Raw genomic sequence first — 288358 nt, forward strand, 5'->3', positions numbered from 1 at the left:
AATATGATACATATGCAAATACTAAAGGCTGTTTCTTATATTTAAATATTGGCAGCTCAGAACAAAGTTGCACAAAAGGGCTAACATCTATTGAATGTTTATGAAGTCACAGCAGTCAATGTTTTGATTCATTAGTTTGACTGTGGGTGAAAACAAACAATAGTGGGTTTGAAAATCATAAATACTGCCAGTTTTTAATGAATGATGCATCTTATTTTTCAAATATGCCACATACAATGTGATCTTCATATATAAAAAGCATTACTGAAGGTGAAATTTTGTGAACTAACAGAATCCTACAAGAGTTTTCTTTGCTCCACACATGGTAACATGCATGGGATAGACCAAACAAAGTATTGTGCATGAAGAAATGGCTATCTGTAACAACTGACATTTATTACAGAAATACTCTTACACCTTTGCAGGTATTGAAAATGAAAATCAATGACTGAGAAGAATGTATCATGTGTTGATGCAATAATACGCTACTGCAAACTGCTAACACATGGACAAGGGGGAAAAAAAAATCCCGGACTTTTCCAGATTTCCCAGTTAAAAATACACTTTCTCCCTGGTGAAAACACACATGTTAAGTGACAATATACTTTTCCTCATAACTGTAAAACTTATCAGTCGTTTGAATGGTTATGGTTTTATACACTGGCGTAGAATTTCCTGGCACTTTAGAAAACAAAATTCAGGGAAAAATACACATTTTGGAAAGATGTCTGATGTGCAGCAACATGTATACTGCATATTTTTGTATTACGAAAGTATAAATTCGAATTCCACCAAACACCTCATGTTACTTTCCAAAGCATTGAAATCGAGATTGCGATGCACTTTTATAAGCCAGTCATAGCCCATGTCATGTGATCTTGCCAGCTGACGACAGCAGATACTCAAAGCAAAATCACAGTTAGGTAGCGTGGTTTAAATTAATATACATGATGTTGGCACAAGAAAAGAATAGCTTTCACATATAATATTGGTCTCAAAGATTAATAAACAGCAAGAGAAGCTAAGCTTTCACATATAATGTTGATCTTTTTTGTGTGTGTTACACTTTAAGTTACATCACACAAATGTAACAGTAAAATTTTTAACAATGACATAATGGTCTTCTGGGCTCAAAATTCTTCAAAATGGTCCTCCTCAAAGAGTTGATTTTTAAATGAGAGTCAAACGCTCTGTGATTTAAGAAATTTATTGTACATTCTCGCACATAGTCCATCCTGCGTAAAAGGAAATTTACTTTGAAAGTAACGCTTTTCAAACAACCATTCATATTATTTTCCAGCAACCTGTTGGAAATGGGTTCGTTTCAGCAGTTGCCAGAGAGCGCCAGAAAACAGATGTCACCACGCTTGCGCACTACGACGACACAGGAAGCCCATATGTTCGTACTTGTAAAACATTAAAAGCTCTTACATTATGTCATAAAAGAAACAAGACATAAGAGGATACCCAAGAGAATTGGAATTTTGTGAACCATACTAAAATGCATAATTTGGTGTAAACTGCACATTCGTATGTCCAAATTTGGATGTAAATTTTCTTGGGATTACTAGTACTGTATTACTTCATGTTTGGTTCTTTATTATGGCATAACACCATATGTGCTAGAAGATGAAAACTTGGACTTGAAATGCAGCGAACAGTTGAAACTAGCCAATAGTGTGGAATTAAACACTTCGTTTCAAATAAATTGACTGCCTCAGCAGAAACGATTAATAAAAGCCAAATTTATTTAGCAAACCAACAAAAATAACTTCATTGTTCTGCAGGGCGATTATTGCTAGACTGTCAGAAAGGTGGAAATAAAATCAAAACTGAGACTGATAACATATTTTAGCCTTATGTAATTATGTGAATGTGTTTTTTCACTGATAGCTCCTAGACACAGAAATCCGTTTTGTTTTCATTTGACATGAGAGCAATAAATGAAGAGGAAACAGCAAAATCTGGAGACTGCCCACCTCCCCACTACAACTCTGACTGCTCTGTGCATCAGCTCCGGACGATATTTCTCCAGTCAGGCATTATTACGTGTTTGTACAAGGCATTTTCTGCGATACTCCCAGAACAACTTTAGCGGCTGCTAGCTGGGGACTGTACAATTGGCCCTGGCCAAAAATTTTCTGTCAAAATTTCATTTACTTGGATACACCGAGAAGATAATACGTAATATTTCTTACCTGTTATTCCTGTAAGTCATTTGTTTCCACTCTGGTAGTCTGAATCTATTGATTTTGCTAGTAATTATAACAAAAAATGATCATTCGCAAACCCAGTAAACCACATAAACAACAACTGGCATTCACCCATTCGGCTTAACTCCACTCAGCTCGTATAGCCCCGCCCTTTTTTGTCTGCAGAGAAGCTTATTTCCAGATGCGACAGGGATTCCTCCGGCAGAGACATCAAGTACACTATGCACACACTCAAAAATCAAATTAAGGTTCATTCAGAAATCAACTTAGAATTTGTTCAAAAACCAACAGCAATGCATTTCAAAATCATATGAATAGTCGATAGACCAACTTGCACTGGATGCAAGGCGCTTAGTGAAACAAGGTTTTTTTCCTCAAGAATTTGAATTTGGCACCCCCTTCCACTCCTGAAATTGCCGCCTGGGGCAGATTACTCAGTTTGCAGCCTGCCCCCTTGATCCAGGCCTGTTGTGCATGCATGAATCTGGCAGCCAGTAAAATGTTTCTGGGTAGCATCTGACTACTTGCTGCTATTGCTTATACAGCTAACTGCCACACTTCTGTCACCAGAAGCAGGAGAAGGTATTATTCATACGTGACTCAACTGCGCATGCGCATTAGCTTGCTCGCAACTGCTCAAATGAATCTAATCAGACAGCTGTGACATCATGCTCATTGGAAGCAATCTGTTGTTATGAAGCTTTGCACAGTCTTCATAACGCCTTAGACATATTTTGCTGTTGGCAGACAATTGTATGAGCACTGTGTTTTGTTGTTTTGGCACATTTCCTTTGGAACTTAAGTTTTATTTTCGTTTTTTTCCTCTCATTCATGTTTTACTGCTGCAGCATTATTCTGCAGTTGAGACATATAGTAATATCCTTTGTTAGAGTATTGGTTCTTACCAGCCAAAGTTACAAAAATTTAACGGAAAACTAAAAAAATGAAAAATTCCTAGAATTCTAAAAAAGTCCCCTGTTTTTCCCGGTTTTCTCCCTGATGAAAAAATCCCGGGTCATATACACCTTGTAACATGACAGAAGTAACACTACACAGAAGCCTTATTGTGAGGTGATTTCATATCACCCAGGCTTGTCCAATCTTGCACAATTTTCCCAATCTTGCACATTCAGGCATCGAACCTTTTCCTTTTTTCTATACAGCAACTTTTGAATGAACACCTACAATAATAAGTCCACTTTTCAAATTTTACTTGATAAGTCTAACTTCAAACCAGAAATTTATCAAACTTGGAATCTGGAAACCACCTCACTTTTCAGAGATATTAATGGACAATGAAGAAAAATGTATTACTTATTGATTTTTTCATGCTACTAGTTACAAACAAGAACCTTTAAAACGACTGAAAAAGCTGATAATTAATCGCATGGTAACTGCAAGAAAATATTATTTCTCTATACCATGGTTGCTGTGGCGCCCTAGCCATCAGGCACCAACAGCATCTGGCACAACTCCCAAGTTGTTTGCATTGCCTCAAGCTCTGGCCATATGGAACAGACACAATGGGAACTCTGAACTCAGACGGTGACAACAGCGTTCTGGCCAGGTCACCATGTGGCCTGCACGAGGACGGTAGAAGTTGTTGATGTGCCACACATTTCCCTGCATCCAAAAGATCATGTGCTGAAAATAGGCCCACATCGATCCTTCTGGCACCATCTTCCATGATAGCATACTGTCTCCTATGTCCCAACATAATGACTGGCAAGATGCTAGCTGGGACAGGGCATAATTTCTACTAGTTGTTTCTACACTCACAACATAATGCCAAGACTTACCTTTGCATGTCTATCCTTGCCATACTCAGAAATATTTCTAGACTGCCCGACTATCAATGCTCCTTCTGTGAAGTACTACAGTAAGCTATTGTGAAACTGTTTTTCATTAGTTACAAACAGTCTTCAGATTATCTAATAAGAATGTATTACATGACTGTAGCGGTTATCTCAGGAGTGGTGCTTTCAGTGTGCCAATGACCTGTGCAAGCAGTCTTATGCATCCTTCCACATCAGTGAAATGGTGTTGGTCCACTCCTTGGATGAGGTTTCACACCACAATTTACTTAAGCTCAAAGAGTCATCCTTTGAGGCATGTCTCCCCATTATCTGTGCATTTGAACAATCTTTACCTTCTCTGGCAACACTGCAAGATCCAGCATTTGTCTTTGTATCCTGCGCATTCTGTGGTGGCCTTTCCCCATTAAAGCAAGCCTGAAAGCTGGGCTAAGCTCAGCAGGATCCCTGCCATTTTCACTAACTTCCATCATCTAGCCAGAGTTTTATTAGTCACCAATGACAACAAAATCAGCATCACCGAGGGAAATGCACAGCATGGAGTAAATCTGGCCACAAATTTGAGGTTTGTCATCCCTCTCTGATCATGGCCACTGACTGGATTATACAGACTCTCAAGAGCTGTACGTTGTAGTCGAGGAATCACCCAATGTGTCATTTGTCCAATCAGTGCTCCCACATAACCAGAAATTGGTGTCAGTCATGGTGACAAACTATTATTGACTGGCCCAAATATCAAAAGATGGGAGTGCCTCCACTCCGTTTGACACGTCCCTTGTAGCTTCACCAATGATCTCATAGCAGTCATGGACACCTTCTCAACTTGGATCCAATACAGGTCAACATTCCTCACTGACAGTATCCTTGTGGTAGCTGCCCCCAGAGTTTCAAAGTTGCTTGGCCTCTACCTCTTCAGTGCCTTGGACATTGAAAATTCATGATGGGGCCACGACTGTCAACACCTTGGCTCATATATTTCTTTTTCTAAGTTCACATCAGTATTTTCTTAGCCTTCCAACATGGTCATAATCTTTGACACACTTGATGCCCTGTTGCCCACAGCTGTCCCTGCATTTTGTAAAGCACAGAGAGTGCCATTTGCTCTTCAAGATGGGGATCTTGATGCCTGTCTCCAACACACATTGTCATGGTTGAAAATCCCAATAGCACACTCATATTTGTGGCACCTTAGACATCTGGCACCTACAGCACCCCCCACAACTTCTAAGCCATTTGGGTTGCCGTGAGTTCTGCCTTTATGGAGCAAATGCTATGGGAACTCTTGAACTCTGTGGCCAGACCAGCAGATGATGACAAAAGTTTTCTAGCTATACCTCACTCTGGACTTCGCCATTATCGCCCAGGACAGTACATTGCCTCCTCCATCTCAACTTCATGAGTGGCAACGTGCTACCTGGGACTTGGTATAACTTTTACTGTTTGTTTTCTTATCTGACAGGATAATGCCAAGACTTTACTTTGCCAATCTATCCTTGGGTGGACTCAAAAATTTTTCGAAACTGTGTGACCGTCGATGCTGCTACTGTGACGTACTACAGTAAGATACTTTGAAAGTGTTTGTTTCCATGGCTTAAGCTAGGCTGTGGACTTTGTTTACAAAACCCAAGAAATGAGGAACTTGCTTCATGCAGAACTTAAATTTGTTCAGAATTCAAGATACTAAATTCCATGTGTTGAGAAACTTAATTTTTTGTTTTTGGGAATCAGTCACTTAAAGTCTGTTTGTCACAGAAGAACTATTACTCCTTTGTTCCCTTTTGGAATAATTTTGTTTGATTTCAGAGTTAAAGAATTTTACGTCCATAATACATTGAGGATTTATCGACGTAGTGGATCTCTTTAGTGGATGTCTCCGTGGAACTGGATACATTAATATTGCTTGTCACAGTGTGGTTTTTCCAGAGCTGAAGCTTTTGCACCATTTCAATTGGAGCCCTAGAGTAGCTCTGGCTGAACAGGGAGTGAGGTAATTTCAAAGTCCCTGCCTCTGTAGCCCCAAAATAGCATCACTTCCTCAAATCCCACCATGTAGGGTGTGGGATCTGTTTCACGTAAAATACTTTTTGATATGTTAAGATACTGGTATCTATTTTCATTTTGATGAATAGTCAATATTGCCTTGTAAAATACTGTATTACTGTAACCTTACAAACCACAAAAATGCAAGTATCAAATTCAGTTTTTCAAATGACAATATACTTTCATTGGTACCAGAATGGTAATTGTAGATGAGTTCTGCTGCTCTTCACGCATTCTCCATTAAGTTAGTACACTGCCAGCTAATTAGTCATTAATAAAAATCATTTACACGTCAATAACATTATGATACTTAAATACCTTATGAGTAACATAAATGAACCATTATGCCTCAATATGACTGATATATGCAGACTTTGGTTCCATTCTACTTCAGTTATATCTTCAGAAGGACAATACACAATTAACTGAGTATTTTCTATCTTCACAAAACATTTTAGTGTTGGGAGAAACATTAAATTTGTGGTGGATTTCAAGCCACCACAAGATAACTCCCCCCCCCCCCCCCCCCTATTCCTCACTCCACATTTCTTATGTTCATGCTATCCTTTTTGTACTTCAAGACTATCTTATCATTTGGCTCCTTATCGTTATAATAATCTTTGTGGATTGTTTTAAATTATTGTGAAGATTAAAGGAGCATCTGCTTGTACCACAGGACTGTCCAATCTAGATAAATGTACATTGTTTTTGGTCTCCTGTTGTTATAAAAAAACTGCCAAACACCCTGTTTACATTTTGAAACATCTATAAAAATATTTATTTCCTTATTTATAATATTCTCAGATAAAGCACTTATGGAAGAAGAAGATGAAGCTGTGAATCTATAAAAGCTTCAACATGCCTGCTTCTCTGCATGACACTGAAAGTATATTAAAACACATTGAGTCAGTGACTGCCTGCTGTCTTTGGTTACATTATCACTTCATTCATATCCTCCTCACTTCCTATGACAACACACTATGTCACTGCAGGGAACACACTATCCAGAAGCTGAGATTTACTCGACTGCTAAAGAGATTCAGTAACTAGCTACACTTTGGGCTAATGGCGGCCCCCTTAATTTGCTCTTCAGTTCCTATGGCACTACTGGAGACAGACTGAAGAAGCTCATTACACAGAACTTTGACTTAGTTATCTTTTAACTGACCTCCTCACCAGCTCTACTATACCACACATAACAAAAACAATACCGTGATATGGGAGCTAAGAGATGATCCAGACATAGTAATATTACCTGCAGACAAGGGCAACGCAACAGTGATCCTATCCTGACAGGATTATGCTGAGAAGATGCGGGGACTACTTGGTGACAGCGCATACCGCAAGATTGACACCGATCCTACCAAGAGGGCCGAGAGGAAGACTCTGGCGCTTCTCAAGGATTCCGGCTTCTCTGATGAGATTACCAAGAAGCTACGCCTGAGGGCTGCTGTTCCTCCTAGACTTTACAGACTGCCGAAGGTGCACAAGGAATTGATTCCGTTAAGTCCCATCGTCAGCAATATTGGTGCCCCAATGTACCTTCTCACCAAGCACCTCAAAAAACTGCTTAGCCCTTACGTTGGGAGATGTACACACCATATCCGTAACTCCGTGGATTTCCTGGGACGCATCAACAACCCTGTGCTTAAGGAATCTGACATACTGGTGAGCTTCAATGTGGTATCTCTATTCACTAAAGTTCCGTTACAAGAATCCTTGGAACTCATCAGCCAGAAATTTGATGAAGAGACCACCAACCTTTTCAGACATGTTATTTGACGGTGAATACTACGAGCAGACAGAAGGAGTAGCCATGGGGAGTCCACTCTCACCCGTTGTTGCAAATATCTACATGAAACTTTTCGAGGAGGAAGCTCTTGAATCAGCACATCTAAAACCCATCTGTTTCTTTAGATATGTGGATGATACCTTCATTATCTGGCCACATGGAAGAGATAAACTGGCAGACTTCCTCACACATCTCAACTCCAGACACGAGAATATTAAGTTCACCATGGAGATTGAAACGGATGGGATGCTCCCTTTCGTAGATGTTTTGATTAGAAGACGAGCTGATGGCACTTTGGGCCACAGCATTTATAGGAAGAAGACGCGCACCGATTTGTACCTACATGCGGATAGCTGCCACCACCCGGCACAAAAGAATGGCATGCTCAAAACTCTTGTACACAGAGCTCACACCATCTGCAACAGGGACAGTCTCCAAAAAGAATTGGACCATCTGAAGACCATGTTTCGGAGAAACAGTTACAAGGAAGGGAAAATTCGGAAGGCTCTACATCCTACATCTGCAGCACCGGCGAAAACTGAGGATGAACCTCAGGAGGAGGCGGCCTTGGCTATTATTCCATTTTGTGGGGCCTTATCCGGAAAAATTGGACGTATTTTACGTAAATACCAAGTGAAAACCAACTTCCGTCCTCCAAGCAAAACCAAGAACCTTCTTGGTAGTGTCAAGGACAACCTTGGTCTATGTAAATCAGGGGTTTATCAGATACCTTGCCAATGCTGTTGTGTATACATAGGTCAAACCATTCGTACCACTGAGGACCAATGCCGAGAACATCAACAGCACACTAGACCGCAACAGCCCAGTAAGTCAGATTGCTGAGCATTGCCTGTTGGAACTCCACAGCATGGATTATGATCAAACCAAAGTCTTGACACAGACTTCCAAATACTGGGACTGTATCATCAAAGAAGTCATAGAGATCAGAGTAAGGGAGCCACAATTAAATCGTGACAGCGGTTACATTCTTAGCAAGGCGTGGGAACCCACGATCATCCGGATTAAGAAGAAAAAGGGTATTTCCCAGAGTGTACCAACTTTGGGGGAGGAGGGAAGAATAACAAAAGTAGTGCCGGGAGACCCTCCTGAACGAGAAGACCTAGGACACAGCGCCCGGACGGTGGGAGAACGGACGCTGTACCTGGACCGAGCGCGGGGCGTGGACCACACCGACTCATAGGAAGTGCCTGATGGAGGAGCAGGAGGGGGATTGTCCTATATATACCTGGTGCCAGCCCACCGCCGGTCAGTACCTCAGTGCACCTGATGATGGCAACGTGGTCGATTGCCGAAGTATTGTGTCCTATGCACACTCATACCAGGCTGTTCACCCGAGATTTATTTCGTCAAAATAAAAAAGAATATTCCACGGCAAAGTGCTGCAATGAAGAAGTTTAATCCATTGGTATATCTTGCGAAAGGAAAAGGGAAATATATGTGACAAAGTAGAAGTAGAGATCCTGCAGTAGCTACACACTACAAAAACTACTCAAAATCACTAAGAAAATTTATTAAAAATCAAGTAACATGTGCATTATGTCAGAAATCAGTAATTCTGACAATAGACTTAAGACTATATGGAATGTAGTGTAAGAAGAGACAGGACAACACGCCAGAAAGCAGGATAATATCACCGTTTGATTAAATTAAAGAGGCTATAAATTACAAGTCACAGGTAGCAAATATGTTTAATGAAAGTTATTTATTCTCTCAAAAATAAAAGTTTATTTGGATCTGATTATGTTTCTGACATTGTACCGAAGATTTGTTCCCTTATAATAAGCCCTGTCTTATCTGAAATATGCAATGCAACACTAACAGAAGGCATTTTTTCAGTGTCTATATGTGGCCAATTGCCATGCCTTGTTGGCTTGAGACCAGCTAACTGCATCTATCCACTCCCATGAGTCAGGGGAGTGTGTCGACACCAACTGCAAGTGGAGCGAGAAGAGTTCTCTTGATGTCTCATTGAGTTACTAAGCCATATAGGAGACAAGTTTGGGCCAGCACTAATGAAACTGTTTGAATTTGTGCTTACGATCACCAGTAATGGTCAATATCTTTATGGAGGCACTTGAGGAAGAGACCCTGGAGTCAGCAGTCCACAAGCCCTTGTGCGTTTTTAGACACGTGGATGATGTGTTTGTACTCTGGCACAGTGGGACACAGTGTTTACTGTAAACTGACACATACAAATTTGTACTTGCACACCTCCAACTGTCATGCTCTTGCACAATGGGAAAGTGTCATAAGCACATTAGTGTACAGAGCATGTGAGATATCGGACTACAGTCTAGGAGATGAATTGCAGCACTTACAGGCTGTGAAACCTATGAATGGTTACAACAACCATCAGATACAACATGTCTCAAGACCAAAGAATCGAAGACCACAGCCTGCTGAAGACTAAGATAAAGTGGTTGCAATGGTGATTATTCTACATGTTATATCAGCAAAAATCAGAGGAATACTCTAGAAATGCAATGTTTAGTGTGTGTTCCGCCCACTAGCCAAGATATAAACCATACCACTAGCTAAGACGAAAACCATATTGGGATCATGCAAGGATGATCTAGGGTTCTGGAAACTGAAGTCTACCACATCTGCTGTTAGTGTGGAAAAGTGTACATAGGCCAGACGACCTGGACAGTAAAGAAGAGATACACTGACAATGTACAGCCAACAAAGTTCACTGTGGCAGAGCACTGCATCTCCTGTGGACATACCATGATTTACTTATGCCTGATGTCTTCCCCAACAGCAAGGGCACTTCCAGCAGGATAACCTCTGTGTCACAAGGCCAGACTCATGCTACAGTAGTTTGAGGAGCATGATACTTAACTCATGTCGGTGTCTTGGCTACCAAATTCACCTGACCTGAAACCTATGGAAGATATCTTGGATACTACACTCCTGGAAATTGAAATAAGAACACCGTGAATTCATTGTCCCAGGAAGGGGAAACTTTATTGACACATTCCTGGGGTCAGATACATCACATGATCACACTGACAGAACCACAGGCACATAGACACAGGCAACAGAGCATGCACAATGTCGGCACTAGTACAGTGTATATCCACCTTTCGCAGCAATGCAAGCTGCTATTCTCCCATGGAGACGATCGTAGAGATGCTGGATGTAGTCCTGTGGAACGGCTTGCCATGCCATTTCCACCTGGCGCCTCAGTTGGACCAGCGTTCGTGCTGGACGTGCAGACCGCGTGAGACGACGCTTCATCCAGTCACAAACATGCTCAATGGGGGACAGATCCGGAGATCTTGCTGGCCAGGGTAGTTGACTTACACCTTCTAGAGCACGTTGGGTGGCACGGGATACATGCGGACGTGCATTGTCCTGTTGGAACAGCAAGTTCCCTTGCCGGTCTAGGAATGGTAGAACGATGGGTTCGATGACGGTTTGGATGTACCGTGCACTATTCAGTGTCCCCTCGATGATCACCAGTGGTGTACGGACAGTGTAGGAGATCGCTCCCCACACCATGATGCCGGGTGTTGGCCCTGTGTGCCTCGGTCGTATGCAGTCCTGATTGTGGCGCTCACCTACACGGTGCCAAACACGCATACGACCATCATTGGCACCAAGGCAGAAGCGACTCTCATCGCTGAAGACGACATGTCTCCATTCGTCCCTCCATTCATGCCTGTCGCGACACCACTGGAGGCGGGCTGCACGATGTTGGGGCGTGAGCGGAAGACGGCCTAACGGTGTGCGGGATCGTAGCCCAGCTTCATGGAGACGGTTGCGAATGGTCCTCGCGGATACCCCAGGAGCAACAGTGTCCCTAATTTGCTGGGAAGTGGCGGTGCGGTCCCCTACGGCACTGCGTAGGATCCTACGGTCTTGGCGTGCATCCGTGCGTCGCTGCGGTCCGGTCCCAGGTCGACGGGCACGTGCACCTTCCGCCGACCACTGGCGACAACATCGATGTACTGTGGAGACCTCACGCCCCACGTGTTGAGCAATTCGGCGGTACGTCCACCCGGCCTCCCGCATGCCCACTATACGCCCTCGCTCAAAGTCCGTCAACTGCACATACGGTTCACGTCCACGCTGTCGCGGCATGCTACCAGTGTTAAAGACTGCGATGGAGCTCTGTATGCCACGGCAAACTGGCTGACACTGACGGCGGCGGTGCACAAATGCTGCGCAGCTAGCGCCATTCGACGGCCAACACCGCGGTTCCTGGTGTGTCCGCTGTGCCGTGCGTGTGATCATTGCTTGTACAGCCCTCTCGCAGTGTCCGGAGCAAGTATGGTTGGTCTGACACACCGGTGTCAATGTGTTCTTTTTTCCATTTCCAGGAGTGTATTTGGCATCAGTTCCACACCCACTAACCACTGACCTGTAATTCACAGAAATTGTGTGGCCTGTGCACATGCATTTTGGTGCCACATCCCTTCAGCAATCTGTCAACCTCATCAAATACATGCCATACAGAACCATTGTCGTATTACTTTCCAAAGGTGGACCCATGCACTTTTCAGCATGTGGTCATAGTGTTTGGCTCATGTATTTCATTCAGACTTTTTTGGTATAAATTGTTTCTTCTGTTTAATCTGTTACAAAAGCTATAACTAAACATAAAGACACCAGTTTCATATAACAAGTAAAAATATGAAATGGTAAATACCAGTATAAAACTTCTGAAGGAGTTAGATATGTGTAATTTCCAAATTCACCTTCTTCAACTACACTGAAGATCTTGAGATTTAAAGCAATATTTTTAAAAAAAGTAAGTTTCCCACCTAAGTCAATCGTTTGGTACAACATGTTAATAAGGGCATTGGAAAATGAACTTCTCGTACTTACTGAATTTTGTTGAAATTTGTTGAATTATAACAAGAAAAGTTGTACTGATAAACGCATTATTTGGCATACCTGAACATAATTTTGTGAGGCAAAGTAGTCCTGAAACCTCTGTTGCACCACACTTCACAATTATTCCTCATCAACACTACTAACTGTCCCCTGTCATGAATTCTGACCTGCTCAAACCAGAATTCAACTACAAAGGTGACAAAAACAAGCCACAAAATCAATAGCAGTGTATCTTCGGACTTGCAACAGTGTAACTGTCACTGGCAGCCAATGACAACACATTACTTATGACATTAAAAGGAAAAAAAACTGTATTTTATTTTCAATAACCTAGATGACCTTAAGGATATATGTGTTCTGTTTGAACAGCTGGGCACTCTTCTCTCACTACCCAAAAGTAAAATGAACAACGATCATCCTTTTATATTAAATATGTTGTTATGGGAAAATATGTATTAATAACAAATGCAATATTGTAAATGTTGACAATGGTTAAAGCAAACTTTCAAAGCATTCATTTTAATGCAGAATGAGATTTTCACTCTGCAGCAGGGTGTGCGCTGATACGAAACTTCCTGGCAGATTAAAACTGTGTGCCGGACCGAGACTCGAACATGTGACCTTTGGTAGAGCACTTGCCTGCGAAAGACAAAGGTCCCGAGTTCGAATCTCGGTCCGGAACACAGTTTTAATCTGCCAGGAAGTTTCATTCATTTTAATGTTCATGAAAAACACCATCTTATCCTATATATCGTATGTTAACACAATCAGACAACAGACCAAGCTATGGTAAGCAAAATTCATTTTGCTCAACCATGATTATATTGTAGAATGAAATAGCACCCAATCACCCAAAATGTACATTAAAATCTGGGATGTTCTGCAACTTGTAATGTACAGTAAAGGAATGTTCTGAGGTACAAAAAAGTATGATTAAAGGTAATACTCTCTCAATTAAATTTCTTGAACTTTCATCATTTAAAATTCTACTAAAACACTTCTTTTGAATTAACTTCACACATAATGTAATACAAATTGTTCGTACAAAACTTCTTTCTCCATTTCGAATTATTGTTACATCTGATACGAAGCACGTTTCTTGGTGTCTTATGACAGCTATGATTTATAATGGCACACAATTTCACACTTAAAGACGATAAAACATATTGTACACAAGAAAGAACAGAAACATTTATTTACAACCTATTTTGAGAGAACAGTTAGCAAATTAGTCTATTAAAAATAGGAACTTTCTTTCTATTAAAACATTCAAAACTAATAATAATAATACAGAACCGAAGTTTAATTCTAGTGTGTCTCAAACAGTTCAAGTGAAATATGATGAGCTTTCTGCCTAAAATTATATTCCTTAAAAAAAAAAATTCCACCAGCAAAGCATTAACACCAATGGACATGTTCATGTTCATACCAGCAAAGGCTAATATTTCTCTCTCACAAGTTTCAGCAGACTTCAGGAAAGATTACTATCAATAGTTACCATTACACAAAACACAGTAAAACTGTTTTGCACCAAGTAAGGAATAAAACACAGACACAATACTATAAGGAACTCATCAATCATAAAATGAAATCAGTTTCACATCAATGCGTGATTGTTACAGTCGAGCAGTAATATAACAATATAAATTCTTGATGTCGATTGATTTACGAAGGAGAGTCGGTGTACGATTTAGACAATAGTCAGCACTGGGACTCCAAACTAACTACATTAATGAACAAAACGTTTTAGTTTTTCCAGTGTATTTCCATTTATTTTGTATTACAATATTTGTGTAGTTTATGTTATTTGGAAAGATCACCTTTGTCTGTTATTTTTCCCTTCACAGTGCCATTTCAGCAATATTATTAAAACTGATTCTAAAAGCTTCATTGTGACATAGCAAACAAAGTTTTGTAACCAATTTTAGTTAATTTCCATCCATTTCATGTTGCATTTGTCCAGACACAGGAGACGATTTATTTATTTATTTATTTTTCATCATTCGGTTTGAACACTGTTACTCTCACATTCCAGTATAAGTATTCTGCCAACTTAACTTTCATTTACTGCAATAATAAAAGAAACATGAGATCAGTTTTACTGAACACATTCAATAGGGGGGGAAAAAAAAGAAAAAAAAAAGTATGTAGGATATACATTTGGAGTTCACATGTACGCATTTCGCTAACAAAAAAAGGAAGAGTTTTGGGAAAATGTTATGAAGTCTAGATATCATTATGCTAATATAATAACCTACACAGGCAAGTAATACTGAGAAGAGACCTACCAAATAACTAACAAAAATCCTGCCTGTTAAATATACATTAAAAACTTCCTCCACGTGACAAATTAAAAAATATATATATATGTATGTACAAAAGAATACTTTTAAGTCATAAAAATACTACAGTTTGGAAGACTAACTGCTTGCCTACACATATCATACAGCTGGCACACGGTTCACACTCAAGGCTGTTGCAAATTTTCTAAGACGTAGAGGACGTTTCCTTCTAGATCTTGTGCGCTGACGGTAAAATCGGAATGCTAGGAACACTACTGTACAAGACATGAACATCAGTGCTAGAGGTGGCAGTAATGACAGGCCATCTTCCTCGTAGTTGCCAAGGCCTGAAAGGTCGTTTCGCCACCCCCCTTGTTCTTCAGAAAGGATGTCTGACAGAACACCTGGACCACCTCTTGGAGGTAACCCAAAGTTCCACAACTGTTGCTGGTCCTCATGGGCCAAAGAGAGGAGCTTCTGTGACTTATACAGATTGCTATGAGGAGGAGAATAATAAAACATCCAATAATCCATTGATTCAAACTCATAATTTATTGCTATATATTTTTTGTTATAAACTTGGGCACCGACATTCAAACTATATCTGAACTTACGTACGTTGGAGCAGATTGATTCAGTGGAACTGGCTGTGCCCAAACAAGAGTTGGGCAAGGTGGCAGGTCTCTTGTTTGTAGACTTCCCATACGATTTTCCAAAACTTTGGAATACCTGTACAAAATTTTGCTATCAATAACTAAATATCACAGCAACACAGAACATTATAATAAATCAAATTATTACCTGTGGAGATGGTTTCCCTCCATTCTCTGTGGAAGGTCTGTTGCCTTATTTCTGAATTCTGTTTGGCGTTCTTTGAAAACTGTGGGAAGGTGCCCAGTTGATGTAAATTCCAGAAGGGCACTTAACATCCAAAAACAATCTGTATGGAAGTACAAATATTTATTTCAAATGTAATTCTAACAATTTTCTTTAAAAAAATGAACTTAGTACTCATAAGTTTTAACATTTTGAGGAGTTAGCTGTGTCTGCTAAAGACTCATTTTTCATTATTTAGCACTTGCTTTCCAACTAAAACAACTGTCTCTTACTGCAAATGTCAAGCATTACTAGGCAGTTATGATGAAATGTTTTTTTCAAATGCAACATTGGAATGTATGTCAAAGCCAGAAATTTATATTTATCTGGGCCATTTACAAATATAAAAGCCACCTCTTCTGTTACAGCATCTACAAAGCTGAGTATAATCATTATTAAAGGAAGTTCAACAAAAACATCAAACCACAACAGAAATGTACCAACAGAATGATGGCTAAGCAGTGCAATTTAATGTAAAAAAAAAAAGCATACCTTTCTCCAAGTGACTGTTATCTAAACAGTTTGAATCTCCGTAGATCACAATGCGGCCACTTTTTTCTGAAGCCTTTGTTTGAAGCAATCCCAGAATAGGCACATTCTCTGACACACTGGAATCTTCTACAAGTACTTCATGCCCTATGATATAATGTAATAATAAGTTAACAATAAAATATTTTTATAGTAGCTCAAACATTCATGCTTAATTAAAACAACAAACCTTGGTCTTTCAGCTTTTGAAATATAACAGTTCCATTTTCTGGAAACCTAATAATGGATGTACCAGAAGCATAGTACATGTCATGGTCACCAATGGTGTACTGGCCTTCAAAGACTCTGTCTCCAAGGGCAATTCCCCACGAAGACAGCAGGTCATTAATTGCAGGTATATTTGCTCCACCCGTGTCTGGCATCCACCACTGTCTGAGAAAAATGAGAAAAGTAGACTGTAACAGAACAATCAGTATCCTACTAACATATTCCGAAAACGATTAGAATCCCCGTGTACTTTAATAGTACAGTAACTACATCTCACTGTAAATTAAACTTGTGAGGCACACAACCTGAAGCAAAATCTTACCTTGTATTTTCATCATAGAACTTTACTTTCTTCATTACTGTAACATTGTACCAATCTGCAAATACAATGAGAGAAAGTCCATTATCCACGTCTCTTTTTAGTTTAGCAAATTCTTCAGGGAAATATTCTTCTTCTGCATCAACTAGTAAGACTGTACCATACTGAGATGCATCAAAACATGTAAAAGGAGACCCTAATACTTCCACATAGTATCCATTGTTGCGTAAATGTTGATACATATCCTAAAAACAATAATAATTCACATTTAGCCAGACAAAGCTGAATTATATTATATTTTGTACCACAGCTGGTGCTCATCCAGTGCAAATGGAACTTTAATAAAAATTTTGTCTTGTTTTTATTTTTAATTAAGAAGTTGAGAAATATCATAGCTCTCATGAAGTATAGAAATCTATAAACACAGGAAGCCCATTAATATGTAAATGGAAGGAATGTTTATGTGAGTTACCTTGAAATTTGTGTGAATATGATCACCATTCCAATCTAATGGATCATTCTTCATGCGTAGATTATCACGAGGAAAATATCCTGAGGGATACCGTAAATTATGATACTGATCCCACAATATACGTTTGCTGGAAAGAAAACAATGACTTGCTAAATTTTACCAGATCAGATATAGATCAAAATTTGAAAAGAGCAAATACAGTTTTTCAGTCATTTCTATTTCTTTCACAGATTTGGTGTGGTCTTACACCATTTAAAGCTTTTGCTAATTACTTCATCATCAAATAGTTTACAAATAAAATTTCAATATTGTATTTTGTATATATTGGTCTTCATGTCCTTTAAATTATTTGACCTTTATTATTTCTGTTATTAAATTCTGGATGTTTTCTGACAAGTTCCATCAACTAATCTCCTCCACTGGTAAGATTTTACCAATGGCGTATTTGTATGTCTATTTGATCTAGCACTTTCACATCTAGTATTACTCAAACAGTTGCTGTAGCCAGCTGCTTGAGCTAATAACATTTGTTGCAAGAGGACTCAAACACTGAGACTTTGTCAGTTTTCTACAACCTTAATGGTGCTAATGATACAGTCTGAAGAGGAGAGAAAGGTTCATTTAAAAATTTGTCGAGATGGGACTTGTAGAAGTCATACAGTACATGAACAAGGTTGTTCCCTCCCACTTTCATAAGAAAGACAACTAATAATTGATTTCTACAATGATTTGCACCGACACCCCTTCCTTTAAACCTATACATATCTGCCTTGCCATCTATAAAGTTCTGTAATAATCATGAAACCTACATTTGCAATAACACCTATAAGCCTTCAACAAATTGAGACTATACTAACTGAACATTATACTCTTTTAAATAATTATTTTTGGAAATGAAGACAACAACCAAGTAACAGAAACACTGATTTGACCAGGAACGCACTTGAAGATAGACGCAAACTATCCTGAGGAAGCCTAATTATAAAGTTTCAGCAACTGGCTTTAAATAATGATTCTATTAATGTACTACAATCTCCTATGTATCATTTCTCTAGGCTTTGAGAGAACAAGAGTAGATTAATAAAACCACACACAAGGCATTTAAACAGTCATCTTTCCCATGATCCATACGTGAGTGGAGTGGAAAGAAACCCTAATAACTGGTACAATGGGAAGTACACTTTGCCGCACACTTCACAGTAGTTTGCAGAGTATGGATGTAGATGCTTTCATATAAACAACAAGATGGACAACACTGTCTTCCAGATGCATTTTAATGTCAATGGTCCAAGGCACAACACAGCACCACAGTATTTAAGAATAATAATTAGCTCATACTCTGTCTTTCAAGAAAATCTTAAAAATAAAAGCAGCTAGGGTACAAATTTACAACAATAAAATTCAAAAGTTTTATTTAAGATGCTTTTGCACAGAGACTCAGCTGCTCTGCTTTGGGCTTGGAGTGTACTTAAAAAAATCCAAAAGATGAATACTGAGCTTCACTATGGATCATCAATGGCTGCCACCCAACATGGCATTGGCTTGGCCTCGCCATGATCACCATATGTTGCTGGGCTTCCGTCTGCTGCTTCCGAGGGCATCACTTGCAGAAGCTGCATGTATACTGCCCACGAGCTCATTGCCTCATGGGACCGTGTTTTTATGGCATCTTGCTCTCATCAGTTGACTACCTACAAGCTCCCACCTTCATAGGACCATGTCAGTGTCTATACTCCATGCTCCTCGCCATTATGTGCATGGACTTCATCTAGTGAGGACCTATTAGGCATCATCAAGGATTGACATTTCAGTTATTATCTAGTAGTGTGGACATTGGCTCTTGGAAGTTATACTTAGTTGGTTCATGTTAATAAATAAACAATTGTTATTGTAAGGTGTGTATTTAAATACTACCATCTAGACCTTTGGCAAAGGACACTTTGATAATGGCGACGAGAATAATGGTTTCATGTGGTTATCAGTGCTCTTCTCTCATCTGCCATTATCAGTAATGGCGATGAAGCTGTTTCTCATGTGCATTTTCATGTTTCTCAAAGTGTATTTGTTAGTTATGCTGGAGTGCAGTTTCGTTTTCAAGACTGTTTGAGGGGTTTTCCAGTCACTGGTAATTTGTGTGTGTACTAGTTCATTTTGATGGGGTGGCATATTTGTGCTTATTGTGTCATTGTCAATTTTACTGATGCGATTTTGGTTGGTGTTCATTTTACAAATGGTGTTATAGTTTCTCAATTGTTGGAAGTTTGTGAAAGTCGATTTTAGTAGTTGTTCTACTTTTTACATAGTTTAGCCAGTCCATTCATGTGTTGTACAAGTTTGATTCCCCTTACTAATGCTGTTAGTCTGGGTTGTCTTCAGTACTTAAAAGTTTGGGTTTGCTGGTGGTGTACATTCGCATCAGGTTTAAATGTCACTTAGTATTATTGTGTCTGTCCAATCATCAGAGCTGTCTCTGACTCACATTATTCAGTTACAGGAGTGGCAAATTCAGAAACTGTTGCAGAGTGTAACTCAGCTTACTCGGTTTTTGAATACAAAGGCTTCAGCTCAGCCTGCTGCTCCAGCATTCCTGCTGAATTTTTTAGATATCTGACAGCCAGACAGAGAACTGGGCCACACGCTGTCAACAACTGGAGATGCACTTAGAGTATACGACATCCAAGGTCTGCAGCACAGTACTCACTTTATCGGAAATATGAGCACAGAAATCTTTCGTTTGTGTTGTCAATTTTTTCCAGACTCTTGTCAGCAGACTTTGATTTATTAGTGGAACAGTTAGATGAGCATTTTTGTAGTAACAGTCCCCTCTGTCAGAGCCATTTGCACACCACATTCTTGGTTCCTGGCAAACAGTCTTCCCCTTAGTTTTCAAGTGAGCTTGATCACAGACAGTGTCCAGACTGGGTGTCGACATGTTTTGTGTGGGGCCTGATGGGCCACTTTCAACAAAGTTGTTTACAATGTTGCAGTGTTGTGCAGCACTCGGTTTCATATTCACAGAGTTTTACGGCAGAAGTTCCTATGCCAAAAGCACTGTCCTTCCATGTGATGCTATCGGACACTGACTCTCTTGGCATCACTCTTGTCAGTCCTATTGTCACCAGTCTTGTTATGGCTGGCCTTCCTGTCATCAGCAGCCTTGTTGACACAGCTCTCTCATCTATGTAGTCGTCGTTGGTCCCGTGACAGCCGGCCTCTCGACAATGAAACCAACGCCTCCAGAGGCGGTACTCTCGATGCCAATGCCGCCACCTCCTCAGCTGGTCTAGGCAGCCCCACCGGCACCATACCAGCAACCACTTTCCCTGTTGCTGCTGGTCTCATCATCTGCACTGGTGTCACTGATCCCCTGCTCTTCTGGGTCTTGGGTTGTGCCTTTGTGGAAATTTCACCACAAACACTGCCTGCACCCAGCCTTCTCTGTCACCTGTGACGGCCAGCTGCTGTTCCACTACGAGGGCATGATGTGTTTCTTTCGCTGGGATTGTTTTCTTGTGTTGTTTAGTAGTTTAGCTCAGTATATTCATCTGCCTTATGCTGGGCTATGGAAGTTCTTGTGAAATGTTTATGTGCTTTTTCTATTCTTGTCTCAGATGTCAATCCTCCAGCACGCCATGCTTGGCAGTCTTGTTTGCTGTACCTTACATTCTTATTCAGATGTTCATGTCAATTCTGGGGTTTCTTTTTCTGGATACTGTTTTGGTCTTATTCAATGATTGTGGGATGCAAGGTGGTTGTTGTTGTTGTTGTCTTCAGTTCTGAGACTGGTTTGATGCAGCTCTCCATGCTACTCTATCCTGTGCAAGCTTCTTCATCTCCCAGTACCTACTGCAACCTACATCCTTCTGAATCTGCTTAGTGTATTCATCTCTTGGTCTCCCCCTACGATTTTTACCCTCCACGCTGCCTTCCAATACTAAATTGGTGATCCTTTGATGCCTCAGAACATGTCCTACCAACCGATCCCTTCTTCTGGTCAAGTTGTGCCACAAACTTCTCTTCTCCCCAATCCTGTTCAATACTTCCTCATTAGTTATGTGATCTACCCATCTAATCTTCAGCATTCTTCTGTAGCACCACATTTCAAAAGCTTCTATTCTCTTCTTGTCCAAACTATTTATCGTCCATGTTTCACTTCCATACATGGCTACACTCCATACAAATACTTTCAGAAATGACTTCCTGACACTTAAATCTATACTCGATGTTAACAAATTTCTCTTCTTCAGAAACGCTTTCCTTGCCATTGCCAGTCTACATTTTATATCCTCTCTACTTCGACCATCATCAGTTATTTTGCTCCCCAAATAGCAAAACTCCTTTACTACTTTAAGTGTCTCATTTCCTAATCTAATTCCCTCAGCATCACCCGACTTAATTCGACTACATTCCATTATCCTCGTTTTGCTTTTGTTGATGTTCATCTTATATCCTCCCTTCAAGACACCATCCATTCCGTTCAACTGCTCTTCCAAGTCCTTTGCTGTCTCTGACAGAATTACAATGTCATCGGCGAACCTCAAAGTTTTTATTTCTTCTCCATGGATTTTAATACCTACTCCAAATTTTTCTTTTGTTTCCTTTACTGCTTGCTCAATATACAGATTGAATAACATTGGGGAGAGGCTACAACCTTGTCTCACTCCCTTCCCAACCGCTGCTTCCCTCTCATGCCCCTCGACTCTTATAACTGCCATCTGGTTTCTGTACAAATTGTAAATAGCCTTTTGCTCCCTGTATTTTACCCCTGCCACCTTTAGAATTTGAAAGAGAGTATTCCAGTCAACATTGTCAAAAGCTTTCTCTAAGTCTACAAATGCTAGAAACGTAGGTTTGCCTTTCCTTAATCTTTCTTCTAAGATAAGTCGTAAGGTCAGTATCGCCTCACGTGTTCCAGTATTTCTACGGAATCCAAACTGATCTTCCCCGAGGTCAGCTTCTACTAGTTTTTCCATTCGTCTGTAAAGAATTCGTGTTAGTATTTTGCAGCTGTGGCTTATTAAACTGATTGTTTGGTAATTCTCACATCTGTCAACACCTGCTTTCTTTGGGATTGGAATGATTATATTCTTCTTGAAGTCTGATGGTATTTCGCCTGTTTAATACATCTTGCTCACCAGATGGTAGAGTTTTGTCAGGACTGGCTCTCCCAAGGCCGTCAGTAATTCTACTGGAATGTTGTCTACTCCGGGGGCCTTGTTTCGACTCAGGTCTTTCAGTGCTCTGTCAAACTCTTCACGCAGTATCGTACCTCCCATTTCATCTTCATCTACATCCTCTTCCTCTCTATCTTAGCCCTAGTGAGATAAGCCTCTACATCCTTACATTTGTCCTCTAGCCATCCCTGCTTAGCCATTCTGCACTTCCTGTCGATCTCATTTTTGAGACGTTTGTATTCCTTTTTGTCTGCTTCATTTACTGCATTTTTATATTTTCTCCTTTCATCAATTAAATTCAATATTTATTCTGTTACCCAAGGATTTCTAATAGCCCTCGTCTTTTTACCTACTTGATCCTCTGCTGCCTTCACTACTTCATCCCTCAAAGCTACCCATTCTTCTTCTACTGTATTTCTTTCCCCCATTCCTGTCAATTGTTCCCTTATGCTCTCCCTGAAACTCTCTACAACCTCTGGTTCTTTCAGTTTATCCAGGTCCCATCTCCTTAAATTCCCACCTTTTTGCAGTTTCTTCAGTTTTAATCTACAGGTCATAACCAATAGATTGTGGTCAGAGTCCACATCTGCCCCTGGAAATGTCTTACAATTCAAAACCTGGTTCCTAAATCTCTGTCTTACCATTATATAATCTACCTGATACCTTTTAGTATCTCCAGGGTTCTTCCATGTATACAACCTTCTATCATGATTCTTAAACCAAGTGTTAGCTATGATTAAGTTGTGCTCTGTGCAAAATTCTACCAGGTGGCTTCCTCTTTCATTTCTTAGCCCCAATCCATATTCACCTACTACGTTTCCTTCTCTCCCTTTTCCTACACTCGAATTCCAGTCACCCATGACTATTAAATTTTCGTCTCCCTTCACTATCTGAATAATTTCTTTTATATCATCATACATTTCTTCAATTTCTTCATCATCTGCAGAGCTAGTTGGCATATAAACTTGTACTACTGTAGTAGGTCTGGGCTTCGTATCTATCTTGGCCACAATAATGCGTTCACTATGCTGTTTGTAGTAGCTTCCCCGCATTCCTATTTTCCTATTCATTATTGCAAGGTATGTTACAGTATATGGCATCTTGGTAACTTTTAAGGCAAGTTTCCACAATGGCTGTACTGTCATTTCATTTCAGTTTTTGCAACAGTCTGCACTGGTAGCTGTGTTTTGTCTCCTGACTTGGATGCTGCGCTTCTCCGAGATGGTTGCACCATCTCATTTTAAGGGGGGAGGAGAGTGGTATATTCGTGGTTGCATCCCCACATATTTGGCCACCATACTTATGTATGTGTTTTGTGGACCAGATATGTCTCCTGTCTCACCCTGGAGAAGAACGACTGAGCTTTTTACCACCAAAGGTCCTGCAGCTGCCAAAGTGTTGCAGTCACAAGCACATATTCGTGTTGGCACTGTCACTTGTCCATGTGACACTGAGCATGTAGTCTTCCATCAGACAGGTACTGAGACTTGACTTCCACCCACCACTCCTAAGAGCACCGCTTCAGAGAAGCTGAGCCGACAAGCTCACTGTCTCCTGAAACCGTGTTGTTATGGCACCTTGCTGCTCATCTGTTGACTGCCTACAAGCTCCAAGCTTTGTAGGACCATGTTGTCATTTATCCTCCCTGTTCCTCACCATACGTGCATGGACTTTGTCCTAGCGAGCAATGGTTAGGCACCATCAAGGATCAATGTTTCAGTTGCTATGTAATTGTTTGTACATTCATTCTCAAAAATTGTACTTAAGTTAGTTCATGTTAATAAATGAATAGTTGTTTCTGCAATGTGTATCTTTTAATACTGCCAGGTACACCACCACTCAGCAAAGGACATTTCAGGCATCATGTACTAAAATGACATATACCACAACATCCTCCAACTGTGAATTGTCAGAAGACAGCTGGTCTTAATTTCAGTCATCTTATCTGGCAGGGAACTGATTGTACAACTAAAACAATTCACAGCATTGATGTTTGGTGAACACAGTACTATACACAGAGGTGACAAAAGTTATGGGATACCTTCTAATATCGTGTCGGACTTCCTTTTGCCTGGTTTAGTACAGAAACTCAATATGAAATGGACACAACAAGTTGTTGGAAGCCCCTGCAGAAATATTGCTGCCTCCTTACCCATTCAGAATTTCGAATCTGTTGCCAGTGCAGGATTTTATGTCCCATAAATATTCGATGGGATTCATGTCATGTGATCTGGGTGGCCAAATTATTTGCCTGAACTTTCCAGAATGTTCTTAAAACCAATCACGAACAACTGTGACCCAGTTACATGGTGCACTGTCATCCATTCAAATTCCATTGTCTGCTGGGAACATGTAGTCCATGAATGGCTGCAAATGGTCTTCCAAGGAACTGAACATTACCATTTCCATCAACAATCGGTCAGATTAGAACAGAGGACCCAGTACACTCCATGTACACACAGCCCACACCCTTATGGAGCCACCATTAGCTTACAGTGTCTTGTTGACAACTTGGGTCTATGGCTTCATGGGGTGTACGCCACACTCGAACCCTACCATCAACTCTTGCCAACTGAAATTGGGATTCATCTGACCAGGCCACCATTTTTCATTTATCTAGGGTCCAACCAATATTGTCACAAGCCCAGAAGAGGTGCTGCAGCGATGTTGTGTCGGTCTGTTGCCATTGCCCACTAACGCCAAATTTCGCTGCACTGTCCAAACAGGTACATTTGTTGTACATCCCACACCGATTTTCTCAGTTATTTCATGTGGTGTTGCTTGTCTCTTAGCACTGAGAACTCTATGCAAACAATGCTGCTCTCAGTCGTTAAGTGGAGGTTGTTGGCCACTGTGTTGTTTGTGGTGGGAAGTAATGCCTGAAATTTGGCATTCTCAGCACTCTCTTAACATCTTGGAATATTGAATTCCCTAATGATTTTCAAAATGGAATGTCCCATGCATCTATATCCGACTACCATTCCATGTTCAAAGTCTGTTGATTTGCATCGTGCAGCCATAATCACTTTGGACACATTTTCATGTGTATCACCTGAGTACAAATGACAGCTCCGCCAATGCACTGCTCTTTTATACCTTGTGTATGCGACCCTATAACCACTTGTATATGTATATATTGCTATCCCATGACGTCTGTCACCTCAGTGTATAGTAATGGAATATGTGGTAGTTCTTTGTTCACGTGCATCATAACAATCTCCACAATGTAACAGTGCAGCTTCCAGTTTAATACAGTAGCACATATAATATCAGAACAAATTCATCTTGAGTCGGAAAAAGCTTTTAGGCTGTTTGAATCTTTTAGTTTTAATCACAGGACAGCAAGTTTTCCGTTTATCTTGTAGCTGCATTTAACTTTCATTCATTATAGGTGGGTGACAGTATTCTACAAAACTGTCCCAGGAATGTCGGCCACAAAATGTTTACATTAGACGTGAAGTACTAGTACTGCAAACAACATATAGCAATTTTCATCACTATGAAGATATAGAAAGAAAGGTCATATTCTTTTAATTTAGAGTTGATTACAATATCCATTAACACAGCAACATTTAACTGAAAAGTTAGAAAGTCACTGGCTTCAATCCACAGCTTGGAATGTTGCGGTATTTCTGGTGCGATATGGTGGCCTCGAGTATAATCCACAGTGCACAGAATCAGTTATATTCTGTAAGAAATTGTTCAAACATTGCTAATAAATAAACATTTGCTTTGGGCCAGTATGGAACACCAACTTTACATCTACATCTACATGACTACTCTGAAATTCACATTTAAGTGCTTGGCAAAGGGTTCATCGAACCACAATCATACTATCTCTCTACCATTCCACTCCCGAACAGCGCGTGGGAAAAACGAACACCTAAACCTTTCTGTTCAAGCTCCGATTTCTCTTATTTTATTTTGATGATCATTCCTACCTATGTAGGTTGGGTTCAACAAAATATTTTCGCATTCAGAAGAGAAAGTTGGTGACTGAAATTTCGTAAATAGATCTCGCCGCGAGGAAAAACGTCTTTGCTTTAATGACTTCCATCCCAACTCGCGTATCATATCTGCCATACTCTCTCCCCTATTACGTGATGATACAAAACGAGCTGCTCTTTTTTGCACCCTTTCGATGTCCTCCGTCAATCCCACCTGGTAAGGATCCCACACCGCGCAGCAATATTATAACAGAGGACGAACGAGTCTAGTGTAAGCTATCTTTTTAGTGGACTTGTTGCATCTTCTAAGTGTCCTGCCAATGAAATGCAACCTTTGGCTCGCCTTCCCCACAATATTATCTATGTGGTCTTTCTAACTGAAGTTGTTCGTGATTTTAACACCCAGGTACTTAGTTGAATTAACAGAGCCTTGAGAATTGTACTATTTATTGAGTAATTGAATTCCAACGGATTTCTTTTGGAACTCATGTGGATCACCTCACATTTTTCGTTATTTAGCGTCAACTGCCACCTGCCACACCATACAGCAATCTTTTCTAAATCACTTTGCAACTGATATTGATCTTTGGATGACCTTACTAGACGGTAAATTACAGCATCATCTGTGAACAACCTAAGATAACTGCTCAGATTGTCACCCAGGTCATTTATGTAGATCAGGAACAGCAGAGGTCCCAGGACGCTTCCCTGGGGAACACCTGATATCACTTCAGTTTCACTCGATGATTTGCCGTCTATTACTACGAACTGCAACCTTCCTGACAGGAAATCACGAATCCAGTCGCACAACTGAGACAATACCCCATAGGCCCGCAGCTTGATTAGAAGTCGCTTGTGAGGAACGGTGTCAAAAGCTTTCTGGAAATCCAGAAATACGGAATCAACCCGAGATCCCCTGTCGATAGCAGCCATTACTTCGTGCGAATAAAGAGCTAGCTGAGTTGTACAAGAACGATGTTTTCTAAAACCATGCTGATTACGTATCAATAGATTATTCCCTTCGAGGTGATTCATAATGTTTGAATACAGTATATGCTCCAAAACCCTACTGCAAACCGATGTCAATGATATAGGCCTGTAGTTCGATGGATTACTCCTACTACCCTTCTTAAACACTGGTGTGACCTGCGTAATTTTCCAATCTGTAGGTACAGATCTATCGATGAGTGAGCGGTTGTATATGATTGCTAAGTAGGGAGCTACTGTATCAGCGTAATCTGAAAGGAACCTAATCAGTATACAATCTGGACCTGAAGATTTGCCCGTATCAAGCGATTTGAGTTGCTTCGCAACCCCTAAGGTATCTACTTCTAAGAAACTCATGCTAGCAGCTGTTCGTGTTTCAAATTCTGAAATATTCCATTCGTCTTCCCTGGTGAAGGAATTTCGGAAAACTGCGTTCAATAACTCCGCTTTAGCGGCGCAGTCATCAGTAACAGTACCATCGGCACTGCGCAGCGAAGGTATTGACTGTGTCTTGCCGCTTGTGTACTTTACATACGACCAGAATTTCTTCAGATTTTCTACCAAATTTCAAGACAATGTTTCGTTGTGGAACCTATTACAGGCATCTCGCATTGAAATCCGTGCCAAATTTCGCGCGTCTGTAAATTTTAACCAATCTTCGGGATTTCGCGTTTTTATGAACTTCGCATGCTTTTTCCGTTGCCTCTGCAACAGTGTTTGGACCTGTTTTGTGTACCATGGGGGGATCAGTTCCATCTCTTATCAATTTATGAGGTATGAAGCTTTCTCATGTAAAATGTGTCATAGTCTCAGGATCAGTTTGGGAACATTCTCGCACACACATGAAATATCATTTGCCCCTCCCCCTTGATTTTTCCACGCAAGCGGCATATCATCCCCCCCCCCCCCCCCCCCACCTCCTCCCAATTCTTCCCTCAAACTGCAGTCACTGTTCCTTGGGTTCTTGGTATGACCTTTAAGAACAAATCGAAATGTAGTGAGTGTGGCAACAGACTGTTTTCGCTAATAATTATGATACACCCTACGTACAAATTTTTCACTAGTTTTGCCTTTGGCGCCCCTCTCAGCTTGGCACTCCAAGCAGCTGATTCTGTCACTTGGGCCCTTCTACCAGCTCTGTACAGTTTTTCCTCTTATATGCCTGCTGTGTAAGCTTATTTTCTCCAATTTTCTATTAAATCAAAGTTAGACTTCGCTATATGATGGACTCATTGTACTGGATCACATGGTGCGACCCACAGACAGACCTCCAGCCAAGAAGCTAATGTGTAAGTGAAGACAATCTTTTCAGTATGTACACTATTTGTTCTATCCCACTCTGTGTAGGTAGAACACAGTCTACGATCACTCACACTGGTTGTAACAAATGGTGGAACAATCAGGCAGTTCCCGAGGCCAACACAAAGTTCAGAACATTTCAAGTCATTGTAAGCATTCACAAAAAGTCCAGGGACCAATCTGAATTGAAAATGTAATACAGGCAAGATCAAACACTCTACTAAAAAATGGCAAATATCTAAGGCTTCAAGGAACTAATGAAACTAACTGATGTGAGAGTGGGGCTGCATTATTTACAGGCTCTTTCATGTCAGTGGCTTGCTTGTGGCTGCTGCGGCACGGCTCATGCAGGTTGGAACATGTAGTCCTAGCCTGAATGCCTGACCTGTCCTTCATGCCACTACTTAGCCTATCCCAGGAATCGGAATCACTATTGAATATTAAACCCCTTCCCCCTTTAACTGGAATGTAGGGTCGAAAATTGCCCAGCTTATGCCAGCTTCAGCAAGGAAGTGGAGAGAGAATTGCCAGAATCCTGGCCAAAAGCTCCCATGGTTGTTCCATGATGTGATTGGCTAGGTCAGATACAGGCACAGTCAGTGGGACTTCTGACCAATTGACAGATTCTGGTCTTGCCTGCAGGGGAGTGGATGCCACACGTGTGGAGATGGGAAGAATGGTTCGGCCTCCCTGGTCAACTTAATCTGAAAAATCTCCACCTTCGTCGACTATGTGGTAATAGGTTCGCTGGTGTTGGTGGGAGCCTAAAGTGGCTCAGGAGTGGAAGTGGTTCCAGCTCCTTTGGCTCTCACTGCCGGTCAATGTCGATCTCTTTTTGACATGTATCATGAGGGCGGAGTTTGTAGTGGTAGCAGGCAGGCTGCTCAGCAGGCTTGTCCTGAGCACTGTTGTGTAGATCTTGCCCAGTTGACAGCTGAAGGGAAGAAGGGGGTGGTATGTCGTCTTGTGGTTTGAGCTGATTTTGATGCCTGATCAGATGCTCCTGGTTGCCCGCAAACTCAAACATTTGTCCCTCCATTTTGCTGATGGTGGCATCTTGGGTCCACCCAGGGCCCCAGTTGAAAGTGGCAGCCAAGAAATGGAAGTTCATGCAGTAATTATGATGGGGTCACGAGTGGTGGACCTACTGAATCAGATGCAACAGGTAGAAGATAGTGCGGGGTCTGTGCTGGTGTAAATTTTGACTGGGCTATGTCCACTTACGAGGTGAAACGGTACATGGTGAAGAAGCTGGTGAATGCTTCCCCAGAGTCGGCTGAAGTCTTTATCTTGTGCACCTGTGTTTCGAATGTCGCGGGATAGCAATGGGTGGTGGTTGGGTGCTCGCTGCCACTGCAGTGACAAAAATCCTGAAAAGCAAATGCCTCAGGGTGGAAGGTGCCCCTCTATTGGAAATATGGTGGAAGAGGGCAAGAATGTCAGCTGCTGTGGTGGAGGTAGCCACCTGTGGCACAATTGGAAGGTCACAGAGGATGTCGACAATTAGCAACCAAAGCAATCACATTGCTCCATGAATGCACTCTTTGATAGTGGTTGGTCAAGGTGTGGCCACGAGTTCGAAATGTTGTGCTGGGGTGGACTAAATGGGGGGGCGCATGCCTAGCAGTGGTTAAACATCAGGACAGTACGCACGATGCCATGCTATGGCCTCCGTTCTGCATGTTCCTGAATGTGCTATGTGGAGGAACTCCAGTATGTGGGGACAGAGCACAGAAGGAACTACCATCCGGCATTCAGAATCATCCATAGCTAACAATATGACACCATCAGCAATGTTAAGCCTGTGCTGAAACGAAAATAACAGTGGTTTTATCACACCTCTATTGAGCACTCCCGTCAGTATCATCGTCTCTGATGAACACTTGGCGTAGAATACAACATACTGGGTTCTGTTACTTAAGGAGCCTTTGAGCCACTCTCATAACTGGCAACCTATTCTGTATGCTCGTACCTCTGTTAATCTTGCAGTGTACATGTGTGGTTCGAAGAGCACCAGGATGAGTTTACTGTACTTCCATGGCCACCAAATGCCCTGGGTTTAAACCCAATCAAGAATCTGAGCGACCACCTCGATTGGACTGCTTGTGCCATGGTGCCATGGATTCTCAGCCAAGAAATCTAGTGCAGCTGGCCATGACACTGGAGTCACTATGGCTCCATATCCAAGGTGGTACCTTCCAGAACCTTACTGACACTCTTCCTGCAAGTCTCGCAGGAGTCTGCACTGGTTATTCAGGCCTTCAACAGGTGGTCACATAAATGTGACAATACAGTTTACCACCACCAGAAACACCACCACAACACAATGCTCCTAGTTAGATCAGCTGACTATAAAGCCTTCACACTAACTGCTCTATTAGGAGTGAGACACAACATATGAGATTTTTAAAATCAAATTTATGAACTACATAATATACACATAATAATTAATATACAGAATGCCATAATTATTTATTTAACCCTTTTCTGGCTATGGGCATATGTATAAGCAAAGCAGGTAGAGTGCACAGACGGCTACAGGCATACACGGACACCCTGCAGGTAGAACAGCCAGATGGCTAGGGGCATTCATATACATCCGGCAGGCAGGAAGCCCTGACAACTGGGCGCAGGAAGAGGTAAACGTGCACAAAGGAATGGCGACATTCCAACATTCCTGCCAATGCCATTATTAACTACTCCTCTTGGTGATGTCGGGAAGTGCTACAACTTTTACCTGCTCCTGGTTCCTGTTTGCTTACAAGTTGATCGAATACATACAATTTGATTTGGCTCGTATTACACTATCATATTTATCAGTCCAACCTGATATGTCAAATATTTATGTCACACAAATTCGATAGTGTAAAAGGGAACTTTGTCAAATTTCACCTTTCTTCAAAGAAATACGATCAAATCTAGGGGGGGTTACTGTAGATTTGATCATAAGCCTCATTCGTCTCCTGTTCACTGCAATGCGGAATGTAACCACTTGGAGTGCTGACATTGTTACAGCTATTTGATATCTGTAGTGTGTTTGTAAACATGGCTCAAAAGTTTAGTTGGTGTGTTCCTTTGTCTCTTCTGAGTAACTTTGCTGTGACTGATATGTGTGTGTGTGTGTGTGTGTGTGTGTGTGTGTGTGTGTGGAAGGGGGGGGGGGGGGAGGTGAGAAAGGGTCACAGTGCATGCTATTAATCATGTGCTGATAGGCAGGTGGGATATGCTACAGGTGACTTCAGCTATAGCCATCCACCTCTGCATCTAGAAACATCTGGGAGTTTTCCATTCTACTTTGCCTAATTTTGATTTATAGATGCACAAGTAAAAAAGTGTCTCATCTGTTTCATACTTTTAATTAATATTCCAGTTGTTGGAACACTATTTTTATTAATTAATTTATTCAAAAATAAAAATAGTACTTAATGCCCATACAGTGTACTAAGCATTTATTTACCTTCAGATATTTCACTTTCAATGCTTTATACATCGCTTCAGACATTTATGGAATTATTTTGGTTGATGTGCACTGTATTGTTAGCTTTAGTAGCACTCGCCTTTAGTAAGAAATCGGAGTGTTTATGGGGACAATGTTTTCTGCTTATGTAGCTTTCCTCAAGTGAGTACTCGGGTTTTTAATACAAGGAGAAACTTTACTGAGCAAACACTAAAACACACTCTCATCCATTCGTAAGTAATTTAGATAAGACCTGACATCCTCCACTTGCAGTTCTTGTAACAAATAATCACAACATAAATCACACGGCTTCACGCAAATATGTTCCCCTTTCTTTTGCCACTTCTCTTTCACAGGCACACACTAAGCAATTGCTGTACAAGCAACTGCAGCACATAATAAGTTGTTATTGACCGCCACCTTGAACTTTGATGAAAACTACACTATGTGATCAAAAGTACCTGGACACCCCCGAAAGCATACATTTTTCATATTGGGTGCTTTGTGCTGCCATCTACTCTATATCAGTGGCCTCAGTAGTCATTAGACATTGTGAGAGAGAAGAATAGAGCGCTCCGTGGAACTCACAGACTTCAAATGTGGTCAGGTGATTCGGTGTCACTTTTGTCATACATCTGTATGCGAGGTTTCCACACTCCTAAACATCCCTAGGTCCACTGTTTCCAATGTGATAGTGGAGTGAAAACGTGAAGGGACATGTACAGCACAAAGGCGTACAGGCCGACCTTGTCTGTTTACTGACAGAGACAACCGACAGTTGAAGATGGTCGTAATGTGGAATAGGCAGACTTCTATCCAGGCCATCACACATGAATTCCAAATTGCAACAGACTCCACCGCAAGTACTATGACAGTTAGGTGGGAGGTGAGAAAACTAGGATTTCATGGTTGAGCGGCTACTCATAAGCCACACATCACGCTGGTAAATGCCACATGACGTCTCGCCTGGTGTAAGGAGTGTAAACATTGGACGATTGAACAATGGAAAAACGTTGTGTGAAGTGACAAATTATGGTACACAATGTGGGGATCCGATGACAGGGTGTGGGTATGGCGAATGCCTGGTGAACGTCATCTGCCAGTGTGTGTAGTGCCAACAGTAAAATTCGGAGGCGGTGGTGTTATGGCGTGGCTGTGTTTTTCATGGAGGGGGCTTGCACCCCTTACTGTTTTGCGTGGCACTATCACAGCACAGGCCTACACTGACGTTTTAAGCACTTTCTTGCTTCCCACTATTGAAGAGCAATTTGGGGATGGTGACTGCATATTTCAACCCGATCGAGCACCTGTTCATAATGCACTGCCTGTGGCAGAGTGGTTAAATGACAATAACATCCCTGTTATGGACTGGCCTGCACAGAGTCCTGACCTGAATCCTAAAGAACACCTTTGGCATGTTTTGGAACACCGACTTTGTAACATGCCTCACCAACCAATGTCGATACCATGAAGAATGGGCTGCCATTCCTCAAGAAACCTTCCAGCACCTGACTGAATGTATACCTGCGAGAGTGGAAGCTGTCATCAAGGCTAAGGGTGGGCCAACACCACATTGAATTCCAGCATTACCAATGGAGGGTGTCACAAACTTTTTAGTCATTTTCAGCCAGGTGTCTGGATACTTTTGATCGCATTGTGTATGTTGACAGTGTAATACCCCTTTTTAGTACCACATCAAAGATCTTTGTGAAAGAAATCTGACGAATATTTGATCATACAGGATGTACATAAAGTCCGGGAACACTTTCCATTATTTATTGCACAAGAACCAAACATTGTACACATATCATACATATGTCATTTTCAAGAGAAACCATGAAAGTTTTTTTTTTTTTTCTCTACAGCATAGTTTGGTAATTGCTGATAGTCAGCGCTAGTCGCAAACATTTGTGAGTTCAGGTGTGGAGCGAGCTGTTTCATGAAATGCCTCCCCAATCACCAGACCTCACACTCACACCGTGTGCCTTATTTCTTTGGGGACACATTAAAGATCTGGTGTATGTACCGCCTCTACCATGTGATGTAGAAGAGCTTCGGGAGAGAATACGGGAAGTGACTGCCTCAGCTGACAATGCCATGCTGGGACGGGTATGGCAAGAATCTGATTACCCTACTGACATCTGCTGGGTAACTCATGGTTCGCATATCGAATGTTTGAAAAAAACATTCAGAGTTTCTCTTCAAAATCCAATATGTATGATGTCTGTACAATGTTTAACTCTTGTGCAATAAGTAATTGAAAATGTTCTGGACTTTATGTACACCCTGTATTTCTTTGTCAAAGAAATATGACAGTGTAATACCAGCCTTTCCTAATGTACAGACAGCAAATGACACAAACATACATAATCTGAAGGGCATGAATTATCCTAATGAAATGATATACCAGATGTTACACAACGAGAGCAGTACAGCATATACTTGCAGATTCTCAGCAACACACAATCATGTGGAACAGAAAACAGCATGCAAGGCAAAGTAACTGTAATCTGATTTCCTAATCTATAAAGTACACGATGCATACATATATTATAAGCTAAAAGACCTTGAATTATCCTCAGAACTGGCATATCAGATGTTGCAAAAGACAAACAGAGTAGCAAAATACTTGCAGTTTCTCAACAGCTCTCGCAGCTGTGTGGTACAGAAAATGGCACACATGGCCAAGTAAATGTAATCTGTAATTTATTTAGTAAACAAAGTTGTGCTCGCATATAAGTTGTTACTTTTTATCTATAGATGACCGATTTTGATCTACTACAGAGATCATCATCAGATCTACATTCCTTGGCGACAATAGGAATTGCTGGCATGCAGCAGGTCCATCTGTGCTGGCAGTGAGAACATAGCATGGATAGGCTGGCTCCATGCCAGCAATTCCGGCTACAACCAAGGAATGTAGATAGGATGATGGTCATCTGCAAATAAAAAGTAACAACTTATACAAATAAAAGTAAGAACTTACCAAGACTGTGTTTACTAAATAAATTGTAATATTATTAGAGAGCTGTTTCCTGGAACAATGTTCCACAAAATTTTAACTGTAATTTTGTTTCATATAAAGTGAAAGGGGATGAAATACCCCCCAGAAATGCATATCAGTTGTGTTAAAAGGCAAACACTGTAGTTAAATACTTGCAGTTTCTCAGCAAGTCTCACGGTCACACAGAACAGGCAACGGCATGTATGGCCAAGTAGCTGTAATTTGATTTCCTAATCTGTAAAGTACACTTGACGGCAAAAAAAAGTGGGTCGCTGCCGAATACAACCAACATAACATAGCTGTGTTGCAGGTCCTCTAAACACCAAAACCCCGTGGGTTACAGTCGTTTGACTACACACAATGGGTACCACAAGAGACTACTAGAGACCAAAGGTCTTTATGGCAGTCAGTCTAAGTGTCAACTAATATCATCAAACAAAGCATATTAAAAAAACACGTTCTTAGCGATGAGACACCCCACAACACAACATAAACTAACTTTAACTACAACAAGTGACATTCCAAAAGTTCTGAGAAAGCAGATTATTTTACATACATCGTACAGTAATCCTTAGTCAAAATTAAATACTTGAGACAATATATGGAGTTACAAAGGTGTATGACAATTGGAAAAAAAGTTCTTCGCTCTCGGAAAGGTTTTCCATCCACATGCTGAACGTCATTCAACAAGAGCGGCTCTAGAAACTGGATATTGGATGAACCAGTGAAAAAAACGCGATTAACGGCAACAAGCACTCTACGGAAATCTCAACATTAACAGCGAATCACCAGTAATATCATTGTTCTCGTAACACATCAACAGCTACGTGTACACAAATTTAAATTTCAAATAACATGACCAACATCGTCGTTCTGGACCTGGATTCAAACCCAGCACCTATAGCCATTGCTAATTAAGCTAAGCTTTGTTTGTGCCTTATTGAGACCCGATCACTAGTCATAAAGAGACATGAAGTATAGACGTTTGCACCAATATCAGTTATCAATTCAGATCCTGAAAATAAATGACAAAAATGTTTGTTTGGAACTGGGAATCCTGTCATAACAGTTACCTTCCTGGGAACTACCCTCCAACGACGTTTAATATGGTGTCAGTCACAAGGAACAAGGTATGCTCATGTTTAAAACAGAAATGCCATCATGTAAAGCTTGTGACAAGGATGCGAACCCAGCACCTAATCGGTCTGTTAACGAAGTATGTAAAATCACAAGTTAAATATCGAATGTTTTCACCAATAGCGAGATATTGGAACCTTAAATGACAATAGAATTGTTTTTGCCTGACTGGGATTCGAACCCAGCATCTAACGCTGTTGTTTTCTAGCCAGGAACAGACGATAAATAGCTATTGTTGGTTCACCAGTAGCGAGATGTGTGCATGTTTAGCTAGACATCAGGCGACGGAAAGTTCTGTGCTGAATGGAATTCAAACTCTGCACACGTGGTCATGAAGACATTTTAACTATCAAATTCTTTTCCAATAATAGCTAGGAGTGGCATGTTTGTACTTACAATGATGTGATGGAAAATACTCTGCTGGCTAGAAGTTGAATCCACAACATATTGTCGTTGGTGATCACAATGAACACAACATCAACCCCAAATCTGTTTTCGCCAATAGGATGGAGAGGAATGTTTGAACTTGAAAAGAAGTAAGATAACGTTTGATCTTGTAATGTTGTGATACAAAGCTCATCATGTGGCTGTGAGTTGAAATGAACACGTTACAGCTGACAACGCATGAAGAGACATTGAAAATGCAACTATTTTTCACCAGTAGTTTGGACTGCACATGCTAGGGCTTGAAATGAAATAATGAATATTTTGTGCTGATTAGGATTCGAAACCATGTAGGTGCCTTTCGAGGAGGCCTAGAAGAGTTTGCAATCTTGGGGAACACAGTGAAATCGAATTCGAATCCCAGTCCAGCACCACAATTTTCAAAGTCTCAGTTTCAAATAAAGTAAAAGCCTTGTGAACTTACATGTCCATTGGTTCATTAAATGAAATACGTTTTCTAGTTTACAGCGGTTTGCTGGTGACAGAGCCTCTGCCTTCCGGGGTTTCTCTCTGTCACAGCTCAAACGAATGCCACTCTGCCCCAGTCGGCAGCGAAGGGATGTTGTCTTTACTGCGGATATTGAGCTACGGAGGTTACTGGCGTTCTGCACTTGGCGTTACTAGGGGTGAAGGAGAGTTACTTGTGTGTGTTAAAAATCTACACCTGACGTGAGATGTGAATCCACACATTTTACACATAAATACAAGATTAATCCACCAGACCACAGAACCCCTTGCCAAGCACATAATTATGAATTGCAGAGTATTCATTTAGATGTAGATGCTGATGTCAAGGGACGGGTAACAGGAAGGAGGGTGGGACCTAGGAATGGATAGAAGTGCAGAAGTGCAAAATATAAGTGTGAAATGCTTGCAAAGTATTGCTTACTTAGATGTGTGCCACAGTTCGTTTTATCTTAGGACCGAGAGATAAGGAAGGACTGTTTTCAAAACAAAGAATGGATTATAGGGAAGGGGAGATCAAAGAATACAGTTTCATAGGTGTTGAGACGAATGATAGAGAGTAAAGACAGCAGCAATTAAAAGAGAAAATATAGCGTCAATGGAAACCGCTAGATTTGTTTATAAAATTTTGGGAGAATGGAATAGAAGGGCACTTGTGGCGATAGTGTCAGAGAGAGAGAGAGTGTGTGAGAGAGAATAAAGGAGATATTAACAATGAGTAAACATAATATGAAATCATTTGCGTATTGTGTGGAGGACGGAGGGTGTATTCATGGATGGAGGGGAAGAGAGAGATGCATTTGAAATAACGAAAACTACTGTGACAGAGTCCATCTACGCCGATTAGTTTTGAAGTATCTAGACAGGGTATAAATGAAATCAAAATAGAATATTTAACAAACTGTATGTTCAAGAGAAACCCACTTGAATTAAAAAGGCAACTCAAAGGAAAACTAACCCATATTGTATCTTTTCTGTTGCCACGTGATCTTCCAATAGCTCCCAATGAGGAAAAATGATAAGGACTCTAGTATTTTATTCAGAATCCTTCATTATTTTGTACTTCTATAATGCGTCTTGGCATAGAATGTATAAGCTGTCGCACGTAACAGCCTGAAGAAGCAACTTCCTCCCAGGCTTCCAGGACGCAGTCCCAAAGAACGTCCGCAGTAGTTGGTTGGTTTCATGACCAGTTCTCTGTTAATGTTCTGGTGACCTCAGCCCACATGTTTTCCATGGGGTTCATATGAGCCGCCCGTGGTGGCCAGTCCATGACATTGACGCCACTCGTGGAGAGCCACTGCTGAACAAATGCGGACTTGTGAATGGGAGAATGGTCCTCTTGCAATGTGACGACCTCTTCTGCGTAGAGCATTCGCACTGACGGAAGCATCACATTTTCTAATATGTGGACATACTGCAGGCTGTCCAGAGTTGCTTCTGTCCTGTGAAGAATTCCCGCCCCTCTTACAGAAATCCAATCCCAGCAGGTAACAGATAGCCGACCACTTCTTCTCGTCGTGGTTACATATTTGCGTCGATGGCAAGTCCCTTGCGGCCTGTAAACGATTCGTGGACCATCGTTATTGGTGGAAAACACCTTCTCATCAATGAAAATGACACTGTCCCAAAACGCCCTCAGATGGAGCTCCGCAAATGCTAGCTGGTATAAAACGTTGTCTTCGCTGAGCTCTTGTTTCACGGCGGATCGTCGTGCATGCAGTCCAGCATCCCTCAGCCTTCGGCGAATAATGTCACTGGAGCTGGGGAAGTTGGTCTCCCGCCACAACTTCTTCGAGTTCAGAAAGGGATTTTCTCTGCTCCTAGACACTAGGTCCCTGTCTTCCTGCTGTGAGCTCACACTCTTCCTGCCTGAGCCAGGAGCTCTGTTGGTGGTGCCTCTTTCAAGGCAAATCCTCCACCACCTCGTTGCAGTGGTATGTGGTACGCCATACCGTCTGCCAGTTTCTCTGATGGAACATCCTCCTCCTTCAATGAGAGCAATGACTCTGTCTCGAATAGACCTCTCCCAGTGCGCCATTACAGCAGAAAACCATGATGTGTATTTCTAGTTGCTGCTCTTATACTGATGGCAGGAGAAGAGGTAAACATATTTACGTCAAACGGAGCGGCACAGACAGAGGCATGCGGCACAGCTGTGCTGGCTTGTCCTGGGCTGTTGGCCCACCAACGCCACAGCCAGCTCGCTCACTTCTGTCTCGCCTCTGCCAGCCTGGCTGGCGCATAGCTCGCGAGCCGCGGCTAGTAAAGACCCGGGCCCCAAGGCCACGATCACCCCTTGAAGGATCAAAAGTTACACCTAACCTACCCAAGTCTGTAGTATAAACTAACACAGCTACAGCTATTATGCTATAACATGTGCAGGCACACTTACAGTTGACGATTCATTAAAATATTTGACGAACAATATGTTCGCAAATACATTCATTTTAAACATAGCTACCACAAAATATTTCACCTAGCTAGCAATAGCATGATGCAGCAAACTATTCTTTCTTATAAACGCTCTACATTAGATGTAGCCTTAAGAAAACGTGTATTCATCCACGACAACTAAGCTGAATGTAAAAATAAATAGGTTTGGCGGCAGCTTCTCCAAATAATAGTATATACATAGTATATAATACACGTTTTGTGCACATAGAACATGTACTCAGTGTCTATGAAACAATACATGCTGCACGACAGAAATTACTTTCTGCTGAGGCACTTCATTTACATCTCAATGATACACGACTACTAGAGAACATTGCTCTTTACGGCAGTCAATCCACTTGTAAACACCATGATATCGCAGATATTAGGCAACACGTTACTAGGGATGAGAAAGGCCTTGAGGTTTGCAACTAAACATGCTACTCCTAGCTACTACTGAATAAGAATTTGATTATTAACGTGTCATCATAACCACGTGTGACGTTCGACTCTCAGTCAGCATTGACGTTTTCGTCACCTTATTTCTAGTTAAACGTGCGCACATCTCGCTAATGGTGGACCAACATTGGACATTTCTCGTCTGTTCCTGGTTAGACAACGACGGCGGTAGGTGCCGGGTTCGAATCCCGGTCAGTCAATACAACTTTAGTCGTCATTTAAGGTTCCAACCTCACTACTGGTGACAAACTGTGATATCTACATTCTCATTTTATGTACTTATTCAACAATCCAATTAGGTGCTGGGTTCACATTCTTGTCACCAGCATTACATGATGGCATTTCAATTTTAAACATGTGCATCCTTTGTTCCTTGACAATGCAACAATATACAACGTCTTTCGAGGTTAATTACCAAGAAGGTAATTGTCATGTTAGGGTTCCTGGTTTCGTACAAACATCATGATCATTTACGTTCAAGTTGAGAATTGATAACTGATACTGGTGCAAACGTCAATATTTGAGGTCTCTTTCTGCCTAGTGATCGAGTCTCAATAAGGCACAAAGCTTTGCTTGGTAAACAATGGCTTTACGTTCTGGATTTGCATCCGGATCCAGAATGAAGATGTTGGACATGTCATTTAAAGTACAACTTTCTGTACAAGTAACTGTTGATGAGTAATGTGAACAATGATATTACTTGTGATTCACTGTTAATGTTGAGATTTCCGTAGAGTGCTTGCCGCCGTTAATCACGTTTTCTTTTAACTCTTAGTATTACATAAAGTTGATGCAAAACCACTCCCCGTTGAATGTTGAACGACATTCAGCATATGTTGGGTAAACCTTTTAGACAGCAAAGAACTTGTTTCCAATTGCCATACAACTTTATAAATCCATATACTGTCTCAAATATTTAATTGTGCCTAAGGATTACTGAATGATTTGTGACAAAATTAGTTGTCCCATAACGTTTGAAACATCACTTACTGTAATTAAGTTTAGTTTACAAATGTTAAGGACTGTCTGATCTCTTCTGTACTATCGTGGTGTTACTTTACATTTGGATGGACTGTCATAAAGACTGGTGTTCTCTAGTAGTCTCTAGCGGTGCCAATTTTGTATCTTACAATGACTGTACTGTGGAGGGTTGCGACGATGTGCAACACAGATATGCTATGTTGGTTGCGTACATTCAGGTGCAGCCTACACGTTGGAATTCAGGCTTGACCCACTTTTTTTCTGTCGAGTGTACATGTGATACAAACATAGATAACGGAAAAGGGCATGCGCTATCCTACACATCTCATGCATCAGATGTTGCAAAAGCCTAGCAGTGCAGCAAAATATGTGCAGTTTCTCTGCAACACTCACAGCTGAACAGAACAGAAGACAGTTTGAGTTTTTGGCGACTTCTCTAGGAACTGCTCACTTTAGAACTTAATATCTTGAAAAGTATTGGTCCAATATTAATGAGCTTTTTATGGGTTGTAGGCATGTACATTTCTAGTGTAAACCCTAAGTTACATAATTTTCCTACCACAAGTAAAAACGTTCTTACCATTTTCTAAACAAACTTTTTCCTAGCCTAGAAAAAACTTATAATAGAAACCCTGAATTAGTTTTGAAGCTCTCTTTTGTGGTTATAAAAAACAGCAACCACTGTGACTGTACAGTGTGACACCGATTTAAAGAATATTATTGAAGAGTGGTTCTATGTGCACTGGAACATGCGATTAGCTGACAGTAGCCGAAGCCTGCAGCGGTAGTAGGGCTGAGTCAGCCATCTGCCAGTGAGGTGCACAATACCTTCACCTCTTTAGCTGGTCAGAAAGACTGAGCCGGTCGGGCAGACTAGAAATTTGGACATAGCAGCCGCAATGGGTTAAGTGTAAAAATTTACTGCAGACAATGTAAACAGAAACATTATAAATTCAAAACTTACACTGTTTGCAAGGAACTATGATAAATGCAAGGAACTATGATAAATGTACCTTCTTGAAGTGAGTGGTCAGGAAGGCATTATTTACTGTAGCCAGAAAACAATGTTACTGAACCGATACCACTGACTGCTAATCTGCAGACTGTCCTACCCCAAACTACAAACTGTATAGCAAGTGTATAGCTAGCAGGATAAGAATCTGAGGTTAACCTAAAATCTAAATTCACTGGCCTTCAACCATGTCCACAGAGATGTAAACGTGCCTATTGACCTATATAGCACAGGCTTGATTAATCATGTAAGGAAGGAAGATGATGACCACAAAATCTGCATTATATGCATTTTGGTAACATGTCTATATTGTTACTGCTGCTATGAGGGCAATCACAAACTGTGCAAGCCCAAACCTTGTCTGTATATTTAAAGTTAAAGTAACGAAGATAGTGAAATTGTGTGTTAAGTATGTGTACATGGTTTTTCATTTGACCTGAGCCACAAATACATCTTTCTGTGCTGTGCTGTCAAAAAACAAATGTGGTCACAACTAAATTAATATAAAAATCATTAATAAAGCTGAACGTTTCACCACATCATTTAAATGTTTTGTATTGCTGCATTACATGAGAGTAGCTTTGCATTATTTAACTTAAAAGCCACTTTGTGCTGTAGAGACTGAATCGTACGTATTGTATTAGTAATGAGTAGCTTAACTCACATGATTCCATTTGCGTGCATGTGAATATGGTATGCAAGTACTGAAACATGATTCTTCCAATTGCAGCTACTTGGTGATGAAGTTCAGCTGCATTGTGAATACAGTTTTATAATTATTCCCGGTGTGATTCATAATTATTCCCGGTGTGATTCATTCAAGGTTTTTTTCCTCTTCACCTAGTTTATGCCAATTTTAACTTTTTCTAAATTCTTTGTGTTGAAATACTTATTACTTTTATGACTTTCAGTAAATTAACCTCAGCCCAGCCTCGTCCAATTGCCAATATTTAGTGGTGAGGTTCAAGTGGTGGGTCTCTGCTCAATGACACAGATACAACAGCAACAATGGCATTAATAATAGCAGTCAAAATCTGATGCAAGTGTGTGTACAAAAAGTAAACTAAGCATACATAGCATGTACAAAAGAGAAAGGAGACTGTCACATTACAAGCTCAATTAATTCAGTTGTAGAGATACCACAATATTTTCCGTTGTTTACTAAATAAATTTTTCTAATTTAAAAAAAAAATTAATGCCTAGACTGCAATGTTTTCCCTTAATATTGTTAAAGCACAATAACTAGTTTCAGTTGCTTTCTGCAGAACCACCTTCAGATCTTAAACAAATAGAGGAAAATCAACCACACATGTAACAAATCCATTTAACAGTATTGTATAAGTCATATGTTACTTAGCTGTAAAAGCAATAACTTATTACTTACACAATATTATTAAGTGGATTTGTTACAAGTTCACTTTTGCTATTGGCATTGGCTCTCCTTATGAATTTCGTTCAGCTGTTATACATTGTTTTATATCCTACTTTATTGTACAAAATTTTCTTGCGCTAATTTTCCTCTGCTTTTTACAAACTGAGGATGGTTTCAGAAAGCAACTGAAACTAGTTATTATGCTTTAATTGCATAAGGGGGGAAAATTGTGGTCTAGGCACTAATTTTTTTTAAATTAAAAAGAAAATTAATAAATTATATTAAGACTACTGTCTACTCTCTGACAGTCAGCCTTCATTAATTTTCCATTATGGTTAAATTTCTGGGACGTCCTTCACATGGGTGTACTCCAAGAGAAAGTTTAACACATCTAAATTTAGCTGCCTGTTTCTTAACTGTTCAAAATGATGGAGTTCATTCTTTGTAAGCCTTCAAGAACTTTGGATGTACTGCCATTGGTGATTATGAATCCAAAACAAACAATTTTATCATAGCACTGTATACAAGTTCATCTATTGGAACTATTTTAACTAGCTGTATAAACAAATATTCTGGGTATCAAACTGTGGACTTGACTTACACTGTTATGCAACATGTGTGAACATGTTTCTACAACCAAACTGGGTTGATATCAATGGCACCTCTTCCCGTATAGTAAAGGATTTGGTGTGTCTTAAGCATCAGGAAGAACAATGAAATGTATTTTCAGACATGCAGTGGACTTTAGTATGTCATAGTTAATCTATGTAATTTCTTTACTGAATTTTAGTACTTACTGACGTGGTGGTGTTGGCACAATTTTAGCCTTGATGGACAGATTAACAGAAGAATGTCGAGAATCTGTCTCTCCATCTTCAGGTGGTGACTCTACTGAGACTGTTATATGTCCCTGTGCAATTCCTTCCCAACCTGCAGCTGCTCTTGCAACAGAAATACTGATTGCCAGCCAGCCGGACCATGGCCACAGAAGTTCAGAGTGTGTTAATGACACATCAAGGTGGTGTCCAAACTGTGGAGTATACGGATGCCACCGTACCTCTGTCACCCGACCTGAGACACCCAGACCATTAAGAATGGTCACATTTACAATGGTTGGCATGGCCCCGTAGTAGAGCGGTTGTGTGCAGTATGGCCACATGTACTGGCACTCACTGAGATCTATGTAGCTGCAAAGAAGGTACAAAATATATGGAAACTTTTGTTTGTGACAATATTAGGGATGTGAAAGACATTCTTCAGATAGCAAATTATGTACCAAAAACAGAGGAAGAAAGACTAAAACCATAAAACATTCAGATGGTTTATACACTAATCAGCCAGAACATTATGACCACCTACTTAATAGCTGGTACGTCCACCTTTGGTACAAATAACAGCAGTGATGAGTCATGGCATGCAAGCAGTGAGGCCTCGGTAGGAGGGAGCTGGCACCACATCTGCACACACAAATCACCTAATTCCCGTAAATTCCGGGTAGGGGGGGGGCGGCAATGAGCTCTGACACCACATTCAATCACATCCCAGATGTGTTCAACTGTGTTCAGATATGGTGAGTTGGAGACTCAGAACATCAATTGGAACTCGCCACTGTTTTCCTCAAACCACTCCAGAACACTCCTTGCCTTGTGACATGGTGCATTATCTTGTTGAAAAATGCCACTGCTGTCAGGAAAAATGGTTGTCAGGAAGGGGTCTACACGGTGTCTGCAACCAGTGTACGATACTCCTTGGCCGTCATGTTGCCTTGCATGAGATCCACTGGACCTGTGGATGTCCGTGTGAATGTTCCCCAGAGTATACTGGAGCCACTGCCAACTTGTCTCTTTACTGCACACAGGTGTCAAGGAGCTGTTTCCCTGGAAAATGACATATTTGCACCCTCGCGTCAGCATTATGAAGAAGGTAAGCATGATGATGAAGGTGTCAGGACTCACCAGACGACACAATGCTCTGTCACTACACCAAAGTCCATATGCCCATTCAGTCATAATTGCCAATGTTGTTGTGTTAACATTGGCACAGGCATGAGTCGTCAGTTACAGAAGCCCATTGTTAAGAGTGTTCGGTTCCCTTGGTGTTCAGCCACACTTGTACTCTGCCCAGCACTAAAGTCTGATGTTAGTTCTGCCACAGTTCACTGTCTGTCCTATTTTACCAGTCTGCCCAGCCTACGACGTCCAACTTTTGTAATGAGGGCTGGCCACCCAACCCCATGATATCGGGGTATGGTTTCACCATGGTTTTGCCATGTGTTGAAGGCATTCACCACAGCACTCCTTGAACACCCAACAAGTCGTGCAGTTTCCAAAATACTCATGATGAGCCTCTGGGCCATCACAATCTGCCTTCAGTCAAAAGCAGATCGATTGTGTGCCCTCTGCCTTCTACATACAGTATGAACACTCATTGATACTACATGTACTGTGCTTGTGTCTGACTAGCAGTCATTCCTCACCAGGTGATGCTGTTATCGCATGGATGGGTTAATATAAAAGTTGGTTGGTGGTCATAATGTTCTGGATGATCAGTGTATACACACAATGGGTGAAAAATTTTATTTCTACACTGAAGCACCAAAGAAACTGGTATAGGCATGCGTATTCAAATACAGATGAATGTAAATGGGCAGAATACGGCACTGCAGTCAGCAATGCCTTTATAAGACAACATGTGTCTGGTGCAGTTGTTAGGTCAGTTACGGCTGCTACAATGGCAGTTTATCAAGATTTAAGTGAACCTGAACGTGATGTTATAGTCGGCACACGGGCGATGGGATACAGAATATCTGAAGTAGTGATGAAGTGGGGATTTTCCTGTATGATCATTTCACAAGTGTTCTATGAATATCAGGAATCCAGTAAAACATCAAAACTCTGACATCACTGAATCTGGAAAAAGATCCTCCAAGACCGAGACCAAAAACGACTGAAGAAAATCATTCAGTGTGACAGAATGCAACCCTTCCGCAAACTGCTGCAGGTTTCAATGCTGGGCCATCAACAAGTGTCAGCGTACGAACTATGAGCTTTTGGAGCCGAAGGCTCACTTGTGTTCCCTTGATTATTGCACGACACAAAGCTTAACGCCTTGCCTGGGCCCATCAACACCGACATTGGACTGTTCATCAACTGGAAACCTGTTGCCTGGTTGGACGAGTCTCGTTTCAAATTTTATCGAGCAGATGGATGTGTATGGGTATGGAGACTACCTCATGAATGCGTGGACCTTGCATGTCAACAGAGGACTGTTCAAGCTGGTGGAGGCTCTGAAATGGTGTGGGGCTTGTGCAGCTGGAGTGATATGGGACCTCTGATTTGTCTAGGTACGACTCTGACCGATGACACGTACATAAGCATCCTGTCTGAACACCTGCATCCATTCATGTCCATTGTGCATTCCAGCTGATTTGGGCAATTCCAGCAGGGCAATGCAACACCTCACACATCCAGAACTGCTACTAAGTGGCTCCAGGAACACTTCTGAATTTAAACACCTCTGCTGGTCACCAAACACCCCAGACAGGAACATTGTTGAGCATGTCTGGGATGCCTTGCCACATGCTGTTCATACGAGATCTACACCCCCTCACACTCTTATGGATTTATGGACAGCGCTGCAGGATTTATAGTGCAATTCCCTACAACACTAGTTCAGACATTAGGCGAGACCTTGCCATATTATGTTGCGGCACTTCTGCATGCTTGGGGGAACCCTACACGATATTAGGCAGGTGTACCAGTTTCTTTGGCTCTTCAGCATATAAACAAATGCACAACTACTTTTGTTTGGTAGCAGTGCAAAACACTTAAGTGACTGACACACACACACACACACACACACACACACACACACACACACAATGTGTGTGTGTGTGTGTGAGAGAGAGAGAGAGAGAGAGAGAGAGAGAGAACACATCTGAACATAAATTTAATCAATATAAGCACTCACTGTTAATAAATGTAAATAATACAGTTAAGATCATTTGGTCTCATGCTGCATATTATCGATCTGTACCTGTAGTGAATCTCTTTATTTGACTTCGAATTGACTGGTCCATCAGTTTTATGTTATCAACAACAACAACAACAACAACAACAACAACCGACACTCAATAATCATTCAAGTTGTCATAAAAATTATAACAATTAAAAAGTGAAGAATAATGAGTTGTTTCGAAAATCCGCACAGCTGTACGAAGGTGCTTTATTTGCAGTTACTGATTTCATGACAATACAGATGTGTCCTAAGGTTTATAACAGTTGTACTTCAATAATGTAGATGGAAAATTACGGACTCCCAGCTTTTGGGACTTTTTATTATGACAACCCACCACTGTGGTTTGACTCTTAATGTGGGTAACTGCCACACTTTAGAGAGGAGGATACAGAGGAATAAGTTGTTAACAATGTCAAATTGAACAACAGCATGGCATCGTTTAGCACACTTTATACTATCTCCAATGACATACTCACTCAAGTAGCATGTGGTTTCATACCTCTGCCAGTATTTCTTTACTTTCTGAAACAATACAGACGGAAATTATCAATCATCAGCTGTGTGCTTTCAGTGATGCTGACTCACATCACACTGAAACTAATCTGAACCGAGACAGGCACTCAGATTTCACCTTTGGCAAACAACAATTCATCCATTTGTGCCATCTGAATATGATTTACAGCACAACATAAAGAGATGGGAACAATAAAGGAAAGTATTACAAAACTTATTTACATTCCTCAGCTATATTTATCATATTCCTATCATACTTTTTCCAATCTGATCTGTGTATCTTCCTTTAGGTTCTGTCACTGTCTTTTCTTTTCACCATCAATTCGGCTTGACAGAAGGCTCACCCACATCCATATAGTTTTGGCTGCAATCATAATTATGTCTTCCACATCCATGTGTTCTCTAGTCCATCTGGTCATTTTACTCTTTCTCCATTTCCCATCATATATCTAAACTTCTTTCTGAGCAACTCTCAAGTTTCGAATGGTTTTCTGACAAAGTCCATGATTCACTGACATATCAGAAATAGTAATGCACACCAACTTTTCAGTTCAGAACAAGTTAAACTTACATTTTTAAAACCCTATTTGGCTTACAAAACACAGTCTAGGTCACTTTTTCTCTGCTTTCTTCTTTTCAACATAATAATCTAATTTTGTTATACTTGTTTTCCAGGTCTACTTTCATATTTGGTCTATGAAGTCCAACCACTCATCATTGAAGTTCATCTGTATTCAGACAAACAGTACACTAGCATAAGCAAAATGAAGGCGATTTGTATATGTCCTGTGTTCTCCCAATGTAATAATCTGAAAGATTTTTTTTACTACTGCTGAGAATTGTTTTGGTGATATAGAAACTACCCACCTAATTGCTATTTCAATTTTGAATTTCTTACAATCTCGATGATGTCTAACCAAAGCTGTAGTACTCACATATATATTCCACAGTTTACTAACATAGGTTGAATCGTGCATTGTTTTACAAGGTTTGTGTGTACAGATTTGGTCAAAAAATGAGTCAAAAAGCTTCCTCTAGACGGCAGGAAAAGCAGTAATTCATAGCCACTGCTCAATTTCTATGATTTCATTCACAACTTACAGATTGTCAACCTCTAAAGTGAGCTTGTCCCTACACCTGATTAAAATGCATTTTTCTTTCTATTAGCTTGGTGATAATTTTAGAGAATATCTTATACATCACGGACAGGAAACTGACAGAGTTGAAGTTTTTTTTTGTGTCTTGTTAGTCTCTTCCCTTCTGAAGAATAATTACAAGTATTCTTCCAGGTTTTTTATAACTATCTTTAGAGAAAGACATCCTATAAACAATTCTGGCAATTCCATTTGAATTACTTTGCCTCTAAAGTCAGCCATTTATACTTAAACACTAACATCTATGACACCTTTCTTACCTCATAGCTCAAATTTCTTTTAACAGCATCCATAATGTCAACAATCCAGGAAAAGATAGACTGTTATTTACTGTAAAGAAGACACATTAAGTTGCAAACAGGCACAGTCAAAAGACACTTACGCATAGATTTTGGTGACAGCCCTCATTAGCAGAAGAGAAACACACACCATTCACAAATGTAAGCAAGCACACCTCACACCCACATGATTGCCAACTATGGCAGCTCGGACCAGAATGCAACTATTACGTGGGATGGCAGCAGCAATCTGGAGGGGGTGGGGAAGGGGAAAGGATTTAGTGTATGGGTGGAAGGACAGAAGAATGCTGCCTGGCAGAGTTTGCAGGGACTAGAATGCCAACAGGTACAGCTTCAGGAGGCTGTGGGGCAGGGAGGTGGGGAAAAAAAGAGCGAAGAGGAAAGGAGCAGGGAAAGATGGGCGGTTGCACTGGCAGAAGGTGGCAAACAAAGAGGCTGGGAGACTATGATGGGAAGGAGATGACAGGATAGAGGACATGGAAACTGTTGAGTGGAGGGTGTGGGGACATAGATTGAGGCTGGGGTAATTGTGGAAGCAGAGAATGCGTTGTAAGGGTAACTTCCATATGCGCAGTTCAGAAAGGTTGGTGATGAATGGGAAGATCCAGATGGCATGGGGAGTGAAGCAGCCACTGGAATCAAGTGTGTTATGCTCAGCTGCATGTTGTGCCACAGGGTGATCTGCTTTACTCTTGGACACAGTTTGGCAGTGGCTGGTCCTCATGGCAGACAGCTGGTTGGTACTCATACAAATATAAAAACCAGTACAATGATTGCAGCAGAGCTGGTAAATGACATGGTTGTTTTTGCAAGTGGTCCAGTCTGTGATGGGGTAGAATGAACCTGTGACAGGAGTGGAATAGAAAGTGCTTGGGCAGGTCTTGTATCTGAGTCTTCCACAGGGATATGATCATTGTGGCAAGGGTTTGGGATTGGGAGTGCCATAGGGATGGACTAGGATGTTGTGGAGATAGGGTAGGTAACAGAACACCAATTTAGGAGGGGCGGGAAGGATTTTGGGTAGGATGTCCCTTATTTCTTGGCAAATCAAAGCTGTGTTGAAGGATGTGGTTCAGTTGTTCCAGTTGGTGCCTGTCTGTGAAGGCCTTGGTAAGACTCTCACAGGTGAAGTGGGTGGGTGAGAAGATGTAACCAACAGTGACAAGTAGGGATCCAGGTGGTAAAGGGGTGGGGATGGTGAAGGAAATGGTTGATACCTTTGATGTGGGAGGCTAAAAGATGGGTAACTGGTTGGAGATGCTGGTCAATAAGGGCTACAATTCTTTCAGTGGGGCCACAATAAGCAGCCACAATAAGCAGCCACAATGGCGCGTTCGGGATTGTCGGGTTTGTGAATTATTTGGGAGTAGAAGATGGATGTGCAGGGTGTCATGGGGGTGAGTGGGGAAATGGATTTAGTGGAGAGTTCTGAGAAGGGACTAAGGCATTAAGCCGGTTGGAGTTTGTGATGGACTTCTGGGATGGGATCACTTTGGCAGAGTTTAAGGGTGGAGGAATCAGATAATTGGCAGAGGCCTTCTGCCAGGTAGTGCTGTGATTTATAACAACAGTGGTGGAAAGTTTGTCTGCAAATAGTATGATCAGGTCAGGATTTGTTTTGAGGTTGTCTATGACCATTCTTTCTTCTGCTGAAATGTTGGTATTCAGAGGATGGGCCTGGGGAAGGATGCCTAAGCCAAGTTGGAGATAAGGAATTCCTGGAAGGTGACAGCAGGTGGTTAGGTGGTAGGGGGGGGGGGGGGAGGAAGATCATGGTTGGATGGTGGTATGAACTGGGAGAGGTGGGGTCAATGCCGGAATTACATTGGTTTTGGTTGGAGGGATTTGTGGCAAAGAATTTATTCTATTGCAGGTATCAGGAGAAGGAGAGTGGGTCTTTGAAAAGTACAGTGAGATTAAATTTGGGTTAAGGGCTGAAGGTGCAGCCTTTGCATAGTCTGCGGAGCTGACAGTTTTGGTGCAAAGTGTTATGGGAATGTTTCGGCTCCAGACTTGGTAGAGTGTTGGTAGAGAGCTTTGGGGGACATGACAAGTTGAAAAGGTAGGCTAGGCAGGCTTTAGATGCTATGAGGGGTGGATGAGGAGGAACACTGTGGGTAGGATAAGGATTGGATAGTGGTGCATCGAGGTAGGACGTTTAGCAGGTTGGGTAACTTATGGAGGTGGTGTCTGGAACACTCCTCCAGGTGGTGGAGAACAACAGATTCTATTTCAGAGATGTGATGTATGGAGCATGGACTGCACAGTAAAAGTACCTTGCGAAGGAAGCTGAAGTGGTTCTGGGATTCCTGTGCCATGGAGATGTGTTTTTGCAGTACCAGGTTTGTGAGGGCCAGGGACTCACGGAATGTTATGATGTGGGACTAGGTTTTAGCCAGGGAAAGTAATACTTTTCTGAACCAGTACAAAAAGACAGAGCAGGGAGTCCATTGTGGCAGGAATGGTGTAAGGGAAATGGGAATGATGCGGAAATGAGCAAAACAGATATTGACAGCTGTGTGAGGCCCTGGATAAGAAGAAAGACAAATAAAAAATATGCAAAGACACACAGAAAGATGCACAGATATGCTAAAAACATGCAAAGTCAGATTTTTGTTATTAAGTATTTGGGTTTCTGATTGATCTCTTGAACTGTTCAAATGAACCTTAATGAACTTTTTATTATGTTTTTCAGCTTCACATTGCACTACTGGTATAATACACCAGTTTTGACTTGTTACCAAATCGCCATCAGATAATTTGAATATATCAGATAGCAACTTGTCTGCATCTTCAAATCATCTGATGACAGCTTGCTAATAAGTCAAAACTGTGCAGCCTCACAGAAAAGGACACTCAGAATGTTTCAAACAGTATGAGGAATGGACACAAGTTCATTCACACACGCACGCACGCACGCACGTTCATTCATCATGTTCCATGGATGAAATGAAATGTCGTGTGGCTAGGACCTCTCATAACAACGTAGATGTGGAATGAGTAAAGGTATACAAGATAAGGCATAGGTACCACAGAAACTTAATCTGTACACAATATTAATAATACACTATCACTCTATTGCTTATTGCTATTATGCTTCTGCCATCTACATTTAACTAATTACATCAAAAAGAAAGCTGATACTTTGAAAAGTTGCTGGCTTTTCAGTTTTATAATAAAGCTGCTATCTATCTACTATGAAGTTCAATGGGTTCTACTTTGAAGATGGTGAACACTAAACCAAAATATTTGATAAGTACACAAATTTGCAGCATCGGTCCAGTTCCTATTCTGAAAGAAGTTAGAGCATAACATTTTTCGGCAATGTGTATGGCTTCTGCACCAACACCGAGTTTATCATTTAGGGGAGAGGAATGAGGTGTGGAAAAGGAGAGAGTAGAGAAGAGAGAAAGCCTGGTGTGGGCATTGGCAGAGAGTGGCGCACAAAGAGGGTGAGAGGACTTGAGTCAGAAGGAGGTGATAGGACATATAGGGCAAAAACTGTTGGGTGGAGGTTGAGGGGACAGTAGGTTACTGTAGGTTGAGTAGTGACAATTTTGGGAGCAGAGAGTGTGTTGCGAGGGTAATACCAATCTGCGCAGATCAGAAAAATTGGTGGTGGAGGGGAGGATCCAGATGGCCCGGGTTGTGAATCAGGAATTGATATCACGTATGTTGTGTTCAGCTGCATGTTGTGCCACAGGGTGGTCCACTCTGCTCTTGGCCATAGTTTGGTACTGGCCATTCATCCTGGTGGACAGCTGATTGGCAGTCATACCAATGTACAAACAGCTGTGCAATGACTGGAGCAGAGGTGGTATATCACGTGGCTGCTTTCACAGGTGGCTTGGCCTCTGATGGGGTAGCATAAGCCTGTAACAGGACTGGAATAAGAGGTACTGGGTGGTTGGATTTAACAGGTCTTGCTCCTGGGCCTTTCACAGAGATACAATTCCCTTGGCAAGGGATGGGAGTGGCAGAGGGATTGACTAGGATGTTGTGGAGGTTGGATGGGAAATGGAACACCGCTTTAGGAGGGGAGGATAGAATCTTGGGTAGGATGTTTCCCATTTCAGGGCACCATTACAGATAATCAATGACCAGACGAAGGATGTGGTTCAGTTGTTCTAGTCTGGAATGGTACATGTGACAAAGAGGAGCTCCTTTGTAGCTAGTTCTTCGGGTGGTGGGAAGATTGGGGGTGTGTGGGGATATGGCACAGGAAATCTATTTGCAGACCAGGTCTGTAGGATGTGCCTGTCTGTAAAGACCATTGTGAGACCTTCAGCATACTGGGCAAGACAGTTGATATGCCATCCCCACGTGGCCAGATCATATGGAGAAATTTTTTCATGTGGAAGGGAGGACAGCAGCCAAAATGCAACTACTGTTTGTGGTTGGTGGGTTTAATGTGGACAGAGGTGTGGATGGAGCCATGAGAGAGGAGGATACTGATGTCCAAGGTGGCATGCTGGGTTGAGGAGGACCAGGTGAAGTGGATGGGAGAGAAGGTGTTGAGGTTGTAAAGGTATGACAATAGTACGTCTTGGCCCTGAGTCCAGATCATGAAGATATCATCAATGAACCTGAACCAGACCACGGGGTTTGGGGTTTTGAGAGGCTAGAAATGTTTCCTCTAGACGGCCCATGATCAGGTTGGCATAGGAGGGTGTCATGTGGCAACCCACGGCTTACTGTGAATTTGTTTGTGTACCTTCCCAAACCTACCATCAACAGTACCTACATTTTGACAGCTGCTATCCCTTCCACGCCAAAAACTCCCTCTCGTACAGCCTAGTCATGAAGGGGTGGTTTCCTCTAGACGGCCCATGATCAGGTTGGCATAGGAGGGTGTCATGTGGCAACCCATGGCTTACTGTGAATTTGTTTGTGTACCTTCCCAAACCTACCATCAACAGTACCTACATTTTGACAGCTGCTATCCCTTCCACGCCAAAAACTCCCTCTCGTACAGCCTGGTCATGAAGGGATGGTGTATCTGCCATGACTAGACCTCCCTTCTCCAGTATGCTGAAGGTCTCACATAGGCCTTCACAGACAGGCACTTTCTCTGAGACCAAGGCACTGGAAAAATTGAACTACATCCTTCATCAAGGCTTTGGTTATCTATCATCATGCCTTGAAATGAAGGACATTTTACCTAAGATCCTTCCCTCCCCTCCAAAAGTTGTGTTCTGTCACCCACCCAACCTCCACAACATCCTACTCCATCCCTTTGCTACTCCTAATCCCAATCTCGACTGCTTGGCACTAGGATCATATTTTTTTGGAAGACCCAGGTGCAAGAACTACCCAATCCACCCACCCAGTATCTCTTATTCCAGTCCTGTCAGAGGCTTATCCTACCCAATCAGAGGGCAGACCACCTGTGAAAGCAGCTGTGTCATATAACAACTCTGCTCCAACCATTGCACAACTTTTTATAATGGCATGACTACCAACCAGCAGTCTACCAGGATGAACATAATCTACTTCATTTAAATTTCTGTTTCACTATCCAGGCCGTCTGAATCCTCCCCTCAACCACTAGCCTTTCTGACCCGCACAGGTCGGAATTATCTTCACAACACATTTTCCACTCCCAAAATTCTCTCTCCTCAACCTACCGTAACCTACTGTCTCCACAGCCTCCACCAAACAGTTTCCACTTCCTCTACCCTATCACCTTGTTCCAATTCACAACTCCTCACCCTCATTGTGCACTTCTCTCTGACAATGAATCCACTGGTCTTTTTCTCTTCTCTGTTCCTCTCTTTTACTGCTGCCCCCCCCCCCCCCTCCAATGCATCTGGCCGCCTTGTCCCCTGCTGCCATCTAGTCCCTGAATGCTCCACCAGGAGTTGCTGACACCTCTTCCCCCAACTGCTGCCTGTTATCTCTCCCCCTTCTCCACCCGAATCTCCAGACCGCTGCTTTTGATCAACACAACAGTTTCAATCTGGCTGGAGCGGTCAGAGAAAGTGGTCATGTGTGAATGAGATGTGCTTTTTTATGTGAATGGGGGTTTTCTTTTCTAAAGAAGGCTTTGGCCGAAAGTTCAACATGTAACAGTCTTTTTGTAGTGCCTGTTTGCAACTTAACATGTCATCTTTACAGTGAATAGCAATCTATTCTTTTCATAATGTTGTTATTATTGGAAATGTTGGATCATGGAAGGCGTTCATCAGGGACGCTCATTTAAAAGTCTAGTCTGAATCTACTAGAAAGTGATTACCATGGTTAAATGCAAATGGTTAACGACAAAGGTCCTGAGTTCGAGTCTCAGTCCGGCACACAGTTTTAATCTGCCAGTAAGTTTCATGGTTAAATGTATTCTGAAAACTCTGAAAGGTGGTTTGCCAAGAACACAGACCTGCTAAAAAAATGTGATTGACAAAATGCCAAAACAGAAAGGACACACAGTTGTCTGCTTCCCACCCTATAATTATGATGTGAGTGCGGTAGAGCTTGCATGGGCAAAAATAAAAACCTTGTGTACAAAGTGCAACACTACAGGTGGCATGTCCAAAAACACTCTGTTTAAGACTGCATGTGAATCCCTGCCATTGGTAACTGCTGACAGATGGAAAATATACTGTAGGAAGGTATAACAACTGGAAGAATACTACTAGAGGCATGAGGGTGTTGTCGAATTTGCAACAAACAAAAAATTATTAATACCGTTGAGTCTGACAGTAAGAGCAATAATGTGTCATGCACAGATGAGGGGCATAATGAGACTGATTCTGAGTGATTTATGCGTACTTACTACTCAGCACTACATATCTGAATAAGTGATTAAAATTTTACTCAATCTATTTCTAATGCCACAACATAGGGTTCTACTACTGGTTCTTTGTAATTTCAAATTGCCTATGAGAAATGATATGGAATTAGTAGCAACAAGCACCATCATTCAACATGGAACTATCGATTCTGATTCTACTTTTATTACACCCTTGCCTCAGCATTTACTTTCGTAAACATGCAATACATAGCAGTTGACATCTGCTACAACAGCATTGCCAACACAGCTTGATGCTAGTGCAGCTTTTCCCTTTCTCACTGTTCTTCTCCCATCGAGAATCTAAGTGAGCTTACTCCGCTCCCCACACTGCCGTCAGAATTCGCTCTTCTTGTGAACAGACTGTGTGGCCCACACTGACTTCTACCTTCCTTCAAAGTTACGGAGTATTTGTGACCTGTTTTAGAGTGTGGAATCCATCATCATGGACAAAAATTGATATGGCATTGGAAGAAGAACAGACTAAAATTGTGCTTGTGCGTGTGCGTGTGTGTGTGTGTGTTTGTGTGTGTGAGAGAGAGAGAGAGAGAGAGAGAGAGAGAGAGAGAGAGAGAGAGAACATCTGAACATCAATTTAATCAATATAAGCATTCACTGTTAATAAACGTAAATAATACAGTTAAGACCATTTGGTCTCATGCTACATATTATCGATCTGTACCTGTAGCAGTCTCGGGGGAGGAGAGGGGGAATTCTACTCGCTGAGCAGCGGCAAGAAAATACACACACAAAAATGTGGAACTTACACAAGCATCCGGAGTCAGTGGCTCCAAATGTCTGCATATGTTAAGCCTTTTTGTGTGTGTGTGTTCTGCTGCCACTTGGTGAGTAGATATTTGATGTATCCAATTACATTATATAATCAGAAACTGATTATTTTCATTGTTATAAACATGAAATGAAACAAATAAAACTTCAATAGTGTTTCTGTATAGCCAGTAGGTACATTTGGATGATTCTACACACAATTGAGTTGACAAGTTTTTCATATTGTAGGCATATCGCAACATTCTTACTATCACAGTCACACAAAGATCATACCTTGGACTCAAGCTAGCCTGTGGCTTGTAACTGTTGAGTATGTGAAATGCCTTCAACAAGTCAAGCTTCCCATGTCCTTGCTCGAACATATTCACACCAGGTAATCTACGAGCAGATGCCATTAGCGCCTGCTTCATACTGGCTGGGTTTATTACATTTCCTCGATGTAAGACACCACTGAAATAATCAGAACAAACATGTTTTCAAATGAATTATGGTACTTCTAAATTCAGAAATGAAACAGCAGAAACTAAACAGTGAAAGTACCTAGTTACCAATCTGCACAGTTGGGGAAAAATGGGAATAGGGCTGACAGATGCATTAATCTTTATTTTGCGGATTGCATACTGATGGAAATTTGAACTGGAAGAAACTTGTTACTGAGCTTGTCCAACAGCTCATCTTTGCAGCTTCTGATTTTCACATAATTACTAGTATGGAAAATAAATGAATCAACATATTAACATATTTTGCATATTTCCACTCAGTAACATCTCATGGTAAAATTTCATGTGGGTAACTCATCAGATCAGAATAGAGTATTGATTGCACGAAATTTGTCATAAGCAGTCCACTGCAATTTTAGAAGAAGAATATTAATATATACAGCTACAGCACCATAAGAAAAATGACATTTTTTACTCTTTACTAAAGCTGACAGTGGTTCAGAAATGAGTTCAATATGCACCTACAAGTCTTGTATCATTTGTCTAATAAATCTAAAATAAAATCATTTCTTCTGGACAATTCCTTTCAACTGACAGCCATTTAATTAAGCAATGGTAGCATGTGTAGTATGGTAGAGAAAAATATGTTTATTTTTAAATCTGTGTTTTAGTTTTAACATCAGAAGTGACAAAACTAATATGTACATTTTGAGTCAATTTAAGCCACTGGGGCCGGCCGCGGTGGTCTAGCGGTTCTGGCGCTGCAGTCCGGAGCCGCGGGACTGCTACGGTCGCAGGTTCGAATCCTGCCTCGGGCATGGGTGTGTGTGATGTCCTTAGGTTAGTTAGGTTTAAGTAGTTCTAAGTTCTAGGGGACTTATGACCTAAGATGTTGAGTCCCATAGTGCTCAGAGCCATTTTTTAAGCCACTGGGCTTATTAGTATTTGTACATAGCCATTCATACAAACAAACAAATCATGTATACACAGCCTGTAAACTAAATGATTCCACATCATTTTGACAGAAATTCTACTTTTATCTATGGAACATATAATTAGTTAGCTGAGGTAGTTTTTTCCATCTTGAATGCAGAGAAAAGCAGGAAAAATGAAAGCTTGAGGAAAGTAGTGTAGCGGGAACAAAAAGGAAAGGTATGATGAGGTGATACACTAGTGCATTCAGTCTAGAACTAGGGAAAACTGACAGGTTTTATTAAAGGAGTTGTTCTGATTATGTTCTTGGATTAGAAAGCCTAAACCAGGGTAGTTGACCAAAATGCCATCAATGTTTCATCACAGTGTCCTGCCAGTTAGTAAATAAAGCTATGGAAATATACAAGTAGAGATTATGGAAACTAATTTGCAGGTAAGTATGAAAGAAATAGGGAAGTAACAAACACAGGGTTACAGGCAGGGTGAAGAGCATAAAGGAATACAAATTGGTACAAAGATCAGTACTGAGTAGGGGATACAGGACAGCAAAAGAAAAATTGAAGTTCATATGCATATGTACAGAGAACTGAAATTTGTCGGGGGACTCAATGCCTTACCCTTTTACTACGGTCTTACAGGGTCTTTCCAAGCACTGAGTATGTAATTTGAGCTACTGCAGTTTGTTACTGTTCAGTCATCCATGTGAGTATTTAGTGTATTTTGCCAAAACAGAAAGAACAAGAGAATTAAAACTGAAACTATGCCCTTGAATTATAACAGATCACTATTCACCAAACAGAAGGCACTGAGTAGCAGACAGGCACATTTGTAGGTAGACTGTTGGAAAATACCAGCTTTCAGATAAAGCTCTTCATCAGATGAGAGACAAACACACATATTCATACAAGCACAACTCAAAATACACGATCACTGTTGTCTCTGGGCACTGTAGCGCCACAGCAGTGAGTGGTTATCTCAGTTGGGGTAGGTAGTGAGGAAACAGAAGAGGCATGGGGTGGGTAGCAGGAGAGATGGCAAGGAGGGAGTGAGGAAAGATACTGTTGTACTACATGTACGAGTGTACACATGGTGGGCTGCTGGGTGGAGCATCGGGAGAGCTATGCTGGTGGGGGAGAGAATGGGGATAAGGAAAGCAGAGATAGGGAAGAAGGGAGGGGGGGGGGGAGGGGCAAGGATGTGGTGGTGGTGGTGGTTAGTGTTTAACGTCCCGTCGACAACGAGGTCATTAGAGACGGAGCGCAAGCTCGGGTCAGGGAAGGACTGGGAAGGAAATCGGCCGTGCCCTTTCAAAGGAACCATCCCGGCATTTGCCTGAAACAATTTAGGGAAATCACGGAAAACCCAAATCAGGATGGCCGGAGACGGGATTGAACCGTCGTCCTCCCGAATGCGAGTCCAGGCAAGGATGTATGTTTGTGTGAAGCTAAAGGGAGAGAAGGAAAGGCGACAGCGGCAGTGACTACCACAGGTTGCAGCCAAAATGGTTATGGGAATCAAGGATGTGTTGCAGGGAGAGTTCCCAACTGTGCAATTCAGAAAAGCTGGTGTTGGTGGGAAGAATCCAAATGGCATGGGCTGTGAAGCAGTCACTGAAGTCAAACACATAATATAGAATGGGACACTTGGCAACTATGTGGTCGGGCAGTCTCTTGGGCAAAATTGGCGATGATCTTTCGTGGGGACAGACATACTTGTGGTCATGTTCATACAGAATGCTGCACAGCAGTTGCAGCTATGTTGGTTGACCCTATGGCTGCTTTCACAGGCAGCCTTTTCTTTGATGGGACAGGAAACACCTGTGACAGGTCTTGCATCTTGGTCATGTGTAAGGATACTACCCCTTGAGCAACAGACTGGGAGCAGGGATGGGACAGGGAAGAATAATAGTATTGTGTAGGTTAGGAGGGCAGCTGAATACCACAGTGGGAGGGGTAGGGAGTGTGACATGATGAGAAGTCAGCTTGTGGGGGTACAGGCAGTGGTAAATGCTTTGATAGCTTGCAATGGTCAACTGACGAGCTGAGAAATGCTGGCAGGCTAATTGCCAAATGCTGGATGCAGGGATTTTCCCAAGGCCAAGTGTGCATATCACATTTTCAATGAAACTACATTACAAACCCTACAAACATGATACAGGAAAAATGAAGTACACTAAAAAATTTTTAATAATTTGTGTAATAATGTGTTGTTATTTTAATAAGAGGCTACATACTGACCGCAATCATTTTAACTGTATCCTAATATCTTACAAATATGTGCAAAAAGCTTTAGACGTAATAGGTGACCAGTATTTAAGCATCCTGCAAGGATTCAGTATTGTATGACGTCACATATAGTAATGTTATTTAGGAATGAGCTGTAGGACACAGGCAGTCTTTGGTCTTGTGTAATTTTTTGCTGCTTGGTGGCCACGGTGCTGTGGTCAAAACGGCTGTGTGTCTTAGAAGCTGCACGAGTTATACACAGAATGCATAAAAAAGAATTTTCCGATTTGGCATGTCTATATCTCTGAAACTAATAAACATATTCAATGAATTTTGTATTTTGATGAATGGGAAACTCAAAAAGATTTTTTCATTCCTTTTTGTAGGTGTTTAATAGTTTGTTTCATACCTCTTCATAATTATTTAATATGCCCCAGCTTGAGATGCACAGCATATGTCAAAGCGGTATACGAATTGTTCCCACACTGCAGTGAGCATGCCTTGAGTTACAGCTTCCACAGCTGCTGTTATGCGATATCTCAGTTCATTCACTGTTGATGGTAATGGATGCACATAAACAGAATCTTTTATAAACCCCCCACAAGAAATAATCACATACAGTCAGGCCCAGTGACCTTGAAGGCCAGTAATGTAGGGCTGAATCATTTGGTCCAGTGCGACCAATCCAGTAATCCTTTGATTTAAAAATTCTTGCACATCCAAATACCCGCATGGCTGTGCCCCATCCTGTTGATAAATGAAGTCGTTCAAATCAGTCTCCAACTGTGGGAAAAGAAAGTTCTCAAGTATATCAAGACACGTATTCTCGGCAAAGAAAAATTGGCCATACACCTTTTCCTGTCAAACTGCACAAAACGCATTAAATTTTGGAGAGTACCTCTCATGTTGTTCAACTTCATGTGGTTGTTCTGTATCCCTTATTCTCACATTGTGATGGTTCACCTTTCAATTTAAATGGACTGTTACCTTCTCACTAAACACTAAGCATGGAAGAAAACTGTCATCTTCCATCTTGCCAAGAACAAAATTACAGAACTCCACAGATTGTTGTTTGTCACCGTCATGAAGAGCTAGCAGTAGCTGAATTTTGTATGGTTCCACATGTAAACATCAACGCAACAAACACCAGATGGACATCGAGGGTATGTTGTGCTGTCGAGCTGCACAGTGAATGGATTTCTGCGGACTCCTTGTGAAACTATGGCACATGTGTTCGACGTATGTGTCAGACACTCAGGGGGCAGCCTGGCAATTTGTCTATATACAAAAAACCAGTTTCTTGGAACTGTTCATGCCATCGTCTAATACTCTGTGCTGTAGGAGCATTCACACCACACCTAGTATGAAAGTCACGCTTAACAGTTATTACTCACCTGCATTGTGCAAAATGTAGAACACAAAATGCTTTGTTATCCCAACACCATTTTTACTAGAACTGAAGTGGGCGCACACTGCTGCTACCTAGTTGGAACCAGGTGAAACTTGAGAGTTTGCTCTTTCCAATAGAACATTGTTCATGCTCCTATCTCAAGTAACATAATAGTTATGACTTTTATAAAGTCTGACGATTGTATTACTGGAATTATATTATTTGACTGTGTTTTTGGTGATTGATTTTTTGCAATTTTACAAACTTTAGTTTTGTTTACGGGATTTTAGGAAGCTGCAAAATGTAACTGTTTGATGCAGCTGATACTTATATTCCTGACTGATGGACTTTTTGCATATTTTCACAGTGGTTAATCAGCACAACAAACTTTATTTTATGTCACAAGTGATAGTGTGAATCTGTACTTTTGGACTTTAGAGTGTTTACTGTTTATTTTAATGATTCAATGTGCAGTTAAATGAACTTGTTCAAAAATGTTTCTGCATTTCATAGTCTTCTCACACAACATACATTAATTATGTGTAATTGTTTAGCAATTCACAAGCAGGTCGATAGATTTGTACTGGTATGTTCAATCAACAAGCGAGTATTACTGAAATGTTTCGTGAACTCAAATGGGAATCCCTTGAGGGAAGATGGCGTTCTTTTCGTGACACAACTGAAAAAATTCAGAGGACCAGCATTTGAAGTTGACTGTAAAACAATTCTACTGCTATCATTGTACATTTCACGTAAAGACCGTGAGGATATGTTAGAAGGAATTAGGGATCATACTGAGGCTTTTAGACGTCATTTTTCCCTTGCTCCATTTGCAAGTAGAACAGGAAATAAAATGACTGGTACCCTCTGCCATGCAGCATACAGTGGCTTGCGGAATGTGTTTGCAGCTATATATTCATGTAGGTGTGAATATTATTCAAGAAAGATATACATGGTTTAAACGACAGTCCTCTGATGGCATCAAATTCATTAACCCTATCGATTTATCCAGTTATTTCACCCATCTATACATTCACTAAATTATCTACTTACTGAAGAAGGTTTAAGGATCAATTCTGTATTAAATTTATTGGCTTTTAAGTGATGGTGCTTGACTAGCCCCTATGACGTCATAACTAGTCAAGTCAACAATGATAGTGGCAAATAAAACCACTGGTGCGCTCACAGGAGGATATTTCTCATTTCAGAACACAATAAGAGGTTGTCAAAGCCCAGGCTGAGAACATGAATCAGTTGGATATCAACAATATTATTTATGTATAATGGAATATCAACAATGTTATGAGTAGGATAGCTTGCCTCACTAGAAGTATGACACAATGAGTTGCACACCATGACTGCTATCAGTCCTGGATATCTAATGAGTCAAAAGGGGAGCGGAAAGGGCATTCCTTTGTGGCCAGTCAGTGTGTATGGTGGGTGACTGTGGAGACAAGTTGTAGGAGGTCTGTTTCTGGACATGGAGGGTTATTTCAATCTGTGAAGTCCTCAGCAAGATGCTCCGGTAAATTTGGATAGGACTGCTCATCATTGCAGATGCAATCACTGTGAGTGGCTAGATAGCATATAGAAGGGACTTCCTGGTCTGAAATCGATGGTAGCTGTCAAAATGGAGACAGTGAGTTACCACCAACAATAAATCCATTTCAATGAAACTATTTGTTGAGGCATACTGAAAAGTGATTTATTTTTACGTTGAACAATGACCTTTCATTGTGGAAAGTTTAATCAAACTGAGCAGCTCAGTGGTAATATATGAGCAGTCACTAAACATGTGCTCTTGTGTTCCATCTGTGAATGTCACATGTGAGGAATAACACACAAAAATGAGAATACGGCTGGAAAGACTCATCTCAGTACAAATGCTGAATTTATTCCTTCCACAGCTCAAAACATGTTTGCATGTTGTTTTCTGTCAGGTTGCTCAGGAGCTCCATTGTATTCGCATTCTGTCAGAATGCAGGAGCAAATCTGTAGTAATTAGTTAATCAATTTTAAAAAAATGTCACAGCATAAAGGACACATTTCAACAGTCATACACTAATAGGCAACAACCTATACTTCGTTAACGTTGCAAGCACTCTCTTTTCTTTCTTCTTCTTTCACAATAGAATAACTTGCCAAATGAAATCATGTAAATGAGAGTATCAAATTATTACACTTGTATGACTGTTTTCATAAAAGAAAATGTGCAGTGTATATCACTTATTAGAATACCTTTTCCCAATATGATGCATTTTTTAAAAACAGTCTGTTCCTATATTGCACAATTAGAATACATGAATACACTGCTAGTGAGTTAATACCTCATAAGAAGCGTTACAGCTCCAGCTACAACTGGAGAGGCAACACTAGTTCCTGAAAGAGTACGACATCCTCCCTTGATACTTGATCCACGAACAGTTGATCCATACGTTACAATGTCTGGTTTTACACGTCCATACCTAAAAAAAGTTTAATTAACATTTACAGTTCAATGTCTAAATATTGTATGGTGCAGTTAATTTTTATGAATAACTTTTATACATATAATTCATTGAAATTAACCTTGGGAGCATTGGCACATAATTAATTCCTTTTTCTACAACTGCTCCATCTTCACATTCAGTGCTTGCAAACGTACTAAGAAAGGCAATAAATTCTCAAAAGAAGAAATATGAAAGTAGCATATTTATAATTACCCTTGTGGTAATTCCCAAGTTGTCATTCCTCGAGAGGAAAATTTCGCTATCTGGTCTTCAAAGTTTATACCACCAACACCAATAACATCCATCTGATCAGCAGGATTGTTCAATGTCCTAGAAGAAACACACAATGGGTTAACAACTTTGTCTGACTATGATTAAAATGATTGGAAAATAATACTAAAAGTGAGAAAACAATATATTTACTGGAGCTAATGAACAAAACACCAAATAGAAAACATAATATTCTAATTGCTATGTAATGTTCAAATTAGATTTGTTTTCTAAATATCAGATTTGTTTGAATACAGGCAAGAGGTCATTCTTAGACTTTGGATAGGAAGTGGGTCAAGGGCTTAAATCAGAGACTTGATGATTCAGTAACAATATCAAATGTGTATTTCTTGACAATAAATCACTCCAGTTTGGAGTTGGATGGAGAGTTTAAATCAGAGGCTTGGATGATTCTATGACAATCTCAAATGTGGATTTCTTGACCACCCCCTCCTCCACCCCTGCTGCAAAATGTGGGGAAATGCAGCTCCCTCCCTCGACAATGGATCAGATGTGCACTATACACAAGGTGTCACCTGGGTAGCAGATTACTTACATTGTGTACATGTAGGTTTCTATGGTTAGAGAAAACATCCATGATCAATTACATGCTGTATTCAAAGAGAGGAGCAGACAGCTGTCACAAGGTTCTGTTGGACACTGATGGTGGTGGTTTATTTATTACAGTGAAGAACCTAATAACATCTACAGGGGTTATTACAGATTCTGTAAGTGAAATAATCAGGGTGGCTGTAAGTGTTAGTGATGTTTTATGACGTATACAGAGTTGTGTACATAATAGTCGTGTTTTTACTGTCCTTACTGAAATCTGCTATGATACTTGTCTGGCACTTAGGAAATCAGAACAGAAGAGAAACGAAACCATATTTTCGCTATACCTCCAGGACAGCATATAAAATTTTGTGCTTTGTTAAATGCAGTGTATTCACTATGAAGGCAAATCCTGAAGACATGACTGGAAAAAAATGACTGAATGGCCAAGAGAGTTCCCTTGCTTTGGACCATCAGTGTATACTATACGAAATTTGTAGTGCTTACCTGAAATGTATTAAATAAGAACTTAAAAGTTATATCTGGAGTGCTTTCCTCCTCAAAGTTTGTCAAATCTAAAATACTTCTGAGCCTCTTAAGAAGACATGATATGAACTACACCTAAGTCTAAGAGGCAGCCCTTTGTTCAGACTTCAAAAGGTGCCATTGCTTACAGTCGATCCATGGTGGAAGTGCAGCTGTCAGTGGTGTCAATATTATTTTAGAAGCTTAACACACCATAAGGAATTGACACTGTATATTAAGTGGCAGTTTACTAGCTTCAGCACAGAGGTTCAGAAAAGATTTGGTCCTAAAGGCCCACTGGTCAGACTAATTTCCTCGTAGTGCACTACACGTAAAATTTTTAAACTAGACATTCTTGCAGATCCACGTACAGTGTTCTCATAATAAAGCTGGGATTGCATGAAGGCTCTGTAAGACTGGAGCAAACAGGTTCATCCCACTCCTTGTGAACTGTGGCTAACACATTTTAAAACATTTAGTGCTTTTAGGGATTGTACTTCCAACTTTTTTTAGTGTGGCAATCGAGTAGGCTGTAAATCAAATGTGACAGAGAGAAATGTCACTGTCCCTTTAACACTTTGGAGACTGGCCTCTTAGAAGCATATTGGGTCTAGGAAACTGGCCATTTCTGGTGTTATTTTAAGTGTTACTGGCACATATGTAAACGATGTAGCTTCAAGAGTAATGCATATTAAAAAAGGGCCAAGCTTCAAGATTTATTTTCGATCCTCACTTTAGACCTTTGATAGATTACAACTTTTAACATAATGATGATGGGAAGTATAATCATCCTCCCACCAAGAAAAACCATAACATTTTTGTAGCAGAAATACAACAAACTGTGAAACCTAATGAGTGACAACATAATGAAAACAATAGTTGCTACTCACCACAGTGAGATGCTGAGTTGCAGAAAGGCACAACAAAAGAGACTGTTCGAGTGTTAGCTTCTGGCCAACACGACCTTTGTCAAAAGTTGACAACATACAAATGCACACACTCAGGCAAATACACCCCCCCCCCCCACACACACACAACTGCAGTCTCTGGCAGCTAGAGCCAGACTGCAAGCAGCAGGGCATTATGGGAGAGGTAACCAGGTGGGGGTAAGGAGGAGGCTGGGGCGGGGAGGGGGAGGGATGGCAGAATAGGGATGGTGATGGTTACATCATGGTCATATATGTTCAAACAATTCCTTAGAACAAGGTGTTCAATCAGCAAAAAAAGTGGAAAATTTGTACTTATTACATATTGTAAGCTACCTCTTTTGTGTGTGTCAGTTACATTTCATACAATTTTTTTTCCCTCAGTGTTTCAGTGAGTGAGTGTCAGACCATGGAGCCGAAGGTATGGAGTCAGTCCAGTCACTTACAGAATTTTTTATGTCACAGTGATTCTTCCATCTCTTGCAATGTTTGTCGACATGAAACATGCTAAGTCGAACAGTGGTTTGGAATCCAAGTTAAACTGTGGGTCTCGCCATAACTACCTTGGGTAAGTCAGTTCAACGGTCAGAGGAAGGTAAGGGCATACCAACTCCAAGGGGATATCGCCTAGTGAAGCATTGTGGTGTTCAAATCAACCTCCACGTTCATGACACATTTTAAGCTGATATCTTATCATTTTACTTGCATGCACATTTAATCTGGATTTTGTACCATCACTGTCTCAGAAACAACCATATACATTATGCTAAATATTTTCTTTTCTTGTTGTAAAAATGAGTATTTGTCTAAATAATTGCAGACTCTCATGTTTTCACAAAGTTCTTCATATACATGGCTTTTTCCAGTGGCTCCAGGTAGATAACAATGACAACAAAATATGTCAGTACTAACCCATACAATGGTCCATCATTTCCAATCGCAGAAACCATAATTACTTTGTTGGCAGTGAGTTCCCACACTTTATCAACAAATGGGTGGTCCATGAAATCTGGTCCACCTATACTAAGGTTCAGCACATTAATCTTTTTCAGAATTGCATAGTTAAAAGCGTCCAGAAACCAAGATGTATAGGACACCTGAAAACATGGTTGGAACTTATCAACAGAAAAATAGCAAAATGAAACAAGGCTGTAACTTATTAACAGAAAAATTAAAATGTTATACTAAATTTCCAAAGACAGTTGAAGCAGGCACACCTGATCATTAAATAGATGCATGCCTTAACATAATGTTTTCAGTGTGATCATGTGACTTCTGAATTTAAGCATTAATAAGTACTCTTGCTCTGCAGTATTTACAAATAATGAGATCTGAAAGCAGCAAAGTCTGAGGAAATAAGGGCAGTACAGTAAACAAATGGGAAAAGTGTAAATCAATGGACTTACTGATAATTAAATCACAAATAAGGCAAGAAATAAAAATTAAGGGTGAAGGAGGAGTAGCAAATTGACAACGCAACAATATGTGAACAATAAAACACTGTCAACATTATCTTAATATAACAAACAGCCATATTGATACCTGATTGTTTGTAAACACTCTGAAAACATGTAACTCAGAATCAGGTGCAAACCCCAGGCAATCTTGACTTGAGGCAATTACACCAGCAACAAAAGTTCCATGACCTAGGCCATCATCTAAGGTCTTCTCATTAGTCCAGTTGGTACGTTCTTTGATTTTCCGAAAGTGTGGATGTGTTTTGGCCAGTCCAGTATCAAAAACAGCTACTTTTACTCCAGTACCTGCAGTGAAAATGCAATAAATTTCAGTTTAACTAACAAAATAAAAACACACACACAAACCAAAAACAAAAAACTGGAAGATAGGCACACCATTTTCAAAAAGATGAGTTTTCTTTCAACAGACACGGGAAAAAGTTGCCTAATTCATGAATGCTGGAGCATAAAACTATTCCAGCAGCTTACTGATTTGCTCCGGCATTTCATAATGCAAATGACTTTGGTATTGTTTCATTAACAGGACCACCTTGTATCTGCACAATGTGACTGATTTACAGAAGTACTGTAAATGGAAGTAAACTGCTGACCAAAAGCTTCAGAGCACTTACACATTTGAATATTATTCCATTCTCCCCCGTCTAGTTGAACATCCAACCTCCACCTATCTATTTTGATGGGTTTCCTTCACTTTCACCTCTTTTTATCTAATTTATCAGAGTTGTCCACCAGAGCAATCCCCAGAGCACAATTTATTTGCAGTTTGCCCACATTCACCCAACAACTTCCTTCGAGAACAGGAAGACACCTGGTGAGCTTAATACATTGTTCTGTGGTGACGTAAACTGCCTTGACTGTCGACCCTTTCCTCCCCTATCCTCATAACACAACACATGTCCACATCAAGAAAGACAAGTTATTATTAATAAGCACTAAATGCATCACAAAATGTTTATTACCTCGAGAATTGACCAAATCCAAACAATGAAAAATCCAGGATGGAATGTAACAATATTAGGAAAAGGACAGTTGCTACTCACCATATAGCAGAGATGCTGAGTCATAGATAGGCAAAACAAAAAAACTGTCAGAAAGTGGGCTTTCTGCCGACAAAGCCTTTGTCGGAAATAGACCAGATTTATACACACAACACACGAGTACAGTCTGTGGCTGCATAGATCAGATTCAATCTTGTCTTGTCGTGTGTGTGTTTTGTCTATTTACGACGAAGACGTCGTTGGCTGAAAGCTCACATTCTGACAGTCTTTTTGTTGTGCCTGTCTGCAACTCAGCAACTCTGCTATATCTTGAGAACTGACTGGTATACAAACATGTTAATACACAGTAATGCAAAATTTCTTAATAATTTCACATTTATTAGGATTTTTTGTACTTTGCCTTCCTAAAATCCCCCAGTGTTTGGTAGGTACATTAAGGAATGATTAGTATTACACGATCACAAAACAAACTTTAAATTATGATTTGATATAAAACTGCTGCCGTGATTTCCATATTTTCATTATGGACAAGAATGATGACATTTGCATGGAGGATCAAGCAAACTGAGCAATGGAAGAACATTTCTGAAAAACTATGGGTACCGTTTCCAAGAAAGGTTCCTGCAGATGTCCCACAGATTATTCTTTCTTTGGAATTTGTCCTTCATTTATGGGCCACATTTCAAATTCTTGTAAAAACGGATGATAAATTCTGAAATTGTAATTTCTAGTCAGCAAACATTCTTCTTATTAATTCCGTGTGATGTGCCAAGGAAAACCAGTAAAGGGAAGACACGGCAAAGACAGCTAAGGCTGTGAGTCTTTTTTTATAGACAATTACTACATAGAGAAATGAAATAATTTATGATTGTTGAGACATGATTGCAACACCACTTATTGCACATTATAATAATAGATGCAAAGGATAGATATAGATGACCTCCTGGGAAGTTGAAGTCAGTATCCCATCCTGTTGAGAGGTGGGGAAGAACGTCTGAATTCGCATTTTGGAAAGAACAAAAATTAATCTCATAAAACTATACCTACTTAAAGGCAATACCCAGCGATGCAACCTCTTCTTGGGCATGGGTCATCATCAACTTATTGGCAGTAATGAGATGGAATATAGTGCCATAGAAGAAAACCTAACATGTAGATAACATAAATATAGGTACGATCTCTTTTTCAATTTGCAGATTGTTGATCATGCAGCAAAAGAGTTCTGGATGTAAAGACAAAAATTTGTTTCAGTCTGCCTGTAATTCGTTGAGACGGGGTGGTGGCCAAGACATTTTGTCCGTGCTATCGGGGAGACAGGCAGAGGTAAGATTTGAATTTCTCTTTAACAAACTACAGGGTGTTCCATTTATCTGATGACTGCCTGCCTGAGGCATTGCAGGCCGGCCACGGAAGCCACGCCTGGCAGTCAAATGGGTCCCTCAGGACTGCACTATGCCCCTCCCCCCCCCCCCCTTTTGTGGGTTTTACAATGAAAGCCGTATGGAGATATGCACCTTGTCGGCCAGTGTCACTAGAGCAGTGAAACAGGCATCAAGAGAGTAACAGTGAAGTTATATGTGCATACAGAGTTTGCTTGTACTGTTAGGAGATTGTTTGAACAGAAGTTTCCAGGTGTTCGAGTTCCGAATCGCGATGCTGTCCACGAATTAGTGAATAAATTTCATGAAAGGGGGAGTGTTCAAGACAAGAAGCATAAACGACAACATTCAGTGCTCACAGAAGCTTGTCTCGATGACATTGCATACCATCTGGAAAATTCCCCTAACATGTCTTTTAGACGTCTTTTGCACCAAACACAAATATCGTGCACCTCTATACAAAGAGGTGTGCAGTTAGTGGGGACAGAATAATAGGCCCAGTTCTTTTAAATGACACAGTTACAAGTGAAAGAAATGTGCATAACATTTAACAACTGTTTTTTAATGAACTGAGTGAAAGAGAATGAAGCATCACATTTTTTCAACAGGATTCGGTAAGGGCTCATATGACCAATGTTTCTTTGCATGCAATTCACGATGTGTTCGATGAAAGAATGATTAGTAACAATAGCTGGCCTGCTAGAACTCCTGATTTAACTCCCGTGTGATTTTTATTTGTGGGGTGCACTGAAGGACAAAGTGTACACAACAAATCCTCACATGATAGAGGAACTCAAGGATAATATCCATGAATCAATTAATTCAATATCTTGGAGACAATTACATCTCGTGATCAATCATTTCTTGTGCATATGTCAGAAATGTGTGGAAAATAATGGCAGGCTGTTCCAGAATCTCCTCACATGACATGAGTGGAGACAAAATTTATTTCCCTATATTTTAAATGCAGTCATGTTCTACCGCAGCAGTAGATGGGCGACATGGCATCTGATCGATGGGCAATGGAGTGCTCACTGCCTGGCATCTACTGCACTGCACAGGTGGTCATCAGATATATGGAACACCCTGTAGATGCCACAGTCACATTCTGGTGTCTGTCTGGACTGAATTCCTTTTATTTGTAGTGTACTGATCGGAAGGGAAATCTCCACTACTTGGGAAAACTCATGCATAATAATTTATTTTCCCCAGCAGTGCTGCAGCTCTTAGATATGAGGATTTTGGCAGGACCACCAACTGAAATAAGATGCTGTTGGGTAAATCACAGTTTCTTTAAAGAAGGTTGGAAAAAATTACAATGTGGTTGGCTGCATTTCAGCCAGGATGCTGGGAGTTATGGAGATATGAAGAGAGGGTGTGCAAATTTTGTATGTGTTCTTGCCTTGTCATCCATGATAACGTGTAGCTTATGGTGTAGGCACTGTTCACACAAAATAGCAAATGCAGATACCAATCGAGAACAAATAGTATGTCAATTTTCACTTTTCTTTTTCTAATTCCATGTCTATGGACAGTTGGAAATCAGGATCCCACAAACAATGGGATGTAGCCTTAATGCTGTTTCGGCACAATCATAATGCACCTTTAAAGGTATTGTAAATTGGGAGTTTGTAAAGTCCAAGTCACAGAGTTGTCAGAAGCTAGGTCAAATGTATCATTGGAGGTAACCAATACACACATGGGCAAAACTACTTTAATTACCCAATTATTAAATTTTTTCCCCCCAAACTCATCATTTAAAAAAAAAATACAGGGTTGTCTTACATTTGTAGATTAAACTGTTTCTGCTGAGGTGAATGTTTTTACGTTGTGTAACATATTAATGTAGGAGGTTCTCTTACATTAGCAAATGAAGCTTTAGCAACTGAGGTCATGTGCAAATTCGTTTTGAAGAATTCAGAAGGGTTCGAGGGGGATGGTGACACCAGCTTGGCTGAGAATTAGGTCAAATGTGGCAACGTCAGTGATGTGTGGGCAGCAAATTTCATCATGCTGCCAACCAAGGGAATGTCTATTGCATACCTTGGCTTTTTATGAATATTAATCTTGTTGAAACAGCAGTCTGTCTGAATCCCATTCGTAATCGGAACAGAACTGAGTTTACAAATGGGGTAAATATTCAATAATAATATACATTTCTGCAGGAGACAGTGTAAGTTAAGTAGGGGCCAGAGGCGTATTTATATGTTTCATGCAGCAATGTTGTCAACGTTTACCATGAGATTTGGTGAAAATGAAAGAGGGTTTGTCAGTTGCTGGTTCTATGCAGCCAATGAAGGGTCAGCAGGCATACAACATGTTTGCTAGCAAGAGCCAAAGGAATGCTGCCACACACACACACACACTTCAATATAGGTGTGGAACCCACTGTGTATTCAGAAAAAAAAGCTTTGTTCTCAGGTCCAACACTAACCTCCACCCCAGAAATTGTGATATATTTGGAAGAAACAGCTAAATATTTGTAGCAACTAAGGTTATAAATTTCTTTGCTGTTCGTATGCAGAAATACATCACCTCTTTTCTCACCTCTCATTGGTTAGGTGATATTATCATCTCAGATATAATACCGGTGATTATTATTATTATTGTTATTATTATTATTATTATTATTAAAACAGTGATACCACAGATAACTGGCTTGGATAGTAAGCTGGAAAGGAAAAAAAAGGATACAATTTTATGTAAAACATGTCTTTTTGTTTATTTTATTTCTCCTTGTATTATCAAAATGTACAGTCAGTAAACGGCATAAGTTTAGAATTAATGTTAACTTGTTTAGGTAGATGCTTTACATCAATAAAATAGTTTGTAATTTTAATAAGTCAGAATAAACTAAAAATAAGATTTTCTCAGATGCCCTTTCTTTTATAAAAAAAAAGGAGAGGGACAGGGGAGTCATCTTATACTTGGACAAATCAGTGCAGACCAAAAGCAGCCAGAGAAACAATTGTCTAAAGAGCACAGAGAAACAGGCGTTGGAGAAACATTAAGTTGCAGTCTGATACAGAACACACACAGCATAGTCGAAGAGGGGAGAGCAATGCACTGTAGGTGACCCGTTATTCATGACATTCCTTTTTTATGCAGTAGTAGTGGCAATGAATTTCCTCTGTAAGACCTCCAGTTCCCACCGTGACAGTTTGGCGAGGTGTGGACCATCGTTATGGGCATCTTAAGCTACTCCTAGGACAATAATGGAAGAAAGGAAGTATACAGGATATTACTTGTCTCTAAAGGACACTACAACAAACTACTATAAATTTGAAACTTCCTGGCAGATTAAAACTGTGTGCCCGACCGAAACTCGAACTCGGGACCTTTGCCTTTCGCGGGCAAGTGCTCTACCATCTGAGCTACCGAAGCACGACTCACGCCCGGTACTCACAGCTTTACTTCTGCCAGTACCTCGTCTCCTACCTTCCAAACTTTACAGAAGCTCTCCTGCGAACCTTGCAGAACTAGCACTCCTGAAAGAAAGGATATTGCGGAGACATGGCTTAACCACAGCCTGGGGGATGTTTCCAGAATGAGATTATCACTCTGCAGCGGAGTGGTAGAGCACTAGCCCGTGAAAGGCAAAGGTCCCGAGTTCGAGTCTCGGTCGGGCACACAGTTTTAATCTGCCAGGAAGTTTCATATCAGCAACCACTCCGCTGCAGAGTGATAATCTCATTCTGGTACTATAAATTTAATTATCCCATCCATTAAGATAACTCCTCACTTCATTCTGGAATGGAACAGAAGGAAACTGACTGCTTGCCTCAAAGGATACAACACAAAGGCTGAGTACATGTAAGTTCCAACATAAATTGGTTCTTGGAACTTCTTAAGGAAGTTTTTGTGAAATGATACGTGTTTTCCTTCAACTTTCCGCTTTTTGAGATTTTTTCGAATTTCTGTTACATGCTTAACATTGGAAGCAAACCTATGGCTATTCATATGGCACTTCTATTTGTAAAAGTGAATTAATCCAATTACATTAGTATGGGTCTTACAAGTGTTTTGTAAGCAATCTCTTCCATATACACTCTAGCAGCTTACTGATGCAGAATTAATATGGGAAAAGGAAGGGTTCGTCCCATATATGAAGACAGAATACAAGTTCAAATCTATTGAGACAAGTAGGTTTCATAGTCATTGGCACATAAAAGTGTGTACTTGTGAATTAATACTGAAAAACAGTTCACTTTTAATTGTAACCGTGTATATCCCCACTGGGAAGTTTTGAACTGTTTATGCGAAATCTGGATTTCTAACTGTGGTTTCTGTCAGACACCAGCATGTAATTAATAGCCTGTGGTGACTTCAATTAAGATTTTCTAAAGGATTCTGATATGAAAAATGGAGTTTAAAACTTATTTGGACCCTACAATTTGAACTCAGTAATTAACTTTCCAACATGTGTGGATGAAGACAGTATGACTCCAATTGATAACGTTTTTCTTGGTGAATCTCAGAGCAAGAAAGTAACTGTTTACCTGGTAACAAATGCTCTCTATGATCATTATGCACAGTTAGTTATGACAAATAATATAGTGCCTTACAGTATGGACAGTACTCAGTGGAAATCAGTTACAATAATTGACAACTCCAGGACAACTTTTTTAAGAAAGATGACAAGAGATGACCTGGGATGAAATTTATAGTGAACCAAATGCTAAAATAAAATTTAACCTATTCCTTGACTAATCCACATTATTATTTGAAAACAGCTTTCTGCATAAGCTAATCAGAAAGGACATTAAACAGTCACATAAAAAACCATGGTTCATCAGAAAGATGGAAGGATAAGGGCAATGTATTTGTTGGCAAGAACAAACAGAGATCCTGCAGCAGTTGCACACTACAAAAATTACTCAAAATTACTAAGAATTGTCATTAAAAAATCAAGGAACATGCGTGTAACATCAGAAATCAGTAATTCCGACAACGGACCTAAGGCTATATGAAATGTAGTGAAATGAGAGACAGGACAACAAGCCAAAGAACAGGATAACATCACTACAGAACTGAATGGAAGGGCTATAAATGATGAATCACAGCTAACATGAATGTTTAATAATCAATTCTTAAATGTAGTAGAAAGCATAGGGAAAACCAGTTCATGAGAAAAATCACAGCAGCATTCGGAAAAAGCTATTTTCATAAATTCAATAGTATGAATGTGTTACCAACTTCTCCTTCTGAAATGATGAAAACCGTACATTCTCTCAAAAATAAAAGTTCATCTTATTTTGATGGTGTTTCCAATAGAGTACTAAAGATTTGTTCCAATGTATTAAGTCTGATATTATGTAAAATATGCAATGTGTCACTAATTCAAGTTATTTTTCCAGACAGATTGAAATATGCTGTTAATAAACCCCTCTTTAATAAGAAAGGTGATATGAGAGATGTCAATAATTACCAACTTGTTTCACTGCCACTTCAGTTATAAAATTTTTGAGAAGGTATCTCACCTTACCAACCATAATATCCTCAGCAAATTACAGTTTGAGTTTCAGAAGAGTTGCTCTATTGAGAATGCGAATTACTGTCCACTAACCTTATTTTACTGGCATTAACTAATAAAATAGTGCCAGTCGGTATTTTCTGCGACCTGTCTAAGGCATTTGACTGTGTGAATCCCAACAGTCTCCTTCATAAACTGAGATTTTATGGCACTAGTGGTAAAGACAACCAATGAATGGTGTCATATCCAACAAAAAGAATACACTATGTTGTACTTAGTAATTCAACTAATATAATGCAGGGACGCACTTCTGACAGGGGAGAAATCATTTATGGGGTTCCCAAAGGTTCAACCTTAGTTCCACTATTGTTCCTCGTATATGTAAATGATCTTCTGCCTAATACACAAGATGCAGAATTAGTTCTTTTTGCAGATGACACTAGTCTTGTAATCCATTCAAGCATACATAAAGAAACAGAAGAGATGGTAAACAATGTTCTTCAAAGTAACACTGACTGGTTTTCTGTAAATGGTCTCATCCCCAGTTTTGAAAAGGTGCAACATATTCAGTTCTGTACATTTAGTGGTACTACTTCAATGGTAAAAGCAACACATAGTGAGAAAATAATAAATAGGGCACAAATTCAAAAGTTTTAGGTGTCCATATTGATGAGAATTTAAACTCAAGATAGTGTTTTGAAACTCCTAAAACAACTTAGTTCAGTCACATTTGCACTAAGAATCATCGCAAATAATGGGGAGAGACAAATCAGTAAGTTGATATATATTTTGCATATTTTCATTCAATAATATCATAGGCTATAATATTCTGGGGTAACTCATCTTTAAGAAGGAAAGTCTCTGTTGCTCAGAAATGTGCTGCAAGAATATGTGGTGCTCACTCACCTTCATCTACATCCACATATACACTCCGCAAGCCACCGTACAGTGTGCGGCAAAGGGCACCATGTACCACTACTAGTTATTTTGTTTCCTGTTCCACTCACAAATAGAGCAAGGGAAAAAGACTGTCTTATATGCCTCTGCATGAGCCCTAACCTCTCTAAACTTATTTTCATGGTCCTCACGTGAAATGTACGTTATTGGCAGCAGAATCATTCTGTAGGCAGCCTCAAATGACTGTTCTCTAAATTTTCTCAGTAGTGTTCCTTAAAAGAATCTGTCCAGAGATTCATTTTTGAGTTCCTGAAGCTCCATAATACCTGCATGTTGTTTTAACCTACCATTAACAAATCTAGCAGCCTACCTGCCCATAATCATTTTGTAGGCACCTGTTAAAGGAGTTGGGTTTTCTGACTATTGCATTACAGTATATTTATTCCCTCATATTGCCGTAAGTGATTGACTACAGTTCAAAAGGAGCGAAAGGAAATCTTATGTTCATTACTTGACACTAAGGTTGTCTTTAGCAAAAAAGGGGTGCACAATTTGGTACAAAAAATGTGTGATCGCTTACCGTGTGATATAAAATGACTGACAGACAACTAAGTAAAATTTGGAAACAAACTGAAAAACTTTCTACTTGGCAACTCGTTCTATTTTGTAGAAAAATTTCCATTACTGTAATGTGTAAAAGGTGGTGGGTAGGTATTACTAACTCATATCTGTATATTTAGAAAAATAAATTAATAAAATAAAATAATAAACTTACAATGTCCAGCATGTGGTCATATTTATAAATTAATTTGTGATGTGAATGTAAAATGACTCGTCCCACATCATTATGATTTATTGGGCAAAATGATCCATGGAATATGGAACTAACTAACTAACTAACTGATTGACTGACTGACTGAGTTACTGAAAGGGAAGCTGCAGTTTCTCTGTCATTTAATTTACCTACACAACCAGACTTACACAACTGTTTCATTTTATATCCACACATATTATTGTATGGCATGACGGATTCCAACAGTCCTTTCTTCCTACGACACCCTGTATGTATGATTTTGACAATATTTGTCAAAACTGCCTCCAGCATATGAAAAATATATTTGTTAGTTATATAGGGTGATTTTTTCCACAGTGTACAAACTCTAGGGATTGATCGACAAGAGGATACGGAATGAAACAGGTCTAACAAACTTATGTCCAGAAATGCATGATTTACATGCTAGAGACCATTTATTCAATCATAGCTGTAACAAAGACTGTGGTCTAATATGCACTGTGCCATGCAGCCACAGTTACAGATTGCATTGTTTCCTCTTACAAGGTGGTGCTGTTCCTCATATGTCATGCTCTCCTGCCCTCTCCTGCCATAGTAATTGGTAATGTTGTGTCCAATTCACTTCCCTTGCTGACTCACCTTGTAGTGGATGTGATACAGCATTGAACATAATGATTCTGTATTTGGATCAGAGCTTGCCAACATGGTGTTTACTTATGGAAAGGCAAATGGCAATGGGCAGTGGGCAGCAAGGTTGTATCAGGAGACCTACCCCGTTGACAACCACCACAATCTTAAATGATTGCAACAATGTTTCGCCATTTGTCTACGCGGTCGTTTCAGGAAGCAGAAAATCATGAAGTACGTACCCCAAATATTCACACACCAGACTTGGAGGAAAATGTGATTAACACTGTGGAAGGCGAGTTGTGTCAGTTCCAGGCAGTTGCATCACCAGTACAGGGTAAGCTAGTAGACTGTGTGGAACATTCTCCATAACTGTTACTACCCTTATCACTTACAATGCATGGAGGGCTTATTAACGACAGACTTTCCACATTGGGAGCAATTTTGTCACTGGTTTCTTCACCAGGCACCCACGACTCCAGCATTTGTGTCATCAATCCTATTCAAAGATGAGGCCGCCTTTATGCAGAATGGTATCTTCCATTACTATAACAGTCATCTTGGGGATAGTATGCAGAACGTCCATGGTAAGGTGACAGCGAATCATCAGCATTAGTGCACCTGGAATATGTGGGCCAGGATAACTGGCAACTGTATTTTGGGACCAGTCTTCCTTCCCATCACCTAATAGGCCAGAACTATCAGTATTTCTTGTGGGGCCTTTGTCTACCCTGCTGGAAGAAGTGCCACTGATGATTCAAAAGGTAATGTGGCTGCTACCGGATGGTGCTCTGCCCACTTCGCCATTAATGTCTTGATGCATCTCAACCGTCTTTTCCCTGGTCAACGGATCAGTTGAAGGGATCCAGTTGCATGGCCTGCTTGTTCACCAGATCTCAACCTATGTGATTTCTGGTTATGGGGCCATCTCAAAAGTATCGTGTATGCAGAGCCCAGTCCAGATGCGGAGACAATGGAGCAGTGTATTCATGTTGCCTTTGGCACTATTTGGATGCAGTTTGGTCAATGTGAATGTGGGAGGCAGAATATGCAACGACGCGTATACACATGTGTTGAGGCACATGGAAACCACTTTTAACACATACTGTAACCGTGGCTGCATGGTCCAGCGCATATTACACCACACCCTCTGTAACACGTATGACTGAATAAATGGTTTCTAGCATAGAAACCATGCATTTTTGGACATAAGTTCGTTAGGCCTATTTTGTTCCCTCTCAACGATCAATCCCTAGAGTTTGTGCATGGAGGGAAAAAAAATCACTTAAAACAGTAGAATAATATCAATATGAACCTTTTCAACTGTTGCCTTCTCCCTTTGCTCTGAGTAATCTAATAGCCACCTGTTCTCATACCGTACCACAAAATGCCATCGTGCTGCTGCCATTGTTGTCGTCATCCACACACTTTGCGTGGCCAAGCTAAATTCACAATGTTCATCAGGTAACACTGCCTTAAAAAAATCTAAATTATTTTTCAAAAACATAAGTTTACAACTAATACTATCAGTTAAGGCATTAATACGTAATATGAACTTCTGTTGGGCCTATGCAAATTATTTCTGTCTGAAGGTGACTACTCACTGAGGACAGCAAACTCCATTCTGCCTGTCAAGGGATTTGCAACACAGTTACAAACTTGGAGAGATAACTCATACATTATGCTGACAACAGATATACTGATAGATATACTGTCTATTTCCTAGATCCACAGCGATGAGATCCTCAAGGAAGGAAAATGTAATAAACACAAAAAATGCATAATCCACACACACACACACACACACACACACACACACACACACACACACACACACAGATTATATATATATATTTAAAAAGAAAGATGATGTGACTTACCAAACAAAAGCGCTGGCAGGTCGATAGACACACAAACAAACACAAACATACACACAAAAATCTAGCTTTCGCAACCAACGGTTGCCTCGTCAGGAAAGAGGGAAGGAGAAGGAAAGACAAAAGGATATGGGTTTTAAGGGAGAGGGTAAGGAGTCATTCCAATCCCGGGAGCGGAAAGACTTACCTTAGGGGGAAAAAAGGACATCTTTCTTTTTAAATATATTTTTCCCACGTGGAATGTTTCCCTCTATTATATATATATATATATATATATATATATATATATATATATATATATATATATATATATATATATAAAAGAAAGATGATGAGACTTACCAAACAAAAGCGCTGGCAGGACGATAGACACACAAACAAACACAAACATACACACAAAATTCTAGCTTTCGCAACCAACGGTTGCCTCGTCAGGAAAGAGGGAAGGAGAAGGAAAAACAAAAGGATATGGGTTTTAAGGGAGAGGGTAAGGAGTCATTCCAATCCCGGGAGCGGAAAGACTTACCTTAGGGGGAAAACCTAAGGTAAGTCTTTCCGCTCCCGGGATTGGAATGACTCCTTACCCTCTCCCTTAAAACCCATATCCTTTTGTCTTTCCCTCTCCTTCCCTCTTTCCTGACGAGGCAACCGTTGGTTGCGAAAGCTAGAATTTTGTGTGTATGTTTGTGTGTCTATCGACCTGCCAGCGCTTTTGTTTGGTAAGTCTCATCATCTTTCTTTTTAGATATATTTTTCCCACGTGGAATGTTTCCCTCTATATATATATATATATATAAACAAAGATGATGTGACTTACCAAATGAAAGTGCTGGCAGGTCGACAGACACACAAACGAACACAAACATACACACAAAATTCCAGCTTTCGCAACAAACTGTTGCCTCATCAGGAAAGAGGGAAGGAGAGGGAAAGACGAAAGGATGTGGGTTTTAAGGGAGAGGGTAAGGAGTCATTCCAGTCCCGGGAGCGGAAAGACTTACCTTAGGGGGAAAAAAGGACGGGTATACACTCGCGCACACACACACATATCCATCCGCATATACACAGACACAAGCAGACATTTGTAAAGGCAAAGAGTTTGGGCAGAGATGTCAGTCGGGACGGAAGTACAGAGGCAAAGATGATGTTGAAAGACAGGTGAGGTATGAGCGGCGGCAAATTGAAATTAGAAATTAGCGGAGATTGAGGCCTGGCGGATAGCGAGAAGAGAGGATATGCTGAAGGGCAAGTTCCCATCTCCGGAGTTCTGACAGGTTGGTGTTAGTGGGAAGTATCCAGATAACCCGGACGGTGTAACACTGTGCCTAGATGTGCTGGCCGTGCACCAAGGCATGTTTAGCCACAGGGTGATCCTCATTACCAACAAACACTGTCTGCCTGTGTCCATTCATGCGAATGGACAGTTTGTTGCTGGTCATTCCCACATAGAACGCTTCACAGTGTAGGCAGGTCAGTTGGTAAATCACGTGGGTGCTTTCACACGTGGCTCTGCCTTCGATCGTGTACACCTTCCGGGTTACAGGACTGGAATAGGTGGTGGTGGGAGGGTGCATGGGACAGGTTTTACACCGGGGGCAGTTACAGGGGTAGGAGCCAGAGGGTAGGGAAGGTGGTTTGGGGATTTCATAGGGATGAACTAAGAGGTTACGAAGGTTAGGTGGGCGGCGGAAAGACACTCTTGGTGGAGTGGGGAGGATTTCATGAAGGATGGATCTCATCTCAGGGCAGGATTTGAGGAAGTCGTATCCCTGCTGGAGAGCCACATTCAGAATCTGATCCAGTCCCGGAAAGTATCCTGTCACAAGTGGGGCACTTTTGGGGTTCTTCTGTGGAAGGTTCCGGGTTTGAGGAGATGAGGAAGTGGCTCTGGTTATTTGCTTGTGTACCAGGTCGGGAGGGTAGTTACGGGATGCAAAAGCTGTTTTCAGGTTGTTGGTGTAATGGTTCAAGGATTCCGGACTGGAGCAGATTCGTTTGCCACGAAGACCTAGGCTGTAGGGAAGGGACCGTTTGATGTGGAACGGGTGGCAGCTGTCATAATGGAGGTACTGTTGCTTGTTGGTGGGTTTGATGTGGACGGACGTGTGAAGCTGGCCATTGGACAGGTGGAGGTCAACGTCAAGGAAAGTGGCATGGGATTTGGAGTGGGACCAGGTGAATCTGATGGAACCAAAGGAGTTGAGGTTGGAGAGGAAATTCTGGAGTTCTTCTTCACTGTGAGTCCAGATCATGAAAATGTCATCAATAAATCTGTACCAAACTTCGGGTTGGCAGGCCTGGGTAACCAAGAAGGCTTCCTCTAAGCGACCCATGAATAGGTTGGCATACGAGGGGGCCATCCTGGTACCCATGGCTGTTCCCTTTAATTGTTGGTATGTCTGGCCTTCAAAAGTGAAGAAGTTGTGGGTCAGGATGAAGCTGGCTAAGGTAATGAGGAAAGAGGTTTTAGGTAGGGCGGCAGGTGATCGGCGTGAAAGGAAGTGCTCCATCGCAGCGAGGCCCTGGACATGCGGAATATTTGTGTATAAGGAAGTGGCATCAATGGTTACAAGGATGGTTTCCGGGGGTAACAGACTGGGTAGGGATTCCAGGCGTTCGAGAAAGTGGTTGGTGTCTTTGATGAAGGATGGGAGACTGCAGGTAATGGGTTGAAGGTGTTGATCTACGTAGGCAGAGATGCGTTCGGTGGGGGCTTGGTAACCAGCTACAATGGGACGGCCGGGATGATTGGGTTTGTGAATTTTGGGAAGAAGGTAGAAGGTAGGGGTGCGGGGTGTTGGTGGGGTCAGGAGGTTGATGGAGTCGGGTGAAAGGTTTTGTAGGGGGCCTAAGGTTCTGAGGATTCCTTGAAGCTCCGCCTGGACATCAGGAATGGGATTGCCTTGGCAAACTTTGTAAGTAGTGTTGTCTGAAAGCTGACGCAGTCCCTCAGTCACATACTCCCGACGATCAAGTACCACAGTTGTGGAACCCTTGTCAGCCGGAAGAATGACGATGGATCGGTCAGCCTTCAGATCACGGATAGCCTGGGCTTCAGCAGTGGTGATGTTGGGAGTAGGATTAAGGTTTTTTAAGAAGGATTGAGAGGCAAGGCTGGAAGTCAGAAATTCCTGGAAGGTTAGGAGAGGGTGATTTTGAGGAAGAGGAGGTGGGTCCCGCTGTGACGGAGGACGGAACTGTTCCAGGCATGGTTCAATTTGGATAGTGTCTTGGGGAGTTGGATCATTAGGAGTAGGATTAGGATCATTTTTCTTCGTGGCAAAGTGATATTTCCAGCAGAGAGTACGGGTGTAGGACAGTAAATCTTTGACGAGGGCTGTTTGGTTAAATCTGGGAGTGGGGCTGAAGGTGAGGCCTTTGGATAGGACAGAGGTTTCGGATTGGGAGAGAGGTTTGGAGGAAAGGTTAACTACTGAATTGGGGTGTTGTGGTTCCAGATTGCGTTGATTGGAATTTTGAGGTTTTGGAGGGAGTGGAGCTGGAAGTGGGAGATTGAGTAGATGGGAGAGACTGGGTTTGTGTGCAATGAGAGGAGGTTGAGGTTTGCTGGAAAGGTTGTGAAGGGTGAGTGAGTTGCCTTTCCGGAGGTGGGAAACCAGGAGATTGGATAGTTTTTTAAGGTGGAGGGTGGCATGCTTTTCTAATTTGCGGTTGGCCTGTAGGAGGATGCTCTGAACAACCGGTGTGGATGTGGGAGAGGAAAGATTGAGGACTTTTATTAGGGACAGGAGTTGATGGGTGTGTTGATTGGCTGAGTGGATGTGCAGGTGAAGGATTAGGTGGGTGAGGGCAATGGATTGTTCAGTTTGGAACTGGTATAGGGACTGATGGAAAGAAGGGACTGATGGAAAGAAGGGTTGCAGCCAGAGATGGGAACTTTAAGTGTGAGGCCTTTGGGGGTGATGCCAAATGTCAGACAAGCCTGAGAAAATAAAATATGGGAGTGTAATCTGGCTAGGGCGAAGGCATGTTTGCGGAGGGAATGTAAATAAAACTTAATGGGGTCGTTGTGGAGGTGTTGTGAGGGTGACATGGTCCTAGAAGGTGGAAAGTGGAACACGAGGCTGAAATGAAAATAAATATAAAAATCTGGTGTGAAAAAAGGCGAAAAAGGGTTGGTTAGAGCTGGGCTGTTGATCCTGTGGTGAACTTGTGTAGGTAGAAAATGATGTGCATGAAGGTTAGGTGGTTGTGTTGCCGCCAAAACACGTTAAAGGGTGAAGAAATACGGGAGAATTTCGAAAAAACTACGTGAGGATGTATTAAAAGGGTGGTTTGGTGGTGACAGATTATGGAAATGAAGCTAACAATTGTCTGATGAAGAAATAATGACGTTAAAACCTGTGGGAAGCGGCTAGAAATGATCGATGATGTGAGAAAAACGGAAATGGAAATAAAGCAAAAGATATTAAAACTAGCCGAAAAGGTTGTTAAATAGATGAAAGGAACTGTTTGTGAAATGGAAACGGTGGATTTTATAGCAGCGGTGGTGTTGAAAGCGGAAAAAAAATTTTTTGTTTGGAAGTGGGTTACGTATTATTACGTATTATTGAGTATATATCGGCGGGATAAAATTGAATACTGGATTACGGTAAAAAAGGAGAAGGTGAAAAGAAAGTAAAACTGCTGGCAAAAACAGAGGAGGAAATAAGATGACAGAAAAGACTCGAAATGTAACAGTGACAATAACAATAACAAACGTGATTGTTGGGTTCAAATTAATGATATGAATATAATAGAGGGAAACGTTCCACGTGGGAAAAATATATTTAAAAAGAAAGATGATGAGACTTACCAAACAAAAGCGCTGGCAGGTCGATAGACACACAGACAAACACAAACATACACACAAAATCTAGCTTTCGCAACCAATGGTTGCCTCGTCAGGAAAGAGGGAAGGAGAGGGAAAGACAAAAGGATTTGGGTTTTAAGGGAGAGGGTAAGGAGTCATTCCAATCCCGGGAGCGGAAAGACTTACCTTAGGGGGAAAAAAGGAGGGAAAAAAGGACAGGTATACACTCGCACACACACACATATCCATCCTCATATACACAGACACAAGCAGACATTTGTAAAGGCAAAGAGTTTGGGCAGAGATGTCAGTCGGGGCGGATGTACAAAGTCAAAGATGATGTTGAAAGACAGGTGAGGTACGAGCGGCGGCAAATTGAAATTGGAAATTAGCGGAGATTGAGGCCTGGCGGATAGCGAGAAGAGAGGATATGCTGAAGGGCAAGTTCCCATCTCCGGAGTTCTGACAGGTTGGTGTTAGTGGGAAGTATCCAGATAACCCGGACGGTGTAACACTGTGCCAAGATGTGCTGGCCGTGCACCAAGGCATGTTTAGCCACAGGGTGATCCTCATTACCAACAAACACTGTCTGCCTGTGTCCATTCATGCGAATGGACAGTTTGTTGCTGGTCATTCCCACATAGAACGCTTCACAGTGTAGGCAGGTCAGTTGGTAAATCACGTGGGTGCTTTCACACGTGGCTCTGCCTTTGATCGTGTACACCTTCCGGGTTACAGGACTGGAGTAGGTGGTGGTGGGAGGGTGCATGGGACAGGTTTTACACCGGGGGCGGTTACAGGGGTAGGAGCCAGAGGGTAGGGAAGGTGGTCTGGGGATTTCATAGGGATGAACTAAAAGGTTGCGAAGGTTAGGTGGACGGCGGAAAGACACTCTTGGTGGAGTGGGGAGGATTTCATGAAGGATGGATCTCATTTCAGGGCAGGATTTGAGGAAGTCGTATCCCTGCTGGAGAGCCACATTCAGAATCTGATCCAGTCCCGGAAAGTATCCTGTCACAAGTGGGGCACTTTTGGGGTTCTTCTGTGGAAGGTTCCGGGTTTGAGGAGATGAGGAAGTGGCTCTGGTTATTTGCTTGTGTACCAGGTCGGGAGGGTAGTTACGGGATGCAAAAGCTGTTTTCAGGTTGTTGGTGTAGTGGTTCAAGGATTCCGGACTGGAGCAGATTCGTTTGCCACGAAGACCTAGGCTGTAGGGAAGGGACCGTTTGATGTGGAACGGGTGGCAGCTGTCATAATGGAGGTACTGTTGCTTGTTGGTGGGTTTGATGTGGACGGACGTGTGAAGCTGGCCATTGGACAGGTGGAGGTCAACGTCAAGGAAAGTGGCATGGGATTTGGAGTGGGACCAGGTGAATCTGATGGAACCAAAGGAGTTGAGGTTGGAGAGGAAATTCTGGAGTTCTTCTTCACTGTGAGTCCAGATCATGAAAATGTCATCAATAAATCTGTACCAAACTTCGGGTTGGCAGCGCTTTTGTTTGGTAAGTCTCATCATCTTTCTTTTTAAATATATTTTTCCCACGTGGAACGTTTCCCTCTATTATATTCATATCATTAATTTGAACCCAACAATCACGTTTGTTATTGTTATTGTCACTGTTACATTTCGAGTCTTTTCTGTCATCTTATTTCCTCCTCTGTTTTTGCCAGCAGTTTTACTTTCTTTTCACCTTCTCCTTTTTTACCGTAATCCAGTATTCAATTTTATCCCGCCGATATATACTCAATAATACGTAATAATACGTAACCCACTTCCAAACAAAAAATTTTTTTTCCGCTTTCAACACCACCGCTGCTATAAAATCCACCGTTTCCATTTTCAAACAGTTCCTTTCATCTATTTAACAACCTTTTCGGCTAGTTTTAATATCTTTTGCTTTATTTCCATTTCCGTTTTTCTCACATCATCGATCATTTCTAGCCGCTTCCCACAGGTTTTAACGTCATTATTTCTTCATCAGACAATTGTTAGCTTCATTTCCATAATCTGTCACCACCAAACCACCCTTTTAATACATCCTCACGTAGTTTTTTCGAAATTCTCCCGTATTTCTTCACCCTTTAACGTGTTTTGGCGGCAACACAACCACCTAACCTTCATGCACATCATTTTCTACCTACACAAGTTCACCACAGGATCAACAGCCCAGCTCTAACCAACCCTTTTTCGCCTTTTTTTACACCAGATTTTTATATTTATTTTCATTTCAGCCTCGTGTTCCACTTTCCACCTTCTAGGACCATGTCACCCTCACAACACCTCCACAACGACCCCATTAAGTTTTATTTACATTCCCTCCGCAAACATGCCTTCGCCCTAGCCAGATTACACTCCCATATTTTATTTTCTCAGGCTTGTCTGACATTTGGCATCACCCCCAAAGGCCTCACACTTAAAGTTCCCATCTCTGGCTGCAACCCTTCTTTCCATCAGTCCCTTCTTTCCATCAGTCCCTATACCAGTTCCAAACTGAACAATCCATTGCCCTCACCCACCTAATCCTTCACCTGCACATCCACTCAGCCAATCAACACACCCATCAACTCCTGTCCCTAATAAAAGTCCTCAATCTTTCCTCTCCCACATCCACACCGGTTGTTCAGAGCATCCTCCTACAGGCCAACCGCAAATTAGAAAAGCATGCCACCCTCCACCTTAAAAAACTATCCAATCTCCTGGTTTCCCACCTCCGGAAAGGCAACTCACTCACCCTTCACAACCTTTCCAGCAAACCTCAACCTCCTCTCATTGCACACAAACCCAGTCTCTCCCATCTACTCAATCTCCCACTTCCAGCTCCACTCCCTCCAAAACCTCAAAATTCCAATCAACGCAATCTGGAACCACAACACCCCAATTCAGTAGTTAACCTTTCCTCCAAACCTCTCTCCCAATCCGAAACCTCTGTCCTATCCAAAGGCCTCACCTTCAGCCCCACTCCCAGATTTAACCAAACAGCCCTCGTCAAAGATTTACTGTCCTACACCCGTACTCTCTGCTGGAAATATCACTTTGCCACGAAGAAAAATGATCCTAATCCTACTCCTAATGATCCAACTCCCCAAGACACTATCCAAATTGAACCATGCCTGGAACAGTTCCGTCCTCCGTCACAGCGGGACCCACCTCCTCTTCCTCAAAATCACCCTCTCCTAACCTTCCAGGAATTTCTGACTTCCAGCCTTGCCTCTCAATCCTTCTTAAAAAACCTTAATCCTACTCCCAACATCACCACTGCTGAAGCCCAGGCTATCCGTGATCTGAAGGCTGACCGATCCATCGTCATTCTTCCGGCTGACAAGGGTTCCACAACTGTGGTACTTGATCGTCGGGAGTATGTGACTGAGGGACTGCGTCAGCTTTCAGACAACACTACTTACAAAGTTTGCCAAGGCAATCCCATTCCTGATGTCCAGGCGGAGCTTCAAGGAATCCTCAGAACCTTAGGCCCCCTACAAAACCTTTCACCCGACTCCATCAACCTCCTGACCCCACCAACACCCCGCACCCCTACCTTCTACCTTCTTCCCAAAATTCACAAACCCAATCATCCCGGCCGTCCCATTGTAGCTGGTTACCAAGCCCCCACCGAACGCATCTCTGCCTACGTAGATCAACACCTTCAACCCATTACCTGCAGTCTCCCATCCTTCATCAAAGACACCAACCACTTTCTCGAACGCCTGGAATCCCTACCCAGTCTGTTACCCCCGGAAACCATCCTTGTAACCATTGATGCCACTTCCTTATACACAAATATTCCGCATGTCCAGGGCCTCGCTGCGATGGAGCACTTCCTTTCACGCCGATCACCTGCCGCCCTACCTAAAACCTCTTTCCTCATTACCTTAGCCAGCTTCATCCTGACCCACAACTTCTTCACTTTTGAAGGCCAGACATACCAACAATTAAAGGGAACAGCCATGGGTACCAGGATGGCCCCCTCGTATGCCAACCTATTCATGGGTCGCTTAGAGGAAGCCTTCTTGGTTACCCAGGCCTGCCAACCCGAAGTTTGGTACAGATTTATTGATGACATTTTCATGATCTGGACTCACAGTGAAGAAGAACTCCAGAATTTCCTCTCCAACCTCAACTCCTTTGGTTCCATCAGATTCACCTGGTCCCACTCCAAATCCCATGCCACTTTCCTTGACGTTGACCTCCACCTGTCCAATGGCCAGCTTCACACGTCCGTCCACATCAAACCCACCAACAAGCAACAGTACCTCCATTATGACAGCTGCCACCCGTTCCACATCAAACGGTCCCTTCCCTACAGCCTAGGTCTTCGTGGCAAACGAATCTGCTCCAGTCCGGAATCCTTGAACCACTACACCAACAACCTGAAAACAGCTTTTGCATCCCGTAACTACCCTCCCGACCTGGTACACAAGCAAATAACCAGAGCCACTTCCTCATCTCCTCAAACCCGGAACCTTCCACAGAAGAACCCCAAAAGTGCCCCACTCGTGACAGGATACTTTCCGGGACTGGATCAGATTCTGAATGTGGCTCTCCAGCAGGGATACGACTTCCTCAAATCCTGCCCTGAAATGAGATCCATCCTTCATGAAATCCTCCCCACTCCACCAAGAGTGTCTTTCCGCCGTCCACCTAACCTTCGCAACCTTTTAGTTCATCCCTATGAAATCCCCAGACCACCTTCCCTACCCTCTGGCTCCTACCCCTGTAACCGCCCCCGGTGTAAAACCTGTCCCATGCACCCTCCCACCACCACCTACTCCAGTCCTGTAACCCGGAAGGTGTACACGATCAAAGGCAGAGCCACGTGTGAAAGCACCCACGTGATTTACCAACTGACCTGCCTACACTGTGAAGCGTTCTATGTGGGAATGACCAGCAACAAACTGTCCATTCGCATGAATGGACACAGGCAGACAGTGTTTGTTGGTAATGAGGATCACCCTGTGGCTAAACATGCCTTGGTGCACGGCCAGCACATCTTGGCACAGTGTTACACCGTCCGGGTTATCTGGATACTTCCCACTAACACCAACCTGTCAGAACTCCGGAGATGGGAACTTGCCCTTCAGCATATCCTCTCTTCTCGCTATCCGCCAGGCCTCAATCTCCGCTAATTTCCAATTTCAATTTGCCGCCGCTCGTACCTCACCTGTCTTTCAACATCATCTTTGACTTTGTACATCCGCCCCGACTGACATCTCTGCCCAAACTCTTTGCCTTTACAAATGTCTGCTTGTGTCTGTGTATATGAGGATGGATATGTGTGTGTGTGCGAGTGTATACCTGTCCTTTTTTCCCTCCTTTTTTCCCCCTAAGGTAAGTCTTTCCGCTCCCGGGATTGGAATGACTCCTTACCCTCTCCCTTAAAACCCAAATCCTTTTGTCTTTCCCTCTCCTTCCCTCTTTCCTGACGAGGCAACCATTGGTTGCGAAAGCTAGATTTTGTGTGTATGTTTGTGTTTGTCTGTGTGTCTATCGACCTGCCAGCGCTTTTGTTTGGTAAGTCTCATCATCTTTCTTTTTAAATATATTTTTCCCACGTGGAACGTTTCCCTCTATTATATATATATATATATATATATATATATATATATATATATATATATATATATATATAATAGAGGGAAACATTCCATGTGGGAAAAATATATTTGAAAGAAAGATGATGAGACTTACCAAACAAAAGCGCTGGCAGGTTGATAGACACACAAACAAACACAAACATACACACAAAATTCTAGCTTTCGCAAACAACGGTTGCCTCGTCAGGAAAGAGGGAAAAAGGGAGAGGGAAGGAGAAGGAAAGTTTATGGGTTTTAAGGGAGAGGGTAAGGAGTCATTCCAATCCCGGGATCGGAAAGACTTACCTTAGGGGGTCTTTCCTGACGAGGCAACCGTTGGTTGCGAAAGCTAGAATTTTGTGTATATGTTTGTGTGTCTATCGACCTGCCAGCGCTTTTGTTTGGTAAGTCTCATCATCTAAATACATATATATATATATATCAAAATTCAAGCTTTCGCAACAAACTGTTGCCTCATCAGGAAAGAGGGAAGGAGAGGGAAAGACGAAAGGATGTGGGTTTTAAGGGAGAGGGTAAGGAGTCATTCCAGTCCCTGGAGCGGAAAGACTTACCTTATGGGGAAAAAAGGATGGGTATACACTCGCACACACACACATATCCATCCACACATATACAGACACAGTCCTTCATGGAATGTTTCCTTCTATTATAACTATATATATATATATATATATATATATATATATATATATATATATATATATATATATATATATATACTCTTTGCCTTTACAAGTGTCTGCTTGTGTCTGTGTATGCGTGGATGGATATGTGTGTGTGTGTGCGAGTGTATACCTGTCCTTTTTTCCCCCTAAGGTGAGTCTTTCCGCTCCCGGGATTGGAATGACTCCTTACCCTCTCCCTTAAAACCCATATCCTTTTGTCTTTCCTTCTCCTTCCCTCTTTCCTGACGAGGCAACCGTTGGTTGCGAAAGCTTGGATTTTGTGTGTATGTTTGTGTTTGTTTGTGTGTCTGTCGACCTGCCAGCACTTTCATTTGGTAAGTCACATCATCTTTGTTTATATATATATATATATATATATATATATATATATATATATATATATATACACACAATAGAGGGAAACATTCCACGTGGGAAAAATATATTTAAAAAGAAAGATGATGAGACTTACCAAACAAAAGCGCTGGCAGGTCGATAGACACACAAACAAACACAAACATACACACAAAATCTAGCTTTCGCAACCAATGGTTGCCTCGTCAGGAAAGAGGGAAGGAGAGGGAAAGACAAAAGGATTTGGATTTTAAGGGAGAGGGTAAGGAGTCATTCCAATCCCGGGAGCGGAAAGACTTACCTTAGGGGGAAAAAAGGACAGGTATACACTCGCACACACACACATATCCATCCTCATATACACAGACACAAGCAGACATTTGTCCCATATCCTTTTGTCTTCCCTTCTCCTTCCCTCTTTCCTGACGAGGCAACCGTTGGTTGCGAAAGCTAGATTTTTGTGTGTATGTTTGTGTGTCTATCGACATGCCAGCGCTTTTGTTTGGTAAGTCTCATCATCTTTCTTTTTAATTATATTTTTCCCACGTGGAATGTTTCGCTCTATTATATATATATATATATATATATATATATATATAAAAACAAAGATGATGTGACTTACCAAATGAAAGTGCTGGCAGGTCGACAGACACACAAACGAACACAAACATACACACAAAATTCAAGCTTTCGCAACAAACTGTTGCCTCATCAGGAAAGAGGGAAGGAGAGGGAAAGACGAAAGGATGTGGGTTTTAAGGGAGAGGGTAAGGAGTCATTCCAGTCCCGGGAGCGGAAAGACTTACCTTAGGGGGAAAAAAGGACAGGTATACACTCGCACACACACACATATCCATCCTCATATACACAGACACAAGCAGACATTTGTCCCATATCCTTTTGTCTTCCCTTCTCCTTCCCTCTTTCCTGACGAGGCAACCGTTGGTTGCGAAAGCTAGATTTTTGTGTGTATGTTTGTGTGTCTATCGACATGCCAGCGCTTTTGTTTGGTAAGTCTCATCATCTTTCTTTTTAATTATATTTTTCCCACGTGGAATGTTTCGCTCTATTATATATATATATATATATATATATATATAAAAACAAAGATGATGTGACTTACCAAATGAAAGTGCTGGCAGGTCGACAGACACACAAACGAACACAAACATACACACAAAATTCAAGCTTTCGCAACAAACTGTTGCCTCATCAGGAAAGAGGGAAGGAGAGGGAAAGACGAAAGGATGTGGGTTTTAAGGGAGAGGGTAAGGAGTCATTCCAGTCCCGGGAGCGGAAAGACTTACCTTAGGGGGAAAAAGGACGGGTACACACTCGCACACACACACATATCCATCCACACATATACAGACACAAGCAGACATATTTAAAGACCAATATTTTTCCTTCGTGGAATGTTTCCTTCTATTATAACTATATATATATATATATATATATATATATATATATATATATATAGGGTAGATGCTAATGTTTCCTTAACAGTTCCTAAATGAAATAGTCCTCAAGGATCTGAAATAATTCAAAAATTTTAAACATATTTTCATTTAAAAATTACCAACTCATTTTCCACAGGTATATAAATGTATATCACTGAAGTGCACTCATTAATTCTTAGGATATTGTAGGTATGTATTATCAAACAGAAAGCAGTTTACAGTACTTGATTGCACAGAATGGGACTGAATCAAAAGTTTTTCAAACATCTGGGAACCTGTATATGGCTACCTCTAAGAATTGCTGAGAGAATTTCACATTTAAAGACCATGAGTTGGGTTACACATTATTTGTTGTTTAGGAATGCATGCTGATAGCAATTAAAACTAATTTTTTCAATGTGGGTCATTACGAGTGAATTCAGGACACATTCTGGGGCATTGTGGAGGTGGACATACTTTGCATACGTAAAGGATCCAGGAGATGGGGAACGGAGGGGGATTAATAGTGATACTATTTGTGCCCTCTGCTACACACTGTAAGATGGCTTGTGGAGTGTAACTACAGATTTAGAATTTTGTTACAAACAGATGTTAGTGATACAATCTGTTTCCTTTTTAATTTTACTGACCTGTTATTCCCATACTCCAAAGAGCATCAGCTTGAAGAATACTTGTAATCTGTCTTGGAACAGCTCGCAATAATCTCCTGCTGGTGTGCCTGCCTGTAGATTGCCAAAACTGATTATTCTGTAACAAAAGTAAACAAAGATGCAAAATAGTTTCATGCTAAATATGGGTACAGAACAAGGTAGAAAGAGAGGCTCAGTTTTTGTTCAACTTAATATTAAAGTGTGAAAAGGCATAACTGTAGTAAAATTAGACTGTATACAGTTACATCAAAAAAACAAAAACAGCTGGGATTAAAGTACATCAAATAAAATTAAAAATAATAAGGAACAGAATATTTTGAGAAACACAGTATGGGTGACTGAGGTATAAAAAAAGACTCTGACAGGAAATTTGCTTATATAACATTAAGAACAGTGCATATAATTACTAGTGAAGATAAGTTGTTCTAAAAATTATAGCTACTTCAGGCAACTCTCGTCATGCAGTTAAAATTTAACAAAACAAGGAGGCTTTTGTTTTACTTCTCTCAATGAGGTGATACAGCACACTGTAGTGGATTTAACCTTGACCAGGTGAAACCAGCACTCCTACATGCAGGAAAGGTAGACGTGCTTCATTGTTGGTCGAACTTTGGTCCCAACAGCCCCTATTGATGATAATTGAGTGATACTGGAAACTTAAATCCTGACTGGCAGTAGCCGTAGCCACGGCAAAATGTTCCACTATTGTCTAGGTTGTGTGTCTTGGGGTGATGAGAGATTTCAGTTTCACATTGCAGTACAGCTGGGCACTGCATCCCCACATTTCTCTCAGAAGTGCTTTTAATAGTCTGCCGCATTCCTTTAGTCTCTGTGGGACATTAACACTGTTCACAAAATATTGCTATGATCTTTCCCAGTTTGCACTAATAACTGAATAACATTTTTCTCTCATTATGTGACAAGCTTAAAGGTTCTCGGCAGTTGGCTGGTGCTTCAAGCTACACAGAGCCACCCATGTGTTGTACTGATTCGAGAATTTTTGAGTAAATTCTATAACTACTCAGCCTTCTACCGTTTCGAACATACAATACTCTAGATACGAGTGTGGGATGATGGTAGAATCCTACCTACTGCGCGTCACAAGATTGTGTGTGCAGGTTTAAAATCAGTCGCAGGAAGAAAATACACGCGGCGGACGAACGGCACCGACAAGTACCTGTCGGGTAATCCATAGATGTTTTAGTGAGTGTGTAAGGAAGAACCATGGAGTTTATACACAGCTCTGTGCTTATTGGGTCATTGACTATTGTTATTAAAACAAAGACAGTTGAAAAAGAACTCTTGAAAACTCTTGAAGTAATCTTGCTGTAGACAAGGCTTATTTTCTGATTTATGTTAATAAAAGTTATGGTAACAAAGCCAACTTTCCTTTGTTGTTGTTGTCTTCAGTCCTGAGATTGGTTTGATACAGCTCTCCACGCTACTCTATCCTGTGCAAGCTTCTTCGTCTCCCAGTACCTACTGCAACGTACATCCTCCTGAATCTGTTTAGTGTACTCATCTCCTGGTCTCCCTCTACGATTTTTACCCTCCACGCTGCCCACCAATACTAAATTGGTGATCCCTTGATGCCTCAGAATATGTCCTATCACGCGATCCCTTCTTCTAGTCAAGTTGTGCCACGAACTCCTCTTCTCCCCAATCCTATTCAGTACCTCCTCATTAGTTATGTGATCTACCCATCTAATCTTCAGCATTCTTCTGTAGCACCACATTTCAAAAGCTTCTATTCTCTTCTTGTCTAAACTATTTATCATCCACATTTCACTTCCATACATGGCTACACTACATACAAATACTTTCAAAAACAACTTCCTGACACAAATCTATACTCGATGTTAATAAATTTCTCTTCTTCAGAAACGCTTCTCTTGCCATTGCCAGTCTACATATTATATCCTCTCTACTTCGACCATCATCAGTTATTTTTGTCCCCAAATAAGAAAACTCATTTACTACTTTAAGCGTCTCATTTCCTAATCTAATTCCTTCAGCATCACCTGATTTAATTAAACTACATTCCATGCTACTTTCAAGACACTGTCCATACCGTTCAGCTGTTCTTCCGGGTCCTTTGCTTTCTCTAATAGAATTACAATGTCATCGGCGAACCTCAAATTTTTTATTTCTTCTCCACGGGTTTTAATTCCTATTCCAAATTTTTCTTTTGTTTCCTTTACTGCTCGCTCAATATATAGATTGAATAACATCGGGAATAGGCTACAACCCTGTCTCACTTGCTCCCAACCACTGCTTCCCTTTCATGCCCCTCTTCTCTTATAACGGCCATCTGGTTTCTGTACAAATTATAAATAGCCTTTCGTTCCCTGTATTTTACCCCTGCCACCTTTAGAATTTGAAAGACAGTATTCCAGTCAACATTGTCAAAAGCTTTCTCTAAGTCTACAAATGCTAGAAACGAGGGTTTGCCTTTCCTTAATCTATTTTCTACGATAAGTTGTAGGGTCAGTATTGCCTCACGTGTTCCAACATTTCTACAGAATCCAAACTGATCTTCCCCGAGGTCGGCTTCTACCAGTTTTTCCATTTTTCTGTAAAGAATTCGTGTTAGTATTTTGCAGCTGTGGCTTATGAAACTGTTAGTTTGGTAATTTTCATTAGTATTTTGCAGCCGTGGCTTATTAAACTGATAGTTTGGTATTTTTCATATCTGTCAACACCTGCTTTCTTTGGATTGGAATTATTTTATTCTTCTTGAGTCTGAGGGTATTTCGCCTGTCTCATACATCTTGCCCACCAGATGGTAGAGTTTTGTCAGGGCTAGCTCTCCCAAGGCTATCAGTAGTTCTAATGTAATGTTGTCTACTCCCGGGGCCTTGTTTCGCCTTAGGTCTTTCAGTGCTCTCTCAAACTCTTGATGCAGTATCATATCTCCCATTTCATCTTCATCTACATCCTCTTCCATTTCCATAATATTGTCCTCAAGAACATCACCCTTGTATAGACCCTCTATATACTCCTTCCACCTTTCTGTTTTCCCTTCTTTGCTTAGAATTGGGTTTCCATCTGAGCTCTTGATATTCATGCAAGTGGTTCTCTTTTCTCCAAAGGTCTCTTTAATTTTCCTGTAGGCAGTATCTATCTTACCCCTAGTGATATACGCCTCTACATCCTTACATTTGTCCTCTAGCCATCCCTGCTTAGCCATTTTGCACTTCCTGTTGATCTCATTTTTGAGACATTTGTATTCCTTTTTGCCTGCTTCATTGACTGAAGTTTTGCATTTTCTCGTTTCATCAATTAAATTCAATATCTCTTCTGTTACCCATGGATTTCTATTAGACCTTATCTTTTTACCTACTTGATCCTCTGCTGCTTTCACTATTTCATCTCTCACAGCTACCCATTCTTCTTCTACTGTATTTCTTTCCACAATTCTTGTCAATCTTGCCCTAACGTTCTTCCTGAAACTCTCTACAACCTCTGGTTCTGTCAGTTTATCCAGATCCCATCTCCTTAAATTCCCACCTTTCTGCAGTTTCTTCAGTTTTAATCTTCAGTTCATAAACAACAGATTGCGGTCAGAGTCCACATCTTCTTACAATTTAAAACCTGGTTCCTAAATCTCTGTCTTACCATTATATTATCTATCTGACACCTTCCAGTATGTCCAGGCTTCTGCCATGTATACAACCCTCTATCATGATTCCTGAACCAATTGTTAGCTATGATTAAGTTATGCTCTGTACAAAATTCTACCAGGCAGCTTCCTCTTTCATTCCTTACCCCCATTCCATATTCACCTACTACGTTTCCTTCTCTTCCTTTTCCTACTATCAAATTCCAGTCACCCATGACTATTAAATTTTCGCCTTCCTTCACTATCTGAACAATTTCTTTTATCTCATCATACATTTCATCAATCTCTTCGTTATCTGCGGAGCTAGTTGGGAACTTGTACTACTGTGGTAGGCTTGGGCTTCGTATCTATCTTGGCCACAATAATGCATTCACTATGCTGTTTGTAGTAGCTTACCCGCATTCCTGTTTTTTTATTCACTATTAAACCTACTCCTGCATTACCCCTATTCGATTTTGTATTTATAACCCTGTATTCACCTGACAGAAGTCTTGTTTCTCCTGCCACCAAACTTCACTAATTCCCACTATACCTAGCTTTAACCTATCCATTTCCCTTTTTAAATTTTCTAACCTACCTGCCCAATTCAGGGATCTGACATTCCACGCTCCGACCCGTAGAACGCCAGTTTTCTTTTTCCTGATAACAACATTCTGCTGAGTAGTCCCCGCCCAGAGATCCGAGTGGGGGACTATTTTACCTCCGGAATATTTTACTCAAGAGGACGCCATCATCAATTTAACCATACAGTAAAGCTGCATACTATCGGGAAAAATTACAGCTGTAGTTTCCCCTTGCTTTCAGCCATTCGCAGTAGCAGCACTGGAAGGCCATTGTGGTTAGTGTTACAAGGCCAGATCAGTCAATCATCCAGACTGTTGCCCCTGCAAACTACTGAAAAGGCTGCTGCCCCTCTCCAGGAACCACACCTTTGTATGGCCTCTCAACAGATACCCCTCCACTGTGGTTGCACCTACGGTACGGCTATCTGTATCGCTGAGGCACGCAAGCCTCCCCACCAACGGCAAGGTCCATGGTTCACGAGGGGAAGAACTTTCTTTTGTTTCTGATGTTCGACTGTACGAGGGAGTTACCAGAAGTTATATATTTATGTTAAATGTGAGAGTTTAATTGTGTATGAAAGTCAAATACACCGTTAATTGACGAAAAGCAAAGCCTGTAAGTCTACTTATATCATAAGTACAATGAATCTAAAAATTCCTATTTGATGGAGAAGAAGACAAGAGGGTTTCTAGCAGCCGGTTATCCAGTAAAAAAGAGTGGCTGCAGATTCCAAGAAAGTCACCTCGTAAAGAAGTGGAAGGTGGTTTGGGGGAATAAACCGAAATAACCCAGATTCACACCAACACTTTAAGTCGGAAATGTTAGAGTGTCACTGGTTGTGGAGCACAACTCGTCATTCCTTTAGGTGATATGCTACCCCTTTGTGGGATGGATGCTTCACCATAATATTGGTAACATGATACACTCATTCCAAGATTCTGTCGTAATGTCCCATTATAGCAATTGGTTGTACAGCATCCAGTTTGCCCTACTGAGCATCCATTTAGCAGCTTACTTTTGGGAGCTGTATAATCTGCTAGGTATAACCTGTTGGGGGAGTGAACACTGGAGCACACACTTTTGAACACTATAGGTGAAAATATTGAGAGGCTAATAGGTGAGAACAAGCCTGTAGCAGTACCGAATTGGATGCTCCGCCTTCTATGCAATAAACATGCCTCTGATAGTAACAAGAGGCTGTTATCAACTGCTCATACCCTGGAGCAGATCATCTCTCAGTCCCATAGCACATTGTAGGGTTGAGGGCCTGTGTGATGAATTCAGCAAGTGCCTCATAGCCTAAATCTTCATGTGGGGACATATGTAATCCTACAACGCACATGCACAGATACAGTGACTGCTTGTAAGCTACTGACAAGTAGGAAGGGTTGGAAATACTGAGAAAGAAGAGTGTCAAAGGATCTGAGATGTGGTGCTAAAAACGGATGTTGAAAATTAGGTGGACTGATAAGATAAGAAATGATGAAGTTCATCGCAGAATCGGTGATGAAAGAAATATCTAAAATATTGACAAGAAGAAGGGACTGGATGACAGGACATGTCTCACGACCTCAGGGAATAACCTCCATGGTACTAGAGGGAGCTGTAGAGGATAAAAACTGTAGGGGAAGACAGAGATTGGAATATATCTAACAAATAATTGAATGCATTGAGTATTAGTGCTACTCTGAGATGAAGCAGTTGGCACAGGAGAGTAATCTGTGGCGGGCCACATCAAACCAGTCAGAAAACTGATGGGGAAAAAAAGGGCCATGCCACATGAGGGCGATTGTTCTTTTGCAGATGACATACTCCTTTAGCACAAGGATGTAATTAAATTGTTTGTACAGAAGATATACACTCAAGGGTCTTCAATGGACTAAAATTTTCAATTTTTTTTTTTTTTTTCTTTCCCCCACAAGCATCTTCAATCTGTTGATGGTCCACCATATGCAGTATGAAAGATGTCCTAGTGGTGGGGATTTTCCATTTCTTTCACTTGTCTTTTCACCATTATACGAAGTTTTGGCACATGGGAAGGGAGACGGAATTATCACTTTCTGGTTCACTTAGGCAAACATTTACATCCATTTCTTCAGTAGTATACAATACGAGAGAAGGAAAGTTGCTACTCACCATATAGCGGAGGTATTGAGTCGCAATAGGCACAGTAGTATAGGTATCATGTAATCCACACAGCCAAACAAAGGTCACCTTATCTGATAACTTTGCACCAGATTTTCTATGTCCGTAATCTTGGTCTTTGGTTTTGGAGATGATGGTAGACTGCATTACCAATGTGCTCTTTACCTTCTCCTTGTCTGCTTGCTGCAAACATGTCTGTCTGCTGCGAACTTTTATTTCTTTTATAGAGTTACATTCTATTACTCTTGTTAGCTCTGTAATGAGCCAATTTGTGGGCTAATCCAACAATGCAGATTTTCAAACTGCATGTACAAGTGGCACTCATAAAGTTCATACCTTTGGATGGGGTTGAGGAGCGAGGAAGGGAGCATTTAGCCATTTACTGTGTCATCACTGGTGAAATGTTTGCTGTGATTCCTTCAGTTCTCAGAAGAGGAAGAAATCAATGGGTACCAGAGCAAGCACATAGGGCGAATGCGGTAAAATTTTGTAGCCTGGGCATGAACAAAGATTCATTCTACCTTGAGAGGCATTACTGAGGGTGCTGTCATGCAGGAGTCATGCACTTTTGCAGTCATTCGTCACTATTGCTTCATCTCAGGTCACAGATGGGTCAGAAGATTTTGGTAATACTATGCTATAATAGTCTGTTCCTACTGCATGATTTGTGACAATGATTTTTCAACTATCCTATAAGACACACAGAATAACCTTCCCATATGAGGACTTCATCTTTGGTGGAAAGAATTCTGTTTCCACTGTTTGTACCTTTCAGTTTTGGATTAAAGAGCTCAAATTAATATTCATCCACTGTGATCTGATAGCTGAGAAACAAATCATCCTCTTGCTTACACATGCTCAACATTTTCTCCGCAGGTTGTAGTGCCTCCAGAATTTCGATGTAAATTCTATAGACACTCGGCTTTTCACTGTCTTGAACACTCTATATTTTAAGTACGAGGATGAGAGAGTGGAGATGTGTCTACCTCACCGCTGATTTCTGTGTGTGCAGGATGGACGTGTATCAGGAGAATATTGCAATAGTGACGGTTGATCGGCGCGGACAAGTGTTCGCAGTGCGCGCCATAGAAGCTGTAGGTCCAGTACAAGGAGAAGGCATACTCTATTCCTTGATGGTGTAATGACTGTATTGTTGTGAACAAATGAATTATATATTGAACAAAAGACACTTACATTTGTATCAAAAGTATCCTAAGAGCACAGAATAATTTCAAGAGTAGAAAAGGAGTATTTTGATAAATTCCCTTAACCAGCTATAGTCTTCAGAAAAGAAGAGTTTGTGAAGATCGATGCAGCCATCTGACCCGAGAAGAAGATCAGCTGCACACAATATGTGAGTCAACTGCAAGAGACGTGTGAGTCTTGCACCCCAGTACCACACTGTCTCTTGTCGTCCAAAAACCATTAGGTGTCGTGGGTTGCTTACTTGGTTAGTCACTGTTCTATACACCATCTGAACAATTCTTTCACCTAAATGATGTGCAATGAGTCAGTTTACATGATATGTTGAAATAAAACAACCCCATGTTTACATTCCTGTTTCAATACCCTAACAAAATACTCTCCGAAGAGACAATTCATTGAAAGTTCCGTAATTCCAATTGTATTTAATAAGTGATTTCACGTTATACATTATATCTCATAAAATTTATTACTTCACTTGTTTATTTGTGTGTAATGTTTGTCAAATATATGTTCACAATATTTTGCTTTCAGTAATGAAGCCATAATTAAGAAAACCAGAGAAGTTAGGTTAACATTACGAACGTTTTTGGATAGGACAATACACAAAAACATATGTATTGTTAAAGCAAACACTGAAAAAAAGAGAGCTTCAACACCAAGATGATTATAGGTTAGCATTGTTGTGTTTCAGTATTTTATAAAATATTATGTATATCCTATGTACAAATATTTTTTATTGTATACGCCAGTTTCAGCATAAAATAAGCAAGGTTTTGTGGATAGTTATTCGTATTAATGTTAAACTTTTAATTGTTAATTTTATAAACTTGGAATGTAGCTTTGTTGTCTTCATTGTTAAAAATGTACAAATATGAGGAGCACAAGGCTCAGAAGAGGAGGTCAGTTGGAGACAGTTTTGAGATTCAACCACTGTATCGTACGTCTGTGCAATAATATAATTGTTATAATACAGTATTGTGACTATGCAGCCTGTTATGTGGAGTGGGCTCCCGCTAAGAAGAAGTGGCGCAGTTTATCATAAATAAACCACTATAAAACAACTTGGTACCTCGATTATTTCATGGAATTCATGTAACTTGATCCAGTTAGCAGATGAAATGGACCTGGACTATGATGGCTTCAGCAGCAGCAGCAGCAGCAGGAAGCAGATTACTCCAAGTTACACCGAACTCAGATACGTACGAACAATGAACTGAACTATATATTAGCCACTGCAGAACAAATTACTAACATGTAATGTTTGGAAACTGTTATAGCAGTAAACATTGGCATTTGTCTCAAAGTTATCTTTGAGTGGTGGAGGCCACAGTGATGAAAAGATACTTCCATGGTCACGCATTCTTGTTGTCTTTGGAAGACAATTATACTGATAAACTTTTGACATTTCTTGTCTAAATCAAATACTCTCTTTTAATGTCGCAATTTTTGCAGCAATCTCAGTCTCCCACCTCACCAGTAAAAAGTACAGTTTCGCTACAATATATACATGATTAGTGTTAACACTAATGAATATATTATCATTTTATTCCTACTCATGTAATTACACTTTAAAAGTATGTGTTTATTTTTTATTTTTACTGGCTACCGGTTATTAAGTAGAAATTCCTCAATGGCATAGAAACAGCCGTCCAGAAGAAATGATTTTAAATTAAATCTAAACCTCGCTTTACTCCCTGTCCGACATTTGGGCAAATTTTCAGTGACGCATATTGAACTCCCCCCCCCCCCCCCCCCCCCCCCCCCCTTGAACCATGGACCTTGCCGTTGGTGGGGAGGCTTGCGTGCCTCAGCGATACACATAGCCGTACCGTAGGTACAACCACAATGGAGGGGTATCTGTTGAGAGGGCAGACAAACGTGTGGTTCCTGAACAGGGGCAGCAGCCTTTTCAGTAGTGGCAACAGTCTGGATGATTGACTGATCTGGCCTTGTAACAATAACCAAAACGGCCTTGCTGTGCTGGTACTGCGAACGGCTGAAAGCAAGGGGAAACTACAGCCATAATTTTTCCCGAGGGCATGCAGCTTTACTGTATGATTAAATGATGATGGCGTCCTCTTGGGTAAAATATTCCGGAGGTAAAATAGTCCCACATTCGGATCTCCAGGCGGGGACTACTCAAGAGGATGTCGTTATCAGGAGAAAGAAAACTGGCGTTCTACGAATCGGAGCGTGGAATGTCAGATCCCTTAATCGGGCAGGTAGGTTAGAAAATTTAAAAAGGGAAATGGATAGGTTAAAGTTAGATATAGTGGGAATTAGTGAAGTTCGGTGGCAGGAGGAACAAGACTTCTGGTCAGGCGAATACAGGGTTATAAATACAAAGTCAAATAGGGGTAATACAGGAGTAGGTTTAATAATGAATAGGAAAATAGGAATGCGGGTAAGCTACTACAAACAGCATAGTGAACGCATTATTGTGGCCAAGATAGATACGAAGCCCACACCTACTACAGTAGTACAAGTTTATATGCCAACTAGCTCTGCAGATGACGAAGAAATTGAAGAAATGTATGATGAAATAAAAGAAATTATTCAGATAGTGAAGGAAGACGAAACTTTAATAGTCATGGGTGACTGGAATTCGAGTGTAGGAAAAGGGAGAGAAGGAAATGTAGTAGGTGAATATGGATTGGGGCTAAGAAATGAAAGAGGAAGCCGCCTGGTAGAATTTTGCACAGAGCACAACTTAATCATAGCTAACACTTGGTTTAAGAATCATGATAGAAGGTTGTATACATGGAAGAACCTTGGAGACACTAAAAGGTATCAGATAGATTATATAATGGTAAGACAGAGATTTAGGAACCAGGTTTTAAATTGTAAGACATTTCCAGGGGCAGATGTGGACTCTGACCACAATCTATTGGTTATGACCTGTAGATTAAAACTGAAGAAACTGCAAAAAGATGGGAATTTAAGGAAATGGGACCTGGATAAATTGAAAGAGCCAGAGGTTGTACAGAGTTTCAGGGAGAGCATAAGGGAACAATTGACAGGAATGGGGGAAAGAAATACAGTAGAAGAAGAATGGGTAGCTTTGAGGGATGAAGTAGTGAAAGCAGCAGAGGATCAAGTAGATAAAAAGACGGGGGCTAGTAGAAATCCTTGGGTGACAGATGAAATACTGAATTTAATTGATGAAAGGAGAAAATATAAAAATACAGTAAATGAAGCAGGCAAAACGTCTCAAAAATGAGATCGACAGGAAGTGCAAAATGGCTAAGCGGGGATGGCTAGAGGACAAATGTAAGGATGTAGAGGCTTATCTCACTAGGGGTAAGATAGATATTGCCTACAGGAAAATTAAAGAGACCTTTGGAGATAAGAGAACCACTTGTATGAACATCGAGAGCTCAGATGGAAACCCAGTTCTAAGCAAAGAAGGGAAAGCAGAAAGGTGGAAGGAGTATATAGAGGGCCTATACAAGGGCGATGTACTTGAGGACAATATTATGGAAATGGAAGAGGATGTAGATCAAGATGAAATGGGAGATACGATAATGCGTGAAGAGTTTGACAGAGCACTGAAAGACCTGAGTCGAAACAAGGCCCCGGAGTAGACAACATTCCATTGGAACTACTGACGGTCTTGGGAGAGCCAGTCCTGACAAAACTCTACCATCTGGTGAGCAAGATGTATTAAACAGGCGAAATACCCTCAGACTTCAAGAAGAATATAATAATTCCAATACCAAAGAAAGCAGGTGCTGACAGATGTGAAAATTACGAAACAATCAGTTTAATAAGCCACAGCTGCAAAATACTAACACGAATTCTTTACAGACGAATGGAAGAAGTAGTAGAAGCCGACCTCGGGGAAGATCAGTTTGGATTCCGTAGAAATACTGGAACATGTGAGGCAATACTGACCTTACGACTTATCTTAGAAGAAAGATTAAGGAAAGGCAAACCTACGTTTCTAGCATTTGTAGACTAAGAGAAAGCTTTTGACAATGTTGACTGGAATACTCTCTTTCAAATTCTAAAGGTGGCAGGGGTAAAATACAGGGAGCGAAAGGCTATTTAGAATTTGTACAGAAACCAGGTGGCAGTTATAAGAGTCGAGGGACATGAAAGGGAACCAGTGGTTGGGAAGGGAATAAGACAGGGTTGTAGCCTATCCCCGATGTTATTCAATCTGTATATTGAACAAGCAGTAAAGGAAACAAAAGAAAAATTCGGAGTAAGTATTAAAATCCATGGAGAAGAAATCAAAACTTTGAGGTTCGCCAATGACATTGTAATTCTGTCAGAGACAGCAAAGGACTTGGAAGAGCAGTTGAACAGAATGGACAGTGTCTTCAAAGGAGAATATAAGATGAACATCAACAAAAGCAAAACGAAGAAAATGAAATGTAGTCGAATTAAGTCGGGTGATGCTGAGGGAATTAGATTAGGAAATGAGACACAAAGTAGTAAAGGAGTTTCGCTATTTGGGGAGCAAAATAACTGATGATGGTCGAAGTAGAGAGGATATAAAATGTAGACTGGCAATGGCAAGGAAAGCGTTTCTGAAGAAGAGGAATTTGTTAACATCGAGTATAGATTTAAGTGTCAGGAAGTCATTTCTGAAAGTATTTGTATGGAGTGTAGCCATGTATGGAAGTGAAACATGGACGGTAAATAGTTTGGACAAGAAGAGAATAGAAGCTTTTGAAATGTGGTGCTACAGAAGAATGCTGAAGATTAGATGGGTAGATCACATAACTAATGAGGAAGTATTGAATAGGATTGGGGAGAAGAGAAGTTTGTGGCACAACTTGACCAGAAGAAGGGATCGGTTGGTAGGACATGTTCTGAGGCATCAAAGGATCACCAATTTAGTATTGGAGGGCAGCGCGGAGGGTAAAAATCGTAGGGGGAGACCAAGAGATGAATACACTAAGCAGATTCAGAAGGATGTAGGTTGCAGTAGGTACTGGGAGGTGAAGAAGCTTGCACAGGACAGAGTAGCATGGAGAGCTGCATCAAACCAGTCTCAGGACTGAAAACCACTACTACTACTACTATATTGAACTCCTCTCCAAGCTACTGACAGCTTTAACAATGGGTAATAAAGGTCATTTTCCCTCCAGTGCTGCAGGTATGTACATTACAGTCCTTCGGAAATTGTGTTGGATTATTTATGGTGAATTTCATTAGCAAAAACATGTATTGTGACAATGCAGTTAAAATGACTACATCCTTGAATAGGTGCCTACATGATGTCCGTGGGTGAAAACCCTATCATATTCTTATTCCTTGCTTTTGTGCAAACAATACTTTCTTTCTATGTGATGAATTACCTCAGAAAATTATTCTGTATGACATTATTGAGTTGAAGTATGCAAAATATCTCAGGAAGTTGATACTTTGTTTCCAAGATTAGCAATTATACAAAGATGAAAAGTAGCCGAACCTATCTGTTTGAAATGCTCAGTAATATGCCTCTTTCAGTTCAAGTTTTCATTAATACAGGTATGTACCCCAAAAAATTTGGAACCTTCTACCCCACTTGCTGACTCCCATTACATGTGCTGCTTCAATTGTTGGTACGACTAATTGTATGTAGTGTTTTTTCAAAAATTGGGGAAAGTCTACTTTCAGAGATCCACTTAATAATTCTTTGGGAAATATAATTTACAAAGTCTTCTGTCGCTTGATCTCTAATGGGATAGGAGTGGACCAAACATTGAACCCTGTGGGACTCCCTTAGTGATTTCAGTCCAGTCACCACAATTCTCAACCATTCCAACATTCAGCACAACCTTTTGCAGTCTGTCTGTCAACTGTGATTCAAACCAGCTATGTGTAAAGCCATCAGTTCCATAAAACCTGTTTTTTTTTTTTTTTTTTTTTTTTTAAGACAGTGTCATGATCTAGACAATCAAGGCCTTGGAAAAAAAACAGCAACATCAATATATCATTATTTAAGGTTTGCACTATTTGATGAGTGAATGTATAAATAGCATTCTCAGTCAAGCAATCTTTCTGGAACCCAAACCATGATATTCTATGTGAATTTTTTCCACTTTAATGTGCGACTACCCTCGAGTGGATTTTTTGAGTATTTTGGAAAAAGATGTCAGTAATGAAACTGCAAGACAATTGTTTAAGACTGTCTTGTCATCTTTCTTATGAAGCAGCTAAATAATTGCATATTTTAACCTGTATGTAAAAATTCCCTGTGCCATTGACGCACTGCATATACTATTAAGGACATTAATAATTAAGTTGCAACAACTTTTCAGGATTCTGTTGGAAATACCATCAACCTCACAAGATATTTTCTTTTGTCTAATTTTTATAATTGTATTAATTTCAGTGAAGGATATTGGTGCTACTTCTAGTTACTTAAAATTTTGTGTGATGACATTTGTAATAGATCTCTTGCTTCTTCAACTGAAACATTTAATCATATATTCGTTGCTGCATTTGCTTGGTGTTAACAGACAGGGGCCCTGTCACATGATGTACCTCACACAGGATCTTGTGCACTGATCTTATATTAATACTAACCATCCCAAGAATTGCTTATTTGATAACATGTCTATTAAACAACAACAATGCTTCCCACTTTCGTGATGATCCTTGGTTCCTTCATCAGAAATGGTTTACCGTTACTTGATGTGTCTTCCGCATCTGAGCAACTGCAGTAGAATAATTTTTTTCCACTCTTTTAGTCTTATATGCTAGAGCATTAGTGCCTATTCATCATGAATTTTCTTCACTGATTTCCCTTATAAATGCCACAGATGAAGTACTGCGTGTGCGACCATGGTACTTGTCATTAGCAGTCATGTTGATTCTTTTCACTACATCAATGCTGCCATGAAACAAACTGGAAACGATGGTACAAACAACAGGAAAACACACTGCATTTCCAATCCATACACACATTCAAACATACTAATTTTTAGTCAAAGATGTGGATTTTATGAAATCCCCTTGCACAGACACTTGTATTAAGTTTTTAGTATCCATTTGAATCGGGGTGTCAATACGAGTCTTTAGAAAGGGCTGCCTGTTTGCTGAGGATAACATCATCACCAAACTTTGAGTTTGAAAGGCTTTAATTTTTTTCTGCCTCACAGAATAAAATATGTTGTGATTTGTTTGATCTTTCTCTCTTCAAAGTAAACTCCCAACAGGATGCTTTTTGGAGAATCTGACACATACTATTTGTTTTGTGGGTGGCTGAATTACACCAAGCACATAAAGTCTGGCCCATTGCACACCATTACAATGTGCCTGAACCACTGGCACAGGGTTAGGTATATATGGCCTACATTTTGAGTGGATGAAGCCTGCCATTTCTAAGATATTCTTGACTTCAGTCATACTATGGTCTTAAAATTCTTGTTGCAGTTCTTTAGCTCAAGATGCGTTATGAGGTGCATTCCAGTTACAACATATCCATTTTTTTTTCCAGGACTGAGAAAACATAGAAACATGTGGTTTGTATTAAAACATGTGTGCACTCATTGTGAATGCTTGACAGAGATGTAGCACTGTACAGCATACAGAACTATAGAGGCAGCATTAAGAGTGAGGCCTGCTTCTGATACTTAAAATGGCTACATTTTCATTACATGAACAGCGTGCAATCATTCATTTTCTCGATTTGCGTGGTGTGACACCAATTGAAATTCATCGTTAGTTGAAAGGTGGAGGTGTAGATGAATGTGTCTAATGTGTGTTTGTGATGTGACAGTTCAAAGAAGGCAGAATACTGTGTGACAACAAACCAAGACAATCTCAGCCTCGCAGTGGCCGGTCTGATGACACGATCGAGTGAAGAAAGTTGTCTTGGAGGAACATCGAACGTGTGTGAAACACATCACCTCCAAAGACGGCATTTTCGTGGGATCCATGCATACATACAATCGTTTGTGAAGACCTGAAAATGCAAAAAGTCTCCTCCATGTGGGTCTCACGAATGCTGATGGATGACCACAAGGCTGCATGTGTGACATTAACAGGAAATGAGATGTGATGACGGCATGAATGAGACTTTCTTTGCATCCACTGTGACAATGGATGAAACAGGGATGCCATTTTTCAATCCCGAAATGAGGTGCCAGTCAGCTCAATGGAAGCAAGCACACTCATCCCCACTAAAAATTTCAGGTAAGTGTCATCCTGCACCTGCGTATTGGGACCCGGCTCCACGTGACTTTTGGTTGTTTCTAATAACTTCACTTCCTATGGTTGCCCTAGCTGTGCTACTGCTGCATCAGTAATTTTACAGTGGTCAAATGAGACTCCTAAAGAAGTGTTCGCAGTGTGCGTGGAATCATAGTGTTGATGCTGTAAAAGACGTGTATGACTGTGGTGAGATTCTGAAAAGTGACAGAAGTTTCACAGTTGTTGTGTGATGACAAATCAGGTGATAGTGTAAGTAGCTCTGCCACTGGATAACAAATGTTGTGAGCAATGCTACAGTGTTACAGGCCCTAAATAATTTGATGTCATGGAGCTGGCAACACTGTTGTTTTCTTCAGTGAAGCAAGACTTGTTTCCAATCACTGGCATTCACTCACTGGTAGATGAAGTTCACTGAGCTGTAGCACTGCACAAAATGTGGATTAATTCCATAACTGACTATAACCTAAAGTTGGCTGCAGTTTCTGCAGAGGAATTTTTCCCAATTTTGCAACACACATACATTGATTAGCTCCAGTAATTCTATAAATGAAGTTTATTCTATTGTAGGGGTACCGAGATTAGATTAGATTTTACTTTCATTCCAATTGATCCGTGCTGAGGAGGTCCTCCAGGATGTAGAACATGTCAGAAAAACAATAATAAATGAGAAATATTTACAACTAAAACAAATAAGCTTTTTCAAAAATGAACACCATATGAAAGCATCACTTTACAACACTCATTTACTAAGATCGCATCAATGCACTGAATTAAAAATTTTTAAAAAAATGTTTTTATTTATTTATAAGGTAATAAACATGTAATAGAACTACTACAATACTTATTTACAATGAACACACTACTGCACTGAAATGGTGCAGAAGTTAGAATATACACACACAAAAAATCAGTTGGTTCTATTGAGAAATTAATGAATGGAATAGAAGTAGTTGGCCACCAATAAATCCTTTAGGCTTGTCTCAAACTGAATTTCATTGGTTGTTAAGCTTTTTATGACTGCTGGTAAGTTATTGAAAATGTGGGTTCCTGAATAATGCCACCTTTTTGTACAAGAGTAAGTGACTTTATATCCTTGTGAAAATTATTCTTATTTCTAGTACTGATTCCACGAACTGAGCTGTTGGTTAAAAAAGTGATGTATTTTTAATGACAAATTTCATTAAGGAATACATATATTGGGAAACAGTCGTTAGTATCCCTAGTTCCCTAAACAGGGCACTGCAGGATGTTCTTGGGTTCACACCACATATATCTCTTACAGTTATACATGTGGAATAAATAAATGTAATGAAAGGAAATACTACATTATGCTTACAAACATTTCTCACAAGTTAGCATTTGAATGTTGATTGTGTTGCACCAAAAACTTTATATAAACTGTTAGACTTACCACTCATACAGTTACACACTTGGCACCACCTCTCCATGCTGTGTGTTGACACACGATTTTGTAGTTCCTCTTATATGGATTAAGAAAGACGAAAAGGCCTTCATGAACCTACCTTCCTGTTCAGAATAGGTAAATTTGCATATATAATACTGGATTTTTTCTATTCTTCTCACTTTCTTTGAATTTAATATACCAATTTACTGATATATTAAACCACACCAACCTTATAAAACAAACACTAGTTTATTGTCAGAAGTAGATTATTTTTTATCGCAAATACAGTAGAGGGTCAATTACGTGACTACTGATCAATTGCAACATTGGTTAACCACAAATGTTCTAGATGGCAGATTCAAAAAATTTTCGCATCTCTCAATGTTGAAGTTCCACTGGTACTAGGCTGGTCAGTTCAGTGTTTCCTCCTTCCTATCAACTATTTTTGTTCTGTGTTGATGCCTACACCTGAACCTACACTTATGAGAGACTTAGCTGTTATTGTTTAGCTCACTATGACAACTAAATGTAAACTATTCTTACTGTTTCTGATAAAGAAACAGCCCAGATGAAGAATGTGCTAGTGGATCAAGTTAGTTTGGGAACATGGAATTGGAAATCCAATAGTACTGGACATTAAAAAGAATAGTGATATCATTAGGAAAATTTCTGAGTGTACTTGACAGTAAAGATGGAAGCTTGCATGCAAAAATGATGTAAATGGCAGAAAAACAGGCTTTAGTCATTGCACAAAGCTTGGAATACCCTGATTCCTTTAGACCAGCCTATTGTATTGCCGCACCTGAAGAGTCATCAAGCAGGCTATTCGTATTTGAATTGTCTGGGATGATGATGATGATGATGATGATGATGATGATGAAGATAACAATAATAATAGTAATAATAAAGATTCAACATTTGAAGAAAAAATTAGACTCAAATGTGATGTTGTTGACCCTGGCTATCAAGTACTGTGGACAATGACCAACAACATATTTCACTGCATCGCATCTGAAATTTAACCTATCAGTATAAAATATAAAAGACTCGTTACAGTCACTGATAAAGTAAATGATCTGAATAATATGTTGTTGTTGTTGTTGTTGTTGTTGCTGTGGTCTTCAGTCCTGAGACTGGTTCGATGCAGCTCTCCATGCTACTCTATCCTGTGCAAGCTTCTTCATCTCCCAGTACCTACTGCAACCTACATCCTTCTGAATCTGTTTAGCGTATTAATGTCTTGGTCTCCCTCTACGATTTTTACCCTCCACGCTGCCCTCCAATACTAAATTGGTGATCCCTTGATGCCTCAGAACATGTCCTACCAACCGATCCCTTCTTCTAGTCAAGCTGTGCCACAAACTCCTCTTCTCCTCAATCCTATTCAATACCTCGTCATTAGTTATGTGATCTACCCATCTAATCTTCAGCATTCTTCTGTAGCACCACATTTCAAAAGCTTCTATTCTCTTCTTGTCCAAACCATTTATCGTCCATGTTTCACTTCCATACATGGCTACACTAAATACAAATACTTTCAGAAACGACTTTCTGACACTTAAATCTATACTCGATGTTAACAAATTTCTCTTCTTCAGAAACGCTTTCCTTGCCATTGCCAGTCTACATTTTATATCCTCTCTACTTCAACTATCATCAGTTATTTTGCTCCCCAAATAGCAAAACTCCTTTACTACTTTAAGTGTCTCATTTCCTAATATAATTCCCTCAGCATCACCCGACTTAATTCGACTACATTTCATTTTCTTCGTTTTGCTTTTGTTGATGTTCATCTTATATTCTCCTTTCAAGACACTGTCCGTTATGTTCAACTGCTCTTCCAAGTCCTTCGCTGTCTCTGACAGAATTACAATGTCATTGGCGAACCTCAAAGTTTTTATTTCTTCTCCATGGATTTTAATACCTACTCCGAATTGTTCTTTTGTTTCCTTTACTGCTTGCTCCGTATACAGATTGAATAACATCTGGGAGAGACTACAACCATGTCTCACTCCCTTCCCAACCACTGGTTCCCTTTCATGTCCCTCGACTCTTATAACTGCCATCTGGTTTCTGTACAAGTTGTAAATAGCGTTCGCTCAATGTAGTTTACCCGTGCCACCTTCAGAATTTGAAAGAGAGTATTCCAGTCAGCATTGTATTCCAGTCAACATTGTCAAAAGCTTTCTCCAAGTCTACAAATGCTAGAACTTAGGTTTGCTTTTCTTAATCTAGCTTCTAAGATAAGTTGTAGGGTCAGTATCGCCTCACGTGTTCCCATATTTCTACGGAATCCACACTGATCTTCCCCATGGTCGGCTTCTACCAGTTTTTCCATTCGTCTGTAAAGAATTCGCGTTAGTATTTTGCAGCTGTGCCTTATTAAACTGACAGTTCAGCAATTTTCACATCTGTCAATGCCCGATTTCTTTGGGATTGGAATTACTATATTCTTCTTGAAGTCTAAGGGTATTTCACCTGTCTGATACATTTTGCTCACCAAATGGTAGCGTTTTGTCAGGACTGGCTCTCCCAAGGCTGACAGTAGTTCTAATGGAATGTTGTCTACTCCTGGGGCCTTGTTTCGACTTAGGTCTTTCAGTGCTCTATCAAATTCTTCACGCAGTATCATATCTCCCATTTCATATTCATCTACACCCTCTTCCATTTCCATAATACTGTCCTCAAGAACATCACCCTTGTATAGACCCTCTATATACTCCTTCCACCTTTCTGCTTTCCCTTCTTTGCTTAGAACTGGGTTTCCATCTGAGCTCTTGATATTCATACAAGTGGTTCTCTTATCTCCAAAGGTCTCTTTAATTTTCCTGTAGGCAGTATCTATCTTACCCCTAGTGAGATAAGCCTCTACATCCTTACATTTGTCCTCTAGCCATCCCTGCTTAGCCATTTTGCACTTCCTGTCGATCTCATTTTTGAGACGTTTGTATTCCTTTTTGCCTGCTTGATTTACTGCATTTTTATATTTTCTCCTTTCATCAATTAAATTCAATATTTCTTCTGTTAGCCAAGGATTTCTTCTAGCCCTCGTCTTTTTACCTACTTGATCCTCTGCTGCCTTCACTACTTCATCCCTCAAAGCTACCCATTCTTCTTCTACTGTATTTCTTTCCCCCATTCCTGTCAATTGTTCCCTTATGCTCTCCCTGAAACTCTCTACAACCTCTGGTTCTTTCAGTTTATCCAGGTCCCATCTCCTTAAATTCCCACCTTTTTGCAGTTTCTTCAGTTTTAATCTACAGGTCACAACCAATAGATTGTGGCCAGAGTCCACATCTGCCCCTGGAAATGTCTTACAATTTAAAACCTGGTTCCTAAATCTCTGTCTTACCATTATATAATCTATCTGATACCTTTTAGTATCTCCAAGGTTCTTCTATGTATACAAGTTTCTATCATGATTCTTAAACCAAGTGTTAGCTATGATTAAGTTGTGCTCTGTGCAAAATTCTACCAGGCGGCTTCCTCTTTCATTTCTTAGCCCCAATCCATATTCACCTACTACATTTCCTTCTCTCCCTTTTCCTACACTCGAATTCCAGTCACCCATGACTATTAAAGTTTCGTCTTCCTTCACTATCTGAATAATTTCTTTTATTTCATCATACATTTCTTCAATTTCTTCGTCATCTGCAGAGCTAGTTGGCATATAAACTTGTACTACTGTAGTAGGTGTGGGCTTCGTATCTATCTTGGCCACAATAATGCGTTCACTATGCTGTTTGTAGTAGCTTACCCGCATTCCTATTTTCCTATTCATTATTAAACCTACTCCTGCATTACCCCTATTTGACTTTGTATTTATAACCCTGTATTCGCCTGACCAGAAGTCTTGTTCCTCCTGCCACCGAACTTCACTAATTCCCACTATATCTAACTTTAACCTATCCATTTCCCTTTTTAAATTTTCTAACCTACCTGCCCGATTAAGGGATCTGACATTCCACGCTCCGATTCGTAGAACGCCAGTTTTCTTTCTCCTGATAACGACATCCTCTTGAGTAGTCCCCGCCTGGAGATCCGAATGTGGGACTATTTTACCTCCGGAATATTTTACCCAAGAGGACGCCATCATCATTTAATCATACAGTAAAGCTGCATGCCCTCGGGAAAAATTACGGCTGTAGTTTCCGCTTGCTTTCAGCCGTTCGCAGTACCAGCACAGCAAAGCCGTTTTGGTTAGTGTTAGAAGGCCAGATCAGTCAGTCATCCAGACTGTTGCCCCTGCAACTACTGAAATGGCTGCTGCCCTTCTTCAGGAACCATACGTTTGTCTGGCCTCTCAACAGATACCCCCTGTTGTGGTTGCACCTAAGGTACGGCTATCTGTATCGCTGAGGCACGCAAGCCTCCCCACCAACGGCAAGGTCTATGGTTCATTGGGGGGGGGGATCTGAATATAACTAACAAATAAAACGTGATCTGAATATAACTCACAAATAAAACTTGAGTAGCATCGCCTCTCATGTGCTACCACTATGGATGTACTTTTACATTATGCACAGTGTATGTTAGAGGTTGAGGGAATTATCACCCTTATTAACAAATTTAAGAGACAATTTTTGATTCCTTTGAAATTAATTGTGCATAACCACTTTAACCACAACCTCTTTTGCATCTGATTACAATAAGTTTAAAATGTTTCCTTTCAGCAGTCACATGGAAGAAGTGTGGTGAAGGAAAGAGAGAATGATATAGATTAGTGTAGTGTAAAAAAGATTATTTTTATTTGGCACTTGCACACATTATAAATATGCTATAAATATTAGGGTTGTGGTGGGACATGGCATTCCTTGGAATAATATGTTCCAGTCTTCTACATTTGGTATGCGCTACACATAAAAAAATGTCACACCACAGAGCAAAGCTACTCTGGCTACTTTGTGTACAAAACACAGTTTACTTCTTTATTACCAGAAATAAGAACTCATTTTGTAAGCAACCTGTGTGTGTGTGTGTGTGTGTGTGTGTGTGTGTGTGTGTGTGTGTGTGTGAATATTATTCTCTCTTTCTATTATAAATTCGAAATATTGTACTGAATTATTGTTATTGATTATAAGATCTTCACCAAGCTTGATGGCACTGTAATATCCCTTAGCCATTCATGTAATGCCATCTGGCATTAAAATTTATTTTCTTTGTACACACTCAGGATTCTTGTTCAGTCAGTTCCTGTTGGTTACATTAATATCATGTAACTATTAAGTCCATTGGTTACCTTCAGTGCCAGGGTATGTGCCTTATGTTTACACGTTAAGAAGAGTTGTGCATATTGGATTTGAAACTTTTTATTCCATGTATAGTTATAAGTAATGCTACATTTCTGATAGATTATATGATGGTGGTATACACTGAAACACATAATTTTGGATCATAAAGTCATTTTGTATTCAGTTAATGACTTATTACCTTGTTACCTACTCAGCTTTCGATAGATTGCATTATGATATCTTCACGTGTCACAATTTAGTGCTCTCCGCCTTTCACTCTTGTTAGTTTCTGTTCACTCTGAGTGTGTTCACTGGAGCAAATGGGAAGCAACACAATAGATTGAGTATTTCTTCACATGGACACTTCCAAACATGGAGAGTACAGTTTTGCTTTCACACTGATCTTGCTATGAAAATGCTAAGCACTAAAGAGCAGCAGACAGTTTGGATGGAGAGAATTTGTTTCACTCATGAAGCAAATACAGTCATGTACAAGAAGAAAATGGAAACTGTTTTAACTGTTGGACAAATGTCGGAGACACAATGCTGGAATATATCTGAAGAACTGTGATTCCCACCTTTTTTAGCATTCGTCCTCAATTTCCCAATAGCTCTATCTCAACAGATAATTTCTGATTATTACTCAGTGGAGCTGAGGGGAAAATGTAAAACACAACAGACTACTAAAGTATGTATTGTATTGTACAACTAGTGCTTGCAATCCAACTACCACCCATACAGCAACGTACTGCAAGAGTCCACGTTGCTCGCATGCTTGCTACATGGGCTCTGGTGGTCACAGGAAAACAATCTGCCATATTCATAAACATGTGGGATTATTTTCTTCCGAGTCTCCAGCAGTCACCACCGTTTGTAGTGGTGCGAGCCTCGCCATAGGTGGCCGGCAGTCTTCAAACATTGGCTCCTGTATCAATCCGTGAGCCAGGTATATTAGGTCGCTGCTTGGGTGACAATTGACATCGGGAGTTACTCTGTGGCCAAGGGTTGATGATCCATGGTGCATCAATATGGAATTCCATTCACCAAGCGCACTGATCACTCCATGATCAACACTGGCCACACCTCACAGAGCCTCCAGTCTCAGTCCATGACCTAAGATCACAAAGTAATTCAGGGGCTGCTGGGTCCTCGCCAAGTGCCTCTTCCACACTGCTTGATGGGACATTGCCTTTGTCATCAGTTCATTCTCTGAACTATCACCTCACGGGACAATGCTTACTACAGCTGAAGACTGAGGAGCACATCATATGGTGCCTCCTCACCACTGCTTCGTGGCACATTGTCTCTGTAATTGTCTCCGAGCTACTGCCTAATGGGACACCACTTATTACAAACTTTATACACAACCGAAGACCTAGGAGCACATGACAGGCCATGCCATGTGCCAAATCACCGAGTTCTTGCTGAGTGCCTCCTCCATTCCACTTCTGGGACATCAACTTCATCATTGTCTACAAGCTCTCCTCCTTGAAGTACTTCATTCTGCCACTGATTGCAACCACCTACGACCAGTGATTGACTCTAAGTTTGCACCCACTTACATGCCTAAAGACTATTGTTAAGTCAATAAATGACTTAATAATGTTCTTTTTTTCTGGCTAATCGGGTTCATACCTAGTGGTGTGTCACTGTCATGTGGTCACGAAAAGAAAACTGGCTGCAGTGACAAACTTGGTGTGCACTCAGGGTAGCCTATTTTTGGTGCACTATTTCGGACTGTGGCCAATGTTTTATTTATTTATTTATTTATTTTTCTTTAGACCAGCCACAGCAGCTTTGGTTATTTGAATAAAGTTATGCCAGTGACAGACCATGCAGCACAACACCAAGCCCAGGCAACACAACACCTAGCTTCTGCTGCAGTGCTCACCCCAGAAATGGTTGCTTCTGCACCAGCTGCTTCAGGTCTTTAATGAGTCCTTGCGGCCTTCCTTGTCCAGGTGGAAGGATTTTGCAAGCTCCGCAATTCATGAGGACTCTTCCTGACAAGAGTTTCTCCTCTTTTGGTCTGGCGATTCGGCCTACAGCATCCTTCCATTTCTTAACCTTGGGTTCAAACTTTCCAATCTCCTATGCTCCCATGAGGGATGAGCTTATGACCTCCTATGCTGCTGACTCTGGATCTCTAGCTTCTGCACCAACTTCCTTTTAAGGGGCATCTTCTCTGCCTCTGGAGACTCCTGACTGGGTGCTCCAATCTATCCTCTCCTCCTGGACAAACTGTTGCGTACTCCATAACCCCAGATGCTATTACTGTGGACACCCTCACAGCAGGCTCTAACACCTGTGGACATCTGTCCTGTCAGTGTTGGCCCTGTCGATGCTGGCAACATCTCTCTCTCCTGTAGGCCCGTTGTCTTTTCATCCATGTGGGGCTGATGTACTTAATGTTCTGTTTCTCTTGTTTGACAAGCAAGTCTCCATCACTCACTTGCTTCTGTAGGTCCACACCCCGTAACTGCCCTAACTTTGTTGCTGTTCTCAGCCATTTCTCATTGGGGCTGCCACATCCGGCCTCCCAGGCCCTCCTCTTGTCACTGGGGAGCCACTTTTCCATGTCCAGCTGCCCCTAACAGGCTGCCAGCTGGCTTTCCCTGCACTTTCGGTGCTACCTTCATAGAATTTTCATTGCAAACCTAGGGCCTGACTCTGCAGCCCCTTTGGCAGCATGACAATTTTTCCATGATGACTACAACCCTGCATGCCTCTCTTTCCACCGCAGCTGCCTCCATGCAGCCTGACTCTGGCCCCCACTCCCTGTGACCAGACCTCAGTCATCTCTGATATGCTTACCCGTCCCAAGGACCACATCGACACTCCAGGGCACCTCCTCTCTTGCAAGGCCACATCATCTCTGAGATGGTGTCATTGTGTGTCAGCTCTCTCTATGGGGGCAGGGATGTTGTATCGCATGACTAATGTCTGTGATCCACTTGCCACTCATAAAGCACTGTACCACAAGTGGCTGCCTTACTAATCTGTTTGCTACACAGGCTCTGGCAATCACAGGAAGTACAACATACACATTAACATCAGGATTGTCTTCCTCTGAGTCACCAGCAGTCAAAATGATTTTTGGTGGTGCGAGTCTTGTTAGAAGTCATGCTGTATTACTATCACTACATTGTTGGCATCAGTCATGTGCTTCCAAGTGCTGGTCCATGTACCCACGCACAACCTGGCTAAATAGGTCACTGCTTGGTCAATCAACAGCAGCTGACACTGGTGGATGTTCTGTGTTCAAGTCCCGACTGTCCGCTCGCCCCAATAAGGGTCTCCCTTCTACCAGCACACCATTCACCCCAGGATCAACAATGGCCACAACTGCAACCCCTTAATTCGGAGTCCACCACTGAAGATCAAGGAGCACTTTACCCTCCTAGTGTCACACAGCTGGCCCCTCATCGAGTGCCCCACCACACCGCTTCCAGGAGACGTCACTTCTGACAGTGTCTCCAAGCTCTCTGCCTTGCTTCATTCTACCACTGACTGTAGCCTCCCACAACCATTACTATGACAGCCCAGTGTACAGTGACTGGCTATAAGCTTGCACCAAGTTATGCACCAAAAGATTATTGCTGTGTAGTTTATTCACTTAACAAGTTCTATTGTTCGGGCTACCTGGGCTCATACATAGCTGTGTGATGCTCCCACTTAGCCATGAACACAAAAGAAAATAAACAGAAAAGCTTGTCTGAAGGACCTATTTTGAATTTCAGTGGTTACATGTTTCTCACATAGACCTGGCTTTTGTATGTTTCAGGAAAATAATAGTAATAAAAATTACTCGAAGAAATCATGCTTTTCCTGCAATGGAGGTGCTGAACTTTACTTTCACCAACACAGACATGTTTGTTAAACCGTAATAGCAATGGATTATGTGTGTCTGGGACCACCTGCGTACAGTGAATGTGTTTCATTGAATGTGATGACATCTACAGGTTGTTGCCAAGTAAGGGTATGAAACAACTGAAAGCTGATGATGGCCACCAGATGAAGGTTTACTGCTTGCAGCATGTGGACGTTTCATATTACACAGAAGTCTCAAAGTGACAGATTTACAACTCTGTAACCATTTGTGTACACCTGAAAGTACCTTACACCTACAGAGGAAGGAAACAATGTAGTAAAGTCTGTTCTGACTTTAAAATTCTATCATTCACCTTGTTCATTTTTTCCCCACAAATATTTTGATCAAAAACACTTTTTCCCTTATTTTGATATGCTGGGAGGATCATACTACTACTAACGGCACATCATGGGTTTTGAAGTAGGGTTGCTAACTCTCCCGTATTACATGGGAACTTCCATGTTGTTCTGAATTTTTAAGCCTAAACTCATCTCCTGTTCTTATTTTTCTTGTTTTTTAGGGGTGCAGATCTGGGCAAAATGTTAATTCTCGAAGCATATCTTCAATTTTGTCTTATGTTGAAAATTTCCTAATGGAAACCTCAAAGTATCTGAAAATCTCAGATTTACTATAATGGAGTCCTACAATGCTATTGAAGCTATGTTGAAGAAAATTTTGCAAAGAAAACATTACTCTTTTTGGAAGCAATATACACGAAGTTTTAAATAAATAAAATCCTGTCAAAAAGAGAAGAAGTCAAAACAATATTTTTGAGTTCTATGATACCTTTCATACTTACATTGTAAAAAATGTAAACATTTCTGCCAATGCTACAGTTCGGTCCTTGTTCCCACTGTCCTTAATGAATTCTATTAATTTTAATGATTTTCAGAACAAGCTTACTCACATTCAGCTTGACACAAATGAGGATAACCTACAAAGAACTTTGTACTTTGAAAGATATGACAAGTAAAAAATCTTCCACTGATAGTATCACAGTGGAAAAGTTGGATTCTGTGATGACCGAGGCAGTGCTAAAGGTATTAATGCCCAGGAGATACATAAGATTCTTGTCTTCGTTCTCAGTATACCAGCATCTAATGCTCACACAGAAAGTATTTTTCGCTTTGATGAACTGTAAATGGTCCGATGATATGAACCATTATAATGTAGATTTAATGAAAGCTGAATTAAAAATAATTGTTAATTTTGGTTACACATCTGAAGAATTTGTTACATCTGTAAAGAATGATTGAAAACTTCAAGTTACTGCCAAAACTGTAAACAAATACAGTTTTAAATAAAGAATTCTGTACACATTCACTTCATAATTGTTATGAAAAAGTTTTTTTGTTTCATTGATGCAATAAACCTTTTTTACAATTTAAAAAATTGCACTTGGACTATTCATTTTGCGGGGTCAAAGTCTTCATTACTTCGACAAAAAAAGTTGGCAACCTAAATTTGAAGTAAGCATGATAAAACAACAATCACATAGCTGAACAATAAAAAAGGTAGCTGGGACTGACAAGTCATGATGAAGGACTAGTACACAGAAGCAGAATGGAACACCTGGTAAATCTGGCCATGTCCCGCAAGGGGAAATATAAACGAGCTTGCTGCAAAACCATATGCATTTACAATGACCCACAGTAGATATGTACATTCAGCAAGATAGAATACCATTGTATTATTCTCATATACTGTCAGAATGATAGAAAGACTTGCACATAAGGTCACCTGACTTCAACCTTTCTGCTCACATCTATGGTACCATGTCCCGCAAGGGGAAATATAAACGAGCTTGCTGCAAAACCATATGCATTTACAATGACCCACAGTAGATATGTACATTCAGCAAGATAGAATACCATTGTATTATTCTCATATACTGTCAGAATGATAGAAAGACTTGCACATAAGGTCACCTGACTTCAACCTTTCTGCTCACATCTATGGTACCACACTGAAAACTATGCTAAACAACTACTGTTTTAGATCATCAATGCTGTCATTATGGAAAGAGGAGTGCAACGTGGATCTTGAGAATTTCTCTCTTTCAATTGGTCATTCGCATACACAGTCACTTGTGAGGTACTTGCAGAAAGAAGGGGGACCAAAATTTGATTCTTGAGAAAAATAAATCAGTTAGGTTAGACTCACATTCGAGGACATTCAGTCTGCGAAGTTTTACGCACCATTTTAGCAACAAATGTAAGATTTTTGTCCTCTAATATGAACATCAGATTATTAGAATTTTCTACATTTAACAGGTACTGTTACTAAAACTAACTGAGTGTGGTTATCACCTTTAGAATAAAAATGAAAGGTTGAAACTGAGGGAGTTCTGAACTGTGCCAGTACCATCAGTCTTCTGTTATCTTAAGACTCATAAAGCTCATAATTTTTTCAGTGGCCCCCTAAGGTGAGCAAAATGAAGTTAAGTGCTGCTCTGGCAATTACACAAAGTCTTTTTTTTTTTTTCATAAGAAAATCTGTTATTTGCACGTGCTTATGTTCATTAGCAAATAGTATGACAAATATGCTCACCCCCCCCCCCCCCCTTCCTCTTCACATAGCATAGCACACTGGTCACTTTTGAGCATTACAGATGGTGTAGAACTGCTGCCAGGTGGTCACGTAACCCTCCACCACTGACATAAGTTGTAACAATTAAGTAATGTTTGTAACAATTAAGTAGTGTATATGTGCAGGCCAGCAGTATGGAATCATCACAGTAAGATGGGCCAGTGGGGAGACATGACAGAATGTCAAGAAGGAGCTACCGTGTTTGGACATTTCCCTGACCAGATTTGTTGGCCTATCCATGCAGATTGTCCCACATGCCACTAATGAATGGTACATCACTCCCAGCCATGTAAAATGGCTTAAGAACAGTGGTTAAAAACAGAGCCTAGTTACAGGGGGACGGGAAATGAGTGCCTTGTGTTGCAATGATGATTGGTTTTAAATCTGATAGGATGTCAGTGAATGTCAGTCAAACTCAACCAGTTTTTGAGCAAACACTACAAAGGGAACTGCATGCAATGGACCTCCGAAGCTGGGTGCCTTGCATATGACCACTGCTAACACCAACATACAAACCTATATCTCTTCAATTGACCAAACAACATAGGAACTGGACAGTAGATGACTGGAAGCATATACTATATGTACATATCTACATCTACATACATACATACAGACTCCTCAAGCCACCATATGGTGCAAGGTGGAGGGTACACTGTACCATTACTAGTCATTTCCTTTGCTGTTCCACTCACAGATGGGGCTTGCCTTCGTATAAGCCCAAATTTCTCATATCTTATCTTCCTGGTCCTTATGCCAAATGTATGTTGACAGCAGTAGAATCATTCTGCAGTCACTTTGAAACACCGGTTCTCTACATTTTCTCAACAGTATTCTTCAGACAGAACACTGTCTTCCCTCAAGGGGCTCCTATTTGACTTCCTGAAGCATCTCCGTAATACTTGCCTGGTTTTTGAACCTATCGGTAACAAATCTAGCACTCACCTCTGAATTGCTTCAATATTTTCCTTTAATCCAACCTGGTGTGGATCCCAAACATTCGAGCAGAACTCCAGAATGTCACACTATTGTCCTATATGTGGTCTCCTTTACAGATGAACCACACTTTCCCAAAATTCTCCCAATAAATCAAAGTTGACTATGTGCTCTGCAATGTTATGCCCGGATATTTAATTGATGTGACTGTGTCAAGCTGCAACCTACAACTGCTGTGACCAAACATTATGGGTTTGTTTTTCTACTCACCAACATTAACTTACATTTTTCTACATTTAGAGCTAGCTGCCATTCATAACACAAACTAGAAATTTTGTCTAAGTCATCTTGTATTCTCCTACAATCACTTAACTTCGACACCTTCCTGTACACCACAGCATCATTGGCAAACAACCGCAGACTTCTGCCTACACTGTCTGCCACATCATTAATGTATACAGAAAATGAAATGAAATGTCATGTGGCTAGGGCCTCCCGTTCGGTATATGGGTCACCTGGTGCAAGTCTTTTTAGTTGACGCCACTTCAGTAACTTGTGCGTTGATGGGGATGAGGAGATGATGATGATGACAACACAACACCCAGTCCCTGAGCGAAGAAAATATTTGACCCAACCGGGAATCAAACCTGAGCCCCCTTGCATGGCATTCCGTTGCACTGATCACTCAGCTATTGAGGCAGACTATACCAAAAATAATAGCTGTCTTATCACAACTCACTGGCATGCTCCTGACAACACCTTCATCTCTGTTGAACACTCACCATTGAGAACAACATACTGGGTTCTATTAATTAAGAAGTTACCTTGTCTGGCAAGTCACAATTTCATCTCGTTTCCATAGATGCATGTTATCAAATACACTGACAGGCTGGCAGCTAAATGAGTCATTTAACCTGGAGTGTGTACTTCATGCCTGAGGAGGTTTTGTGGTGTTTGGAGGGTGTTTTTCGTACCATGATTTGGATCGTCTCATTCATGTTACTGTGAACATCAAGTAGGATGTTTATTTCAGCAGCCTTGCAGATCATGTGTTGTCCTTTGTTCTACATCTTCAGGATTAGCATGCTCTGAACACTACCATTTTCCGAGATATGTTAATGGGCCTGCATGTATACATTCCTGGTTTGAGTAACAGACACGCTATTGCACCTCAACTGGTCTGCTTAATCACCAAATCCTAAATTCATAAAAATGTCTGAGACTATTTGGAACAGTGAGTGAAACGTAGCAAGCAACATACTTGCAATCTGGTAGCTCTACAGGATCTTATCATCATGGAGGAGTCTTCAGAGACACATGAGACACCTGAGAAATTGGTGGACACTCTTCACGGTTAAACTGATACCATTATCAAGGCTAGAGGTGGTGTTACGTGGTATTAACATCTCCTTGGGGTGACTAATTTCTTGTCTGGTGTGCTTATAGACCTCACATTTCTAGAATTAATTTTATGTTAGATTTTCCTCAAAATAAATAAACTGTTACCATGTACAATTATCTTTATTTAATTAATTTATTATTTAATCAGGCATCTGCACCGCATCATTGCGTGTGCACATCATACACAGAATTTACTGAAACAAAACAAGACAGAATAACACAACATGGAACTACAAAACTACAAAATGTCAGAATGGGAAAAAAAACCTATACGCCCACACACACTGGAATAACGGGCGAAGGAAGGGGACGATAGCAGCCAGATTTTATTAATAGGGTCCATCCCAACATTTATTTGAAATTACGTGGGAAAGCCTCAGAAAATCCAAACCAGGATGGCTGGATCCGGAAAACAAAGTGCATCATTCTTAAATGAACAGCAATGTGTTTTAGAGGCTTCGAATTGTGATGAAACAATCAAACATGTCTCTCTGCACTCTTGTAACAACAGTATTGTTGACTACTTCATTAATTTAAGTGAATTACATGCCCCAAATATAACTCTGGTCCTAAAAGTACCCCTGCAGCAAACAGGATTTTGTTTAGTCAACGGTTTCAAACATGGAGTCCTTTTCACAGTGGCATCAGAAATAAACATGATTTATGACAAATAAAAATAGTTTGTGACTCATATATCATTAAAACCTGCTACTAACAGTTGTCTGTGATTATATTTTTACTTACAATGGCCAGACTTGATCTTCGCATATGACGAGATGATTGCCACGTTGGTTGAAGGCAGTTTGATCCCGTGCATTCAGATTTACGCTGCTGATCATCTGTGAGATTCACATATTTGAGAGTACGGTGAACTACTCTCTGTGGTGTTACACGTCTCACAGATGGATGGTCACTGAGAGCTTCCAATCCATTAAGTTTCTCTGTTTCATCTAGCTGAAAATTAAAAAGTAAAACATAAATCCTACAGTACAGCTTTGGTCGCAACAGCTCTATATGTATATACATTCTATATCAGTATGAAGTACTGACTTTGCTTCGCAGGGTCATAATTCTTATCCTTTATTGCTACCTCAAATAAAAATGTTAAATAGAAACAAAGTAAACAACAAAAAATAATGTGCAACTGACTGTTTTAAGTGGCACATAAGATAGCAGAGCAATGTGATGGTGAAAAGATAAGAAGTATCCGAGCTCAATCTCTGTCATACTTGTGCTATAAATTTTGATATTCAGATGCAGGTAGAGTACTATATACCTTTTCTTCCTTCTTGCTGTTAGTCTGTAACAAAACGGTATGATTCTAAAAGTAAATATTCCCAATCTTTTGTAAGTGTACTATATGAGATTGGTAACTGGAATAACCTAAGAATTCATGTGAAAGAAATTTTTGTTTGACAGAAATACAGAGACTGGATAAAAGCTCTTTTGCTGCTCCCTGCAATTAGAGTCAATGAAAATGCCAGAAGACATTGTTTACAAAATATTGGTATCATTAACTGCTACAAAAAGTTAAAGGCTGATGTTCCTTGCGTGAATGGAAAACAGACATGAAATAATACTGACAGTTAGTTCCTACTGCTCAATGCCATATAGAGTACTGAGAAGAAAATATTCATGATTAGGTTAAGGAAACAGAAGTAAAGAGCAACAGGGTGGAGCAAGGGTCCTTCCACAGACACAAATCAATGAACGGGAAGCCACAGCAAAGGCAATAAGAAACAGCTGGCAGCAGTGCCACAAATTGTACTCAGAAAGTTTTCTTGTGGACCTTCACTTTGTGTTATTTATATTGAATGTAACAACAGCATAAACAGACATTGTCAGATCTAGTGGTTTACTGCAGTTTTGTTCATACATTGAGCTTTACAAGTGCCGTGTACAAGGATTGAGAGGAATGCAGTGTAATCCACCTGACTGCCATGGCTCTATTTAAAGATTAAGAGTTTAATGTTTTCAGAAACTGAGACACAAAAGCCAGATCAAAATAATGGAAATCAACAACCACTCTCATTCAAATTCACACCAAAGATGTCCCAAGTTTCTGGAAAGAACTTTAACTTATAACTGAACTACAACTCCTCTGCTGCTGGTTAGCCAAACTGGATTCCATGAAAACAGTTGTAGGCAGTGACAGTGGTATTTATTTTTCTTTTCTTTTCTTTTTTTTTTTTAATAAAGGAATAAATGTAACAACCTTCACAATTTCGAGTGGCTGGACCACCATCATTCACAGAGGGTAACAAAGTCAGAAGTCAGAAATCGAAAAATACCCCTGGCCCTGTCAACATTCCTATAGCATTCAAACAAATTGGAGGATTACACATTCACATCAGAACCTTTATTCTGATTCTTTTTTCCTTTTTGGGAAACTCAGACAGTAACCACTGGCATGAAAAATGTCATAAGCCACCAGCTTCAAGAAATGTGGTTGTAGCATCACTGGAAATTATTGTGGCATATCTGTGATCTTAAACATAGAAAAAATGTTTGCTAGAATTTAGACTTCAGACTACCTCAACTAAATTCTCCTTGGATTTAACTGTGGCTTTTGTTCCACCTGAGGTACCACTGACAGGACCTTCTACACCAGTCACTTGTAAGAGAAATGTAGAACAACAACTCTGATCTCTCTTCACAAAATCCTATGACCTAGAGAAGACCTTTGATGCCATACCTAGAGATGCCACAAGGATGATTCCAAGGTGTTTTGGCTGTGCTATACATTTTGTATACATGATCAACGCGCTCCACAGTGATGTGACTAGTCATGCTCTGTACTAAAATGGCAGCTCCAAAAATTTCCAATTAAAAACAGGCTTAACCAAGGTTTTTTGCTGGCACCCACACTCTTTGCCTTGTACTTGGTGGCCATGCTTCACAAGATAACATCTAAAAAATGACAGTGTGGAAATTAGGTGCCTCTTTAAGAGCAGTTTTTAATTAAACCAGACTCCATTCAAAAGGATAATTTAGTGCACCCAAATAACAGGGGCGCAATACACATATGACAATGATTCTCTAGCTCATACACTTTAACAGCTAGAACTGCCTGTCAACTGTTTCACAAACACATGTTAACAATCTGAACAGCTGCAAACACTCAAAAAAGCAAAGTTCTCTCAAATCAGATGATGATGAGGGATTTAGATTCTGAAATGAGACACTGTATAGCTAGCAAAATAACTGATGACAGCATTAGGAGAGAGGATATAAAATGCAAACTGTCAACAGCAAGAAAGCACTCCTGAAAAATAAGAATTTGTTAACACAGAGTGTAAAGTCGCTTTCTGCAAGTACTTGTCTGGGGTTAGAAGCTCTCGAAATGGGCGCTACAGAGGAATGCTTAAGATTAGATGGGTAGATCGAATAACCAATCAAGATGTACTGAACTGAACTGGGGAAAAAAAGAAATTTATTGCACAACTTGACAAAATGAAGGGATTGATTTATAGGGAACATCCTAGGCAGATGCAAGGAACCATCAGCTTCACTGGCTATTCAAAAACAAACCATCAGACAAGCTCTTACGTGAGACACAGTAGATTTTTTCTAGTATATCACAATGGAAGCTGTTGAGTATTTTTTGACGTGCTCTTGCATTGTCTACACAAACCCCCCAGAACATTGTATAGAACTTCCTTGAATTTTCCCCATTTCTTCCATTAATAAAACTTGGTGACAGTATTTGGTTGGTAAGCAGTACTGGAGGAGGAGGAGGAGGAGGAGGAGGAGGAGGAGGAGGAGCTTACTGACTTTAATCTGGAACTATGTTATCATACCACATTCAATTACCATGGAGGAATACATCAAATATTTCACACCTGTAACAGATGCCAGTAACAGCTCAGCAATGGTATGATTAAACAATACTTATGCATTAATACATCTGTAGACAGTTTCCATCCTATAAATGTAGTCACGACAAACACAATTTTAATTACAAGCAATGGAAACTCCCGGAAGGAATATCAACACTGTAGGAAAAGACAGATTACTGTAAAGAAAAACGACACACACACACACACACACACACACACACACACACACACACACACACACACACAGCAGGCACACCTAATACATACAGGCTGCTAACTCCAGCTTCTTGAGCTGGAATGCAAGCAGCAATCTGGAAGGGGTGGGGAAGGGGAAGGGATGATAGTGTTCAGATGGGGAGAGAGACGAATGCTGTCTGGTGCAGTGTGCATAGACTAGATTGCTAAGAAGTGCAGTATCAGGAGGTTGTGGAGCATGGAGGTGGAGAAAAGGAGCACCGAAAGAGAGGAGCAGGGAAAGATGGGCAAATGCTTTGGCAGAGGGCTGCAAATAAACAGGATGGGAGATGAGAATAGGGAGATGACAGGACAGAGGGGGTGGAAACTGTTGGGTCGAGGATGTGAAGACAGTATGTTACCATAGGCTGACACCGGGATAATTATGGGGGCAGTGACCCTCAACGTACTATAAGGATAACTCCCACCTGCACAGTTCAGAAAAGCTGGTGTTGGAGGGAACGATCCAGATGGCTCGGACAGTGAAGCAGCCACTGAAATAAAGTGTGTTAAGTTCAGCAGCATGTTGTGCCACAGGATGGTCTACTTTGCTATCGGTCACAGTGTGGCAGAGGCCTTTCACCTTGGTGGACAGCTGGTTGGTAGTCATACAAATATGTAAAGGGCATTCAAATGAAACCCGCTCACTAGAGTAAAGTAAGGGTAACGATTTTATTAACTTAAAAATGTAGTTATACACAGTACACATACTCAAAAATAGTCATCAAAACTGTTGGCACATTTATCTCATTGCGATACTAGCCAGTCAATTCCATCCTTGAAGAAGGTAGTAGGCTGCAGTTGGATCCAGGTCTGGGCCCAGTCAAACACTTCGTCATCTGTTGCGAATCGATATCCTCGAATAGCTTGTTTTAGAGGTCCAAACACATGAAAGTCGCACAGTGAAAGGTCGGGACTGAGCGGTGGATGTCCCAGCATTTCCCACCAAAAGTGCTTCAATGTTGTCTTCACCATATTGGCCGTGTGTGAGTGGGCATTATCATGCAGGAGGATAACGTCATTGGACAACATGCCTTGGTGTTTCAACTTGATGTCCCATCTAAGGTTTTGTAAAGTGGTTTGATAATGTTGGACATTGGTGGCAGTTCCCCGTTTCAGGAACTCAAGAGGTAGTGGGCCTTTGTGGTGAAAAAAGAATGACATCATGACTTACCCAGAACTGGTGTGCATGACCTTTGATTTTTGATTTCTTTGGAGGTGGTGGAGTCGCATGTTTCCACCGCATGCTCCGACGTTTGCTTTCCGGTTTATAACGATACAGCCTTCCCCAAGATTCTAATGAAGAGACTGATACTGCCTTTGCATGCATCCGGGTGACTGTCGGACAAGTCAGTGCTTCCTAGGGACTTGTATGTGTGTCTTTATATATATCATTCTGTCCAATTCGCTGAAACACTTGATATTCGTTGTGAAACCATATAGAATGTTCTGGAAGGATCTATATTATCGTGATTGTCAGGGGATTGTTGTCATTAACAAAATTATGTACAGGTGCAGAGTTAGATATTAATAAGAAATTGAAGTGTTAAATATTTGGCAGCAAATATTAAGAGGCTGTGGAAATACTGGCATAAGTGGCTGGTGCCTCTAATTATCTTAATTGCAGTTGATTGGTGGGTTGATACAGAGAACCTCATTATCTTGATAAATGGCTTAAAAGTTATTACCAAGCAATGTATTTTCATTTGTTATCTATTTTTATGTCCTCCTCTGTAATTAATATCCTTTGTAATTACATTTCTAATTATCTCTCCAATTGTTTACATCACATAACTTTCCCATTTTCAAAATTTGAGGCCTTATTTGTAAATTTTATGTATTTAGATGGATAAAGCACCAGATTTTTACTGTCATTGAATGTAAGTAACCAAATCCAAACTGTTTAATTACATAAATAATACAAGGCAATATTGTTCACATCGATTTTCATATTTAAAACTAATGATGATACTATAAAAAATTATGTCAATTAATATTGTATTTTATACCTTATTTGGCTTTAACATCAGTTTCCTTACATTTTGTAAATTTTAATTGTAACATCAAAGTTGTACAAATTTAGTAATGGGTTATTTTGAAATTTATTGTTAAAAATCTATATAAAGCAAAGCACTGATGCTGCAAGGGAGTCAGTTGTTAAGTTGTTTTGTCAGTCAAAGAGATCTATGAAGTATGTCAGTCCATGTTTCGTTAACGTGACGAGTATGCAGTTCAGTTGTCAATAAATTTTATGAAGTTGGAAACTGTTATATTCTTTCATCAAATGATCTCCAGGCAACAGAAAGTTAAGTTAAATGTAACAGTTTGAGCGGAACATTATATTTGGTGGAGTTGAGTTGGGATTTGATGATTGAAATTGGAACTGTGTTTAATGAATGACTGTTTCAGGCTATGTAGAAAACCAATGCAAGAGATAAATGATGCAAACTTTAATTATTTGTGGTGACAGTCTATGGTAAGACTGAAGGGAAAAAAATCACCACCTGCTGTGGGAAGATCACACATCATCTGTTGAATATAATTACCTGATGATAATTCTCAGACTGCGCCACTGGAACTCTGATGAGTAACTGTGCTTTTAATTTTCTAATTTTAAACAGGGTTGTGTGTGGTTTTTTTTTTTTTTTTTGGCATGATCAACAATGAGACTACAAAAATGAACGAAGAGAAGCATGTAGGTGGTGAATCTGTAGAAAACACTTCGGACCTAGAATCATGTATCAGTGAACTATCGTCCAACAGTAATACAAGTGTATATCAAAGTTTTGGTGGAGATAGTTTCAGTGAAAATGTCACCACGAGTACTCCAATTGCATAAGGAAGAGTAGGTGGAGATGGTTTATTAATGTAATTAATGCAACATATGAAAGAAGCGAAGGAAGAAATGGGACAGATTAGGCAGGATATTGGTCAGAGTAGGCGGAGATGATTTATTAATGTTATTAACGCAGCATATGAAAGAAGTGAAGGAACAAATGAGACAGATGGGACAGATTAGGCAGGATATTGGTCAGCAAGGTTGGAGTCAGCAAAATCTACAGTTAAGACAGGAATTAAGTGAACAAATGGCGGAATTAAAGGATACTGTTACTGAAAATACCAATCAGATAAGGAAAATCCAAGAGGGTTTGGCAGCACTAAAAATGACTGTTGAGACAGGGCAGGGTGAACTCAGTACTCGCGTAGGAGCAGTGGAGGAACAGGCTGACGTATTAGAAACTAATTTTACACAAGAGTTGTCCAAAAATGAGGAGAGATTCAGAAAATTGGATGAATATGTAGAAGTAGAAAATTCTAAACTTAAAGTAGAGGTTGTTCAGACTAGGTGAATCTTAGAAGAAAAACTAGAAACTTACAAAGGGAACTCTTAGTTAAAACTTTCAGACATTTCTAATCAAATAAGTAATGTAGAACTGAAGTGTGATGAAAAAATAGATTTGTGTAAAAATAATGTTGTAGATCTAAGTAAGAAAGTTGTAGAATTGCAAGAGGGTGTGGCCCAAAGAAATTTTGTTAGCAATAGTAATCGTGTATGGGGAGGCATACTTTTCAAATGCTTTCCAGGAGACGGGAAATTGCACCATGTTGATTTTTTATAGCGATGTCAGGATAATTTTAGTAATGACATGACAGAAAATGTTAAAATTAAATCTGTTAAGCGATTTTTAGACAGTGGGGCAATCTCATGGGCCAATCAGAATGTAAATTCTACCAAGTCATATAATGAATTTGAAAGGAAGTTCTTAAATAAGTTTTGGTCAGAATCTGAGCAAGCTAGGATTAAAAGTGAGTTTTTGAATTGTCGAATGTATAGGGAAGGTGATGGTAGCTTGAAGTGTTTTTGTGAAAACCATTTGAGGAAATTAGTATACTTAGACAAACCTTTTGATAAACTAATACAAATAGAGGCCTTAAAAAGGAGATTACCGAAAAGAGTACAGTGGGAGTTGATTTAAGGATCAGACGACTCTGTAGATCAGTTCTTGAGATATGTAGATACATTGGTTAGTGCCTTTGAGAGAAATGATAGGTTAAATAATGGCAGATTTGGCAATCAACCATCTGGGGGGTGGAATCAGTGCAGGAATCAAGGCGGGAATGATAATTAAAATAATAATAATAATAATAATAATAATAATAATAATAATAATAGTGGTTACAATAGAAGTGATAACAGATGGATGAACCATAGTAATGGGAATGGGAACAGAGGACAGGGAGAGACCTTGGGAGAATAGCTACAGACAGTTAGATAATCACCAATCAAGATGAGGCAATTTAAACTGATGGACGCCTCATTGGGAGCCTGTCAGTTTGGGGCGAGAAATAAGTATCGAAATCAGGCTAAACACCACTGGCCTAGAGACACTGAAAATAATTACACAAGACAGAGTAATCGAAGATACTGGAGTGGAAATGACAGAACTAACATAAGAAGAGCACATCAGATTAGCAAATTACAGTTTGACAATAAATACTGGAAAAGTATGAATGAAAGTATGGAAGATAGAAGTATTAGCATCTGCAAGAATGTTGAAGTTCCATTAGAGGAGGAAACTACCTAAAGTCTACAATCAATGTGGTGAAGAAGTTTGGGAAGAAAATGTTGGTTCTGATGGTAGTCTTGATGAGTTTGGATAAAGTACATTAATGGAAGGAAGAATCTATCCCTGTTAAGCACTTAAGTGATGATACTTGTACTAGTGTACTTGTCAACAATTCTGATGAACATTGTAAAGATGTTGTAGAAGTGTCTAGTATTGGAGATGATAGCATGTGTGGTAATATTGATAGTGAAAGTGTCAGTAGTAATGATGAATGGGAAGAAGAATTGTGGCATGGTGTATACTGAGGTTAAAGAAGATTTAATTAATGGTGAAGAAGATGATGTTAGTACTATTGGTGAAGAATATGAGAACCAGATTGTGCCAATGAATACTGGGAAGGTGTCATCTCCTTGTGGACAGCCATTATGATTTAGGTGTGCTGCTAGAAACTTTATGGGATACTTACAAGGATTATAGTGACAATGACAGAGTAAAAAGGGTCATCAAGATTATTTGTGAAGAACTGCATTCCAACTGGGAAGGTAGAACCAATCAGCAAGCTTACAGTGAGATCAGTTCCAGGAAAATCAGACAGTGTGTAAAAGAGGGACATGAAATCAAGCAATCATCTGATGTAGCTCTAAGTAAAATTCAGACAAGTAAGAGGAATTGTGCATGCAAAAATGGTATAAACGACTTCGACTTTAAAGAGATTGAGGATGATCTGTTGCATGAAGATGAGGAAAGGAGGAAGAAAACAGTTTTAGGTTGACTGTATATACATATAAAAGTTGCAAATTATGAGGGAGTTTGCCCCTCAGACACGGGTAGTCCTATTTGTGCCATTTCTGAAAAATTTAGAGACCAGATAAGACACAGTGCTGACTTTGAAGAATATCCTGTTATTGAAATCAGGATTAATGGAGCAACTGGTAGGCACAGCAAAGTTTAAACAGGCAAGCCTTAATGTCTTTCGCCATTAATGATGTACAGTATAACCAAGGATATTTTGTAGTATCTGACCTCAATGAAAATATTTTGTTTGGAATGAATTGGATACAAGGAGTAAATGCAGATTTTGAATGGAACAACAAAAAAGTTAAGGCTTACCAACCCAAAGACAAATATAACACATGTGACTGAACTAATCATCCAAAATTGCCTAGAGAACAATTTTCAAATCAGAAGAGTGATTTGTGCAAATGAAAAGATTGATGTTAACAAGGAAGACAAAAGAAGACTGATTTGTGCAAATGAAAAGATTGATGTTAACAAGGAAGACAATGAAGAAGAATGCAGTGAGGACAAGTATGCTGAATTAGTGGCCACCAAACTAAAAGAAGCTGGAAAAGTCTAGAACAGACAGATCAATTAGGTAGTTTGTTGTGGAAATACAAATATGTATTTAGTGAGAAACCTGGAAAAGTGAAAAACTATGAATGTAGACTTAATCTAAAATCATTTTTCATCAAACCATATGGAGTATCCATCTCAAAAAGAAAAGCTGTGGAGAAATAACTACAAAAGATGGAAGAGTGGGAAGCAATTGAAAGGTGCAATAGTGCACAAAATAACCCGTTACTGGTAGTCTCCAAATGTTATGGGTGAGTAAGACTTGTGCTCGATTCAAGACATTTAAAAAATACCTTGAGAGGGAAACTGATCACCCTGATAACAGAGACGAGTTATTATATAAGTTTGAACATATGAAGTACATGTCTAATTTAGACTTAACAGCAGGTTTCCATCAGGTACCATTGGAGATTCAGCCTAGAAAATATACTGCATTTTAGTATGGAGGAAGATGTTATTGCTATTGTGTTGTACCATTTGGCCTTAATGTATCAGTTGCAGAATTTATCCGAGCATTGGATTCTGTTCTAGGAAAAGAACTGTTCAGCAAACTAATCCGTTATGTTGATGATATACTTGTAACAGGAAAGATTTGGGGAGAACATATACGTTTGTTGGGTGAAGTATGTTACAGATTGAGACAGGGAGGCATATCGTTAAAACTAGAGAAGTGCAAATTTGAAGTTAAACAGCTCAAATTTTCAGGCCATACCATCTCAGAAGAAGGAATCTTGTCTGATGAAGAAAAACTTGAAGACATTGCAAAATTTCCTGGGCCCAAGACTGGGAAACAACTTAATTCATTCTATGGAATTTGGGACTACTACCAGAAGTTTGTCAGCAATCAAGCTTTAAATGCACCATGTTTTAACATCTTGTTGAAGAACACCACCATTTGGGTATCAGACAAGGATTGCCAGGAAGCATTCAACAACATCAAGAAACAGATGTGCAATAGCAAAATGTTATACAGATTTGATCTTACAGAGCCATTTTGCATTATGACCGAAAGCAGTGACTATGGACCGGGAGTTCATTTGTTCCAAGAAAAGATTGTAGATGGTGTGATGGAGCATAGATCAATAGCTTTTGCCAGTAGAACTTTACAAAAGCACGAGAAGTCATATACCGTCACCGAAAAAGAATTGTTAGCAGTCTATGGGCTTTCACCAAGTTCAAGAATTATTTATTAGGACATCAAGTAGTAGTACACACAGACCATAAGGCTTTGATCTATATACAAAAGTGTACTTTGCATCACAGCAGGATAACCAGGTGGGCGCTATTCCTCCAGCAGTTCAATTATACAGTAAAGTATATAAAAGGTGAAGAAAATCTAATTGCTTACGCTGTATCAAGATTGCCAATGGGTTGAGAAGGTGAAAATAACAGTGATGAGTGTGAAAGGGAATTTCGGATTATGTATCAAAAAGGGGTGAAAGATAAGAATGAAATCAGGAAAATTTGTAATGACCTCTGTAGATATTGGAACCATGATTCCAACTGGAAGTTAGTAAAAGTTATCTGGATAAGAGAGGATATGAAAAAGTAGAGCAGTATTAAAAGTGCACAAGGGTATACTTTCAGGAGATACAATGCAGACAATGATGCTTGGAGATTGTGTTGGCCAGAGCAGTATATTGAAGTATTGATAAAGTATGTACGTGAGAGTTTCGGACATTGTGGGACACTGAAATGTACCCAAAAGATCCAAGAAAATGCGAACTTTTACAACATTGCCAGGAGAGTGAGGGAGCAATTATCTACATATGACTGGTGCCAGAGGGTAAAAGTTAGTTGGGTGGTTGGGTGCAGAAGGGACCAAGCTATGTGGTCGTCAGTCCCTCCAACCTTGGATTAGCTAAAACTGATAAAATCCCACACTAGAAGAGGGAACTACAATGCCCATAAAATGATAAACTATTGACAGGAAAGGAAGGAAAAGGGTGGAAGAAAAGGTGAGGGAAAGACAGTGACTATTGACAGGGGCATAAAGGAAGACGCACAGGAGACAAGAGAGATGCTCAAGACATAACAGACCCCATAAGGAAAGAAGTGGGAAGGCAGAAAGCCGGGGTGAACCACCAAACCCAGTTGAAGCCAATCCATTCAGGGCGAAGGGGGGGAGCAAGAGAGCCTGCCAGCCCCTCCACTCACTGCTAAGGTGGGAGGTCCCTCCCTTAAATAAAGCGATAAAAAACCCCATCACAAATAAAACGTAAACCGAGATCCGCCGCTGAGGCATTGTCAGCCAACACCAGGAGTAGCAAGTCTAGAAGGCTAAAAGTCCGCACGGTGGCTAAGTTGGGGCAGTCCAATAAGATGTGAGCCACAGTCAACATCGATCCACAATGACAAAGAGGGGGGTCCTCACGACGGAGCAGATAACTGCGAGTTAGCCAAGTATGGCTGATACGGAGCTGGCACAGTACGACAGAGGCCTTACAAGAGGCCCGGAAGGAGGACCGCCACGGACTTGCAGAATCCTTAATCGTCCTGAGCTTGTTCAGCGAAGAAAGAGTGTGCCATTCTGCATCCCAAAGGCCCAAAACCAGACGACGCAATGCCGAGCAAATGTCTATTTCCGGAATGCCAATAGCAAGAGATGGCCTGGTAGTAGCTAATTTAGCCAGTCGATCAGCAAGTTAATTGACGGGAATCCCAACATGGCCTGGGGTCCAAATGAAAACCATTGAACATCCACGTCGAGGAAGGAGAGAAAGGGAGTCCTGGATAGCAATGACCAGCGGTGGAAGCACTGGCCGATAGCGTGCAAACCACCCAACAAGTCACTACAGATAATGAAGCAAGAGCGGGTATGGTCCAGTGCGTTCAAAATGTCTACCAATTCTGCAGTAAAGACACTACAGCCATCTGGCAAGGAATGGAGTTCCGTGCATCGCGCATAGATGTAAGCAAAACCAGTGCGACCAGCAACCATGGAGCCATCAGTATAGATCACTTCTGAACCCTGAAAAGAACTGAGGAGACAGTAGAACTGGTGGCGAAAAGCCATCAGAGGGGCGGAATCCTTTGAATCGAGTGAGAGATCAAGACAGAGCTGCGGCCGAGAGACACACTTAGCAGGGCACGTGCGTGAGGGGAGAAAAGAGGCGGTAATGGGAATTGCTGGAGCTCAGGAAAGAGAGACTAAATGGGAACAGCCATGGTAAGCCCACATCGTGGCTGCTGCTGCAGCAGGGTGATCTCCATGTCTGGATAAAGGAGACCATAATTAGGGTGCTTTGGGGTGCAGCAAATGTGGAGTGCATAAGATATCAGCTGTTGTTGGCGAAAAACTCGCAGTGGTGGAATCCCCGCCTCTGCGAGAAGGCTAAGTACGGGGCTAATCTAGAAGGCACCAGTCGCAAGTCAGATCCCACAGTGGTCGATGGCGTCTAGTATCTGCAATGTCAAAGGCGACACAGAACCATAGACAGGACTTCCATAGTGTAAACGAGATCGGCCCAATGCCCGATACAATCACAGGAGAACAGAGCGGTCGGCACCTCAGATGGTATTGCACAAACACCTAAGAACATTGAGATTGGACCAGCATGTCCTCTTCAGCTGGAGAAGATGAGGGAGCCATGTCAACCGGGCACCGAAGACCAGACCCAAGAAGCGATGGGTGTGCACCACCTCAAGGGGCTGGCCCTGGAATGGGGATGGGGTGGGGATGGGGATTGACTGTGCAGCAACGGCAGAAATGCATGACACATGACTTGGCTGCCGAAAACTGAAAGCCATGGGAGAGAACCTATGAATGTGCCCGGCAGATTGCCCCCCCCCCCCCCCCCCCCTTTTAGACGGCGTTCTACAGCGCCCATTACGCAGGAAGCGACATAGATACAAAAATCATCAGCATATAAAGAGGGGGGGATACTGTTGGCCCAACAGCTGTCACTAGACCATTAATGGCTACAAGAAAGAGAGGGACGCTCAGCACGGAACACTGTGGAACCCCATTTTCTTGCCGATGGGGAGTGCTGTAGGAGGAGCCAACTTGGACCCAAAAAGAGCTACAAGAAAGGAAGTCATGAAAGTGATGAAAATTGGCAGAGTGCCACGAAGGCCCCATTTGTGAAGGGCGGTGAGGGTGTGGTGGTGCCAGGGGGTGTCCTAGGCTTTATGCAGATCAAAGAAGACTGCAAGGAGGTTGCCGATGGGCAAAAGCTGACCAGATGATAGACTCCAGGTGGACCAAGTTATACATCGTAGAGCGGCCACTGCAAAAACAACTTTTGAGTCGATGACCAAAGGTCGTGCGATTCAAGGATCCAGAACAGCCATTGACTCACCATGCGCTCAAGGAGCTTGCAGAGGGTGTTAGTAAGGCTAATTGAACAGTAGCTATCCAACTGAAGAGGTGCCTTCCTGGCTTCAACACCGGAACAACAATGCTTGCCTGCCACAGACGGTTGAAGAGAGTCAGTATACGATGGTGGCCAGCCACTGATAAGAGTTGGAGCATTTGGTTATGTATCTGATCCAGTCAAGGAGCAGTGCCAGGACAAAGGGCGAGGGCGCTGGCGCTGGCAAATTCCCACTCGCTGAATGAGGCATTATATGGCTCCAAGCAGCGAGAAACAAAAAACAAATGGAGTCGTTCTGAGCACTCTTTCAGGAGAAAGATTGTGGGCGGATACTGAGCCGATGCTGATGCTTGAGCAAAGTGATGAGCGAAATTTTCTACTACAAAGTCCAGATTGGTAAGGACAACACCATGCACAGAAATTCCTGAAACCCCAGTGAGAGGACGGTGTCCAAAAATTCGCCAGAGTTTCGCCCAGACTTGTAAAAAGGGTGTGTGAGGTCCTACGGCAGCTACATACCATTCCCAGCAAATCCGTTTCTGAAATTTGATTAGGTAGTGGGCCTGGGTGCGGAATCGTTTAAAGAACAGAAGAAGAGCAGTAGAAGGGTGCTGCTTGAAGTGTTGAAGAGCACAGCGGCGGTCTTTTATGGCTGCAGCAATTTCTGGAGTCCACGAAGGGACCATCTTCCAGCAGGGGGAACCTAAGGAAGAAGGGATTGCTGAAACAGCTGCTGAAAGGATGGCGGCAGTCAAAGTCTGTGTAGATTCATCAACACTGTTGTGTGGCAATACAGGGGGGATGGGAGCAGAGGAGAAGGCACCCCAATCAGCCTTAGAGATGGTAAACGTTAGTAATCAAACCTGCAAAGGATATATGCAAAACATCTTGCCACAAGAACAACAACAACTTGTAGCAGTTGATCTTTATGGATCATTACCTAAGGCTAAAAGAGGATTTTGTTACATATTTGTCATGGTGGATCTTTTTTCAAAATTCATTAAACTATATCCATTGAAGAAAGCAACAAGCCATTTTGAAAATTAGAAGAGACTATTTCACAAAGGTAGGAAAACCGAAGAGCATACTTTCTGACAATGGAGCACAATTTACTTCTAAACTATGGAAAACATTTGTTGAGGATAAGAACATAAACCATATTCTGATATCTGCTTATCACCCGTCAAGCAATCCAGCTGAACATTACATGAGAGAAATAGGGAGATTATTTAGAACTTATTGCAACAAAAGCATGTAAGAGTATGTAGACAGCTTTGAAGGTTCTGCCCATATGAAATAATCTACCACAAGAAACCACCGAATATGATCAATGAATTAGTTGGATTCCCAGCATGTAAGGCTATGAGTCCACAGGAAAGAGAAGAAATAGTCGAGAAAGTAATGGAACAACAAGGGAAATTGATGAAAAACAAAAATGATATGAAGTTGAAACCTACAAATTTTAAAATCGATGATCTGATCCTGGTGAAAACACATGAAAAATACAAGGCTATAAGTAATGAATTAAAGAAATTCTTTGATATCTATATTGGTCCATTCAAATTCAGTCTATGCCACACCCAAATGCATACAGGTTAGCGTATCCAAAGTCTGGAATGTTATTTGATCTACATAACATAACTGAACTGAAACCCTATAAGCAAGTGTCAAACACCAAGAAAAAATGAGATGATGAAAAAGCCCTCACGAGGATACATCTTTGTGTCAAGTGCGTGGCGAGCACTACGTCTCCGAGCTATGCAGCATTCTATTTTCTTCTTTTCATTTTCAGATGCTCCATATTTTACTCATCTAAAAACCTGTAATGAAGTTATCATTTACTGTAAATAATATCCATTCTCTGTAGTACAAGTTTTCTGTACGTAATATGACTATTGAGTGACATTATTTGAGGACTAATTTGAAAATGTAAACTGTGTACTAAATCTGCCTTTTCTACAACAGTAGACCAGTTATTGTAGTTATACTCTGTAGAGCATGTACTTGATTTTATGGGTGGTTCTTTGAGAATTAGAGGCATGCTCATGATTTTATGAATTTGCTAGTGAGATGTACAAATGGACAATATTAAAGATGTACATGTGTTACTGAATGCACAAGTTGCACTGTGACAAAAGACATTTTGTGAAAAGTCTGTCATTACAAGATGGTGTGATAATGAACAATCTGTAAGTTTATGTTCGATATGATAAAGAGTTAAATGAGATCTGGGGGTCAAATATACTGTATAGGGGAATATACTGAAATATTAATCAAAAAGAAAGGATACATATACAATTTGTTTTTGTTCATTGACTTTAATCTGTATATAGCTAAATCTTTACAGTTTAGAGATAATTATCTTCGTGTAATTTTGTTTATAAATATGCTAATAGTATAGGATACTATGTGAATGATTTTGACATATTTATACCAGATGTAACCTTAATTGTAACCTGCACGAGTACCTTGAGTAATGAGTTTATTCCTCTTCGTACCGAGAGAACTGTATCCAAATCCATACCTGACCTGGATGAAAAAATTAAAAACTGTAAAACTAATATTGGACTGTGCTACAGCAGCGTAGAGAGCCAGAAAAAAAGAGAGGTTGCACACACAAGATGGACAGCGCAAAAGGACTGATGATTGTGAGCTGCCAATTCCTTAAGATGCGCAATGTGAACCAGTGACTGGAGTAACAGTTAAGAAAAGAAAACTTTTTTTATTTTTTTAAATTATGTATATGCATTTAGCAGCCATTCATACAAGTAATACTTGCAAGAGTGGCTGGGGTGGTGTATAACAATACAGCCTTCCCCAAGACTCTACGAAGAAACTGATACCGCCTTTTCTGAATGCATCCGGGTGGCTATCGGATGAGTCAGTGCTTCCTTGGGACTTGTATGTGTGTCTTTGTATATATCATTCTGTCCAATTTGCTATAACACTTGATATTCATTGTGAAACCATATACAATATTCTGGAAGGACATATATTATGTGCAGGTGCAGAGTTAGATATTAATAAGAAATTGAAGTGTTAAATATTTGGCAGCAAATATTAAAGAGGCTGTGGAAATACTGGCATAAGTGGCTGGAGCCTCTAATTACCTTAATTGCAGTTGATTGATGGGTTGACACAGAGAAGCTCATTATCTTGATAAATGGCTTAAAAGTTATTACCAAGCAATGTATTTTCATTTGTTATCTATTTTTATGTCCTCCACTGAATTAATATCCTTTTAATTACATTTCTAATTATCTCTCCAATTTTTTACATCACGTAACTTCCCCATTTTCAGAATTTGAGGCCTTATTTGCAAATTTTATGTATGTAGTCAGATAAAGCACCAGATTTTTACTGTCATTGAATGTTAGTAACCAAATCCAAACTGTTTAATTACATAAATAATACAAGAGACAATATTGTTCACATAGATTTTCATATTTAAAACTAATGATGATACTATAAAAAATTATGTCAATTAATACTGTATTTCATACCTTATTTGGCTTTAACATCAGTTTCCTTACGTTTTGTAAATTTTAATTGTAACATAGAAATTGTAACAAATTTAATAATGGGTTATTTTGAAATTTACTGTTAAAATTCTATGTAAAGCAAAGCAGCGATGCTGTGAGAGAGTCAGCTGTTGACTTGTTTTGTCAGTCAAAGACATCTGTGAAGTACGTCAGTCAGTGTTTTGTTAATGTGACGACTATGCAGTTCAGTTTTCAATAAATTTTGTGAAGTTGGAAACTGTTATATTCTTCATCAAATGATCTCCAGGCAACAGAAAGTAAAGTTAAATATAACGATCTGAGTAGAACGTTAAAGGTTCAAAATGGTGACACCACGTTTCGTCACAGAAACAATTTGCGACAGAAAGATGTATTCCTCCTCATGATAATGTTGCAGATGACTCAAAGACAGCAGCATTAAAGTATTGTGCTGTTCAGCAGTCAGTTGGTGTGGAACCCACTGTGCACAGATTTTTTGAAAGTTCAAGTGTTGATGCATTATGGTGTGGGCGGCGCACCAGTACCCAGTAACCGATGGATCTCGTCCATGGTGGTCCAAGACTAAAGTGTTCACTTCCGCAACCATTTCTGGTGTGATACCATGATGAACCTGTCCAGGACGAGCATATTGTCTTCCAGTGACTCGCGCCCCTCTCAAGGAATTGTTTGCGACACTTCACAACACTTTAACAACTCTGACTGTACTCACCGTACACAACCTTCATCCGTCGATACATTTCATGGCTTCCAATACCCTCCCACTGCCAAAAATTCTCATTGTTCCTGCTTACTCACCTGCATATTCAGTAGTGGAGCACCTTCTCTTCGGCATGCAACATCAAACAGTGCGCACGCGTTGGCCTCTCTACCAATAGATGGCGCCACCATACCCGCAATTACATGGTGCCATCTTAAGTGTAAGGCAAAGGTAGGTACACTGACCAGGTTTAATTTGAATGACCCTCATAAAAAGCTGTGCAATCATTGCAGCGCTGGTAAATGACATGGCTGCTTTCACAGGTGACCTGGGCCATGATAGGGTAGGATAAACATGGACAAGATTGGAATAGGAAGTGGTTGGTTTGGGGTATAAAGGGACCAAACTACAGGGTTATCAGTCCCTTTTTCCTGACACAAGCAAGGCGCAAGGTATAAAAACACCCAACACCACACCTACAGAGAAAACGAATGGAACAAACAAAAAACGGGGAAAACATACACCACAAGGAAAAGTGGAAGAAGGTATTAAAACCACAGAGCTTATGGTCTGGGCTGGCTGATTACAATAATAAAAGAGGATGAGCAAGCCACTCTGCAACACATTAAAATGTCCACCCCAAAAAGACAAGGTGAGATGAACATATACAGGGAAAAGACGAACACCAAGACAAACAAATGCAAAGAAAGTGCGACAGTTAAAATGGAGGGAGGCTGGCGATCTCAGAGAGAAGACTAAATGCCTTCCCTTGGATGGTACGATAAAAACCCCCCTTACAAATTAAATGTAAAACTAAATCTGCTGTTGCGGCGCCCAACACCGAAGGTAGGGTGCTGGGAAGGTTAAAAGTCTGTCGCAGAGCGGCTAAAAGTGGGCAGACCAGCAAGACATGGACAACAGTAATATATGAGCCACAGTGACACCAAGGAGGGTCCTCATGGCGGAGGAGGTAGCCATGTGCTAGCCACGTATGGCTAATGTGAAGCTGGCAGAGAACCACAGAGTCCCTGTGAGAGGCCTGCATGGAGGTCTTCCACACATTCGTAGTCTCCTCAAGGGCATGCAGTTCATTGTGCGTACTGAGATTATGCCATTCTGTCTCCCAAAACTGAAAAACCTTGCGGCATAATAATGACTGCACATCAGTTACAGGAATGCCGATCTCCAGAAGCAGTGTTTGTGTAGCGCGTTTGGCCAGCCTGTCAGAAAGTTCATTTCCTGGGATTCTGATGTGGCCTGTTGTCCACACAAACACCATGAAACGACTGGACCATTCCAGGTCATACATGGACTCCTGGATGGTCGCTACCACAGGACGGCAGGGTTATCACTGGTCGATAGCTTGTAGGCCGCTCAAGGAGTCAGTACAGAGAAGAAAAGACTCATCAAGGCATGAGCAGATGCACTCAAGAACATGAGAAATGGCCGCCAGCTCTGCTGTGAAAACACTGCAGCCATCTGGCAAGGAGAGCTGCTCAATATGTCCTCCACACGCGAAGCCAACGTGAATATCAGCCATCGAGCAGTCAGTGTAAACTACTGCTTGGTCCCAGTATTGCCAGTTGAACGCCACATTGGTACAATGGGTCAAGTAAACGCAACCATAAACAACACTCCCATTGTCAATTCAGGATTGAACAAGGGCTCTGTAGAGTGGTAGCAGCATAGAGCAATCTACACCCCAATTGGTGTTGCTCAGGCAGTGGAGGGCATTGAGGTGCTGCCAGCACTTCAGCTTCAGCAGACAAAAATGAGGAAGCCATGTCAATCGGGTGTCAAAAACCAACCCAAATAATCGATATGTCTTCACTACAGTGAGTGGATCATCATTAAGGTAAAGTTCTGGTTCCGGATGAATGGTACGCCACCGACAGAAATGCACGACACACGACTTCGCGGCTGAAAACTGGAAGCCATGGGCTAGAGCCCATGACCACACCTTGTGGATGGCTCCCTGTAGCCGCCATTCAGCAACACCAGTACTGGAGGAGCAGTACGAAATGCAGAAGTCGTCTGCATACAGAGAAGGTGAGACCGACGGCCTGACAGCTGCTGCTAGATCATTAATGGCCACACTCAATACAGAGCCCTGCTGGACCCCATTCTCCTGGATATGGGGGGAACTATGAGAGGCACCAACTTGGACACAGAAAGTATGGAGCAACAGGAAATTCTGGATAAAAATCAGGAGCGGGCCTCGGAGACCCCACCCGTATAATGTGGCAAGGATATGATGTCGCCAGGTCGTGTTGTAAGCTTTTCATAAATCAAAATAGACGGCAACCAGGTGTTGGAGTCTGGAAAATGCTGTTCAGATGGCAGATTCGAAGGAAACTAGATTATCAATGTTAGAGTGACCCTGGCGGAAACTGCCCTGACATGGAGTCATTAGGCCACGTGACTCCAGGACTCAACACAACTGCTGACTTACCATACATTCTAAAAGCTTACAAAGAATGTTGCTGAGGCTGATGGGCCAATAGCTATCCACATCAAGCGGTGAGCACTGCAATGATGGTGCTCTCCCACCACTGCGATAGAAAGATGCCACTGCACCAGATCTGGTTGAAGATGACAAGGAGATGTCGCTTGTAGTCAGACGAGAGATGTTTGATCATCTGGCTCTGGATCCAATCTGACCCAGGAGCTGTGACAGGGCAATGTGCAAGGATGCTGAGGAGCTCCTACTCTACAAAATGGAGCATTATAGGATTCACTGTGACGTTCAGTGAATGAGAGGGCTTTCCTTTCCATCCACCATTTGAGGGTACGAAATGTCGGGGGATGATTCTCTGATGCGGAGGCTCGATCACAGTGCTCAGCAAAGTGCCTGGCAGTTGTGTTTGCGTTGTTAGATAACACCAGTCGGAGTCTGGTATCCACAAACACATCTGATCTTCGTCCAGACTTGGGAAGGTGACACATGGCACCCAATGGTCGAGACGTACCTCTCCCAACACGTCTGTTTCCATCTTTTTATAAGCTGTCGAATGCAGGCACGCTTGAGCCATTTAAAAGCTATTAGCTGCTCTAGGGAAGGATGCTGCTTATGTTGCTGTAGAGCCCGCTGACGCTCTTTAATGGATTCAGCGATTTCCGGCAACCACCAAGGTACTGAGAGATGGGAGAAGTCCTGGGTTGCAGAGGGATAAATCAATGGCCGAGTAAGTGCCGTGAGCCACACTGAAATGTGTGGGGGCCCCAGGATTTAAGAGGTAGAGGTCGAGTTGAGACAGGAAAATTTCAACATCTCTACCTCGGCCAGTAAGCACAGTGCCACCCCACAAGGGGTTATTGGCGTTAAAATCTCCCAAAAAGTAGGAAAGGTTTAGGAAGTTGTTGAATCAGTGCAGCCAATGTGTTCAGGAGTAGTGCGCCATCTGGAGGAAGATATTTGTTGGAGACAGTTATTTCCTGTGTCGTCCTTATCCTGACAGCCACAGCTTTAAGAGGGATTTGAAGGCAGGGGTTCACTGCATACTGAGTTCAGGACATAGTGACAAACTCCTCCTGACACTGCTATAGCCGCTATGGTTCTTGAAATATCCCCTACAGCCGCGAAGGGCAGGGGTCTGTATTGCCAGGAACCAGGTTTCCTGGAGGGCAATGCAGAAAGCAGGTGTAAAGCTACACAGTTGCCGTAGCTCAGCCAGGTGGTGGATAAAACTGCAGCAATTCCACTGGAGAATAATGTTATCATGAGGCTGGGAAGGCATGAAGAATGCAAGGAGGCAGGTTATGCCTCAAGGTCACCTGCTGCCACCGACTGAGTATTTGCATCCATTCCTATTGCACATGAGGCATCAGTGAGATCCAGGTCCTCAGGGGACGCTGCGATCTCCACCTCATCTGCAGGTGCAGAATTGGTAGAAAGTGGTGGTACTGGGGCCACCAGAGGGTTCTTTTTCTTAGCAGACTTCTTTGTTTGCTTGCCCTCTTGCTTCTCTTTAGGGGCTTGCTGGGAGGACTTCTCTGAAGTAGCTTCAGGCAGGGAGGAAGACCATGAAGCTCTTCGTCCAGCAGCTTTTGGCTCCTTTAGCCACTGGCAAGTGTCTGCTGTGGCATTAGTGGAGACCTTGGGAGAGAGGGTCCCAAGGGACCTCTTCCACACGAGGAGCCACAGGAGGCTGTTGCTTCTCCAGCTGGAGGGGAGGGGACTGATGTCCCCTGCATTTGGGGAGGACTTGCTCCCAAAGTACCTACTTTGGGAGCAATGGAAGGAGATCTTCCCCTTACCACCAAGGAGCAGATGTATTCTGGAGGCACAGAGGGCCCACTTTTCATGGCATAGAGTGTGGTATGACTGGTACTTGTGATGGCGATGGTAACGTAGCTGTAGTGTGTGTGTACGTCATCCGAGCCGGGTGTAATCATTCAAATTTATGTTTAGCCTCTTGCTAAGTCAACCAGTCCAGGGTCTTGTACTCCATGATTTTCTGCTCCTTTTGGAGTACTGTGCAGTCTAGTAAGCAGGCGGAGGGCTGCTCTCCACAGTTCATACAAGTGGGAGGAGGCACACAGGGAGTATCTGGATGCAGTGCACGTCCGCAGTCTTGACAGGTGACATTGGAAGTGCAGCGGGAAGACATGTGCTCAAGTTTCCAGCACTTAAAGCACCACATAGGGGGAGGGACATATGGATTAATGTCACAGTGGTAATCCATAACCTTGACCTATCAGGTAATGAATCACCCTCAAAGGTCAAGATGAAGGCACCAGTAGCAACCCTGATGTCTTTGAGTCCCCTATAAACGCGCCAGATGAAATGAACACCCCACCGCTCTCGACTGGTGCGGAGCTCGTCGTCAGACTGCAAGAGGAGGTCGCGATGGAAAATAATCCCCTGAACCATGTTGAGGCTTTTATGGGGAGTGACAGAAACAGGAGTATCACCCAAATGGTCACAGGTGAGTAACGCCTGGGATTGGGCTGGGGATGCTGTCTGAATCAAGACTGCTCCGCTTCTCATCTTGGACAGCACTGTCACTACCCCAAACTTATCCTCAAGATGTTCAGCAAAAAACTGAGGCTTCATAGGTAGAAAGCGAGTCCCTGTCCATTCTGCTACAGACTAAATACCGAGGTGAATATGGCTTTCTTCTTTCTCTAGCCCTACGTTCCTCCCATGGTGTAGCAATGGAGGGAAATGATTTAGGGTCATATCTGTCAGCATTGTACTCGATCTTGCCCTTTTAGAGACTGCTGGTGCCGTACGCTCACCAGCAAGAGATGACCTAGTCTGCTTCATTGCGGGTCATCTGCCCTGATGGCACCCACTCTGATCAGGGCTCTCCCCACTGGCGCCACCCAGCCACAGCAAAGGCCACCTGGCAAGAGTCCTGATGCCCCAGGAAGACAGGCTTCTATTCTTTGGCATACATGGGGAGTATACAACTCAGGCATCAGCAGTACGATCCCTGTGTTCTCAGGGGGCTGCCACCAAATGGGTACATGACGGCCCCACCCAATGGATGCCTACTGGCATAGAGAAATCCAGTACTGTCATGGGGGCGAAAGATGACAGGAGACAACGGAAGAAGATGACATACCCCAGAAAGTGTCCTTGCCCAAATAGTTGAACTGCAAATGGAGATGCAAAGCCATGACAAGAGGTTCTGGAGATTGAATCTAAGGGCACTATGGATAACTTATGCACCACATAAGGCATCTTTCCCCATATAGCCTGCACTTCTGTAGAATTTGTAAAGTGGAAAGTCAAACCACAAAATGGGGCCTGAACTTATAGGGCTGTTTGCAGACTAGATCTGGGGGGCAGTGCCTGTCTGTAAAGGCCTTGGTGATACCCTCACCATATTGAGCAAGGGAGTTCTTGTCACTGCAGATACACCATCCCTGGGTGGCCAGGTTGTATGGGAGGGGCTTATTGGTGGGAAAGGGGTGACAGCTGTCAAAATTCAGGTACTGTTGGTGGTTGGTGGGTTTAATGTGGACAGAGGTGCAGATGGAGCCATCAGAGAGGAGGAGGAGGAGGAGGAGGTCAACATCTAGGAAGGTAGCACACTGGGTTGAGGAGGACAATGTGAAGAGGATGGGACAGATGGTGTTGAGATTGTGAAGGAACGAAGATAGAGTGCCTTGGCCCTGAGTCCAGATCATGAAGATATCATCAATGAACCAGAATCAGACTAGGAGTTTGGTGTTTTGGGAGGCTAGGAAGGTCTCCTCTAGATTCCCCACAAAAAGGTTGGCATAGGAGGGTGCCATGTGGGTGCCCTTAGCTGTGCCGCTGATTTGTTTATATACCTCCCCTTCAAATGATTAGTAGTTGTGGATTAGGATAAAGTTAGTAAGGTGTATGAGAAATGTCGTAGTGGGTTTGGAGTCATAAGGGCATTGCGGAAAGGTAATGTTCAATAGCGGTAAGACAATGGGCATGAGGAATGTTGCTGTATAGGGAGGTGGTGTCAACAGCAATGCGCACGGATCCAGGAGATAAAGGGGTGGAGTAAGTGCAGAAATGGTGAAGGAAGTGGTTGGTGTCTTGCGTGGGAGGCTAGATTATGGGCAATTGGTTGGATGTGTCGGTCAATGAGGGCCAAAATTCTTTTATTGGGGACACAGTAACCAGCCACAATGGGACATTCAAGATTGTTGGATTTTGGGGAGCATGTAGAAGGTGGATGTGCGGGGTGTCATAGAGGTGAGGAGGGAAATGGATTCAGGGAAGATGTTCTGGGGAAGTGCCCAAGGCTTTAAGCAGAGACTGCAGTTTGAGTTGTACTTCTGGGATAGCATCACTCTGGCAGAGTTTATAGATGGAGGAATCAGATAACTGGCAGGGGCTTTTGACAGGTAATCACTGTGATTCATAACAGCAACGGTGGAACCTTTGTCTGAAGGTAGGATGATTATGTAAGGGTTTGTTTTGTGGTTGTGTATGCTGTCCTTTCTTCTATTGAAAGGTTGGTGGTCTGAAGAAGGGACCTGGGGAAAGACGATGAGACCATGTTGGAAGTAAGGAATTCCTGGGAGGTGACCAGCAGGTGGTTAGATGGGGGAGGGGGGGGGGGGGGGGATCATGGCTGGATGGTGGTATGAACTGGAATAGGCAGGGGTCAATGTTGGAATTAGGGTGGTGGCAAAGAAATGCTTCCATTGCACATATTGGGAGAAAGAGAGTAGGTCTTTGACAAGTCCAGCATGGTTAAATTTGGGTGTGGAGCAGAAGGTGAGGTCTTTGGATATGACAGAAACTTCTGCAGAGCTGAGGGTTTTTGTGGAAAGATTAACAACAGTACTGTGGGAATGTTTTGGCTCTAGATTTGGTGGAGAGTTGTTAGGAATGTCTGAGGGACGTGGCAAGTTGAAAAGGTCAGCTAGGTAGGGTTTAGCTGCTATGAGAGGTGGATGAGGAGGAACACCGTGGGTATGATAGGGGTTGGATAGTTGTGCCCCGAGGCAGCAGATTGGATAACTTATGGAGGTGGTATCTGGAATGCCCCTCCAGGTGCTGGAGAGCAAGTGATTCAATGTCAAAGATGTGATTATGGTGTAGGGACTGCAGAGTAGTCGTATCTTGAGGAGGGAGCAGAGGTGGTTCTGGGATGCCTGTGCCATTATATTAGTAAATAATTACATATCAAGTGCTTCCAAGGTATTACTCCCAGCCTATGCATCAACCACTGACCAGCTGCAGATTTTTCAGCATTTTCCAACACTTTTCTAATGATCAGGCCTCCCATTGTACAATTGCATAGTCCATGAACAGTCCCTTAGAGTTGCTGACATTACTCATCAAACTGTTTGTTTATGTTGTGAAAACTAATGACCCGATCACATTTGTTTGCAATACACTTGATGTTTCTAACTTTGTCTTCTCATTGAGAATTACATATTTATTTCTGCCCTGCAACAAATATTTAAGATGACTGGCATTTCCACAACTAATCTTTATTCTTACAGAGCAGTTGTTCACTCTTCAGAAAAGTCATATGTAAACATAACACATGTTCCGCAATTCTACAAAAATTGGTGTAAATGATATTTGTCTGTATTTCCATGTGTCTGACCTCTGGACCTTCTACTTCACAATTGGTAACTTACCTTCAGATTGAATTATATTTTTTTGATCTCCCATCTAACAATTTCTGTATGCTTTTCTCCTTGTCAGTCGTTTCTATTGCTCCTGTGTTAACTGCAATCATGAACTTCATTCAGAATGTATAATAAGGAAAAGGCAACAACTCACCTACTGATGATTGATACGTGGAGCATAGAAATACATTAGCAGAAAACAGTGTTCAGACCAACTTTCAAGCTCTTGCCCATTTTCTAGTAAAACTTCACACATTTGCACACACAACTACACAGACACCCAAATGTACACTCCTGCAGCCATAACAAGGCTGATTATTGAAAGCTGCTGCTGCCTGGGATGAAGGAGGTGGGGAGAGGGCATGGAAGTATACAAGAGGCAAGGAGGGGGTAGCAAGGTAGAGTGATGCGGGTCTTTTGACAGATGACTCAGTGGCTGTACAAGATGAAAGGAGCTCAGAGGATAGGGGATACAGAGTGAGGAAGAGCAAGAGAGGGAAAAAAAATGACAGGAAAGTGGATGAAGGAGAGACAGAGGGGCGAGAGAAAGGGAGGGACTGAAAGAGGGGGAGGGATGGTGGGTGACCACATGGGGGTGGGGAAGACTGGTAGGAGAGGGCGGGAAAGGAGCAATGTGGACAGATTGGTTGGTTGGTTGGTTGGTTTGGGGGGGATTAAAGGGACCAGACTGCGACGGTCATCGGTCCCTTTTTCCAAAAAAAGGGAAACCACCCAAAAAAAAAAAATAACAACACGAACAACAGGAAAGACGTCAGACGACACAGGACAAGAAATACTCTTACAGAGATCAGACGAAACAAATTAAAATCACACAGAGTGTGACAGTGGTTGGCCGACCATAGAGATAAAAAGGAAAAGCCAACCACCGAGAACACATTAAAAACTCAGCGTAAAATCGTAGGCCAATGGCCAGAATCAACACAAAAGAACAGAACAAACACTCAGAGTAAATAATAAAAACCCCCTGCCCGAATAAAACGGAAAACTAAGTCAGCCATACCAGGGTCATCACATAAGAGGGCAGGGAGCGTATCAGGCAGCGCAAATGTCTGCCTGACCACAGCTAAAAGGGGGCAGGCCAACAAAATGTGGGCCACTGTCAAAGCCGCCCCGCAGCGACATACAGGAGGGTCCTCCCGGCGCAGTAAATAACTGTGTGTCAGGTGGGAGTGGCCAATGCGGAGCCGACAGAGGACGACAGAGTCCCTGCGGTTGGCTCGCAGGGATGACCGCCACACAGTCGTCGTCTCCTTGATGGCACGGAGTTTATTGGGCATGATCCGATTGCGCCATTCAGCGTCCCAAAGCGCAAAAACTTTTCGGCGGAGGACTGCCCGCAAATCAGTCTCTGGGAGGCCAACGTCCAGAGACTGTTTACTCGTGGCCTCTTTCGCCAGGCTGTCAACATGTTCATTGCCCGGGATACCGACATGACCGGGGGTCCACACAAAGACCACAGAGCGGCCGCAACGCGCAAGAGTATGCAGGGACTCATGGATAGCCATCACCAGACGAGAACGAGGAAAACACTGGTCGAGAGCTCGTAAACCGCTCAGGGAATCGCTACAGATAACGAAGGACTTACCTGAGCAGGAGCGGATATACTCTAGGGCACGAAAGATGGCGACTAGCTCAGCAGTGTAAACGCTGCAGCCAGCCGCCAAGGACCGTTGTTCGGAATGGTCCCCTAGAGTTAGCGCATACCCGACACGACCAGCAACCATCGAACCGTCGGTGTAAACAATTTCAGAGCCCTGATACGTGGCCAGGATGGAATAAAAGCGGCGGCGAAAGGCCTCTGGAGGGACCGAGTCCTTCGAGCCCTGTGCCAAGTCGAGCTGAAGGCAAGGGCGAGGAACACACCACGGGGGTGTACGCAGAGGCGCCCGGAAAGGAGGTGGAACTGGGAAAAACCCAAGCCCGCAGAGAAGCTCCTTGATGCGTACGGCGATCGGACAACCCGACCGGGGCCGACGGTCTGGCAGATGGACGACTGACTGCGGGAACAGGACACGATAATTTGGATGCCCGGGCAAGCTAAAAACATGGGCAGCATAAGCGGCCAGCAAACGTTGGCGTCGGAACCGCAGTGGAGGTACACCTGCCTCCACTAGGACGCTGTCCACAGGGCTGGTGCGGAAAGCACCAGTGGCAAGGCGTATCCCGCTGTGGAGAATTGGGTCCAGCACCCGCAACGCAGATGGGGATGCTGAGCCATAAGCTAGGCACCCATAATCCAGGCGAGACTGGATTAACGCCTGGTAGAGCCGCAACAGGGTAGATCGGTCGGCGCCCCAGCGGGTGTGGCTCAAACAACGCAGGGCGTTGAGATGCCGCCAACACGCTTGTTTAAGCTGCCGGATATGAGGCAGCCAAGTCAACCGGGCATCAAAAAGGACACCCAAAAACCTGTGGGTCTCCACCACAGCAAGAAGTTCGTCGGCAAGATAAAGCCGCGGCTCAGGATGGACCGTTCGGCGCCGGCAGAAATGCATAACGCGGGTCTTGGCAGCCGAAAACTGAAAACCACGCGCTACAGCCCAAGACTGCGCCTTGTGGATTGCGCCCTGTAGCTGACGTTCAGCTGCTGCAATGCTAATAGAACTATAGTAAAGACAGAAGTCGTCAGCATACAGGGAAGCGGAGACAGAATTTCCTACTGCCGCAGCGAGACCGTTTATTGCAATTAAAAACAGGCAGACACTGAGGACAGAGCCCTGGGGTACCCCGTTCTCCTGGACGAGGGAGGAACTATACGAGGCCGCGACTTGCACGCGGAAGGTACGATACGACAGAAAATTTCTGATAAAGATCGGCAGAGGGCCCCGAAGACCCCATCCATGAAGCGTAGAAAGGATGTGATGACGCCATGTCGTATCGTACGCCTTCCGCATGTCGAAAAAGACAGCGACCAGGTGCTGACGGCGGGCAAAGGCTGTACGGATGGCCGACTCAAGGCTCACCAGATTGTCGGTGGCGGAGCGGCCTTTACGGAACCCACCCTGAGACGGAGCCAGAAGGCCCCGAGACTCCAGCACCCAATTTAAGCGCCGGCTCACCATCCGTTCAAGCAACTTGCAAAGAACGTTGGTGAGACTAATGGGACGGTAGCTGTCCACCTCCAGAGGGTTCTTTCCAGGTTTCAAAATGGGGATGACAATACTTTCCCGCCATTGCGACGGAAACTCACCCTCGACCCAGAGACGGTTGTAAAGGTCGAGGAGGCGTCGCTTGCAGTCCACTGAAAGGTGTTTCAGCATCTGACAGTGGATGCGATCTGGCCCGGGAGCGGTATCAGGGCAAGCGGCAAGGGCACTCTGAAATTCCCACTCACTGAATGGAGCGTTGTAGGGTTCAGAAGCGTTGGTGCGAAAAGAAAGGCTCCGACGTTCCATCCGCTCTTTAATGGAGCGGAAGGCCTGGGGGTAATTCGCAGAAGCGGAACTCATAGCAAAATGCTCTGCTAAGCGGTTTGCAATGACGTCGGAGTCAGTACAAACTGCTCCATTCAGTGAGAGCGCAGGGACGCTGGCAGGGGTCCGACAGCCGAAGACCCGTCGAATCTTGGCCCAGACCTGCGATGGAGTGACATGGAGTCCAATGGTGGACACATACCGCTCCCAGCACTCCTTCTTGCCTTGGCGGATAAGGAGGCGGGCCCGCGCACGCAGCCGTTTGAAGGCGATAAGGTGGTCCATGGAGGGATGTCGCTTGTGACGCTGGAGCGCCCGCCGGCGATCTTTAATCGCTTCAGCGATCTCAGGCGACCACCAAGGCACAGCCCTCCGCCGAGGGGACCCAGAAGAACGGGGAATGGCAGACTTGGCGGCAGTGACGATGCCGGCGGTGACCGATGTAACCACCGCATCAATGGCATCAGTTGAGAGAGGCTCAATAGCGGCAGTGGAGGAGAACAAGTCCCAGTCAGCCTTATTCATAGCCCATCTGCTAGGGCGCCCAGAAGAGTGACGCTGTGGTAGTGACAGAAAAATCGGAAAGTGGTCACTACCACACAGGTCGTCATGCACACTCCAGTGGACAGATGGTAAGAGGCTAGGGCTACAGATTGAAAGGTCAATGGCGGAGTAGGTGCCATGCGCCACACTGAAGTGTGTGGAGGCACCATCATTCAAAATCGAGAGATCGAGCTGCGACAATAAATGCTCAACGGTGGCGCCTCGACCTGTTGCCACTGACCCACCCCACAGAGGGTTATGGGCGTTAAAGTCGCCCAGTAATAAGAAAGGTGGCGGCAATTGGGCTATCAGCGCAGCCAGGACATGCTGCGCGACATCACCCTCCGGTGGAAGGTAAAGACTGCAGACGGTAAGAGCCTGCGGCGTCCACACCCTAACAGCGACAGCCTCTAAAGCTGTTTGTAGAGGGACAGACTCGCTGTGAAGAGAGTTAAGGACATAGATGCAGACGCCACCAGACACCCTTTCATAAGCTGCTCGGTTCTTATAATAACCCCGATAGCCACGGAGGGCGGGGGTGCACATTGCTGGAAACCAAGTTTCCTGCAGAGCAATGCAGAGGAAAGGGTGAAGGCTGATAAGTTGGCGGAGCTCAGCTAGATGGTGGAAGAAACCGCTGCAGTTCCACTGGAGGATGGTTTTGTCCATGGCTGAGAAAGGCGTGCCGGGACTGGGACGGCAGATTACGCCGCTGGGTCACCTGCTGCCTCCGATTGAGCACCCGTGCTAGTGCTATTGCTATTCACGGCGTCTGTGGGACCGGCGAGATCGAGGTCCTCAGCGGACGCCAGAATCTCCACCTCGTCCCCAGACGCAGAGCTAGAAGGTTGCGATGGGGTGGCTACCACCGCGCGTTCCTTGGGCTTAGAGCTGCTCTTCTTTGATTTCTCACGCTGCTCCTTGGGTTTAACTGGCTGGGAGGGCTTCACCGATTCAGTCTCCGGGACTGAGGAGGATCGGGAAGCCCTTCGACCTGCAGATTGTGGGCACTTACGCCACTGTTGATCGTCAGCCTTCCCGCCGGTGGAAACCTGGGAAGGGAGGGACCCAAGGGACCCCTTGCGAGCGTGAGAAGCCGAAGAAGTTGGACACTTCTCCGGCTTAGAAGCGGGGACTGACGTCCCCGATGGGGGGGATGGTGTTGCTCCTGAGGTAGGTGGCACAGGAGCAACCCGGTGGGTAGAGCCCCCCACTGGCAAGGGGGCAGGAGGAGTTGTACCACTCGTCGATCCGGCCGGAAGGCGCGAAACTGATGGGGCTAGCACAGGTGTTGTAGCAGCGGCGTAGGAAGTTGTCATTCGCACTGGATGTAATCGGTCGTATTTCCGTTTGGCCTCAGTATAAGTCAGTCGGTCCAGGGTCTTATATTCCATGATTTTGCGCTCTTTCTGGAATATTCTGCAGTCTGGCGAGCAAGGTGAATGGTGCTCCCCGCAGTTGACGCAGATGGGAGGCGGGGCACATGGAGTATCGGGATGAGATGGGCGTCCGCAATCTCGACATGTGAGGCTGGAAGTGCAGCGGGAAGACATATGGCCGAACTTCCAGCACTTGAAGCACCGCATCGGGGGAGGGATATAGGGCTTGACGTCACATCGGTAGACCATCACCTTGACCTTTTCCGGTAACGTATCACCCTCGAAGGCCAAGATGAAGGCACCGGTAGCAACCTGATTGTCCCTCGGACCCCGATGAACGCGCCGGACGAAATGAACAACTCTACGTTCTAAGTTGGCGCGCAGCTCGTCATCAGACTGCAAAAGGAGGTCCCTATGGAAAATAACACCCTGGACCATATTTAAACTCTTATGTGGGGTAATAGTAACGTTAACATCCCCCAACTTGTCACAAGCAAGTAACCTGCGTGACTGGGCGGAGGATGCCGTTTGTATCAGTACTGAGCCAGAGCGCATTTTAGACAAGCCCTCCACCTCCCCAAACTTGTCCTCTAAATGCTCGACGAAGAACTGAGGCTTTGTGGAGAGAAAAGACTCCCCATCAGCTCTCGTGCAAACTAAGAATCGGGGCGAATAACTGTTACCTCCATCCTGGGACTTACGCTCTTCCCACGGCGTGGCCAGGGAGGGGAACGTTTTCGGATCGTACTTCTGAGCATTAAATTGAGCCCGAGAACGCTTAGAGACTGCTGGCGGCTGGCCGCCAGCGAGAGATGATGTGCCACGCTTCATTGCGGGTCATCCGCCCTGATGCCACCTACTCCGACCAAGGGCCCTCCCCACGGGCGCAACCCAGCCACAGCAAAGGCCACCTGGCAGGATGGCCGTTGCCGGGAGTCCAGATACCCCAGGAGGATAGGCATCTACTCCTTGGCATATGTGGGGAGTTAACGGCGCAGGCATCAGTAGAGCGATCCCTGTGTTGTCAGGGGGCTACAACCAAGAGGGTACATGGCGGCCCCACCACAACGGACTGGCTACCGTGCTGGATCTTAGGTGCAAAAATGGCCAAGGTCGTCGTCGCAGTTAAAAGAAACACTGCAGAGTGCAGTGTGGTAATCGCCCAAGAGATCGAAAACGAGCGGGACACCATTGCAACGACGAGAAAGACGGCTAAAGGTCTAATTGCACGACGGATACAGTGCACCATGTAAGGCGCCCTTCCCCAATTGGCTCGCTCTTCGGAATAATTTAGAAAGATGGAGGTCAAACCCGAGAGGGGACCATCACATAAGGCCAAAACATGTGAGACTCCTTTTAGTCGCCTCTTACGACAGGCAGGAATACCGCGGGCCTATTCTAACCCCCGAACCCGCAGGGGGGAATGTGGACAGAGGAGTGAAGGAAAAGGTTAGGTGAGTCAGTGGGAAACAGGTTAGTGGACTTTTTCCAAGGGGACTGTGAGAGTGCAGGATATGCTGGGGAGCCAATTCCCACCTGTGTAGTTCAGAGAATCCAGTGCTGGAAGGGAGTATCCAGCTGGCCCGCATAGTGAAGTAGCTGCTGTAGTAATTTGTGTTGTTGTGTGCAGCACGTTCAGAAACTGGAGGATCAAGTCTGTGATTTGCCACAACCTGGCAGTGGCCATTCGTACACATAAGACAGTTGGTTACTTGTCATGTCCACATGCAATGCTGTGCAGGAATTGCAACGTAGCTGATATATCACACACATGGCCATATCTTTTACTGGGTAGGAAATGCCTGTGACTGGACTGTGATAGGAAGTGACGGGTGTATTTATGGGACAGGTCTGGCACCTGGGTCAACCAAAAGGGAAAGAACCGTTGGGTGCAAGATTGGCAGCAGGACTGGAATGGGGATTGACAAGGGTATCCTGTAGTGTGAGCAGTAGAACACTATTTTGGTGATGTGGGTGGGATTTTGGAAAATAGATCCCTCATCTTAGGGAATGGATGTTGTTCTGTTTTTCAATTCTCCCCTCTACACCACTTAAATGCTCCACCCTGTGAACTTCTCCGGTCTTGTTGTGTAGCCAATGACTCGTCTGTCAAATGGTCCACCTAACTCTGTCCCACTGCCATTCCTTGCCTCATGTGTTTATACCCCCTCTCCACCTCCATCAGCCCAGGCAACTGCTTTCAATAATTAGTCTCATCATGGCCAAGGGAGTATACATTAGGGCGCCAGTGTAGTTGTGTGCATGAATGTGTGTATTTTTGTTAGAAAAAGAGCAAAAGCTTGAAAACTAGTGTGGATTCTGTTTTCTGTTATGTGTTTCCACACACAGAGGTGAGTGGTTGCCTTCTCCTTATTTTATGCAACTGTTTCATCCAGGAATTTCCAGGAACCTTATTATCTCTTCTAGAACTTTAATCTCACCTCTAATATACAATGAAACAACTACATCTACATTTATACTCTGAAGTGCAAAACAGAGGATACTTTCCATTGATTCATACATTGGTGACCCTCTATGTTCCATTCATTTACGGAGTTTGGGATTAATGATTGCTTTAACACCTCTGTGCATGCTGTAATTAGTCTAATTTTGTCTCTGTGGTCTATAAGGGAGTGGTAAGTATAAGGAAGTAGTAAATTCCTAGATTCCTCACTTAATAGTAGTTCTTGAAACTTTATAAGTAGGTTTTCGTAGAATAGTTGGCATACAGTTGCAAGAGTATACTAATTCACTTATTTAGTATTTCCACGACATTATATGAAAGCGTATTGTCTGTTCTTTCAAACATGTCCACACACAATCCACAGCTGTGATACATTATATGTAAATTGAAAGTGGAGAGGGGAAGAAAGGAAAGGGAGGGGATCATTGCTGTCAGCTGCATTGGGACATTACACACAATCAGCAGCAAGGAACAAAAATGTGTACCAGACCAGGATTCAAACCTGGGGTCTCCTGCTTACTAGGCAGGCACATTAACCACCACACCATCCGGGACACAGCGTTATCACCACTGCACAGATTATTTCAGGAGACTTCACGGCCGATTTACACTCCCATCAAGCGTCACCCACCTGCAGTCCCTGTCTATTTCCTCCATGTTCGCTACTCTAAGATTCCCACTGGAGGTCGGACGTATTTGTGCATCTACACTAAAGAAGGTAGCAGACATATCCGAAAGAACATACACCTTGCATTCACATAATTAATTCACCTAGCTCAGCAATGGATCCGCCTTCTTCATGGAGGAAATAGGCACGGACTGCACATACGTGGAGCTCGATGGGGATGTGAATAGGCCATGAGGTGCGCTGAGATAGTACGCGCAGTTGTGACAATGCTGCTTCATGGATGGCACAGTGATTAATGTACCTGCTCAGTAAGCAGGAGATCGCAGGTTTCAATTCTGATGCAGTACACATTTTCATTCAGGGTAATTGATTTCATGTAATTTCCTGATGCAGCTGACAGCAGCAATCCCTTTCCTTTCTTTTCTTTTCTTTTTGTTCCTTCTCCACTTTCAATTTATATGTAACTTCCAACACACTGTCCCATGGGTGAGAAACTATTCACCATTTGTACTGTTTCTTCGTATGTTGTTGTTGTGGTCTTCAGTCCTGAGGCTGGTTTGATGCAGCTCTCCATGCTACTCTATCCTGTGCAAGCTTCTTCATCTCCCTGTACCTACTGCAACCTACATCCTTCTGAATCTGCTGAGTGTATTCATCTCTTGGTCTCCCTCTACGATTTTTACCCTCCACCCTGCCCTCCAATACTAAATTGGTGACCCCTTGATGCCTCAGAACATGTCCTACCAACCGATCCCTTCTTCTGGTCAAGTTGTGCCACAAACTTCTCTTCTCCCCAATCCTATTCAATACTTCCTCATTAGTTATGTGATCTACCCATCTAATCTTCAGCATTCTTCTGTAGCACCACATTTCGAAAGCTTCTATTCTCTTCTTGTCCAAACTATTTATCGTCCATGTTTCACTTCCATACATGGCTACACTCCATAAAAATACTTTCAGAAATGACTTCCTGACACTTAAATCTATACTCGATGTTAACAAATTTCTTTTCTTCAGAAACGCTTTCCTTGCCATTGCCAGTCTACATTTTATATCCTCTCTACTTCGACCATCATCAGTTATTTTGCTCCCCAAATAGCAAAACTCCTTTACTACTTTAAGTGTCTCATTTCCTAATCTAATTCCCTCAGCATCACCCGACTTAATTCGACTACATTCCATTATCTTCGTTTTGCTTTTGTTGATGTTCATCTTATATCCTCCTTTCAAGATGCTATCCATTCCATTCAACTGCTCTTCCAAGTCCTTTGCTGTCTCTGACAGAATTACAATGCCATCGGCGAACCTCAAAGTTTTTACTTCTTCTCCATGGATTTTAATACCTACTCCAAATTTTTCTTTTGTTTCCTTTACTGCTTGCTCAATATACAGATTGAATAACATTGGGGAGAGGCTACAACCCTGTCTCACTCCCTTCCCAACAACTGCTTCCCTTTCATGTCCCTCGACTCTCATAACTGCCATTTGGTTTCTGTACAAATTCTAAATAGCCTTTCGCTCCCTGTATTTTACCCCTGCCACCTTTAGAATTTGAAAGAGAGTATTCCAGTCAACATTGTCAAAAGCTTTCTCTAAGTCTACAAATGCTAGAAACATAGGTTTGCCTTTCCTTAATCTTTCTTCTAAGATAAGTCGTAAGGTCAGTATTGCCTCACGTGTTCCCATTTTTCTACGGAATCCAAACTGATCTTCCCCGAGGTCGGCTTCTACTAGTTTTTCCATTCGTCTGTAAAGAATTCGTGTTAGTATTTTGCAGCTGTGGCTTATTAAACTGATTGTTTGGTAATTTTCACATCTGTCAACACCTGCTTTCTTTGGGATTGGAATTATTACATTCTTCTTGAAGTCTGAAGGTATTTCGCCTGTTTCATACATCTTGCTCACCAGATGGTAGAGTTTTGTCAGGAGTGGCTCTCCCAAGGCCGTCAGTAGTTCCAATGGAATGTTGTCTACTCCGGGGGCCTTGTTTCGACTTAGGTCTTTCAGTGCTCTGTCAAACTCTTCACGTAGTATCGTATCTCCCATTTCATCTTGATCTACATCCTCTTCCATTTCCATAATATTGTCCTCAAGTACATCGCCCTTGTATAAGCCCTCTATATACTCCTTCCACCTTTCTGCTTTCCCTTCTTTGCTTAGAACTGGGTTTCCATCTGAGCTCTTGATGTTCATAAAAGTGGTTCTCCAAAGGTCTCTTTAATTTTCCTGTAGGCAGTATCTATCTTACCCCTAGTGAGATAAGCCTCTACATCCTTACATTTGTCCTCTAGCCATCCCTGCTTAGCCATTTTGCACTTCCTGTCGATCTCATTTTTGAGACGTTTGTATTCCTTTTTGCCTGCTTGATTTACTGCATTTTTATATTTTCTCCTTTCATCAATTAAATTCAATATTTCTTCTGTTAGCCAAGGATTTCTTCTAGCCCTCGTCTTTTTACCTACTTGATCCTCTGCTGCCTTCACTACTTCATCCCTCAAAGCTACCCATTCTTCTTCTACTGTATTTCTTTCCCCCATTCCTGTCAATTGTTCCCTTATGCTCTCCCTGAAACTCTCTACAACCTCTGGTTCTTTCAGTTTATCCAGGTCCCATCTCCTTAAATTCCCACCTTTTTGCAGTTTCTTCAGTTTTAATCTACAGGTCACAACCAATAGATTGTGGCCAGAGTCCACATCTGCCCCTGGAAATGTCTTACAATTTAAAACCTGGTTCCTAAATCTCTGTCTTACCATTATATAATCTATCTGATACCTTTTAGTATCTCCAAGGTTCTTCTATGTATACAAGCTTCTATCATGATTCTTAAACCAAGTGTTAGCTATGATTAAGTTGTGCTCTGTGCAAAATTCTACCAGGCGGCTTCCTCTTTCATTTCTTAGTCCCAATCCATATTCACCTACTACGTTTCCTTCTCTCCCTTTTCCTACTACCGAATTCCAGTCACCCATAACTATTAAATTTTCGTCACCCTTCACTATGTGAATAATTTCTTTTATTTCATCATACATTTCCTCAATTTCTTCGTCAATGTTAAATCAAACTTGAGCAATATTGTAGAACTGCTTATGCAAGAGTTTTGTAAGCAATCTCCTTGCAGACTGATTGCTACTTCCCTGTATTCTACCACTGAACGAAAGTCTGTCACCTGCTGTCCTACAACTGAATCTATGCAATCATCCACTTAACATCCCCAAAAATTGATAAACACTGTTATTCATAAGAGGTGACTAATCATGATTGGGACTCACTGATGTTGTACTCAAATGACAATTTCTACATTTCGTGAAGAGCGCAAATTTACATTTCTGGATATTAAAAGCAAGTCACCACACTCTGCGCCACACTGAAATTGTATCAACATAAATAATTATACTGCACTATAAGCAAATGTCTACAGCAACTGAAGGGACCAGTGGAACAAGGTGTGTATCAAGAGGGAAGTTCAATAACAGTCATCAGCTTTGGCCAATTAGGTAATGTTGTGTGCATATACTCACAGTTTTGTTGTTAGTTGGCAAAGCCAACAAATATGAGGAAAAAAACTGCTTATGTTGACAGACTGATCTGTAGCTTAACCATTTGAAAAAAAAAATCACCAATAACATCATGTTATCGTTGCCATATTGTTTACAGTGTTTGTCGCATATTTCCTATGTCTCTTGTCAAAGTCAATGACTCATACTATACATTCTCCTATACCAGAAGGCACTAATACAAAAGAGCATATTTTGAGACTCTGCATGTTATACGTTTGTTACACTCAAAGACAAGACTGTAGATGCAATAAAAGACAAGAACGTAGATGCAATAAGACAAAACAGTTTATTTAGCAGGCATTTCTTTTCAGTGGTGCATGTGGAACTACTGGTCACCAAAATGTGGTGAATTCAGGAACACAACAGATGCTATCAGCTTAATCCTTACTAAATTGAAGGTTAACAATTTCTCCTGCCGACCTCTTGAATTCTGAACCATCTAAAACCTGCGTTTTTTCAAAAATGCAAACTAATTTAATTCCTAGTAAGAAAGAATTAGAACCACCGACTTTTGAATAATAGAATACATTACAAGAAAATGACGTGTTTAATATGATGTGTTTAATCTAGCCTAAATGGTTAATGCTAACATTTCACATACTCAATATTAATTCACACACTTACCAATACTACATCAAAATCACTAGGGAAGTCACTTGCTGGATTGTTTCGAGGCAGTATCTTCCAGTTTTCAACACCAGAATTATTCAGTGCAGCAGCTATGAATTTTTCTCTCGTAGTTGTCTTGTAGTAACCATCAAATGCCACAATGTATTCTGTGAACAAAAGAACATTACACATTGCTTAACACAACTTAAAATGGACTTCAGTGTGACTAGAATATCCCCCCCCCCCCCCCCCCCCGAAATCTTGGTTTGTGGTGACAAACTGATGAGTGGTATAGCCTGATGTCTAAGTTAGGTTGAAAGGTGATAATTTCATATTTCATTGTGAATTGAATAAGTCAATGAACATGAATGCCAAAAAAGGTTTGCTAAAATACTGACCTATATCATAGCCTAATGTTTATGTCGGTTCCATGGTTAAATGCACTTTGACATATTTAACATGCTTTTCATCTTAAAAAAAAATTGTTGCGCAACATAGTTTCAGTAAACATATTTTAGGCAATGAACAAGTCTTTGACAAGTCTTTTGATGCATATTATACACAAGTATCGTCTTTTGATGCATATTATACACAAGTATCATACATAAACAGTAAAAATGCAAGGAAGAGCAAGGGAGGAAGAGGTTGTACATTCTGTAACTTTTAACAAAAAATGAAAATTTTTTTGAATGTTACACGTCTATGTAAGAATGTGAAGCTGTCACCAACCCAAAGTTGGTTTGAATGCCAAAGTGCTTACCTAGCCAAGGTAGTATTGGAGGTGGTATGTGCTTGCTTCACTCTACCGTCGAACTGACATGCTCAGTCATTTGTAAGGAACCTGCAGTTTACAATGGACTCTGAACCTCAGTGGAATTTGGCATTTTTCGTATTAACAAACACTGATAGAGAGTGTATGAAACACAAACAGAATAAGAAACTTGTAGCAGTTTCCAAAGATAAATATGCACAACAGTTGGACTTTACTTGTGAAGTAATAAGCCCCATGAGCCATGGATCTTGCTGTCAGCAGGGTGGCTTGCATGCCTCTATGATACCGATAGTCATGCCATAGGTGTAACCACAATGAAGGAGAATCTGTTGAGAGGCCAGACAACTGTGTGATTCCTGCAGAGGTGCGGCAGACTTTACAGTAGTTGCAGGAGCAGCAGTCTGGATGATTACTGATCTGGCCTTGTAACATCAACCAAAACAGCCCTGTTGTGCTGGTACTGTGAATGGCTAGAAGCAAGGAGAAACTACAGCCATAATTTTTACCGAGGACATCAGCTCTACTTTATGGTCAAATAATGTTGGCATCCTCCTGGGTAAAATATTCCAGAGATAACAGAGTCCCTATTCAGACCTTCGAGTAGAGACTACTCAGGAGGATGTTGTTATGTTGTTATCTCATCCCATCCGATAAGTCTCAGCTGACATGGGGTGCCGGGTAGCTTTTTGGACTCTACCCCTTTTCTTAAACTTCTCCAGTTCATTTCCCTTCATTGCTCTTCCTTCCCCATCACTCCTTCTGTTGGAAGAATGAGCCAATGGTTAGAAAAGCTTGAGTAAGTAAAACCTTTTTTTATACTGCGTTCCCCGGCTGCCGCTTGGTGAGTAGACTTTTTGTCTATCCAATTATATCATACTGTCAAAAACGGATTATTTTCGGAGAAACAAAACTGATATTCTGCAGATTGGTGTGTGGAATGTTAGATCCCTTAATTGGACAGGTAGGTTAGAAAATTTAAACAGGGAAATGGATAGGCTGAAGTTAGATATAGTGGAAATTAGTGAAGTTTGGTGGCAGGAAGAACAAGACTTCTGGTCTGGTGAATACAGGGTTATAAATACATGGTCAACAGGGGTAATGCAGGAGTGGGTTTAATAATGAATAAGAAAATAGGAATTTGGGTAAGCTACTATGGATAGTATAGTAAGCATATTATCACAGCCTAGACAGACATGAAGTCTATTCCTACCATTGTAGCTACATGTTTACATGCCAACCAGCCCCGCAGACGATGAAGAGATTGAAGAAATGTATGATGAGATAAAGGAAATTATTCAGATAGTTAAAGGAGAGGAAAATTTAATTATGAGTAGGGACTGGAACTCAATAGTAGGAAAAGGAAGAGAAGGCAAAATAGTAGGCTAGCTGAATATGGACTGAGGGAAAGGATTGAAAGAGGAAGCCGACTAGTAGAGTTTTGCACAGAGCATAATTCAATCATCGTTAACACATGGTTTAAGAGTCATAAAAGAAGATTGTATATGTGGAAGGGACCTGGAGACATTGGAAGGTTTCAGACTGAGTATACAGGGTGTTTCAGTAAGAGCGTGCAAAAATTTAATAGGACATTGAGAATACTCCACTGAACAGTTTGAGGTAGAGAACCAGGGGTTGGGAAGCCCATTTAAGGTGATAATAGGAATAAAATCACATTAGTGTGTAATTTTTTGTCTACATTAGTTACAGTTCAACTGTAAATATCATCAATGACACAAGGAACATACCATTTGTACTACATCTTACAAAATATGCTGAAACTGATGACCATCAACCTCAATACAAGCATGACACTGGTGAACAATATTCTGACACACACTGACAAATATCCCTGTTGTGTTTTGTATCACATCACAGGCAGCTACAATTCTGAAAACTAATTCCATCTCTGTATCCACTGGGGCCTCATACACAGGTGGCTTTACATATACCTATAGGAAATAATCAAGGGATTTAGGTCAGATGACCTTGCAAGGACATAGAATAGGACCTATCCTTCCAATCCAATGACCAGGGAATACAACATTGAGATGATTGTGGGCATCCACACTGAAGTGAGGTGGTGCACCATGTACAGATGACCATTCAGATGGCCATGTAGAAGATAAGGCCCAATGACATTTTTGGCTACAATGCTAAAATCTCAGAACAGCTGTTAGCATGAGTGACATAAAAGTAGATATCTTAGGTGTTGCAAAACAACTAAATCACTTAGGAAAGGCAAGTCTTCCGGTCCAGATAGTACCAATCAAGTTCGTTTCAGAGCATGCGGACACAATAGCGCCTTTCTTAGCAATCATATACAACAGATCACTTGATGAAAGATCTGTTCCTAAAGACTGGAAAGCAACACAGGTCACAGGAGTAACCCATTGAATTACAGACCCATATCACCGACCTCAATTTGCAGTGGGATTTTGGAGCACATACTGTACTCGAACTCATGAATCACTTTGAAGAAAAGACTTATTGATACACAACCAACACAGATTCAGAAAATATTGTTCTTGTGCACCACAGCTAGCTCTTTATTTCCATGGAGTAATGAGTACTGTCGACAAGGAATCTCAGATCGATTCCATATTCCTAGATTTCCAGAAGGCTTTTGACATCGTTCTTCACAAGTGACTACTAATCAAATTGCATGCATATGGAGTATTGTCTCAGTTGTGTGACTGGATTCATGATTTCCTCTCACAGAGGTCACAATTCGTAGTGATAGATAGTAAATCATCGAGTAGAACAGAAGTGATATCTGGTGTTCCGCAAGGTAGTGTCATAGGACCTCTGCTGTTCCCGATTTACATGAATGATCTAGGTGATAATATGAGCACCCCCTTTATATTGTTACAGATGACGCTGTAATTTACCGTCTAGTAAAATCATCAGGCGATCAATTCCAATTACAAAATGATCTAGAGAGAATTTCTGTATGGTACGAAAAGTGGCAATTGGCACTAAAAAAAAAAAGTGTAATGTCATCCGCATGGATACTAAAAGAAATCTGATAAATTTTGGGTATACGATAAATCATACAATCTAAGGGCTGTCAGTTTGACTAAATATCTAGGAATTACAATTACAAACTTAAATTGGAAAGACCACATAGAAAATATTGTGGGGAAGGCGAAACTAAGACTGCACTTTGTTGGCAGAACACTTACAAGATGCGACAAGCCCACTAAAGAGACAGCCTACATTACTCTTGTCCGTATTCTGCTGGAATATTGCTGCGCAGTGTGGGATCCTTACCAGGTAGGATTGACGGAGGACACTGAAAAAGTGCAAAGAAGGGCAGCTCGTTTCATGTTATCGCGCAATAGGAGTGAGAGTGTCACAGATATGGTACGTGAGTTGGGGTGGCAGTTACTAAAACAAAGGCGGTTTTCTTTGGGGCGAGATCTATTTACGAAATTTCAATCACCAACTTTCTCTTCCGAATGCAAAAATATTTTGTTGACACCCACCTACATAGGGAGAAATGATCATCATAATAAAATACGAGAACTCAAAGCTCGATCGGAAAGATTTAGGTGTTCCTTTTTCCCATGCGCCATTTGAGAGTGGAATGGTAGAGAAGTAGTATGAAAATGGTTCAATGAACCCTCTGCCAGGCACTTAAGTGTGAATTGCAGAGTAACCATGTAGATGTAGATGTAGAATGCCGGCTCAGATATTCACAGCAAAACGTACTTGATGATGTGACTCATCCTACATATGGTTGTTCCTGCTGCTTGAAACACCATCATCATAAATGAGAGCCGGCCGGTGTGTTCGAGCGGTTCTAGGCACTACAGTCTGGAACCACGCGACCGCTCCGGTCGCAGGTTCGAATCCTGCCTCGGGCATGGATGTGTGTGATGTCCTTAGGTTAGTTAGGTTTAAGTAGTTCTAGGGGACTGATGACATCTGCAGTTAAGTCCCATAGTGCTCAGAGTCATTTGAACCATTTTTTGATAAATGAGACCTCATCAGTAAACAGCACGATCTGGAGGAAATCTGGTCGATCAATCCATTGTTGGAGCAACCACTGACACAAAGCAACCCTAGATGCAAAGTCAGTCACAATCACTGCATGTACTCAGGGATGATATGGGTGTAACTTTTCTGGAGACTAGAAATCTACTCTGTAGGAATCAGCATGGGTTTCGAAAAAAACGGTCATGTGAAACCCAGCTCGCGCTATTCAACCACGAGAGTCAGAGGGCCATAGACACGGGTTCACAGGTAGATGCCGTGTTTCTTGACTTCCACAAGGCGTTCGATACAGTTCCCCACAGTCGTTTAATGAACAAAGTAAGAGCATATGGACTATCAGACCAATTGTGTGATTGGATTGAAGAGTTCCTAGATAACAGGACGCAGCATGTCATTCTCAATGGAGAGAAGTCTTCCGAAGTAAGAGTGATTTCAGGTGTGTCGCAGGGGAGTGTCATAGGACCTTTGCTATTCACAATATACATAAATGACCTTGTGGATGACATCGGAAGTTCACTGAGGCTTTTTGCAGATGATGCTATGGTGTATCGAGAGGTTGTAACAATGGAAAATTGTATTGAAATGCAGGAGGATCTGCAGCGAATTGACGCATGGTGCAGGGAATGGCAATTGAATCTCAATGTAGACAAGTATAATGTGCTGCGAATACACAGAAAGATAGATCCTTTATCATTTAGCTACAAAATAGCAGGTCAGCAACTGGAAGCAGTTAATACCATAAATTATCTGGGAGTACACATTAGGAGTGATTTAAAATGGAATGATCATATAATGTTGATCGTCGGTAAAGCAGATGCCAGACTGAGATTCATTGGAAGAATCCTAAGGAAATGCAATCCGAAAACAAAGGAAGTAGGTTACAGTATGCTTGTTCACCCACTGCTTGAATACTGCTCAGCAGTGTGGGATCCGTACCAGATAGGGTTGATAGAGGATATAGAGAAGATCCAACGGAGAGCAGCGCACTTCGTTACAGGATCATTTAGTAATCGCGAAAGCATTACGGAGATGATAGATAAACTCCAGTGGAAGACTCTGCAGGAGAGACGCTCAGTAGCTCGGTACGGGCTTTTGTCAAAGTTTCGAGAACATACCTTCACCGTAGAGTCAAGCAGTATATTGCTCCCTCCTACGTATATCTCACGAAGAGACCATGAGGATAAAATCAGAGAGATTAGAGCCCACACAGAGGCATACCGACAATCCTCCTTTCCACGAACAATACGAGACTGGAATAGAAGGGAGAACCGACAGAGGTACTCAAGGTACCCTCCGCCACACACCGTCAGGTGGCTTGCGGAGTATGGATGTAGATGTAGATGAACTGTTGTTCGTACCGTATCGCTGCATGTCAGTATGTGCAGTGCCCATTTCACATGCAATACGACTAATACTTGTAATGGGGTCCAATGCAAAATGTTCCATCACCTCCTCTTCAAAATCGGGTGTACGAGTGGTCGGCCTGTTGCCAGGTCCTGCATTCATCGACTGAAAGGAATAAACACTCATCATGACAGATGATGCCTGTTAGGGAATTTTTCCCTGTACAGCCTTTCAGCAGCAAGAGCATTGCAATGTACTTCACCATACATAGGTGCATGTCAGTGAGTTATGACAAACTGTAGTGGTACTGCTCCATCGTATTGCAGTGTATGTCTCTGAATAGTAGTGAGTAATGAATGGATCAGTTGTTGATTCACAACACACTCTGTCATGGGACAATGTAAATGCAATACAACAGAGCCACCTTATGGACGAGTAAAGTAAACAAAATCTGCATCATGGATTCCTGGTAATCAGACTCACTCTCCTTGTTTCCTTGCAGGAAATAAATGATGCACTTGTAAATAAACAGCACAGTATGTGTAAGTTTTTATGCATATTAATTGTAGATAATCTGGAAAACAGTAGCATTAGACAAAGCAGTAGACAAGTTTACTTCCATATCTCTTTATGCTGTCTTCTCCGATCCCGAGTTCCCTACCTCAAATTGTTCGGTGGACTGTCGGAGTTCAAGAAGAATGTAGTAATTCCCATTCCAAAGAAAGCAACTGCTGACAGGTGTGAAAATTACTGAACTATCAGTTTAATAAGTCATGGCCGCAAAATAATAATATGAATTCTTTACTGAAGAATGGAAAAACTGCTAGAGGCTGACCTCGGGCATGACCAGTCTGGATACTGCAGAAATGTAAGAACACATGAGGCAGTACTTACCCTACAACTTATCTTAGAAGATAGGTGAAGGAAATGCAGACCTACATTTATCAAACAATGGAAAATCCAGGATGGAATGTAATACGCATCTCCACAATATGGTGAGTAGCAACTTTTCTTCCTACAAACCTATATTTATAGCACTTGCAGACTTAGAGAAAGAGTTTGACAATGTTGACTGGAACACTCTCTTTGAAGTTCTGAAGGTAGCAGGGGTAAAATACAGAGAGCAAAGAGGTATTTACAACTTGTACAGAACACAGGCAGCAATTATAAAGGTTGAAGTGTATGAAAGGGAAGCAGTGGTTCAGAATGGAGTGATACAGGGTTGGAGCCTATCCCTGATGTTAATCAAGATGTACATTGAACAAGCAATAATGGAAACCAAAGACAAATTTGGAGTAGGAATTAAAATTCAGGGAGAATAAATAAAAACTTTGAGGTATGCTGATGACATTGTGATTCGGTCAGAGACTGCAAAGGACTTGGAAGAGCAGTTGCTTGGAGAATGGACATGTCTTGAAAGGGGGATGTAAGACAAACATTAACAAAAACAAAACAATGATAATGGAATGTAGTCTAATTGGATCAGTTGATGCTAAGGGAATCAGATTAGGAAAAAAACCACTTAAAGTAGTAGTTGAGTTTTTCTATTTGGGCAGCAAAATAACTGATGATGGCCATTGTAGAGAGGATATAAAATGTAAACTAGCAGTGGCAAGTAAAACATTTCTGAAGAAGAGAAATAGGTTAATTTCAAATATAGATTTAAGTGTTAGGGAGCATTTTCTGAAGACATTTGTCTGGAGTGTAGCCATGTACGGAAGTGAAACATGGATGATAAAGAGCTAACACAAAAAGAGAGTAGAAGCTTTTGAAATGTGATACTGTAGAAGAATGTTGAAGATTAGATGGGTCAATTCATGTAAGTAATGAGGCTGAACAGAATTGGGAGACACGAAATTTGTGGTATAACTTGACCAAAAGAAGAGATCGGTTGAAAGGACACTTTCTGAGACATCAAAAGATCACCATTAGTACTGGGGGGAAATGTGCATGTGCATCTGGGGGCGGGGGCCAAGACACAAATACTGTAAGCAGATTCAGAAAGATGTACATTGTAGTAGTCATTCAGAGATGAAGAGGTTCACACAGGATAGAGCAGCATGGAGGGCTGCATCAAACTAGTCTTCAGGCTGAAGATAATAACAACAACAACTTTCCACGTTCAACTTTAATTATTAGGCTACTTATTTTACACTATTTGTCAATATGTATGACTGGTACCTGCTCAAAGAAAACAAAACTGCAACAATTTCAATTTTTCCTCAGTAGACACACTTTATAGCACAATACCAGAGAAAAAAAATGGGAAAAGGGGAGTGGGCAGGAAAGGGGGGGTGGGGGGGAGGGGGGACACAGGGACTGAGCAATTCCACGTGCTGTTATAAACAGTAGGCCAGATAATAAACATCGCAGCAAATGCAACATGAGGTAGTGTTCCGTACAAAAGTATAGTGAGCAGACAAAAAAATACCACCAGAAACACACCACCTTGATGCTAAAATAAAATTTTAAAAAATATGACTAGTGCTGCATAAGCAAATTCAACACTTGTAAATGATTCCAGTAGAGAGTAAACATACTGGTAGGACCACCTTAAATTATTAGGACAACAAGGAACAAACCTGACACTGTCGAAATTTCTTCATACACCTCAAAAACAGTGATGAAACTACTAATGCACAGCCATGATCATTTAGTAGACATCAGTTTAAAGAGTTAGGCATTCTGACTGTTGCTTGGCTCTGAGCACTATGGGACTTAACATCTGTGGTCATCAGTCCCCTAGAACTTAGAACTACTTAAACCTAACTAACCTAAGGACATCACACACATCAATGCCCGAGGCAGGATTCGAACCTGTGACCGTAGCGGTCACGCGGTTCCAGATTGCAGCGCGTAGAACCGCACGGCCATACCGGCCAGCTCTGACTGTTGCTTCACAGCATATTTATTACCTCATAAAGTTTGTTGTAAATAATCCAATACAGTTCAAAAGGAATAATGCTGTACATAATTTATAATATCACAAGAAAACATGACATTAATTATATCACATTAAAGTGTCTTTATAGCACAAAACCTGGTGAACAACGTTGCAAGCAAAATTTTTTACCATTTATCCAGTGATATACAATCTATTACAGACAGCAAAATAAAATTAGGAAACAAACTGAAAAAGTTTCTCCTTGACAACACCAGAAGTGAATTTCCATTATTGTAATGTGCAAGAGGCAGTGGGTAGGAATTACGAAGTCACATCTGTTTGTAAACGATCAGATAAAGGTGTATTTACAAAATAATTTGTGATGTCAAGATATAAAATTACTCCTTCCATGCCAAGTCATCTAGCCAAAAGTAGATATAAAACCCAAGGTTTTTGGATTTGTTCCAAAATTTATATGTGATATGTATGCATAAAGATATGAAAATACCCAAAGTTTCATCCAATTTTATCAAGTAGTTTCTGAGTTATCACCGTTTAAAGTTTTAGGCTAATTGTATTTCAGAGGACGATTAAGACGTAACTAAAGCATGCATGCTTTTACAGAATTTGAAGCAAAATAGTTAGTTTTGAAGCTAGAGCCTTGAAATTTTCACTGTTTTGTTCTAAATTAAACACTGAAACTGACAGAACTACAAAATTTTGATTTATAATGTTCAATCATATGAAAAACTGTACTGAAACTCAATATATTGTTAATTTCAAAATTGTGACATAGGAGTAGAAAATTATGAATAGCTAAAATCTCTCTCCAAATAACCCAATACAATCACATATTTTTGAAAACAGCATATAATTACCTTTCAAATGGTGCAAAAAAATTGGTGGCGTTCTGAGTTGTAACAATTTTATCTTATATTGAAGTCAAAACAAGTTTCATCTATTCAAAACATATAGAATGGCTGTTTTAGAATGGTTATAACAGAGGTTATGAGGTTATATAGAAGTAAAAGGCTTTAATACTATAATTTGCAAGATCAGCTACTTAAAAACAGTAATTTATTAGGCCTAGCACATTTTTTTGTTATGTATTTTTGAATTGGGACGAAGATTTTTTTATGTAACTGAAGTTAAATTCAAGAAACATACAGTATTTTTGGAGTCATGATAAGTGTTTTGAAGTTCAGATGAGGCAGTATCACTATGCAAGTATGCACATGAAAAAGTCACCAGTCCGCAGTCTGCCTGCTGTCTTCCATCAAGACATGAAATTCAAGTCAGGACATGGAAGCCTCCCCCCCCCCCCCCCCCCCTTCTGCCTGTACTGCAGGTACTGACTATTAGTGTGCATTTGGTTCCATTCAAGTTAACTGCCAAGTGTTTTGCACTTAGTGTTAAATAATTGTTATATAAACACAGCTATAATTTTATTTTTAAAACTATTGTTTTGTGTGTATCTGTTTCTTACCATGGAGATAAGAGCATGTTCAAGTAAAGATGAAACTAATCTTAAGTGTTGAATAGGTTCATTACTGAATTTTTCATGTGAAAGTACTTCACTGACAAAAAGCAAAGTTGTCCAAAGAAGAAGTAGAAATTTTAGTTTGGCGTGCTAATAAGCAGTGCAGTGAAACAGTTGATATTTGTTCCCATCATTTATGTTATTTTTTAAAGTAGTTTGAAAAGAAACAAAAATCCTGTTGTGATCCATGTAAGAAATATTCTGTATCTTTAGAAAGAAGAAAGATTTGAGGTTAATACTCTGGAAAAAGCAATATATGTTAAGGAAAATAAGAACATTATTTTAGTGCCAGGAAAGCTGTTGCGCAGTATATGTAGAAAACTGTTGAATGAGGCACCACCTACTTCGGATCATGAAGATATTGCTCTACTTAAAAGAGCTGAAGCATATGAGAGTCAATTAACCAATGCAAAAAGAGTAGTAGAAAGAGAAAAGTTGAATGAAACTCTTTTAGGGTTGGATGTGACACCACTTAAACTTCTGTCATTATCTACCCGAGCAAAGAAAAAATATGCTAAAAAGAGTTTAAAAAGGCAAAAGATGAGATTTAAAAAAAGTTGTCATTTGTTTTGAAAGTACAAGAATCCAACGATTCAAGTAAATCTGACAGTACAATTCAAGGTAATGAACTGAAGACAAAACCTGAGGATCTTGATCATTTAGTGGATGCTATAAAGGGAAAACTCATGACAAACTTACCCAAACAGGAAAAAAACACAGATGTTAAGAATCACTCCAAAGTCTTGGTCTGCAGAAAAGCAATGGAAAAATATAATTTATCAGAATATTTGGTGTGAAAAGCCAGAACGCCTGCATACAAGGAAGGTATTTTGGCTTTGACGGAACTCAAACATGGCAGAACTCTTCCCCAAGAAACAATAGACACTGTCCAACTGTTTTATGGAGATGATGAATTTTCTTACATGTTGCCAGGTGCTAAAGACAAAGTGAGTGCATAAAAAAAATACAAGCAGAAAAGAATTTTTTTATGCAACTTACAGGGACTATTCAAGTTATTGTGTTTAAAGAAAAACACCCAAATATTAAAACTGGATTTTCCAAATTTTTCTCCTTGAGACCGAAATGGTGTGTGCTTGCTGGTTCACTTGGAAATCATAGTGTGTGTGTGTTTGCTTGTACCACCAAAACGTTGAGCTTTTAGCAAACACTCTGAACCAGCATGATAAAGAATCAACACACACTATGATGGACAAATTGGTTTGTAATAGACAAAACAGAGACTGTATGTTAAGACATTGTGATGTGTGCCTGAAAACAAGTGAATCACTGCAGCTACATCTAAGAGAAATACAAGAAGACTATGATGAAGATGAAGACATTAAATTTTCACAGCAGGTTTCAAGTTAAGACACAATGATTTTACAAACAATGCTAGTACCTTGAAAGGAGTTTACTGATTTTACTATAAAAAATTGAGTCTCTGATACATCATTCTTACATCACAAAAATTCAAAACTCTTACATGAAACAGAGAAAAGAAAATACGGCATTTAATGAGGTTTTAGTTCTTATGGATTTTGTAGAAAACTATAACTTCATTCTGCAAAATGAAGTGCAATCCTACCACTGGGGCCACTTGAGCTGCTCACTTCACCCTGTAGTGATTTTTTTTCTAAAAATGAAGATTCCACCATAAAAAAAGATCATTATGTCTCATTTCAGACGATCTAAAGCATGACGTACTATTTGTTTATTCAGTACAAGGAGAAACCACTGACTTCAGAAAACAAAACTTTCCTGACGTTGACCAAATTGAATATTTTACAGATAGTGCAGTGCTCAGTACAAAAACTTCAAAAGCATGATAAATTAATATTTTCATTATAAGGATTTTAAATTAAATGCAAGCTGGTCATTTCATGCTAAGAGTCATGGTAAAACAACATGCGATGGGATCAAGGACACAGTCAAGAGAACTGTTACAAAGAACAACTTGCAGAGCAGTAGGCAAAGTGAGCGGATAAGAAAACAGGGAACAAATGTACAATTTTTGCAAAAGTTTATTCTCAAAACTATATTTTTTCTTTTTAAAGGAAAAGAAAAATGCTTGAAACCAGATTTCAAATGGGTCAAACAATACAGGGTACAATAAGTTTCCATTATTTTAAGCCAGCTTTTTGCGAAGAAATTACAGCCAAACAAGTGAGTTCAGACTCAGAAATTTTGTTGAAACAAAATATTTTTATGACTATCCCAACTATTAAACCTAACCTACATTCTTTCGTTGCATGTGTTTATGAGCAAAACTGGTGGATAGGAATGGTTCTGGGTTTCAATGAAGAAGGAGACTACGACATTCTTTTTATGCACCCTCACGAACCAGCGGAAACTTTCTTTTGGCCTCCTCAAAAAGAAGACATGTGTCCTGTTCCACCAGCCCATCTTCTATGTGCAACAGCTCCTCCTGAGGTGGCACCTCAGTTCAGCAGATCATATAAGACTGACGCTAATTCCTGAAAGGAAATCATCAAAAGATGGAACAATTTCAATGCTTTATTGTAAATAAAACAAAAAAACCCTTAATGGACATTTAAATGTAATTATTGTACATACTGCTTCACATAAACTTAGTATAATACTTCAACTGAATAATTATTAAACTTTAAAGTCATCAAAAACTCTTTGTACAAAGGATTTGTTTGAAACCAAATAATCGCCATCTCATATAGAATTCAAATGTAAGTAAACTTATTTTGTAACATTCTCAATGTACGTTTCTTTTATTTTAAAATTATTAATACAAAAAATTTGAGTTCATCTGGTATTTTCAAAGTTTTACTGACTTCAAATATTTAATTATTGTATCAAACATGTATTTTACAAAGTAAATTACAAAACTTGACTTCAATTTGTTATAAAATCGTACCTACAACTCGAACACCACCATTTTTTTTGCACCATTTGAAAGGTAATTTTATGCTGTTTTAAAAGTTATTCTACGCCTACATCACAATTTTGAAATTAACAATATTCTGAGTTTCAGTACAGTTTTTCAATGTAAAAGAACATTATCAATCGGAGATTTGTAGATCTATCAGTTCCTGTGTTTAATTTAGAATAAAACAGTGAAAATTTCAAGGCTCTAGCTTCAAAACTAACGATTTTACTTCAAATTCTGTAAAAGTATGCACACTTTAGTTACGTCTTAATAGCCCTCAGAAATACAAGTGGCCAAAATTTTAAACGGTGATAACTCAGAAACAACTTGTTAGAATTTGATGAAACTTTGAATATTTTCTTATCTTTATGCATACAATTGAATTATAAATTTTCATAAACATGTGTGACAGGAGGGTCCCTGGATGACATAGTATGGAATGACCTCATTGTAATTTATTGAGCAAATGATCCATGAAACTAATTAAAGTATAACTGTGTGATAAAGACTGTCCTCCAGCTTGAGCACAGCCTTAGCTCTTTCAAGTCTGTCTGTTAAAAGGTGAAAAATTTCCTGGGGATTAGCAGCTCATTCTTTATGGGTAGCTGGGGTCAACAGAAACATCCGATCTCACGCGTCGGCTTTGACCCATGACGTAAGGGTGTTGTGGTGTGTGACGTCATTACGGCGCGGAGTTTGGTTTGTGAGTGTGGCATGTTTGTAGATGTTGCCTCGTTGACGTTACCTTAGTAGGAGTTTTAGGGCCTGTAATATATAGTTTACCTTTTTACTGTACTTTTTGTTTTAACGTCGTCTATGAGGCTTTTATCAGTTTGCCATTAGATTGTTCAATCTTTATGGTCTATATGTTTTGTCGCTACTCGTTATGTCTAATGAATCAATATTGTTTTTTTTCTTTTTTTTCTTTTTTTTCTATTTGTTTCTTTTTTTTTATCTTTTGATTGACCTACACATTGATCTGTAGCGTAGCCCTGAATACGAGGTTAGGTTGGGAGTTTTTTTTGGCGGGGGGGGGGGGGGGGGGGCAGGGGGGGGCGCAGCCCCCCCATGCCTGGCCTTGAGTACCACTTGTTTATTATTATCTTTGTTTGCTATCAATGTTAGCAGATTGTTCTTGTGAAACCTTTGTGTGTGTTGTTTTTCTATGTGTTTTCGTCTTTGTGATACATATGCAACGTTTTTATATCCGCCATATTGGAATTGTCGTTTATGGTCGTTTCCGCCATATTTGTGACGTCATGGGTCAAAGCCGACGGGTTGGATCGGACGATTCCGTATTTCCGGTAGCTGTAATGAGGTCACTCACTAATGTGAAGCTTTACAGTCTAGCTCGATAATGAGAAATTCTGCAAGTGTTCAACTCGGATTCAAGTCATGGCTCCACTTAAATGTTAGTCCATTAATGATGTGTTGGAAATTTTAAACTATGCAATACTAACAGACACACTTCTATGTTTACCTACATACATCAGTTAACATTAGATTTTTATCAAATGACACATTCACTTGGGAAAACTATAATCTGCAAGGAGGCAACACCTGGGCAGCACATTCAGGAGACAAAATTCTAAATGTTACTGATAGATTTAAAACTGTAATGCCTTCTTCAGAGACGAAATATAGATAAGTTGGGGAAGGTTAGGAAGGAGTTTGTCACTCAAGACTCCAGAAAGAGAACCCACCTGTTGTAATGACAAATGCTCTTATGAGAATACATGCTCCACTGTTTAGATTAGATTAGATTTAGCTTCATTCCAACTGATCCATAGTGAGGAGGTCCTCCAGGATGTAGAGCATGCCCGAAAAACAATAATACATCATAAATATTTACAATTAAAACAAATAAGCTAATGAACCTACCACAGGTCCCAAGTGGAATGATTGTCTTTTTTTTTAATTTTTTTTATTTAATATAAATAAATGCTATATGAAATGATCATTTTACAGCACTCATTTACTAAGAGCGGATTAATGCGCTGAATATAAAACTACAATACTTATTTACAATGAACACATTACTGCACTGAAATGGTGTAGAGAGTATTGTGTGTGTGTGTGTGTGTGTGTGTGTGTGTGTGTGTGTGTGTACTTGCACGTGCGCGTGTGCGAGTGTATACCTGTCCTTTTTCCCCCTAAGGTAAGTCTTTCCGCTCGCGGGATTGGAATGACTCCTTACCCTCTCCCTTAAAACCCATATCCTTTCGTCTTTCCCTCTCCTTCCCTCTTTGCTGATGAAGCAACCGTAGGTTGCGAAAACTTGAAATTTGTGTGTGTGTTTGTGTTTATTATTGTCTCTATCGACGTACCAACGCTTTCGTTTGGTAAGTTACAGAATCTTTGTTTTTAGATATTTTTTCCCACGTGGAATATTTCTCTCTCTCTCTCTCTCTCTCAAGATCAAAAACAAGACAAAGTGGATCACTTAAGCAGAAGAAGACATTAAAGAACTGGGGTTCACACAAGACAACATAAACAATAGAGAACAGTTTGGAAACATCATAAAGAAACACACACTTAAACAATTACATATGGAGAACAGAACGGGAAAAGATGGTCAAAAGAACGCAGGAGAGAACACAGTGAACGTATGAAGCAAAGCAAAGAAATTGTGACTACTGAAGTACAATCGCTCTCTCAAAAGGGAATAATCGAAAATAATACACACACACACACACACACACACACACACACACACACACACACACACACAATCAGTTGGTTCTAATGAGAGATTCATCAATGGAGTAGGAGTTGGCCACCAATAAATCCCTAAGGCTTTTCTTAAACCGAATTTCATTGGTTGTTAAGCTTTTTATGGCTGCTGGCAAGTTATTGAAAATGTGTGTACCTGAATAATGTACACCTTTTTGTACAACAGTAAGTGAATTTAAATCCTTGTGAAGATTATTCTTATTTCTCGTATTGATTCCATGAACTGAGCTGTTGGTTTGAAAAAGTGATATATTTTTAATCACAATTTTCACTAAGCAATAAATATATTGGGAAGAAGTACTTACTATCCCTACTTTCCTAAAACAGGGCCTCTGCAGGATGTTCTCAAGTTCACACCACATATAACTGTTATTGCATTTTTGTGCCCAGAAAACTTTAGCTTGGCTTGATGAATTACCCCAGAAAATACCATATGACATTATGCAGTGAAAATAAGCATAGTATGCTAGCTTTTTCATTTCATATCCCATTTGTCTGGCGGAATTTCCATTGCAAATAGAGATTTGTTTAGATGCTTCAGGAGTTCTGTGCTGAGCTCCTCCCAGTTGAATTTATTATCAAGTTGTAATCCCAAGAATTTAACACTGTCCACTTCTTCTATCTCCTTGTTATCATATGTTAGTCATATACTTGTGGGACACCCCTTACAAGTTCTGAACTGCATGTAGTGTTTTTTTTTTTTCAAAGTTTAGTGACAGAGAATTGGCTAGGAAACTGTGATTAATGTAAGAGTACACAAAAATTGAAGGAACAATTAATGCAAATTTCATGTCAACAATTCACCTGCAGTTAAGTTGGGCATACAACTCTTATAACTATTAACAGTCTGCAACTGCTGTTAATGAAAATTTCCTCCAATATTAAAAGGATATACTTCAGAAAAAAGAAAAACTTTCACTGCCATAATGACAGGCAGACACAGTATGTTCTATTCGAAACTGTAGCTTGGAAAGCACAGTGATTTACTGATTTTGTTTGATCCCATTTGACTAGGCCTATATAATTCACAATATACTTATAATATTCGGCTAATATTCATTTCATCCAACAAATATTAGCCTAAATAGAACCTAAGTGTGTGAGTGGCGTTTAATCTAGTCTAATGGACACTTTTGGAAAGCACCAAAGAATTAAATTTAAAGTAAATAAACTGAATTCAAACTTACCATTTCGTACAATGTGTGACGAAAATTTAATATTAACCAACTGTGGGGGAGTTGTATCGTTGCAGCAGACACCAACACGGGTTTCGCTCTTTTCGCCAATCGTTGAGTTTTGTTTATTTTGAAACGTTTCCACAGACCAAAAATGAGTAAGGAGAAGTAGAAGAAATGGGATACATCGGAAGTGTCTCTGCCTTAACCTCACTTTCAGTTTCATTCTTATATCACAATTCGGCTACAGACTGGATAACATCTTGTTTTCTACGGGGTTATTGGCGTCGTTTGAAGGCACTATGATAATGTGTATGACTGTTTTCCTCTTGCAGCCATGTCTATATGGGTAATAGCGTCCTTTTCTTACGAGTCGTTTGTGCGTAACTGCAGTTACATTTCAGAAATATCCGCTTCTCGGAATTCATGCTGTAACATTTGCGAGGGCCATCATTTTTTACTAATGCACTTCTGAGACACACACACTCTCACACTACCACACACAATCAGCCATGTCCATCCACTGTTTTATAAACACACGGCAAGTACGCAAAAGAAAAAAAAAACAAGGCACGTGACCACAATTTAATCTCCACTTTATTATCTCTTGCCACAGAATATAACAATTCTTTTTATTGATGTTTGCTTGTATTCCATCACGATGACGACGCTCTTCCTTTACACAATCAAGATTATTAATATAACAGTGAAGACATACAACTGTTTCTTGCGTAGTCGAGTGGGGCTTACTACATGTTCCCCTGACCCCTATGTATGAGCCAAAGGGATGTTTTCTAATCATCAGTGTTTTTATTTACAGTCATATTATTAATTTTCAGTCCATTGGAGTTTTCAAAAATGAGGCAAGCTGCAGCGAGCTTGAGGAAGCCATCATTCTGCGATTTCTGTTCTTTCTATTAGGATTAAGTAGCCCACGTGCGTTGTTATGAGAACGACGACCACCCGTTTAATACGTACATTAATGACTGAGAATGCAGAAATATTCACTACAAACACTGCTGTCAGCTTTGAACACCTAATACGTTAATGTCGATTCACAGTTACCGAAACGTCAAACCATTCTACAATGACTTTCAAATGACGACATTCACACAAACCGTCAACGGAATGGAGCGGGACGGAACGGAAAGTAATGGCCAGGTCACGTTTCTCGGGAATATAGTTTTGAAGTTGTTGTTGGTGTAGGGAACGGGGTCGTCGTTTACAAACATAGGCAATAAATCTATTTTCACTGCCTTCACAGCAATGGATATTGTACTTTTACATCTAATTAAGACCCGTCCGCACGTAACGATCTGTTTGTGCAGAACTCAGTGCAAAAGGATATGCATGCAGTAGCTCCAGACCTACATCTACACTCTGCAAATCACCGTAAGGTGCATGGCAGAGGATATGTCCCATTGTAAAAGTTACTAGGGTTTCTCCCTGTTCCATTCATGTATGGAGAGTGGGAAGAATGACTCTTTGAATGCCTCTGTGTAGGCAGTAATTATTCTAATTTTATCCTCACAATCCCTATGTGAGCGATCCGAAGGGGATTGTAGTATATTACTAGAGCCGTAATTTAAGCCGGTTCTTGAAACTTTGTTAATAGACTTTCTCGGGATTGTTAACGTGTATCTTCAAGAGCGTTCCTGTTCAGTTTCTTCAATATCTCTGTGACACTCACCCACAGATTAAACAAACACTTGACCATTTGTGCTGCTCTTCTCTATACGATATACATTCAACACCCCTGCTAGTACTATCTGGTATGGATCCCACACACTTAAGCGACATTCTAGAACTGGTAGCACAAGTGATTTGTAAGCAATCTCCTTTCTATACTGATTGCACTTACCCAGTATTCTACCAATAAAGCAAAGTCTATCACCCACTTTGCCCACGACTGACCCTATGTGATCATTCCATTTCATATCCCTACAAAGTGTTACTCCTAGGTATTTGTATGAGTTGACCAATTCCAACAATTACTTATCGATATTACAATCATAGGATACTACATTTTTTTCGTTTCGTGAAGTGCAAAATTTTACATTTCTGAACATTTAGTGAAAGTTGCCAATATTTGCTCCATTCTGAAACCTTGTCAAGATCTAACTCAATGTTTATCCAGCAACTATCAGAAAGTACTTTATTATAGAAACTGCATCATCTGCATGAAGCCTGATTTTACTATTAATATTGTCTGCAAGGTTATTAATATACTACATGTACAGTAAGGATCCCAACACACCTCCATGGGCACATCCGAAGTCACTTGTACATCTGAACACTGCATCCTCCCCACGAAAGTCCACAGTCCAGTCAAAATTTCGCGTAATAACCCGTGTGGTCGTACTTTCGAGAATAAGTGTAGGTGTGGTACTGAGCCAAATGCTTTTCAGAAATCGAGGAATACTGCATCTACCTAATTGTCTTGATTAGCTGCAAATGAGGTGTGTTTATACGAACAGGTTCAACTACTATTTCGCAAAAAACCTCAACGTTTATTTCATTTATTCAGAAACGGAGGAAAATGTATTACGGTCTGTGTTCGCAAATTGTGTTTTCAAAAAAGTAGACAAAATTCCAGAAACAGAAAGACAGAACAAAATTGTCTACTTAAGGGAAGGTAGTTTCCTCACATAAATTTACTTCACGAGTTGGAGTGCGAAATCGACAAATTGCGCAGTTATTCGAGGACGGATTTAGAAAAGTATAATTATCTTTTGATGCTCATAACTCCTAGTATAATACGGAAAAGGACTTGTATGGGGAGAGCTATTTCTCCACACAAGCGGCTGATGGTAATGTTAATATTTCTGGCAATAGGAGCTACTAGGTTCTAGAATTTGCTTCTGCAATTTCAAACCAAGAATTAAGTGAAATCGTACCCAACACACATGAGCTATTTATGCTGTCCTGAAGGAGATTTCATAAAGTAAAGTAATGTACCTCTATACAGGTAATATTTTTACTGTCTTAGTCATGTTTGAGACACAGTATATTCTTAGGAATTATAAATGTGGCATGTGACCTATAGATCAGTTTGTTTTTAATGCGAGATTTTCAGTTCCTTGTCTAAAGTCTACTAGTAACTTTTGCTCCAGAATATAAAGTTCCAATCTGAAGTCTAGACTGGGACTCATAGCATAACTGGAAAATTTTACTTGTAGTACTGTGTTATTGAATTCTGTAGTTCACCTCTGATTAACTCTTCTTATGAATCACATTTTGTATAAAGAAGTAAAAGAAGTGTAATAATAGGTATGTCCCTGAAGGCACAGTTCCAAGATCGGTAATTTCCAAGAATGACTGCCTATCGAAATCGCGCGTTCCAAACGATACATATCGAACGTGCGATCATAAACCGATAATGCGTCTCTGGTGGCGGGCGTTATGATCAATTATTTGTGACCGTCATTTTCATCTGTTTCCGTCGTTCCCTCAGTTGCTCTAAATTACATACTTCCGAGAGTTATTTGTGATTAGCAAGGGAAACCCAGACGATTTATGTCGGTAGTGAGTGGGATGTCTGGTGTTCTTGACATTTCTTCAGCCGGATTCTCTCACATGGAAAAATCTAATTCCATGCTTCTCCCGCGTAGAAAATTGAGTCTTTGTCGCAAATATGGAGTACTACCGGACGGGGAAACGAGGGATTATGTAGACTGTGTTGATGCGAAGTGTATAAAACTCCGTACGAAGAGTTTTCATGGTGACATATCGTTGCAATTTCATTGCCGACAGTGCGGAAAACGAACGGGTTTTAGGAAGAACACATGATTCGACTCTTCAAAATTCTTCGTACAGACCGGCGTAGTTCTTCTATCTCGCTGGATTCGAGAGTACACCTTGTAAGCAACAGCATTGGAAAGTGACTTATCTGCTAATAACGTGTGCGACTATTTCGGGTTTTGCAGAGAAGTGTGTTATGTGGTAGTGACGAGCGACAGTGTACCAACTGGTGCACCGAGTAAAGTTGTGGAAGTGGAAGAATCTCACATAGCAAGAAGGAAGACCTTCAAAGAGTGAAATCCATCGTATTTGGGTATTTGGTGGAATTGAACAAGAGTTCTGAAAGTGTTTTATTGAGAGAATACTGTCCAGAGACAAGGTCACTGCAGTGTGTCTGATAAAGCACTTCGTACTGCCTGGTAGTAAACTCATTATAGGCGGATTTCAGTCCTACAAGACACTCAAAGCAGAAGGATTCGACCACGAGTTCGCCAACCACTCTGTAGAGTTGGTGTTTTCGGATGACCCTACTCTGCACACGCAGTACATCGAGCGGCTATGGAAATCTGTGAAGTCTTCCATTAAAAGAGAAGAGCGTCCACGACAAAGAGACGAACTATACTTGTTTCAGTACCTCTATTTCCACAACTTGCGTTTGCAAGGAAAAGTTAACGCATGTGATACTCTACTCATATTTTTGCATGATATTGGCAGAGTTTACCCAGGTTACTGCAAAAAGGGAATGCTTCCCGTGACGTGCACATCACATGGACTTTCACTTGACAACAACACCGACGACGAGTAAAGTAAGTCGTCTCCTTTGCAATTACAGGTATTTTTGTAACGCTCTTCTTTTGTCGTTTCTGTAGTGACAACCGTAAACAGACTCATAACGATCGCCACCAGAGTCGCATGATCGATTTAAGATCTCACGTTCGATATGTATCGTTTGGACCCCTGCGACTTAAATAGACAATCATTCTTGGAAACTACCCCAAGATCTTCCAATATTAGCTTATGCACAACATTCTGACTGCACTCTTCTTTAGATCAAATAGGGCTTACTTTCTCTTGCTACGCTGTCACAACTGACACGTTCCACATCATTACGAAGTGTCGTATTCATGATCTATGGAACAAGTACTAATCTAATCTAATCTCTGATCACATTAAATTATGGCATATGACAGCACTGGGTGAAAGTATGCTAGCAATCCCTCGGAACCAGATCGAATAGGTTTCGTTACTTTCCTTAGCTCTGTGTGGCAAACAGTGCCACAACGACTCTTTTTATTATGTACCAATCCCAGTTTGCTGTAGAGTCAACCGCTCGTAATATCTCTGTTAAAGAATTGTAAGCAACTGCCTTCTTATCCCTACTGCTATACTCTCTTCTTTTAGTTTTCCACAAACATGTATGACTCCTATTCCGTTCGGGGTAATTCGACAATGAACTATCTAGAACACTGGCGTGTATCTGCTTATTAAAATTTATTCTGTGGCAAGATGAGAAACCCTGACTGAACAAACGACTGACGCAAACACGTTTTTAGCGCCAGATTTGCGTCGATTTCCTGTCCACATACTCCAACTTGTCTGTACAGATGTGATTTGACACACAAATATGAGCAATTTCGTTGAACACACACTGGCCGTCCTATCATGTCATGTCACGTCAAAACATTTCACAATACATTTCAAATGGCGGTATAAATACAAGTCGTTACGTTACATCACTCACGTCAACGTCTCTCAAGATGAAAGTTCTGATGGTGCCGGCCGTCGTCTGTTAAAACTGGAAGTTAACTTATTTCCGCCTCGCTCACTCACGCTGCAGTAGTGTATTTTGTGCTTTTTGTTAGGATATGTAAATTGATACCCATAGCTTACTCTTCACTTCTTCTTGTTACAGTTACTCTGTGGTTGTTATGTGATCATGTGTTTTTCGTCATAGCAGTTCACGTATAGATTTTCATTAAAGAAATAGTCCTTTCACAAAGCTTTCGCCATTGCTAAAATTAAAATGCCCAATAAATATTTATGGACCCTGGACTAGGTTTGAAAGCAACATTTTATGAATGTTAAAAGCATAAGTCATGCGCGAAAATCCGGAGTCTGTAAGTTACGTGTGTACTGATAGTTTTCTTTTTTCTTTTGTTTTCGTCAGTTGATCGTTCACAAGTCGAGACTGCCATTTATTTTATACGGTCAGGCTTAATCACGAGTGATACAACGTCATCTGAACTCTCGTTAGTTCGAGAAGTTGACTGGACGAGAAAATCATTCGACATGCAAATTTGCCATGAAGGAGTATTTAGTTCATAATGGACTGTAGAATATTGTAGAGAATTCTCCTTTGGATCCGATGAAACTGTACAATATTGTAGAGAATTCTCCTTTGGATCCGACGAAACTGGACGATTCTCGGAAGAAAAGAGACAGAAAAGCACATTCCCAGATTGTAATCTGACGAATTATTCCCATGTAAAGGACACAAATACTACAGCAGAATGTTAGGAAGAGCTCTGTTCACAGATGGTAAAATTTTTGTTCATTAAAATAGGACTGCTTTCGCAGCTTTAAGCCGCATCATAAGATGAACAATGTTAAAAGATCATAGACATACACATCGCTCCTAGTCAAAAGTTACTATTCAGATAATATCGCCATAATATTGACGATATCCTCTGAATAGTATCTTTTAACTAGGAGCTATGTGTATGCCTATGATCTTTGAACATTGTCCACCTGATGATGCAACTTAAAGCCGCGAAAGCAGTCCTATTTTAATGAACAACAATTTTACCACCTATGAGCGGAGTTCTTCCTAATGTTATGCCTTTCAACAGCTGCGTTTGCCCGGAATATAAAATAGTTTGTGACTACAGCAGAAGCTTGGAGGGCCCTGCAAAAAGCTTGGAAGACTCTGGACTTAAACATAGTGTGGGTTTCTTAGAATATTAACCAGAACCCAATTAGAAAAACGGAACTCGGTAGACGACTAGTTTGAAGAAATCATAATGACCAGTTGTAAGTTAAATGAAATGAAATGCCCATGAGTGGGGACTGGATAGGGAATTTGCGCCTGGCTGGATTACCTGATCATTATCAACCTATGATTATGTGACTCGAAAACAGTGATATGCATATCACTAAAGATTCTATTAAAGTAAAACTACTATGTCAGACCTGAAGATGCAAATCGAAATGAAGAACTGGCGTTACACACAAATAAAGTCATAAAATGTGTATTATTAAAGGCTAAAAGTCCAATGAACCTGGTCATATTGCTAAATATTGTTCTAGCAAGGGCAAAAAAGAGGAGGCTTGTCAAGAAATAACTAAAACTAATCCCTTTCTGAACAGACTTCAGAAAGCCCAATGGTACTGACGGACCCCATTGTTATCCTCAGCTGATGTGCGTCACTGGATGGGTGTATAGAGGAGCATACAAGTAGTACAACAAAGCCGGTTTTGCGCCACTTTTGATGTTAAATTAATTATACAAATTAATTAAACTGATCAATTAACCCCCCCACCCTGCACACTGGAAAATGTGGGAAATTGAATTTTTGGTGTGGTAGTAAATAAAAATGGCGGGAAATTCAAATTTATGTTGGGAATATCAAATTTTGTGTGTTCATCTTGAGGTTTGGATACCAATTAGCCTAGTTCACAACACCCCAACCAGAGGGCTCTTCTAGCCCTCCCCACACCCCTCTGATGACGTAATGCAGTATTTGATGACGTCATCAGAGGTGGTATAAAGTAGACTCAGCAGTTCCTCAGCCTCAGTATTACTCAGTCAGCTAGCAGCAGTGGAAGATGAGTCATGAAGCATCAGCAGCAGCATATGAGATCCAGCACAGGAAGAAGCAGAAAAGTAAGTGTGGCATATTTCCTCTTTGTCTGTAGTTAGCATTATTATTGGTTGTTTCATGGCTTGGTCTGTGTGTGGCGCTTCCTCCCCCTTATTCAGTAATAGCCTTCAACCTGTTGAGGCCTGCAGGGGTGCCCACCAACTGTTTAAATAGTATTTGTTAGCTATTGGTCTTAATAAAATTGTGTTTTTGTTCTAAATCTGTTGAATGCTACAGCAACCATGTGGGGAGCTTAGTACTCCTGTTTGGGGACACCCTTCTACCCCACTTCCACCAACCAACAGGGGAGGAACAGTGCAAATAGTAATACAGAACTTGAGCAGGGTTTTTGGATCACCACAGCTGAGAGTGGCAAATAATGCCAGCAGATTCACTGAAATAACTTCGAGCAATTTTACTTAGTAATGGGAGTGTGGCATATGGCAGTAACACTATATTATCCCAATTCATTGTATTCCAAACAAACTAACTGGAATCTAAGACCAGGCTTTATGCTTATCACAGTAAGGACCATTTGATTCCCTGGTTGACCATGGCTATTACACTGCTCACTCTGAGAGTCATAAATCGACACCAGCCAGGTTACTTCTCAAGTATGAGGCAGACACTCCAATTTGCAATTTATGATGAATAGAGGATATTTTGCCTGCAGGCAAGGATAAGTGTCAGGTGATTGCTCACTGTAGATTAGGTGAGAAAACATTTGAGAGACACACAGGAGAGAAGCAATGCAGTATAATAAAGAGCACCAGCCAAGTTTTTGCAGAGCTGAGGATGAGGTCTACATTAAGAACAAGGCTTCTGAGAGGGTTACTAGTAAGTTGTTACCCATGTATAAAGGTCTGTTTCAAATAAGGAAATTTCTTACTGCCATTACAGTATTGTTAAGTAATAGACGAGTGGGCAAGGACCTAAGAGACCACTGACTCAGATTAAGCCAGGTGCTAAAGACAGTTAAATGGGTTGCTTCTGCTGATCACTGAAATAAAGGCGGGGGAGTACACATTATGGTTGGCACAGTTCCAATATATGACCTAAGTTGGCAATACTTGCACCATCTGTAACTTACAAGATTGCTGCCAGCAAGAGTGTTGATCTGGGGGCCAACAAGGAGGAAGTGGACAGTGACAGTATGTAGTGGAAGGAGGAGGCAGACAGTTGTGATGACTTTTTTTGTAAACAGACGTTTACAGCTAGTTTGGCATGTGTCCTTAATTTTATGCTCTGAAAGATTGGATGTTGGATGTGTATATTTTTCCGGGTCTGTTCGATGGAAGAGTGTGCATTTGTGGTATGTGTAACCTGGGTTGCACTTGCTTTTTGTTCTAAAAGGTATTGTTATATTTGCTGAGTTTTGTCTTGGATGGCAATGAGTTGTATTGAGTCCACCAAAGAACTATGTCCCTGTATTAAAGCACACAGAGTGTTTCTTTGGGTGCTGACATTCCTGCTTGCTGTTTTCTGAATCCAAGCTGCAATTATGTGAATAACTAGCAGTTACTGGTATGTGCACTGATATTTATGCTGGCCAGCAGCTGTAGTGAATGGACGAAGTGTCAAACTACCTTGATGTTAAGAACAGTGATTACTAGCTAATAATTATAATTTATTGCAGGTTTAATTCCTTTTACATTTATTTCTTGTAAGAATCGATGTGCTAAATACCTGCCGCAAGTGGGAGGGAGAGTGATGCCAGAGCAGCATGCAGGCAACAAAGGAAGCTAACATTGTTTATGCCTTATATTATCATAAATGTACCTATCATAATAGCCTTTTCTAGTGTTAGTTGGACATGTTGGAAGATAGTTTTCCCTGCGCTTGCTGTAATAGTATCTAAGCATAAATATTTGCTAAAGAGAACCATATGATCAATAGTTTTCTTTGGTAGTTATGGTCAGATGTGTGTATTACCTGCTTAATACCATTGCAGGAAATGATGTTACCCAGGTATTCCACAGATGGATGAAAACAGAGAGATTTCACAAGACTGCATTTGAGCCTCGTGGACTGGAGGGTGTGGAAAAGCTTCCGCAAGTTCTCTAAGCATTGTGCTGTTGTGGCTCCTGCTACCACCGTGTCGTCCAGATAATTAATGGAGTCCACAATGTCCTGTAGCAGTTGCTCAAGAAACCTTTGAAAAGTAGCTGGGGGACTGATCACTCTGAAAACTAAGCATTTGAATCTATACAATCCATGTGAGTGTTGAGCACTGAGATCTTCTGTGATTCTTCGTCCATGAGTAGTAGTAAGTAAGCTTCCAAAAGAGGGTGCTGGTGTTTGCACACCACCACTGTTACACTGGCTGTAGCAGCTGTAGTGAACCCCTCTCCCAGGTCTGATGTAACTGCTGCCACCTTGCCCAAGGACTCTAACCAAAGGCCTGAAGTCTGGGGAGCTTTTAAAGACTGGGTCCATTTTAAAATGTCCTCCAAAAAAGGGTTCTCCAATTGTAGATCTTTTTGATGCAACTCGTTATCCAGAGCTGCCTGAATGATGACATCCCTAAATCATCACTTCTGCATATGATTCTTTAGTGGCATGAGTCACAAAATGGAAATTCCTACCGAGTCCCTGCATTTCAGCTGTCCATGTGTGATACGGCTGGTTGACTGTTTATGTCACTAGTAAAACTCCACACAGGATTCAATGCCAAGGTAGTAGCAATGAAAGTAGGTGGTTAACAAAGCACACATTTTGTCAAAAGTCAGGTGCACCAGTTCTATAAGAGGGGCAAGTTTGCACAAAAGATGGTACATACTAGGCAATATCCATGACAGGAGAAATGATTTGACCACAGCTGGATCCATCACCTGGAACATGATGAGATGTTGCTGGAGGCTTTCTTATATGCCTCCCAATCCTCAACTGACTTATCATATGGAGGAAATGATAGTGGATATGCAGCTGACTGTCAGAAGAACAAAGTGGACATCAAAGCGTCACGACATTCCAGTCCCTTTAACTGCTGCTGGAGGAAATGCTGAAACTTGAGTTCCATCGATGCATCCAGTAAGGTAGCTTCTGGCACAAGATCCATGGTTACGAGAGAAACATGAAAAAAATGCCCAAGATCATTGTCAATTATGTTGTAACTCGCATAAAAACATGAGACACAACTTCTAGAACAAATGTATTTAACATGTATACAATATATCATGACCCACAGACAAAGTGCTGGAAATGCTACATGATGGACAAATACACAACAGCTCAGCAAATGTAGTGAATAGCATGTGGAGTGAGAACAGAATCAGGGCATTTGTCGGGACACAATTGCATACATAGACAGTGAGTTGCAGGTGGCACTGGGCTGTGTATGCGCGGTCACCATGCAGTGTCACATGCACGAGGTGTCACCCCTTAGTGGTCATGTTCCATAGTATTGGACATGAAATGGCTGTTGTCAGTTATGTGCCCACCTTGTGACAAGTGCTGACGTCATCTGGTGCCCAACATCTAGGTGGTAGTTGATGATTTACCAGAGCTTTATTGTAGAGAAAGATCATGTTAAGTGGCATTAATTGTTATGTACTCAATGCATTTCAGAGTTAAAATGCACAAGATGAAAAGAATCAAGATCCTTTTGAAAACCTTAAGAAAAATTGCTCGAAAAGTGTATGGAAAAGAAATTATCCAAAAAAAAAAAAACATAAACCCATTCTGAAGAATTATATGTCAAATGTATATAAATGTAATTGTAATGTTTCCAAAGTTTGTATATTTGTAGCATAGGATGATGAGCAGCTTCAGTTTCATATGCATATCTACTATTGTAAATTTTTATTGTGAGAGAATTTGGAATGTCATATTTGTCATTTTGTCATTAACTCCAAAGTGTCAATCATAAAAGATAAATATAGAATCACTGGTTGTTCTACATTGAATCATACAGTCACTTATATTCATTACTTTTGTGTGTAATTCAGTGTGTATGTGTATTGTGGGGGAGGAGGGGGGGGGGGGGGAGGATGGAGGGGGTTGGCTAATGAAATGCAGCAGAATGGATTTACACCATTTGCTATCACTCTACTCCTTTAGATAATAGATTTTTCCTCTGTCTTCTGCTTTCCACTACATTTATAATGCAAAATTGCAAAATTCTTATTTATGTAATAATTTATGTAGTGACATGTTTGTGGACACTAAGATCACTAACAGAATCACAAAACCATCACCTATCTTGACTAGATTGAAAAACAATGTATGGAACAATGGACTGTTCACAATAAAAACTAAATTACTAAGTATACGATGCATGAGTTATTAGCACATTTCTCTATAGCTGTGAGAGACATGGACAACAACTGTTAAGCATGAATCGCAACTGAACAGCATCTGCACTGTCTCTGGAAGATCCTTCACATCTCTTGGAGAGATAGGGTACCCAACAGTGAAGTCTTACACTTGCAAGCACAACAAAAATTCATGCACTCCTGGGTCACTGACGGCTAAGGTGGCTGGGAGATGTCAAACGCATGGATCCTGAGTGAATACTGAAGAAACTACTACACGGAGAACTTCAGGAGGGTGCAAGGCCAGTGGGAAGTCCACACCTTCACTTCCAGGATGTCTGCAAGAGAGACCTGACCAAAGCCAGTATTAATCCAAGGCACTGAGAAAGTACTGTTGATGATTGTGTCAAGTGGTGACAAATTGTGTGAATTGGGGTCAAGTTTGCAGAGATTGAACATGCACAAGTACAAATTAGTAAGAGGTCAAGATGATAAAGGGAGAGCAGCTTCTGTTAAAAAATCCTCACATTTCATGTGCCCACTCTGCAGTAGGGACTGCCACTCTCAAATGGGACTTTTCAGCTACAGCAGATGTTTGCAAACTCTGAACCAAGTGTGCTATGTCATCATCCTTTGAGGATGGACAGGTGCCAAGAAGTATTTTATGTAATCTTATTATTCACATTATAGTTTACAAGCTGCATAGTTATTTTTCCATAAATGGCATAGTTATTTTTCCATAAAACATTTTCTTTTTAAGATAAAAATGTAGTTGAAGTTGTTCCCATGCCACCTGATTGTGAAAATATGGGGAGATAACAGTTTATCCATAAAGAGACCTGTCTTACTGAAAAATAATGTCACTCTCAACAGGCACCAGTTTACATTTTCCAAAAACACATTAACTAAGAAATTGTTCATAACTAAATTGCTGACCCACCAAAAAAATAATTATTTGAGCCCTTAAGATTATTTAATTACCAGATTTGATATAATTCACTGTGGTGCTATACAGTGTATCAATCAAATAGCTTCATGACCTTTAATAGTTTCATAAATATCTAGCATACAGTTCATCAAAATTATTGTTAGGCTTTTTGATTGACAAAATAGGTTGACCCTGCTATTAAATTTGGGTCTTATATTATTACAAAGTATTATACAGTAAAATTCATTAACTATCCTCATCCCTTTTTTATACACTCCTGTGGATTTTATCCTGTGAAGGAATAAGGCCAATGGCTAATAACACTGCTGCATGGAGTGATGGCACGTTTTGAGGCAGCATGTCATGGATTGCGCGCCCCTCCTGCCAGAGGTTTGAGGCCTCTCTCGGGCATCGGTGTTTGTGTTGTTCTTAGCATAAGTTAGTTTAAGCAGTGTGTTAGTCTAGGGTCTGATGCAGTTTGGTCCCTTAAGAATTCACACACATTTGCACATTTGAATAACACTGTGTTGTGAATGAAATATGCTTTTATTATTTACAATGGTACAGCATCATACACATTCATACAGGTATAAAGATCAGAGAACCCTTCTCTCTCACAAAGATATTCCACCATGGCTGCTCCTGTGCTAGTCAGAGTCTTATCTCCTCTGCTACCACTATTGGGATCACATGGAGCTGTGATCCTCTTTGTGCCTGTCCTTGTGAGCAACCATGCCATGACTGGCTGCAGTGCAGGGCATGGTTGGACCATTTCACAATAAGCAAAGAGAAAGGAAAGAGAGTGTGATGATAATGACCTTGCCTTGTTGAATATAAGTGGTATTGATTAATGTGCGGCAAAGGTCAGAATGGATGACCATAGTGAGAATGATCTGTGATGGTTGGCGCTGGTATGAAGCTGGTTTGTGCACATGTTTAATTGGGGAGAGCAGTGGAATCAGCATGTGTAGGAATGGAAGTATGCAATCATGGTGTTCTGTGAATCGTAATGGAGAAAACCCTCAGTCAAAAAACTGGATGTAATTACAGCTGAATCCAGGTCACTTGGGAATTTGTAACTGTGAGTGAAATGTGTTATGATAGAGTCATTGTTAACTTTGTGTTTCTCATGCTTCCTGTTGACCATGAGGAAGTTATCTGCCAGCTTGAGCTAAATGTCATCTGGCAGGAATTGCTGTACATTGAGTTTTACCACATACATGTTGTTGGCGTTCTGAGTGGGCAATGTGCTGTCAGGTTCTGAAATGATGTGCATGGTAGCATCAGTCTGTGTCCCCTCCATGTCATCAGTATGAGGGGTGTTTTACAAGAACCATATGGGTTTAAGGCAATTGACAGTGATGGTGGTATGCTTCCCAGGGAGTGGTATATGGAAAGTATTGGTAGCCTGTTAGGTAACTTTGGGGGCTAAAGCAAGGGCAGCAGAGTGGGTCGGATAGTGTCATCTCATAACATGATATATTCAGAGTCTGCCAGTGCTTCGTGAGCAAAAGCTTTTTTTTTAGGTTGTGTGCCTGTGGTGGTGGTATTCTGTGTTGTGCAATGTGTTTTTGAACCCTGTATGTTCCATGTGTGGTCTTACAAACTGCTAGTGTTTATTGTTAATTTGTTGCTAATGCACAGGGGTTGTGTAGAACACTACAACATTGTCTAGTTATTCTTTTCCAGAGGTACTATCACTTCCTCTGTCAGTAGCCACTTGAACATGATGTGGACCAATACCATTACTGCTTCTTTCATGCTAGTGGCATCTGAGACCACACCTGGGATTCTGCACTATGGATTCAGTAGCCAAGTCTTCATCTACTGTTCATGTTACAGACCCTGTCTTTCAGGATACTGGTTCAAAATGGCTTGAGGACACTTCAGGATGTGATGTTGGATAAGATAGTAACAATAAAATTGAAAGTGAACATAATTCAGAATTGGAACTGTGTGAAAGTGATGATGAACTTGTTTTCCGCCTGTTTGCCTTAAATGAAAAAAATGATTGAAGTGATGAAGACTGAATCTTTTGCTAAAGATGCTGAAAGAAATATATTTGGTCAAAAAATCACTGGTTGTTAAAGCCTCTTCTCAAGCAATCTCCTGTTCAACAGCATAACATCATTTGTTTGACAATAATGAAAACACCTACTCAGATAGTAAATAATTTACAGCTTCTTACTATTTGGAATTTTCTTATGACTCATGAAAATTTGATGTCTTATTGGAATAATGTAAAAATAAACAAAGAAAAACCTGATCCAAATGTTTGGTGTGAAGTTGATTTCCGTGAAATAAAAGGATTTTTTTGTGAAGTATTTTGTTCAGCTATTTTCAAATCCAGGGGTGATGGTTACAAATCACTTTGGGCCACAGATGATTTTGGACAAGATATATTTAGATGTGTTATACCCAAAAACCAATCTATGTACTTCTAACATGCTTGAGATTCAATGACTCTGAACCTGTTTTGAACACAAGCAAAACAACTCTTTAGCTTCAGTGTCAGAAATGTTTAAGAAACTTATTGACAGCTGTAAAATGTTGGTGACACCACAGATGGAAAAGTGAGTTAACAACTCTCACATACCCCATAAACTTTGTGAATCCATTCACCACGTTTTGTGTGTAGCAGAACCAAGAGCAGGAGCTGTTGTAGATTGTTTGGAAAAATACAAAACATTCTCTATCTGTAACCCAAAAAAAGAAGAGGAAGTTCCTTATGTTTCCACTGTTGCAAGCAGCCAATCTACCTTGAATGATTTACAAAAATTTGTAGTGAGTGCAACGAAAATTTCAGAGAAAGAAAGTAAACACCTAAAAGTCCTAGTGTTAATTTTCAGATTTTTGAATGCTTTATTGAGATTTATAGTGTTTTATTATGACACATTTAAAAACATTAAAAATGTATAGAAAAATAAAATTTAGAGTGCAAGGTATTTGAGGTTTTATAGAATTAATATTATCATGTTATGTTCATGTTGTACAGTTATCTGTTTAAATGCATTTTTTTTTTCAAAAAAATAAACTTTAAAATTTATTTGAACATATTTTTTTATGTAGTATTAATGTAACTCTTTGCATAGTATAGTGAATTGTTTCAAGAGGTTGAAAAATCAGCCAAACCATTGCAAACAAAAGTTTGTTTAGCCTTTGGTTTGCAACTGGTTGGCTGATTTTTTAACTTCTTCAAATTTATATAGTTGCTGATTCGCAGCCTTACTTAAAATTTTGAACTGGCTTGCTGAAATTGCTGAATGCAATTTTTATGGCTATTAAATATGGTGGTCTGTCAGATTGCACCTGGGACAGAGTGTGGAAAAAATCTTACCTGCGAAACTCAGGATTAACTTGTTTTAAAAGAGCAGGGAGCTCTGTGATCTCTTGTAGTTGTATGGATAACACAAAATCTGTGGGCAAAGTGAGCAGCTTTCATTATAGAGCCTCTGCTAGCAATGCCTGGAGATCTTTTTTGTAAGTTGAGCATATACCTAACAGCACCCAAGGTAATGACTCTACCCAGTGGAGACCACAACATGTGAACATAGCCTTGATTGTATGGTACTATTGCTCCACTAATCTGTTGCTTTGGAGCTGATGTGCCATTGTGCAATAATGCTGTGCACCACAAAGATTATGCAGTTTATAAAATAGTGCCAATTTGAACTAATGCTCTTGGTCACTGGTAATAGAGATTGGGCAGCTGAAGGCTGGTATTCATACATCAAAAAATGCTCTTGCAGCTGTTTCCACCATTATGTCCTTGAGAGGCATGGCTTTCATGCAGCATGTCACATGGTCTGTGTTGATCAGTACATAATGAAAGCCCTTAGACTTCAGGAGGGGCCCTACCAGATCGAGATAGATGTGCTGAAATTGACCTTTTGGAATGTAGTAGCAAATGTGTGGCAGCTGCTTGTATTGACCACCTTTACTCCACTGACTAGCCACACATATTTGTGTCCACACTCAGCAGTCTTTTTTGACGTTTAGCCATAAGAACCAGTGTATTACCAGTCATATCAAAGAGTGTATGATTGGTTGAGACAGATTGCATAATTGGTTAACTATGGTATTTCTCATGGGTGTAAGCACAAGAGGCCAGATCTGGTTTTGTAAAACATCACACAATACTTGTGTAGTGGATCCAAGGATTGAACATCATTCTAGTTGTAGCATCATGAAGGAGGTCCATAATTTTTTTGTCATAATCAATATCCATGGAAAGGGCATTCATTCTTGACAGATAATCTGCTACATTTTCCACTCTGTGGAGGTGTCTGACATCCATTGTGAACTGTGCTATGTAGTACAGATGGAAAAACCATTAGGAGCAGGTGTGTTTCAGTCAGTCACATGTATGGTCTGCCAAAGACCGGTGATCTTTGTAAATGATTAGATGTCTGCTCTCGATGTAATATGAAACTGGTGGGCTGTCTCATATGCCACCAACAGTTCTCTGTCATGGGCCAACCACTTGCACTAAGATTCTGTCAGGTTGTGAGAAAACAAACATAGTGGTTGTTGTATACCCACCACCTCCTGCTGCAGCACATCTTAAATGGAGAAATCACTTGTTTTGACATCATTGTCAGTTGTGCATTAGTAAAGGGATGTGCTAATGTAATGGCACATGTGAGACAGTCTTTGATTTTATCAGAAGTGTGTTGTATTCATGGAATCCATTCAATCCTGTGTTTTCCAGTTGTGTTCTTTCCTGTTAGTACCTCACTCACTGGTGCAAGTAAGGCAGCTATGTTAGGGAGATGGTGATGGTAGAAGTTAATCATTTTGAGAAACAGTGTAACTCATAGACCTCCAGAGGCAAAGGTAATTGCTTACACTTAGTTCACTGTGTTGCAGTTCTAATGCCAGTAGTATTGACCAAATAGCCAAGGGAGACTAATTCAAGTTGCTGGAGCTGCCACTTATCATTGATGATGACACTGGAGACCTTAAGAGTACTGAGAATTTGTTTGAGGCACACTTTGTGCTCTTGCTGTGAAGCAGAGAAAATTAGAATGCCATCCAAGTAGACACAGAAGCAGTAAAATTTGAACAGAATATCGTCTATTATTCATTGCCATGTTTGGGGTGCATGTTTGGGGCCATAAGGCACCAAAATTTGTGTAGTCCAAAGGGTGTGATAATGGCTGTGTTTTTTGAGTATCCTCCTGACTCACTGGGATCTGCAGAGATGAATTTTTGCAATCCAACAACCTGAACACTGATGTGCCTGCAAAACTGTTGGGGAAGTATTGCATGTCCAAATTGGATAACTATCCAGGATAACAAAGGAGTTCAAGGCCCAGTGGTCACCCCATATTATAACTGTACCACATTTCTTGTGCACCAGTTTGATAGATGATGATGATGATGATGATGATGATGATAGTGGCAACACACTCAGTCAATGTGGAAGGAGCACAAACAGGGTACACCATACTTACCTGGGTTCCATGTGGTGCAGGTGTTGCCATGCATACTGCCATCATAGGTGTCTCTGACAAATGATACTTTGCTTGGATTGTCTAACTGAAGTCAGTGGAACCAGTGAGTTGAGACTGTTCTACTGTAATATTATCAGGTGGGAATTTGTAATTGACTGCATCAATTTTTGTTGTATGACACCATTTTCCTTGTGTAGGCATAACATCTCTTATCTCATTTAAGGGTAATGTTAACTGAACTGCTGTAGTTGCATTACTAATGTTATGCAACCTTTCAGATATCGCTGGCATTGTTCACCTGTGTTGTCATGTTGACTACTTTTTGAGAAGGCACATTTGAAAGACTGCCATGCAGTGGATGCTTGGAACTGCTGATGCCATGGACAGAGCAACTGGTGTCCTGATGTTGCAGTGTGCTGCCTGTTAAATCTGGAGAGAGATGAAAATGGTGGAGAAAATCAGCCCCCAGCACTAGTTCCTTAATGCCTGCATAGGCATAGAGATGTCTTCTCAAAACTGTGATCTAAGATGCAAGCTGAGGACCCATAGGTGGGAATACCGGAATCATTTGTTGTTTGGTGTTGAGTGGCGACTATGTCTGTCATCACTGATGAGGTATTCACTTTGAAATGAATGTCAATGAGGAAATATTGGTTTTGGGTGTGGTCAAGGGTGTAGAGGCTGCCAACCTGAGCAGGACATTTTGCTGCTGGGTCATTCCATGCCAAGTGTCCCAGTTTAGAAGATGATCCCCACTCGACCATCTTCAATTTTGATGAAATTTGTACACGATGTACCTGAGGACCCTACATTAACTTATGCAAAGTTTCAGGCTCACTTGTAACTTGGTTGAGGTGCTAGAGCCATTTTTGTGAAGACCACTTTAAAGAGACCGAAAAGTTGTGAAGAAATAATCAAGTTTGCCATTTCACTGTTGCTAATGTAAAAGAGCTAGACTCTTGCTTCTGGGTATAGTGGAACAACATTGTGTGTTCTACACACAAATATTGGAAGTACAGTTCAGAAAGCAAGCATTTGGCATAATCTCAGTTCAAAGTGGACAACAAATCGTGTTGCGAGACATTTGCCCCATAGTTTAATGAGACATAAGTAGTGGAGAAAGTGCGCTATGGACCTGGTCTTTTGCCAAACTACTGTCTGTCTGGGTGTTTAGTACATCACAAATTTTGGCCTGGCTTGTGTGTTTAATTACTGTGCTACCACCTGTAAATTTGCTAAAAAAGATGAATGTATCAAAATATACCCGTGCTCAAAGTCATGTATCTCAAAATGGGCACCTACCAAATTATATTCATTAACACCATTCAACAGAGCACATTTCATTCTATTAGAAAAACTTATTTTCATTTTGGTGTCTCTTTGGGTAAGGTGCAAAAAATTCACCTAAACTATTGACTTTTTTGGTTTCAGAATATCCTTGCGTTGGTTCATGGTGGCTATGCCACTACCAATCTCAAGATTGCTAACCCCATTGCCAAGGGGCCACGTCTGATAGCCATGCAAGGCCATGCAAGGTCAGTCATGGGTGGGTTTCTTTCCTGCAGGTTCCCAAGCCTGAAACTGGGTGTCTAGCAGGTTCCCAAGCCAGAATGTGAATATCTAGCAGGTTCTCAAGTCTGAATGTGGGCATCTAGCAGGTTCACAAGCCTTTTTTGGGTCTCTCTGTGGTTCCCAAGCCATAATACAGAATTCTTCAATTGTTAAATGTTTCAAATTTTTTGATGATGTCCAAAACTATTGCTTCCGGCAACACTTTATTGCTGCCCGTCATTGAAGCAGCTGGGACTGGTATGACTGCAATTATCTGTTGTTTTGGGATCCAGCATATGTGTCTTCTAGTAGGCCAATGAAATGATTGAGCAGCTCCATGAGGATGCATGAAATTAATCAAGGCATCTTTTTCTTCACATGAAACTTCACAGATATTTCCTGTCCACCATTGTACATCATACTGGCCAGGCTGTAGTTCATTAATGGCAACATGTTTAGTAGCAACTTTAGCATGCCAGTTAACATTTGCTATAAAGGACAATGTATCATTTGATACTCTGTGAATCTTAAGTCGCTTTTCATCAATTGGCACATAATGGTGATGGTCTCTTGTACCAAACACTATATATCCATCCTCAAAACGTTTCTATAATAATAATAATAATAATAATAATAATAATAATAATAATAATAATATTTATTCAGCATTGAATAATCAAATACAATCCCTAGAAATAATACAGTTTCAGGACATCATACAGATTTGTTTGTATTAATAAATTTTACATTTTGATGGATTTTACGTCTCGTAGCATACAATCACAATATTACAAATATTGTTTTTATCAACATTATATTAGTTGTAGGTTACTTAAAACTATGAGCTTGACATACTTATGAAAGACTTTTCATACAGATATAATACTCGTCTAGGGAATAAAAAGGGTTTTCAATTAGAATTATTTTCAGCTGATCTTTTAATTTGATAGCAGGAAGGGTTGTGAGACTTTTTGGTAGGGCATTGGCTAGCTTCAGCCCAGCATGAAGTGCATTTTTTTCATATAAAGCTGTTCTGTGACTATTTACATGGTATCTGAACGTTTGCCTTGTATCATATTGGTGCAGGTCACAGTTGAAATTTGGATTAATTGTTTTCACAAGCAATATAACTTTCAATATGTACACACCTATAATGGTAAGCACACCTAATTTTGGGAACAGGTTCCGACATGATTCTCGAGGTTTGGCACCACAAATAATTCTGATAACTTTTTTCTGTAGTATTAATAATGTACTTAGGTTGGCTTGAGTTGTTGCACCCCATATTTCTACAGCATAGTTTAAGTTTGATGAGAATAGGGCATGATAAACAGTTTTTAGTACACCCATGTCCTTACAATATTTGCTAATCATATTTATAGCAAACACATTCTTCGACAGCTTACATGCTAAGGAATCAATATGCATGTCCCATTTGAGGCTGTCCTGGATTGTAATTCCCAAGAACTTTGTCCATTTATCCTTTTTTACAATGGCATTTCCTATGGATAATTTCATGTCAAATTCTATTTGTTTCCTTGTCTTAAATTCCATCATTGCAGTCTTTGAAGCACTTACATTTAGATGGCTTTCATTAAAATACTTGACTATTTCATTGGTTACACTGTTGCACTATACCTGCAGACTCTCATAGTCTTTGTGTTTACACACTATTGATGTGTCATCTGCATACAATATTTTTGTACAGTTAGGAGAACAATACTGTATATCATTGACATAAATCAAGAAAAGAAGGGGTCCCAAGACAGAACCTTGAGGCACTCCATATTTGATGTCTGTAATTTTAGATTTGTAAGACCCACTGTTTGTTTTAAGCAAGACAAATTGTTTTCTATTGCTCATATACGATTTTATTAGCTCATAGCCAGTTCCTGTGATACCCAGGTTCCACAGCTTGTCAAGTAATATGGTGATGTTGACACAATCAAAAGCTTTTTCTAGACCAAGGAACACTCCAGTTACATACTCCTTGTTCTCTATGGCCGTTATTATTTTGTCTATTAATTGTGCTGCTGCTACTGATGTTGACTTGTTTTTCATAAAGCCATTCTGATTTTCAAATATTAAATTGTGTTGACTCAGGAATGTCATTAGTCTAGTATAAATAACTTTCTCAACTACCTTAGAAAATGCAGGTAAGATTGAGATGGGGCGGTAGTTTTCAATTTTAGATTTATCACCTTTCTTGTGAATTGGGGTTACTTGTGCTGTCTTTAGGCTATCTGGGAAACAACCTGATGCAATTACATCATTTACTGCTGTGGCCATGGCATCAGATATGTTGTCTATGCATCTTTTCAGTGTACTGATAGACAATCCATCATAGCCTGCTGATTTTGTATTTTTTAATGACATTACTATGTTTTTGACTTCCTTGTTATTGGTTGGGGCCAAGTATATGCTTTGTTTGATTGGAATGCCCCTATCTCTATGCTGAACATTCTTAAAATGGTCATTGACAGATTTTCCAACAGAAGAAAAGTACTCATTAAAAACATTTGCAATCTGACATTGACATTTCATGATATGCCCTTTATGGTTTATAGTAAAATCACTTGTTGATCTGTCCTTACAACCCCTAAAGCTATTTATTACTTTCCAAACAGCTAAACCTGTGTTAGTAGAGTTTCTTAACATTGTGGCTACATATTTACTTTTAGTTTCTAGCAGAAGATCTTTATAGTAATCCTGATAGTTCTTAAATTCTACCTTTAGTCTATTATTATTGTTATTATTTATCATTGCATACTGGAAAAGTCTAAGTTTCTCTCTTGCTGTTTTTACTTCATGATTTATCCAGTTATTTTTTTGTATTCATTTGCAGTCATTGCAGTCATTTACTGTAAAGGTCATTTCTGGACATGAGACATGGAAGCAATAATAAAAATCTGATGAAAATTCACTGAAAGTAATGCTGTTTTTTTCACCCCATTGTAAGCTTTTTAGCAAACTGTTGAAATCTTTAACATTGTCATCATTGGTCATTCTTTTTGTCACATATTGTTTCTCTTTTATATTGACATGAAGATTTTCAGCTTCTATCAATACCTGTACTGCGTGGTGGTCAGAAATGGCAAGCTTCAGAACTGATGCACTGCATGTAAAGTGGGACATGTTAGTTATAATGTTGTCAATGCATGATTTTACACTATTGACCTTTCTAGTGGGCTCGTTTATCAGAAATGTTAATTTAAATTGAGCTAGTATTAGCATTAGTTTTTTAGATACAGAGTCATTGGACAGCAAGTCAATGTTTATATCTCCAGTTAGTATTATGTTAACCCAGCCATTTTTACTGCAGTGTTTACTGTCAATGTCAACAAGCAGGTCATTAAGAACATCAAAGAAACTATCTAGGCTACCAGATGGAGGTCTGTATAGGCCTATAATAATTAAGTTCTCTTTCCCCCACTTATAATTTATTGCTGCTAGTTCTATTACACCCTCAATGCTGAAAGCACTTACATCTATTACACTATAATTACTGCCACTGGCTGCAAAGATAGCTACCCCACCACCATGTTTCTCTTTTCTACTGAAGGCAGAGAAAAAGTTCATGGAAAGTGGCTTACATACACTAATTAGCTCATCTGTGTACCAGTGGTCACTTATAACTAAAACATCAGGGTTATCAATTGCTGCAATGGTATCCAACTCGTTGTGCTTATTGACAAGACTTTGAAAGTTCTGCTGAATTAATTTGAAAGTGAGTTTGGTTTGTTGAACACTGCCAGAACCAATTATACATTTATCCCTAAAAAAGAAGTATCAGTTGACAGAGTGGGTTTGGTATTTTTCACTATCCATTTATTCAAGTTGGTCTGTTTCCATGTACTGGGAGCCTGGGAAGAATCAGCTTTACCTGGTGTTTTCAGCAGCCATTTGTCCATGTCATCTGTCTATACTCATTCCTGCAGTCTTCTTGTGCTGTGGAGCACTCATTCTTCGAATGTGTGTGTTTTGAGTATACATTGTTCCTAGCATTTACGACGATTTCACAAATAATGGACGCTAAGTGACTTTTTCCGCGCCAATTGAGGTGAAGGCCGTGAGTGGTGTAAAGATCTCTACTAAAATGTTGCACGTTGACCATTTGTACATTTGCGCAATGGTTGCAAATTTCTGCATATTGACTGTTTTCTCTTGATCAATTTGTGCATCTTCAATAATTTCTTTTTTAATGTAAATGAATTTAATGCCATGAACTTTTTATTTTATTTTATTTATTTATTTATTTATTTTGCAATATTCAAACAGACCAGTTGGTGTTAAGATTTGGTTGTCAATTGGACGTTGAAGGCTAGCTCTTGCTGCTAAATGCATGACTGTGCCCCTAATTCTGTCACATGATGATTTCCCATGGCTTGTTCCGAAAAAATTTCATTCTGCAGTAATGCCAAAATCTTTTTGATGTTGGCAAAGATTTAGGAGGCTCTTAAAATTTTTGTACTGTGCTGAGAACTGTCACTAAAATAATGAATATGCTTAATTTCTTTAAAAATGCACTTAAGGGATTTGATCAAGTACGTTAAAAACACATGCACTGCAACTGTGTTATGTAGGAGGCAATCACTGATTAGCACTAGCTGAAACTCTTCAGGTCTTCATTACCTACTTAGTAAATGACAAAGGGATGTATTGTAGCTTGACTATTTTCCCAATGGAATCCTTGTTCTGTGAGCCGGCCGCGGTGGTCGTGCGGTTCTAGCGCATCAGTCTGGAACCACATGACTGCTACGGTCGCAGGTTCGAATCCTGCCTCGGGCATGGATTTGTGTGATGTCCTTAGGTTAGTTAGGTTTAAGTAGTTCTAAGTTCTAGGGGACTGATGACCTCAGATGTTAAGTCCCATAGTGCTCAGAGCTATTTGAACCAACCTTGTTCTGTGTTTTGTACAGTAAAGGAGTAATTTTCTGCAAAATCTATTAATATAATCAACTTTCCTGGTTTGAGACCTTCTTTAGTGAATTGCAAATGCTTGATCTGATGCTTTGCAATGTAGGGGTGAGTTGAAAGGGCCAACAGTTTTGTAACTAATAGTTCAATGAATTCTTAAACTGTCATTTCTCTGGTTTCAAGTGTATCTCTTTCAGTGTGAGTCCATTGTTTGAACTGAACTGTTTCCTCAGGATCAATATCTGCAAAAGCACTTCCTAAATATTCATTTAGACCTTATGTTCCTGGACATACTTCATCAAGCATGCAACCTTTGTTTCCAAATTACAGACAATTTTGCTCAGAAAATTTTGTAATCTTCTTTTATTGGGCTATGTGCCAACATTAGTTTCACATTTTGATGTATTGCCCAAACACAAATTGAATGTGAACCAGCCCTGCCTAGTCACACACCACTTTGGCCTTAATTCATAAAATTTGCAAAATCCAATTTCTGGTCCATTTTTATTGTGGTGTGCAACAAACATTTCTTTTGAGTTTCTCAGTAATAAGTATTCCTGTTTTTTAACCTTTTCTCCAGCTATATGAACAGTAATACAGTCCAGAATGAGATTTTCACTCTGCAGCGGAGTGTGCGCTGAAATGAAACTTCCTGGCAGAATAAAACTGTGTGCCCGATCGAGACTCGAACTTGGGACCATTGCCTTTCGCAGGCAAGTGCTCTACCATCTGAGCTACCGAAGCAAGACTCACGCCCGGTCCTCACAGCTTTACTTCTGCCAGTATCTTGTCTCCTACCTTCCTAAGCCATGTCTCCGCAGTATCCTTTCTTTCAGGAGCGCTAGTTCTGCAAGATTCGCAGGAGAGCTTCTGTAAAGTTTGGAAGTTAGGAGATGGCATACTGGCAGAAGTAAAGCTGTGAGGACCGGGCTTGAGTTGCGCTTTGGTAGCTCAGATGGTAGAGCACTTGCCCGCGAAAGGCAATGGTCCCAAGTTCGAGTCTCAGTTGGGCACACAGTTTTAATCTACCAGGAAGTTTCATTTCAGCACACACTCCGCTGCAGAGTGAAAATCTCATTCTCGAAACATCCCCCAGGCTGTGGCTAAGCAATGTCTCCACAGTATCCTTTCTTTCAGAAGTGCTAGTTCTGCAAGATTCGCAGGAGAGCTTCTGTAAAGTTTGGAAGATAGGAGACAAGATACTGGCAGAAGTAAAGCTGTGAGGACCGGGCGTGAGTTGTGCTTCAGTAGCTCAGATGGTAGAGCACTTGCCTGTGAAAGGCAATGGTCCCAAGTTCGAGTCTCAGTTGGGTACACACTTTTAATCTGCCAGGAAGTTTCAGTAATACAGTCCTTTTTCCTGGACAAATCTGACTAAACTCTTCATCATAAAAATGTTCTATCACTCTTGCCTTCACATCCTCAAAAAGCTTTTTCCCACATTTACCCTTGGGCTGTGCCAATATTCCCTGTTCGGCTTTTAACTTTCTAGCCTTCATTACCATTCTTTCAGAAACAGATAGACCAGCTTTGAGGAACCAAGGTCAAAATTTGAATTTTCGCATTATTATTTGATATATGTAATTTTTCTTTCAATTCTTGGATCAGCTCGCTGTAATCTGAACAAGTCAAGCTTTGCTTGCTTGTGGATGGTTGCTCCAATTCACCAGGATTGAGTCCTCCCACATCTGCAATTTTCTTAATAATTGCACCTTCAACTTGAAGTATTTTGTGCTTTGCATATCCTTTTATATCCCTTGCACCAATTTGTTGAAATTTTAATGGTGATATTCCAACAGATGTTAAGCTTGTATTAAAATTTTGACTAACATTAGTCTCATCATCTTCATCTGGCTGGTATGTAACATCAATTTGTGAATATTTCAATGTATCAGATTCTTTTCTACAGGAAGGGCACATTTTTTGGCCTGGTTTAATATCGGACATGGTTATCCTTTTTAGTAGGTCAGCTGTTTCTATGTTGATTGAGCACAAGCTTTTTTGTGCAGTGCGGTTTTCCTTGCCAAATGGGTTGCAGCTTATCTTTGCAAAAATTCAAATCTTTTTAGGAGTAAAGCTTCATGATGGAAGCATAGTTGAGTATTTTCAGTAGAGTGTAAACCACTCCGTCTAGTAAGTAATTCTTGTTCTTCTAAGGAAAGTTGCTTTACAGCTTTCAGTCCATTTAAGGCACTGTGTGTTGTTAAATGGCATGGAGAATCAGTATTTATCAAACTGCATACATTAACTTGATCTTGTTCTTCCATTTTAGCAAGAACTTGATATGCTTCAGACACTAAAATCAAATTGTCGAGTCCTAAATAAAGAAAGGACATAAAATTAATAAGCATTCAGCTTCCCAAAAATTATGTAGCAGTCTCTAGTACAGTTAAATGATTAAATTTAGCAATGAACCTGTCACAAACAGGTTTAAAATCACCGAATAAACAGCAAAATGAATATTTAAACAATGAAGACTAATCAACAAAATTCCAAAGTTTAGGCAACATTTTTGCATCTTATCCAAAGAGACACCAAAATGAAAATAAGTTCTTCTAATAGGATCAAACTTGCTCTGTTGAATGGTGTTAATGAATGTAATGAGGTAGGTGTCCATTTTGAGATACATGACTTTGAATATGGGTATATTTTGATACATTCATGTTTTTTAGCAAATTTACAGAATGGTAGCACAGTAATTAAACACACAAGCCAGGCCAAAATTTGTGATATACTAAACACCCAGACAGACAGTAATTTGGCAAAAGACCAGGTCCATAGCGCACTTTCTCCACTACTTATGTCTCGTTAAACTATGGGACAAATGTCTCGCAACATGATTTTTTGCCCACTTTGAACTGAGATTATGCCACTTGCATTGCTTTCTGAACTGTACTTGCAACATTTGTGTGTAGAGCACACAATGTTGTACCACTGTACCCAGAAGCAAGAGTCTAGCTCTTTTACATTAGGAACAGTGGAATGGCAAACTTGACAATTTCTTCACAACTTTTCGGTCTCTTTAAAGTGGTCTTCACGAAAACAGCTCTAGCACCTCAACCAAGTTACAGGTGAACCTGAAACTTTGTATAAGTTAATGTAGGGCCATCAGGTACATCCTGTACAAATTTCATCAAAATTGAAGATGTTTGAGCTGGGAGCCCTAGGACACTTCATGTGGAATGACCCTGCTGTATCGTGGAGGTAGATACCTTGCACTGCCATTATGATCTGGAGTGCCTATTGTCCCATCTGGGTGTTTGCACTATGGCCTACATTTCTGTGCTGCCTTGCCAAATTGTAAGTGAATGCAACAGGGCTGTGGCCTTGAGTTTGTATCTTCATGAGAGGTGTCATTCCCAGGATCACAAGACTTTGTTTGTTTCAATTGTATGGAGGTCACCATCCCACAGGGGGAGGGGGGGGGGAGGAGGAGTTGGTGTGACATTTGCTGGCTGGCAAGCATGGTCAGTTCGGGTCAGTGCTTCATGTTGCTTGGGGCAGCAAATAACTACTGCCCCCCCCCCCCCCCCCAAAACCCTTGTCGCTACACATTCTTGTCAGCGGCATTGATATGTTGTCTGTATTATAATACTGTAAAAATCCTATTTGCCAATATTAATTTCTGCCCCAGTGATTTACACTGGTGTGAAATCATTGCTAGTTGCCCTCTGTGTGGTAGTTTCCAAGTGCATAGAGTCCAAAGTGTGTGACAGGGCACAAGATTAATGTCCACAAGTACATCTCTGGTGCCAAAGTTATGAAGGTTCCCTGATGTTCATCATATACAATTTGTTTTAATTGCTGCTATGGCATCTGTGAAAGGCATTAGAGTAGTGCTGATTTGATGGTGGTATATTCCTTATTATTTGAGGGGTGCCAGAAAGAAGTCACTGGTAATGTCTACATGTTCACCTAGGTGACAAAGTAACGTGAGAATTATCCACTGTCATCAGGAATGCTGTGGGCAGCAAGCAAGCGCTGAATGATCATGAATCACAGTGCCATTTCATCTGGTTGGAATGGCTGTAACTTAAGATGTAAACTAAAGTATACAGATGTGCTACTGGTGTATGGTTCTGCTGATGGCTACTGTTGGTGTCTGGAGAGGCTGGACAAGTGAGCTCTGTTTCTAAATACAGTGTTGTTGTAACTCAGGTGGGAATGCCCATAAGTTGTCCAGCTGGTTGGACCTGTGATGTGGTACAAACGAGTTGATTGGATCCATACATAGCATGGTGGGTACCACAATGTCAGAGAGCATTCAGTAATTTGCATTTACAGCTGTTTGTCACACTGTGTCTTGATGGTATACATGTGGTTTACAATCATGAATGACGTCACCCAGCAAACTGCCCATAGATACCCACTGTTCAATAGTGCAAGTAGTACTGCCAATAGTGGTAGCACAGCACTGAAACAGGTCATTTTGCTGCTTCACAAGTGGTGGTTGTTGAACATATTGATGTGAAGAACTGAACACATCTGAATGAAAGCCACTGTCTTGTAAAAGTTGTGGTGTACTATAGTTGCAAGATGGCTCCATTGTTGACGTACAGTGGATGGTTTGCAGAATGCAGAGAGGTTCAAATTTGCTGTGTCTGGTCACTGTGAGTCACCAATATACATTTATCCAAGGATAGATAAAGCAAATGGCTAATAAGGCATGGTTTCAGATAAAATGTACTTTATTATTTACAGTGGTACAATGTGATACACAACCAACCAGCCATAAGGCTCAGAGCAGACTACTATCTCATAAGATTTTCCACTTGTGGGCACTGCCACATCAGTCAGGGAATCTTATGTGCTCCACAGTCACTATTGCTGTTGAAGTTCCCACATTACCAATGGACAATAGGTTGGCACCTGGCAGCAAGAACTCAAGCAGTTAAAAGTCCATCTGTTGGCATCCACTCTTATGTGTCCATTGATGAAATCCACTGTTAACTTTGAACATTGAGAAATTTGTATGTTAAGAATCTTTTACTGTGTTGTTTCTTTTTGTAATCCACATATCAAAGTCCAAGGTTAATACTCATTTCAGTCACATATTATGAAAAGTTCTTGGCTAATGTCTATGTCTAAATAATATTATAATCAGTAACTAACTTAGAGCAGATTTCCAGTGAAGCAAAGAGGCTGGTTAGAATTCTGTTAATAATCATAATTTTACTAACAAACAGTTAATAACAAAATAGGTCTTTAGTTTAACCAGTCACTGCAAGAATTTTCTTTAAATTAAATAAAACTGAAAAAATGTGTAACTTAAATCAGCGATGTTGAGTCTGTTACTGAACTGTGAGATCAACAATCAAAACAGTTTCAGTGCATGAGGTTTCAAATCTGCATACACCACCAAAGATATACAGTGACACAGCCAAGTTAGAATCACTATAGAGTTTCATGAGAAGTAATGTTTGTCAAAATTTAACACCTCTTGCAATTGTGTGCATAAGATAAAAATTATCTTGGTATTGTTGTAATTTATGTAAAAAATAACATGTCATGTAGAGCTTTAGATTTACAGAGCAACTGTATGGAACAATATATTGAAATCTGTGGTAAAAGATCAGTATAAATGGCTTGTCAGTTGTTGTGTTAGCAATTTTTAGAACTGCTACAGGAAACATGAGTGTATTCCTCAGGTGTCTAGATACTCTTTTAAGTCAACTGTCCTCAAAGTCCAAGAATTTAATAATTACAGGTGATCTTAATGTCTGTTTTCTAAATGGCAGCAGTAGGCTACTAAAGCAGATTTAGAACATCTAGCAGAGCCTTTTGGCACGGTGACAGGGTGACTGATAACTATCAAAGTCTGATTTACAATATATTTGTTGATAATTCAAGAGTCAATAGTGTCACTGTATGCCAAGTTGTTAATGGCCTTTCAAAACCATGAAGATCAATTGCTTACACTCATTGACATCAATCTGTGCAACAGTTCTTTACATTCTTGAAAATCTTTTAGGACAATAAATGATGAGACCTGCTCTAGCCACCAGAAAGATCGCAGGAGACGCACATCGGCATGGCGCATCACAGACAGTAGTTGCTGCAAGTAAAGTCTCGTCCACCAGAGGGCACGCGAGAATTTGGCCGTGCCCTCTGTCAGCGGAACAACAACAACTGAGGCAGCATGGGCCGTGCCCAGTCAGTTTTACATCGGGCATGCCTAACAGACAGTTCCCAGTCTACACTTTGTGAAGTGCGACGGACAACGTGAATCGTGTTAATACACAATTGGTGATGAGTAGCGTCATTCTTTCGTGTGTTGCGTCATTGTTCCAGTTTCGCAGCTTATCCATGGCATGGAGGATTTAGTGCGAGTTTTGGTTGAGCAGCAGACAGAGCTCATGGCAAACATGAAACAAGCGCTTTCGGCATTGCTCTCCACGCAGTCTGCTCCGGCGCCGTTCCCTCCTCCCTTTCCCCCGTATGACGAGATGGTGGAGGATTGGGACGTATATGAACATCACCTTCGGGAGCATTTCCAGGCATTTCATGTTGCCGATGCGGAGGTATGTTGTGCTGTTTTCTTGCCTTGGATATCTCCCTCACTGTATCAAGTTTTGCGGCAGCTAGCGCCATTGCAGGAACCCTCGTCCTTGTCTTTTGACACATTGTGTTCATTGCTGTCTTCATATTATCGCCGCCGCATGCATGTTGTGGCAGCTAGGGTCGAGTTCTATCAATGCAAGAAACAGCCCCATCAGTCTTACCGGGTGTGGGCTGGTACCCTGCACGGTCTTAGTCGCAAGTGTCATTTTGTCACGGAGCAGTCACGAGAGTAGTATGCCCACGTTATGGTGTGCGACGTTATTGTTCATTCAGCCCCTGATAGGGGGGTCCAGCAATGGGCCCTGCAGTTGGAAGACCCTTCCCTTGAGGAAGTCCTGTCCATTGCTCAATCGTATGAAGTCTCTCATGCCGCAGGTCAACAGTTGGAAGTGTGGTGCGATGTCGCGGCAGTTCAGGGTGGTGCGGCCACGTCCACTGTGTCCGGGGTGGACAATGTGCGAGTGGTACAATCCGGCCGTTACGGCCACTCCCGCACAGCACGTAAACAGAGTTCCGGCCACCGGCCTCTGTTACCGTCCTGTGCGTCATGCTATATACATCCTGATCGGTCAGAGTGCCCCCAGCGTTGGGCCATTTGTCGCAAATGTAATAAAAAAGGACGCATTGCTAAAGTTTGCCACTCAGCCTCAAAAGAATCAAAGGAAGCAGGTACAGAGGACATGGATGTTGACATTCAGGAAGTTTCATCGGGTCAGGCTCCCCATGCATTGGCACACAAACTTTTTATAGAGGTGTCGGTTCGGTCGCGCTGATTACAACTGCAAGTAGATATGGGACTGGCAGTTTCCTTGTTGAATGCACAAACTTACTCCGACCTTGGGTCACCCCCATTGGCGCCAGTTTACCAGCGTCTCCGCAGTTGTGGTAAACAGTTCATCCCCTACTGGGTCAATTCACTACCGACATTACTTACAAATCAGTCACCCGGCCTCTTACTTTTACTGTTGCCAGTGATGCGAGCTCCGCTAACCTTTTCGGATTGGATGCCTTTCAAGCTTTTGGTTTTTTTATCGCAGATACCACAGAGTTGGTCTCCGAAGATGTTCCCTATCAATCATTGGAATCTTTGACCTCTGGCTTTAAGGATATCTTTGAAGAGGGCCTGGGGCGTGTTTCAGACTTTGAAGCTCACTTAACGTTGAAGGCGTCGGCTCACCCACATTTTCTATGCGCGAGGCAGATCCCCTTGATTCTCTGCTCTCAGGTAAAAGCAGAGCTAGACCAACTGACAGCCCTCGGGGTCATTCTTCCCATTTCTTCTAGTGAGTGGGCTTCGCCCCTCGTTATTGTCCGGAAACCCTCGGGAAAATTATGTCTTTGTGGCGGTTTCAAGGCCACCATTAATTCCCAATTGGTGGTGGACACCTATCCCTTGCCTCGTTCTGATGAATTGTTCTCCAACGTGGCGGGAGGCCAATATTTTTCGAAAATCGATCTTCCAGAGGCTTTTCATCAGATACCACTTGATGAGGACTCCAAACAGCTGGCAGTCGTCAACACCCCGTTTGGCCTTTACCAATACCAGCAGTTGGCCTTCGGAATATCCAGTGCCCCGGCGATATTTCAGCATTATCTTGAGCACTTCACGCCGACAATCCCTCATTGTATTAATTACCTGGACGACACAATTGTCACAGGCCGCAGCACAAAGGAACACTTGCACAACCTTCGAACCCTCTTTCTCAAATTCAGGTCCGTGCGCCTGCGTTGCAACCTGCGTAAGTCAAACTTCTTCCAACTGTCCATTGAGTATGTGGGCTACACCATCTCTCGGCACAGCGTCCAACTGCTAGGAAGTTTAGTCCAAGGTATTGTCAACCTTCAGTGACCCGCTTCGCTGAAGGAGTTACAAGCTGTTTTGGGCAAGATTGCCTATTACCACCGGTTCATTCCCAGGGCTTCCACCATAGCCCGCCCCCTGTACTGCCTTCTGCGCAAGGGTGTTCCTTTTGATTGGTCGCCTGCATGTGAGCGCGCGTTCACCTCGTTGAAGGGCCTCTTCCCGTCAGTGCCTTGTTTGGCTACTTTTGACCCCAATAAGCCGTTGGTCCTGGCTATAGATGCTTCGCAGTATAGGGTGGGGGTGGTCCTGGCCCATTGCAAAGCGGATGGCTCTGAGCAGCCACTGGCGTTTGCGTCTAAAACTCTTAGTCTCGCGCAGGCCCATTACTCCCAGGTGGAAAAAGAGGCTTTGGTCATTGTCTACGCTGTACCAAGTTTCACCCTTTCTCGTATGGCACGAAGTTTCAGTTAATCACTGACCATAAGCCATTAATATCGTTATTTGGCCCCGCCTCTCAGATTCCGGATAGGGCGGCCCACAGACTACAGCGCTGGGCCTTGTTCCTCTCTAAGTACCATTATGACATTCATTTTCGCCCTACTGGACAGCATGCTGATGCTGATGCTCTTTCCCATCTTCTGGTGGGCCCAGATCCTAAGTTCGACCAGGAGGAGATTATGTGTTTTCATTTGGATGTGGCGTCCTGCCATGTGGTTCATGGCTTCCCGATCACTAGTTCTAGAGTCACCAGGGAAATGGCAGCTGACCTGGTTCTCCGGCAAGTAGTTCACCTCATTCAGCAGGGGTGGTCGTCCCAACCTCCAGGCTGGGTCTCAGACCCTCTTCATAATTATTTTGTTCTACAAGACAGCCTCTCAGTCTTGGAAGGAGTTCTCCTTCTGGCTACTGATGATACAGCTCCTCACGTGGTTGTTCCTGCAAGTTTGCAAAGGGAGGTCTTCACGTTATTCCATGAGGGGCACTGGAGTGTTTCTCGTACTAAAACATTGGCTCACAGACATGTGTATTGGCCCGGTATTGACAGAGAAATTGAGCACTTGGTGGCTGCCTGTTCCCAGTGTGTGAGCCAACAGGCGTCTCCCAGGTCAGCGTTCTCTTCATGGCCGCCTGCAACCCAGGCATGAGAATGTGTTCACATAGATTTTGCAGGCCCGTTTCTCAATGGGTTTTGGCTCATTGTCATTGATGCTTATTCCTGATTCCCATAAGTGGTTCACTGCTCCTCAACCACTTCAGAAGTTGCAATCCAGGCACTTGCAAAAATCTTTTCAGTGGAAGGTCTGCCAGTCACCCTGGTATTGGACAATGGGCCTCAGTTTATTTCTGAGACCTTCCAGGATTTTTGTAGGCGCTTCAGTATTCAGCACGTTTGCTCTTCCCCCTTTCATCCACATTCGAATGGGGAAGCCGAACGCATGGTGCGCACGTTTAAGACGCAGATGAAAAAGTATGTGCACGAATTTCCTGTGGAGGAGGCATTGACATTTTTCCTGATGGCATACCAGACCACACCGATGGGAGAATGCAGCCCTGCAGAGCTCCTCCACGGGTGCCAACCTAGGACTCTGCTGCACCTCCTCCAGCCTGGTCCTCACCATTCTTCACAAAACGGGGTACCAAGCTTTCCACCGGATATGTTGGTCTGTGGGCATGTGGATTTGGTCACAATCCACGTTGGATACCGGTGGTGGTCCTGTGCCACAATGGCCGCCGGCTCTATACCTTGCAGGCGGAGGAACGGGAGGTATGTTGTCACCAAAATCAGCTACGTTCACGTTTGGGTACCCACCCTCCGACCCCTCAGGCGCCGGCTTTCTCATTGCAGTTACCCGTGTTGTTTTCTCAGGGGACGCTACCGCCCCTCCCACCTGTGACTCTGCCACACTGTGATGGTTCTCAGCCTTGGCGGCCTCCAGTAGCTCCAGCACAGGCATTGCCATCGTTAGAGATGCCCCGGCGAGAGCCGGCCCCCCTCGCAGGCCCAGTTTCTCAGGAGGCTGGTTCACCTGTGGTCGTGCCTTCCCCATCGTACCCACCATTGGGTCTTGCCCCTCCTGAGGTGGAACGGGATCCGGAGTTCGACGGCTTGTCGCCCATTCTGTCCCAGGCACCGGTGTTGGGATGACGGGGGCCTCTTCGTGTGGGTCACTTCCAACCGTATTCGAAGGTTCCGGCTCGAGGGTTGGCAGATCCCCCTGACTCCAGCATTCCAATGGAAGTGGAGGTCATCGCTCCTGCATGACGCTCCATCTTCCGATGCAGTGGATCACAGTGGCTTCACCCCCCGAAGGAGGAGGAGTGCAGTAGCCACCAGAAAGATCGCGGGAGGCACACATCGGCATGGCGCGTCACGGACAGTAGTTGCCGCAATTAAAGTCCCTTCCACCTGAGGGCACGTGAGAATTTGGTCGTGCCCTCTGCCGGCAGAACAACAACAACTCAGGCAGCATGGGCCGTTCCCAGTCAGTCTTACATCAGGCATGCCTAACAGACAGTTCCCAGTCTACATTATGTGAAGTGCGACGGACAACGTGAATTGTGTTAATACAAGACCCCTAAAAATTTCAGTTACAGCCTGAACAAGGTAGACTGGAATTCAGTTTTCAATGAAACAGATGTAAATAAAACATGCAATATGTTTCTAAAAGAATTCATGTTACTGTCTGAATCTACTTTCCCAAAATATAATTAGAAAGAGCCATGTAGGAACTGACAAGAAGACATGGCTCACTATAGGAATAAAAACATCCTGCAGAACAAGAGGATTCTATACAAGGTGTTCATTTTAACTGAAGACATTGAAATACCTAAAAAACTATGCATCAGATCAAAATTCCAATTTGTTTGCGCAGAAGGGGACATGCAATGATACGCCACTCAACCTTCAACAACCCTGTGGTGGTGGTGGGAGGGGGCCAACTTTGAAATCTTCAATGGCAATCCACATTTTTATTACAGATTACAATTCTACTGCAAAATCTATATAAGTTTTGTCTGAAGCATTTTCTTTAGTTCATCACAGATGGTGCTATGAGGGTAGGACAGACCAGTATTTCATAACTTCTAATTGGAAACCCCATTAGCATTATTGTCTTCCTCTGACATACTGAACAGGTGACTACTTGATGCGTCACTGTGGCTGTGGTTCAAGGCAAATGCTACTCTTCTTTTCCAATCAGAGCAAGGGTTCAAACATAGTACTGCCAACTTCAATACCCTTAGTGATCTGCTTTTCAGATGACTGTACATAGGACGGAAGCATATCTGTGGGAATGTCAGCACAGGCATTTCTGCTGCAGTCAACCATGTCTTCACAGCCTGTTGGCACTTGCTGGTACACCTTGTCTTTTAAATATCCCCACAGAAATAAATCTGGCAATGTCAAATCCAGTGACCTAGCAGGCCAATTAATAGGGCCACCTCTGCCGATCCACCAACTAATGTAAACATTATCTAATACTTCCCGTACTTCAATTGTGTAATGCGCTGGGCACCCATCATGCTGAAACCAAGTATGTTGTTGAAGGTCAAGGGCAATATCCTGCAGTAGTACCAGTAGTTCCTGTCCCAGAAATGTCAATATTTGCATCCATTCCATTGATGAACTACAGACCAATGAGTTTGTTCCTCATGATGCCACACCATCTGCTAACCAACCAAGAACATTGATAGTCAACGTTCTGTAACAAGCAGGGATTGTCTTCACTCCAGTAATTCATGTTAATGCTACCATGGTTTGTGAGTGTAGACTCTTCAAAAAATAGTATCTCGGCAAGGAAAATGGGGGTCGTTTGCAATTGTTGACATGCCCATTCACGAAACACTACCTGGTTATGGAAGTTGTGCCATGAAGTTTTTGATGGAGTGACGAGTGGTATTGATGATACTTATGATGTTGTAGTATTGTGACAGTGCTACCTACTGACATACCAGGATCTTGGTGTAATTGCTGAGTGCTTATCCTTGGGTTGTGGTGCACTGCCACTAGTACAGCTATTTCATTAGCTTCTCCTGTAACACATTTGTTTTGTTTCCCTTTGCTGGTCTGTATGCTGCCATCAGACATAAAAGTGTCACAACCTCATAAAAGAGTAAATGAGAACCAGCTTTCTCTGGAAAATGTTTGGCGTACAAGGCAACAGCAGACTAAACATTTCACCTACATTCTCTGTAAATCACATTCATTTCAATTTTTTCTTTTGTGGTTGCAACATTCATCATCCACTTACACATCTGTTCTCCAAATGATAGCTAGGTGTGCAGACATTAAAAACACTGAGCAAGTATTGTAATGTTTAGAGCCACTACCTGTTTTACATCTGCATGATTGTGAGCTCCAGTCACACTGTGCTGCCTGTTATGATAGGTTGTAGTTCACTACACAACCAAAGTTGCATGTTGAGTATTTTCCTGTTTGATATGTTGGGGGAATACAACATTGCAAATGGGCTTTCCAATTAGAAGTTATGAAATACTGGCCTGTCATACCCTTGCAGCATGGATGTGGGGTCCCAGGTCCCACTCGTGTTTAAGGGCCATTAAGTAGCATATCATAATTTACGATTGTGCAATCATTTCTATTCCTCCAATTAAAGTGCCATCTGTGGCAAAATGAAGAAAATGCTTAATGCAAAACTGATGTTGATTTTGCCATAAAATTGTAATCTGCAATAAAAAATGTGGGCTCCTATTGAAGACTTCAAAGTTGGCCCCTGCCACCCATGCAGGGGGTGGGGTAGGTTATGTGTAGTATCATTGGATATCCCCCTCCGAGACAAACTGATTGTAATTACAACTTTTGTTGATCTGATGTGTAGTTTTCGAGATATTTCAATGTCTTCAGTTAAAATGAACACCCTGTATAGTGCTCTCACAACTGGAAATGATCCAAACATTCAACAACACTAGAAACTTTACTGTAGCACCAAAAAAAGTAGTAAATCTAAGAGTATGTGGACAACATCTAAAATTGAGAGATCAGAAAACAAAATAAAAACCATTTGGAATATGATGAAGAGGGGAAAAGGCAGAAAAAACAGGTAACATGGCTTAAAGAAAAATTTAATGAAGATGACATTATTGTGAAGGAACCTGAAATAGCTGCAGAAATATTAAACAAACATTTTTTGACAGCATCAGAGAAGGCAGGCTGTAAAGGATCTGTGGATGTAGCAATGGCTCTTTTACAGAACGCTGTTAGTAACAAAACACTGCATATTTCTGTACCTCACATTACAGCGAATGTGACTGAAAGATTAATTAAGTCAATAAAATGTAAAAAGTCTGTTGGTCTGGACAACATTTCTAGTAAAATATTGAAATATCACTACAAATACACAAGTCCAGTCTTATTTAACTTATTCAATACATCTCTTCAAGAAGAATTTGTTGTCAGTAGACTAAAACTGACTGTAGTGATACCATTCTTTAAGAAAATGTCATAAAAGTAAATTCACAAACTACCATCCAGTCTCAACAATATGGGAATTGTGAGTCCTCCTTGATGAAAAAGTTTGTTATTTGTTTTCTTATTTATTCCTCAAACTAGTTTTGGCTACAAATATCATCATCATCATCAGTGGCCTTTTAAATATAAAACATGCAGAAAATAGCATAGTTATACAAACACAAAACACATTATTACATTTTTACTGTCCATTTTTTGAAATATAGTAAAATAAAGTACAAATGTAATACTGTGTTACTGTTTTTGTATAACTATGCTGTTTTCTGCATGTTTCAGATTTAAAGAACCCATTGATGATGGCGATATTTGTCACCAAAACTAGTTTGGGGAATAAATAAGAAAACAGATAACATAGTCTTTTGCATCAAGGCAGACTCACAATTCTCATATTGTTGTTCTCCTATGCAAAGAAGGACCAAATGTAAGAGTTCCAAGATAAAGTTATTATCATAAACTCTCCCTTTCAACTATCTTTTCAGAAATTAAAAAAAAAAAAAAAACAAAAAAAAACAAACATGTGCACAGAATGATTGTCAATCACCTAAACTTCCACACTGTCCTCAACAAAAGTCAGTTTGTGCTTTGTGCTCATCTTCCTACTGAGCAAGCAATGTTCGCTTTTAACAATCATGTTCTCGAAGCCGTTAACAAAAAAATGTCACCAGTAGGTATTTTTTGTGGTATCTAGAAGCCTTCAACTATCTAGACCATAAAATTCTAGGCAGAGTGTTATGGCTTAGCAGGTATTGTCCATTATAATTATCCGGGCTGTTATGCCGTGGTCGGTTGATGAATTCTGTGTCGATTCCCAATGTTTCGTCTCCGACTGCGGGAGACATCTTCAAGGGGGTCCGTAGCTCAATGGAAGGTCCAACACACCCACTGGCTCGCTACTGACTGCTGCTAAATTCCGTGTCCGCGTGCTCCCACGCCGCGGCGTGACGTCACGTGTTTTGAAAACGTCAGTGCAATTGGCCGCTGTCTGTCCCCGTCGATCGCCGTTGCCATCACCCAGTAGTGAGCGGGTGGTACACATCTTCTTTAACACTGGCATCCATATGCCGTTTAATTTCACACCCTCCTCCTTATGGTTGAAATTATTTGGGTGTTTAGCGATTTCGATTGCCTCCCTGTAGAGCCTTTCGTAATATCCACTTGTGGCCGCTAGTACTTGTGTCTCCTCGAAACAAATATTGTGGTTCCCTGGCTGGAAAGCATGCTCCTTGAAGATGTCTCCCACAGTCAGAGACGAAACGTTGGGAATCGACACAGAATTCATCAACCGACCACGGCATAACAGCCCGGATAATTATAATGGACATGATATTTCCGGCCGTGAAAGTCTACATTTTAGTATTAGCAGGTACTTTCACTTAGTACCTTCAGTTATATCTAACTGATTGAAAGCAGATTGTAATGCTGAAGGGATTATCTGGAAAATGTGCATTATCTGAGTGGGGCACCTTAAGGTGCAGTGTGGCACAAAGCTCTATTTTAGGTCTACTGCTATGTTTTATTTTCATTAAAGATCTCACACTTTGTTCCTGTACAAAGAGTAAATTTAACCTTTCCACAGATGATATCACAATTCTCATTGACAAATTGTAAGAAAATATCTTGAACAAACTGTGAACAAAGTTTTCACTGAAATATTAAACTTGTTTTCTTCAAACGGACTCTCACTCAACACAGATAAAACCCATTACATGAGGCTCCTAACACCTCAAAGAAAACTTAAATAATTTGACATAGGATGTGGAAATCAACCGATACAGAAAGTTGAAGATATAAAATTCCTGGGCGCTTGCAGAGACAGCAAATGTAATTGGTCAACCCAATTTCTCCATATTTTTAAAAGACTTAGCTCAGCAACATTTGCAATACAGGAAAAAAACTTTCCTTTTTACAAAGATACCAGCAATATCATGACTACAATGCAACAGCTGGAAGCAGTTTGCAGATTGAACTGAGGAGTCATAATCTGGTTCAAAAAGCAGATTTTTATTCCGGCAGTAAGCTTGTCAGAGCACTCCCATTACATATTAAATGTCTTCGTAATTAACTGCCCAGTTTCAAACAAACTCTCAAAAGAGTACCCGACAGAGAAATCTTTTTATACAGCTGATGAATATTTGAGACAAAATGAATAAAGCTGCTAAACTTAAAATTATTTTAGAACTAGATTTTATTAATTTGAGACAGGCTATCTGATCTAAACATGACTGTGATGCGCTACTTAACTATCAATACAAACTACAATGCCTGTGTCATATTTTTCGTATTTTCTGTCAGTGATACTCTTAAATTTGTTTTGGAACTGGTTTTGATTAATTTTATATCAGAAATTCTATTTTAAACATGACTGTGGTGCTCCACTCAAGAACAGTGTAACCTGCAATATTTGTATCATATATTTCACCTGTTTTGGCTTCCTCAGTATATATTAAGTTTGAACTGTTTCCACTTTTATATTTTTGGGTTTTTGTCATACACAACTGAAACTCTGGTTTTCATATATAATTGTAATTATTTGTTGTAACATTTAGCATAATTTTTCTCCTTGCATATTTTACTCATCCTCCTAGAGTGAAACACAATTTTCCATTAATTCAGTACATGTTCTGTTATTGATATTCGATTTCCATTTTATTGTTATTGTCATATGAGTTATATTTCAGCTGTGTCCAATTTGACACTTTCCATGTCCTTGTGATTCACTCAGTTCATGGAGCTGTGAAACACAAAATAAATAAGTAAATAAGATAAGAAAATATAAACTCCTATTCCACACATTTTGCAAGACAGGAAGCAGCAGGTAATGACATCCTAAGAATGGTAGACTGGAGCTCATTAAGCAGTGCCAAAGTGTGTATAACAACAGGTTGGAAGTTCTGGGAAGAAAGATGGGAGTGTGTGAGTAGCCATCAACACATGCTGTTTGAATGTAGTTGTAGTACAGCAGAATGACAGGCAAGGCAACAAGCAGGAGATGTTACAAAAGTTGCACAGGACCAAGTACTTCACATCACTACAGATTGCTTGTAGGTGCTGGAATATAAAGCTTGTACAAGAGTCAAGAAAGTAAAATGATATCAATTACATGTGGTCCCCTTCAGGTTAAATGTGGCTGTATGTGATTTTATTCAAGCACTGGGCAAAGCAATGGATAGGTCTCTATTGAGTATGATTAGTGTTCATTTGGAGGATATTTTGATTTAAAGTCCGATGGTGAGAGCATAAAGCTGACAGACATATGCATAATTGATAATTGGAAACTCTGATGAGTCGAAACCTGTCTGCTCTATTCGTAATAGGTGTTGAGCATAGGATATTTTTCTAAATTTGCTAGCTGTTGTCACCTATTCTCACCCTGGCAGTCTGCTATTTAGTCCATAACAACCCTGTGTATATAACCAACATGCTTTTGCCTTCCATATTATTCACTCAACAGGAATTTCATTTCTTAGAACCCGAAAAAAATATTCCACATGATAGACAAATTTTGGAGTTGTCAAAGCAGCATAATTTGTCTTAAACATATGGATGTGCTAACCAGACTACATCAATTCAAAGCTGTTACAACTCAGTCAGCAAAAAAAGAAGCTTGAAGATGATAATCATACATTCATATCATTTCTGTTAGACCAACACCCACATAAAAAGTGATTTAACTTGTAGGATCAGTGTAGCAGAACTGGATTAGTTGTGGATTTCAAATAAGAGTTGTGGTAACATGGCCATTCAGCACACATACAATCTTCTATCCTCACAAAAATTCTAATGTTAGGTTCCTTCCCTCAACATACAGCTGTAATTTATCAGTCATACACTTTTTTAATGAGGTTACCAACACTGTGTTGTGAAATAAATATATATACCATAGATAAGCAATGATTTCAGTTAGTAAAGTGTGACTAGTGAGGTAACATCATGAAACGTCAAGCTCCAAATCATGTAAGAATCATCAATATTCCTGTGTATACATAAGTGTAATCTACTGTAGGTTTGTGGTTTAACTTGTTTTGTATTTTCTTACTTTCAGATGATATTGTTAAGTACCCCTAATGAAAGCATCTCAGTAAGCATACGTATCAATTTTCATTACACCTTTCATCCTAAATTTCAGTGAATGTAAATATGTTAGCACTGGAATGCTCTCTGATCATTAATTCAACCCAGCAGTGACTTTTGAAAACTTACATTATTGTGGTACAAAGGTAATATTATTCTCTATGAAGTAGTGCAGGCTGTGTGACAACTGAGTAGCAATTGCAGGCATGTTTACTCAAAATGTTTACAAAACACTTATAGTCATACTAGGTGATTACAAGATCAGCACTGGTGATTTTCCACAAATAATACAAATTTTTAACAAAATGGAATTGACACACATGCAGAAACAGATCTTCAAGAATTTAAATATGGCAGTTTTACCATAAGGCATGCACTTGACCAGAGACTGAGCTGGCAGCTTTTACATTTATAGTTTCTATGAAATGTTGTGGACAAATTTACAGGAACTTTTGCACCAAACTCCAAATCCCACAGAAGAGAATGTTGCTCAGTATTTCAACTCATGTTGTATGTATGTTGTCAATATTTGAAACTATGTATGAGCTTACAAAATTTGATGTAGGCATAGAACTGTGATCTTATTTGAGCATGCATATATCCCCAACTATCTGTAGAAATAAACGAAGCATGTGTATGACATCTGTATTCTAACTTCATCCTGTAAAACATCATGTATGCTCATGTAGTCACATAGTATTCAACATGAGTGGATGATCAAAACATCCTCTCTACAAGGAGATCATTGTAACTGACTGGAGAGTACTTCTGAAAGACAGAATAACAAGAATGGGGCACTACTACACAGCAGCATCAGATCTCTCCTGGTAGGTCTGTCATCTTCTGGAAAAACAAATGTCCTCTTGCCTCTGATCATGAATACAGATGGCATTCACTTTGACAATGTATATTACAATACACAGGGTGTCTTTATCTTGACTGCCCTAAATAACTGTTTGTCCAGATGCAAATTACAAAATGTTTCAAGCAAATGTTCTTTAGCCATCAGTGAGATATCAATCAGCATGATTGCCTTCATTGTAGCTTTGTTTTTTTTTTTACAAAGATACAAACAGTGGTATGGCTTTCTTAAATAGCACCCTGTATTTTTTATTTGGTAATTCAGTTCCTCTCCTAAAGACCTATCCAAAAATGTGTCACAGTGTGCCATTCACTGAAAAACAACATTATTAATTACATAACACAACACTGACTTTGCACCCGGGATCACAAACTCATCCACTTGCTGGAGTTTTCAGAAAACAAATGAAAACCAAGTAAAACCATAACACAAAATTGACTTTGACTCTCCTGTACCATTGCCCAGGAGTAGAGCATTCAAAGGTGCTCAAAGTGCTGACCCTGGACACCAATAAAGTGGTGCAAATGTTGAATGAAAGAATTATTTACTGCTTCCAGTGTTGAATGCTGAAGAGGATTACAAGCAAGCACAATACGTTCCTGCATATCCTCTGGAGTTGTTGGAATATCGTGATAGACAACGTCTTTAATGCATCCCCAAAGAAACAAGTCCAAAGGCTTTAAATCAGGAGACCTAGCAGGCCAAGTAACTGTTCATCTACATCTAAGTTATTACTCTGCTATTCACAATAAAGTGCCTGGCAGAAGGTTCAATGAACCACCTTCAAACTATCTCTCTACCCTTCCACTCTCGAACGGCACGCAGGAAAAACGAGCACCTCAATTTTTCTGTGTGACCCCTGATTTCTCTTATTTTATCATCATTATCATTTCTCCCTATGTAGGTGGGTGCCAACAGAATGTTTACACAATCATTGGAGAAAACTGGTGATTGAAATTTCATGAGAAGATCCTGTCGCAATGAAAAACACCTTTGTTTTAATGATTGCCACTCCAATTTACATATCATGTCTGCGACACTATCTCCATTACTTCACAATAATACAAAACGAGCTGCCCTTCTTTGTATTTTTTGATGTCATCCGTCAATCTCACGTGATGTGGATCCCACACCGCACGCCAATACTCCAGAACAGGGCAGCCAAGTGTGGTGTAAGCAGTCTCTTTAGTAGACCTATTGCACCTTCTAAGTGTTCTCTCAATGAATCACAGTCTTTGGTTTGCTCTACCCACAATATTATCTATGTGATCATTCCAATTTAGGTTATTTGTAATTGTAAGTGTCGCAAAAATACGAGAAAACATCCGTCGGGAAGGTGGGTTCTTGTCAGGATATCACTCTCTCTACAGTTCCACTGCCTGTGTAGCATTTCGCCTACCTTCAACAACAACAGCAACAACAATAAAAGAAATGTTATGTTGATGCAGTTTGTAGGAAGGACAGCCTTTACTGTATGCCTACTCTACACAACAGTATTTAAAAGGACTAAACGACTGTACTAAATGTACCTGTACATAAGAAAATAGTATTGCAATTACTGTTCTGCTAATTTACATTCCTCATAGATGAGTAGCATTTCTACCTTCTTTTCGTTGGTGTACATTCTGCTTACACAACTCTTCAACTGACGATGGTTGACAGAATGACAGGTGTGCATTCTACTTAAGTTTATATTTGTCCTCTGTCAACTCCTGCACGTGGATATGTTCCATTACCCTGAGTACCTGCACTAAGCGCTGGGAGCATCAATGTCAGTGTTGTGTTATGTAATTAATAATGATTTGTTTCACTGAATGGTACACTGTGATGTAGTTTTGAACAGGTCTTTAGGAGAGGAAATGAATTACTGAATAAAAAATACAGGGTGCCATTTAAAAAAGTCATACCACTGTTCATATCTTTGTAAAAAACAAAGCTACAATGAAGGCAATCACGCTAATTGATTTGCTCCTGATGGCTAAAGAACATTTGCTTGAAACATTTTGTAATTTTCATCTGGACAAACAGTTATTTAAGGTGGGCAAGATAAATGGGACACCTTGTACAATATATAATTGTAAAAAACCATCTGAAAAGCCATGGCTTATTAAAAGGATAAAAATATCTTGTAAATAGAAAAGGGAAATGTTTCTTATAGCTAGGAGGAGTATTGATCCCGAAACAGTGAAACATTATAAAAACTACTGCACTGTATTAAGAAAAGTTATTAAAAAGTCCAGAAGTATGTGCATTATGTCTGAGATTAGCATTTCTAATAATAAAATTAAAACAATTTGGAATATTGTTAAAAGGGAAACAGGAAGACTGTATTTCTATCAAACTCAATGAAAAGAATCAATTATTGACAAAATTATTTACTTGAATAGATAAAAAATCTGCTCACCAAGTGGCAGCAGAACAAACACATAAAAGACTGTTGTAACTGGCAAGCTTTTGGAGCCAGCGGCTCCTTCTTCAGACACAAGGGTTGAAGGGGAAGGAAGAAAGGCTGCTCTCCTACAAACTCCTCCCCTACAAACTGAGCTTGGCCAACCTCTTTAACATTCCACAGCCTTCATCACTGCCTCCCAGACCAAGAATAACACATAATCCCAAGAACCAGTCACAACAGTACAGTATCCTTAACCTCTCACGTCAAGCACTCTCCCCTCCTGAATTATCTGTATTATCTAAGGACCTCACTTTCAGCCCTAAACCTGCATTTGATCATGCTGCTTTGGTGAAGGACCTACTTTCCTACGCACATAGTATCCATTGGATACATCACTTTGCAACCAAACCCCAAAACCTTTCCAACAGCAAACTTGACATTGAACCCTGCCTTGAACAGTTCAGACCACAGTCCCAACTTGATCCACCACCACTAGCTAAAAATCATCCCTTCCAAGCCTTTCAAGAATTCCTCACATCCAGCATTGCATCACAACCCTTCCTCAGGCCCCTACAACATGACCCTAATCTGTCCTCTGCAGAACTCCAGGCTCTATGTTCCCTAAAAGCTGATGACTCCATCATTATCCTCCCAGCAGACAAAGGATCTACCACTGTAGTATTGACCGAAAGGAGTATGTTAGTGAAGGTCTGCACCAGCTGTGTGACACCTCTACATACAGTGTCTGCCATCAAGATCCCATCCCTGTGATTCAAACTGATCTGCAGTCCCTCCTTAAGACCTCAGGCCCCTCACAATGACTAACACCTCAATCCATAGAACTTCTTGCCCCACCAAAACCATGCACCCTCATGTTTTACCTTCTTTCTAAGATCCACAAACTCAATCATCGTGGCCGTCCTATAGTTGCTGGCTTCAAAGCACCCACCAAACATATATCTGGCTTAGTTGATCAAAACCTGCAACCCATAGTACAAATACTCCCCTCCTACATCAAAGACACAAACCATTTCCTAGATCATCTGAAATCCATGCCCGTCCCACTCCCACCACACACCTTGTTTGTCACCAATGATGCCGCCTCCCCCTACACCAACATCTACCATGTACATGGTCTGTCTGCTGCTGAACATTTCCTCAGTCAGTGCCCACCTGATTCTAAACCTATGACATCCTTCCTACTCACCTTAATCAACTTTATACTTACCAAAAACTACTTCACGTTTGAGGGGCAGACACACAAACAGGTCAGGGGTACGGCTATGGGAACGAGGATGGCTCCTTCCTATTCCGACCTTTTCATGGGTCACTTGGAGGGGGCTTTCCTTGGATCCATTAGTCTTCAGCCCCTGGTTTAGTTTAGATGCACTGATGACATCTTTACCATATGGACTTGTGAGGCTGACTTGCTAAAATTCCTGAAGTCTTTGAATACCTTCTCCCAATTAAATTTCACATAGTCTTATTCATTTTGACAGTGGCATCCTTTCCATGTCAAACCTTCCCTCCCATACAGTCTTGGCATCCGAGGCAAATGTATTTGTTCAGAGACAGACTCGTTACAGCAGTACACCACTATTCTCATCCCTGCCTTCACTACATATAATTACCCCACCAGCCTAGTTAAGAAGCAGATTTCCCGGGCTATCACATCCAATCCTGGTACTGCTGATTCCTCCACAAAACAGCTTTGGAGCACACCATTGGTGAACCAGTATTATCCTGGCCTGGAATGTGTTAATCAACCACTTTGATGGGACCATGACTTCCAAAAATTACGCCCTGAAATGAGATCCATTCTGTCGGAAATTTTGCCCACCACACCTAGAATAGCTTTCTGTCACCCTCCCAATATCCACAGTATTCTTGTCAGACCCTATGGTCCTTCTGCACCCATCTCCCTACCCTATGGTCCCCACCCCTGTGACCATCCCCGCTGCAAGACTTGCCAAATGCACCCTCCTACCACCACACATAATAGCCCTGTAATTGGCAAAATGACACATCATATACCAGCTATTAGGTAAACACTGTTCGGCATTCTACATCAACATGACTACCACCAAATTATCAATCAGAATGAATGGGTAGAGCATGCTCTACCACATGACATTCATGACCTCGGTGCCTGTTTCACCACACATTCCATCTGGATTCTTATCTCAGACACCAGTTCCTCAGAACTCCACAGGTGGGAACTAGCACTACATTTTCTTGGTTCTCACCACCTACCTGGCCCTAATTTATGTTAATTTCTTCCGTCTCAGCATTTCTTTACTGTAACTACTCTTTGTTTCACTCTGTTTTAGTTTCCTACATCTTTCATTGTTTTCCCCATCTATTTTTCACTGCTCTCCTCCCACCTCTGTTATGTACAATGTACTTAGCTTTTCACTCTTATTAACTCACACATGACATTTAAGCAGTAATCTCTGTCTGCATATTACCAGTCTTCCACTTTTAAGCTCTCAGGTTTTCAAATCTCATCTGATGTAGTCCCCAACAATCAGTCTTTCCTTCTCATCCCATATGGTAAGTCTCCACTGACTCGCAGTTCTGAGTGACTTTACCAAAATCTACCCCTTTTCCTAGACCTCTCCAGTCCTTTTCACTTCCTTCCCCTTCAACTCTTCTGCCTGAAGAAGGAGCCGCTGGCTCCAAAAGCTTGCCAATTACAACAGTACATTATGTATGTGCTCTGCTGCTGCTTGGTGAGTAGATTTTGTATCTATTCAAATACATAATTTTGTCAATAATTGATTGTTTTCATTGAGTTTGATAGAAATACAGTCTTCCTGTTTCCATTTTAACAATATTCCAAATTGTTTTAATTTTATTATCAGAAGTGCTAATCTCAGACATAATGCACATACTTGTGGACTTTTTAATAACTTTTCTTAATACAGTGCAGTAGTTTTTATAATGTTTCACTGTTTCGGGATCAATACTCCTCCTAGCTATAAGAAACATTTCCCTTTTCTATTTACAAGATATTTTTATCCCTTTAGTAAGCCGTGGCTTTTTACATGGTTTCTTACAATTATATATTATAATATACATTCTCAAAGTGAACACCACCTGGATGCATGGGCAGAGACAAGAGGACATTTGTTTTTCCAGAAGATGACAGACCTACCAGGAGAGATCTGATGCTGCTGTGTAGTAGTGCCCCATTCTTGTTATTCTGTCTTTCAGATGTACTCTCCAGTCAGTTACAACGATCTCCTTGTAGAGAGGATGTTTTGATCATCCACTCATGTTGAATACTATGTGACTACATGAGCATACAATATGTTGCACAGGATGAAATTAGAACACAGATGTCATACACATGCTTCATTTATTTCTACAGATAGTTGGGGGTATATGGATGCTCAAATAAGATCACAATTCCATGCCTACATCAAATGCTGTAAACTCATACATAGTTCCAAACATCGATCACATGCACACAGCATGTGTTGAAATACTGGACAACATCCTCTTCTCGGGGATTTAGAGTTTGCTGCAAAAGTTCCTGTAAATTGATCCACAGTGTTTCATAGAAGCTATAAATGTAAAACCTGCCAGCTCAGTCCCAGGTCGAATGCATGCCATTTGATAAAACTGCCGTACTTTAAATTCTTGAAGGTCTGTTTCTGCGTGCCAGTCAATTCCATTTTGTTAAAAATTTGTATTATTTGTGGGAAACCACCAGTGCTTAAACTCAATGAAAAGTTTGTTAACAAGAAGTCATAAGTAGAACACATTTTTAATAACCATTTTTTAAGTGTTGCAGAGAAAATAGAATTGAGCCATTCATTAGAAAATGCAAGGCAGTATATAGAAGAGGCAATACCTATGCAATTTGATAAAATTGAAATTTAACTCACCTCACCTACTGAAATTAGGAAAATAATAAGTTCACTTAAAAGTGAAAGCTCAGGTGGAATTGATGGCATTGCATAAAAAAGAGGATAGGTGTGATGCTAAAAGCTACTGCCCAATCTTACTTCTAACAGCTTTATCCAAAAATCTTGAAAAAGAAATGTACTCAAGAGTAGCATCACATTTTTGTAAAAATGAAGTACTAACAAGATGTCAATTTGGTTTTCAGAAAGGCTTTTCAAACAGAAAATGCCATATATCCTTTCACTGATCAAATATTAAGTGCATTGAATAACTGAACATCACCCACTGGGATATTTTGTGATTTTTTGATTGTATAAATCATGAAATTCTTCTACATAAGCTTAAGTATTGTAGTATGAGTGGGACAGTGCACAAATGATTTAATTCATATTTAACTGGAAGAATGCAGTAGGTTGAAATTAGCAGTACAGGTAGTCTACAAACATCAGCAGTGTCCTCTAACTGGCGAGGCATCAAGAATGGTGTCACATAGGGTTCAGTCTTGGGTCCTTATTGTTCTTAATATACAGGGTATTACAAAAAGGTATGGCCAAACTTTCAGGAAACATTCCTCACACACAAAGAACGAAAATATGTTATGTGGACACGTGTCCGGAAATGCTTACTTTCCATGTTAGAGCTCATTTTATTACTTCTCTTCAAATCACATTAATCATGGAATGGAAACACACAACAACAGAACGTACCAGCGTGACTTCACTTTGTTACAGGAAATGTTCAAAATGTCCTCCGTTAGTGAGGATACATACATCCACCCTCCATCGCAAGGAATCCCTGATGCGCTGATGCAGCCCTGGAGAATGGCATATTGTATCACAGCCGTCCACAATACGAGCACGAAGAGTCTCTACAGTACATTTGGTATCGGCGTTATGTAGACAAGAGCTTTCAAATGCCCCTATAAATGAAAGTCAAGAGGGTTGAAGTCAGGAGAGCGTGGAGGCCATGGAACTGGTCCGCCTCTACCAATCCATCGGTCACCGAATCTGTTGTTGAGAAGCATACGAAAACTTCTACTGAAATGTGCAGGAGCTCCATCGTGCATGAACCACATGTTGTGTCGTACTTGTAAAGGCACATGTTCTAGCAGCACAGGTAGAGTATCCCATATGAAATTATGATAACGTGGTCCATACTGACGAAACTAAAAGGAGCTCTAACATGAAAATTAAGCATTTCCGGACACATGTTCACATAACATCTTTTTTTTATTTGTGTGTGAGGAATGTTTCCTGAAAGTTTGGCCGTACCTTTTTGTAACACCCTGTACATTAATGACTTGCCACTCTGTATTCATGAAGATGCAAAGCTTGCTCTTTTTTACGATGATAAAAGTACAGTAGTCACACCTAACAAACAAGAATCAGCTGAGGAAATTCTAAATAATGTCTTTCAGAAAATGCAAATCAACTCTCACTGAATTTTGGGAAAACACAGTTTATACAATTCTGTACAGTAAATGGCAACACCATTGATAAATATAGACTATGAACAGAAGTCTGTTGCTAAGGCAGAATATTCAAAATTTCTGGGTGTATGCATTGATGAGAAATTGAATTGGAAGAAACAAATAGATGATCTTCTGGAATGGTTAGGCTCAGCTACTTATGATATTAGGATTATTGCATATTTTAGTGATAAACATATCAGTAAATTAGACTTCTATGCCTATTTTCATTCGCTGCTTTCATGTGTCATCACATTTTGGGGCATTTCATCATTAAGAGAGAAAGTATTCATTGCACCAAAGTGTGTCATCAGATTAATAGCTGGAGCCCACCCAAGATCATCTTGCAGGCATTTATTTAAGTAGTTGGGATATTCACAGTACCTTCACAATACATATATTCACTTAAGACATTTATTACTAATAATCTGTCCCAATTCAAAAATAACAGCAAATTACATAGCTACAACACTAGAAGAAAGGACAATCTTCACTATTTTTATGGATTAAACCTCACTTTGGCACAGAAAGGGGTGAATTATGCTGCCACAAAAATCTTTGGTCATTTGCCAAATAGCATTAAAGGCCTGACAGGTAACCAACCAACATTTAAAAGGGAATTAAAAGAATTTCTGACAACCCCTTTTACTCAATAGATGAATTTTTAGATATTAAGTAGTAACCTTAAGAAAAGAAAAAAAAGGAAAAAAATATTAGTTAATTATTTTGTGTAAAGAAAATATATGTTAAAGTAACACATTCCACATCATTACAAAATGCCATATTCACGATCTATGGATAAGTATTAATGTATGTATGTATATATTTTCTAAAACATGGTTTCAACCCAAGTACCAACTAATTGAGGAAATACTTTCAGGTATTGATGGTATTACATATAAGACTTTTACCCAAAGTGACAGCTTCCAGCAACTGAAGAAGTAACATCTAATAATGTGTTCATATTGGGTGACGTCATAATGGAAAATCAGAATCAGATAATCAAAGATTACTGGTTTGGCAGGCACAGAGGTCTTGAAATCTTAAGGATCCCAAAGCAATGGATAAGAGATAATTCAAGCCTTATTACTGCCTTCGATAATATGAATTTGAAACACATTTACCAAGCACATGTAGAAACTGATATGACATTGAAATATCATGTAGAAGACATTCCGGAGGGCTGAATGGAAGGCCTCTCTAGTTTGTCTGATGAACCGGGTTCAGGCTCTGTCTCCGGCTGATACTTATCTTCGGCCGAACATGGCTGCTTGTCCTGTTCCAGAGGTTGTCCCTCAGTCTGCAAGATCCGGGCGGACGCAGAGGGTAGGCTTACTGGTAGTTGGGAGCTCCAATGTCAGGCACGTAATGGGGCCCCTTAGGGATATGGCAGCAAAAGAGGGGAAGAAAGCCAATGTGCACTCCGTGTGCATACCGAGAGGAGTCATTCCAGATGTGGAAAGCGTCCTTCCAGATGCCATGAAGGGTACAGGGTGCACCCATCTGCAGGTGGTCACTCATGTCGGCACCAATGATGTTTGTTGCTATGGATCGGAGGAAATCCTCTCTGGCTTCTGGCGGCTATCTGATTTGGTGAATACTGCCAGTCTTGCTAGCGGGATGAAAGTAGAGCTCACCATCTGCAGCATCATCGACAGGACTGACTGTGGACCTTTGCTACAGAGCCGAGTGGAGGGTCTGAATCAGAGGCTGAGACAGTTCTGCGACCGTGTGGGCTGCAGATTCCTCGACTTCCACCATAGGGTGGTGGGGTTTCGGGCTCTGCTGGATAGGTCAGGAGTCCACTACACACAGCAGGCAGCTACACGGGTAGCAGGGGTTGTGTGGCATGGACTGGGCAGTTTTTTAGGTTGATGGCCTCGGGCAAGTACAGAAAGGGCAACAGCCTCAAAGGGTGCGGGGCAAAGTCACGACATGCGGGGACCAAGCAGCAATCGGTATTGTAATTGTAAACTGTCAAGCCTGCATTGGTAAAGTGCCGGAACTTCAAGCGCTGATAGAAAGCACTGAAGCTGAAATCGTTATAGGTACAGAAAGCTGGCTGAAGCCAGAGATAAATTCTGCCAAAATTTTTACAAAGGCACAGATGGTGTTTAGAAAGGACAGATTGCATGCAACCTGAGGTGCTGTGTTTGTCGCTGTTAGTAGTAGTTTATCCCGTAGTGAAGTAGAAGTGGATAGTTCCAGTGAATTATTATGGGTGGAGGTTACACTCAACAACCGAGTTAGGTTAATAATTGGCTCCTTTTACTGACCTCCCGACTCAGCAGCATTAGTGGCAGAACAACTGAGAGAAAATCTGGAATACATTCCACATAAATTTCCTCTGCATGTTATAGTCTTAGGTGGAGATTTCAATTTACCAGATATAGACTAGGACACTCAGATGTTTAGGATGGGTGGTAGGGACAGAGCATCGAGTGACATTATACTGAGTGCACTATCCGAAAATTACCTCGAGCAATTAAACAGAGAACCGACTCGTGGAGATAACATCTTGGACCTACTGATAACAAACAGACCCGAACGTTTTGACTCTGTAAGTGCAGAACAGGGAATCAGTGATCATAAGGCCGTTGCAGCATCCCTAAATATGGAAGTAAATAGGAATATAAAAAAAGGGAGGAAGGCTTATCTGTTTAGCAAGAGTAATAGAAGGCAGATTTCAGACTACCTAACAGATCAAAGCTAAAATTTCTGTTCCGACACTGACAATGTTGAGTGTTTATGGAAAAAGTTCAAGGCAATCGTAAAATGTGTTTTAGACATGTACGTGCCGAGTAAAACTGTGAGGGACGGGAAAAACCCACCGTGGTTCAACAACAAAGTTAGGAAATTACTGCGAAAGCAAAGAGAGTTGCACTGCAAGTTTAAACGCAGCCAAAACCTCTCAGACAAACAGAAACTAAATGATGTCAAAGTTAGCATAAGGAGGGCTATGCGTGAAGCGTTCAGTGAATTCGAAAGTAAAATTCTATGTACCGACTTGACAGAAAATCCTAGGAAGTTCTGGTCTTACGTTAAATCAGTAAGTGGATCGAAACAGCATATCCAGACACTCCGGGATAATGATGGCATTGAAACAGAGGATGACACGCATAAAGCTGAAATACTAAACACCTTTTTCCAAAGTTGCTTGACAGTGGAAGACCGCACTGCAATTCCTTCTCTTAATCCTCGCACAAACGAAAAAATGGCTGACATCGAAATCAGTGTCCAAGGAATAGAAAAGCAACTGAAATCACTCAACAGAGTTAGTCCACTGGACCTGACGGGATACCAATTCGATTCTACACAGAGTACGCGAAAGAACTTGTCCCCCTTCTAACAGCCATGTACCGCAAGTCTCTAGAGGAACGGAAGGTTCCAAATGATTGGAAAAGAGCACAGGTAGTCCCACTCTTCAAGAAGGGTCATCGAGCAGATGTGCAAAACTATAGATCTATATCTCTTGACGTCGATCTGTTGTAGAATTTTGGAACATGTTTTTTGCTCGCGTATCATGTCGTTTATGGAAACCCAGAATCTACTCTGTAGGAATCAACATGGATTCCGGAAACAGCGATTGTGTGAGACTGAACTCACTTTATTTGTTCATGAGACCCAGAAAATATTAGATACAGGCTCCCAGGTAGACGCCACTTTCCTTGACTTCCGGAAGGCATTCGATACAGTTCCGCACTGTCGCCTGATAAACAAAGTAAGAGCCTACGGAATATCAGACCAGCTGTGTGGCTGGATTGAAGAGTTTTTTGCAAACAGAACACAGCATGTTGTTCTCAATGGAGAGACGTCTACAGACGTTAAAGTAACCTCTGGCGTGCCACAAGGGAGTGTTATGGGACCATTGCTTTTCACAATATATATAAATGGCCTAGTAGATAGTGTCGGATGTTCCATGCGGCTTTTCGCGGATGAGGCTGTAGTACACAGAGAAGTTGCAGCATTAGAAAATTGCAGCGAAATGCAGGAAGATCTGCAGCGGATAGGCACTTGGTGCAGGGAATGGCAACTGACCCATAACATAGACAAATGTAATGTATTGCGAATGCATAGAAAAAAGGATCCTTTATTGTATGATTATATGATAGCGGAACAAACGCTGGTAGCAGTTGCTTCTGTAAAATATCTGGGAGTGTGCGTGTGGAACGATTTGAAGTGGGATGATCATATAAAATTAATTGTTGGTAAGGTGGGTACCAGGTTGAGATTCATTGGGAGAGTCCTTAGAAAATATAGTCCATCAACAAAGGAGGTGGCTTATAAAACACTCGTTCGACCTATACTTGAGTATTGCTCATCAGTGTGGGAACCGTACCAGGTCAGGTTGACGGAGGAGATAGAGAAGATCCAAAGAAGAGCGGCGCGTTTCGTCACAGGGTTATTTGGTAAGCGTGATAGCGTTACGGAGATGTTTAGCAAACTCAAGTGGCAGACTCTGCAAGAGAGGTGCTCTGCATCGCAGTGTAGCTTGCTGTCCAGGTTTCGAGAGGGTGCATTTCTGGATGAGGTATCGAATATATTGCTTCCCCCTACTTATACCTCCCGAGGAGATCACGAATGTAAAATCAGAAAGATTTGAGCGCACACGGAGGCTTTCAGGTAGTCGTTTTTCCTGCGAACCATATGCGACTGGAACAGGAAAGGGAGGTAATGACAGTGGCACATAAAGTCCCCTCCGCCACACACTTGCTTTGGTGGCTTGCGGAGTATAAATGTAGATGTAGATATTGCTGGGATCAACCACAATATATTATTATCAGTAAATATATTATTATAAGTACAACTAAACCACTGAAGGGTGATACAGCCGGAACTTTCAGATGCTTTTAAGAGTTGTGTGTGTGTGTGTGTGTGTGTGTGTGTGTGTGTGTGTGTGTGTGTTTGTGTGTCTATACATGTTGTTGTTGTTGTGGTCTCCAGTCCTGAGACTGGTTTGCTGCAGCTCTCCATGCTACCCTATCCTGTGCAAGCTTCTTCATCTCCCAGTACTTACTGCAACCTACATCCTTCTGAATCTGCTTAGTGTATTCATCTCTTGGTCTCTCTCTACGATTTTTGCCCACCACGCTGCCCTCAAATGCTAAATTTGTGATCCCTTGATGCCTTAGAACATGTCCTACTAACCGGTCCCTTCTTTTTGTCAACTTGTGCCACAAACTCCTCTTCTCCCCAATTCTATTCAATACCTCCTCATTATTTATGTGATCTACACATCTAATCTTCAGCAATCTTATGTAGCACCACATTTCAAAAGATTTTATTCTCTTCTTGTCCAAACTATTTATTGTCCATTTTTCACTTCCATACATGGCTACACTCCATACAGAATTACAATGTCATCGGCGAACCTCAAAGTTTTTATTTATTCTCCATGGATTTTAATACCTACTCCGAATTTTTCTTTTGTTTCCTTTACTGCTTGCTCAGTATACAGATCAGGGAGAGGCTACAACCCTGTCTCACTCCCTTCCCAACCATTGCTTCCCTTTCATGCCCCTCGACTCTCATAAATGCCATCTGGTTTCTGTACAAATTGTAAATAGCCTTTCTGTCCCTGCATTTTACCCCTGCCACCTTTAAAATGTGAAAGAGAGGATTCCAGTCAACATTGTCAAAAGCTTTCTCTAAGTCTACAAATGCTAGAAACGTAGGTTTGCCTTTCCTTAATCTTTCGTCTAAGATAAGTCGTAAGTTCAGTATTGCCTCACGTGTTCCAATATTTCTATGGAATCCAAACTGATCTCCCTCGAGATCGGCTTCTACCAGTTTTTCCATTCGTCTGTAAAGAATTCGTGTTAGTATTTTGCAGCCGTGGCTTATTAAACTGATAGTTCAGCAATTTTCACTTCTGTCAACACCTGCTTTCTTTGGGATTGGAATTATTATATTCTTCTTGAAGTCTGAGGGTATTTCACCTGTCTCATACATTTTGCTCCCCAGATGGTAGAATTTTGTCATGACTGGCTCTCCCGAGGCCATCAGTAGTTCAAATGGAATGTTGTCTATTCCCGGGGCCTTGTTTCGACTCAGGTCTTTCAGTGCTCTGTCAAACTCTTCACGCAGTATCTTATCTCCCATTTCGTCTTCATCTACATCCTCTTCCATTTCCATAATATTGTCCTCAAGTACATCGCCCTTGTATAAACCCTCTATATACTCCTTCCACCTTTCTGCCTTCCCTTCTTTGCTTAGAACTGGGTTGCCATCTGAGCTCTTGACATTCATACAAGTGAATCTCTTCTCTCCAAAGGTCTCTTTAATTTTCATGTAGGCAGTATCTATCTTATCCCTAGTGAGGTAAGTCTCTACATCCTTACATTTGTCCTCTAGCCATCCCTGCTTAGCCATTTTGCACTTCCTGTCGATATCATGTATATACATAGATACAGTATATTAAACAACCAAAGGTCCAGGTAGGAATACCAACAGTGTGAGGAAAGAGAGACTGCTACTTACCATAAAGAAGACATGTCAGTTGCAGACAGGCACATTTAAAGAACACTTACATAAAGTTTTGCCCACAGCCTTCATCAGTAAAACACACACACACACACACACACACACACACACACACACACACACACACTATTCACACACACACAAGCAAGCACATCTCAATCACAAATGACCACCAACTCCAGCATATCTTGCTGGAATGCAAATATCATGCGGGATGAAAGCAGCAATCTGGAGGATACGGAGAAGGGGAAGGGATAGAAGTGTACAAGTGGGGAGAGAGACAAATGCTGTCTGGTGGAGTGTGCAGGGACCAGAATGTCAACAGGCACAGCATCAGGAGGTTGTTGGTGAGAGAAGTGGGAAAAAAGGAGCAAGAAAGGAGAGGAACCAGGAAAGACAGGCAGATGCATTGGCAGAGGGCTGCAAATAAACAGGGTGGGAGATGAGGATAGGGAGGAGATGACAGGACAGAGAGGGTAGAAACTGTAGGGTGAAGGGTTTGGGGACAGTATGTTACTGTAGGTTAAGGCTGGTATAATTACGGGAATGGAGAAAGTGTTATAAAGGTAACTCCCATCTGCACAGTTCAGAAAAGCTGGTGGTGGAGGGAAAGATCCAGATGGCTTGGGTAGTGAAGCAGCCATTGAAATCAAGTGTGTTTATTCTGCTGCAGGGTGGTCTACTTTGCTCTTGGTGAGAGTTTGGAGGTGGCTGTTCATCCTGGTGGACTGCTGGTTGGTAGTTGTACAACATAAAAAGCTGTGCAGTGATTGCAGGAAAGCTGTTAAATGACATGGCTGCTTTGACAGGTGGCCCAGCCCTTGATGGGGTAGGGTAAACCTATGACAGGACTGGAATAGGCAGTGCTGGGTGGGTGGACTGGGCACGTTTTGCACCTGGGTCTTCTACAGGGATACGGTCCTTGCAGCAAGGGTTGGGACTAGAAGTGACTTAAGGATGAACAGGGGTGTTGTGGAGGTTGGGTGGGCTATGGAACAATCCGTTAGGGGGTGTGGGAAGTATCTTGGGTAGTATGTACCTAATTTTAGGGCATATTGACAGGTAACCAAAACCCTGGCAGAGGATGTGGTTCAGTTGTTCCAGTCTGGGGCAGTACTGGGTGATGAACGGGACACTCCTTTGTTGCTGGTTCTTGGGGTGGTGGGAGGATTGGGGTGTGATGGGAAATGGCACGGGAGATCTGTTTGTGGACTAGGTCTGGGGGATATTGCCTGTCTGTGAAGACCTTGGTGCCTCAGCATACTGAACAAGGGAGTCATTGTCACTGCAGATATGTCGTCCCCAGGTGGCCAGGTTCTATGGGAGGGATTTTTTGGTGTGAAATGGATGACAGCTGTCAAAATGCATGCACTGTTGGTTACTGGTGGGTGTAATGTGGATAGACATGTGGTTGGAGCCATCAGAGAGGAGGAGGACGTCAACACCTAGGAAGGTGGCACACTGGGTTGAGAAGGACCACGTAAAGTTGATGGGAGAGAAGGTGTTGAAAATGTGAAGGAACAAAGATGGCGGTCACAGCCCTGAGTCCAGATCATGAAGATATAATCAATGAACCTGAATCAGGCTAGGAGTTTGATGTTTTGGGAGGCTAGGGAGGCCTCCTCTCCTTTTTTGTTTCTTTTTTCCCACCTCCTTGCCCCACAACCTCCTGACACTTTGCCTATTGACATTCTAGTCCCTGCACACTCCACCAACAGCGTTCATCTCTTTCCCCACCTGTACACTACTATCCCCTTCCCCGCTCCCTCCAGCCTGCTGCTCGCATCCCATGAGATAGTTACATTCTGGCAAGAGTTGCTGGAGTTGGTGGTTGTGTGTGTGTGTGTGTGTGTGTGTGTGTGTGTGTGAGGTGTGCTTGATTGTATGAGTGAATGGTGTTGTCTCTCTTTTACTGATGAAGGCTGGGGGCCAAAGCTTTATGTAAGTGTCTTTTAATTGTGCCAGCTTGCGACTTGATGTGTCTTGTTTAGGGTAAGTAGCAATTAGGCTTTTCCTACATTGTAGAGTGAAACAACATGGTAATTATGTCATTATACTTTACAGCATGGATAAGTTCGTGAGATCTTCAGCTCATGATCATTTTGAAAAGGGTAGGTAGAATGCTCGCCTGTATGTTGACGTGAAAATTCAGATGCTCAACAACAATATTAAATGTTGTACTACTACGCTTGAAGCAGTCAACAAAAGCATCAAGGACCCTTTTTGTGGCTAACTGTCTCCTTTTATACTTTAAAGATACAGGATCATGGCACTTCTGATCATGTGCCCTTCCGGTCATATGGTGTTAAGTTGTTTGTATTTGCAGTCCAGTTATATACTCCTAGTCCAGTTAAACTATTTTGTGTGAAAGATGTTGTAACCTCCCCACAAAATTATTAAATAAATATTATGACTATGATTCTAATTTTAGTGTAACCTCAGAACAAAATTGGTTCCGATTTATAACCTCCCTACAGAAATTCATTCACATTTAATCTCCACACAAAATTTGTTTCCCATTTAATGTACCCACAAAATTCTTTTCTCATTTAATGTAAGCTCGAAACAGAAAAATTCCTAAACCTCGTAATAAAAAATAAATTCAGTAACCTGGTAAATTTTGGACGACAGCAGTGCTGCGTCATGGCCCTGTAAGATCATTCTGAATAAAAAAAAGGAAAAATTCTTACCTCAATAAAATTGTCGAATATATCTGCTCTTACAATAAATTTTTCTGGCACAGCTCTGTGCAATGCTGGCCGATAGATTTGTCATTTATGAAAGAAACCAACTGATTTTTCTTTTGCAACAATCGGAATGATCATGGATTGGACAAATTAGTAAATTCTTTAAATTGAAATGAATGCTTGTTAAAAATTACTTTATATCACAAAGATTATTATTAGGACATTTTTAAGACATTTACATGGGAGTTCAGATACATTACTAGATATGCGCGAGGCTGCTTTTTACCTTATACAATAATACTCAGGCTCCGGCATCGCTGCACCCAGCATCGCTGCACCCAGCCAACACGATACACTATACCAGACCAGAGCAGACTCCAGACTAGCGCAGACTAGCAACAACTTACTGCTACAGCTACACAGTTCCTACTCAGTCAACACTACTCTCCGGTCAGCGACTCTCTTATACCTTGCATATCGCAGGCAGCGCATTAGCAATACATCGAAATTACATCTGCTCGGACCTCTTACAATGTCTATGGCAGGGATGGAGACTGCCTCTTGAGAGTACCATCTGTAACTGCAGGATAGTACAGCTCTACACTATACCCACTGAACTATACCATCTGACTAATGTGCTGGTATGGAGTACGGGGCACAAGTGGTGAGCCTGCTTGCAGCTAATCATCCTGAATACTGAGGATGAATACTGGAGACCGATGACCGAAGCACAATGGGAATTCGAAAAAGTACTTTGGACTGCACTCATATCCCCAGGTCAGCCATCTTGAATTCTGACATCATCAAAGATGTCATGGATTGCTATCTTGGATTCTAAACTTACAATGATGCAGGTTTGTAATCGTAGGTTTGCTGCTCACTGGTTTGCTGCCTTGAAATATCACATGTGAATAACATGCTAGAAATTTATAGTACAGACTTCTTGCAAATTTTTCTGATTGGACCATTCCATAAAATATGAACACATAAGGGTATCATCACATGTTGGATGGCTTTGCTGGGATGTGTCAGGTTTCTGATAGTTAATAGTATTCTTGTTACTGATGTATATTTTCACTGTTCTTGGTTGGTTCTGCACACCATGATCCAGTAACAATATCAGCACTTGATAGTTGAACAGTGCAAATACTCGTATTTGCGATGGATTCTGATGCAGTTGATATCAATGATAATCTGCAGTACTACTTCCATAAAAATGGTTCAAATGGCTCTAAGCACTATGGGACTTAACATCTGAGGTCATCAGTCTCCTAGACTTAGAACTACTTAAACCTAACTAAGCTAAGGACATCACACACATCCAAGCCCGAGGCAGGATTCAAACCTGCGACCGTAGCAGCCCGGTTCCAGTCTGAAGTGCCTATAACCGCTCGGCCACATTCTCTCCTTGTGTAACACAGAATTGGCGCTGGAATGTATTCCAATATGCTATTTAACGGTCACTCCCATTTATCAAGAACTGACAGTAAACTTCCTGGCAGATTAAAACTGTGTGCCGGACCGAGACTCGAACTCGGGACCTTTGCCTTTCGCGAGCAAGTGCTCTACCAACTGAGCTACCCAAGCACGACTCACGCCCCGTCTCCTACCTTCCAAACTTTACAGAAGCTTTCCTTCGCAGGAGAGCTTCTGTAAAGTTTGGAAGGTAGGAAATGAGGTAATGTCAGAAGTAAAGCTGTGAGGACGGGGCGTGAGTCGTGATTGGGTAGCTCAGTTGGTAGAGCACTAGCCCGCGAAAGGCAAAGGTCCCGAGTTCGAGTCTCGGTCCGGCACACAGTTTTAATCTGCCAGGAAGTTTCATATCAGTGCACACTTCGCTGCAGAGTGAAAATCTCATTCTGGACACATTTCCCAGGCTGTGGCTAAGCCATGTCTCCGCAGTATCCTTTCTTTCAGGAGTGCTAGTTCTGCATGGTTCGCAGGAGAGCTTCTGTAAAGTTTGGAAGGTAGGAAACGAGGTACTGTCAGAAGTAAAGCTGTGAGGACGGGGCGTGAGTCGTGATTGGGTAGCTCAGTTGATAGAGCACTTGTCCACGAAAGGCAAAGTTCCCGAGTTCGAGTATCGGTCCGGCACACAGTTTTAATCTGTCAGGAAGTTTCATATCAGCGAACACTCCACTGCAGAGTGAAAATCTCATTCTGGAAACTGACAGTAAATCTCATATATTTTCTGACTTCTGTAGAAGCAATATCACTTTATCGAGGTATTTTAATGTCCGACTTATAAACTGAGTAGAAACGTCTGATGTCATTATACTTTTGTAAAACATATCAAACCTTTGAGTAACGATAGTTCACCGAGGTCCTTACGTGAGACGTGAGTTGTTCTGCTGCAGACCGTCAAGTAACTACATTTAGCTCAAACTGGAGGTGTACTGGTCGAAAATTGAATAGAAATCCCTTAGATTTAAAAGTTCTGTGATATGACAGAAAATTCAGTCGGCTGTGGTTGGCTAGGTGATGGGCTGTGGCTGCGCCATGTGGCAAACCGTGTGCTTGATATAACTGTGGCGTATTTATTGAAGTGCTGCTTGCCCCCGGACTGAAAGAGCGGTGTTGGGGGCTCTGAGCTACATATTACGTCCATTAGATGGCGAGCGTCTCTGATGGAGATGGTATTTCAGTTTTTCATCTTGAAATGTGCTGTAAAAGAATGGTTCTGCCCACTCGTCACTTATGAGGTGCCTAAAGGATGCTGCTTTCTCGGATAGCTATGCAACAATTCAAGCAAATCACATTACTGGTTTTTATTACAATGAAGCAGATTGACAATACTTTGGTTTACAAGAACGTGTCGCAAGTGATTGGCAACATAGAAACAATTAGTGTCCTTCTCTATATACAATGTCCATACAAGAAATTAATATAAGGCACAAGTCTTAGTATAACTGTTAGGATGACGGCTCTACTAGTATACATCTACTACTGTCCTGGTCTGCTAGTGCCAGTCTACTCCTGTGCAGCCAAGGCTGGCAGGAGTGGTGCTTATATTCTCTTTGCCTAGGGGCCGCTCCTGTTGTGGTGCAGTCCTAGTCAGCAAACTATTGCCTGACGTCATCTCACAGCTTTCTCTGCTCTTGCATTCTTCGTATTCGTGTTGGCACTCGTCGTTACACTTGAACATCCCCCCCCCCCCCCCCGCCCCAAAAGCGACGGATCGCCATCATGTAGGGAGTGTGGAGCGTGACTATGACGGGAGAGGCAGGAGTGTGGGCACATTGCGGGACCGGAAGCTGTGGCTGCAGAGGGTATGCGTTCACCTCCTGGTGCCATGAACCAGATGAAGAAGGCGGTGACTGCTGCAGCGTGGGTGGGTCCAGCTCCATCGGTAGTACGAGAGGCGGCGGAGGAGGCGAAGGCTCCGTCTCCATGGGCTCGTCCCACAGTGTCGTGATGACACCCTCTGGCAGCTGCCGTAGCTACGTTGTCCTGTGGATCTCTGAATCTGGCTGAAGAAAAACTGAAAGATCAGAGAGCACATGACAGAGGCGAAGCTGATTTTGATGGCAGCGCTGCAATCCATCTGAACCTGAAATAAGAAACATGCAAGCCCCAAGTTGATGGACGATCTCACTTTGAGCCCACCGTCTGCTGCCACTAAAAACCCTGTAAAAGACAATATCATGCGACGTGAATTGATGCTTGCAGCCTTCCTTCCGCGCCAGATGCTGATGACGGTGGGGCAGTGTCCAATGGCGGCAGCCGTGAAGCAATTCCGCCAGCGATGGGCCATCTCGTGGGTGCGAAGAATGTGAAGTGAAAGACAGTTGCAATGCTTGACCCCTGGTGTGTGCAGAACAAAGTGTGGTCATCTGCTGCTTGAAGGTCCTGGCAAAACGTTTCGCTTCGCCATTTGACTGTGGATGGAATGGAGCACTAGTTAGATGCTGTATGCCATTGTGTTCACAGAATGTTTCAAATTCATTTGATATAAACTGTCTGACACTATGACCTCAGGTAAACCTTCGAGGCAAAAAATAGAGGACAACACCTGAAGTGTGCTATGTGACATTGTCGAGTTCATTGGCACAGCAATGGAAACTTTGCTATATGAGTCAACCACAACCAACCAACGAGAGTTCCAAAAAGGTCCCACAAAGTCTATGTGTACACGTTTCCATGGCGATTGCGACTTAGGCTAAGGAGATAATTTTTGTGGCATAGCAAAGTGATTTTCCGCACATGCTTGACACTGTGATGTCATCTGTTCTATTTGGGTGTCCATACCCTACTAAGTACAGTGTCGACGCGCTAATTGTTATGTGCAAACAATCCTCCAGTGTCCTTGTTGAAGTAACTGCAACACTTACGTTTGCAAAGCTTTAGGGATCGACACACGTGACCGTCCATTGTCATTTTGAACAAGAATCACACCTTTCTTTACAGAGAGGCTATGCCAACGGGCGAAGTATAGGCGTACTACATAGTTCTTTATGCTATGCAGGGAACGAGGCCAAGATGTGCGAATGTATATTAGCAAAATCTGAATCAGCTTCCATGGCCTCTGCAATTTTTCTATAGTTCAGCGGAAAAGACTGAAGCAATTCAGAATCCTGAACATCAGTGTCACAATAAGATGCAGCAGAAGCATCAAGGCTAATTGGAAGATGGGAAGATGTGAAAGTGCGTCCTGTGAAGAAAACTGTTCCTGGAGATTTACTATGACCATGAATTTGTATCAGAAATTTTTTAAAGAAAAACTATACAAAGTAAATTAATACTGTATAAATCTCAAGAAACCGTTTTACTTCCGCAAACTTCAAAAGCAAACCTCTGCATGAGAAGTCTCCCAATCCCGTTAAAATTGTGATAGTAAAATCCTTCGATAGTGAAAACAGTGAAACACTCTGAAGCTAATCTGATAAATAAGGACGCAATATACTGTAAATTTGCTTACCGGTTGCATTTAAATCCAGATAAATTTGCATCTGAACTTGAATGAATGGAAATATGGCGTTATGTGGCATGTAAACAAAGATTGTGTACTTTGACAGTCGCTAGTTTCAAAGCCCCTCTAATACGTAACTTGAACGAATGGCGAATAAGCTACTTCTTTGTAATTGGTCGGTGCAAATAGCTTCAATGGCGGATGCCTCAACTGACCACATTTCACAGTACAACATATAAATTCTCCTGCCTAAACGACTGTACATACCCGTCGAAGCACATCCCTCCAAAAGACACACACATCGCATGCAACGACTAGTAAAAATACACTGAAAAGTAAAAGCAATAACAGGATGGCAATAACTACTGTGGGGTCATCCATCACTAAAGGTGAACAGTCTTTACAATACACTACTATACTTTCATTTATGGAGAGAAACATCAAGAGATGATCTGTTACAAAGCAGAAAGAAATTAAATTGCTTCTCGAAGAGAGGAATGGTTTTGATTCCTATCTGTTCTGGGTTGGCATGATGTGGCGATGGCAGTAGAAGCAGTTTGAAGTTTCTGATATGAATCCTGTAAGTCGTGTCCTTGGCATTAATATATCCTCTTTCCTTACATCCTGTTTCTGCTGGCGGTGGTAATAAGTTGCGTAGCGTCCATTTGTCGTAGGCCGGAACAAAGTAACTGTTTATGCAGCACTTGAAGGTCGTATTAGTTCAACTGCAACTTTCACACACAGAAGTTTGGCACAGTCCACACGTCGTGTTTAAATTAACATTCAACTTCTTATAATTTGCCAGTTGCAAAGTTAGACAGTCCATCTGCTGTTAATATTCATGGTCCATGATAACGACGTTACTGCGAAAACAGTCGCTAACTTAGCAACACATTTCATAGTTTCCACATTGGCGGTTGATGTTTTAGCATATGTCTTATGTTGTTGTCAAGAAAAATGAGCAATATAAATTCACAGTTTATATAATGCAGTTCAATTCTAAACCGACGACAATACTGTCTGTTCAGGAGTGCATTACCACTGGCACAAGCCTCATTCTGCAAAAACCAACAGCGTTCGCGTAATAGAATGTCCATTTATAACGTCCACCATAAAGTCAAATTTCAAACCGTGTCTAACACATGAAAATCCGGTATTACGAGTAATATCACGTTAAACGCACACCATTACTACACACAATACTTGCTTCCGTACTACCACGTTCACGATCCATCCGCGACTGTCTACCACACTGTTCGACCCGGTAACTATAGATAGGGGAGAGTGGGGCTAGTGTGGACATGGGGCAAGAGTGGACACAGAATTATTTCAGTGAAACAATCTTTGGGATTTTTGTATGTTCACATTGGTAGTTCTGTAGGATGTAGTAAACAATCAAACAAAATTTGGTGCCAGGCTGGTTATTGTTGCAAGCAAGAGAAGTGAAAATTCGATTTCTGTCCTTATTATTCGATTTTTGTCATACACAAATTTCAAGATTACTCCGAAAGGTGAGTACTAACCATATTGTCAGTTGTGGTTTATAAATTTATACAGATTTCCATAACTTTTGCTTGTATAATGTTTCATCTATACACATTTGCTTCAGTTTGATTTCATATCCAAAATGGTCCCTTGGGGCAAGTGTGGACGGTGGTGTCCACTGTTACCCCTTTAGGACAGAAGCCAACTTTTAGTTTCATAATTTTACTTTTATAAATGATTTTAGTAAATTATCTATATTGTAGATGGTGAGGACAAATATCTGGAAAACTGACATGACTAATATTGAAAAAGAAAAAATTCAGAAAGCGGCAAAAGAAATTTTGTTCAAAAAGGGGAGTATTCGACGAACTGCAGAGAAATTTGGATTACAGAAATCTGTGCTACAGAAATGCGTCACCAGAGCTAAGAATTATGCTGCTGAAAGTATTCAGATCCATCCAGGTGAGTTTCCAAATAACTATGCCAACGTAGAATAATTCTATTGTTCTTTGTAAACCAACTGTCTTAGACAAATAAGAGATACAACCATGTAACTGCAAAAATCCTTTTCTGTTCCATGCATTGTGGCTAACTACATTATATACTTTTTTCAGACCCATGTAATGGAAGTGATTCTGGAAATTCAGATGAAGAAAGCCAAACACTTAATACTGCAGAGTCCAAATACAGTTTTTGCATGGTTTTTACAGATCCTCAAGAGAAATTGCTGGCTCAATACTTCATGAAGGCATCGAATTTACATATGGACTGACATACAACCAAGCATGTGAACTGGCGTATATGTATGCTAAAAAACTGCAAAAAAGAAGTTACCCTAGGAGCTGGGATGTAAGGCGTATGGCAGAAAAGGACTGGCTCTAGGGATTTTTACATAGGCAACAGAAGCTGTCTCTTTGTAGGCCTGAAAATACGAGCTTCGCAAGGGATGCAGCATTTAACAAAGTAACTGTTAACATTTTCTTTGACAATTTTTTGAGTGCATTGGACAAATTTAAGTTCACTCTAGACAGGATAGTGAACTTGGATGAGTGTGGCATTCCTACTGTAATGCAGCCTCCCAAAGTTACTGCAGAACGTGGTAAGAAGCAAGTGAGAATGTTAGATTCGCAAGAGAGAGGGGAAAATGTCACCATGTGTGCTTTCTTTCAGCCTCAGGGAGGGCCATACTGCTAGTGTTCATTTTTCCACGAGTCCATACAAAAGACAAATTTCTGGATGGTGCGCCAAATGGTAGTATTGGATTCACCAACAAATCTGGATACATGGCAATGGAATTATTCTTCGAAGTTTTGAAGCATGTAGCTAAGCAGATGAGCTGTTTGAAAGACAATCGCCTACTCTTACTTCTGGACAATCATGCAAGTCACATCAGCACTGATGCTATCAGTATGGCCAGAGATGCTGGAATCACTCTGCTGACATTCCCACCACATTGTTCTCACAGGATGCAGCCACTAGATATCACTGTGTTTGGGATATCTCTAAGAACAGCAATGGCTGACTCGATGAGAATGCATCCAGGTGGACCAGTCTCTATTTCAGAGATCGTTATGTTTTGTGGGATAGCTTTTCCACTTTCATTTAGTCAAAAAAATTCTCGCATCTGGCTTCAAGGTGCCTGGATTGTTGCCACTTAACAGGTTTGCATTCACTGCCATCGGAAGTAACTGTGCAGCCAACAGCCTCCACATCAAGTTGTGACACATCTTCTCCTGTGGAACCTGAAAGTTTGTGTGATGCTTCACCTTCCACTTCAGGTACATTCCTAACTGAAATTCCAACTCCTGAAGACTGTCGATCTTTCCCAAAGGCCGCAAAGCGAGAGGGAAAGTCGAGGCAAAAGAAATAAGCAGTTTACACTAGTGCTCCAATCAAAGACGAATTGGAAGCATCAGTGGTGGGTAAAATACGATCAGCTTTAAAGAAGACTTTGTTCCAGGGCAAGAAGGACCTGAAGATCTCTGCAAAAAATAAAATCAGTAATGATACAGACAATGAATTGGAAACCCTTTCATCCACTATGGTGGAATCTGAGGATGACGAACGTTGCGAAAGAGATGACGATGAAGCCCAAACCATACAAATTTTGACACATGATGAAGAAGTGAGGTCTGGTGACTTTGTTTTGATTCGTTTTGCCAGCAAGAAGACTTTTAAATATTATGTTGAGCAGGTTGTGAATACTGTTGGGAAAGAGAAAGTTTATGTTTCTTATCCGCAGAAAAAAAGTTTTGGATTTGTATTCCCTTTTGTCCCAAATGAGTCATTAGTGGAGAGGTCTGATATTATTTTTCTCCTGCCTTTTGCAAAAACAACTTTGACTATTAGATCGTGTTGGCAACAGAGACAAACACATTTTTCTTGCACAAATCGAGGGTCTAAATATCGACGTACGATTTATTCCACTTGGACTACTTCCGAGTAAAGACCCCCCTTTCGTTGCGCTTTGCGTAAACTTTCCCATCTCCGAACTAAATTTTCGAATTCAGATAGTATTATTAATGGGTCGCACACAGTGTTTGGATATATACCTTCGGGCATAAACGGTTTCATAATCGTGAATGCTACTCAGATTTAGTTGCGAAAGGAGTGGCAGGCTTACAACTGTTGACTTTAAAAATAAAAACCAACAAAAAAAACAAGTTTATGGTACACATGGGAGAACCCAGAGCGTCGTGCAGTCCGTCCGCTCCCAACATGGAGTAGGCACACTGGCGTCGAACGGTGGTCAGCTAAGCCGAACCGATACTTGCTGACGAGATTAATGGCGAAGACCGGCGTACTTAGCCGAAACTGTGCCCGTATTCTCGGCGACAATAGCCGTGCACTATTAATCTCTGTCAGTTGAAACAATGAGCGAATTGACGGAAAACTGAGGGCCATTTGGCGGCTCGACACAAAGGCAGCCAGCTCCGAACACAATAGCACCTCTCCGCCAACTTCCGCCTCCACTCAGCGGAGCCGCTACTGCTCGCCAAAGTGACCGCTCTTAGAAAGCCAACGTTCCTTCTATTCGCGATCGAAAGACGTTCTCTGACGATCTTCAGTATACTGTACCTATCTTTTAATGCTGCAATAGAGAACTTTCGACGACTGAAAATACGAGAGGGGTTCAATAAGTAATGCTACATATAGTTTTTTTCTGAAAACAGTTCGGTGTTGTTCAGGATTCCAATACACCATTATTTCCCACTCTTTTGATTTCAAAATCATATTCCTCAATGTAATCTCCGTTCAATATGACGATCTTACACCACTTTACTGGGCGTGCACGTATGCCCACATGCCCTCCTGTAGACGTTGGAGCCAACATCTTGCTGCATCAGTAACGTGCAATCATCCACGTACTACTTCCCGTGAAGTGCATCCTCATTGCTCCTAACAGGTGGAAGCCACAAGGTGCGAGAACCGGGCTGTAGGGTGCATAAGGGAGAGCAGTCCAATGAAGTTTTGTGAGCTCCTCTCGGGTGCTCAGAATTGTTTGAGGCCTTACGTTGTCATGGAGAAGGCCTTGCGTTGTCATGGAGAACGAGAAGTTCGTTTGTATTTTTGTGGCGGCAAACACGCTGAAATTTCTTCACTTTCCTGAGGGTAATGGTTCAAATGGCTCTGAGCACTATGGGACTCAACATCTGAGGTCATCAGTCCCCTAGAACTTATCAGTCCCCTAGGATATCACACAGACCCATGCCCGAGGCAGGATTCGAACCTACGACCGTAGCAGTCACGCGGTTCCGGACTGAAGTGCCTAGAACCGCACGGCCACCGCGGCCGGCCTGAGGGTAATATTCTGCACTTCATAGTTGATCGTTGTACCATGAGGGAGGACATAAGTTCGTCTTAGTCCCAGAATGACCGTCGCCTTGACATTACCAGCTGTGGGTGCGGCTTTGAACTTTTTCTTCGGAGGAGAGGTGGTGTGGGATTGCTGTTTTGCTTCCGGTTCGGGACATACACGCCTTTGAGTACCCCAACTGGTGGACGAGTGTGTCAGTTAATACTAAAAGAGACGTCAAGCTGAGCTGCGAGGTATTTTATTGCGATCCATCGATCAGCTCGAATGAGAATGTCTACGCATTCCAACAACGCAGGAGTCAAAGCTGTGTGTGACCAACCAGCACGCAGGAGATCAGACAGACGCCTCGCCAAAGACACATCATGCTTCTATTCATTGCCAGGTCTCCAAAGACATTCTACAATATCTGCAATGACATTTCTTTGCTTGGAACACACCTCCGCTACAGATGCCGTCTTGAAGGCTACGTAAAGCACCTCCACCTATCAGAACTTAATGAAACTATACAGGTTGAAGCAGGAATATCCCTTGAGTCCCACAGCAAATTCCGCATTCTCAACCGAAACTGGTCGACAAAAAAGTGTTCCATTACATACTGAACGCCCCTCATACCTTTCGTTATTCTTCTTTTCTTACAGTGATAGCTGCTGTGGTATGCGTCAGAGTCGTCACTAGTCATGGATGACGGAGGATAGTGAGCAACATCACCGGTTTGACCACACTTTGGAGAAAATTCATTGGCAAATTTCCACGCTAGTCAAATTGTACACAGCTATTGGCTCCAATTAGCACACTCCCAGTATAGTTACCGTATAGGTGGAGTAGACAGCTGCCCTGGGAACCGAAATTTAAAGGGGAAGTGTCGGATGTGGTCAACAGGAACCCTGACGATGAGTATACCTGCTCTCACGTTCCCGTAGTCAAACATCGGCCCACTTTGACATCTGAATGCTCTGGATATTGTACGATATGACTGCCCAGCTGGGAAATGGAGACACACAATGAGACCTCTTTTAAACTCTGTCAGTTGCTAATAGTGCCAGCTCGCAGGGGTATGCGGCGTCTCCGTGAGCTACCAGTGATCACTCAAGATCTGGTGACGGTTCTGCCTGTTACAGATAATTCCCACTCTTGATCATTTACACGCCGCCATTGGTGTGTAGGTGTACAGTGTTACATTGCCAGCGAGCCATGTCTTCTGGATGCTTCACTTTTTTTGCCAGGCAGTGTGCACTCCAAAACATAAAAAAAAAAAACGAAGCACCACAAAGGAATTGTCCGAATGGGACAGAAATCAGTAGATGTGATATATGTATATTTAGAGACAAATAATTTATTACAATTCAGAAAAATGGGTGATTTATTCAAGAGAAAGGCTTCACAAAGTGATCGAGTCAATAACGCCTGGTCCAGATCTGGCCCTTATACAAGCAGTTATTCGTCTTCACACTGAAGGTTGTTGGATGTCCTCTAGAGGAATATCGTGCCAAATTCAGTCCAATTGCCCCGTTAGAGCGTCAAAATCCCGAGCTGGTTTCAGAGCTTAACCCATAATAGTCCAAATATTCTCAATTGGGGAAAGGTCAGGCGACCTCACTGGCCAAGGTAGCATTTGGCAGGCATGAAGACAACCAGTAGAAACACTCTCCATACACGGATGTGCATTATCTAACTGAAATGTATGCTCAGGATTGCTTGCCATGAAGGGCAACAAAACGGGGCGTAGAGTAAGTACCACTGTGCTGTAAGGGTGCCGAGTATAACAACCAAAGCAGTCCTGCTATGAAAAGAATTGGCACTCCAGGCCATCACTCCAGGTTGTCGGGCGACAGTCAAGTTGGTGACGCAGCAGTGTTTGGGGGCGTCTCCAGGAACATCTTCAGTCTGGAATCTCATTGACTGGAGTAGAATTATTTTTAGTGATGAATCCTGCTTGAAACTGAGTCCAGATGACCAGCGCACACATATTTGGAGACGTTCCAGACAGCAGTGGGATACCTGACAGTAGTGGGATACCAACCTCACTGTCTCAGATCGTGTGGCCCAACAACCAGGATTGATGATCTGGGGTGCCATTTACTTTCATAGCAGGATCTCTTTGGTTGTAATCTGCGGTACCCTTACAGCACAGCGGTACGTTGACGATATTCTGCGCTCCGTTTTGTTGGCCTTCATGACAAGCCATCCTGGCCTTATGTGGGGCGTCGGATAGTAATCAGATGGTCGATACGACATAATGTCGTTATGAAAAGACCCTTTAAAAGTCTGTGCATTCTTTACACCTACCTTCGCCATTTACAAGGGCCTGAAAACAGTTTTGCGGTCAGGCAGATAGCGATGGAGAACATACAGGCCACAATATTCAGTCTGAAAGTCCACATTACTCTTTGTCCTCACTGAAAGAAAATGTTCCTACTTGCTATTTACTCAGCGGGATCAGAAACTATGACTATAAATAAAAATTTCGAGTTTTAACTGATTGATATATTATGTAAAACTTCACATGCACAAAATATAATAATATCCCTAATAACAATAATAATATCCCTATTGGAAACAGCACTATTAACAGTTCGCGGGTGACCTCTGTGGGAAGTTCCAATTAAAACGATCTCTCGCCCTGATTTCTAATCATCAAAAGTTAATTGCTCACCTTAAAAGTGGAAAATAATCTCGCCACTTCCCACGCGGTTTAGTTAACATTACAGACGGCAACAGTTACTTCTGTGAAATCTAAGCAATCCAGGGCGGTGTACAGTCCTCACGAATTCACTTCCTGCTTTTATCGAAAATGCATTCAAGTCTGCCCAGCTCTGGCGTCATCAGGGAAACAGCGCACGCGGGCGTCTGACTGACGAGAACATATTGATATCTCATCGTGAAGTGTATTTTCCCACTGCCTCTCTGGCTGTATTTATGTAGGGGCGCAGTGGACCACCAAGCGAAACACCTGCTGTCTACCGCCCTACGCACAGGTAGCAGTATCTCAATGACCCTTCTCTCGGACACGCATTAATTAATATCTCTGTCGTTTAACAATTTACAATCTTCTTAATTTTTATATAAATAGCATTAAATCTTCTTTAGTTACCGAAAAACTTTTAGCTCGGCTGTATTTAAATTTTGATGACTAGAACTTTTAGAGCGAAACTGACATTAGAACATTTCCCCTGAACTGCCTCTTTAAGATTCCTTGTAACCACTGTTATTTACAATACAATCTTGAAACTTGTGTGGCTAGAGTATTGCATGAATGTAATCAAGAGCTGTAATTAGAACTTCGTATTACAAACACACATGATACGTAGTTTACCACGAATAATGAAGTTTTCGTTCGAAATTTGGTTTTTAGTAAATAACTTGAAAACTAAGATGTCACATATTTAATGTTTTACATGAAACTGAGGCTACATAACAAATTTTCTGCTTTTTGAGACTTTCATTTAGCACCTTCAATTTTCCGTAAAAATTATTGCTCTGATCAAGTTGAGTCTTTTAACGTATATGCTTTGTAGGTTTATTGTTCAACGTCGGTTATTTTTTCTTAAGGTCGTATATTTTGCCTAACATATTGATTTTCTCTTTCTGGGAGTTGTCAACGTTAGCATTAATATACTTAAACGTACACTGATGAAATTTGGAAAAGTTATTTTAAGTTTTAATTTCACTCTTAAATTATGGTGCAGTCCTTTTTATGTCAATTACAGATGTTTTGTGATGACATAGCGCTGGTACTACTGAGCTGGGATAAGCCCTGACACTCTCGCTTGCCACTGTACCTCTTACAATGACACCCGACTTGTTTCGCCTCATCGCCCCCTATTTATTTTTGTGAAAAAAATTATTTTTGAACAAAATTAAATATTATAAACAAGTGATGTTACTATAGATGATCTCATTTAAATGAAATTGATTTTATCTAAATTTTCCTTAATACTACACCCACAAAACATAATGTAGAGGATTTTTACAAATCATGTACATAAAAAACATGGAACCGTAAAATAAAATTTTCGATTATTACAAAATTAATTTTCTGATTTAGAATTTTCAATGTTTACCTGAAAGAGAAACACACAAAAACATTTCGATATTTATAGCTTTTCAGTACTCACACATTTTATCACAACCTTGGGCACTGTGGTGTGTGACCTTGTGTATCACTATCACTAAAAAATTTTAAGGTAGAGGGTGGGAAGTCACTGTGGTTGGCGTCCTTCTCACTTCTCCATGCTGCTTGTAGGCTGCCTTTCATGAAGCCTCCATATCCCTGAGAAACATGTAACGTAGCCTAAATTCTGTTCACAACTTTTCTCTAAAGGAGGACAAAACTCATTCCATATATTAATTTTATTCTATAATTTAAGTAATTAAATGAGAAGTTATCAGAAAGAATTTTCTTTTTAAAATTTATTATTTGGAAAACTGTTATTAACTTTTTTTCAAAATAGTTATCGGCAATACGTCGCTTCATTAAATCGTGATGTTATTCTAGCACACTTTTACTAGTTTCTTCATTATTAAGCTTGAATAAAAAACTTTACAACATTTTTTATAAACCATACCTGTAATGCTCTGCAAGTCGACATATATTTTTAGTATAGTCACTTTTGGGGCTAGTTTGCAGTTTACTTCATTACCTTAGATGTTGATTTACTTAGAATATCCAGTAACCTCTGTAAGCTATCTTCATATGGCTCAATTATCGTATGGATTAGTATGCTAATGAAGTTATTTGCTCGAAAGCAGTTACTTTGCTTTGTTACACACAAAGTTAAAAAGCTGTTTTTATTATAACACACCAATACTCTACAAACTGCATTTATTAACACATTCGTTTATCTGTATTGTTGTCTGTATATGTCAATATTTATCTGTTAATTGATCATCTGCCTTAAACAAGATTACACGTTCCTCAACCCTTTTTACGAGATAAGAGGGAATTACACACCAATTTTCCACGATTTTACGTTATATGTCAGACTACTGACTTCATTATTTCTATTTCTCCCTATTTTCGTCGATCCATATACTTCACTGTCATACATATTTCGATGTTTCTTCCTCTCTTTTATCTTCATCAGTCTACTGACCTCATTATTTACACATATTTTTGGTGTGGTCTTCACACTACTTTCACACATCTCCTTTAATTAATATCAAAACACTTTGGCATGCCTCTATTGGCACCATATTATTACTTTCTCTGAACTAGAGACAACTTTACTTATAACATGAAAATTTTTAATTTATTGCAGAGTTTATTCTTTCAGATTTTAGGAATTTGCAGCTTCAGTTACTTCTTTTAACGCAAAACACCAGTATTTTGTTGTTACTGCTCCTTTTTTGTGAATCTTATTTATTATTCGTTTAACTTTCCCATCATTTTTCTATCACTGGTGCTCATAAGTTACCCATTGTCTTTTTAACATTTAGAATTTACTATTGCCAACTACCTCACATATTCTCTTATAAGCCATCATTCAGGCATAGTCACATTTGGGAATCATTCTTACTTGCTAGGAAGATATTACAAACTAACAGCGTATGTGCAGAATGAAGGAATATATTCTTTATTTACTGTAGATATAACAGAAGAAGAGAATGAAACTTGAAGAAAGTGAAATAAAGTTTCGTCCAGCTGGAAGCAAACAGTATGCCAAACTGTGTACCCACAAAAGAGAGGCAGAATCCCAGCAGAATCTATTTAATGTCAGTTTTGAAAGGCTTCAGATCTACAATGCTTTTTAGACCTAGTTCTTATTTCTTGGGTTTTCCAATTGGTATACGCTTGCATGAGGCTTACCTTGAGAGGTGAGACGCCATTCTCTCACTTTAACAACATAATCAGTCAGAATAATGTTCACATTTTAGGTCATGATCTCAGTGTTTCCCAGTATGACATTTGGCATGTGTGGTTTAAGACTTCTTACATGAGGAAACTGTGGACAGAAGGCTGTTATAACTGCATGTGTAACCTGTGGAGAACTTGTACCTGAGGGGCCATAGTGGAGGCGATGGAGAACAGGAAGAGAGATGAACTGGGGGCCATAAAAGCTGGATGCTGTGACCTGGTTGTGTGAGTGATTCTGGGCAGCAGCACTCAGTGGATCATATCTGTTGAGGGACTTCTGGCTGAAGCCCTCTCCTCTTTCCACCTAGGGACAGACAGAAGAGCATCAGTTCACAAAACATTTTACATGGGCCAGGCAGCAGTTCATCGTGAAGGTGACAGTCGGTGGAAAGTGGGTGGAGAAAGCCAGTTAAGAGAGATAGGTGTAAACTGAGCCTGTGTGCATTCTGATGGGAGAAGCTGGGATCTACATCATACTCCGCAAGCCACCTAATGGTGCCTGTCGGAGGGTACTTTCGGTACCACTGTCTGAACCCTCCAACCCTGTTCCAATCGCGAATAGTGCGTGGGAAGAATGACTGTCGGTAAGCCTCTGTATTGGCTCTAATTTCTCGAATTTTCTCCTCGTGGTCAATACGCAAAATGTATGTGGGGGGAAGTAATATGTTGTCTGACTCCTCCTGAAAAGTGCTGTCCCGAAATTTCAATAGTAAATCTCTCCGTGATGCACAGCGTCTCTCGTATAACTTCTGCCAGTGGAATTTGTTTAGCATCTCCGTAACGCTCTCTCGCCAGCTAAGCGAACCCGTGACGAAACGCGCCACTCTTCTTTGAATCTGCTCTATCTCCTCTATCACTCCTACCCGACAGGGATCCCACATAGATGAACAATACTCAAGAATCGGACGAACAAGCGCCTTATAAGCCACTTCTTTCTTGGGTGTGTTATATTTCCCTAAGATTTTTTCGATGAATCTGAGTCTTGTGTCTGATTTTCTCACTATCTGTTTTAAATGGTCATTCCACTTAAGGTCGCTTTGGATAGTTATGCCTGGACATTTTACGGCAGATGCTAACTCCAGCTGTTTGTCATCAATAGTGTAGCTGTACAGTAGTGGATTTCTTTTCATATGTACGAGCAATATATTACATTTATTTACGTTCAGGGTCAGCTGCCAGAGTCTGCACCATTCATCAATTCTCTGCAGCTCGTCCTGCAAATTCTTACTATCTTCTGGCGTTGCTACTATGGTACAGACAATTGCATCACCTGCGAATAACCTTAAAGAGCGTCCGACGCTTTCTAGTAGATCATTTATATATATATTGTAAACAGTAACGGTCATATCACACTTCCCTGTGATACTCCGGATATTACCTTTACATCGTAGATTTTGTTCCGTTAAGAGCGACGTGTTGAGTTCTACCTGCAAGGAAGTCTTCAATCCAATCGCAAGTCTGCTTCGATACTCCGTAAGCTCTTGTTTTTCTCATTAAACGGCAATGCGGGTTGGTGTCTAATGCCTTACTGAAATTAAGGAACCGGAGCGTCGTTGTTTTCTGCGCTGTGGATCTCATGGAGGAACAAAGCGAGCTAAGTTTCGCAGGATCTCTGATTGCGTGTTCCATGATGATTTTTATATAGGAGATGTTCATTTTCCAAAAAGTCATAAGTCTTGTGCGTAAAACATATTCCATAATTCTACAACAGATTGGCGTCAACGATATAGGTCTATAATTGTGTAATTTTGTCTTACGGCCTTTCTTAAAAATGAGAATGACCTGCGCTTTTTTTCCAGTTGTTAGGTTGAAACGTCCCCTTAGAAAATTTATGAATGACTGTGCTGGAAAACCTCTTAAGTTATTTGCTTTTCAAACAGCTGAGTGGAACTGAACGTACTCAGACATTTCTCTCTTTACTTATTCTGATCAACACTAAACTGACACACAATATTTTTAGCGCAACGCAATCTGACTTTCAACAATCCCTACAAAAGAATACAAATAATGGCCCTGACTAACATTCATGAATCACTTACCTCACAAAAATCTTTGTTACTCGAACTACTGCAATAAAGCGGGCGCCAATCCTGCCAGCTAAATAAAAAATTCTAACTACTGAAGTCACTAACTACTGATAGGCATAGTTAGCAAATGAAAGATTTTGATAAAGAACAAACAATGTATTTACCTTAATAGTGTTCAAAAGTCATTATATATATATATATATATATATATATATATATATATATATATATACTCCGCCATTGCCGGTCCCAAGCCCGGATCCTCATCTTACAAGTGATGAGGGAGGAGGAGGGGGAGGAGTAACAACCTCGTAAAAAAACCTGGGTCCATCTGGCTCCGGATGGTAGCACCCTGTGAGGGCCCCTGCCTAGGGGTTACGGGTGAAAACCGGTCAACGGTCTCATAGGCGGATGAGGAATTTTTAACTCCCAACGGCTGAGAGAGCGGAGGAACCAAAAATCTATAACTGCAAGCGTCTGTACCCAGATTGGGCGGCTTGTGGGCAGCGTCTGTTCCTCATGTTAGAGGCGGCTGTTTCAAGAAAAACTTCTAACGCTAACAACGTTAGTCGTATTCCTGGTAGGTTACGCAAGTAATCTCCCCAACTTTGAAGAATTTCAAAGTTACAATCTTAACGCATGATGGAAATGTCTTTCAATAACGAAACTACCCCAGGTGGCCAATCCACCGTCGGCAACGACGCAAGCAGACCCATGGATTCTGGGGAGTCTGCAACACCATGCAAATCCAACAAGATTAAACCCAGAAAAATCTTCAACATAGCAACTCTCAACATAAACTCCCTTCTCAAAGTGGGAAAACTTAAGCACCTTAAAGACCAGTTACACACGGAAGGCATACAAATTGTGGCGCTACAAGAAACTCGCTTCACTGATGAAAACACATTTGAATCAAACAAATTCAGAATATTTAAAGGAAAACCTGGAAAAATTGTAATGAAGAAATGCCCTCAGCTTGGCACAGCTTTTGCTGTAAACACAAAAATTCTGAACTCTGTCGAACATTTTTGGTCAACATCATCGAGAACATCTTTCCTCACTTTTCGATGTGCAAATAAAAAATACACAAATGACAAAAATAATGCTAAAAATAGGGAAGAAACAGATGAATTCTGGGAAAACCTTAAGGATCATATATCAGAAATCCCAGAAAACAATGCAAAAATACTTCTAGGAGATTTTAACGCTCAGATTGGAAAAGAAAAGAAATTCCGCGATATTGTCGGCAACTTTCCCGCACACAAACGAACCAACAAAAATGGAGAAAGGTTAATTATGCTCTGTAAGCAGTTTAAACTCAAGCTAACGCAACACGTTTTAAACATCTTCCCAGAAAACAAAAAACCTGGGTATCTCCGATAAAGAGTATCGGAGAATTTCAAATAGATCACGTTGCCATCTCCTCCAAATGTGAAAAAGAAATATTGAACACACGTGTCCGAAAATCTCTAAACCTCGACTCCGATCATTATCTCACGAAAATAAAAACTAAACTGATCCCACAAAACAAACAGAAAAGCAGAAACGGGGAATATAAAAACAGAAATAAAATAAATTTTGATCTTACAACCCTGAGAAATTACAACCTTAAGTCCAACTCTAACCTCAAGGATTTTCAGAAAAAACTAAAGGCATTCTCCCCTTCACAAAACCTCCAAGAATTTCAGAACAACTTGATTGAGGCAACAGAAACAACCTTTCCAAAAAAGAGCAAACCGAGACACCCGTGGTGGGACAGCAACTGTAATGAAGTTCTGCATGAAAGACTTAAAGCCTGGAAAAAGTGGAACTCACATAAAACTGAAAACAACCTTGATGAATTTAAGCAAGCCAGAAAGAATGCCTCGAAAACTATTCGCAACACCAAGAGACAATATGAAAAACAACAACTGGATTCAATCGAAGAGAATTTCAAGAAATGCAACACGGCAGCTTGGTACAAAACATTCAACCAGAAACTCCGAGGATACCAGTCCCCTTGCCTAAACCTTATGAGAAATAATAAGACTCTCGCCACCAACAATACTGAAAACTGTGAAATCCTGGCTGAATATTTTGAGACACTCCTAAACTGCCAAACACCCATCCAGACTCTCAGCTTTAAGCAACCAGAAACATTACCAACACATTCAACACCTTCGACACGAGAGGAAATCACAAACATAATCAAAAATCTCAAAAACAGGAAAGCATGTGGAGAAGACACAATTACAGCAGAAATGCTCAAACTTGGGGAAGAAACATCAGTAGAAGCACTACACAAAGAACTTGAAAAAGTATGGGAAACCAAGAAAATCCCAAGTCACTGGAAAACGGCCCTAATTCACCCTTTGTTTAAAAAAGGTGACAAAAGGGATGTTAACAACTATCGTGGAATATCGCTTCTCCCAGTTCCATACAAAATTCTGTCAAAAGCCCTGCTCAATCGTGTATCACCAATTATAGAGGGAAAACTTGGAGAATATCAAGCTGGCTTCAGACCAGGAAGATCCTGCGCCGAACAAATTTTTAACCTCAAAACAACAATGAACTATTTATCTACAAGGAGCAAGAAATATTTCATGACATTCATTGATTTCAAAAAAGCTTATGACTCAATCGATAGGGACACACTCATCAAAACACTTCGAGAATATGAAATAGATGAAACAACAATCACCATAATCAAAGAAACATTAACAAATACAACATCAAAAGTAAAATTCCAAGGAGAAATTTCACGGCATTTCGAGGTCAAAACCGGCGTCAGACAAGGAGATGCGCTGTCCCCGGTACTCTTCAACTGTGTTCTGGATAAAGTCATAGCGCAATGGAGAAAACTCACGCAAAAACATGGAGTTGAGAAAGTCCAAATTGGAGGGAAGTGCTACAAAGCCATTGAAACCAACTGTTTTGCCTTCGCTGACGATCTCGCCTGTTTAGCTTACACACAAAAAGACACAATAAAACAAATAGAATTACTTAAAGAAACTGCTGAAAAAGCAGGCTTGCAAATTTCATTTGAAAAGACAGAAATCATTACAAATATCAAAAATCCACCAAAGAAAATAATTACGAAATACGGGAAAATACAGGTATCTAAACATTTTAAATATCTTGGTGAACTAATTCAGCCTGTGGCAAAAGGTCATCCAGCCTGCAGGGCTAGAATACAAAAACTAGAGACAGCAACTCACTACAGCAGACAAATGTATTCAAAAAAATGTATATCCAAAAACATTAAACTCAGACACTACCAGACTGTCATTAGACCGCAGATACTATATGCATCAGAAACACTGGCAAATTTTACATACGCAGAACAGATAGAAAATCGTGAAAGAAGAATTGTGAGGACAATTCTTGGACACAGGAAAATAACAGATGATCAAGGCAAGCCTGTATACAGACTAAAAAGCAACAAAGAAGTGTATACGAAGTGCAGCAAAATTAAAGACGAAATTAGAAAAAGAAGATGCTCCTTTTATGCTCACATTATGAGGATGAACCCGAATAGGCCTACAAAACAAATATTTTCGTACATCGCAAATCTAAAAAATAAAAATTTATGGTTTATCAACACAGAAAGAGATCTAAAAGAAATGGACATAGATCAGGAAACAATATTTAACAGAAACCTTTGTAGAAAAAAACTGAATTCATTCACTGGTTTCGGTGTGAAAATTAAGAAGACTTGTGGAACTAAATGGTCTGAAGAGAGAAAAGCCGCCTTCAGCGCAAGAATGAAAGAAGTGTGGACTGAGAGAAAGAAGACTTCCCAGAAGCGCAAGAAATAACTGTTTTCACGGTCTTTAACGGCCAAATTTGTATTATATATATATACATATATATATATATATATCAGTTAATGACATCCAGTCTTACAAATTTACTGTCTCTGATGGACACACGTCCAGATCATCCGCTCTCAAAACTCCGCCATCTCTCTCCCCACATCCACTACTGCTGGCGGCTCACCTCCAACTGCGCAACGCTACGCGCTGTTCACATCTAACTGCCCAACACTACAATAGCAACATTCCAACAATGCGAATCAGCCACAGACTGCACACAGCGCAGTCAGTGATTTTCATATAGATCGCTACGTGGCGTTACCAGCATAAAACTTAAACAGCCTACTTACAAGGTACCTTTCGTTGCTCAAGCGACCTACGATAAATTGCTGCTAGAAAGGGAGCAAGTTCATGCATAATCTTTATAGAATATTACAGGTATCTCATATGGTCCTGAAGCCTTTCTGCTACTAAGCGATTGTAGCTGCCTTTCAATTCCACGATCGGTTACCTCAGTATCTGGCATTTTAACGTTCGCAAGACGGTTGAAAGCAGGGCCAGTGTTACGATCTCCCGCTGTGAAACAACTTCGGATGACCTAATTCAGCATTTCGGCCTTCTCTCTGTTATCTTCCGTTTCGGAGCCGGTGTGGTCGCTGAGAGAATGAATAGACGAATTTGACCCACTTACTGATTTTCATATGACCAAAATCTCCTAGGGTTTTTACTCAAGTTGGTTGATAACGTCTTACTTTCAAAATCATAGAACGCTTGTCTCATTGCTCTCGCTCATTTTCGCTTCGTTCAGCTATTGTTTGTCAGCTGGGTTTTTACTTTTCTTGAATCTGATATGAAGTGCTCTTTGTTTACGTAGCGCTTTTCTAACACGGCTATTACATCATGGTGGATCTTTCCCATCCCATAAAACCTTACTAAAAACATATTTGTCTAGCGCATATTGAACGATGCCTTTGAACTTTTTCCGTTTGTTCTCCACATCTTCGTCTTCATCACCGAATGCTTGATGCTGACTGCTGAGATATTCTGAAATTTGCATCCTGTTAGCCTTGCTGAGCAAATACATTTTCCTACTTTCTTAACATTCATCGTAAGACCCGTCGTCATAAATGCTGTCACAGCCTTATGATCACTGATACCTTCCTATACGTTAACTGATTCGATAAGTTCAGGTCTGTTTGTTGCCAGGAGGTCGAAGACGTTACCCTCACGAGGTGGTTCTCTAAATATCTGCTCAAGGTAATTTTCGGACAAAACATCCAGAACAATGCCACACGATTCCCTGTCTCTGGCACCAGTTTTGATGGCATAATACTCCCAATCTATACTTGGGAAGTTGAAGTCACCCCCTATTACAACGGCATGATCAGGGAAATTACTAATGGTATTCTGCAAGCTCTGTCTGAAGCGTTCTAAAACTGCAGACCCTGACTCAGGTGGTCTATAAAAGCATCCGATCACCATTTTTGACCGTTATTTGATACTCAATTTCACCCAGATTAATTCACATTCGGAACCCGTGATAACCTCGCTAGATTTCATCGAATTTTTTACTGTAATAAACACGCCGCCACCATTGGCGACTAACCTATGCATACGATAAACATTCCAGTCTGAAGTTAGGATTTCGTTGTCATTGACGTCTGCCTTCAACCAGCTTTCTGTTCCCAATACTATCTGTGCATTATAACCTTCAATAAGCGATACTAATTCTGGGACCTTTCCTTGGATGCTCCTGCAGTGTACTAAAATCATATTAATTTTTTCTATCTCTGATCTGCAAGGACCAAGATTCTCTGAGGTCGCTGTGTCCGATTTAACAGTCAAATCGTGTTTGCTCCCAAGGGAGGGGTCCTCTAATCTAAAACAGCCCCATGTGCTCGCCACACGTGCTCCGCTACCCTAGTAGCCGCTTCCTGCATGTAGTGCACGCCTGACCTATTAAGGGGAACCATACAAATCTGCACCCGATAGCGGAAGTCGAGAAATTCGCATCCGATGTCGTCGCAGAGCCGTCTGAGCCTCTGGTTTAGACCTTCCACTCTGCTCCAACCCTGGGTACGATGCTAGAAATAGACAGCTTAGCCAGCACCCCGCGTGCGTTGCTAGTTGCCTTCACCAAGTCAGCCAGCCGCCGAAAGGAGCCGAGGATGACCTCAGAACCCAAGTAGCAGGCGTTATTCGTGCTGACATGTGCCACTACATGCAGCCGGTTGCACCTAGCGCGCTCGCTAGCCGCTGGCAGGGCCTCCTCCACATCACGGATGAGACCTCCCTGCAAACATACCGAATGGGCACTGGAATTCTTTCTCGCCTTGCCTGCTATCTCCCTGAGGGGCTCCATCACCCGCCTAACATTGGAGCTCCCAATGACTAGCATACCCAACCTCTGTACTTGTCCGGATTGGGCAGGAAAATCGACAGCTGGCCCATCAGGAGAGGCATCCCGTGCTGGCTCAGAGTATCATCAACACTGGGAAGCACCTCGTGCCTGTCGCTAAGGCGTAGGGAGCCAGCCGCACGGCCTGCTCCCTCTTTCGCCTTCCGTCCAGTGACACGCTGTAACCTCCTCACAAAATTTCGAAAGAAAATATTTTAAATGTCAATGGACATAGAGCCAAGTGTAACCTCCCCGTAATTATTTTTAAATGATATGAATTGAATAAAAAATGCAAATAATCCCATATGTTTGCTTCCCACAGTAATAAAAGTCAATGATAATAAAAATGTGCAAAAATGTTAAGTCCCCACAAAATTAACGTTATGCTAAACCTGATAAATCTTATAAGGCCAGCTGCGCTGACCTTAGGCCCTGTGCAATAACCAGCGTGATAAATTGATTCTTGGAGGAAAAGCAAAGGAAATTTTCTTTCAATAAAATGTTTGTTTTGTTAAAATGCTTGGTTTGAAAACAAAATTATTATTGGGGCGATTCTTGAACAAATTAATTACAATTACAATACATTATTAGCTGAGCGCAATGCTGTTTCATTACCGTATTTAAAAAAATATACCTTGTCCTGAATCTCGACCATAGAGCCATGTCGACGCCCGCCGACTCCTCACACACAACTGCGCCTGTCTCTCGCGCGCTACTAGCACTGACTAAAAAACATGCTCTCGCGACTCGCTACGTACAACCACACTCTTGCAACTGAACTGCACTCTCGCGCGGTCAAGCGCAGACTAGCAACGATAAATAACTCTCTGGTCAGAGATTCTCTCATGGCTCGCCATCGCTGTACTAAATACATACGCATTTCAACGCGAACCCACCACTGTCTGCCACCCACTCTGGAGTGAGGACGGACCGGTCAGTTGTTGCGTATCAGAAGCCGCAGTGACGTCCGGGCCACCAGGGGATTCCAGTGACACCAAAGGTGTCGCAGTTCTCGTCACTGGCGCCGCGACGTCACCGCAACTTTGAGCATTAGCTAGCAGCTTGTCGATGCAGCTTCCAGCTGTTTACGGGCAGCAGCCAACTCTCCTTGTGTCTGCTCACAACAAGCACAGTCCCTAGCCATATTGTACAGTGTATAAAATAGATATAAGGTCTCAAATTGCGCTACTGAGTTTGAAAATGTACCAAAGGAGAAGAAAATAACACTAAAAGTTGGGGGTGCAGATTTGTCACTGAACTCTGAGACCGCAAGCTATTAAACGGAAATAAATTTCTCTACACGGAAAATTTACACTATGAAGCCACCCTACACAAGGATATTCTCAAGACTTACGCAAAAACAAAAAATACGATTAATATTCTAACCACTAGTCTACACAGTACAATACACACGTACTGTTCACTTCTTTGCAGAAGCATTTGAACAAAAAACAAAGACTAAATTAATTTACAGTTTATCACACAAGTGATGCTGCTGCTCGGCTGCGCGTCTTCTCAGCTCGGCAGCTGCCGCTGCACTACAGACAAAGTGTTTGGTGCACGTGTTTATTGGAGGCAACACTGTAAGCCCCCTGACGTCAGGAAGTCACAAGGTTCTTTTAGCGAGCCACAAAAACATGTACTTTGTGGGCACAACTGTCTGTGACCTTCATAGCCTTCTTTCAGAAACTGGAAATGGTCGGCCCGTAGAGATTAGATCTCTCCGTAAATGTGGGACGGTGGTCCCATCTAGGTAGATGTTTTTTGCCAAAACATGGCCGTGCTTACTGAGAGAAAGACGCGTCCCTAGTCTAAAATCTTAGTTTTTCAGGCAAGAGAGATTTGGAGTCGCTGATCGACTTCTCTCAGAATATGCAAAGTGAAGGCTTGCTCCCCCAGTGTGGGAACCCTGGTGCTGTGTCTGGATTGGCTACGAGGCCAACAGAACAGTGAAGAGCGACGATTCAATGAGTAGAGAATAGTTCGATTGGTTTGTGCAATGTGGAGGCAGCTTCGTTTTTGCTAATACGGTTTCCGTACCAAGGCTTGGGGGAAAGTGGTGGTGATTCTTTGCGTTCTTTATCTTCTGGTCCTCCCCTGGTCGAGAGCTTCAGGTATTTCCCTAGTGGATGAGACCTTTGGTGTGCATTTTGTGGTGGACAAAGAGCTAGTGGCAGTTTCCAGCTATACCGACAGTGGAACTGCATATCATCTCGGACATATGTCACAAAGGTGAACTTATTCGTCCTGAGTCGGCCGTCTGACGTTTGACAATTCCAGCACACATCGTCGTGCCTGTGAGTCAAATTCGAGACCAGCGAACGGGTGAACCTCACACCGAAATCTGCCAAGATTTCAGGGCTGTGACAGAGGAGTTTTCCGTGTTCTGCTAATCAGAACACAAGACCGCGTAGTTCGCGAATTTTTGTGGACACGTCAGAACATTACAGCTGCCGCAGCGCACCGCTCCTCGCCCACAGCGCGCCGTTTTCTGGTGCCAGCTAAATCAAAGTGAAAGGGTAAAATACTGCGGCACCAGCGAAAGGTTGTTACAACGATTTTCACGGTTCCCTGTTCTCAGGTGAAACATAGTGTGTGGTATACATGGTCACAGTTGATTCCATTCGAACAGAGATGGCCTCACAGTGGATTGATGTAAACAAAGTCAGACTGCGTTGTGGAAGGGATTAATTCAGTGGAGAATCTCTATAGCTTCCACCCCAACGTATGCTTTGCCATCATTCCTTTTATGATTTGTGTAGAAAGATAATACTTTTCTTTATGTAAAAATAATAACATATAGTATCACTAAGACATATACCCTACTGGACATTAAAATTCCTACACCAAGAAGAAATGCAGATGATAAACGGGTTTTCATTGGACAAATATATTATACTAGAACTGACATGTGATTACATTATCAAGCAATTTGGGTGCATAGATCCTGAGAAATCAGTACCCAGAACAACCACCTCTGGCCGTAATAACGGCCTTGATACGCCTGTGCATTGAGTCAAAAAGAGCTTGGATGGGGTATACAGGTACAGCTGCCCATGCAGCTTCAACACGATACCACAGTTCATCAAGAGTAGTGACTGGCGTATTGTGACGAGCCAGTTGCTCGCCCACCATTGACCAGACGTTTTCAATTAGTGAGAGATCTGGAGAATGTGCTGGCCAGGGCAGCAGTCGAACATTTTCTGTATCCAGAAAGACCCGTACAGGACCTGCAACATGCGGTCTTGCATTATCATGCTGAAATGTAGGGTTTCGCAGGGATCGAATGTAGGGTAGAGCCACGGGTCGTAACACATTTGAAATGTAACGTCCACTGTTCAAAGTGTCGTCAATGCGAACAAGAGGTGACCGAGACGTGTAACCAATGGCACCCCATACCATCACGCCGGGTGATACGCCAGCATGGCGATGACGAATACACGCTTCCAGTGTGCGTTCACCGCGATATCGCCAAACACGGATGCGACCATCATGATGCTGTAAACAGAACCTGGATTCATCCGAAAAAATAACGTTTTGCCATTCGTGCACCCAGGTTCGTCGTTGAGCACACCATCTCAGGCGCTCCTGTCTGTGATGCAGCGTCAAGGGTAACCGCAGCCATGGTCTCCGAGCTGATAGTCCATGCTGCTGCAAACGTCGTCGAACTGTTCTTGCAGATGGTTGTTGTCTTGCAAACGTCCACATCTGTTGACTCAGGGATCGAGACGTGGCTGCACGATCCGTTACAGCCATGCGGATAAGATGCCTGTCATCTCGACTTCTAGTGATACGACGCTGTTGGGATCCAGCACGGCGCTCCGTATTACCCTCCTGAACCCATCGATTCCATATTCTACTAACAGTCATTGGATCTCGACCAACGCGAGCAGCAATTTCGCAATACGATAAACCACAATCGCGATAGGCTACAATCCGACCTTTATCAAAGTCGGAAACGTGATGGTACGCATTTCTCCTCCTCACACGAGGCATCACAACAACTTTTCACCAGGCGACGCCGGTCAACTGCTGTTTGTGTATGAGAAATCGGTTGGAAACTTTCCTTGTGTCAGCACGTTGTAGGTGTCACCACCGGCGCCAACCTTGTGTGAATGCCCTGAAAAGCTAATCATTTGCATATCACAGCATCTTCTTCCTGTCGGTTAAATTTCGCGTCTGTAGCACGTCACATTCGTGGTGTAGCAATTTTAATGGCCAGTAGTGTACTATGATTAAAGAAAGTGACGGCTTGCAACTTATTATCCTGAATGGCCTTGATAAATATGAGTGGCCTCTGTTTCTTTCAGGATACAGTTCTCTCCTGCATTAGCATCTTGCACATTATTCCCGAATTCAATATTTTCCTGCAAGTATCCCTTATCCTTCATTACTCTAATAGCCAGTTTTCATGCTTCATTATCACTGCCCACACAATTTCTAATGGAAGACTCTAGAACTCACACCAGAACCTGCTGAAGTCAACACTAAGTGGCTCTGACAAAAGTCAACTTTTTCTTTATGTTTAGTTAAAAGGTCTGCACCAATCAATATTTCGACACCTAACCCAAACACAATTAAAATATTGTGAACTATTATATCATTACCTAAACCAACTGATACCATAGCTTCGTGCTGTACTGGTCTAGAAACTTTTCCATTGGCACCTATTATTCTTAAACTACTTACTTTCATGTCAGTTAACTCACTCTTATTAGGAACGGAATCAAAGAATGCTTGGGACAAAGCACTTACCTCGCGGCCACTATCAAGAAGACAATGCAGTGCTGTTCCCGAGATGCTAGTGTTTACAATAGTGTGTAGTTTGAACAGGTTCCTCTTAAAAGTCTTCTAATAAATCATTTTAAATCTGCCTCTAGCTCAAGTAATTTTGTTCAGTTGCAAGTGCATTCACACTTACAGGGCGACAATTTTTCAACTATATGAAATAAAATCGTCATAACTTCTGAACGGTTTGCGTTAGGACGTTCAAACTGCATGGTTGGCCGATCGAGAAGTCTCTTCACTCTCAAAGGGCAACTGTGTGGTGTGCAGTGTCCAGCCACGGAGTAATCGGGCCGATATTCCTTGATGGTACCGTGACTACGAACGGTATGTGAAAGTTTTGGAAGATGATTTCGATGAGATGTGGCTCATGCAAGACGGAGCTTGACCCCATAGAAGCAGGAGACTGTTTGGCACCGAGGCACGAGAGTGTTTGATGTCCTGGAGGAGCACTTTGGGGACCGCATTCTGGCTCTGCTGTACCCAGAAGTCACTGGCATGGGCTTCGATTGGCCGCCACATTCTCCGGGTCTGAGCACACGCGACTCCTTTTTGTGGGGCTACATTAAAGGCAAGGGGTACTAAACCCCAAAACCATTGCTGAACTGAAAACAGCCATTCAGGAGGTCATCGAAAGCATCGATGTTCCGACACTTCAGCGGATCATGTAGAATTTCGCTATTTGTTTGTGCCACATCGTCATCAATGATGGCAGGCATATCGAATATGTCAAAAACCTAAGTCCGAAAATCTGCTGTGACGTGTACATGTTGAATAATGTGCACGCCGTAGTTTGTAAGTAATTTGCGTTTATATTCATATAGTTCAATTATTGTCACCCTGTAGAGTCACGGGGTCATGAACTTGCCTTTTGCAACGTGTCTACCAATTTTAAATTAAAGCCCTTGACGACTTCTACTTTCGTTTGCTGCACATCAGTTAAACTACTCTCTACCTCTGAGCAACATTGCTATCTATAATACTGCCGTCTGCTTTTACAGTTTGTGGCAATTCAGTACAGCTGATAGGTTCCCTGACCTTATTATTATTGCTACCCCCTTATCTAAACAACTCCTCCTCCTCCTCAAAACTTTGCAAAACTTACTCTGTTTCCTCTACCGAAACTTGCCGTCAGATTGCCATCAGTGTTGAAGACGTAAGCCTTTACTTTATCTTCTTCCTCATCTGATCTAAACCAGTTAATTTGTTCTTCCCTTTTATGTGTAGTGTTTTTTTTTCCTTCTTGTCCCATTTTTCTAACGTGTCCAAAACGCTGTCAACTAGATAATGAGAGTTGTTGGGATATTACTAGTACTGTCTGTCCCTATTTCATCAAGCATGTTATCAATATGCGTGTGCTTACTTACTATGGTCTGTCTTTTTGTTATTGGCTATGTTACTGTTTCCATCTGGTAAGCCCCACGTTCCTCATAGACGGGACTTAGTTTCCCGTACGCGGCCAGTTGTGCTTATTCGATTCTGAACCAGATCGGGTAGGATTCTGCTCTCCGTCTTGTTTCAATGGTATATTGTTTATAATTCTTCCTTCGTCATAATAATTATGGCGAAAGTGCGGTGGCCGTTCTAACAACCCTACCACAACAAAGGTCAAAATTTAATAATTTTCGGGCAACAACAAAGTTATTATGTGGCAGGTGTCATCAGAGCACAGTTAATAAACTCATTTCATGTAATAACGAATAAACTAGGCACTCATCTTTTCGTGTTTCCCACGCTGCTCTCGTTGTAAAATCATGGCTCAATCGTCGAAAAACTGGGTGGTGATGATTCCAAGCTCTGATGCAAAGAGGCCTAGGTTTTATTCTGCGATATTCAAAAGTTTTGTAGATGCGCTTCACAAACCGTTCTTGAAGATTACACTTTTGCAGGACAATGGTGATGTAAAAAAATAATCAGCACTCCGAATTTAAGTCACACTTCTCTTTTTATTACTTTTGCTGCAATATCACGTAACACACAAAACGTCACTTCACAATACAAAACATACTCGAAAACATCTTCCTCACTGTTAAAGTTCACATTTTATAAGCTGACTACGTTATGTGTTTTTCCAACATGACGTCCAAGACTTGACTTTTTCAAGGTCCGACTCTCTGTAACTAACTAATAATCGCTTGCGCGCCCAAAAATCAGAGTACATGTACGACAAAGATCATAGTGACAAAAGAAAGAATACACATAAGAATAATATCATTACAACATAAACATATCGATGTATCAAAGTATCTCTACATTAATGAAATCAAATCTGAATGTTGTCTCAGAAATATGTTAACTACTTTACAGAAACACAGTAGAATATTGCTGGTATCGAGAGGTTCAGGTGAGCTGCCGTAATGGTTACGTAATTCAAGTACCATGACACCGTCTACCTCCTCTTCCTATACCAGGGTTTTGACCACCATAATTAGATCGTGTATTCTGAGCTATACTTCTAATATTGACGTTCCAACTATCATTATTTCGGTTGTTTATGTGACTGTTAGATGACCTATTATTATTCTGCATATTCTCCTCAACAATACAACTCTTTCCACCCGCTCTAGATACTCAATGAACCTATCCACATTATCTCTCGGTGCGGAAATGATTCTTTTTTGCCAATAGCAAGGTAGCCTACGTTCTATTCCGATGATCATCATTTCTGGTTTCATCTTTTCTGTCAAATGTGGCAGACGTTAAATCCACTTTCTGGAGAAGTCTGTGACTGATTCACGACCTGGAGTAAACTTTTTACCACTCCAAAATTCTCTCAAAACATCGTTTTGTTTGTTGTGTGGCCAGTACTCTTTAGGAAATGCAGTTTTAAATTCAGAAAGAGGTTTAGATCTGATCATTACGTGAACTCATCGTCGCAAAGCATCTCCTGACAAATAACTTCTTATGAAAGAAATTTTCTCACGTCCTGATCATGTATCTGGTGAAACATCCTCAAAATCGTTCCAGCATTCTAATCGGTGAATTTATTTGTCTGGATCAAAGTGTAAAAATTGACAACATCCAATAAAAGCTGTGTCAACTGAAGCATCATGCTGTACAGTAGTATTATAAGAGCTACCAGAGGTTACTTTATTTTGTATGTTAGTAATACTGGTATTAAGTTCTTCTGTTTGTCGTTCTACTGCCTTCACTCTGTCAGAAAATTTTTAGCAACATCCTCACACAATTTCACAAATCAAGCTTTACTTTCTTAATATCTTTCTGACAAGCATTTGCTTTATTAGTTACTTCCACAAACCGATTACTGCCTATTCTTTCTGACAATCTCTCTTCCATAAAGTCATCGGCGTCGTAGGAATATTTACGAACTTCACCAATTTCGGTTTTGAAAGTACTGTGGAATTTAGTTAGATGTTGCCCTACTTTGACCTGCATATCATGCTGGTTAGAATTAATTTTATAATCTAAGCTATTCAGTTTTGAGTTTATTTCATCCTTTATATTACTAGATTCACCATTACTTCAGTGTTTACTACTGGATATCATCTTACTGTTCAGTTCTTTATGATGCGATTCAAGTTTAGAAAACAATAATTGCATCCAATTTGGTGTCTCTACCTTGCCAACTGGCATTTCAACCGGTTTTAAAGAAGTTTCTATCATTCCTTGACTTGGTCTAATTTCAGAAATATTGAACTCAATTGCATTATCTGATAGCTCTATTAACTCTACTTTTTCTTTTTTGACTGGAACTTAAGTCGCATCATCATCAGTAATTGGTTCTAGCTTCGCAATAACATTGAAATTTACCTCCGATTCTCCTTTTGACAAATCAGCTTCTGATTTTGGATTTGTTGCTTTGATAGAACCATCATCGTTGATTTCAGTTTCTAATTCTGAGGATTTATCGTCAGAGACTAGTTCCATCTTAACTGTCAGATCGTCCTTATGAACAAATTCCGTTTTCAATAGCCTGTTAGAAGCAGTTAACAAATATTTTAAATACTCTTCACTTCACTTAATTTGTTGACTTCGACGAGCGATGAAGATGCGGTGTACCAGCAAACACGATGCGACGCATTGCGACGTAATGCAGACAGCAGCAGCAGCAACTGTGGCGGTGAGGATGGCGGCGAGTATCGTCTACTGCAGTAGCCCCATTGGGGGCCCGAGCACAGGCGAGCGCGCGCAGTACACTGCAGGTTAACTTGCAGGTCCACCCACCTCCGCCATGATACATCTTCTTCTAAATCAGCGCCGGTGGTAGCCGCAATGAAGTGTCGTCTTCTTATCTCCTCCTGTCACATTCAAAGTTACTATAGTTAACAGCCAGAGTTTAGTATCCACACATGCGAGAACATATTAACACTGTTCTCGCATATTAACACTGTTCTCGCACTGGTTTCGGCATATTTCAGTTCGATATCCTCTTAGTGCCTACCGTGTTCCCTGTTTTGTAGCGATCACTTTAACAGTTCAGTTTCCCGGCCGAACCACATGTGGGTCAGTGGGTAATAATAAAATGGTTGATACTTCGTTATGAAAAGACTCGTAAACTGTCTGTTGGTGCTTTACACCTACCTTCGCCATTTACAGGAGCTTGAAAGCTACTTTGCCGTGATCCAGAGAGCGATAGAGAAAATACTGACCATAACTTCCAGTCTGCAGCTCCACATTACTCTTTGTGCTCACTGAAACAAAATGTTCCTACTTGCTATTTACTCAGTGGAATCAGAAACTATGACTCTAAATAAAAGTTCTTATTTTTAACTGATTCAGTTCACACGCACAAAATATAATAATATCGCTAATAATAATGATAATAATAATATCCTTTTCAAAAACAGCACAATTAATACTTCAGAGGCGACCTCTATGGAAAGTTCCAAGTACAATGATCTATCGCCCTGACTTCTAATAATCAAAAGTTAATTACTCGCCTTAAAAGTGGAAAATAATCTCGCAGCTGGCCACGCGGCTTTTTAAACATTACGGATGGCATACCAACAGTTACTTCTGTGAAATTTAAGCAATCCAGGACGGTGTACTGTCCTCGCGAGTTCACGTCGTACTTTTACCGAAGACGCATCCAAGTCCGCCCAGCTCTGATGTCATCCGAGGGACAACGCACGTAGGCGTTTGACTGCTGCGAACAGCTAGATATCTCATTGCGAAGTGTCTTTTCACACTGCCTCTCTGGGTGTACACTACATGATCAAAAGCATCCGGACACCCCCAGAAACATATGTTTTTTATAGTAGGTGCATTGTGCTGCCACCTAGTGCCAGGTACTCCATATCAGTCATTAGACATCGTGAGAGAGCAGAATGCGCTCCGCGCAACTCATAGACTTCGAACGTGGTCAGGTGATTGGGTGTTACTTGCCTCATACGTTTGTATGCGAGATTTCCACACTCCTAACATCCCTATGTCCACTGTTTCCGATGAGATTGTGAAGTGGAAACGTGAAGGGACCCGTACAGCAGAAAAGCGTACAGGCCGACTTCGTCTGTTGCCAAACGACGCCTCGCTTGGTGTAAGGAGCATAAACATTCGACGATTGAACAGTGGAGAAACGTTGTGTGGGGTGACGAATCACGGTACACAATGCGGCGGTCCGATGGCAGGGTGTGGGTATGTTGAATGCCTGGTGAACGTCATCTGCCAGCGTTTGTAGTGCCAACAGTAAAATTCGGAGGCGGTGGTGTTGTGGTCTGTTCGTGTTTTTCATGGAGGGGGCTTGCACCCTTTGTTGTTTTGAGTGGCACTATCACGGCACAGGCCTATATCGATGTTTTAAGCGCCTTCTTGCTTCCTACTTTTGAAGAGCAATTCGGGGATGGCGATTGCATCTTTCAACACGATCGAGCACCTGTTCATAACGCACGGCCTGTGGCGGAGTAGCTACACGACAATAACATCCCTGTAATTGACTGTCCTGCACAGAGTCCTGACCTGAATCCTATAGAACACCTCTGGGATGTTTTGGAACGCAGACTTCGTGCCAGGCCTCATCGACCGACATCAGTACCTCCCGTCAGTGCAGCACTCTGTGAAGAATGGGCTGCCATTCCCCAAGAAACCTTCCAGCAGCTGATTGAAGCTGTCATCAAGGCAAAGGTTGGGCCAACACCATATTGAATTCCAACATTAACGATGGAGGGTGCCACGAACTTGTAAGTCATTTTCAGGTAGGTGTCCGGATGCTTTTGATCATATAGTGTGTTTATATAGTGGCGCAGGGGACCTCCAAGCGGAAAACCTCTTATTAATCGCCCTAGGCAAAGGCAGCAATATCTAAATGGCCCCTTTCTCAGACCCATATCAATTAATACCTCTGCCGTTTAACAATTTACAGTCTTTTCAATTTTTATATAAATTGAGTTAAATTTTCTTTAGTTACCGAAAAAGTTTTAGCTGGACTGAATTTAAACTTTGTCGGCTAGAAATTTTAGAACGAAACTGACAGTAGGACATGACCCCTGAACTACGTCTTTAAGATTTCTTGTAAGCACTGTTATTTACAACACAGACTTGAAACTTGGTACAGCTGTAGTATTGCAAGAATGTAATCAAGTGCTGTAATTAGAACTTTGTATTACAAACACAAATGATACTTAATCTATCAGGAAGAAGGACGTTTTGTATCCAAATTTGATTTTCAGTAAATAACTTGAAAACTATGGTGTTACATGTTTAATGTTTTTAATGAAACCGAGGCAACATGTGAATTTTCAACTTTCTGAGTTTAATATTTAGGACCTTCAATTCCTGGTAAGCACGCCTATTTTGAACATAATATTACTCTGATCAAAATGAGTCTTGTAACTTTTAATTATGAGATATGTTTGCAGATTCTGAAAAACTTTTGGCTTTGTAGTTTTATTATTCAGGGCCAGTTATGTTTTCTTGAGATCACATATTTTGCCTGATATACTGAACTGAGTATTCTGAGACTTTACAATGTTAACTTTAATATACTTAAGCATACATTGACGAAATTTGGAAAATGTATGGAGGTGCGTTTTGATAACGTGGAGCTGGTAGTACTTCATACAACGATACAGCGCTTGTTTCGCCTAGAATATCTGCTGCTTGGTTTCGTGCTTGCCAAACGCTACCTTGGCAGTAAGGTCGCCGGATCTTTCCCGAATTGAGAACATTTGGACCATTATGGGTTAAGCTCTGCAACCAGCTCGGGCTTTTGACGATCCAAGGCGCCAATTGGACTAAATTTGGCACGATTTTCCTCTAGAGGAAATCCAAAAACTCTATCAATCATTGCGAAAACGATTAACTACTTATATAAGGGCCAGATCTGGACCAGTGCGATATTGACTCGCTCAATTTGTGAAGCTCTATCTCCTGTATAAATCATAAACTTTTCTGAATTGTAATCATCTGTTTGTCTGTACATGTACATCACATTTACTGATTTCCGTCCCATTCGGACGTTTCCTTCGTGGCGTGTCGTTGTTTTTGTCTCAGAGAGTGTTTTAATCCATTTGGAAAATGTTGAGGTATTTCGCCATCTGGACTACAATTTTTCTGTAATTATTTGATTAGCAGTGCGAAACGCCAGAAAATACACTCCTGGAAATGGAAAAAAGAACACATTGACACCGGTGTGTCAGACCCACCATACTTGCTCCGGACACTGCGAGAGGGCTGTACAAGCAATGATCACACGCACGGCACAGCGGACACACCAGGAACCGCGGTGTTGGCCGTCGAATGGCGCTAGCTGCGCAGCATTTGTGCACCGCCGCCGTCAGTGTCAGCCAGTTTGCCGTGGCATACGGAGCTCCATCGCAGTCTTTAACACTGGTAGCATGCCGCGACAGCATGGACGTGAACCGTATGTGCAGTTGACGGACTTTGAGCGAGGGCGTATAGTGGGCATGCGGGAGGCCGGGTGGACGTACCGCCGAATTGCTCAACACGTGGGGCGTGAGGTCTCCACAGTACATCGATGTTGTCGCCAGTGGTCGGCGGAAGGTGCACGTGCCCGTCGACCTGGGACCGGACCGCAGCGACGCACGGATGCACGCCAAGACCGTAGGATCCTACGCAGTGCCGTAGGGGACCGCACCGCCACTTCCCAGCAAATTAGGGACACTGTTGCTCCTGGGGTATCGGCGAGGACCATTCGCAACTGCCTCCAGGAAGCTGGGCTACGGTCCCGCACACCGTTAGGCCGTCTTCCGCTCACGCCCCAACATCGTGCAGCCCGCCTCCAGTGGTGTCGCGACAGGCGTGAATGGAGGGACGAATGGAGACGTGTCGTCCTCAGCGATGAGAGTCGCTTCTGCCTTGGTGCCAATGATGGTCGTATGCGTGTTTGGCGCCGTGCAGGTGAGCGCCACAATCAGGACTGCATACGACCGAGGCACACAGGGCCAACACCCGGCATCATGGTGTGGGGAGCGATCTCCTACACTGGCCGTACACCACTGGTGATCGTCGAGGGGACACTGAATAGTGCACGGTACATCCAAACCGTCATCGAACCCATCGTTCTACCATTCCTAGACCGGCAAGGGAACTTGCTGTTCCAACAGGACAATGCACGTCCGCATGTATCCCGTGCCACCCAACGTGCTCTAGAAGGTGTAAGTCAACTACCCTGGCCAGCAAGATCTCCGGATCTGTCCCCCATTGAGCATGTTTGGGACTGGATGAAGCGTCGTCTCACGCGGTCTGCACGTCCAGCACGAACGCTGGTCCAACTGAGGCGCCAGGTGGAAATGGCATGGCAAGCCGTTCCACAGGACTACATCCAGCATGTCTACGATCGTCTCCATGGGAGAATAGCAGCCTGCATTGCTGCGAAAGGTGGATATACACTGTACTAGTGCCGACATTGTGCATGCTCTGTTGCCTGTGTCTATGTGCCTGTGGTTCTGTCAGTGTGATCATGTGATGTATCTGACCCCAGGAATGTGTCAATAAAGTTTCCCCTTCCTGGGACAATGAATTCACGGTGTTCTTATTTCAATTTCCAGGAGTGTAGCTCATGGGTTCGCCGCGGTCCGAGGATAAGAGGAACCGTCGACGTGGGAATCTGTGCCGTGCACAGTAGGCTTGGCGTTTGGCGCCGCGGAGCGATAGCTTCGTTGCCGGTAATAAAAGCCGACTGACCAGTGGCAGCGCGAGGCAGGGTGGGCGTCGGGCGCACCCCCTTGGGACGCAGCGGGGCACGGGGCGTCGCGTCGCGTCGCAATCCATTAGAGGGTGGGGGGCGCGCGGGAGGCGATGCAAAACGCGTGCTGCCTGCATATTGCAGCAGGCGCACGGCCGCGCCGCCGCCATTAGGCGCCATGAAATGTTAAGCCGGGCCGCACCCTGCACTCCCCCCCCCCCCCCCCCCCCCACATCACCCCATCACCTCACCCCACCCACGCCCAGTCCCACCCCCACTGCGACCGGCGGCGCACCGCGGCGCTCTGCGTGGGAAAAACTCTTCTCAGAGTCTTAAATAAAACAACGTGCCAACAGGCCGAGGACTCGTCGCTCGAGCGAAATAATTTTACATTTTTAAATTGAGCGCTTTGGTGCGACAGCCTGATAAATTTCTGCGAAGCGGTGAGAGAATTCCGTTTAGCAACATGACTTGCGGCGTAGCGATGTCAGTCACTCGTTCAGAGGTAGTTTTAATCGTCTTTGAGCGAGCTGAAGAGAGACGTACAAGGCTGGCCTTTAAAATTGCAGCAGCACGAAGGCGGAGTGCATCAAACACCGGCCTGGCACGGACTGAATTACATGCTTGGATACCTAGATAATCAACATTTCATCGGAAACTCACTAAATGGATAACACTATGAAACATGATTTCTGATGTTTACGTGATTTTTCGCTGTTCCTGAAGCACTTGTTTTTAGGCTTTCACTGCAGCTGACGACAGTTGGTGGCTTCTTGGACCTGTTGATGGCGGCACATTAGTCTAAATTTTGACCTCAGACAGCGTGAGCAGTCCAATCGCTGACGTTAGGTGTTCAAGGCAGAGGTGTATAATACCGCCTTTTAGGTGCCCATGCTCGCCTGTTTAGCCAGGCAGGCAAGCTGGCTCACGTTATCGGCCGATCCGAGTCAAGCTACGCCAAACTCATGCAAGCTAAAGGAATGCTGCTTACCTGCCGGTCCGGTCTTTCCGCGGTGTTACGCTGGTGTGCGGACATTTGCCACGCCGGAAATTTGCCACGCCGGACATTTGCCACGATTTTACCTGCTCGGAAGGGTTGGGTCCCTTGTCTCTCCCCCTCCTCCTATATTATGTTTGCAGCTGTTCTCATACCGAATTCTGGAATATTTACTTCGTATTCTTTGGTGAAGGAATTTCGGGAAACTGCATTTAGTAACTCCACTTTAGTTGCACTGTCATCAGTAACATTACCGTCACTGTCGCGCAGTAAAGGTACTTACTGAGCCTTTCCGTTGGTTTACCAGGATCAGAATCTCTTTGGATTTTCCGCCACTTTTCTAGAGAGAGTTTCGTTGTGGAAACTATAAGATGCATCTCGCATTGAAATCCGCACCAATTGCGAGCCTCAGTAACACTTCGCCAATCTTGCATATTTTGCGTTCGTCTAAACTGTACGTGCCTTTGTCGGTGCTCCTGCAGCAGCTTTCTGTCGTGTTTCGTGTACCATGCGGAATCAGTTCCGCGTCATATTAATTTATTTGATATGAATCTCTCGAGTGCTGTTGATACTATTTCTTTAAACTTAAGCCACATATGGTCTTCACTTACATAATTTGGAAGGATAGGAGACTGACTCTTAGAAAGACGTCAACCGAATTTTTAGCTGCTTTTATAAATAGATATATTTTGAATTTAGTTTTGGTGAATTTCTTTGTTATGGAATTGAGCCCTGCTACGGCTGTGTGTTCACTAATCCCTAATCCCTGTATCAGTCGTTATGCTCAGGATTATTTGTGGCTAAAGAGGTCAAGTGTGTTTTCGTAACCATTTACAATTTGAATGGTCTCGTGAACTAATTGTTCAAAATAATTAAAAAAACATTTAGAACAATTACGAAAGTTGTTTTCTATGTACAATAAGGTCTGAAAATGTATTTTCGTCAACATACGGAAGGTAGATTGAAGTCACTGCCAAATATAATTGTATGAGCAGCGTACCTATTTGTGATGAGACTCAAGTTTTCTTTGAATTGTTCAGCAACTCTTTCGTCTTAGACCGGGGGTCGATAAAAGGATCCCGTTATTAATTTATTCCGGTTGTCTAATATAACCTCTGCCCATACTAAGTCACAGGAATTATCTGTTTCACTGTCGCTTGTGAGCTGGAACACACATTACATTATTTTTTCTTAAATTGTGCTTCTTGTTTCTGTTGTAGTGCAGATCATTAAAATTACGGTGTTTCCCTCCAAAAACTAGGATGCTCTCTCTGTGACCCTGTAAATACCAGAGCTAAACAATGTAGAACAACAACGTGCCTTACAAGCATAACATTCTGTATTACTTCATTTGCTTATTTCTAACATTTTAAAATTGTATGTCGACTTTAGATGACATGTCAATCATAAATGTTCTTATTTCTATTTATTGAACGTATTTTCAGTCATGTTTTGAACCTTGTCCCGCTACACTTTATTAACTAATGTTTCGCCGCAAGGGATATCGGATTTTAGAGAGTAAATTAATATGGTGTATGTCGTTCTTCTTTTCAAACATTCACATACCATTTCTTCTTTCTTTATTGTCTTTTGGACATGGAATTGTAGTAATTAAAGAAGGCACAAATGCAATGATCAAAAAGAAATGATTAGCGTACATTCGCATTCTCTTTACATTATTCCTTTCTTGTTGCTCCCATGGCGATGGACTGTTTCTATCGCAATCAATAAGCGCGCAAGGAAGCTACCGTACAGACAGAGGGATCTATATTTATACTTGGCAGAACTAATTACATACTGACATAACCGTCGGTATTGCTTTCGTTTCCCAAAAGTTACAAATATTTCGATTACGGAAAAGAAGCTCTGTATTTCGCCCAAGATGTCGAAGAAGAAGGTCCCTTATGTACTGGTTGTATCGAGTAAGATGTGGAGACGGCGGTTTGAAAGCGGACAGAAGAAGTACGAGGAAGGGCGTCCCTTACCTGAGGGATCGCTACTCAAGCTACCTGGCGAAGGGGCTGTTGTTGTTGTGGTCTTCAGTCCTGAGACTGGTTTGATGCAGCTCTCCATGCTACCCTATCCTGCGCAAGCTTCTTCATCTCCCAGTACCTACTGCAGCCTACATCCTTCTGAATCTGCTTAGTGTACTCATCTCTTTGTCTCCCTCTACGATTTTTACCCTCCACGCTGCCCTCCAACACTAAATTGGTGATCCCTCGATGTCTCAGAACATGTCCTACCAACCGATCCCTTCTTTTTGTCAAGTTGTGCCACATACTCCTCTTCTCCCCAATTCTATCCAATACTTCATCATTAGTTAAGTGATCTACCCATCTAATCTTCAGCATTCTTCTGTAGCACCACATTTCGAAAGCTTCTATACTCTTCTTGTCCAAACTATTTATCGTCCATTTTTCACTTCCATACATGGCTACACTCCATACAAATACTTTCAGAAACGACTTCCTGACACTTAAATCTATACTCGATGTTAACAAATTTCTCTTGTTCAGAAACGCTTTCCTTGCCATTGCCAGTCTACATTTTATATCCTCTCTACTTCGACCATCATCAGTTATTTTGCTCCCCAAATAGCAAAACTCGTTTACTACTTTAAGTTGAAACGTCCCCTTAGAAAATTTATACAAGACTGTGCTTAAATTGACACACAATATTTTTAGCGCAACGCAATCTGACTTTCAAAAATCCCTACAAAAGAATGGCCCTGACTAACATTGACCTATACGTTTCACAAATTACTTACCTCACCAAAAATCTTCGTTTCTCGAACTATTGCAATACAGCGAGCGCCACTACTGCCAGCTAAATAAAAGATTCAAACTACTAAAGGCACTAACTACTGATAGGCATAGTTAGTAAATGAAAGATTTTAATAGAGAACAAACAATGTATTTACCTTAATGATCATAATATATATAGCAGTTCATGCCAACCAGTCTTACAAATTTCACAACTCCGCCATCTGTCTCCCCACATCCACCACTGCTGGCGGCTCACCTCCAACTGCGCAACGCTACGCGCTGTTCAAGTCCAGCTGCCCAACACTACAATGGCTGACAGCAATGAAAACTGGCCACAGACTGCACACAGCACAGCCAGTGATTTTCATACAGAGCGCTACGTAGCGTTGCCAATAAGAAAACATAAACAGCCTACTTACATAGCCCCCATGCTCCCCACAAAAAAAATTTACAAATTGTTTTGGGCACTGGGCAATACATATTTGTTAAAATTTTTCATAATCGTAATTACAATAACAAAGAAATCAAATGCACACACTTATTGATACAATGTTGGTCAAAAGCTAAAATTTTCTCACAGTCCATAAAGATAGTCCTGATCATTCATCGTAATAGTAATTACAGTTTTTTTTCACAAAGTCTCATTAGTAAAAGAAATTGCACACAGAAGTAGTGGATTTCCATGCAGTCTTGAAGAAGTAGTGTTGTCCTTCCAACGGAAAGACAGTGCTGACTCTTGACATGCAGACAGGTAATGGGCCACAACAGAGCAAACCCACAGCAGAGTCAGTCGAAGTTTTGAAGAATATTGATAGGTAGGTCATCACAGAGTAGACCCACTGTAGTCCTGGTAGAGATTACGGTATTTGTGGGCCACCAGAGGTGCAGACCCACTGCAGTCCTTGTAGAAATAATGGTACTGGTGAGTCAGCAAAGGTGTAGACCCACTGTAGTCCTTGTAGAAATAATGGTATTGGTGGGTCATCAAAGGTGTAGACCCACTGTAGTCCTTGTAGAGATGGCCAGCAGCCATCTGCTGCGACTGCGCAGGTGCACAATCACCATCGAAGAGTCTTGCAGAGAAGATAGCAAGTCCATAAACCACCACTTGTGCACGCACAAAGTTTTTGGAATTGTCCTTAGAAGTCTTGCAGACAATATAGCAAGTCCATAAACCACCACTTGTACACTCACGAAGTTTTTGGAATTGTCCTTAGAACCAGCAATGCTGTTATCCAGTCCCTTGCTGAATTAGTAACACACGTGCAAACACTAACAGTACCAACTTCTCACATATTGTGCATTACTATGATCAACAGAAATGTGTGCAGTGAAATGAATGCTTACAAGTTACTTAATTTGATGAACTGGTGTCAATTACAATATTATAACATGAGAATACAATTACAAAGGTACAAAATACATCATTAAAAACATAACAATACAGATAACATTTGTAGTAATACAGGCTTTACAAAATAATAGAACTAACATATACATCAGTGTTACAGGAATTATGACATGAGTACATACATGAAAGATCAGAATAACTTTCGAAACATCAACTTCACACCTGAGCATTAAAACAAAACAGAATAAATAATGTCTAAACATCTTTACAAAGAAAATAACATATTATCAGAAAAATTCTACAACATAGCTCTCATCAGCTAAACACACAAAGACAGGAAAAAGACAAATAAACAAGGGTACATAAACACATAGTGGGATACCACAAGGAAAGGACAGGTTTTGTTTTAATGCAGTATTTTGCAAACAAAACTTTCTTTGCTTCTTGGAGACCTCCCTTCATTCATCATTATTCCCAAAAAGTCCTATCTATACCTCCTTCCTGTATTCTATTCATATTTCTTTCAAAATAATTATTTCTGATTGTACAATACTCATTTTGGCCCAAATCTTTTTCATATAACTTCGCAATGCATTCTTTACCTATTCTCCATAGTCAGTTTCTTATATAGTCTACCCCTCTTAAGCTAACTTAAATCTACTGAGCTCAGATGCTAAGCTAAGGGACGAGGCAATGCAGCAGTACAAAACAATTAACGCAAACAGCAATGAAAAAAATGCAGATTTGCGAAGCAAGCAGCATTATAGAAATTAGCAAAGCAATTGCAATATTACAACTAATATAAGGCAATCTGCAGCAAACAAGAAAAATAAATCAGTAGTAAAACTGGCTTAGAAGGGTAACACAAAGTCAAATTCAGTAACACTATGCCTGGCAAACAGCAGCAGCAAATGAAATAACTTATATCTAAACATGACATAGCTCAAGCAGAAAAAAACATTACACTAAAGACAACAGTGCAGACAAGGGAAATGTATATTCACATCTTAATGTCTATGTAATTAAAGTGGTGCACCACAAGAAGTTATTCTACAAAAAATTACCAAGTACTTGAAAAGAAAATGATATATGCTGTTATTGTTATCAGTCTCTTCTTATTGTTCTTTCCATTCCAAGAGCTCCTTTTTCGAAGAATGTGAATCATAAAATAATTATTTAATAGATCTGTTGACAGAAAGTGTTCACATTAGCAAATGCATCTAAGTTTATTTTATAAAACTAATGCTGCAACACAGCTGGAAACCAGATATTAAACAAAATGAGCAATCTCTCAACTACAAAGACAATAGATATAAAATGTTTCTCATCATTTCATTAGGGATTTTAGTAAATATCACAAATTAATAGCTCCACAGTGTTATCATGTTTTCAAGTTTGAGGGTGTCGTATTTACGATGCTTTCTACAAAGGAATGTCAATAGCGAGGATAATGGCCTCCATTTTTTTTTCTACCTGTGCCTCTGAAAAGGAACACGCTAATGGCTTTTTCTCCAGCCGTCTGACACACCTGGGTGCCCACGACGCATTACGTGCAGGTGGTCACTTAACATTCTTATGGAAATATTTACGACAGCAGTATCCGCTACAGTGACAGTCTCATATGAAAATATTTCACAAGTCAAGAATTTGCGTTACAAAGCTGTAGAAACAAAATCCTATTGATATAACAGTGTCCAAAAAATTTTCGCCGGCATTGTGATACATTCACACATAGACACACATTTCATAAGTCTTAAAGTACGATTATTGGTTTCCAACATCCTTTTTCACAAACCAGAGTCCCTAACTTCTATTCATTATTCATATACATATAAACACGTAATCACATTCCTCATATATGGTAGCATCATCTTATTGATCATAAACATACCTGAACAGCATAATACACATCGTCGTCGTAATAATATCATAACATCTCAGCCAATTCTCAAAATCGTCGTAGCTTGCTGCTATAATGTCAAAATCTAAAAAAAATTCTCTGCTCATTTCAATAGTGTCATCTACCTCAAATGTACTTTAAAATCATTCTCCCTTACCAAATACATCATTCAAAGCTCTCATAGTATCACAATGGTTCTGAAAAAATGTGAACAGTTCACAAAGTACAGACGAAATACAATTTCATAAGTGTGAAGTTACCCAACTGTGTAATTGCGTAAACATGTGTCACTGATGTAAAAAAAGTTTATCTCTCAGTTAAATGATCAGATAGCTGTGTAATTTATGTGTTAGAGGAATATGGTACCGATGTGTAAAGTTGTATAAGCAAATACCATATTAGCTAGGGCTCCTTGTGCTTGCCAAACACATGGTACACAAAGTAGGCGTGTACCCCCCTGAGGATTAATGTAATTATACCCTCAGGTGTTACAGATTACAAGAATGGAATGAAATGTATTACGGAAAACCTTTCTATCATTGTACTTCAAATATCTTTAAAAATAAATGATTTAAGTACAAAATTAATCACTCAAATACGTGTCCTGTAGCGCTAAATGTGCGTCTTGCTGTAGGATAATCTCTGTGGAAGTGTCGTAGTTATTGTCCTCCGAAAGCTAAGTTCTGCAGAAGTCAATGTACTTATCTCATGATAAACAAAAGTGAAATGCTTTGCGTATAGATATCCTAGTTATTGCGCTTATTGTTGTGATGAAGAAATTACTGTGCTGTAACGTATTGTTGTCCTACGGAAAAGGCTGTCTCCTTGTAGCCATAGCACAAAAGTTACCACTAAAACATGTCTCACTTTACAGAAGAATTCAGAAAAAACTGTGCAGATATTAAACAGATACACCGCAAAAGCAACATTGTAAATTGTCACTCATTAGCAGCGTCGTGATAAAATCGTGTAGCTGTCACACAAACCAAGCACTGTGTCATCTCGTATCTCACAGAAAGTACTTTAAATCCAGAATATATTTTCAAGTAAACCAAAATGTTGCATTAAAATCTCATTAGCAGTACCTGTATATG

At 41.2% G+C, this 288358-nt stretch overlaps 1 protein-coding gene across 4 annotated transcripts; it reads right to left on the reverse strand.

Moving 5' to 3' along the window:
- Positions 1-14008: 14008 nt before the first annotated feature.
- LOC126190628 (membrane-bound transcription factor site-1 protease) lies at positions 14009-182361 on the reverse strand. 4 transcript variants are annotated; one of them, XM_049931043.1, is made up of 17 exons: positions 181658-182356; positions 164318-164469; positions 125829-126038; positions 93943-94060; positions 68450-68670; positions 67820-68004; positions 64848-64964; positions 64473-64610; positions 57431-57607; positions 44399-44788; positions 17428-17554; positions 16959-17200; positions 16599-16801; positions 16373-16516; positions 15806-15944; positions 15623-15733; positions 14009-14789 (listed from the first exon to the last, which is right to left on the reverse strand). In XM_049931043.1, the coding sequence occupies exons 1-17, from the start codon at positions 181869-181871 to the stop codon at positions 14783-14785; spliced, it is 2895 nt and encodes a 964-aa protein (XP_049787000.1). In that variant the 5' UTR covers positions 181872-182356; the 3' UTR covers positions 14009-14782. The 4 variants fall into 4 exon arrangements, with proteins under 4 accessions (XP_049787000.1, XP_049787001.1, XP_049786998.1 ...); XM_049931044.1 differs by having other exon boundaries at positions 15619-15733; XM_049931041.1 differs by lacking the exon at positions 14009-14789 and adding an exon at positions 14822-15500 and having other exon boundaries at positions 181658-182361.
- Between the last annotated feature and the right edge of the window lie 105997 nt (positions 182362-288358).

The sequence above is a fragment of the Schistocerca cancellata genome, chromosome 6 (assembly GCF_023864275.1).
Source record: "Schistocerca cancellata isolate TAMUIC-IGC-003103 chromosome 6, iqSchCanc2.1, whole genome shotgun sequence".
NCBI classification, from domain to species: domain Eukaryota; kingdom Metazoa; phylum Arthropoda; class Insecta; order Orthoptera; family Acrididae; genus Schistocerca; species Schistocerca cancellata.

Coding starts and splice junctions, on each gene's coding strand:
- LOC126190628 (XM_049931041.1), bottom strand. CDS start 181,871: ATGAAACTGAAAGTGAGGTTAAGGCAGAGACACTTCCGATGTATCCCA. Junction 68,671..93,942: donor TTGGAGTATGGGAATAACAG/GTCAGTAAAATT, acceptor TTTTCACTGCAG/GTACTGGAGTAAAAGTAGCT. Junction 16,802..16,958: donor TTCTATGATGAAAATACAAG/GTAAGATTTTGC, acceptor CATTTTTCTCAG/ACAGTGGTGGATGCCAGACA.